Here is a 288,358-nt window from a genome sequence, read left to right as displayed (position 1 = left end):
CAGGATGAGGACAGCTTCTTTCCCCAGGAGATGTTTGAACTGAGACAGACAAATTTGATATGACAAAGGACAGAGGAAATGGGGAAAGATGAGGAACATTGTCCCAGACTGCAGGAGCAAGAGTCAGGTTGAGCAGCCATGGCTGTATGGCACCTCAGGTCTGAGCTGGAAGACCAGAGAGGTGTCAGGGAGGGAAGATCTGGTTGGGCGACAGGTGAAGATCACACAGGGTATTCAAGGCTGGGGCCAAGAGCTTGCTCTGGGAAAACCAGAGGGAACAGCAGAGAATCAGAGGAGTGACCAGGAGGCACAACCAGGACTCCACTCGAGCGAGAGTGAGGAGGAAGAGAAGGGATGTAAGGCATACGGGAGAAGGAAAGTGGCTGAGCATATAGACAGCAAAAGCACAGACTGGAGTCTTGCCTGTGACATGAAGGTCTCCACTATGTTCAAAGAAAATGAAAAAACAGGACCACAGTGATTGAGGTGGGGTAAAAAAGGTGACTCAGGCAACATGAGCCTCAAGGCCAAGAAGAGAACTATAAAAGGGTTGAAAGTCACATTTATGCATCTCTGTGAAGGCAATGTTGCGTGTGTGTGTGTGCCCCCTTAGGAGAGCAGCAATGGAGGATGGATCTGACCTCTTAACTTCTCATATTCTGCAGCAAAGTGCAACTGTACAGCAGAAGATTGGCAGCAGGAAAAAAAACACAGTGCAGTTGGGCATGATGAGCCATAACTCTCCTTAAGCACAAGAAGCTCGGGAGCGTGAAACGAATTTTCTGACCCTGTCCTACATTTACCGAAACTGAAACACAAAGGGAGGTGATCACCTTCACCCAGAAGGCAAATTTCCTGCTACCTCTTGGAGAGCAATAGCCTCTGGTGCATTGCCTTGGGTTGCATGCTGACAAGCTAGTGGGAGGAGGCAAGGATGGGAGCTGGGGGAAGTCAGGTACCGGCAATGCCAGTGCCTGGTGCACCATCTCCTGACTGTGGGCTAAGCCAGTCAAAGGGCAAGCTTCTTTATCTGTCCATGCTCCTCCTGGCGCCCATAGGCTGGCTGTGTCCAGCACTGGTATCACACCAGGTGCCTGGATCACAGGCTGCGGGGGGACAAATGTCGACGCAAGTCAGTCCCCTCTTAGTGGAGGAGGGAGGGGGGGGCACACACCATTAGCATCTGTCAAAAGGTCTTTGAGCTGGCAGTAGCCCTTTAGCTAAGACAGTAACAAACGGCATAGTAACCCTGGCACAGATGTGAGCCCACCCTTGGAGCAGGCAGAGGGGGCACTGAGATTACAGAGGGCAGGAAGGGTGGTTTGAAGCCACACCACCCAGCTGCAGCACCGCAGCTCATGTCAGTAATAGGGCTGTCTCAAACTGGACCTGGTCCAGGAGATGATTGTGAAGATTGGAGATGTCGTTGCACCAGGATTATTTTTGTGGTGAAAGATTTCATGCCACAGGCTCTCAGGAGACAAACTACCCTTTGCTTTTTTGTTAGGGGCCTAGAATATATATAAAAGGGAGCAATTTTCTCTTACAGTAGAAACTAGAGGAGAAAAAAAAGTGTTGCACATTCCTTTCAGAGAGCTGCACTCAAATCTCCCAGTCAGGACATCGGAAATACCATTGCGGAGGGGCTTCCAAACCCAGGGAGCACTGTGCATCCCTGCATGCTGTGGGAAGCGGCTGCGCATTGCTGGGGCATTATATTAGGTGCCCTAATGAGCTCTGAGCTGCTAGGGTGATCTGGCAGCCCCAGAAAATGCCATTTTCTAGGAGCTTCCTGAAATAGTCTGCAGTGAAATGAGCACATCTGTTTCGGTTTCCTGATCCTCATGCAGAGGGGAAAGAGCAGGCCTGCAGTGCCCCAGAGAAATAAATATGTCTCAGTGCGAGCAGAGTTGAACTGCATGGAGTTATTTGTGGATGATACGGCAGAGCTGAGTGCACAGCTGGGGCAGCCATGGTGCCTGTACCGGCTGAGGTCTGTGTATGGGAGCTGTGGGCAGCCCAAAACCTTTGCAGCAAGTGCTCCTCACCATGCCCTTCTGGCCGTGCTTCGGGGAAGGGTACGACACACAAAATTTGCTCGTCAGCACAGATCTGAGCACAGCATTCTGCAGATAAATTCTGCCCTGTGACAGTCCATGATGAAAATCACTTATTTGTAACATTGTTTAATTGAACACACAACAAGTTTCAGGGAATATGCATTTCCTGTGATGCTATTTTGGTGTCAAAATTACTCTATCAGCAGCCTATTTAAAATAGGGTTATGATGAAGCCCCAATCTTATTAGCTAATTGTGCTTGCTAGTCTATGGTTGTGTATTTCATGGCCAAATTATAATGGTTGGCTGATGGGCTCTGCAGTCAGAATACTTTTAATTCCCTCTGGATTTCATTATTGTGGCTGCAGAGGATGGAGCAGAATAGCAGATGAAGCTGTTGCTGTTTAGGCTCATCATGCTGCCTATGCCTTGTACTGAGCTGTGCCCTTAGGCTGAGCAAGTTGGCAGGACTCATCTGGAAGAGTGAAAACACAAATTTTGTATTTGTCTAGGCTTTTTTATTACAAATAAAATTAACCATTTTGCTCAGGAGAAGCTGCTCCTGTGTTGCTGTCGTTGTTGTAAGAGCAGACTACTTCAGTGTGAATTGCTTCTCATTTAGAATTGTTTCAACCAGGTAACCTGCACAAGCACACCATAGGTATACCTGCATGTACATGACATGCGCAGTACCACTTGCCTGCTTTGTTACCACTATCACCGCAAGATGTTGTGTGTCCTGGCCTGCAGTGGTGCATCATTTCTTACCAAGCCTTCTTAACAGTTTTTCTATCAGAACAGGCAGCGACATCTTTGCCCCCTTGCAAAAGTAAGACTCTCAGGAGAGGGTCTCTCCAGAAGCTCCTTCTGTCTGCTGCAAATCTGATGATCCTCAGGCTACAGGGGCTCATCTGTCTTCATACAGTTTTCCCAGAAACCCCCATGAAAATGCTTAATTCTAGCCAAAGACGACCTAATGCTTTTTAATTGCCAGCAGGAGCAGCAATTTTATTTACCCAGGGTAGCTGTAATTGCTAGAGGCAAGCACAAACACCCACTGCGCAAAGAAATGCACTGCTGCCATCCCTCCAGTAAGTGAGGCACAAGTAATGCTCTCGGATCTTCTCTGAGGTTTCCTGCAGCCTGCTTCTGAAGAGGGTCTTTGTATTCTGGTATCTCATTTACTGCTTATTGCCTTTTCCATATTTATTGGCTTTCCCACTGCCTTTCCACTACTTACTGCCTTTTCACTACTTACTGCCTTTCTAGCCTCATCCCTCCAGAAGGGCTAGTTGGAAAACATCTCAAAGAGCTCAGCGGGTGAGGGCATAGCTACAAGGTGCAAATAGGCGCTCTGCAGCCTAGACACTGAGCAAGGCTTTGCCATTGCTGGGACTTACCCCAGTTGATGTCTTGCCTCTGACTAGGCAGGTCATCAGTCCATTCCCTCCTTCCTCCCACTTCCTTCACCGTGTCATGGCTTAGGCCCTTCCAGAGCCCAGGCACAGTTTGTGGCCACATATCAAATGTTCAGCTTGCTACTACCAACAGCTGTCTTGCCCCCATGGCTCAAAAACTTGATGTGCACTTTTTACTTGTCTTGTTATGTGCTAGTCCTAAATTAAAACCAGATTAAGATTATGCGAAGGTTGGGGGCCCTGGCCCATGAACACAGTGATGTGAACATAAATGTCAGGTTTGTGTATAGTTCTCCTACATCCTTCATTCAAGCTTTGCTTCCTTATTATTTCTTTGTGAATCTTAATAGCTTTTCAAGCTGTGCATCTTCTGGAAAATTCAGACCTACACACTCTTGTGCTGGAAAGCTCTCAGGCTTCCTCTTCCTCATCATAAACAGAGTAAAACTCAGATGCTCCTATGGCAGGCTGGCCACCTGCTGTGATGCAATACAGGCCTTTCTGAGGTTTCTTGTCCTCGTGCTGTCTCACAACGAACGGATGTAACACCAGAGCTTTCAAAAGCAAGCTGTGGTGCTCCTTGCCTGGAGGCAGCAGGACTTCTGTGCTCATGAGGCAGTCCTCCGCAGTTCCAGGCCTTATGAAATGGGCAGCAAACACACACTTCGAAATTCCGTTACTTTCTCTAGCATGTTCCAATGTTAGGTATTAAAGTCAAGTTTTGTTGTTGTCATTAGGAGCAGTGCAATTTGAAGAGGTTTGAAGGGATCCAGCAGTGCCTTCCAACAAGTGTATTTTTCTTCTTGCAGAAAGCAGAGCCTTCCTGGCCTGGGATCTGAGACATCTTGTTCCAGTCCAGTTCTATCATAGAGTGCTTTGTGCATGGTTTGCTTGCCGTTACCAGAGGCTTAAAAAACAAAATAAACACCTGAGTTCTCTTCTCAGCCATCCCTCCCCCTTCCCCAGGACTGACATAGTTACTGTTCTTGCTGCTCCATCCTTGTGTTGATGAAAAGTGAGGGCAATGAATCCCAACACAAAAACACGGGATAACTGAATGGCATCCTGTGCCAGGAAAGCTTTCACTGAAACCCGAAGTGTTGGAAATAAATCAGTAGATGACTTATGGTGAAAGAAAGTCAGGATGACTACATGAATCTAATGAGCTACCAAGGCCCACTAAAGGACTGAAGCATGTTTGCTAATGGAGGAGTGAATTTTTAGATATTTAAGCATCAGAACTGGATGAGTCTCAGGTGTCCATGTCTGTATCATTTGCTTGCAACTTCTGCCCAATTCACTGCCTCTTGCAGCTGCAGAGAGGCATTTTCATATCCCAACTCCCCACATAGCCTTACCTGCCCCTATTTCATTCATTTTTCCATTTTGCTGCAGTATCTGAGTGCCTACTGATCTTTAATATACTCACCTTCACAGCATCCTCATTAAAAGGGGGAAAGGGAGGCACAAAGACAGCAAATGATGAACCCCAGGCTACAGAGGAGTTCTGTGGTGGAGCAGCAGTGTCTTGGCCCCAGGGAGGTGTCCACACCTTTGAGCTGTCCCTCTTACCTGGAAGCCTCTGGAACAAAGATGGGGGTACATGGAGGGCTCTACAATCAGGAGAGGTGGCCAGACCACCCTGCTTCTTCTGACATCGCCAATGCCTACTGCATGTTTTTTGTCCAAGGTTTGTATTCCTCCCAGGACTTAATATTTAAAACTAGAATACAGCTAAGAGCTGTCAGAAAAGTAATGAAAATCAAGGGCCATCTTGCCACTATTAATGTTTCTGGGACTGTGGCAGGGTCTTACCTTTTTTTTTTTTTTAAGGGTACAGGGTTCAGGCCTGTGATTTCTTCTTCAAAGCACTGCAGTGTGAAATACTTGCTCACCCATTTATTCGTCTTCCACTTGATTACTGTCAGCTGAGGTAGCTAGAGAAAACAATTCAGTAGCTTCTGTCATAGGCACAATTTCTAGCTTTGACTGCTCTAGCAGGGATCTCAGAAAATCTGCCCTGGTGCTGGATTTTCTTCCACTTCAATTTTAGCATACATAAGGTAAACAAGTACTGAATGTTAGATTGAGAGTATGGCAGTAGGTGTCAAAAAAATAGCTTTTTTAGGTGCTCTGTATGTGAGTACAAGCTGCATCCATGTCACACATCCATACTTCAAATAGTAATTAGAAATTCTAAGTAGTCTCTCCGTGGGCACTAGCTAATCTCCATTAAACATCTAAACACCAGCAGCTACAACTGGGCCAGCTCCTCAGTGGCCCTGGTGGAGGAAGGAACCATGTCAAACCAGCAGTGCAGGATCTGGCCCCGCTGGCTGGAAGAAGGATCCTGTTTGCTGCAGGACGAGGGTGCACACAGAGGCCCTGTCCCCTGTGTGAGGGAGTAGAGCTCCTTTGGCAGCCAAGGAGCTGTGCTGTCCTGCAGGCAAGGAGACAGTCAGCCCTGGTGGGAGAGCAGGGCGGATCAGGAAACAGGGATCTGAAGAGGCGTTTGCCCACACCGCTCTGCAGTCGCCAGTGCCAGGGAGCGGGTCCCGAGGCTCATGTTCAGGGGTGCGTGCTCACTGCGTGCAGCGTCTTGGCAGTGGGAACCGCTGTGTGGCTGAAGGACAAATCCTGCTTTTGCAGTTCCAGTCCTCTCTCCCCAGGTCCCTGCTCTCCCACGCACTAATAGCTTCCTGAGTTTTCTTGCGCACTCCACCCCAGTTCTCTGAGGTTTTCCTTTCACTTCAAGTCCCATGTCCCATGCTGTTCTCCCTGCACATACTTCTCTCACTAGCCCTCCCCAGCCCACCTTTAGCCCCTTCTTTTTTTCCTGGAAGCCACAAAGCTTTTTGTTTCAGAGTTGGGGTGACTGGCATTCCTCTCTCCAGACAATGCTTCAGTCCCTCACTGCTGGAGAGGGTAAGGAGGGTCAAAGATCTCCTGTGTTCTGCAGTTCTGACACAGGCAAAACCCAGTGGAAACCAAAGAGGGTTTTCATAACCTGTATGCAACGTGACTCCTGACCCCAACACCTCTGCTGATGAAGGCTGGTCTCTTTTGCTCCACGCAACTAAACACATCTAGTCAAACAGCTTCAGCCTTAACAAACCATGAAAAAGACACTCTGGGCCAAGGGGACATACCTTCAGAGGAACTGCAAAATGCTGAGACGTGAAGCAAAACACTTGGTTTCACAGCATGGGGTCCAGCCTAATGGGTTGGCTGGTCCTTTTCATCCTAACTCTATTCAGTCATTTGCCACAATGGCTTGAGCCTTGGGTTCAGAAGTGGCAGTGGGTCCCAGACAAAGTAAACCATCTTAGGCAAATGCAGTGCTGAAGTGGTTTGCAGCAAAGAATAATACAAGCAAGAAACATAGTTCATCTTGTCTTATTAGTGTACGAAAAATCTGGCAGCAAAGAAAGCAGAAATTTGCTGTGCCCCTAGGAGAGAGAGAAGCAAAAGAATCTTTGCAAGTGCACATGCCTCTGCTAGTAAAATGATACAGGTGCTCTTATTAATTGCTTCTATTCACCATACATCTTCAGCTATCCAAGCTTGTTAGAGAAGCTCTGCACAACAGCAACCCTGCACATACAGGACCTTGCAGAACAAGGAGGTGACCCCACAAGAAGTGCTGGGCTGGGATGTGCAGTTTGCACAGCTTGTAACACATAACAAGATTTCCTTCATCCCTCCCTACTCTGCATCCCCCCTAAGCTGTTCCTGTAAGGCAAAGCACATGTTTTTAGCCAGTCAGTTCCAGACAGCCTTCACAGTCCTGAGAGTCCTGCATCCTGGGTAAAAGCAAGAGACACTGTGCACACACTATGTGTGATGGCAACCTCCATTTCTACAGTGAAGGCTTTAGCAATCTCTTTTGTGTGGGACTGACGTTTCAACACATCCCTGTAGCCTAAGTATCAGGGAGGCCAAGGAACATGGTGATGGGTGAAACTGTGGGCATAAAGTTAAAGGGGCAGCTTCCTACCCTCAGGAGAGAAGCTGAGGAGCAAAAGGTTAGAGAGAAGACAGCACAAACCCCACCTTTGCTCTACAAAACTCCATTCACCCTACCCAGCTCAGCGAAATATTAGTATCACAATGCACTTGTTGGCACCAAGACAATGAGAGGGCCAAGAAGGCATGCCCAGCACTACTTCAGCTACTTGGCTCAAGGGCAGGCACAGAGCAGAGCAAAGCCAAGCTTGAGCAAAGATTTGGATGGGCTCTGCTTGGTTTTAGGGATGTGAAACAGTATTCCTAAGAAGAGCAGGGCTTAGCACGCCACAGGGAAGACAGATAAATTTATTTCTTACTTAAAAAGAAAAACTTTATTTTGATACATTAAAAAATCTATACATTTCTTAGACTAAAATACAGTTTTGCATCAGTATTCTGGCACAATGTCAGTTTACACAGAAAATCTAAGATTAGATCAGCACTGTTAATTTCCCTTCTCTTCCTGCATTCACAGCTTGCAATATAAAGCATTTCACATTCTCAAGACAACAATAAACAGCGTCACATTTACTTTTCCCATTCCCAAAGGAGGTGGCATTCCACTGGAAAAAGGAGCACGTGTTAGTTGATCTTGATTCAATGTAAATCACTAAGCCAGTCCAGGGGTTTGATTGCCTTGTTAGAAGTATGAGTGAAAGAGGATGAAAAATTTGTTTCCAGGTGAAGCTTTGATGACAATGCATGTGCTGTGAAGCCTTTACAACCTGTTCAGAAGACTTTCCTTTTTCCTTAGGGCAGTTGCTATGATCAGCAACACAATCCACCCTTCCTTTCTATAGATATAGGATTCCACCTTCTTTCTTGCTCTGAAGAGCTCCAGAGCAAAATAAAAGCAGGGCACAGGGGATGTTGCTGTGAGATGTCTGTGAATCGGAATGTGAATGTTATTAACTGCTGTGAAGATCTTGTGGAATATTTTCCACCTGTGAAACCCTGCTTTCCATGGCTCCACCTAACCTCTGGCAGCTGCTTTCTGGCCTACATGAGAAATAAAACCACCTTTCTGTTTTCTCCTCTCTTGCTCCTCTAGGAGACACTGTCACATTTCCTGCAGCACTCTTTTTCTCATGAGAGATGTTCTCCCTTTCCAGTTTGAGGAGGGAGGGACCCAACCAGTACTAACACTGGAGCACATGCATTATTTATTTGAGAGTTAAAAATTATTACTTCCGTAAGAACTCCAGTCCGTCCCCAACTTCTGCTAGGTTTCAGAAGTAATCAGCTTCCTAACTCACAAAGCCTTTCCGAAATACTCCCCACCTGCCCCTACCTCACTCATGCCAGGGGAGGGTAAGCAGTGGTGTGCTTGAGAAACATGCAGCCAGCATCTTCCCTCACATGCATAGAGAGGCCAGAGCTGCCTTTGAAGTCACTGAAATCAGGCTAGTTCTGCGAAAGTCAGCTGGTACTTTTGCTCTGAATTCTTGCAACTTTGGTTCTAAGGGAAGTCCTATGTTCCTACGGAAAAGCACCAAATGCTTAAAACACCAAATTCTGCTCATCGTAGTCACTTATGATGACTTGACCTCAGTGAGACAGCAGAGTAGATAGAATCTGATGGTGTTTGCCGTTCTCCTACTAGTCCTGTTTTAACAGACCTCTCTCAAACGAATGCCAGATAGTTTAGCCTCCAAATAGGTATTTTCAGATGGATTCATGCTACCTATTGTCCCTAAAAATATTTTTGTAATCCTGATGTCTCTGAAGAGCTTTGGCTTGATTGCCTCAGCTTGCAAACACTGCAAGACACATCACAGCTCCATCCCAGACCAGAAATTCTGCCTTTTATACATGACCCACCTCACCAGAGACAAGTTTCATCTCTCATCTCTCTAAATATAAAAGAAAAAAAAAAATACCTTGAGAACAGTATTTGCTACAGAACATAAGAAATACAAATATACTAGTCTCCATAATCTCTTTTTATGCGATGGAAATAACAGCAGAGATGAAATAGTTGAAAAAGCATTTAAAAATGAAATATTTAGAGTAAATTTCCATTATCCCAACAAGCAAGCTGAGTGCAAGAAATGCTTCAAATAAGTCTGTTATGTTTTGTTTTGGGAAACACAAGGGTTTTTTTTCCACAAAGATGAAACAGGATTTCTGTGGTAATAATGTGACACACAAGCTGTTCAAGAAACAATGGACTAGTGATGTTTAGATTTAGTAAACAGTATCCTCACAGGCAAAGCCATGATTTAAAAAAACAGAGATGCTGTTAGGTATCTACTTTTAAATCTTAAGAGTGTTTCTTAAAATGACTGTGCCATCTTCAATACAACATGTAATATGCACTTAGAACCAAATGATCTCTGGATGGTGATGATGAGTATATGTCTGCTACATGCATTTTATTCTGACTGTATAACATACATTCATAGAATACATCATATCCACTCAGAGCAAACCACTAAAGTGCATGCCCCGAGGGCACATTAAGTAAGCTGTCTCCAACACTGGCTGCTGAATTGCCAGAACACTGATACAGAAAGGGCTCATTTTTGCTTTATATCCCCATTTTGTGCTGAAAGACATCCCCTGCTCCCTCTGTGAAAGGGAGCACTATGGAGCAGGCTAATTGCCTGCTGCGAAAAAAGCCCTTTCAGAAAGAAGTAACCACCCTGAGAAGGCGCTGTACAGAAATGCAGGGAGCGAGTCTTGGATTAAGACTTGGGTAAGTGACCTGTGTACTGTGTTAGGGTGGGATGGAGTTAAATTTTCTTCACAGCAGCCCACATGGTGCTGTGTTTTAGATTTGTTACCAAAATAACGTTGATAACACATTTTACCTGTTGCTGAGCAGTGCTTGTACAGGGTCAAGGCCTTCTCTGCCTCTCACTCTGTCACCCCAGCAGAGTAGGCTGGGGTCAGGCGCAAGGGTATGAGGGCACACAGCCAGGCCAGCTCACCTGAACAGACTGAAGTCTGAATTCCATATGAATTCCATACCATATAATGTCACGCTCAGCACTAAAATTGCATGTGTGCGGCTCCAAAGTAGCCATTGTTTTGAGACTGGCTGGGCATTGGTCTGCTGGTGGGAGGTGGTGATTGCCACTCAATGAACTGTCTTTATCTCGATGCTTTTGTTTTTCCATCCTTCTGGGGAGACTGAGCAAGCTACAGAGTAGGGGCTTACCTGCCAGCAAGGCTCAACCCACCACAATGTGCGAATGGGTTTTTCACTTCCAAGTTCTCCCTTCTAGGACATGCTTTCCTAATGCAGAAAGTCCTTGGGTTATCATGCCAAGCTAAGGCTACATGTAAAACCCCACCCTGGTTTTGGCAGCTGGGAGCATGAACACAAGCTACTGGATGGCTGAAGTCACAATTCTGAGCTGGTCATACCACTTGTTTAGTCTGTGGAGCAGCACTGAAACTATGGAAGTGATGGGCTGCACTCCTAACCACAGCAAGCACAGTGATGGACAAATACACACAAAAAAAAAAACCACCTCAGAACTTCAGCTCAGCACCTGCTCCCCCTCCCATTCATTCCAGGTGACATCCCAAATCATTGCCTTGGGAAGGTGAGAAGGCATGTGCTAAGATCAGTGGGACAAAAGGGAGCTGACACTCTGCCACTTGGCACTCCTTTGCTGAAAAAGCAATAGAGAAATGAGAGCTAAAAGAACAAAAATTCTCTAGAGCTGGAAGACACAGTAAAGACAACACATTGCTGCTCAACTTCCAAATAAAGCAGAGAGTAAAATAATGTGGAAAAAAATTAAACCATTTAAAGAATGGCAGGCTTTTTTCCTTTGAAACCTAACTGATCAGAGGCTATGATGCAAACCATCTGCAGAAACCAAATGCTGGGAACTACTAATCCCATTGGCTTGATTTTTAAACTCAAATTGTCCTGCGTGAATCTCCAGTCCTCAAGCACTACTTGGTTCAGTGGACTTTTCAAGATGATTTCTCTGTCTCAACTGTCTTATCCCCTCCTCCTGCAGCATTATTCCCCGTGCAGCATCACTCTCTAGTCTAGACTGCTTCCCACAAAGCAGTCCATACACTGGCTTTAATAACCAGCTGGCAAAAAAGTATTTAATCCACCACAACTGGCAGACCTCAGCACCTCCACTGCCAACCCGGGATTTACATGTCAAGTGTTCTCCCACTCCGCCATCCCCACTAAGGAAGAAAAGCGGACTCTAAACTTGTCCTGAAAAGTTGTCTCTTCAGGTGTCAGTCTTCTGCTTATCGCCTTGCACAAGACAGAGCTGGAAGAGGGCAGCTTGTAGTTCAGCTGCAAATGAACTTCAAAGGACATTAAAAAGCTTTAAAGGGCCACTGGAAAGCCTGCAGGTAGGTGGAAAGCCTTTTTGGCATGACTGAAAAGCTCTGCATGCCGGATACACACTCAAGAATGGTGCACATGATTTTATTAAGGACTTTGTAATGATATAGATTTTTCACTTAAACATTACAACTACCCATAGAAAAGTGTTGCCTGTATCTTTTAAACCATGTAAATAAAACAAATTTATTTTTAAAATAGGATAAACTGCTATAAAAATGATGCACAGTCAAGTCATACAAAAATACAAAATTTGTTTCCAACTGCAGTCCTAGTTGCGATTACAGAGAAAAGCCCCCACCCAGGACTTCCAGTAGCAGAGAACACAAACTTGCAGAACTGGTCATGGCAGAAATTTGTTGTCAAAATGAACAGAATACCAGGCTTCAATCAAAGCACCTCCAATAGCCTCCAAACAAGATTAGTTTCTCTGGAAGCAACTGGGTACATGATAAGTCTCTTAGCCTTGGAATCCAGTTTCTAGAATTCCTCTAAGCCAGTTTTTAAATTTCCGTTGCTATACCCCACTGATCTAGACAAATATCAGTGTTTGGTGCCACTGCTGTCTTAAGACACTGGTACAGCAGGAATGCTTCCTCTCCACGAACTTCAGGCTGGTCCAGATCTACTTCCAGATAGTCTGAGCCCTTCCTTCCACTGAGAGGCCTCGCCAGCGCACCAGTTTGAATCTCTAGGTTGGAGCTCTAGTCCAGTTAGCACTTACAACTGCCACACTTTCAGAGCCCTTCTGATGTCAGTGGAACTACCAATACAGTTCACCTACATTAGTGTCTACGGGCTTGCAGGACTGGATAACTCTGTCTTCCTGCCTCCCCAGCAGCTACCATTTCTAAATGTATTTTTATTTTTATACCTTCCATGTAGTTTGGGCTCTGTGATATGGAAAGAGTAAATCCTTTTAATTGGCTTACCAAAAGAAAACTAAACAAATTTAAGTTATCAAATTACTTCTAGAAACAGAAGTGAATATTTCACTATTGCCAAAAGGTCAGAGCACTGGTTAGTTACACAGTACTACACGTTTTTTTTTTTTAAACCTTCGGCAGCAATTTAAAAGTCTGATCCTTTGAAAGGAAGCATAGATAACCGCTTACGTATTAAGTCTCCATAAAATGAGCTGTGTATGTCTCTACCTAGACATAGCTCTCCACTCCACCGCAAAGCTGCTCTAGAAGGGCTCTTCTCTTGCAAAAGATTTTCTTGAATGGAGTGATTGAACCATTGAGGCATTATTTATTTGTACAGAGCTTGTATTTAGTGCAATAAGTTTAAAAATTCTGCTCTGAAATATTAACTTTACATTAACAAAAATAGTTTTCTTAAAAAAATTGTAACAAAAGGAGTATATAGCATAGACAGATCATGAATTCTTAGCAAATGCACTTTCAAGCGTTTACCATTACAATATGCTGAACAATTGAATATTAGCATTCATATCTGGTGAGCTTCCAGATAGAAAATAAATGTAAGTATCTAATAATAAAGCACGTTCTCTTGTCATTATTTGATAACTTTAGATAACTCTCCTGGCAGTTACACTTCTGAAGAAATGTTTCTCTGCCCTTTCCTGTCTTAGCTACCCGCAACAGTACATACAAATATGGATGAAACAACAGGCAAGGAATGGTCCCTTCCGCCTCCCAGAGCTCTCTGGCATTAAATGAAATGAAGCATACAGTACTTTTTTTCTACAGCAGTACAGTTCATTTCTCTTCCCATCCTCAGCATCTTTATATCCAGTCATGAATTAATCACGAGTATGGCTAAGATTGAGCTTTAACAATCTATCATTTCAATTGCTCATATGGAGAATCCATATCGTTCAAAGGAGCACTGCTGAAGTATGAAGGAGGCTCCTGAACTCAAGGGGAGGATCAAGGGCAACAGGTACGTACAAGGGATAAGTAGGGTAAAATGGGAAGTTAATTGCATATAAAAGTTATCTGTCCCCATTTTGTAGTTTCTGTTTCACAGGAGATGCAAAGGCTCCCACACACCTGAATACCTGAGGAGCTGGTTATTGTGATATCTGATACTGATAAACAAAACCGTGCCCTGCCAGGCCTCTAAAGTAAAATAACTGCTTACAAACCCATTTGAACTGAATGAACTCTCATTCAAAACAACTTTTGAAAACATAAATCTGAACTTTTTCTTGATTGGAAGGTCTTCCTCACATGTAACTGTCCTGAATTTAATGCAAATGCAAATTTAAACAAATTAAACAAGTAAAACTCTCAGCAGATTAGCAGTGTCATGGGAAATCTGTCTCTAAACCCAGTCATCATTTCAGATTATCTTTACAATGATACCTCTTCCAGATTGTAAAATACCTAGCAAACAAGAATCAACATTTCCATGATCACAATGAATAATTTTTAAAAAAGGAACAATGATAAAGCTGCTTGTAAAAGCCACCCGTATGAAAAGAGTACATGTTTCACAAAAATAATTGTTAAAAAAAGTATTAAATCCCTGTTCCTTTTCTCTGATTTTGGCTGTTATTTATATATATATATATATGTATGTATATATGTATATATATATATACTGTTTTGGAATGTCAATGGGTTCCAATATGGCTGGCTAGTTTCAAGATGAACTTGCTCCAGAGGCCTAGAAAACAAAGTCATATAGTACAGTCTTAGATAAATGCCAAAGGACAAGGAGAAATTGAGTCAAAGGTGTCACTGGAAACCATAAAGAAAGAAGTGTGAAAAGATTGGTTTTTTCTTGTGCTTTGATACAAGAACAGAAGGTCTTAAATGTTTCCTTATCTCTATTATTAATACCTATTGAAAATGCAACTGCACTTTGGGCACTTCACTTCTAGAACAAATTGTAACATCTAAGAAATATCCACATTTCAAGCAGATTGAAGCAAAACCATAAAGACTCTATTATAAATAAATAAATAATCTATATTTCAGATACCCAATTTCAGGACTGTAAGCACTACTAGTACAGAATATACTTATGCATTATCCTATTCTGGATGAAACTGAGACCTTTTATCAATGCTCTGGGGAAAGGTATCAGAAATTTCATGGTGGTAACTGCTGTGTCCCATCCTTGTCAGGAGGTGAGATCCTAGTATTTCAGTATATGTTCAACTGGAGCTGAATGCCCGAAAACGGAAGATCACTTGAGAAAACAAGGCCAAATCAGTCCCAAACAAGACAATCACATGAGCAGCAGAACTGGGAGTAATTCAGCAGGTTACACTCAGGCTGAGCCCCAAGTGCTCAGCATCTTCTCCAGCAGTCCTAAGAGGACCTTCAGCCAGTGCCAGGCTCAAGCGCCTGGAGTCCAGTTCCTAAAAGAACAAGGCCATCCTTGACTTGCAGGTACTTGCTTTGCCCTTTTACAAGGGCAGGTGAATAAAGGTTTTGACATCCAAGCTCTACGCAGTCAAGTACAAAAGTGTAAGTACTGATTGGAGCTGGCACTGATGAGAGCATAAGTGGAAAACCACTTAAAGGTAAACCAGTTCTTGAATTAGAGGTTAACATAATACGATTTTTGACTGAGATTTTTTTGTGCATGTGACTAGAGTGTTTGCACACCCAATTCTCAATCATTTGAATGGCAGCTTTACAGCTACAGTGTTCACACCACTCTGAAAATCCCAACATTAGTGTCTGTTTGAACAGCTAGAATTACTCCCAGAAGAAAACAGTAAATGAGCATAGAATTAGTTTTTTACGTGTATAAACATGACAGCATTTAGGCATAAGCAAATCTAGAAACTGGTATGTTATAATGAAACAGCAAAACACGCAAAGCTACACATCTTTCCACTCTACAGCAGGAACCCATTCCAGCTTGGTCAAAAGTGCTCATGCAACATGGCTTCACATATATCATCGAAAAAAAATTTCTACTGTTAGCAGACAGTTATTTAGATTCTATTAGGTTAAAAAAAAATTATCCCCATGGTAAGGAAGTGAGTTAGACTCCAAATACTCTGAGAAAGTAATGATGGAAAAATATTTTATTTCACAAAGTCATATTGCACGATGACAAGTCATACCTTGCCCAGCCTGGCTCTCCATCATATGCTCTCAGTTCTCCACTTTCCAAACTCATCCTCCTATCTGTTATCTGTACCATGTATAGCTGTTCCTTATTCCAGGCTATTCAGACATGCAATGCCTTTCTAACAGGCACACCGTAAGTAAAACAGGCTGCAGAAGCATAGATGATGCATTGTTCACTGTCTGTGTATCTGACAGTGTGAGATGGAAAGAGCACACAAGAGACAAGCAACATAAGTAGTTGGCAATAAAAACAAACAACTGGGAGAAATGTCATTTGAGCAGGTTGAAAGGAATCACTGTATCCAGTTCCTTGGCAGTGTATAAAATAATTTGGTGAGAACTTTGAATGCCTGGTCCTACTTTGCAGCAACGTATGTGCTCAGTAGTGTTCTTCAGGCTTTTACAGTGAATGTAAAATGAACAAAAATCACTCAGCTCAGGGCTGAAGAGGATTAAAGTCAGAATAGTCCAATGAATTCCAGAGCCATCTTATTTTGAGAGTACTCTGCAATTGGGGCTGTCTGTGTATACCACATAGCAAGCACTACTAATCCTAATGAAATGATACTGCCTGTCCTTCATATGACACAGTTCCTTTCATCTTACTTTTACAGGTGATGGTCTCAGCTGTGACAAAAACTCTGCCATCCAGGTGATAGGCAAGCTCACAAACAGAAAAAGCAGAACATCTTGAGTGATACAGAGAACAAAAACTTCTCCTGAAGAAGTGTAGTCAGTAAAGACAAAGAGGGAGAAGAAGTAAAAGTGAAACTCTTGGAGGATCGTCACCTCCTCATCTGCACCTACCATTGGTTTTAGCTCTCTCCCCTCAGCTCCACCTCCCCGGCCAGCTTCTTTCATAGATTTCCTACTATTCTCCACAAACTCCTGAAAAATAGAAACGAAGTGAAAAGTGCTTCCTTAGAGCAGACTCCAAACATCAAATCTCAAGACAAAACTTCAAGATGTAACTACTCAAAATGTCAACACGACTTGCTCTTCCCACTTTTCTTGCTCAGACTTGTCCACAAAGCATCAAAAAAGCCTGCCAGATAGTCACAAGGGTGAGTCATTTAATTCTAGAATGGAGACAGGTATTTGCCTTGTGTGCTGTTACAACTTTCACATTTGCCACACAACTCTCTCCTCTATGGGGAAGGTAAAAGGGTGCTTGTCAAACAAAAACCAAACAACAAAACAACAAACAAACCCCCCCCCCCCAGTAATTACATCCTACCCTGTGAACTGTATGTAATGTTAGAACTCCATTAAACAGAGGCACCTGGAGATAATTACTTGCAAGGTCTTGTTGATTTCTCTAATTTTCCTCAATTTAAATTCTAAAATTTTTCACTGGATCACAATCACCTATCCACGGAGATTAGCAAAGGTGGTAATTCCATTTAAGGTATTTTTTTCTCTTAAAGGCAAGGATTCTGTAGCAAACTTCAGTAAACTTCGGCTGCTGGTGTTTTGCGATATTGACTGCCAAATGAAAAAACCCACAATGCTTTACGATTTATCTGTGCTGTCTTCCAAGACAGCATGCTGCATATCACCCTTATTCTGTGCTATAAAGTAACTCATCGGCTAGTGTTTTATTTATTATATACTCTAGATTCTATAGGGTTTTACCAAAAATTTAATGTTAAATTCTTGGCATGGTTTTCCAACAAGTAATCAGGAAAAAAAATATGCTAAGAAGTCATAAGAGTCTTCCTCTAGCCTACACACAGCGGTATATTTTACAGGGACATATTGTGGGGCTGACACTTTAAAACGTTGTTAGGAAAATTACCTACTCAACAACAAACTGAAGAGCTTGAGGAGTAGAATTTTTACATCTTGGTCTCTAGCTAGAGTGAACAGGGAATAAGAGGGAACAAACAAATAAGAACTGAATTGTGCAAAGGACCTTGACATAGCATCTAGGGTCCAGGACAGAACATAAAACCCGTTGTCCTCCTTTGGAAAGTACAAAACCCAAGCCTTTACCCCTTGTTTTGCTTCTTTGTTTTTGCTTCTGTATCATTTACAAGAAATGATACCCAAGAGTATGATTCTGCAAGACAACTGCTCATCTAACAGCCAGCAAATAGAAGCCAATACCAGTGACACCGAGGGAAGGAAGCATCACTACTTATCTGATGCTCATCAGATAACACCGTTTGCTGATCAAGCCATGAACGAGACACCAAAGTAAACCAAGCGAAAAAAAAAAAAAACAAAAAACATATTAAACTCAGCAAGTGAGCTCATTCCACTGTCAAAATACCTATTTTATGGAACAATATCCTTAGACTTAGACAGCAAGGGGGAACTTACCATGAGAACTTTATCCATGTAGAATTCCCTCCCAGGGCTCCCATCATTGTATTTTGTATCGATGGCAAAACATAAGAAAAGGACATCGACCACCATTTCATAAATGGAAAGGAAGCAGTGAGCAACCAGGAATGCAAAGAGGCAGACAATGATGAGTGGCAGTACCCAGATGGTGTAATCTCGTTGGTAATTCAGCAACATAATCCCAGCCAAACCTGTGCTGCAGACAATCAGCACCTGAAGAAGAAAACAGAAGACAACTCTAACGGCAGAAGCCTTTTGATATTTTTTGGTTGGTTTGATTTTGTTTCTTTAACCTATATGCTTCTTGGTCTGCTAGAGCTAGAACTAGAGGTTATAGATGGTACTGGTAATGACATCTTTACCTCCTGCATTCCCCACATCCCAAAGAGTAAATGACATTTTATCCATTGGTCCAGCATGTGTAGGTCAGAATAGTTTCAAACACATCCTTCAACAGAAAGGTGTTTTTCAGAGCAAAGTACATTTGTACCCTGCTGTCGAAGTTCTAGTGTTACAGAATAATTCTGTAAAAAATAACTTTATCCTGTCAATTATAAAAATCCTGGAACCTGATGCTACCAATCAACTAACATGCAATTGTTTTTTTTTGTTGGTGGGGGGTAAAAAGTAGGTCTTAGGAAGACTGTAAGTTTTTCATTTTGCTGGTGGAAACAACTTCCAAGCTTGTCTTATCTTTGTCTCATCTCCATACAGGGAAAGTAGATCAGAATTCATATGAGGTACTTCATGTAACAGTCTCCGAAGAATGACACTATACATGAGGCCCTAACAGATATTTCACTACGTACTGGTTTGGTCTTTATGATTAACAAAGGGACTGAAACAATTGTGGCCACTCAACGGTTTGAACATCTCTGAACCTATTATTATGAACTGCAGCTAATCACAAAAGTGTAAAATAGGTCGACTTTACTGTATTAAGAAAATACCAGGTTAGACTGGCAGAGGAGACAGGCTGGCAGCCCAGCGCTGTTTTAGCTGATAGTATTTTTCATATGCTGCACTGGTCATCTTAACATTTCTGTCACTTGCACACTTCTCTAATAATCTGAAAGACATCTTTTCAGGAAGACGTTTCCTAACACCTTTCAGATTTCTCCATGAAATCACATTATGTAATTTCATGGCCTCCCTCACAAGCACTTATATTTTCATTATGTGTTTATTTCTTCTCACATCATGTTGACTTAACTACTGGATTCAAAGTTCAGCCCACTGTACTCTAACTTACTAAAAGCAGAGGAATGTAATAAGGAAGACAGTGCATTCCAGTGAGTGTCCAAATGCTTAGGCACAAGCAATATAAGTGAATTGGTATTTTTTTAGTAAATAATGGCACAAAATTCTTCATTGGATTAAGTTTCCATAAAGCATATCTCCATCAGTTGGAGACCCAAAAAGCTGACTGACCACAGCAATTATTCTAGCCTCTTTTAATTCTCAGAGCAGAGGTAACTTAGTTGCTTAAACTGGCATTTCCTCACAGATGGCTTCTGTACTACCTTCCAGTTCAATTTTGTCTCAGTGAGTCATTTTCAACATAAACCTGAAGAGCCCTTACTGAACAGAAGCTACAGAAGTTACTTCCTTTTCTTATAATTCTAGGTTTAAACCATAAAACCAATCAAAAACTTAAAAATTCTAATCACTTGACTAAAATAAATTTGTGCAAAAGGTGTCATCTTCAGCTATTCCTTTCTAATCACTTTTACCTAATGTAAGGGGATCATCTGTTTATCCTTTCTATCCTGGACAGTCCTTTCCTGATATGATGCAGCTAGATGTGATAAAGTATATAATAAGAAACAGGAATTTTAAGGCTTTTCCTATTTGAGGTGCAAGCCCTTGCTAAGGAAAGGTTGCTACTATGTAGGTCCATAACAACTGTGTACAGCAGACATACCTTTCCTAGAAACAGCATAAAATCCCCAACTGTGTTTATGGCAGCCACCCGCAAAGCATTTTCCACTAGAATAACAAAGGCATCCTTTGCTGAGGTGCAGAAGTTGGTGCTGTTGATAGCTGTGGCTGTATACGCATTCTGCAAAAAGGAGATTGAAGATTTACTCATAAGATGATCAGGTATTTCAGACATGGAGGGGGAAGGAGAGGGGGAAAATATGGCTTCTGACTAAGTCACATAAGTCATTATGTTAATGAACAAAGATTCCCTTGAGAGTTGTTGAATCAACAGTATGTACCAGCTGACAGAGGATTACAGAGAGTAGAGAATTACTATTCTTCTCCTTCCTTGCTCATCATTTATGCCTTAACAAGTTTATTCCAAAAGACTAACTAAACAGAATTTACAATTTCTTTGCAGGAGATGAGCAGTGGCATAACTACAGCAATTAAATAGTTAGGAAAAATATTCTGGAAATATATAAGAGTTTGAGTCATATCAGTCCACGAAGATAATTTCTAAATACTTCACTAGACTGCATTCAAGGTTAGCCAGGACAATTTTCAAGGATTACACTGAGGTTTTCTAAATGCTTTCTTCTGATTTTACTTTCTGTATTTCCAAAAGCAATAAAAAAAAAAGAACAACAGTGGAAAAGATACTATAGGGTTATTTATTAGATGTACTTAACAGAGGTGGAACCACAGGTCAATAAAGCCCCTTTTACAAAGGGATCTGACCAGCTAGAATGTCACAACTTGCAACTCTTGTTCCACTAGTAGATGATGACGACGATTTGATGTTACGTACAGTTTTTCAATTGTGTGAACCTTAAATATTAGACCTAGAAAAGCTTCACTCTCTTTTTACAGAATACATATTTTGAAACTGAGATGTAGCTTGACAGAGTGGACACAAGAGGGAACATCTCCGGCCGCTAAACATATGGTTAAAAAGTTGAGATACCATTTTCACAAAGATGAATACTGGCTATTTTTCACCTTTGCAATGTAAGCAAAGACTGATGTGTTTTGCAGTGTAATTTCAGTAATGGAGACAAGACTCAAGTACTGTTATTCAAGTTCAGTTCCAAAATACAATACACATGTGTCAACCTTAGACTGCATTCTGGGGATGTATATATATTTTATCGGCCTTTACATAAAACTCGAAAATCAAAAATCTTACCTGATTTAAGTAGGTCAGGCACTTTTCTAGACACCAAAGGCAGCAGATGCAGGCTTTAAGCATACAGCGAGCACAAGCATTTTCCTAGGAAAACAAAAATGTGGGAAAAGATAGATAGAATAAAACCAACAGATCTGAAGAAAACAATATTCCTTTGTTTCAGTAACTGATACTCAGTTGGTAAATTAAGCAGTTCCCCATAGTCCCATAGTCCAGACCAAATATTTCAAAACAAGACTTTGACCCTCTCACACAGATCACGTCAAATTAGTTGTATGTACGTCAGGCCTTGAGTTTCAGTAAGAAAATGGAATCTATTTCTCTTACTTTTCCTTTAAGTTGTGTATGAATATACATAAGAATCATTCGTGGTATCTTCACTAGTGTGATAATGAAAGACCCCTTTGCTACTGTTCCTAGGTGGTAACAAACAAGGCGATTAACAGATGCCAGAATAGGAGTAAATGGCAGATTCCTTTTCTCCCTGTTGAAAAGAGAAAAAGAATAAAGTAGAATGATCAGTATGTTTGTAATATCTACTACAAATTCTCAATTAAAAATGTGCAAAAGGAATGTATTATCCTTATACTAGCTTTCAGGGCATATTTTTCACTCCACGCTGACTGTCTATGTGCAAGTCACAGTTTTGGCTCTAATACAGTAATAGCAATAGGACAAGGAATGAGTATGTCGCAACGGCATTTGATGGTCTGCAATACAAAACATTCAAAAAAACTGAGAAACAAAGCTACTGTTTTTATTTATTAGGTAAATTATTTTGTCAGACGTTTTGCATTTCTGATTGAGCTATTATATCCTCAAGGAACAAAATATCAAGCCTTAAAACAAGCTATTTTATTGCACTATGGCTAGAATATTTTCATCTATCAGATATATCTCTACATATATATATATCTGTCAGACAAATACTCACTTTCACAGTTTTGAACCAATTCCCTCTTTAAATTTTTATTTCTATTTCTTACCAAGGAAGACACTCCTATTTCTCTCCCAAAGAATAGCTCTATTCAACATTCTAAAAATGGCTCTTCTTTATTAGAGATATGAACATAATAATAAGCATATTAAAGGAACAAGTGCTAACATTCCAAACATAAACTATCCCCCAGCTTGAAAGTTACCTTCACATGAGTTTCATTCAAAAAAGATAAAAAGTAAAGTCTTCATTCAATGAAACTAACATCTGCATAACTTAATCCTGAGATGTTAATGATTATAATAGGTTTACTCTGTATTTTTTTCCAGTTAACTTTCAGAGCTCAGGTGGTGGAAGCCAAATACTGTTCCCCTTTGGGCACAGTCACATAAATGATCTGAGCTGTAGACACAGGTAATCCAACCACTTCCTCCTTCCGAGGTAAATATAACTGAGGGTAGAATCCGTAATGCAGAACACCTTGAGGTCTCTTACTGCCTGAGCTGAAAGGAATCCATCTGGCTAAGGTGAATGAATAGTGAATCTATATAAACTTCATCTCATTTGCTGTGGAAAGCTGCTAATATGCAAAATAATAGGGAAGTCCAAATTAATGCCCTTACTTTCTTACTAAGTCACTTTTCAGATTAGAAATGGGTACAGTTAAAAGAAAAGTCATTCACCCTCAGGTGATAGAAAATACATCAACTTACAGATGAAGCATACATATTGCTAAGCTATCTATTTCAATGCAAAGTTATACTCTCTCCTCTGTTTTTTCCTGGTTCTTTATTCAATCTAGTTTAATTAATTCACAAGATTACATCCCTGTAACATCCTGTAATAACTTCATAGATGCATTTCATTTGTATACTGGAGGGCTTCGTCACTAATATAATAACAGAATTTCTGTCAGCTGACAGAATTTCTGTCAGCACAGTAAAAAATAAACCCCGACGCGCAGGAAGTCAAGGAGGGGAGCCAGGAGACCTGCGTGGTTAAACAGGGAACTGCTGGGCAAACTCAAGTGGAAGAGGAGGGTTTACAAATCATGGAAGGAGGGGCTGGCCACTTGGGAAGAATATAAGGCTGTTGTCAGAGGATGTAGGGAGGCAACTAGGAAAGCTAAGGCCTCCTTAGAGTCAAACCTGGCGAGAGGGGTCAAGGACAACAGGAAGAGCTTCTTCAAATACATGGCAGATAAAACTAACACCAGAGGCAATGTAGGCCCCCTGATGAATGGGGTGGGTGCCCTGGTGACAGAACATACAGAGAAGGCAGAGTTACTGAATGCCTTCTTTGTCTCTGTCTACTCTGCCGGAGGCTGTCCTGAGGAGCCCCGTACCCCTGAGGCCCCAGAGGAAGGCAGGGCAATGGAGGAGTTTGCCTCAGTTGATGAGGACTGGGTTAGGGACCAGTTAAGCAATCTGGACATCCATAAATCCATGGGTCCAGATGGGATGCACCCGCGGGTGCTGAGGGAGATGGCTGAAGTCATTGCTGGACCACTCTCCATCATCTTTGCCAAGTCTTGGGAAACGGGAGAGGTGCCTGAGGACTGGAGGAAAGCAAATGTCACTCCGGTCTTCAAAAAGGGCAAGAAGGAGGACCTGGGCAACTATAGACCGGTCAGCCTCACCTCCATCCCTGGGAAAGTGATGGAACAACTTATCCTTGGTGCCATCTTAAGACATATCAAGGATAAAAGGGTCATCAAGGACAGTCAACATGGCTTCACCAAGGGGAAGTCGTGTTTGACCAACCTCATAGCCTTTTATGAAGACGTAACAAGGTGGATTGATGATGGCAGAGCAGTGGATGTGGTCTACCTTGACTTCAGCAAAGCATTTGACACAGTCTCCCACAGCATCCTCACGGCAAAACTGAGGAAGTGTGGACTGGATGATCGGGTAGTGAGGTGGACTGCAAACTGGCTGAAGGAGAGAAGCCAGAGAGTCATGGTCAATGGGGCAGAGTCTGGTTGGAGGCCTGTATCTAGTGGAGTGCCTCAAGGGTCAGTTCTGGGACCAATACTATTCAATATATTCATCAATGACTTGGATGAGGGAATTGAGTGCACTATCAGCAAGTTTGCTGATGACACCAAGCTGGGAGGAGTGGCTGACACGCCAGAGGGCTGTGCTGCCATCCAGCGAGATCTGGACAGGCTAGAGAGTTGGGCAGGAAAAATTTAATGAACAAGGGAAAATGTAGAGTCTTGCATCTGGGCAGGAACAACCCCAGGTTCCAGTACAGGTTGGGGAATGACCTATTAGAGAGCAGTGTAGGGGAAAGGGACCTGGGGGTCCTGGTGGACAGCAGGATGACCATGAGCCAGCACTGTGCCCTTGTGGCCAGGAAGGCCAATGGCATCCTGGGGTGTATTAGAAGGGGGGTGGTTAGTAGGTCAAGAGAGGTTCTCCTTCCCCTCTACTCTGCCCTGGGGAGACCTCATCTGGAATATTTTGTCCAGTTCTGGGCCCCTCAGTTCAAGAAGGACAGGGAACTGCTGGAGAGGGTCCAGTGCAGGGCCACAAAGATGATTAAGGGAGTGGAGCATCTCCCTTATGAGGGAAGGCTGAGGGAGCTGGGTCTCTTTAGCTTGGAGAAGAGGAGACTGAGGGGTGACCTCATCAATGTTTATAAATATATAAAGGGTGGGTGTCACGAGGATGGAGCCAGGCTCTTCTCGGTGACAACCAACAGTAAGACAAGGGGTAATGGGTTCAAGCTGGAACACAAGAGGTTCCACTCTAAATTTGAGAAGAAACTTCTTCTCAGTGAGGGTGATGGAACACTGGAACAGGCTGCCCAGGGAGGTTGTGGATTCTCCTTCTCTGGAGACATTCAAAACCCGCCTGGACGCCTTCCTGTGTAACCTCACCTAGGTGTTCCTGCTCCGGCAGGGGGATTGGACTAGATGATCTTTCGAGGTCCCTTCCAATCCCTAACATTCTGTGATTCTGTGATTCTGTGAAATTAATTCCTTGCCTTTGATATTGTTTTAAAGACTAGGGCAGATAAGGTCAAATGTAATTCAGATAACAGTCAATTAAAAAGAAAAACCAGTTAAAAAATTATGATCTGAATCACATACTTGAAAAATATTTGCACACCTTACTGAAAAACTCATTTTTTTTAAAGAATAGACTCTTAAGAGCACATGGCAAGAATAGAGTGTGATTGTATATAACAATTTCTAGTGGTATCCAGCAATGTTCTTCATATGAAACTCTAAAAAACACAGACCAAAAAACACTAGCTGAACGACGTGTATTTAGGATACTAATGGTTTTTTTCTTGGGGATAGCATCACTCCAACCTCTTGGTTTTCCTTTCTTAAGTAAACCACCATTGCTAAATATCTTGTCAACATCCTCTACACATGCTGCTCTTTATCCAGAGGAGTTGTATTTATATTGTTTGGAAAAGACTTTGAGGACATCGGAAATAAAATTACTTATCAAGTTCCTGAACAATTATGTGGTGGGTTTGGGGTTTAGTGGTTTGGTTTGTTTGTTTTTTGTTCGTGGGGTTTTTGCATATTTTTTTTTGTTTTTGTTGTTGTTTTTTGTTTGTTTGTTTTAAGAAAGGTATCCTGAGCTACTAGATCTAGGTCAACATGTGGAGAAGCTTCATTAAACTATGCTTTTACAAAACAGGTATTAGTGTACTTGCTTCTTTTCCTTACCAAAAACATTGCCATAGTTCTGCTCTACATACCAAAACATACTACTTCAGATCACTGAAGTATCATTTATTCTCACAAAATACTAACAAGCATCTGCTACCACTTTTTTCCCTGAAAAAAACGGGACCTAAATAGCTAAAATAATAACATTAGTTTTCACTTACTTGAGGTAAATTTTAAGCAATCTTAACTTCAGAAAAGTTTTAAAATACTAGAGATTAAAACCCCAAAGCTAGTTTCGCGATTCTGAAATTGTAGAATGTCCTGAGTTGGAAGGGACCCACGAGGACCATCAAGTCCAACTCCTGTCCCTGCACACGACAACTCCACAGTTCACACCACATGTCTGAGGGTGTTGTCCGGTCTCTTCTTGAACACTGTCAGGCTTGGTGCTGTGAGAAATCAGTTGCTTACCTCTGTGAAGCAAAATTCTTGTGTGTGAAGGCTGGTAAAACCATTGTTTAATAATTAATATTGTCTTCTTGAACAGCTAGCATATAGATGCAAAATAGCCAGCATAACGTATGCCCTGATACACAATTTAGTACACAAATATAGCAATGAAATATGAAGCTTTAATGCACATATATTTTATATCACTTTTTATTTGTACACAATCTTGTAAGAATCTATTATGTAAATGATGAATCTAAGAAGACCTTAAGTAATCTTGTGTAAGAAAGATAAATAAAGCTCTGTAAATAATGTAAAAGGCATTGTCTTGCTATCAAAATAATAATCAATTGCTTTCAATTTTTTAATCCCTACTGAGCTTGCCAGCATTAATTATTAGCATCACAGATGACCTTCCAGGTGCATCCTGCTCTGTGAACAACCATCCATGTTCGTACAATGTGCACCAGTTACAAGGCAAACAAGATTTCAAGTCCTAAATATCAAGAACACCATATATAACCAGCAAACCAGATTATATTAGGACTTTACGTGATTTAAGAATCAATACAATTCAGCTGCTCTCCAGCTTTGAGGACGGAAGCAAGTATTCTCCCCAAAAGCTCTGTCTCTCATTATTTCCGCTAATTCCATTTCTAGGCCACTTACAGTAGAGCTGTTGAAGGTGTCCTTACCTTGTAAAATAGTATGTCACAACAGCCCCTGCTACTGTCATCTGCTGACAGCCTAGAATAAACTCGCTGATCCAGATGAGTCCCACTACATGGTACCACCACATGTATTTCAAAGGACCTACCATCCGAAATTCAACAAATCCTTCTTCATTTGGGACAGGACTACCTAGAAATAAAAGAGGGTGAAAAAAGGAAACAGTGCTTACATCAACTCAGACGGAAGCATATGGTATTAACAGCTCGTATCTGTCCACAGCAGAACACCTCTAGCTTCTACTGACAATTCTAAATGTCATGTTTAGGAAGACTGTTCATAAGAAAGATACAGCTTTTGAGACAATCAGTATAATGGCATTTGAAAAAAGTGCTAACAAAAATATTCTGAGCATACTCTCAAAATCTCACAACACCTCTTTAAATTTTTAGCCACATGGTAAAAACTTCCAAAACTAACCATCATCCAGAAGTAAAAATTGTTTTAAACATTCTCTTATTAAACATAATAGAAGCAAGCTTCAATTATTCTTAATTTCAGTCTGCCGCTCTGTTGATATTATTAATACAGTGAGAATCAATACTGAACTTCATAGCTCCCTAGCTCTAGATGTCAACATTAACAACCACTTTTGTTTTCCTTCTGGTGTTTGTGCATGTATTTCAACAATAATTGTAGCTTGAAGGTATTTACAGATATAAGGAGCAACTTCAGAGATTCTAAACATATGATTTCATATATTCAGAAATCCATTGACTCTTTGTCTAATCTGCATAGCGATATCAGGTATTGAGACCGACAGCACATGTCAGAATCCTCTTATCCTAAGCTCTATTTCAATGTATTAACCCACACTGAGGTGTTTCATCTTATACAACAGTTATTTGAACAGCTGATGGGATTCAGAAACATACTGAAAGTAACATCACCTGTATAAAATGCTTACCTTGAAAACCACTGCTTTGCCTTAGCATTGACCACACCTTCTCTACCTTCTTAGCTATGTTTTTGTGCTTATATAGAAAATTAGTATTTTCTTGTGAATAAATTGAACTATTGAAATAATTTTGGTTTTAGTGAACAGCTCTTTATAAGTGTAGGCTTCTGCTCATACACAGATAATGTACACTTTTCCAGTTCTCCTGATTTGGATTGAAAAGGTCTGGTTGTATTGCACAAAGATTTTTCTTAACTGGTATCAGTGAAGATAGTGACTGCATTCACAGCTAAAAGCCTAAACTAGTCTTTGCAGAATCAATGCCAATCGAAAAGCTCTGTCAGTAAAACATAATATCAGCCTAAATTCTGCTACAAATTTAGTCCCTGTGCAGTGGTCTTTAACTCACCAAGTGAACTTTCAGAGGCGAACATTTTCTGCACGTAGCACAGCATGTAATGAAAACTAAAAACTTCAGCAGTAAAGAGAACAAGAGCACATGAATTCTATTACCTCCATTCCTCGCTAAGAATCCAGGCTATGAAATAAAAAATACTTATCTTGTATTACCCTGAAATAGCTTTGTGACCTGAAACACTGCTACTTTTGGATCGGCAGGAGACAATAAATTTCAGAATTCTAAGGTTTAATAATGAATGATGGTCTCTATTGCCTACAACTTCCTCCAAAATAACACAGACATCTCCCATTTTAAAAAGCAGTTGCTAGGTTTCTCTGCTGAAGTAACTAAGATTTGGACCTATAGAATTAACTAACTCTAGAAGCTCTTATCAGACTCTGAATACAAACAAAGCTCTCATCTTTTACGCTCGTCACAGCAGGAAGAAATTGAGAATACATTGGCTGCTCTCAGAAGACAGTGTACAAACAGCAGAAAAATTTCCCTAATAAACTTGAAAAGTGCTGGAATAATACTGGACACCTAAGTTGTGAACAACTGAGAATTAGTTCCAGTATATTTACATTTTGGGAGATAGTAATTGTGTGCAACAGCCCTTTCATTACTGTGTCTTCATCTGTGTGAGTATTGGCTACTATAGAATACTTTATGAGATTAGATGCAAGATTAGGATGCTTTTAACTCATTCGTGTAAAATTAGAGGGGATTACTTGAAAAATTGTGATAGCAGCCTTATTATGGATTCTTGTGGTTTGCAACATGACAACTTGCATCACGTCAAAAAGCTGGCCTAAGACACAAAGTAACATACTGGGAATGCAAACTCAAAGGCACAACAACTTTCTTAAAACAAGTGTTTTGAAGTCACAGAAGCAGACAAGAACAGAAGCACAATATGACAGTATGAGGTGTGTTTTGTTTGGTTTTGGTTTTTTTTCCTAAGGGTTCCCACATGCTTTTTAACCAATTCTGCCTGAAACCATAAAAAAATCAAACGGAATTTATTTAAAATAAGCCTGCTAGCTGCTTACCTGTAGTACCAAGGAAAAGCAGGACTGTGATCCAGTATGTCCAGAAGAGGATAAGCACAAAGAATGTCCAAAATGGCTGGAAGACTAGCAGTGGCAGGTGAATGAAGACCTTGCCAGCCACATGGAACAAGGCAATAGTGAGAGCTACTCGTTTGCGCATAATTAACATTATTAGGAACAAGATAACCTAGAGGGAGAAGTTTCCAAATAACATTTTAGAGAATTCAAAAATAAGCATGCTACCATTTTGCACAGCTAAGATATTCAGGCACAGGAAATTAGCACATGCTTTATCTGTAAGATCACAAGATCAAAACATAAAACCCCTATCAGCTTCTTCTAGTGATATATTATTTTCAAAATTATACATTTGGAGAATTCCAATCTCATGATTGTATATTTGGAATCATCATCAGCCTCAGGCTGACAAGATTAGACCAGAATCTATCCTCAATTATGTTTTAAAAACCAGTGAAATCAGAAAGATTTAGCAAATAACACAATTTAAAATTTATATTTGAGCATGGTGTGATGATCTTGTCATATATGTTAGTCAAACATTGTCAATTTTTGGTAGTAAAGTCAGTGACTCTGAAACAAATAGCAAGGCCTAAAGAAGATAAATTTGTTTAGCAGTCAGTGTTAGTGTTTCAGTTAACAATGATCCTTCTGTAAATGGAAAAAATTTGGGAACAACCAATTTCAGAAGTAGGAATGGTCTAAGGACTTCGAAATAAACTGAAATGACTAAGTACGTCTGAACTGGGAACCTAATAAAAATCTCCTAAGTGAAACTGGACTGGGAGACCAATCTTGTACCTATTCTTGGAAGTCCCGGTGGACATTTTACAGTAGACAATAGTAGCTGCAGGGTTAGGAACTCTCTCTCCTGACTCAAAATCCGATATTAGGGAACAATGCCTGGAAGTATACACACACCAAAAACCACTGCAACATAGCTTGCAGTAGAAACAAAACTCTTCAAAAATGTGTGCAATATAAACTTTTCACCTGAATTAAAAAATAGAGACCACCAGGATGACAGAACAAGAAAATAACACTGTCATTAGCAAAGCATACCGTGAAGACCGTAGCTGAAATGGCATAAATCAGGAGAGCCTGAAGATTGTCTTTGGCTATTTGAGTCTCAACAGCACTGGCAGATATTCGTTGCTTAGCATATAGCCACCACAAGACTCCTGTACCACCTATGTTTTAGAGAAAAAATAAAAAGGATAAATGAAAGATGCTCCTTCTATGTGACACAGTCATACTACCTAGTAACACAGAAATGAAACAGCTTCTTCTTTTTACATCTAGTCTAGTACAGAATACTCAAGGGCACTGATGCTTAACCCAACAGGAACTTCTGAGAAGGCAGAAGTGCATAGCTCTCCTTTGTTGCCCTCTTCTCAAATGGATTTACTCTTTTCACAGTCTCACCCCACTATGACCCCTTAAGAGACTTGCAGCTCTTTGACTCTGTGTTTTAGGGTGAAGTGCATGAAAGGGCTAGTTCATGGGAGCCCAACAATGAAGATCACAACTCCCACCAGACAAGCAATAGAGGAACGAAAAGAAGAAAGGAGTTATAAGGTAGGATGTATGTATGTATATATGTGTGTAGTAAGGTAGGGAGTAAGAATTTAGGAAGCGAAACACAGAAGAACCTTTGGATTAGGATGTAAAGTAACAAGAGGAACAAAAGGAGGCAAATATAATGTGAGGTAGTTTCTTCTAACCTCTGTTACAAAATCCTAGCATTATGTATGGAATAACATTGTCCTATTCTAGCTACCTTTCCCAGGTGCAACATTTCTTAAATACAGGACTCCAGACCCTTAGGGAGATAACCTCTCCCCTCTGATACAATTTTTTTTTTCCTCTTTTGGGTACCCTTCTCTGTTCTGTTGTTATTTCTGAATCAGATGCCCAAGCTTATCTAGAGATCACAAGACTTTGTTGAAGGTACTCCATTCAGGTCTAAAAATGGAGGATGCTCTTTTGGCATCTCTTAAACAAACAGTGAATACAGAATAAGCAGCATGTATCACAAATGACATGTTCTTATTCAGTCTGTGTAATGGATGCGGTATTTTTAGAACATAATAACAGATGGCAATAAAATAAGTCATTCAGTTCTTTCACTCAACATAGCTGCTCAGCTTCCAAAGAGAATAGAAATGAAAAAAAATTTTTTTTTCCTTTTCTATGATCACAGATCCTGAGATCAATAAGCAGAAAAAACAAGTGATCCTAAAAGAACATAGATGGTCTGCTGATTTTTCTTCCACCCCTTTCAGTCAGGAATTATAAGACTTAAATTGCTAGTGCTTCCTAATTTGATAATTCTATTTTTCTTCCTTCTCTACAGTCATCTGCCCATACATTTTGGCTTAGTCACTGAGTATCAATAACAGAAAACTTTAGTTTTACAAATGCAAAAGTTAATGTGATAAAACAAAGCTATTTTCATGGAAGCTACCTAATTTTGGATGAGACAATCTTTGGGCATTCCAAAGACAGCATGGCTTGTTGCATTTCATAGATAATCTAGGTCACGCAGGGCTTCCTGAGTTAAGTGGAAATACAAGAATTTGATTAGAAATACCCAGAAAAGCACCTGTGCTTCCTCTCCTCAAGAAGAGATCTTAGATACATCTACAGAGCTACTCAGAGGACTGAAGGGGCTGAGGAACATGTCAGGGTTATATGAACACATCTACATCCTAAGGTCCCCTGAGGCTGCATAAACAACAGTTGCCCTTTGATTCCTGCATGCTTGATATGCCCAGCAGGTGGGTATGCCAGACATACCCAGACTAGCTGCCTTGCTGACATGTTTGGAAAGCAGGTTAAGAAGCAGGCAACATTTGGGGATGTGCTACAAGTCCCGTGAGGAATATCCTGTATTGCTTATGTGGGCTGTAGTGAGATACACTCAAAGGAAAAGCTGAAGGGAAATGCATGTTTTAAGATCTGTGCAGGATGCAGCTGGTCTGAGGACACAGAACACAAAGATTAGAACTGGGCACTCAGAACCTGGGAGACAAACAAGACTTACCAAGTGATCCCAGAATGACAAGAATTGTCAAAATCCAGACAAGTACTCTTGAAATGTACCTGATTATAACCATCAAAATCATGGACAACACTGCAAAAGAGACAAAATAAGTAGAGCAATTATTTCAAGTAGAAATAGCCTTCCAATTTCTCCCACTGCACTAAGATAACTGCCTTCCAACAGAATTTTTAGACAGATTTATTTTCTGAGGCTTACAAACTGCTGCACAGACAGTGAAGGAAATTAGGTACAACTTCTGCTTTGATACTGTTGATTAAAATAAGGTGAACATAAATACATTTAAATGGTACATTAAATACAAGACAATGCGTACATGCAGACAGAGATGTATTTAGACAATGACAAAACAGACAGCAAGACATGATTGTACTCCGAGTCTGGTAACATAAGCACACCTACTGAGGACTAGAGCAGAATTTGCACTCAAATACACTTGTCAAACAAGTGCAGATAATGTGACAGCTGTGTATTCCAAAATGTCATGCCAATATAAAATAAAAAAAATTACTACTCCATTGTCAACATTCAAAATGAGTTCTTTAGCAAGCTTTGTTCTTATAGTTACACTGCCATTCAGGAACCGCATGTTAAAAGCTAGATATGATCTCGGCCAACTGAGATTTAGTAAGTGGTGCGTCTAAGTGCACGCACATATTTTTACATATACTTATTAGTGTGCAGCAGTTATATGAAAGACACTGGAACCTGCCTTTCTGAATCACACAATCTTACCCACTCTTTAAAAGTAAATAAATGCTCTTTAACTATGAATGTATGAAAAATACTTTTAAATTAACTGCATGTAAAACTCTGCACTAACCTCCGACTCTAACTGAACAGTAGCACTGCTAATCAGCCACTAGGTTTCAGATTCAGAACAGTCTTTCTACCATTATTATCAAATACTGCAACTGTCAAGATAGAAGAATAAACAGGTTTCCAGTTACAGCTGAAAATATACTAAATGCTCCTTTTTTTTTTAAAGCATCCTCTTAAAAAAAAAAAAAAAGATCACCACAATGGCCAACTGAAAACAAAGGACTTCTTTATCTGCTACAGATTCACAGTGTTTCTTTCTAAATCCACACTCCTCATACACTTGGCTGGTATCTAGAGCCTCCTATTTTAGGATTTCAGATTTTATACTTTGTAGGAGTAAAATAGATTCATTAGGAAAGTAATTTATGTGGGTAAGTAGCATTCCACCTTTATTCACAAGACTTTGTTAAAACAGCACTTCAGTCTAGTGCAATGTGTCTCTCTATAGGCCAAAGACATAGCTGTAGAAATGATTCAGCACCTCTGTACTGCTGGGAATTTCCAACTCTTCAGACAGGCTGAGATTTTCAAAGGCCTGAAGTTTTTAAGTGGAAGAAGGGGTTAACATACAATACAGCAAATGGGCACCTAAGTTTCTGGTTTTGCCTGCACAATTATGTGAAGTGAAACAAACTAAAAGCCCTACATTCTAGAAGAGGGTGCTATTGTGCATTTCTCACCCTGTCCTTTTTATTTGGAAAAGGTTTATTTGGACTTGGATTGGCAAAAAATGAATATTACAAATTGGAAAGGGCAATATTATAATAAAAATTAGGAGAATGGGGATGCTCTGTTAACTATACCAAAACTAATGCTGGCTAATCAACAGCCAGACATCATCTATCTCATAATCAGTGGAGGAGGAGAAAAAACAGGAATTCATGTGTATATTGCTTCTGAATACGTTACCCAGCTGTAAAATAAAATTTTAAAAAAGCATTCTGGACCATTTTCTAAGGGCTCTTTGCTATCATACATGGATTTCGCTCATATTGTGGTTAGAGGGTGTTAACAATCTCCTAATGCAGTACTAAGAAATAGCTAGTAATGAGAAAAAAAATTACCTAGTGATAACAAGCAAAGTCCCATTATAATCTCTTTGCTGGTCATAACTCCACTAATCAGCCTGTGTAAGACACTACTGTCACTGACAAAGGTGATCAGGGCCTCTGCAAACTTGGCATAGCAGGAAATGTTCACAGGAGCACAGCGATGGAAGAATGGAATAGGTGCACTGGTGACACAAGAAAAAAAAAATCAGAAAAAAAAAATTACTCCTACTTAATATAAATGCCACATCAACAAACAAATGAAATGTGAACAGATGCAATCATTCCACCCTCATAACATCATAACCAGAAACCATGTGTTGAATGCACAAGTGCTGCTGGAATGAGGATGATCACAATGGGAAGTGATGCAGTTCTTCAAAGTAACCCTGTGAGGCTGAAGTGCCCAGTCCAATAGGAAATTATTACCCTCCCACCCTTAAACGGCAAGTCTCAGAAAATATATGTTCCTATTTCCGCTGAGCATCTCTCGTTCAAGTGTCAGGTAGTGAACCAGCAGCTGAAACAATGCCTTTCACTCATGTTAGAACGGAATACTGGCCCATATTTGCAGCAAAACATATCCCAGAATGACAGTACTCCTCTTGCAAGCATACATTTTATGCTAAGACATCAGCACTTATAACTGCTGCCAAGCAGAACCAATGTATTTCTTCTTAGTCTTTCTCCATACTAAACTTTCTCTAGTATTGAATATTACAATCACATAGTCTACTTTCATTAGCTTTGTTAAAATCACGCACTGCATTCTTTGCAAAACATGCAAAAATGCCTCTATTGTTTCATTATTCCTGAACTGTTTTGGAAGCATCCTCCTCAAAAATACTAATGCTATGCACTAAACTTTGCTGGATGCTCAACAGAAACTGTTATCAAGTCCACCAGAGGAAGACACAACAGAGCAAAAACTTCACTTTAAAGGTGGGCAATTTTGTTTTCCAAATGTTTTCCATTAAGTAGTTGCCTTTCTTGTTCATAACTATACTAGATCTCAAAGCGGCCTATTACACCTTTCAATCTATCTTCCCAATTGCACTTAAGACACATGTTCCATGAATTACATGTTACCTCCTGTAACTGAATCCAATGAAAGAAATATCTTTGGTATTAAGTCAGTCTTTTCTTCTAACCTCCCTATTTGTGTCACGCTGCCCGATCTTCCTTACTTAAGACTTAGGTGGACTATAGCAGCAATGCACATTATCTTTTGTAGCTTCCCCATTTCAGCAATGACCTATAAACCAGCAATTTTCTGGACTCAATAACCACTTGTTAAGCCCAGGCCTGTACAAAATTAGTGTCATTTTAAACATGTAGTGAGTAAACCAGCTGTCTTAGGCGCATCCTTTCCACGCATTCTTTTTGGGGAAAAAAAAAGATCACATGATGGGAATCATTAGCATGTAGTTATTCTGTACAGAATTCGGGAGAAACTATGACCACCTGCCATACCTTGGTACTTAGTAGACCCTAGGTTTTTGTTTGAAGTAACTGATGATTGTAAACTATGGTTTTAAATTTATGGTGCTGAGTATGTAAATGCATTTGGAGATGCTCATATTGATGGTCTGCTTTTGGGTAGTGATGAAGACAGCAGTTAAGCACAGCAAAGTAATTTTGAACTAGTCACAGCTGTTAAAAACCAAATTAAACCCATTATGATGGCTGCCTTGTTTAAAAGATGGCCCATGTATTCTCTCAGCCTCTTATGACACAGCCTCTTCTGAAATATGCAGCATAATGCAGTTCATTATATCTGCAGTAATACTGAAAAAGACGGAAATTTTAGAGGTTTATTTAATGGTTAACTGCTCCAGCTTTGCAGAAAACCCAGAGCATCTAGAAGTTGTCAGTATCAGTAATGAAACTCAAATTTTGAGATTGGAGTAGACAAAGGACTCTCATTCCTGCATCCAAATACAAAACTATCCATTTTGAAAAGGGGAACTAATGGGATGAAAATACTGTTCTAAAACACTTCCCAAATAGAGGAAAAGATGCTTTTTGAGTAACAGTTTATATTAGTCATCTAATGACGGTTAAGCTATAGCAATTTCCCTATACATTTTAAGTTACTTACTTTCATGTGCAATAATGAATTTCAAACTTTGTTGTAGTGTTTTTTAGAATAGGTTAGTGGTTCCTACAGGCTTTCTTAAGTAAGTGGGACTCCTGAGAATCCACCTTTTGAGATCTGCTGCTGTTTTGGTGGTTCTGACTGAATGAACAGGCAACGTAAGGTGTCTTGTTTAATAACAACTACAATAATAGATCTATTCTCCATGACGTGTGCTATTTTAAATGGCCTCTTGATTATAACTTGGTATATTACATACTGAAACGGAATTACAAGCTTCTGAGAATAACAACACAATGCTTAATCATGAACAAGAGTAAAGTTCAAGCCAGAAGATGGTGGTGTTGAAAACTGTATCTTTAAAGTAATATTCAAATGAAGTTAAAAGACCCATTTGATTCTTCATGTACTAGATTTCAGAAGAGAGTGTTTTCTTCTCATTACTACATCTGGGCATTTACAGCAACCTGTGTGTGGGGAGCCTGGTTGGAATGCCACTGCTAGCTGTTCTTCATAACCTCTACAGGGCAGCCCCTTGTTGCAGCTCAGCTGGTTGGTTGGTTGATAGATAGATAGATGCTGCAGGAAAAAGCTGGATTGTTTTTTCTCCAGAGTCCTCTAAAGAGCAAAGTCATGCTCTACTGAGGCTGAGATATGCTAGGCACAGTTTCTGGAAGAAATGTGTATCACTGGCTGCATTGCTAGACTGCACTGCTGTGTCGAAGTTGGCCATAATGCTTTGATCTGGAGGATCAGATTCCATTGAGAGGTAGAGCCTCAAGTGAACAGCATGAGGAAGGATGGTCATCAAATAGAAAACATCAAGGGACAGTCCTCACAGCACACACTACCTCCATCCCATGGACCTAATGGGAATCAGATGATGGTTCATACCTCTGACAGATCAAACCTGAAAACAGGAGTGTTAGGTAAGTTCTCCCTGAATGCTTCAGCCTACAGGCTGTTGGGTTTTCATTTGCTTGTCTCCACAGGATTCCATTTCCCCTCCAAATTACACTAATTTACTCAAATAATTTAACTACACTAATCTGAAAAACAGAGTGGTTTAGAGATTCAATATTGGCCTTTTGTGCCCTGGGGCATTAAGTTCAGACTTTTCAATCTCAAAAATATTCAAACATATTGTACATTTTATTCATACCAAATAAAAAAGGGGAAATACTCCACCTATACAATAGCTTTTAAAAAATAACTCGAGGTAGTTTTTGTGAGGAATTTACGTAGTGTCATTAGAGCTCTGTTCTATCCTCTGTTTTCTTATTATGCTGTGTTCATTCAGACTGAATGACATGGGAACACATAGTGAGAAAACTCAATGTAAGATTTCATTTTTTTTTTGTATTACAGCTATAACAGCTAGTTAGTGCCATGGAACATTAATCTGCTGTGGGGAAAAGTGAAAAAGAAAAAGTTAATATTCCAGCTGCTACTTATTTTCACTACAATACAAAAAAATTATTCACTGGAGAGGCTATGATACAGACAAGAGAGACTTAAAATCAGAGTTTCTAGAACAGACACAATTATAACATTTAATAAAATCATAACAGAAAACTGTGCATATGAAAACTCCGCAGTTACAAACCACTACTGAAAATGTTTGAGAAGATAAACTTTGAGAAAACACAATATGATTCTTCTTGAGTGAGGGGAATTACTGACAGAAGGGTGTGCAAAACAGCAAACAGATGAGATGACTTCTTTTCTCAGCAACACTCATCTGCACAGTTCCAGCCAGCACAGCTAGCAGTTTCTGAAGCTATGAACTTTTCTATCCTTCTTCACAAAAAGCAGTCTAATATATTCTTTTAAACAAAAAAACTCAAATAAATTTGTTTATAAAATACTCTGCTCTGGTGAGACCCCACCTGGGGTCCTGCATGCAGCTCTGGAGCCCTCAGTACAGGAAAGACATGGACCTGATGGAGAGGGGACAGAGGAGGCCACAAAAATGACCAGAGGGCTGGAACACCTCTCCTATAAGGACAGTCTGAGAGAGTTGGGGTTGTTCAGCCTGGAGAAGATAAGGCTTGAGGGAGACCTTACTGTGGCCTTTCAGTACCTAAAAGGGGGCTATAAGAAAGATGGGGACAGAATTTTAGAAGGACCTGTTGCAATAGAACAAGGGGCAACAGGTTTAAACTAAAGGAGGGGAAATTCAGGCTGGACATGAGGAAGAAAATTTTTTACAATGAGGGTGGTGAAACACTGGCCCAGGTTGCCCAGAGAGGTAGTGGATGCTCCATCCCTGGAGACATTCAAGGCCAGGCTGGATGAGGCTCTGAGCCACCAGATCTGGGTGAGGATGTCCTTGCTCACTGCAGGGGGTTGGACTAGATGACTTTTGAATGTCCCTTCCAACCCAAACCATTCTATGACTATACAGCCCTCTTTTTGGTACTTGACTATGACCATATTGGTGATTTTGAGACTGAAAGAATAAAAAATGAAGCAATTTGCCAAATTTGACTGGCTGAGACAAAGTTTAAGAAGTGAACACTGCAGAGAGCTGCATGTCAATAAATCCTTTTTCCTCCCAAAGATCCAAAGTGCTCTATAATTGTCACTGATCTACACTGCTGACAGTCAGTTGGCTATATGGTGAAAGGCAGTAAAACAGCTGATCCTCATCACAGTGTCAATTATGTGAGACAGAGGAGAATTTGAAGATACCAGCTCAATACTCTCAATAACAACATGCACGGATAGTTTGGGATTTTCTTTAAGAGCTGCTTTCACAATTCTTTAAAAACTTGTGGCAATAATACACTAAAACATCTGCCTGTAAGACAGAATAAATCTGTGCTGCACATTTTCTGAAGAACTGTCAGAAGCGAAACAAATATCTGCTCTCTGCACCCCCAATCAGAGAAGATGCTAATATTACCTCTCTGGAACAGGATATTTAGGACATAACTTGGCGGCCCTTGGGTCTGTAGTGTATTCTGATGGCTGTAGTTCATAGCTACACAGAGTGGATCCTGTTGAGAGGAAAAAAAAAAGATGAGAAAAAAATTAAAATAAAATATTCCTATTCTTTGCAAATGGTGTTAAAACTGATATAGGTCCTGATTCTACAGCTCTTTGGTGTTATTTCCGTGAAGTTATCCTACAGTTCCTCCTGTAATGGAATGGTGAATCAAGCCCAATGCGGGTTTCAGTGTAACAGAAGGACTCTCCATCTAGCTTTGGGGCTTCCAACATTTTTGTATTCAAGTGGAAAAAGCTAATTAATTCACAATACAGTGTAAAAGAGAAGAACACAAAGCGCTTTGAAGACACCATCCCTTGCTACTCCACTATGCTTTTTCTTGACCATTTTTAGTGCATGAATATTGCATAAGACAACATTCATTATAGAATGAAAACAGTCAAGTGTTTGTGGTTTTGTTGTTGTTGTTTTGTTTCAGGGGTTTTTTGTGTGTTTTCAAAGTATAGCTGATCTATAGAGTTCAGGGAGAGGAAGAAGGGAACTGAACTGCTGAAGTTTGAAAGTTGGCTGAAAAATAACACAAGCTCTGCATTAGATGCCCAAAACTTTTACAGAAGCTGAACTCTCTCCATAAACAAACTAGTACAGTACAATAAAGATCAAGCTGCCTACAACAAAACTCAAACATAATTAAAAGTTTCCTTAGTACCTAACGCATGCCTAATGGAAGTACATTACCTAGACAGATCTCTTTTCATTTGTCTATAATCAAGACACTGAACATCTGAGCCAATGCTTCTAGAAACAGAGCAAGAGCCAAATCAGATTGTAGCAGCAGTCTCTCAGAGACTGGACGAAAAGGTAACAAAGCCTCCAACAGTGTAAGCTGCCTATCCAAAGATAACTTTCTTCGCAAGCTTGTTTGCTAACAGATTGCTAAACATCCAGTGCAAGTGGTCTGGATACATCGCCTTTACTGTCCTCTTTTCCCACATTATAAACTAAGGACATTTTGATCATTCCTATAAATATTCAATACTTTCCATTATAGAAGTCTCATATTCAGAATACTTTGTAGCAGAGAGTTCTACAAACTGGACCTGGATAATACATACACACTTTTACACAAATTAAACCAAGACTTTTTACAAATAGCCTTATTTTGGTCTGCATGACACCAAACAGAAGTATTATTTGTAAAAATTGTAGAGTATCATTTGTAGAAATCTTGTTTACCATTGCCACATTGCTACTACCTCTGTGAACAGACATCTTCTGTTTACAGACTGAAAGAGAAGACAAGAGAGCAGCTGAGCAGGCTATTCCAGGCAGTTAAAAGCAGAAGGAAAAAGAAGATTGCAGATATTTACATTTATTTTACATTTATTTTATTTTGCTTTGGATATAGACCAAAAGCTAAGTTATACAGATGGTCAACAGCTGGCTGAACATGAGCCAGCAGTGTGCCCAGGTGGCCAAGAAGGCCAACAGCATCCTGGCTTTTATCAGAAATAGTCTGGCCACCAGGACTAGAGGAGTGATCATCCCACTGTATTGGGCACTGGTGAGGCCCAGCCTCAAATCCTGTGTTCAGTTTTGGGCCCCTTACCACAGGAAAGACACTCAGGTGCTGGAGAGAGTTCAGAGGAGGGCAGTGAAGCTGGTGAAGGGTCTGGAACACAGGTCCGATGAGGAGCGGCTGAGGGAACTGGGGCTGTTTACCCTGGAGAAAAGGAGGCTGAGGGGAAACCTTATTGCTCTTTACAACTACCTGAAAGGAGGTTGTAGCATGGAGGGTGTTGGTCTCTTCTCCCAAGTAACAAGTGATAGGACAAGAAGAAATGGCCTCATGTTGCACCAGGGGAGGTTCAGATTGGATATTAGGAAAAAATTCTTCATGGAAAGGATTGTCAGGCATTGGAACAGGCTTCCCAGGGAAGTGGTGGAATCACCATCCCTGGAGGTGTTTGAAAGACGCATAAATTAGGATCTTAGGGACACGGTTTAGAGGTGGACTTGGCAGTGTTAGGTTAACAGTTGGACTCTTAAGATCTTTAAGGTCTTTTCCAACCAAAATGATTCTACAATTCTATTCTATGGCTCTATGACAGGAATAAGAAGTTCTACAGGAAGAAGTGGGAAGGGCTGTAAGTGGACAACTGTATACAGATTGATAATACTGAATGTTCAGTCCCAGCTTCGTAATTTTGCCATTCAACACTACCAGTGTTGATCCACAGTTTAAGTATTTTAGTCAGAGGACCCCACATCTAAATAAGCCTAAGGGACACAGCTGATCTGTGGTTCCTTGTGACTTTAGCAGCTCAGGCAAGAAAAGGAAAAAGGGTAGGCCTTGCTATGGCCAGGCAAGGAGGCTCAAGGCTCTTTGCACAAATGTGTATCAGAAGACTTTCTGTCTGGATCACAAATGTAAGCCAGGCAAAACCAAATGCCACATCCTGATCTGCACACAGGTCACAAGCCATTCAAGTAGGACTTGTAGACCAGGGTAACCCAACAAAACCCTGACGCTGGAGGAAACCTGAGACACCTCGCCACACCCCTCTGGAATCCCATGGCATATTCCCTCCTGTCATGCAATGGAGCAGTGGATGACTCTGGCTACCACTGTCATCTCTTACCTGGGAACTGCTCCTGGGGCTCCTTTGGATCTCTTCCCTTCTGCTGTCTACCTCACATAGTGTCTTTCTTTAGATTCCCAGACACGCAGAAAAATATTTTCATGGAGCTTATCATGTAAAGGACATTAACCATCCTGCATCTAATGAAACTAGCAGTTCCAATGCTCATGAGATTTATTTCTCCTTTTGTCTTATATAATTAGGTAGAATAAATTTCTACTACTCCCATAAACATTTATTTCTATTTTGAAAACTTTCTAAATTCTCTAACACTGTGTGGGAGAGTTTTACAACCCAAACATGTGCTTGAGTAATGTCACTTTACACCAAGCTTTAACTGATTTTCTCAACGAAACAGTCCCTGTGCATCAATAAATAAAAGTTTTAATTTTGTAAGGTGATAGTGGGAAGAATGGAATGCTTTGCCAAACCTTCTACCCCATACTAGTTATTCTGGGTTAGTAGAGACTGTCTTAGTAGAGACTGTCTTAGTCAGTCTTATTATTGTTGCTGAGTTTGCAAGGCCTGCAAAAGTTTAAAGAAGAATTTGAATCATCTACCTTGCTGAGAAAATTCATTTACCAAAGACACTACTATTATTCTTAACTTACTATCACTCATAAATGTTTGAAAAACATTATGGGTGGAATTCAGAGAACAGACTAAAATAATCATTAAAGTAATACATCTTTTGCTTCCCACAGCAATGCATGTATTTCTTCTGGAAAAAACATCAGGCGAATGACATCAAACTGTACTACAGGGATTGGATTTGAGATCCCAACATGTAACCTTAAATATTTCTAAACTATGCAGAACAACCATTGCCAGGTGTCCTGGGTCATTGGGGGGAGCAACGAGAGGAGGTGGTCTGAGTCAGGTGACAATGAAGTGACCAATTGGAGTATTCCATCCCATTCATGACTTCCTGGATTTAAAAGGTGGAGACCAGGAGTCTCTCTTCTGCTGGGTCTTCTGCTGCTTCGCTTCACTCTCTGCTGCTTTTCTGCCGTCCCTGCAAGCTGAGGCCTCGTGGCTGTCCCTGCACGCTGAGGCCTCGTGACAGACTGAATCTAGTTCCGGTTGGCTGCAGGGTCCTGCCGGAGCAGCTGCTGGGAATTGCAAGACTGGTTCTATAATATTTGTTCTGTGTTATTTTTCTCTATGTTGATTTAGTAGCATTAGTAAAATGTTTTCAAATTTTCCAACTTTCTTCTCTCTGTCCTTCTTTTCATTTCCTCTCAAAATCGCCTGTCCTTAGTGAAAAGGGGGACGAGGGAGGGGGGAAGGAGGAAGGGGGAAGAGGGTTAAGGAAAATACATCTGCCGCAGTTTTTTTACTGTCTCCTCACGATCAAACCACGACACCAGGCTACTGGTGAGCACAGAGTTTACTGGTCCCACAGTGCTGTATGTGGTGCTTTCACCTACAAAGTGTTATCTTAGAGACAAAACACATCTCCTGTTCCATGGTCTCTTTCCATGAACAGAGTTGCTCCAGCCACTGGCGTATTTGGAGGCCATGACTGAAGCAAAGTACATCAAAAGAAAAACCTCCCCTTCAACCTTAACCTAGCTTTGGGAACAAAAGTCACCATTTTGTTTAAAAGATTTCCTTCTGTTTTGGCTAGACTTGGATTAGTAAGGAGCTGCATAGTCATTATCTGTGGTATTCCTAAAAACAGTTGCATTTAGCACAAATTATGTAAAGATGCTGTAGAAAGCCAGGACAAAGATGGGGGTTCAAACTCTTACTTCGAAGATTCCTTCTAACTGAGGAGGCAAATTATTAAATGTCTTGTGTGCTCAGACACAGCACACAGAACAAGATGACATAACCCCCTGCTTTCCACAGCAGTACAGTAAATAGGAAGTTCCATACTAACCTGAGGTGGTTAGATGAAACTATCTGTAGAGACTAGTGCTCCAGTACAGCTTTTCTTCCTGTATTTGCTGTGTTGTAAACAAACACACAAACCCCCTGCTACATTGGCATCAATATCAAAGTTTACAGTGAGAGAAATGGAAGACTTCCTAAGTCATCTGCTAAGAGGACCAGATCACAGAGGAAACCACTGACATTAATCCTGCCTGAATGACAGTGGTGGAAAGCACACCAGGGGTTCTGGATCCTGTTGTGAGCTGCTGAGTAGTGCCTACCCATCTATCAACACTGTTAGCAGGAACTAAAACAAGGACTTTCAGATCTAAAAACATGGATTCATATACAGAGTCAAGGATTTACGCAGAAAAACACAGAACTATGCAGAGATACCTGGGACAGCTTCATTACTGGGAGCAGAACAGACACCTTTGGAGCTTGGTAGTATGATCTGCTTAAGTGAGGCATGGCTCCAAGCAGCTCCACATACCCCTTTTCACAGGCATGTGGCAAAGCACAGCCTGAGGGACTAGAAACCACGGTTTTGTTAGTTTATATGACCTTCCATGTGTGGTCTCACCATTTTAAGTCTGACTGATAGTCTGCATGTATTGTGCATGTATGTGACATAACTGTCTTCTAAAAGACCACATGATGAAGCAGATATTGTAGTTAAAAAACTCAACATCTTATTCCATTTAAAGCATTTTACCTTCTCAAGCAACATCTTATTAGTCCATCAGTAACATAAATCCTGTAACACAGGAATCAAACTCCAGGTAATCACAGATACAGAAATGTACAGAAATGTTAGCAGGAATGAGACTGTTTACATCACAACTACTGGCCTCTAAACATTCAACCCAGTGCTAATTCCTTCTGGGTTCCAGGTGTTTTACGAGTGTCACCAATTAAAACATAGCTAACATTGTGAATACATGACTCATAGATTACTATGCTTGATCAACCCACACAATACAAGCTAGAGGTATTGCCAGCTGGATATTGACAAAGGTGGAGTTCACTGGTATTTAGGAAGGACAAGGATACCAGACTCTCGCAAGGATGAAATTCTTCACACTTTTATACTTTTCTCACTTCAGAGTTTGCCCCAAATCTCTCTCTTGAACACTATCAGCTCTAAACTGTTAATCTGAACCACATTACCGGTCCAAAGCTTCATGCAATGAGACAACTTGGTACACTACCAATAATTGCATATTATCTTAGCATATTATGGACTAGTAACATGGAATAGAAAAGTGGAAGCTCAAGACACTGGCTCATGATTCTGTAGGGAATTCTGCTGCAAATTCCACAGGCAAAAACCACAGTAAGGTAGCATACCAAGCAAAACTTCCACAGAATGTGGCAAGTTACCATCCATTGATAACAGAGCACAGTGCTGCATGACCTCAGAACAAGCATGTCTATGGGGAGCAACAACAAGACCATCTCTTCATGAACTCTTGCTGAGTGGAAAAATGTTCAGGCCATCATGAAAGGAAATACCCTGATGCTGACCAGACTTTCTTCATTCTTTGTCTGCTAGGTCTGATAACTGTAATTATACCCCATCTACAACTATTAGGAAGTAACTCTAGTCAGAATACAAGCACTAAGAACAGATAAAGTTTAGGCTTGTATAAAATTCCTATTTCTCTATGGGTTTTTAGAACAACAAAAACATTCCAGAAGCAGACAAGTTCACATTTGATGCTTCACTTAAGAATAAAGTAGCATTTATCTGTGCACAAATTAGCAGAGGTGGAAATGAGTGAGAAAACAAGATCTCCACTTCTTAGCCTTTGATTTGAATATGGTCTGAAGCAGCAGATAATATGGGAGCAGAGGACTGAACAAACATATCTAAACGTTGCAGCTATGACTTTTGCAAATGGTGTGGAAACAGAAGGTGGCCAAACAAGGATAGAGCTGAACCTTAACACCTAAACCTGTTTTCTGGGCCCTAGTAGAGCCTAGAAAAATACTGATGCCTTGAGATGAGCAAAAAGATACAGGGCAGACCACTTTGCAGTCAGGACTTCTCAGATTAATGTGACAGGTTTGTTCTTAGTGAAGAAAACAAGCTTCATTCTCTAGATCTATCCACTGCCGCCTTCCAGAAGAACAGTGTGTGTTTCCAAGGAAGGAAAGTAAGGATTGTATACCTCTAAACTTCTAGTTGTTGCAGAGAGACATACCATCACTTCTTTAAAAGAGTGAGCATCAGAGGGCAGGAGAAATTACAGCTTGCTTTTATAAATAAATGTGGGACTGAAGCAAAAGTAAGTATTCTCCAGTGCCTGCAAGAATGTCCCAAGAAAAATAACAACACAACCCCAGCACTTAGATCTTTAAAAGTCTCCAGAATTGAAGACCACAAAGAGAACCACGGACATAGCTAAGCACAGTTGCTGCTACAACTAACCACATGTTAAAAAAAAAAAAAAAGAAAAAAAAAAGAGTCAGAATTCATATACATGCATTTTGAGTTGTAATTAAAAAGCCCAGACTATTACCCATTCCTCCACTCATATTTCTTCCAGTGCTAAATAAAATAAGCTATTCTGGAATCAAATAAAAAAAATCCATCTAATCCAGTAGCAGATGTTTCCCCTACTGTATCTTTATCTCTCCACCACATATAGCCCAAGGATATCCCTGAGTACTAACCACCTATTAAATATCCACACACTGTTATTCTAACAGTTTATCTTTTGATATAAAAAATATCCTCATGGCAGTAAGTTTCATAACTTAACCATAACTTGTATGAAAAAAGATCTGGCTCTTTGATGCCTCGTTATTTAATTTTTGACCTCTAGTTTCATATTACTCAGGTTATGAGATCAAGGAATAACATCTTTTTAACCTTCTCTAAGTTATTCCTGCTTTTAATGACCTTACTCTTCCTGATAGTTTTCTTTTTTCCAGGTAGAAGATTCATTGGTCTTTTCTTGTGATCATCCTTTTGTTTCCCTTGTTTCCCTTCTGTGTACACATGCTGAGAATATATGTGTGTGTATGAATATTAAAAAAGTTAAGAAAACACTTTGCTAAGGAAGGGCCAGAACACAGCTTTTATGATACCAACAGAGCATGAGTTTACACAAAATACAGTCCCTATTTTTTTCTCTTCAAAATTAATAGACATTACACTTTCGGTCAACGCTGTCTCCTCTACCTAATCCTCTCACTATCCTCACTAGCTTCACAATCTCTTTGTCAAGTGGCAATAACCATTTCAAAGTAAAACACTAAATGCATAACAATAGTTTTTTCCAACCCCTTTGTTCTGCAGGCATTCCTTTCCATTCAACATTTTATTCCACTGAAATTGAGATCAGATTTTTTTCATTTAATTCTAAATAATTTAGTAGCTGCAGCAAGATTTATTACTTCAGTGTTCGTCCTCCTTTCCAAATGGTTTATTAACATAATCAATAACACAACACAATATTCCCAGAGGACTCCACATGCAGCTACTTTCTGTTGTGAAAATGGTTTCATTTTGACTAGAGGATACATTTCCAACACAAGACAACCCTAACAGGCAGTTCTGGCAACAAGGCAGAGGGGCAGTGGATGACTCCATATCTCAAAACCAATCACACTGTACTTTTGAGTCATTCAAAAAGTGACACACAAAATTAACATGCTCAGGCTCTCAAAGACCTGATGATGCAGAATCTCTTTATCCATAAGATGCTCAAACCTAATATGGTACAACAGGCTTCAGTAAAATCACAAGCAAAGGATTAAGTTTTTACCAGCACACTTTCACTACAAACAAACAGTGTGCGTGGGATAGGAAAATAAAAATGCTGGAAGCCGGCAGCAAGCAATATAACTGCTGTTTCTAAGCTAAGTACCAACGGTAGCTGCAAAGACATACTTTGATAACTGCAGATGAAGATGTCATTATCTTCAGACAAAAGAAAAATTGGTTTTGTTGTTCTTTCCCATCACTCAGAAAGATGACCTGCTCTGTCTTGGCCAGACTGATTTCCTTTATTGATTTCTTTCTGGTCACTCCCCATAGCAGACTTAATGTAGCTTTACTTCTGGCTCTAAGTCCACCCAGACCTCAACTAGCTTGGCCTAGCTACAGAATTCTGGCAACTGAGTTGCCTGCCAACATGTTGTAAAACAGAAATTTCACTTTAAGTTCCTAAATCTGCATGCAGTCATTTACACAACAGATAGAAATATTAGTTCCCACAATGACCAGTCAGTATAGTTAACACTGAATTAAACATGACAGAAATTATGGTCACCTGTTTATTGTTCCTTTGTAATAATAATGACATTTCATTATTAATTTGGCACAGTCAGATACGAATTGAATCTTCAGGGATATTTCAAAATGCTTTGGCAAGTCCTTGAAAACAGCACTGCAATATTTCATGGACACTGAGTTTTGAAGCATCAATCAGCTTTCTGGAAAAAACAGCTTTCAGTCACATTACTCAAAATACATAATTTTTTAAGTGCCAGTACCAAAACAACCATTGAATCCCAAGTACTCCCTGCCTGAGGTGTTCCGCTGGGGGAGAAAATCCTTGGGAGACCAGCAGCAGCCAGTTCATGATAAACAATAATCTCAGTTGTGTCCAATTCATAGCTCTACGAACGCAAGTATCAGCATGGCTGTGGGAGAACAGCATTAGAACATGTTCTCAGCCAACACTGCCCCTTTCTGCATCACCTCCAGGCATTGCTCCAGAGCATTGCTGGATTTTATACCTTGCACCTTTGCACAGTATGAAGATCTGAGGGGTCAATGGCTCAGCTTTTTCCTTCCCTTCTTCCTCCTCTTGTAAAAGGTCCCAACTGGTTCCCAGTATTCTGGGTGTCACGTATTCTGAACAGATTAAAGGCGCGCACTTTCTTGTTTTCCTAAAATCAGCCAAGCTTTGTGAGGGATGAACTTCCCAGATAGGAAGGTACCACAAGTGCAGGACCTGATTGTGGAAGAGCAAACAGAGTGGGGGTGGGAGTGAAGTTACTGTCCTGAAATAGTGTAGTGTTATTCACCAGATCAGCTCATTTTCCCAAATTACAGCAGAATAGCAAGTGCATCATTACCGACTCAGGAAGCCAAAAGGCTGCTTTGTAATGAAATTATCTTCAAGCCTCAAGCAAGCATTTTCCCTGCCCTAAACACTTATTTATAGTCTTGCTTACAGAAAAACACAAGCTCTACTGCGCAATAGGTCTGCTATAATTGCTCTGAACCTTAGGGGTCTGCACTTCTGTCATGCTGTGTAAAGGCAGTCAAGTGCCTGTCTCACTTTGGGAAAGATATCAGAACTGCTAAGCTAGCTGGAAGATCATACCTGGTATTGATAAAATCATTAATCAACATAAAGATGTTGTAGTATGTTTTACTATGTTACACCTTTTGATAAAAGATGTTTAGATAAAACAACTCCTTATTTGAACTTACCATACCACCTCTCGATGGGCTGAGGCACAACAGATGATTTCTTTGGGATGGAAGGATTCTTAAACAGTCATTTATGAAATCATTCCAAGGTGCATGGACAAGTTAGGTGATTTCAGGGATGACATGTAAGCCAGGTGAAAATGGCTAACTCTTCAAATGCACATGCGACAACCCATAGAGAGCCTATTTCCAGCACAATTGCTATTTTCAGGTTGCAGGAAGGGTTAAAGCTTTCAGAAAGGCTCAGCAGAGCAAAATCAGGAGTTGACTGCATCCTCTGCCCATATATTTAAAACACTGAGGTGGTTTTCTTATTGTGTTAGAAGCTGCAAGCCTGGCAAAATTCAGCATTAACTATTACAAGAAACCAAACACGTATGTCTTGACCTCCTTCTCCAGAACTAGACAGCCGAACTCTACATTCTAACTAGATATCATCACAAACATAGAAATTGCAATTAAGCTCTGTGCAGTAGTGTTCAAACTCCTCTGATTTTCTTATTATCCTTTTTACAGTGGAGTCTATGGTAACTTGAAACAAAGTGCCAAACATAATCCTAGTAATAATTAATTTAAACCCACTATCATAGTTACAAAGTGGCTCTGAGAAAAATGATTCTATTTACTGAATACTATAGTTTTGGTACTAAGTCACTGTTCTTGCTCTATTGCAAGACTGAATGATGCTTGAACTTTCACTATACATATGCAACACTTAAGGTGATAACTACTTAAGCTGTTCATTTGCTGCAAACCATCACTTTTTGGAGCCTGCACAGGTTGGTGAGCATTTAAGCACAAACATAACCAAGAGGATGACAATATTTCTCTCAACTGTGATTCGGACATGTTCTTGATAAGCCAAATGTCATATAAGGAAAATTAGGAATTGAACTAATTAATGATTTTGTTCTGCTGTAACACCATATTTCATACTTTTGACCCAGCTTCTGTAAACTAAAACAATTGCCTGTGATATTAACTTGAAAAATATATCTTTTATCTTTAGGTTTCAAAATGTAAAACATTGGGGGAGGTACAGTTATACTGGAGAATCATGAGGACACAGCATAGCATATTTTAGGAAGAGTGGGTTTTGGTGTCCTTTAAGAGATGGCTATACTGAACATATTTCAGACACAGCTAATAAGAGACTTGACTTACAGAAGCAATGTTTGTGGTAAAACAAGGCATGGATGTGTTTCATTATTTCAAGAGGTACTTAAACTTCACTACTAATGACCTTGAATTCACACCAACAACTGGCCTGCATTAGTTAAGAAAAAGAACGTGTTCAGACAAGGGGTAAAGAGTAAAACTGTAGATATTGGCTGGCTTCCCGGCGGGCTTGTACTTGACAGCAGCGCACACGTCCCATGAGGAAGCTCCTGTTCTCAGACCAACCGCCGCACTGTGCTGGCACAGCCGCTCCCGCAGCTCCACGCGTGCTGTGACACCACACGGCAGCTCAGCTCCCCGTTTGGGCTGTCAGACACCCAAGTGTGCAGGCACAGTGCAGCGTCAGGCCCACGGGCACTAACGGTGTCCTAGGGCCACTTCAACTCGCTCTGCTTTCAAACAACAAGTACTCAAGTACTCGCACAATCTGTGCCAGCACAGAAACCAACAATTAATTTCCTCCTATGAAGAGTAATCAGTTTCACTGCTTTGAACTCGGTCACCCAAACTGACACATCATTAGCCAAGTACATTGAAAAGACATCTTACAACAGCATTTTAAAAGATTAAGTAGGAAAGTTTAGAACAAAACGCTCCCACTTGAATAGCTGAAAACCACTGAAATTTCCTCAAATTAAGGGGTTTTTTTACTTGCTTTTGGAAGGTCCAAAAATTGGTTACCTCTCATGCATTTTATTCCATACAGTGTTACAATATGAACTGAGCTAGTAATATGAGTATTATCACTACAGAGAAAAAGCACTGGTCTTAGGGGACACAGGGTACAATATTTCATTTGTTAATAGGGTTAGTTTCCTATATACTTCTTTAAAAATGTGTAAGAAAACAAAACTGCACTGTAGCACTGAATGAAAGCAAAAATATTTTCAAATCCACAGCCATACTTTGTGCAGCAAGCACTATTCAATAGCAGCATTGCTCTCACTAACCCCACATACATGAGGACATCTCAACAGCATTACTGTTCGGCAGCAACGTCAGGACAATTGCCAGAACTCCAGAGGGGTTGAGAACATACCCTGTAGTCAGACATTCCTTCAAACTCTTGCTACACCATGTACTCCTGTTTTAAGAACGAGCCTTCAAAACTGTCCAAGACATGATAGAAGCATATTAATGATGTAAGATTTAGACAAGTTTTAGCTTAATAAAAGTATCACATTATTTCTATTGATATTTCTTAAAACATATTTCATTTTTAGTTCAACTAATGCACAAATCTTTTTTTAAATCCTATGAAAATATCTGGTACACAGACAAAAACAGACATGCTTTTCACATACCATTAGTTTCTGCAAATTTCTGAATATCAGCCAGAGTTTTTAGTTCTTTCCTTGGACAAGCTGATACACACAACGCAATAGACTTGATCCTCTGATGTACTAGATCAATGTTGCATGGATCCAAGAAGAACACATACCTAGGGAAGGAAAAAAAGGTAAATTATTTCTATTTTCATTAACAATTATACTGAACAAAATCAATTTTGTTTCACAGTAAAGGATTCAGCCAAGACCAACCTCCAGTTAACCTTTAGCAATCTCAGGAAATTGGTATTATAATTGTGCAGGTCAAAAGAATCCATGTACTCAACATATGCACCATAAACATACAGATACTTATATATGTCTGGATTACATAGAAAGGATGCTTAACTCTTATCAAATTCAAGTCCATTCAAATGGTGCTGTTCATAAAAACAGCAGCACTTCTACCATGCCTCTTCACAGATAAGAGTCTAAACATTCACAAAGCAAGCTTCAACCTTAAACTTGACTTCGAGATTTCCAACTTTTTCCAAAAAAACCCAACAAACCCCATTAGGTTATACTTATCCTGCAAAAGTACAAAGTCCACGGCTATTTTAATGAATACATATAATACCAGTAATTAAGAAAACTTTTAGCTTTAGATTGACTTTCCACACCACTGGTTCATACAATTGAACAGATTACTTTAGTATTTCTTTTGAAATAAAAATTGTCCAGATATTTCAGGTAGAACTATTTAATGTCCAAGTGCAGTATTTTAAAGAGATTCTATCTGCTAACTTTCCATGATGAGTCATTTAAAAACCCAGTGCATGAAGTACATATTATAGCTTCATAGCTAACATCTTCTCCTGGCTATACACATTTCACCACAAATGCTAACCCTACAGTATTGTCCATTCATGGTATAGAGATGCAAAATATTTTCCTATTCTGAAGTTAAACAGTTGTTTCAAATTCTTAAAATTCTGATGATATACTAGGCATTGAAGTACTCTTCGTATTAGCCAATATCATCATATGAAAACATCATTGAACTGCCACATAAAATGCCTTTTCTATTTCTGCAGTCCTCATGACGGGAATTCTTTCTGTAATCAATAAAAATCCCTTCTGCTCCTGGAAAGCATTTAGGTCCTGCTTGAACTCTTTCAGTCTATAAACCAATTGCTGTCTAACCTTCCTGCATAAAAAGACTGTTCTATTATCCAGTCTCAGTATACAAGAATTATTAGTACTTAGTACAATCTTACTTCCTGGAAGTCCATCAATACGGCTGATATCGATTACATGAGTTATGTGGTAACAGACTACTTGCATTCGTAAAACATTCTCTTTCCTTGTCCACATCTCTATGAAAATTATGTAGTACTATTTCCGGGGTATTTTGTTTTTTGCTTAATACATACTACACATCTCAGGATTCCATAGATCATGTAAGTCTAAGCAGCAAGTGCAAACATGAAAACTGTCCCAAAGATACAGCCAAAGCAACTGCATGTGAGCAATAAGCCACTAATTTCACAGTATTCCTTTATTTCAAAGAAAATACTTCCAGTTTATACCAAGACATACAATACTTGTATTAACTGGATACTCCTGTTATAGCTTCCCCCTCATGAAAGCGATTTCCTGCAGTTACTATTCCATACCATAAGGGCATGTGGAAGGAGAGTATCTGCTCCTTTGAGGGTATCTGATCAAAAGAGTCACAAACAAGAACTCACAGAGTCAAACCTGACTAACATGGTAAGGGAGGTTGTGATGGGAACAAACCTGGTCAGTCACACTAATTGCTAAGGATATGTGGAGTGTAAGAATTCTTTCTTTCAGTAAGATTATCTAGCTAAGCACCTTGCCACCTTGATAAGGAAAAGGAGGGAGACACTCAGACATAAAACCTGACCAATTAGTGTTAATGCACACAATAACCAGAAACAAATCCAGTCAATCACAATAACTGAAGGGCTATCAAGAAACTGCAGGCAGAGACTTTGCAACTGAACAGGATGCAAACCTCAAGGTGCAGGATGCAAGGGGGGGTCAGCGAGACTGTGCCAGCTGCCTAAGGGAATGTGCAAGGGAGAGGATTCAGAGAGAAACAAAGATGGGGGACAGACAGAAAGGAGTGTAAAAGGGGATGGTTGCATGTAAACTGATGTTGGTCACTGGTGTGACTGAGCTCAGCACATAGTCGCTGCAGTCTGTCCTATCATTTTACTAAATCCTTTCTTAACTCTGCATAATTCCAGTCTCTATCCCATGTGCAAAGATACTGCCAGTGCTGCAAGCACTAAGTACTAGCTACTCGGGCACAGCGTGATGGATTTGGTGCCAATAACTGGAGTCAGATGAGGGGACTGGGTGTCCCAGGCCTGTGGTGTGAGCTACGAAAGTGAGTGGGATTCCTGTTGGGCAGGGAAGGCTCTTGGCCACCAGCCACTGGGGTAGGAGAAACGTGCATATCAAAAAAAAAAAAACCAGCTACAGAGGTGAAGGGCTCAGTGTAGGTGGCTGGAGCAGGACTGTGGGTAACAGTCAATGTAGTGCTGGCTGTTGGCAGGGGCTGAGCACCTGTACCTTGCCCAAAGTGGTTGTGCGCACGTGTAACTCACCAGCAAACTCGAGGCTGTACCAGCTGGTGAGTAGGAGGCTCTAGGTCCAGGCAGAGGTGTTGGGTGGGCTGAGGGACTGTGCTGGTAAAATCCAGTCCACTTCTACAGTGATTTAAGCTCAAGGGCCAAGCTATAATTTTAGTGACCAGAAGAAATTAGAGTATTTCATAAAATAAACACTACAATTTTAACTCAAGTCTGGAAATTTAGAAATACAATGCAACTATAGTGCCATATGCAGTTTTGACAGAAATGTGCTGTGTTAGCATACCCTTAAACAGACACATGTAATTCAAACACCACACTGCGTGGTTCAGATATGGTTCTGACAGCAATAAAGCAGCTGCAAAGCAAACTCGAAGCAATCAAATCTGTGGCTTCAATCCATGGTCAAGAAAGACAGCAGAAAGTTTTTTTTTAAATTTCTAGCAGCTAAAACAAGAATCAAAATGCTAGGCATGAGCATTACACAGGAAAAGATATTTTGGTTTTTGTTTTTAAAGCTTACTTACTGAAAGTGATTTTACTGCAGAAAATTCTATATTGTGTTACCACAGAACAGGTTTTGTTTCTCACTGGGAGAATGTACTTAAATGTTTTGTGCTCCAATTTCAGTTATTTAGAATCAAAAATAGAGTTAATTTGTTGATAAGAAAGTAACATAGATCAGCAATACAAAGACTGAAGTTAACAAAGTAATCATATTGTTAGAGATGCTTCAACACTACAAATGAAAATTTGTTTGCTATAGGAAATTCAGCATATCAGATTTACAAAGTAGGAAGCATCTTTATACATCTTTATAAAGTACCAGCCCTGCCAAGAAGGACTTGAGAGTACTGGTGGATGGAAAACTGGACATGAACTAGCAACATGAGCTTGCAGCCCAGAAAGCCAACTGTATCCTGGACTGCATCAAAAGCAGCGTGGCCAGCAGGTCAAGGGAGGTGATTCTGCCCTCTGCTCTGCTCTGGTGAGACCCCACCTGGAGTCCTGCATGCAGCTCTGGAGCCCTCAGTGCAGGAAAGACATGGACCTGTTGGAGAGGGGCCAGAGGAGGCCACCAAGATGATCAAAGGGCTGGAACACCTCCCCTATGAGGACAGGCTGAGAGAGTTGGGGTTGTTCAGCCTGGAGAAGAGAAAGCTCCAGGGAGACCTTATTGTGGCCTTTCAGTACTTAAAAGGGGGCTATAAGAAAGACAGGGACAGACTTTTAGCAGCACCTGTAGTGATAGGACAGGTGTAATGATTTTAAACTAAAGGACAGGAGATTCAGGCTGGACATGAGGAAGAAAATTTTTACAATGAGGGTGGTGAAACACTGGCCCAGGTTGCCCTGAGAGGTGGTGGATGCCTCATCCCTGGAGACATTCCAGGCCAGGCTGGACAGGGCTCTGAGCCACCAGACCTGGTTGAAGATGTCCCTGCTCATTGCAGGGGGTTGGACTAGATGACCTTTGAAGGTCCCTTCCAAGCCAAACTGTTTTATGGTTCTATGATTCTTTGATCTTAACAGTCCACTTTTCTGAAAATCAAAGTTCGTTAAAAGAACCTCTGAAATACAGCATGATGAAAATATTACTGAAATAAAAATAACTGCATGTAATTTTTAATGTCTGCCTCCTGTGATCATAATAAAAATTAGAAATTTTAAGCTCATCTTTAATTTTAAGCTGATTCCTATACATAAAGGAAAATAAGGAAAGAATACATTTCCAAAAGCCGTGGTGTCTGAAAATAAGGTCAAGTTGTTCATCCTGAGGCATGTAATTCAAAATGAACTTCAGTACAACTTTTCAAAGTGCATCGTAACTTTTTTTTTTGGTACAGATCTATAGCATAATCTTCCTTACGCTTTACTAACATTTTGAGCTTATATTGCAATGTGTTTCTTATTTCACTTCTGAAAGAAAAACCCAGGTTTCTAGGCAAGTAATTAAAAATATAATTTCAAAATGACCAAAGGTTAAAACAAAAAAGGCATAAACAATTTTGGTTTCTGACTGGTGGCTTACTAGGCAAATATCCTATTACCTATACATGTTCATGAGAAATACAGGAGTCTTCTCTTCCCTTGCAAAACCAGGAAGATAAAGCATCACAATTTTGTACACTACACCTTGATTCTGGAAGCACTGTGGCAAATCCCATGAACAAGCCTGTCTTACCTTCAAGTATTTTGTACACTCCTCATATTTGCCAGTGTAATTGATTTTCTGTCAGCCCTCAACGCATCTCTTCATAGGCAAATGAGTATTTTACAGAAAAACTGTTGGCTGTGATCTACAAGCATCTTATCAAAATAATGGAACAGTGAATTAAGTGAACACACCCACCCTAAACAAATTATTGGTAGGGCATATACAGTTTCACTCAACCAAATTCTCTGTGTTGGTAGTGCAAACTCTGGGTTTGCCCACTAGCTAAACACCAAACATTTTCCCAAGTCAAAGACATTTATTAACGTGGAATGCCATCCTAACTCTTACCTACAGCAGCACATGCAGATTTTCTTGTACTTTAGTGAAGAGCACAAACTGAATTCTGTCCAAGCAGCAAAATGATTGAAACTCAGACTGAACTAGCATTTCAGGGACTTATATTTGGCTGCCATGGCCATCATTTATTTGCAAATAAAAGGTCACACGTTTTAAACATCCTTATAACTGCCAAAACTTAAAAAGCAAGTAGCTTATTTGAAGCAGATAGGTTTAGTGACAATTCACTGTCAGGGCTAGACTATAATCCCGTGTCTGACTCAAGAGCACAGCCTGTTAAAGCTATACTGTGTTTTCTTTGTAAAAATAAAAAGATGCTAGATTCATTCTTTGTTGACAAAGCCAGGCTGTAAAATCCTTCTTCCCAACATTTCATCTCACTGGTTTCAGCATATCTGATGCACACAGATCAAACCATATCTCTGTGAGGACTCTGCTGTTCATCCTTACCACCCAGATTTCCATATCCACACAGACCATTTCCATTTCACTTCCTCATTACAGTGCCTATGAGTTGCTGTCATTTACAAGGAAGAAAATGTTGTTTTTACAGATTATTTAGCTTTTCTGCCTTGGACTGGGAAATGAAAACAGAATTACCCTGCAAGCAGAATCAAATGAGAATAACTTCATGTTTCTAGAACCACATCTGTAGAGTTTAAAGCCCTTTCTTTTTCTACACAAACTGAAATGTACAGACAGGAAGACAAGTTTATTTTTACAGTGTGTCTGAAAAGCACTCCTATAAAATAGCATGAAGTACTCCCACGAACTGTACCTCAGACACCACAGGAACTCCATTTGCTAGACACAGACACAAAAGAAATTGTTTCTTCTGAAAAATTGCCAAGCAAATTTAAAAAGCTACAGGGTGTGAGAGTGGCAAGCATCACTCACTTAGGTAATAACTGGCCTCTTCCAAAGTTGGGTACCCTGGACTGTAACAGGCACTTCACTATGAACAGCTACAGAATAATTTGCCCTAGCAGAAGGTTTTCTCTCACTCTTAACCAGAGATGATGATATCCCATATCAGTGTTTCCATTCATTTGCTTACGTCATGCCTCAAGGCATGACACCTTTATCAGAAAAACATAATCCTTTTGAACTTTATTAAGACTTTGACAATCAACAGGCTCTATTAACTGTGTTAAAACTAGCCTCCGTTTTTATTTGCTGTCTTTCAATCTTCCCTTTAAAAGAGGAAATAACTTAGCAGTGGTAGATGTTTCTCCTCATGCTGGTCTGACTTCTGTCACATGTAGGAGACTACTACAGTATTAATTGTTGTATTTCAATAAGGCGTCTGAGTTTCTCCACCCTCACACAAACTCAGACACCATTTTTCCCCCGACGGTGAGTTAAGTTTAAAATCATAATTTTAAAATTTGTAGTTTCTCACAACACAAGAATGACAATATTGTATTGAATATATCTGATTTTAGAAAGTGCTAAAATATTTATATAAAAAGTAGGAAAATAGTGCTGCATAAGTTTTAAGTCCTTCAACCCTCCTGGCAGTTGTGATTAGATTAAGAAATTATTCTTTTGACAGAAGAAATCTGTAAAATGTTTCAGGCTATTGTATTTAACTCAAATTCTTCTGGTAACACACCAATTACCTAGCCACATTAAATCCTGAAGTCAGATATTTAGAAATCTTTAGTATAACAACTTGGAATAAGCAGATATTAGGAAAGGATCCTTCCAAAATAATTCATGCAAATTATGGATTTTCTGTTAGTCTAAAAGTAAAATGTGAAGTAAAAGGCTATCATACTCAGAAATTCTTTGAAGTAATCAACAACGAAAGAAACATTTTTATTTGTCAATTAATACCACTGTTTTAAGGTTAGACTAAATAATTTATTTTCTAAAGTCACTCAAGTTGTACAGACACACTCTAAGCACTGGCTGGCAGACAAACCTCAACAGACATTCATGCGTTTTCAGCCTGTCAGTCCAGAATTCTTGTTACTCATCTCCAGTAGTACTGCAGTATGATGTTCTTCTGCACAACGGATACAAAATACCTGTGCTGATTCTGACCCGTAAGTATGTGTTTTAACATGACACTGCTCAATAAGAGCTGTGTGCTGCTTAAAATTCTGTGCTTTTCTCCACAAGCCACTTATATATATTCTGCTCACAGTTAAAATTTTGAAGTCTTGTTTTAATGTGTCATCTTCTCCTAAGCTCAGTGGCAGAAAGTAAGCATACAACATCAAAAGTAAACCATTTCTATATAGATATCAAAGGCCCAGTCCCAAATCTGATAATACATGTCATGCCTAAAACCCTACAAACAACATTCTTCAGTGGCCTGATACAATCTCCTACATGAAGCAGAAGCTAGGAACGTGAAATTCCTCAATGACTTAGCTGTACCCATATTGCATATCTGCCAACATACACTCTCGCCAAGTACTGTTGCTGGTTATTAGAAAAGATTGGGGTTCTATAGGTGTGAGGAGTGGAAAAGGACAAGTAGGAATGAGTTAGTAGATCTCTTCTCCCACTTAATTGAAAATCACTCTCAAAGAAAGAATGGCTCTGCCTTTCCTGTTTTACAGAATGAAGCAAGTGAATCACATACTCACTTCTTGTGTGTGAGGTCCAGACCACTGTTCACTATTCCCTCCACCTTGACATTTTTCTGTCCACAAATATTTCCATAACTATCATATCCCGAAATCAGTCTTGCAGCTGCTCCTGTAGCTATTGAAAAGCCACAAATAAAACCCTGGAAGAGAAAAAAAAAAAAAACCCAGAGTTTAGTAATACTCCATTTGACAGCAGGCAAAAATCAGTTTAATTCATTTGTTTCTAAGCAGAGGTTCTTTAAAAAAATCTTTCAGACTGAAAAAAGAAAGACAAGGAAGATCCACAGAGAACTGTTGTGTAACTATAGAATTGAACGCAAGCCAAAAGAGGATTCAGACATCTAACATTGCATGTAATCCAAGCATAGTTAAGAATCTTATAGGTGGGTTTTTTGAGAGTCATATTGTCAGCAAGCAGTGCATGAAGCAGAAGGGAGGCGAAGGGAAGACAGTGAAGGAGAGCTACAGGCAGAGCTGGAGTTGTCAAGAGTTAGTACGCATCTTAGAGGATTCCAGACAGTCCAGATTTTTCTTGCTTTAAGTTTTTTTTCTTTTCAAATTATGTGCTTTTGAAGATGAGCTAAAATGAAGAGGTCTATCTGACATCAGTTCCTTTCAAGGAAGTCCTCTAAAGCAAAGCACCAGGTCAAGGTCATTACGGTTTCAAATGCAGGAAAGAAAGAGACACAGAGCAAGAGAATACAAAATGGCTCAGACAAAGTAATATGGAAAATACGCTATGTCAGGCAGGTCTTGCTGTGAACTTTTAGAGATATTTCACTAGCAAAACCAAGATCAAGGCGGTAACTATGAGAACAGGAGGTTGGCACAAAAGCAACACCACTGACAGGGAGAAGTGAACCATCCGCTCACTCTGCTACAATCAATGAACTGTTTTTACAGATGAGGCAAGATAAGACTTGAAAACGGGAAGGAGAGTAAACAGCTGAGGCAAATGCATGGAGCAACAGATGGCAGTGACAGGATCAGATGAGATGATGACAACAGGTAACAAAGTCGGCATGGAACAGTTAAAATGTGGGTGGTTTTAAAAGTCTGAAAATACAGAAGAATGACCTCTGATGGACAGGCTATCAATATAGATAAATTCCAGACAGCAAGCTGGTCATTATCTTTCTCTTCCCAATGCACTAATGCACTTATAGACTTAATACTCAAAGTGAAAACAAGGACAAAGTGAGCAAAAGGCTATCACAGATAATAATTAAGCTGATTTTCAGCATTCAATTTCAATTTCTTGGATCCCTTACTATTCTGTAAAGGACATATTAGCATGCATTTTACACACAATAGAACTCAGGTTCTTACCTGGTTCAATATTTTTTTCTACACACAGGGTAAGGGAAATCATGCAATTCCTCCTCCATCTAAGCTAATTTACAACTGTGTGAGAATGCTCTCCTGACCCATCATGGCACCTGAGCCTTCAAGTGAAGTCCCCTAGAACAGTAACTAACAGGGAATACCCAACAAGATAATTGCTCTGTATATCATATTGCTTAGAGAGGAAAATCTGGAACACTTACCCACAGCAGACTAATTTATAATTGGTGGAACAGGTAGGTATAGACTGAGTAACCAGAGAACAACAACAAAAGCAGGAAAAAAAACAACCACAGAAGAGAACTGCTTATTTCAGCAAGTACTCTGCTTTTTACAAGTTTAAGATATTCACATTACAGTGAGAATATAATTAATGCTTTACACAAAACATTATCACCTTTCCATTTGAGGCATAGTCAATGACAAACACTTTGGGGAAAGAAAAATAATTTTTTCTATGGAATAATTCCAAAGACTAGAGACCAAGGGACAGCAGAAAAGAAAGCTGATGGTGCCCAAGTCCCAAACTCCTAAGGGCTACTGACTGCAATACAGAAGTACAAGACAGTGACAGACGTTCTCTGTTTAGGAAGAAAAGCATACATAGGTCCATGAAACAAAACAAGATGAAAAGAAGTGTATTTTTAATTTTCACTAATCTGCAGCTCTTGAAGTTTTGGGTTTTGGTTTGGGCTTTCTATTCAAGTGCACAGTGTTGTGGGGCTGTCTCGAGAAAGGTTATCGTCTCATCACACAGGACAAAGCTGGGATAACTTGGAAAGAAAGATCTTACCATTAGTAATATGGTTGTTCATAGGTGCTTTTACTAAGCATCCAAGAAAAAAAAAAAACAAACACAAACAAACAAATAAACAAAGCCAAAAAAACCCCACAACATGAAACAACCACAACACCAAAAAACAGTCAACTGTTTGATATTCAGAATCTTTGTGTCTCAGCACAAAGTTTACTGTGATTCACAGAACCACTGACCAGACTGAAAGCTATCATTTCTGGGACATCCACAGTCCCATAAGGAACATGAGTCAACTGATACCTCACAATGATGAAAATCACTTACAAATGAAACTGGAGTTTCCTGGGAAGAGGAGCTGGAACAAGAACTGGCACAAACAATAAATTATGGATGCCCAAAGGCCTCTGATAGGTACATACTACCCATTTCTGTTCTACAGCTGATGGTTCCTATGCCGGTATACCCTGTCCTTACCCAGTGACTGGGTTACTGAAGGGTTTTAAAACTTCTAACGAATGCAAACACTTCAACTATATAACATCCACAGAATAGTTCAAGTTTTACTCACCATTCCTATGCAGAAGAGGATGAATAAGAGCAGCCATGGTACATCTGTGCAGCTGTGGTCTTCCAGAGGCTTCCACTCTCGCTTGGAGCTCTTGTGCGAGAAGAAAGAGATAAGGTTAACAACACTTTTTCAATTGTCTTCTGCTCATAATAGAAAAAGGCAGAAAATTATTCTCCAGGGCAGTAACATACAGCAGGAGTTATCTTTAAACTCCAATATCGCTGAAGCAGCTTGGTCAAAAAAAGTAGTGAGTGTGGCCTATGAAAAACACTTCAAAAAAAGTGCCTCCACTGGAAGCCAGATTGACAAAGAATTATTTATCCAGGAAGCATGAAGTTTAACCAGGAATTTACAGGTATTACTCCACAAAAATGGTTGTTTTCACTAATTTTTTAAGTGACAGAAAAAAGAAGCTAAATGGCATGGAATCAACAACATCTGCTATTGCAGCCTTCCACAGTTACCTTCCAGTAATCCACTTTCCAAGGATGAAAGGTTAAACTTTTCAAAAGCTCCCAAGTTTTAAAACACTATTGTCAGGTTTAACAAGTACAAGGCACATAGAAAGAATGTAAAAAATTGCTGTCAATTAACAGTTCTCTACTTGCCAAGAGGCAGCTGAGCTGATTCTGTGATTTCAGCAAAGAAATCCCTAGTCAGTATTTCCCAAGTGCCGGAAGGAAAGTTGTGTATTTAAAGGCCGATATACTCAATGATGGAGGCTCTATTGCAAAGTGTAAAGAGGCAGTTTTAAGCAACTAAAATAGTTTGCTGCTCATGACGTAAAATTTCTCAATAGTGTATACAGTGCTAAGATAATTAGTCTGTTGCAAACAGTGGTTTTGCCATCTAGGCAAAATGTTTTTAAGAAAAAAAATATTTTGAGAAAAGCATGAGCATTGGCTGTAGCTAAAAACTAACCACAGATTTTATATTGATTATAGCTAATTTTGAAAAGACACAGTAACACAGACAAGCTTTTTCAATTAGTTCTCAAATACTAACTGTTCACATATATCTACTAAGACTCAAAAAAATGCACACTTTTTCATACATGAGGAAGAAAAGGAGATTGATACAAGAAGAATACAGAACACCTCCCTTCAGAGAGCAAAAGGGGTAACCTATTCAAATTTGGAATTTTTTTTCATCTCAAGACTCTGAAGCATCTTCAAGACTCTGTTGACAAGGCAGCAAATGTCAGTACTGTGTTAAAACAGAATGGTTGGATGAAATGTCAACAGCTTTTATCTCCAGTATCTATTTTTGCAGAATTTTTAATCACAAAAAGCTATAGCATGTAACTCACGTGATATTAGCAAGATTTTTTTTTGTATTAATGACTTTGTTTTTTTGCTAATTCACAAACACAAAGCAACCTTTTCAAATATTGCCATTAGAAAACTACAAACCAAGTGCAATATAAATGAAATCCTGCGTGCACCATGCTTCAAAAAGCACAGGTTTTTTTTAGTAGTCTGGCTTTGCATTAGGGAATTCCATGCTACTTCTGCAACCTTTTATTAAGGAAGTTCCACTTGCAGATAATTCTAACTGTGCAAATTCACTCTGAGTTCTCAAACTTCTTTTTATTTTCCTCAATAATCAGTAGTGAGAGATGCTAAAAGGTCATATTATGCACTCTACTACACTCATTTAACAAAATTGTCTTCTCATCTTGGTGGTTCACACTTAAAACTAATACACTACTCAAACTTAACATTTACAAGAAGATTGTGACATTTATATTGTTATAATTAGCATAATCATAATTGCATAAAATACGTAAAGCTTCATGCTTCCTATTCCTAAATCCACTCCAAGAACTCTGAATTCTTAAGAGATTTACTTTTACTTATGAACAGTAGAGATAAATACCAGCTATAGCTGCACTTTAAGAGCAAGCTGCCCTTGACAAAAGAGGGAGCAGTAAGATGCACCACATAAATGTGGTTGGTTTGTTTTGTAGGGGGTTTTTTTATCCTCTCTGTACCATCTGCAAAGAAAATCTTTTAATAGGATTTTTTAAAGCCACTGGACATCCTCTGGAATAGCTCTGGCAAAGATTCAGGTTGTCTGACTAGTCACAGTTACCATAAGTAATCCATTTTATTTTCTAAGTGGACTGCAATTTATTTGTCAAAAAGAAACTTGAAATGACATGGTGTAGCACATAGTTAGAAGGTTACACAGAGGAATTCATTCTGTGACCATAGGCTTTATTGTGCTCCAAAACATAATTTAAAAAAAAGGAGGTCGGTATTTTAAACAACAAGTACCATTGGAGGCAACTGAAAAGGCACTAGATAGTTACTAACCTTCCATTTAACCATCAACCATACTAACATGGTATGAAATTATACATCTTAGGAACACCACCCCTCTCCAGCAGCCTATCCAATCTTTCTTCTCTCCAGACCTTGCTACAACCCAAGCTAGCTGCCATTATCTATCTGCTGTTTTCTTCTCAGCTGATTCCTTCTATTCCGGATTCCCACAAAATCTTCTTCCCTAGCTTCACAGCCCTTCATCCTCATCTTTGATGTTGGTGTCTATGTCTCTCTAGTGTCTGCTCCCTTAGATGTTTACGCAGACTGTGATATTCATCCTTAGGCAATACAAATTGCTAATCTATGGTCAACATAAGGTCTAAGAAGTATTGCTTATTCTGCAGGCTGGAAACGATGCTTTGTGTCTGTTGTAGCTGAAATACCATAAAATTTTAGCAAACATGCTTTGTCTGCAATCCTAAATCAGCACTTCTACTTATTTCAGCCTTTCCTCCAGACAGATTACAAGCCTTCAGTATTTGCTGATGCAAGAAAGCTAGATAACTTAGCGGGGAAAGAAAAAAAAATTATTTTATTCATGTTAAGTTTTCTCTTAAAACAGAGCTTTCATAATTTATGGTATGCTCTCTATAGATAATGCCATTAAGAAAGCGTAGGACTTCCCAGGCACCATTACGACAGCACAGAGAATCAGGAGCACTAACAAATACATATCGGAACTGTTGGGGGCAGCACATTTTTACAATTATGTCTTAACTCCACACCTAGAAAGCCAGATATCTAAAGTTAGGCTTTTTCTTGCAGAAGTATGAAGAATGCCAGCACACTAGCTGTTGCCTTTTCTAGTTTAATTCATAGCTACATGGTCTCAACCAACGCAAAATAAAACGAGGCTATTTTCTTGGTATTCATTGCATCAAATCATTTCAAAACAAACAGAGAAATCTGCCCCTCCAGATTTTTTTCTTCTCCCTACCACTTCTGAAATATACCTTTGCCACATCAAATAGCAGACTTGAATTTACATCTCTTCTGCATACTGTAATATACTTCTTTACAGGTATCAGCCTAGCACAAAACTGATGGTTACCACTTTCACAATTGTAACAGCTATACCAGACACTAACATATAAGCACTCACCTGCCCCAACCAGAGTGCAACACACACATAAGAGCACAAAAAAGTGTAAAAGTGTTACATGTCAGCAGGAGACTACAGATGCAAAAAGCTGCAGAAATTTTTTCAAACACAAAATGTCTCATGCAATGTACAATTTGGGAGTGATATGACTGAAGCAAGAAGCCAAGTAACGAACATCTGTAGTATTATACATATGGATAATCAAGCTGTGGATAAGTAGCAAAGACGTGAGTTATATCAGGATGAAAATGGAATTTGCCATCAACAGAGGATGTTGCAACATCATAAGAAAGGCAGCAGAAAGAAATCCTAAAATCCTGTACAGATCATATGTTTCAAGAAGAAGAAAATGAAGCTACTGCTGAGACAGATGGGCTCAATTAAGGACACCACAGTGAATAACTGGCCTGAGTAACATCCATTGGATGAAAAGGAGACCCAGAGAGAGGTTAGATTCTAGGCCTTACCTCGTCTAGTGAGTTTAAGCTAGCGACTGGAAAGTATAGGGCTATTTTGATTTCCATATGAACAGATATGTTGTAAGAATAGTCATGGATTCATTCAGGTAGTTAAGGACAACAAATAAAATCAAACCAGAACAAGCAAATACAACCCTCACATTTTTCAGCCCTAATTAGGTCTCAGAAGAGACCCAGGATAAAGGATGTCTCATCAAAATCCTATAGGAAGATTCACTAGTCATGAGGAAGAGCAGTCTTGCGAACTGCTAATCTATCCACAGTGTTAAGAAAGCCAAGAGAAGACAAAATTTTAAAGCAATGTCCACAGCCAGCAAAGCCAAACTGAGTTAAACTTAATGAGATACCAGTTACATGAGCGATGCCATTCTGGCTCAAGAAAAGGCTTCCAAGTGCACGTGCTCTGAACTCCTGGAAGGTCCACATCCAGGACAAATTGTTCATTACCCCTACTTGTAAGTAATGCTAGAAAAAACCTTGTATGCAGATGTAGGGTTTTCCACAGTGACCCAATATTCTTCTACTTCAGCATTTGGTTTAAATCAGTTCCACTGCAAGTTAAAAATAACAGAAAATACAGAAAAGTTGAAATAGTTTTTAAACAGAGATGCGCACAGATCATTTTGACATATCCTCTTAGAAAGCAATAAATTCTGTTGTTTTAGTTTCCCTTTTTCTCTCAACCTGTTTCTAATACAAGACGGAGTGGCTGCAAAGCATCCAGTTTTCCATTTGCAGGCATTGATAACGTGCTTTCATATTTTCTATGCTTAGAAATAGCCACTTTTTTTATACTGAATACGAGACATGGCATTTTGACTCACTGATTGGAACAATCAGTCCCAGATTTACAAAGTTTTTTCAAGTCCTAGCATACTGAGGCACTTCAGCATTTGGCTCATTCCCTCCCTATCAGCTCATACCATGCTTTAAGGATGTGACTTTTCAGACCACTTAAAATTTCTGAAACTTCTGAGTTACAGTACTGCCAGACACAGACCTAGTGTATGGAAACTTCACTGCTTTCACCACTTACATTCATTCATTATTTGACCTTTCCTTAAAGACTGGATAAATTAATAAAATACTTTCCCTTCACCAACACACACTGAATTTTTAAACACTTCTAGCCCTCAGTCTCCCTTTTACATTACATCCACCTACCAAGTTTTTAACATCTCAATCACAACAGCAACTGCACAGCCCTTACAAAGATTTCCTCCTTAAGATCATTTACAAAATTTAAGAAAATTTAAGTTGCATCTTCCTTTCACAGAACTATTGCTTTAGGATGTCAATTACAAACACTGGTATGCATGAATATCTGAATTCCCATTTGTTCCTCAAGATGTTGTTTATGACTATTCTTTTCAGAGGGACATAGGTTTATTTTATTTTTTAAGCACAGAACCCAGGTAAAAAATAAATGGATAATTATAAAAGCCATAGACCTAGTTAAGATTGATTTCCTTTGGTCCTTCTGCACAGTACAATCAGATCCTCTGATATCTAACAACAGGAAAGTTCTGATCGTAGTTCTTCATGCAGTGGAAATAATTCCTGATTTTTTTTTTCCTTCTCATTTAGGTTTTCTGATATTTAAGAGTAACTCAGCTTTTGTCACAGTCCCTTTGTCTGCAGCAATGGTTTAACCTCAATCTTTCATTAAGCTCACAGGAACATAATTGAATCTTTGAATCAATTAGAATGCTGAATTAGTTATCACTGCCAAGTTCGCTAAGTTGGATCAATGATTTTTAAGAGTTATTGTGGGGAACAAGTACTTTCCTGAAGGAATGAAATGTGTGCCAAAGGGTTTATTTTAAAAAAATTAAAAAGCAAATCAATGAGATGCACCGAAAACTGCAACGCCTGCAGCTGGCATCGGTCAACAGAAAGGGCCCAATTCTTCTCCACAACAACACCCGACCACACGTCACACAACCAACACTTCACAAGTTGAACAAATTGGGCTACAGAGTTTTGCCTCATCTGTCATATTCATGTGACCTCTCGTCAACCAACTACCACTTCTTCAAACATCTCGACAACTTTTTGCAGGAAAAACACTTCCACAATCAGCAGGATGCAGAAAATGCTTTCCAAGGCTTTGTCGAATCCCAAAGAACGGATTTTTACCCTACAGGAATAAACAAACTTCTTGCTCGTTGGCAAAACTGTGTTGATTGTAATGTTTCTTATTTTGATCAATAAAGATGTTTCGGCCTAGTTATAATTATTTAAAATTCACGGTACGAAATTGCAATTACTTTTGCACCAACCTAATACTTTTTAAAATCCTGAGGGGCTATTATTACTAATGTGGCAGTTTAACATAATTTGTTATAAAACTCCATTCTATGAACCACATTCATCTAACTACATCACATTTCAATTCTCTGTTGTTCTACTACTTTGATGTAACATCTGGATTCAGAGTATATGTGACTGTAGCTCAACGCAGGAGAGTAAACAGAAATGACTGCTGTTTGTATATGTAAATCAACCAATTTGGAAATGACTTTGTAGCCATTTGTCTACATAGGAGACAAGAATCAGCTATGTAAATGGTCATTAGGAAATGCTGAAAATGTTTCAAGAACTGTCTTCTTTTGGAAGTGTGGGATGTTTCAATAGCATGTGAAGCTGTAGTTTTAAACTTATTTTATGTATCTTTACAAGCTAAAGAACACTCCCAATCACATGCTGGCCTTTTCCGTGAAGCATAGCATGTATGAAAAAGAGGAAGCATAATTTACTAGTTTAACAAAATGTTTCCAAAACAAGAATGTAATTCTCCATTTCATCAGAGAGAATGGCGTGTTCCTGTCCATGGCACCTTTCTACACTATTCACCTGACTAAGAGAAGAAATAGCAGCAACTATATGTTGTCCTAAAGAAACTTCTTCCACCTCTGAACAATCTTAACTCCAGAGCCTAACAAGGAAATGAGTCTATTAGTCTGAGGATTGGATGACACTGTTCCTAAAAACACCCAAAAAACCTAAACTCCCCCAAAAAACACTCATTTCCCCACACAAGTACACTTCTGAGAACAAAAGGAGCAACTGAAGTAAACCAGCTCTCTGTATAAAATCTTCATGTGGTGAATGCACTCTGTTTAAGTGTCCAAAGCAAAGTCCTGAAGCGTTAAAACTATCTTCAGTTCATGACTTCATAAACTATCTTAAACTTTTTTATAGAAAACCTTTAGTTTACTGCACCATGAAGCCTAAGAACAGTGCACAAAGCTGCCCTAGTTAAAATGCTCACCATTACCTACAGACTCCTGTACATGACCTACTAGTGTTCATATAAAGCACCAAGCAGTAGCTTACTGTGGTTTATCACGAATTCAGATGATTCTCTCAGGTTTGCAATAAAACTGATTTATTATACAGCAAATTATTGGTATGCCTTCATTCCTAGAAGAAGAACACATACCAGCAAAACCAGACATTTACTTTACTGAACTATGCCAGTACCCTGGAAGAATGTACTAGCTGTATCAATAAAAATATCTCCATAAATGCATTAAAAAAATTATTAGTCTAGATGTGTCCTGGATCTATCTCTGGGGAAGACCAGCACTGTTCCTACCCCAAAGAGCCTGCCAACTAGGGCATTCTTGTGGGAGGCAGACGCTTGAATTCCCCCAGACTTAGAAGCAAAGCTATGCCTCCTGCTTCCAGGGGCAAGTGAGTTTGTCACTGTAATACTATTACAGCCACAACTGGCAGTTGTCTTGAGAAAGGAAAATAATACACACTGCTCCCTGCAAGTGCCCTCCATGATGATGCAGTTCCTCTGGATAACAAGCCCAAATGCCTTTGGGCTATTCCAAATGGGACTGGATTACACAGAACACACAAATCATAGTGGTGTCTACCACCAGTTTTGTGGAATTTCTGCTTCAGTTGAATTCCAAAACTTTATTTTTCAAATTACTGCAAAACAGATATTAGTCATGCTTTTGGATTTTACTGAGAGCCATGTGCCAGTACTTTAAATAAAAGTCCCCACATCCTTGTTTGCCTAATAACTCCACATCACCACATGTTCTCCAGCACTTTGTCCAATGAAAACATCCATCTGTTCTTTATAAGTACAAAACTCAGAGTTCCTGCTAGGAAAGTATTCTGATGGTGTAACACTTCTTTGAAAGTTATCAACCAAAGGGTAATGAATTTATAGTCTCCTTCTCTTCAGAGACTAAGCATACCACCAATTCATTGTGTCCACGCCTTCTACTTCACTAATGTTCTCATACTCTACATAGAGTACTCCTGAGTTTTCAAGATCATGTAAACAAAATTGAGAGCACATAAGGCAGCACTTATACTATTATTGATGGTGTAATATGAAAATGTTTACCCTGAAAATTCACACATGGAGACTTCACTTACGAATATGATATATGCTGTATTGTATATCATCTTCCACTCATCTTTTCAGTCAACTCATATTAAACATTGCTTCCAACATCCCTTGGTTACATGTTTCCACCTCAGTCCACAACTTAAATATTTATCTTGAAATATAACACAGCTGATTAAATAACGAGCTGACATGATCAGCACACCTGCTGAGGTTTTGAAGTTTAGAAATATGGCCATCTGCAGACAAAAGCCCTATTTTTGACCCTGAAAATATTTAGGTATCAGTTCTTCATTACACATTGTTAAGTACTTATTTGAAAGCAGCAATAAATAAAGACAGTTTACAAATATCACCATAATATTTTTCAGGGGATTAAAATAATTATTTCAATGCATGCTTGGTACTTCCATGTTTCGTAATCATTAATAAAAAGCAGTCATTAAAAAAAAAATTAAAAACCATGCACACACAAAAACAAAAAAACAAACAAAACCAAACACACAGCAAAAAAAAAAACAGTTCGCTTTTGAAGATGTTTTGTACATACCAGGTTACTTAATCACATTTAATTTTCTACTTGTAGATCAACCTGTTTAACAGATTCTCAGATTTTATTCTCACTACAAGAGTGCAGGTCCCAAATTAGAAAATATTTTCAAACTTTGGGCTAGTAAAATATTGTCCAACTACAATACACACTTTGCTTCCAAATGTGTTAGCTTTATCACAACATGACATCAATGTAAGAAAAACAAAACAAAACAACAAAAAACCAACACCACAGCAGAACTCCCCAGTTAGCGGTCTCTACATAAGATGGACATTCCACAGAAAATGCTGCCCCTGTTCTTTGCACTCTCTTCTTGTATGATGAGTAATTTTCTCTAAAAGAATTTTTTTAACCTTTTAAAGTACCTAAAGCCAGAATTCAAGACCAAAACCATCGCAACTGTTAGGAGCTCATGGTCTGCACAGTACTGCTGTGAAAAACAACAATGTTGCCGAACAACGATGTTGCCACTTACTAGAGACATTCGTAGCAGTTTGCTAAGTATTCCTCCAAAATGCATCCTACATTCAAATAATAAAATCATGTATTTTTTGTATTGCATTGACAATCCTTGCAGAAGAACTTCCTACCTTTCAAAGGCAAAGGCCTACTCGTAGAGGGTTCTGTGAGGTTAGAGGCTCGTATTTGCACACTACAACACAAACGTGGTTCTCATGGCACAACACTGAACACTAGGAGCTAACTGTTGCATACTTTGACCATGTGGTATGTGTGAAAACCAGAAGACAGAGCTATGTTGGAAATTGAGAAGCCAATAGTCATATTCAGATACATTTAGAGGATGTCTTCTGCACAATAAAAACTTCTCAGACCCTTTTTCCTTGAAGATCAGGAAGACTTTTAAGCTTACATTTTGGGGGGGGGGGGAAGGGGACAAAGCTTACATAGCTTCTTAAATACCAAATCCTGACTTACGGGTCCAAAACTTTGACACAAGAAGAAAGCAAACCACTGAGGATTACAGTAAGAGGGCAGCACTGGAGAACACTGAAAGCATACCAGACGATCAGGAACCAACACTGAGAAGGCCCTGTTTGATTTATGGAAAAAAGGGCAGGAGAAGAATGGAAAGGGAAATAACATGTCAAGCCCTTAGCTTATCACATAAGCATACTTCCTTATTAGTAGGCAATTATTCTGCAGTTTTTCATAGCAAGCTAGGGGGAGTCAACAAAGCATTCCCAGGACATGCTTATCATGACCTTGAACAAAATGCTTGAATAGGTTTCCTGTTTTGTTTCTATGGAACTGTATACAACATTCAGAGGTCTCCTCCTCAGTCAAATAATATATCTGGAGAGCAGCAAGAGTGGTTTCAATTTAAAACAAAAACAAACCAAACCAGGACAGAGTTCATTTCTGCCATAAACAGCTGCTTAACTACATCACATTTATTGAGAGAGGATATCAGGCACAAGTCCCCACGTTCTGCTCGCCATGACCCTCCACTATATTCTAGCAATGTTACTGGTTAAAATAGTGACAGCTAGAATCTAGCACATAGAAATGCAGTACAGAACCTCAGCTTTCCTATATACTGCAATCATCTCCTATTCTTGCAGTGTATTGCACACTGGGTGTTGAAATCTTATTAAAACAGAGAAAATTAATCTTTGGACTGTAAAGTTAATCTTCAAAATGAAGTCGACTCTTTTCTTAAACATGCATACAGATGTTCTTGAGGCTGTTGTCACACTATTGTACACTTTTATTCCACATTAGAGATATGCTTACCTAGAAGATAAAAGACAAACACACACAAAAAAAAGGGGGGGGGGAGGAAGAGGAAGCCCATCAATGCAACGAAGTGTATTTACTTCAGAAGTCTGTGAAACTTTGAAGTGGCTGGAAGACCTAAACCAACCCTATTATATACTCACTAACACAGACCTGTTCTCTCAGTATAGATTCATGAAACAGAGGTAAAATTAACAATCAGTTTAGTCAGTGGGTAGAAGTTACCTGGCAACGATCTGCGTAACCATTTTTCAGAAGTAATGTATAATATATACACAATTTTCCAACAGCTTCTTCAAGTGAGAAAGACTCAAATACACAATAACAAAGAGGCAGTTTCTGTGAGGTTGGTTTGAAGTTTTGATTTTCACAAAAGAAACCACTAAGGTAAGTTCAAAGGAAGAAAAATTATCATCAGCCCAAAGGAGAAAAAGGCACACACAGTGCAAAGCTCACTATTAGAGCAAACAGCGTGAAAAGTTGACCACTTCACTATATCAGGAACATTGACATTTCTTCATAATAAAAAATAAAAGCAGTCAGTTGTATGATACTGAACATACCCTCACAATTAATAACCTAAAAATCTGATGGCTGACAGCATTCTAGATGTCATTTAGATTACAGTAACATAAGCTTTGGATTTAGCATTCACTATTAACAATGTAAGATAATATTTTCCAAAACTGTTCTCACTTTACCAAACTAGAAATAACATTGGCCCACTACTTCATAAGCATGGTCACCTTATTAACAGGGACACAGAGAAAGCTGAGATGTTTAACGTTTTCTTCACCTCAGTTTTCAACACTGATGATCGACTTGGGGGCCCCCATAACCCTGGGCTGGAAAATGGTGGCTGCGAGAACGATAAACTCCCAATCAATCCGGAACTTGTGTGGGATTTGCTGCTCCAGCTAGATCTCTGCAAGTCGATGGGGCCTGATGGGATTCATCCAAGGGTGCTTATAGAGCTGGCTGACACCATAGTGAGACCTTTCTCTGTGATTTTTCAATGCTTCTGGGAATCTGGAGAGGTCCAGGATGACTGGAAGCTGGCAAACGTTGTCCCAACCTACAAGAAGGGCAACAGGGATGACCCTGGCAACTAAAGGCCTGTCAGCCTCACTTCTGTGCCTGGCAAAATCATGGAGAAGATTGTTCTGGGAGTTATTTAAAGACATCTGAAAGACAACGCAGTCATTGGTCCCAGCCAGCATGGGTTCATGAGGGGAAAGTCCTCCATAACAAACTTAATTTCTTTCTCTGACAAGGTTACCCACCTAGTTGACCAAGGGAAGCCTGTCAATGTGATCTTTTTGGATTTCAGTAGAGCCTTTGATACTGTCTCTCACAGTATCCTCCTGGACACGATGTCCAGCATACAGCTGGATAAACACACAATGCAGTGGGTGAGCAACTGGCTGACAGGCTGGGCTCAAAGGGTTCTAGTAAATGTGGTTATGTCGGGCTGGTGACCAGTCACCAGTGGGGTTCTGCAGGGATCCATCGTAGGGCCAGCGCTCTTCAATTTCTTCATAAATGACTTAGACACAGGACTGAGGGAATACTAAGTAAGTTTGCCAATGACACAAAATTGGGAGGAGCTGTTGACACTCTCAAGGCGAGAGAGGACCTGCAGAGGGATCTGGACAAATTGGAGAACTGGGCCATCAAAAGCCACATGAAGTTTAACAAGGCCAAGTGCTGGACTTTGCACCTGGGACAAGATGCTGCAAAGCAGCTCTGCAGAGGGAGATCTGGGGGTTCTGGTCGACGGCAAGTTGAACATGAGCCAACAGTGTCCCTGGCAGCCAAGAGGGCCACTTGTATCCTGGGTGCATCAAGCACAGCATTGCCAGCCAGGGTGGGGGGTGATTGTCCCGCTCTGCTCTGCACTGGTGCGGCCTCACCTGGAGCACTGTGTGCAGTTCTGGGCGCCACAGGATAAAAGGGATATAAAACTACTGGAGAGTGTCCAGAAGAGGGCCACAAGGCTGGTGAAGGGTTTGAAGGGGAAGCCGTATGAGGAGTGGCTAAAGTCACTTGGTTTATTCAGCCTGGAGAAAAGGAGACTGAGAGGAGACCTCATGGCGGCTCCAGCTTCCTCACAAGGGGACGAGGAGGGGCAGGCGCTGATCTCTTCTCTTTAGTGACCAGTGACAGAACCCAAGGGAATGTCAGGAAGATGTGCCAGGGGAGGTTCAGGTTGGACATTAGGAAAAGGTTCTTCCCGCAGAGGGTGGTGGAGCACTGGAACAGGCTCCCCAGAGGGGCAGTCAAAGCCCCAAGCCTGACAGTGTTCCAGAAGAGACTAGATAATGCCCTCAGATACATGGTGCGAACTGTGGGGTTGTCATATGCAGGGACAGGAGTTGGACTTGCTGATCCCTGTGGGTCCCTGTGGAAGGATCAGAGAATCACAGAATCTCAGAATGTTAGGGATTAAAGGGACCTCAAAAGATCATCTAGTCCAAACCTCCTGCCGGAGCAGGAACACCTAGATGAGGCTACACAGATGCAATGCCACATGCTTGTTCTTAATCCAAAGTATCACTTCTTGAAGTGCTTAAAAGAAAAATAAAGAAGTCAATCTTCCAGTTACCTGTCAAAGTAAAGGAAATCATCTGCTACTTAAAACTTTTAAGATGTAGCACAACTGAAAGATAGTCTAAACTTCAGAAGGAGCTAGTCCTCAGTGGAAAAACAGTGAATTTGAAAGAGTACTTGCAAGTATCTATGAAGTTGAAATTTTTTTTCTACGTTAAGATCAAAAGGAATTAGCTGCACAGGTTGTGCAGTTGTTTGTGACAGCATTTGTAAAAGGACACCTCATGTTTCAGAGGAATTGAATGGACCTCACAGACCAGAAACACAGAAAAGTAGTCAGCAACTTCATGAGATGCCTGACTCACTAGCACTGTTCTTGGATCCTGCTTGTATGCTTCATCTTCCATACCGTATCTTCTTGCCAGAGGACAGAACGGAAGCTTCAGCTACTGTCAATATGTTGAAAGGGAAATCGAGCTGCCTAGCTCCTGGAAGTAGAATTCACAACTCATTCTGTTTCTGTTCATCAACACGGTTATTCAGCTGGTCATCTTCTGTGATCGTATCCATGCCTGCAAGGAAACAGGCATGTTTTGGTGCCCCCTATATTCATCTGACTGCAAGAACCTCTGACAACTGAAGTTCCGGCTGAAGTACAATTAATGAGCTGTATTGTCCATAACAGCTTGGAAGAGACACTTCATCGGATTTTTTTTTAGAAGTTAGGAACTCCAGATTTAGTCTGTGTTGCTTTGACAGCAGATGTTCAAGGGAAAGTTAATGGATGATCTTTCTTCTCCTTTTACAATGGGAAGTTCTCTTAGTCTTGTAAAAACCAAGACCACCACTAAAACCATCAAGGGTAACGTGCACTTTGTTTATCTCAGTCATGCCTCCAATTTCCAGAAAGATTTCAAGCTTCTCTTATACATATCTTGAATCAAGACACTACAATACAAAGCTGTAAGGATAAAATAAACACACAGTATTTCCAAGTCCCAACACAAACACTAATACCCCAATAAACTGCCTTGTTTCCTGTAACTTCTTGCCAAATCAAATGCCTTTTAACTTCAGCCACTCCAATTCAACTGCAGAAGAGCAGGAAGGGAGAATGGATCCTGTATCACAACCACTCAAGAGAAAGCAGTTTAAAGTCTGTGCCCCCCCCAGCTTGTTCCATTCATGAATCAAGAATTTCAGTCCCCTCAGATATAACAATGCAAACTTTGTGGAACTGTGCTATAAAATAGATCAGGGCAGCAGTCTGAGCTACACAGTAAAGTTTGCTAGCTTAAAAAACCAACCAAACAAAATCCATACAAATTACTTCAATTAAACAGATTTACAGCACAGCCTAACAGTTATGATGACATGCAAGCATGAACTTCAACAGTTCTCTTGCAAATGCAGTTTTAGAATGGACTAGTGCTGTGAGGCAGCAGAAGATACCACTGATGAAGGAGAATAATGAGAAGAAAGGGACGAGAGTATTGCCACTTGACTGTAGCTTTCATTTTTCTTCTTTTAATTAGACTAAAGATTTGAAAGAAATTTGATTATTCTATCAACTCAGAGCTTCAGCACCATTTGCCCAAAAGACCCCAACATTAGGAAGAGATCATTTCCAAAACAGCACGACAACAAAACTACCTGTATCAAAAATTAGTAGAAATTTCTAAAGCTTTGTTGCTGAGCAGATCTATGATGAAAGACATGCACCTAGACAGAAGCATCCATCTTGAGAAGCTCATGATAAACATATAGCAAGGGAGGACAGTCAGCTGAAACCACTGAAGGTATTGACAGCCAACAGCACTGCAATACAGGAGATACACAGAAGTGCGGGGTGTTTTCCTCCCGTCCCTTGCAAGGTTTTCATCTTATATAGGTCAGCACACTTCAGCCAAACAACTACAGTTCAAAGAAGTGTTCAGATGATTTGGTAATGAAAATTGATGAAGAGTACATAGACTGCTCTAAGACAACACCTGTCAAGATATAGCTGACATTGCACAAGTTTTTCCCAACAAGCTCAAGCTTCAAGATGGTGAAAGTAAGCTGACAGCAAGCACAAAAAAATACAGCTAAATCCACTTAAATAAGTAGAGAATAGCACAAGCCTCTAACGAAACAAAGAGGATGACACAATTGTAATACTGAAAAGGAACAACAGGTAAACAAGAACTCTAGTTGGGACAATAAAGACCAAGTGCAGATCACAGAAGATACTACACCAGGGGAAGTGAAAGAACTTTGTGTGATCATGGAATAAGACCAAAATGGGAAAAAAAAAAAAAAAAAAAATCAAAAGTCACTGGAAATAAGTATTCCAGATTAAAGCATCTCAACAGGTAAAACAGCAGTGGAAAGAATGAGCACACCTGGAAGAACATCTGGTATGGTTGTATTAAGTTAAGATCACTCATTACAGTCCAAATTTAAAAATTTGTTAGAATAGGAGGTAAGTTAACTAATGGCGAAAAAAGACTGGAAGTATAAGCACGGACAGCAGTAGAGGAGAAGGAATAATAATGAGAGAGTAGAAGGCAGTGAAGAATAACAAGACGACACTATTAGAGAAGGCCAGTGAGAATAAGACACCAAGCGGCAGAGCATTACAGGTAGTATCAAAAGCAGCACAGATGAAGGAGGTTACGAAAGGAGGAGAATTGGCCAGAATTACAGAATGTTAGGGATAGGAAGGGACCTTGGAAGATCATGTAATCCAATCCCTCTGCCAGAGCAGGAACACCTAGATAAGGTTACACAGGAACGTGTCCAGGCAGGTTTTGAATGTCTCCAGAGAAGGAGCCTGTAGACATCTTAATGAAGGCAATTTCAGCAGAGCACAGAACCTGGGTTGGAATGAATTCAGTACAAAGACAGGAGAGAATGTACAACAACAAATGTAGTTTTTTCTGTTTGGGAGTTCGGAAAAGAAGGAAAGCAGACTAGAGTTGACTGTCAGCTTTAAGGATAGTAACTCAGAATAAAATCAGGAAGGGAATAAGATAGCAGCAAGAGGTAAGAAATCAGAAATTTTGAATTCAAACAGAAAAATTGAATGAGTGGGGCTTTGGGGTGAGGCTAAGCAGTTAAAGGCAGAAAAAGATGAGAAAAAAACATGAGAATTCATCACTGTAAGTAGCAGGCAAGAGCGCTGAGCAAAGGTAAACATGCCAATTCTAATCAGTTTTTCCCTGGAAACCTTTAGATTCTGCAGGGGAAAAGATACAGGAAAAAGCCTAAGGCAGAGCTCTAGACAGCCTGCAAAGCAAAGGAACTGGGAAATGCATTCTGGGAGGGAAAAAAAAAAAAAAGAAAATAAAAAAGGATAATTGGGGATGAAATAAGAGTTAGAAAGAAGACATCAAAGAAATCTAGAAATCTGCCTGGTTCAACCTGGTCCCAGGTTGGTGCATTATCACAAATGAGATGAGGAAGGGGCAGTCATGACAAAGGGTCTTGGAGATGCAGTAATAAGATAGGATGGCTGGCAAAATCAAAACAGAAGTAATAATTTCTCTGAGAAACAGAAATGGAGATTAGCAGATGAAGATCAGATAGTCTAGGAAGCTGACGAATAAACGTAATGAGAAATCAACTTGAAAAACAAAGTCATAAGGAATGAGGGTCAGGCATCCATGATAAGAGGAGAGACTGTCAAAGACTAAGATGAAGCTACACAGAGAGAAGCAAGAACTGAGTCAACATGAAAGAATGTCTGATGGACCTCTGCTCAAGGAAGGCGTAAGAGCAAATAAAGAAGAGGGAAGTATAAAGACAACGGTAGACGAGGAACACAACATTTTTTGTTAATGATAAAAAGGAGGATAAGACAGACATTACACTCTAATGCAATGTTGTATTGTTGGTAGCAAGGTTTCTGCAATCGATATACCAGACAAAACTGTTGTTGATAAAATATTCAGCAACTAGCCTTTGACTTAGATTTCCTGTGGAGACATACAATTGCTCATGGCTAAGAAATTACATAAACAACCATTATTTATACTTCAGTTACACATATATGGGATATAAAACTCAATTACTGTACCATATCTTGCCACACATAAAGAAAACAAATGAAAGGTTCAGTAGCATTCTATTAACATCATGCGCCTTGACAGTGGAACACAAATTTCACTGAAAAACAAAATCAGTTAGTTGAAATCTATGAACAAGCCAGACATTTAAACAATCTGATTCTCTATTTCTTATGCTTTTGGTCTAATGTTACCCACAAATAAGCTTGTATTTTCATTTAAGAAAAGGACATAATGGCGAACAGCAATTCAAATTCATAAAGAAGAGCTAGAAAGGGCCTATTAAACACTTAAGAAGAGCAATTTGGATAGGTATCACAGAAAATAAGATTGGAATAGATTTCAAAACATTGCTTCAAAACATCAGCTTCACTCTCAGTGTTCCAAGTCTGTATCAGCTTTCCTTAAGCCACTCCTGATAGATGTTTATCTAACATTTTTTTCAGCAAACCTCAAACATTACAGACTCTGGAATCTCCCGTCAGTCTACTGCAATGACTGAATAATTTTAAAATCTCCTCCTAACATTTGGCATATATCTCCCTCTCTGAAATTCAAACCATTTCTTCATGCACCATAAAGCTGATTACCTTCCTCTTTGCAGCAAATTTGCTGTATGGAAAGGATGTTCCCTACTGCAACTGGACAGCTCTCTGCAGTGTTTTGCATTGGAAGGACAGAAACCTTATTAAAAAAAAAAAGTCTGCCTGAACCGATGAGCTACAAAAACTCATCTCTGTGATGAGTCATCTGGGACAGCAAAGATGGACTTTCCCACATAAGCAGTCTGCTGGAAGCTGGATTCAGCCACCGCAAGTGACACAGCCAAAGGAGACTAACATTTACAAGCAAGCAAACCAGCGCCATAGCATTAGTCATGATCGCTCATCCTACAGCCTTCAGAAAGGAGCAAAGCAAAAACCAGTATAACCCTGGTCGTGTTGTTCAAAGGGAAAGTTAAAATTGGAAGCAGAGCTGCAAACTGGAGCGCTGGGTGGAGCTCCTGATTGTGCCTTGCTTGGCAGCACCACTCTGGGGAAAAAAAAGGAGTCAGTAAGGGCAAAGCAGAGCAAGGGGGGAGGGGAAAGAAAGAAAAATCAAGCTCGGAAATAAGAGACATGAACGGGACCAGTCACACACTGGGAAAAGGATGCAGGGAGCTACCTGAACCCTTGACTACAGATGGGAAAGGAAGGGGGCTGGGATTAGGACAGTCTCCCTTTCCAGAGGCAGTGGCCTGGGGGAGGCCCTGGACACAGCAAGTTTCCTCCCACGCGATGGATCCTCTCTCTGGGGTGCGGCAGTAGGCACCCGAAAGGAAAAGCTGCAGGGAAGGGAAGGGAGTGCAGAGCTATATAGAGGGGTGCACCGAGGCATGGCAGAGGGGAGGAGGGAGTGCGAAGCCATAGGATGGGAGTGCAAGGCAGTATGGGGATGGCAGGGGAGAGCTAAAGATCTACAGCTGCAGCAGGTATGGCAAAGATTGCAAAGCCATAGCACGGCTAGAGGAAGAAGGAGCAAGATGATGCTGATCCACAGGGGAAGCAGCACACAGAATAGTGTGCAGAGCAATCCAGAGGGTGCAAGTGCGTAGCATGGTGGGAGTAAGGCTAGGGGGTGAACAAGGGGATGCATAGCCATTAGGCAGACAGGCTGAGCTACAGAGGGGAGCAAAATACTGCACAGTTATGTGCACGGAGGCTGGGGGAGCAGGGCATAAAGGGGTTCACAGACATGAGAGAGCAGGACTATGGGAGAGCAGAGCTGTGGGCAAGGAGTAAGGGGGGAAGGGAAAGCAAGGGGTTCACATCCATGGGAGAGTAAGGTTACAGGGGATTCAGGCAAATGCGTAGCTCTAGAACACTGCTACAGGTGCAGCAAGAGGAGGCACAGGCATAGGAGAGCAGAGCTGCAGTGCCGGGAGGCAGCAGAGTGGCACACGGCCATGGGAAAGCACAGCTGTAAGGGGCAAAAGGGGATATAAGGCCACCAAAGAGAGCGGCTATGGGGGGCACAAGCGGGTGCACAGCTATGGGACCGCATGAGAGGCAGGCCTGGGGACGAGGGGAGCGAAGGCACAGCCACGGGGACAGGAAGGCTGCGGGCAGGTGCAGCGCGGCTCGGCAGCGAGGGGCAGCAGGGCCAGGGAGTGAAGGGGAAGGGGCAGCGGGGCCCTGCGGCGGGCGCGGGCCGCTCACCTGCGCGGCGGAGCTGCAGCAGCCCATGGCGTCCGCGGGTCTCTGCCTTGCCGGTGCCCACTAGGCGCCAGGCGGCGGCGGCGGCGGGCAGACGCTGGGCATCCACTCGCCGCGACGGTCTGCCCCAGGCGAGGCGCCGCGGAAAACCGCCGGGGAACCGCCGGGCCCTATCAGACGAACGCGGCTGCAGCACTAGCGCCACCACGGCGCCCCCTCATCCTCCCCCCGCAGCGGCGCCGGCCGCGGCTGAGGAGAAGGGGCGGGGCCTGCAAGTGGGTGTGGCCTCCGGGGGGACGCCCGGGCACTGCAGCGCGGGGGGTACCTGCCCACGCGCGCTGCACCGCTCCCGTTTGCACCCCGCCCCGATCCGCCCGCCGAGAGTCGTTTCCGGTGTCGCAATGGCTTTTGCCCCGTTGCCAAGGCGACGGCGGAGCTGGTGGCAGGCGGCTGGCGGCAGGCCCGGCCCTGCTCTGCTCTGGGGCCCTGCTGCCGTCTTTCCGGAGCCGGGCATGGTCAGACGTTCCTTCCTATTTTTCCTCTCGACCTCACGGCGGAGGGGGCGCTGCCCAGTGCGGGCAGCATGGGGCAGAGAAGCGGTGTGGTGGTCAGGGTGGTTTTCAAGTGGCTGATGCTCTCTGAAAGGGAGAAGAGGCCTGCTTGTGTGGCCCTGGAGCGCATGTACTTGCAGGCATGAGAAGGGACTTGAGGTGCCTCCACTTGCTGGTAGGAGACGCTTGAGAAATCCACAGCCCAGCAGGCCTGTGCCTTACACTGCCGTTGGTGTGGTTTATCCCATTCTCCAGACTAGCTCTTATCATTGGTGCAATCTGCAGACTACCTGATCACCTGAAATGGTGGTCTTGAGAGACTGCAGAAGATGTGAATCTGTCCCCTAGATTTACAGCCAATTGCCACATTTTTGCAGCCCGTTTTGGCAAGCTTTTTGGCCTCCCCAGAGACACAAATGCAGGTGCCATTCTTTTGAGGTGAACATCTCAGTAACTGCAAAAAGCTGATTTTGTGAACAACATCCGCATGGTGGTTGCTGTGTAGTTAACTGGTATGAGTTCAGCCTTGGAACTGTAGTGTGGAGCACGTTACTAAGCCACCCAGGTAGCAACAAATGCCTCAGAGCTTCTGAACCAGCCAAGTCACTACATGGCTGCATCATGCAGTCCTCAATGGCAACAAAGGCAACAGCTTTTCTTAAGAGTGTTTGCTTTGGAAGGTGGCAGTACCTCTTAAGGTAAGTTTACTTACCCAGCAGGTATATTTGAATGTGGTCTAACCATATTAAGTGATACTCTAAGTTAAAATATATTTGTTGAATCTTAACTCTGTAGCAGGATTAATTCTATCAATATAGTAGAAGACCCATGATTAGAAATAACGTTGCGATGACTTAAGTTAAAAATGATCCTTTGACAGGCAGAATGAGGCAAAGTAGACCTTGTAACTAGAGGAGTCTTGTTAGGCTTTGAAAATAGAACAAAAACTGGTATGTGGGAGTGTTGTGAATCATACTTTTTTTTAGCTCTTCTCAGTTTAATGGCAAGTAATATCACTTCTCACAATTTTCATGTTTTCTAATGCCTCATTAAAATACGTTTTTACCACTTATATGTACATTGCTGTTATTTCTCATTGTTCTACCTCATTTAGTCCAAATATTTCTGTTTTATTCAAAGGTGTGGCCATCAAAGAACTGTTTTGCAGGAACGCTCTGTAGGAGGCATGTTTCTTTTGTGATTGACACAGGAATAGATAACAAGAAATCCATAGCCAATTCTTATGTAACTTTGGATGTGTCACTTCAGTTTCTTTGTTCCTCAGTTTTGCCATTTATAAAATTGACTTTTTGTCCCAGCGTTTGTCTTTTTCGCTAGCTTGGATAACAACAGCATGATGTGTGTGCCATAGATGTGATTTATTCAGTCTGTTAAATAGACCCAATTTAATTTTTTGAAATAGGCCTTTCATTTCTGACTTTCATTTCAATAGTTTCATGTAAGACTTCAAAGTGTTGTCATGGTAATTCAATACTGCCTCCTACTTTTTGCACGTAGACTAAACATATTCAGCACAATTATCAGAAGATAGTAATGGATTAAAACACAGTCTTTTCCCCAAAAATTTGTGGACTCTTAAAAAAAAAAAAAAAAAGGCATCCCAGCCAATAATCAAAAGCTTTGTGCAGCTGCATAGGGGGAATTGTAGTTTTATAGTGATTAAAAAATGCCAATCCTTAGTTGGTGGGGGGCACCTTTATGGAAAAGCTGGAAACAGACCAGAATAGTAACTGGGGTTTAGTCTAAGTTTGCGACAACCGTAGAAAGTATTTGGACAAATCTGAGTGTTAGAAATAATCACCAAGCTAATTGCCCTTATCTCTGCTTCTAGTCTGAGGAAATTACTTCTGTTTTTGACAGAGATACAGTAATAGTTTAACCATGATTTATTTGGCTAGTCACACAAAGGAGAGTTAAAAGGTTCTTGCTTGTTCATGATTGTGCTTGCATTTATATTTATTCAGATTAGTATTTTGTGAAGAAACTGGGAGGGATTGAAATGAGAATTGCAGAATCTTAATTCAGGAGTACAGAAGTTGAACTTTAAGTATATACTTAATTGCATTTTTTGAATTGTGCTTTATGGATTCCTTTCTGAAGCTGATTGTAATCTGCTCTAAGGCGTGGTTACCTCACAAGCTGCTGAAGTTCAAATTTGACTGCCTAGATTTAGTGTTAATAAGAATCTAGCTTTTTTTCTGTAACAGATTTGAGTCTGCCCTTCTCCCCTCAGTAAAGAAGGATGAGATTTTCTTTTAATTTCATTGCTGGACTTGGAATGACAGGTTAGAATTTCCAAAGTACCATCTGATACTGAGAAAGGGAGAGAGCAACAGGGAGAAGGCTCTAAATGACAAAAATGCCTTTAGTACTTGAGTAAATGGTAGGTTGTATCCAGACTTCTTCCACTCTGGGAAGTGTAGGGAGGACAGAAAATAGAGAAAACATTCCAGAAAGCATGAATTATGTGATAATATTTACTTTTTCTAACCAGGTATAAGATCCTGACCTTAGGCAGCCATATTTAAACACCTAAGGATTTTCCAAGATACAAAACAATCTATTGCTTCTGTTCTATATTAATGAGAGAAATATCTTTAAAATAATCAGTAGACAAAATTCAGACCATTTGGATATGTTCTTAAGTATGAATTTTGTGGTCGAGTTTTCAAACAGGCTCAGTACTGGGCTAACTGCTCAATGAAGAGGCGGTCCGAACTTGACCTTGCTGTTAATGAAAGGGAAGAGTTGCATCATGCAGACTAAAAATTGAGTATTGCACCAGCAAGGCATTGTTACAGACCATGTGTTCACCTCCCTCTTCCAACAGAAAAACTCAGCTTATTATCATTCTGCTGACTTCTTCAACCTACAAATAAATCTGCACCTATGAATGCTTGGTAACCATTCTGCATTTTTAAAAATCCTACCCTATGTGCTTTCCCTCAACATTCCTGGGTTTTGTTGTTGTTTGTTTGTTTGAAATTTATTTAAATACAGAATCATACACATTCCCTCCATGGGGTGCCCAGAGAATAAACTGTTGGCTTTCATACATGTGTATTAGTGCAGGATTAGGAGTGATTCTGCTGATTTCAGCAGAATACTAATGAAAGTACAACACAAGAAGGCATTCCAGCAAACACATGGCAAATAGGATGTCAGATCATCTCTATGAGCAATGTAGGAATAGAGCCCACTGACCCACTCAGAGCGCTGTGGCCCCATTATCTTGTATATTTGAGAATGTACCTGAAACTGATCATCTTCCTGAAAAGTTCAACCAAGCCATTGCAATTTTTCACTGTTGGGGAGCTACGGCATGCATGTTTGTGTCAGGTCACACAGGTCACCAGCCACAAAACACAGAATTGAAGCTGTGTCTTACAAACTCTAGCTTGTACACTGAAGATCCTATCAGTTATAAAGTTTAATGAGTGATCCTACTTTGCAATTAGAATGTCAGGATTCTTGCAGACTTTTTCATCTCTGACTAAGAGAAGTTGCATATTGCTCAGTAAGTTTGAGCTCTCACCAGTTAAAGCTAAGATTTTTTTTTCTTGATTCCTGTCTGACCACAGAGTAACAGGTCAATTCGGTGAACTTACTAGGAAAGTCAGAAAACCTGCTGTGGTTCTACTTTGTGCTGCAGTCACATAAAAAGGTCAGACTAGATCTGTTTCGTTTTAAGAACTGGAGACTCCAAGGAAAGAGAAAAAAGCAGAGAGCTCTTTGAATGAATCAGGAGGCTGAAATCTTATTTTCCCAGGTCTGAATCAAAATTTTGGTCCATTGTACTCAAGATGTAACTTTTTGGTGAGAGGACAGATGCGTACACTGGAGGTCCTGTCCGTTGGTGACTATCAAAAATGTTCAATACTCGTTAGAAGACTAATGTATTGGTGTGTTGGCAAAATGGCTTTCTAAGCATATGCTTTGTGCCTATAGTAGTCCATGCCATAATGAAAGTAAAATAGATATTCTTGCTATATTAATTCATGTTGCTTTACACTATTTAATACCTGTTGGATTTCATTCTGATGTTGGACACCTGTGGATGAAGAACTGTATGTCAGCCTCACCTCCATCCCTGATAAGGTGATGGAACAGCTCATTCTGGACATCATCTCCAAACATGGAGAAAAAGAAGGTTATCAGGAGTAGTCAGCATGGGTTCACCAAGGAGAAATCATGTTTGACCACCCTCATAGCCTTCTAAAATGGTATGACTGGCTGGGTAGACAAGGGAAGAGCAGTGGATGTTGTCTACCTTGACTTCAGCAAGGCTTTTGACACCGTCTCCCACAACATCCTCATAGGCAATCTCAGAAAGTGCAGGCTTGATGAATGCATGGTGAGATGGATCATGAACTGGCTGGATGGCGCATCTCAGAGGGTTGTGATCAATGGTGCAGAGTCTGGTTGGAGGTCTGTAGTTAGTGGGGTTCCCCAGGGTCAGTGTTAGGTCCAGTCCTGTTCAACCTGTTCATCAGTGACCTGGATGAAGAGACTGAGTGCACCCTCAAAAAGTTTGCTAATGGTACCAAACTGGGAGGAAGCGTAGATGGCTGTGCTGCCATTCAGCGAGACCTGGACAGGCTGGAGGACTGGGCAGAGAAGAACCTAATGAAATTCAACAAGGGCAAGTGTAGGGTCCTACACCTGGGGAGAAATACTTCCAGGCACCAGCACAGGTTAGAGGTGAACCTGGTGGAAAGCAGCATTGTGGAGAAGGACTTGGGAGTTCTCATCAGCAACAAGTTGACCATGAGTCAACAAAGTGCCCTGTGGCCAAGAAAGCCAACGGTATCCTGGGTTGCATTAGGAAAAGTGTGACCAGCAGGCCGAGGGAGGTTATCCTCCCCCTCTACTCTGCCCCGGTGAGGCTGCATCTGGAGTACTGTGTCCAGTTCTGGGCTCCCCAGTTTAAGAAGGACAAGGAATTACTGGAGGAGGTCCAGCAGAGAGCTACAAAGATGATTAGGGGTCTGGAGCATCTTTCTTATGAGGAGAGACTGAGAGAGCTGGGTCTGTTCAGCCTGGAGAAGAGAAGGCTGAGAGGGGATCTTATCAATGTTTATAAGTATCTGAAGGGTGGATGTCAAGAGGATGAGACCAGACTCTTTTCAGTGGTGCCAATGATAGGATGAAGGGCAACAGGCACAGACTGAAGCATAGGAGGTTCCATCTAAACATGAGGAGAAACTTCTTTACTTTGAGGGTGTCAGAGCACTGGAACAGGCTGCCCAGAGAGGTTGTGGAGTCTCCTTCTCTGGAGACATTCAAAACCTGCCTGGACACATTCCAGTGCGATCTGTTCTGGGTGAACCTGCTTTAGCAGGTCCCTTCCAACCCCAACCATCCTGTCATTCTGTCATTCTGCGAATGGGTCACTTCACACAAGTGAATCACCTGTCACACATTTACATTGTTATCAGCCGAGCCAGAATCATGCTAGCAATTTGCTGCTGAAATGTTCCAGATCCATTATCCAAACCCCTGAAAAATCTACTCTTCAGAAAATGTTTTTTAAAATATCTGGGCCAGTGCCATTGTCTGTGTGTGTGCGTGAGGATGTCCAACTGATGTCATGGTAGCAACCAGAAAAAATATAATTTGTTTCATCTTTGTAAGAAAGTTTTGTGTTGCCCAAAGGAGAGACACAAAGCCACGTGCAATCCTTCCTGTAGAGACAGTATCATTGTAATACATGATTAGCCATTATGATCTCTTGTCATGTCACTCCAGGAGAGTTATGGCTCTCACACTGAGGATGTAAGACTGCAGATGGAGGACTGCCAGCTACAAATCTCTTGTAAGGCTGCTGCAGTAAATCTCTTGGAGAAAAGACATTGTCTAAAAAAATACTATGCTAAGGGACCTGCCATTTGTTTTCTTAGGGACGATGGGAAGTGGGTCTGTGGAGAGACGTATTGTTTCATTCTACACTTGTTAATATTATGCAAGCAAACACTCATCAAGGAAGACCCAGCTTTTTCTCAGATTAAGACAAGAAAGGAGACATGGCAGTATTCAATGTGTTGTGTCACCCTTGCTTTCTGTATAGTCTTTTGTATGAGAGAGAAGGAGTAGATACATCACTTTCCAGGGGCCGACTGAGGCTGTGATGGATTTTATAGCTTAGTTATAGTAATGGTCAAGTGGAGGTTGCTGGATTGGCACAGGTCTGGACTGTTGGTTATGGAGAACGTCTACGGTGGGCTCAGAATTGGCATCCAGCTCAGGTGAAGGCTTAAGAGCAAATAGTGCTTTATTATGGACAGAAACCCTCCTTCATATGCTCAGTGTAGGTGAATAGACACTGATGGAGCTCAAAATATTGATGCATATCCTGTGTGTGAGTCCTTGAAATTATTACTTCAAAACTTGGAGGCTGAGTTAAAGCAGTAAGGTGGATAGAGAGATGGGACTGTCACAGGGCTCAGCATAATTCAGCTCCATACTGCGGTTGGCAGTATACATAGAGCCAAAGCAGCTGGCACTGACAGCAAACAGAAGATATGAGGGGCTTCACACTGAATTTCACTGGACATTTTCATTCTGGGGTGGGTTTTAAAGGTCCCAGCCTCACTGCTTGGTTGTTTGTTGAGTCATTCATGTTCATGTTTAAAATTCGGGCATTAAAAATTTGAAAATGATTTCTTTTCATACAATGCCCACCAATCCAGTAAAAAAGTACACATATATATAAACAAAAAATAAGTACATGTATATATAAACAGGCATCAAGATTTAAGTTGGATCTCAATTTGCATGTTTCCTACACATGTAGGCATGCTTAACTTTAAACTCATGACAAGTGCTTTGCTTAGTGAAAACCTGTACGTGATCATAAGAATGTTTGAAAATCTGGTGCTACGTTAATTTTTCTGGCTTGCAGAAAAGTTGAAGACTTTCAGAAGTTCTGTGCATCCATCAGGTCCTGTTAATCTGGACTTTCTTTTTGAAAAAAAAGCACATTGCTTATTTAAGAAAATAATTTAAACTTTGCAAGTGGTAAGGCTTGTGTGACCTAGCTGGTCTAGTTGGAGGGTTTCCATCCTTACTGGTCCTGGACAGCTGGAAAAAAGAAAAAGCTCAGATGTGGGGAAAAAAAAATCCTTGCACATCCGCAATACTCACTGTGGTGTAATTACTAATGAAAAAACATAGGCTGACAATATTCTTGAGAAGAGCAAGGCCTATTAATTTCTTCAGGCATTTTTTATTGTCAGCACTTTGTCTTTCATTGCCAGTCTTTGACTACCTAGAGGCTATAGCTCACATGTGGAATTTGCAGAGATATAATTGCTTCTGGTTGTTCATTAAAACTCAGATGTATTTTACAGGAATACAATCAATGCTTTTTAGGTTTGGTTTGTTTTGTTCTCGCTACATCTGTTTCATTTGGCAAAATATTCCCCTAAATACTAAATACTGGAGTAATATCCATCAACTAAATTATTTTATAATGTGTAGAAAACCAGGATTTGTCTGTGGGAATTTTGTTTCTCTGCCTTTCCCATAACCATTAACTTAACAATGCTCCAGAATGTTCTGGTTTCTCTTTGCTTTTTCCTGATGTCATTCAAACTCCAGCCTCTAGTCACCAGCACCAGTTTTTTGTGCTATTAGTTCTTCAATCAAAAGCTGTTTTAAGTTCCCAGGTAGGAAAATACTTCCAAAATAAAAGCAGAAACAGTTTGCCTGTGATAATAGGCTGGCAAGCCAAACATGCTGTTGCTTCCCTTGAAGATACATCACTGTTGAGCAGGTGATGCAGGGAAATAGCTCTTTTGCTGTGACATCATCATAGTTGTGGCAGACAAGCAGAAGTGTTTAACTTCTGTTGCAGGACTAATGAGCATGTGATTAATGACACAGAACTGAGATACTGGGGTGAAGTGACTCAGGCAGCAGGCTAAGGACATGGGGGAAGGTGGGGTGAGTGCTAATAACTGACTGAAGAGGTTTTATTTATTCCTCCTGTCACTCCTTGTTACCTCACTGATTAGATTCCAAAAACCTGACGAAGGCAGCTGGCTGGGCATTGACCGCAGAGCCTCTGACAGACTCTGGGTACAAAGAGTGTGGCTTTATTGGTTTCCATGCTACACTGGAAAAACCCCAGATCAGGATGCAGTGTCTGGTAGGAGTGCTCTTGTAGCTATTTCTGGAGGAGGGAGTGGGGAAGAGTGGAAAGTGTGTCACTTTGAAATGGAAAAGATTTGGTGAGACAGTTTTCAAGATGAAAGATAGAAAACATTTAAATATAAAAGTGGTTTTTAACCATGCTCTGGGAATGTTGTGTACTTCAGAGAGGTGGAGTCTATCCATCAAGTCTATCCAAGGTGAATGCTTCTGATAACTCATTACCAGAAGGCCTCTTGCAAGTTTTAGAAGCAGATGAGGAAACCTCTCCCTTCTTGCTTCAGATCTTGATTATGTAGAGCACAGAGCACATCTGCCTTCCTGGGGTTTAGTTGGCTGAGTTAGGTTTAGCTGTCTGATCCCAAGGTCAGCTCCTTCACTAATAAGAGCTGTTGTAGAAAAAGCCAGAGGTGAGGGCCCATCCCGCCTCTCCTTTGGGAGCTGCTCTTACGCTGAGGTTCTACAGCTATGCCACATCACAGCTGTGTAAACAGAGTGTCAGTGCCTGGTGTTTGCCTTGACCCAGACCCACTGGCTGGGCTGCCTGGCTTGGCATCAGACTACTGCATCTCTGGTCCCTCTGACCCTGCCTCTGGCCCCAATCCTGACCCAGACTTGCCGCTTGTTGGTGAGGTCCCTCCTTGCTCACGAGAGCCGTAACAAGGCTCATGGCTACAAGCTCACCTCCCTCGTGGAGCAGCTGGCCCTCTCACTGCTTCCTGATGCACTGTGCATTTGAGACAGATTGAGGGTATGGCAAGTCTGTGTTTGCAAAATAGGAGCCATGAATTTATTTATTAAAACAGTGAAATGGAGGAAGGTTTGTGAATAGACAGAGAAAACACAGGTTCTTTCATTCTCAGATGACTTATGTTAGACATTGGACTTTACACAATAAAACCTCCCTATCAGTGCTAAACGGTGACCATCCCACAAAAGCAGATTTCAGTAGTTGTTTGTTCTGTAGTATGAAAAAAAGGAATTGACTCCATATTTTTTCTTTTTAAAACAAAAAAGCTGCTTTTTTGAGTTGATCAGCTAATTACTAAGATATTGCAGATGCTGGTGAAAGGATTGTGCTGCTGTTCACTCATTTTTTAAGTGAATGCCTCACTCCTTGAACAGTTGATTAGGTTTGGGTTAATGACCAATGGCAGACTCTAGTATAGATCAGACATTGTGCTTCAGGTATCAAAATTTACTTCTTACAGATTTTGGGCAAGATTTTTGCATCGCCACAAGAAGTTTCAGTTTCAAGGAACCTGCGGTTTTCAATGCAAAGCTGCTTAGTCAAAGTATTTCTTCAAACAACAGAAGAACTCAATTGCAATAACAGTGATGGTAAAGTCTCAAAGAGCTTCAGTTATGATCAAGAGTCCTGCCCTCCTTTTCAGGTTTTATTCCATCATGTTTGTCAAACAGCTCAACCTCACAGGCTTTCCTAGGATAAATGTCATCCTTCTGTGAAGCTATTCTGTGATCTGAGCCTCCAATTTCACAATGTCTCCAAAAGATGCGTTCTGCTGCTTAGCAATGGTGGCTGGCTACAGGAAGAGGGGACCTCTTCTACCTCTCTAACAAGCGAATCTACCTTTTTCAATGGGGGAGGCTAACCTATGAAAGAATTAGGAGAGCTGTCGGCATTTGGTCCTTCTTTAGAACAACTCTTCCGTGGTAGAGGATTGCTCATGGAGTATTTTACTGTGACATTTCCACATCTTCTCGGGCTCGGAAGAATAAATAATCTCCACCTCGGCCACTGAGCTTGCAGGAGGGATCAGTTTGTTTTGTGGCACAGATTCATTTTGTTGTGAGGAGCATTTGTTCTGTGAGTCATCATGGAAATCATTAAGTAGGTGTCAAACAGAGTATGTGATACATTGCTAAAGGACAGGCAAATGAGCTACCCTTACTCTAAGCAGAGAGGATATTGACTCCTGCTGTTCATGTGTTTTCTTTTAGCTGGGTCTGACTGAATACCTCTTGCAGCAGTTGTTCCTCCCTGAGAGATTCTAAGTGGACATGAAGTTATCAGTCATTAGCACTTGTTTGTTAAGGTAACAGTTGTTTTCTATTGTCATAATTTCAATGATACCTTATGTAGACCTGACTGTGACATCTACAAAGGTGTGTTTTGTCTCCTTTCTATCAGGAAAAAAAAAAAAAAGGAATTCTGGGAGGAAATAACTTTTTAGCTCCATGTCTTCATCTGTCTGTCTAGTGTGCCAGACTGCTCTGGATTAGGAAAGTTGTACCCAGTTCTGAGTTGTGACCTAGTGACTCTTCTGACATGTGAAGAACTACAAATGCTTTAACTGTGGTACTGATGCACAGTGAACGTCAAGCTGATTGTCCACATACAAGACTTTTCACGGCATGCTTTCTAGAGGCATCTGTGCTTTGGTTCACTTCTATTTAAAATGATCAACAACCACCACCACCACGCACACACATGCAAGACCTAGTATTAGCTGTGAAAATCAGATCTTTTAATGGTACCTCAGCATGGAGAATCAAAATTGTGAGCCATTTAGGGATCATCTGCAGTATAGATCCAGGAATACTGATCCAGCCTAACTGTGGAATTTTTTATCCTTCAGTTGGACATGTAGGAAAGTATGGTTCAAAAAACGAAAGCTGTTTACACATTTGTTTCAGGAAATAGAAGAGGCATATTGGTACAGTAGGATATCTTAGCTGAATTAAACCTTTCAGATGGACCACTTAAGAGATATCTTCACCCTGCTCTACTGTGCCACTAAGAAATAGCTGCTGTCTTCAGTAATGTGTGCACTATTCAGTTACTTAGAAGAAGATAAAAGTCAAAACATTTTATGGATCTCCTCTGATAACTCATGTAACTTTCCACCTTTTCACCACTATTATTTTCCTGAATCCAACTTGTAATTGCAACAAATCCTGTCTTACTGATTCTGCTTTCAAATAATTGCTAGAATTTCCTGTTCCCTGAAAGAAACAGGTCAGTCTGAGAAGTCAGGTGGAACTGGAGGATATAATATGTAGTACTGTGGAACGAAAATTTGGCATACTTCTCTCTCCTATCAGAACCCTGCTGTGTTTGGTTGTTCTAATACATGGTTTAATCACGAAGAATGTGGCATTTCTATTTTGTGTGACAGTATGGAGAAGAACAAAAACAACATGGCTGTTGATTTACATATATTTTACAGTAATGCTGTGATAATGCCGGGTGCCTTTGATTCCATGTGATAAATATATGCTGTACAAAAGGAGGGAATGTCTCCAAAGATTTTAGAAATAGCTGTATGACACAAAGTCTGTCATTCATCAGAGAAAGTAAATACTTTTTAGTTTACTTCCCTTTTTTTTCCAGCTCACAGTTGGAAGAGCTCTGCTTCAATGCTATAGCTTCAACCAGGAAACTAGCTAAAATTAAGTGTATACTGAAGTGCAATAGAAATGCTCTTCTGAATAGCTACCTTTATTTTCCTGGGACAAGGCTGAATAGGTTTATGAGATACGGGGTTCTGAAGACACTGGACTGAACTCTTCTCTCACTTTGTTTTAGTTTCACAGATTCTGATGAAATTTGCTGAGTTACAGATGTGTAAGAAAGAACAAACCAGCTGCCTGCAACCAAACCCCTGTAGCTAGCTTTACTTCCAGTAGCTTTTGTATAGCAGTGTTACTAAAGATGTAAACCAGATGCACAACTACCTAGGGACAAAGGATTTCAAGTCATTAGAGCAAGGAAGATGGAAATGGCAACCCTGGATTCTATTTGCAGCTCTGGCCCCGCCAAGTTTTTAATGATTAATTGCAGCCTCTATTAATTAGTAATACAGCCCTGTAAGAAGCTCAACTTTTTGTATTTTTAGTCTTTCAACTGTGGTTTTCTATGCATTTGCCACCCCCTTTACAAAAGCTTGAAGAGTATTTTGCTGTTGGTAAGCACTGAGACATGCAGCAGGTAGCAATGAGTTTACACCTGTCTAGCATAGGATTGCTTCCAAGGCATAGGTGTAGAAGCTAATGTTTTAACACATGTGATATTGCTCTGAAAACACATTTCTAAACAACATGCTGTTTGCCATTTCCCTTCACAACAGCAGGCATAGCAACCTTTCCACCCTAAATGGTTTATCTCCTTGTAGAATCTGTGCACATGGCACAGAACAATAAAAATAAGGTTACGAGATCCTGGGCAGAGGAGAGCACATATATTTCCACTGGATGCGCATGATGTCCTTTTCATGTATGGTTCAAGTCAGAGGACTCCATCTGACATTTGGGAAATTGCACTGAATCAGTCCATGGGCAACACAACATGCTTCAGAGATAGAGAGTGTTGATTGCTGACAGTTCATCTGGAGACCAGTGCTGTGAAGCTTCACTCTGAGCAGGTACTTTCCAGATTCCCTGTGTGAATTCTGAACACAGGAAGGTCCTGCTGAACCATTACCCATATGCTGGAGATTTGGGGTCGAAATCAGGTTCACTGTCCAATAAGCCAAAGGACTAGGAAAGAACATCAGGTCTGCTGCCTTCCCCTCTGCCAGTGTTATGCTTCTGTGCAGGCAATAGTTGAACCTGCTTACTGAGATCCCTGAAGACAAGTCTAGAGTTATCAGCAGTTCCAGTGTGTGCTAATGAATGAACCTTAAAACTGGGCTTCTCCAAAGTGACTTGGTCATCCTTCTCATGCACTGCTGAGCAGCATATACTCATTCTCCTTTATGCTGTGAGTGTGCAGGGAGACTGCCTGGGTGAACCACGGGTACTTAAAGGTGTTACAGCAGTGTGCATCTGCCAGCTATAGCACAATTGTAGCTGTTTGAGCCAATCCTCCTGTTCATAAACTGTAGGTTAATTTTCGTTGTCGCTAGGTGGCAGAATTTGCGTTATTAAATCATGCAGGATTTTTTTCAGTGCTCAGGAACTACTTCAGCTCTGTTCCTGTAAATGCATTGCTAAATCCTGGTAGGGGGAGCTGTGTGAAAGGAAGAAGCAGGACTCCCTCTGAAGGATATGATCTGTCCTGCAGCTGATGGGTCACTTGCATTATGCTGGATTCAAGACATAGGCAAATTTGACAGGTTCTCCTCTTAATGCATTCCTTCAGGCTTTGATTTGTCAGTCTGATGCCAACAGTGGTTCAACCCCGATTCCCAAGCACTTTTCTATCATATTTGCTGAACAATATTTGCACTTTTCATCAAGAATCTGTCTCTGAGGCAGTTCCTGTAGTGCTTCTGGCTTGTACTAGTGGAAATCTAAGCTCACATTGCATCACAAGGGATCATAGGGGATATATTTTTTGAGCTAAGATAAAGCACTTAGAAAATTCAGGTTTGGAAAGCTTTTTTACTTTAACCTGTTTCTACTAAAGTGGTTTAGGTTGGTTTGAATCCCTAGGCCACGCAATGTAGAGAGGACATTTAAGTAATATTTTTAATTCCCAGCACCTTCATGATAAATGGAGAATGTCCAGGAAACATACATAAGAGGAATGTGATTTTACAGAGAGATTTGAAACTTACAAAGTCGAGATATGTTGCAGAAAATGTAAACATAATGATAAGTGGAGCAGCTCCAGATCAAATCAGCTTTTCATTTGATAAATTCATCTTGAAGTTTCTGTACCTTCTGTGCTTGGCCATAGCAAGAGTTGGTCAAAAGCACCAAGATGCTATTTCCTGTCCTGGTAGATCTGAAAATACTGACATAGCTGAAGGACAGGGTAGAGAACTGTTCTGGACTAGGGCTATCACGCAGCATAGAGAAAAAACATTCTTGCCACCTTCCTTAATCCTGTAATTGACATATTTTGTTGTCCTATACACTCTGGAGAGAAAAACTCTTCTGTAATTCTCCCATTAGGATGGAGGAGGAAGGAATACAACTTGTTCATTCACCTAAGGTTCTGGCTGTCCACAAGGAAGCAAAATATTTCAGTATATGGATGGATGAACGTATGGCTGTCTCCTCTTGCGTTTCATTCCAGATAAGCAGCCATCAAACTAGTACCAGCATTTAAGGAGAGCTTGCTAGTGTGAGAATGCCTTTCAAGTGTTCACAGAGGCTGAGTGAGATTTCAAGATTTGAAGCAAAATCTTTGGACCTTGAGGGCAATTCAACTACAATTAAAAGTTATGGTATTTAGTAGCTCCATTTTTGCATTTCATAGGCTTCATAATCTTCTGGACCATGTTCCCAGATCTCACTGTCTTCAGACTTGAAACTTGATTCCAACTCTGTGCCTTCAGCCCATTGAGAATTATTCTGCATGCACAGTTCAATGCTCTTTCATCAGCTGTATTCCCTCTGTCTAGGAGTGTTGAAGGCGCTGAAGGAAATTGGTTTGCTGTGGTGATGCAAGTAATTTTGTATTTTCTTCCTGCTTCCCTTGGGTATTGGTACTCAAATGTGTTGACACCATTCTTCTCTAGTGAGGTTTTTTTTTCTTATTTTTCTTAGCAAAAAGAAAGAGGATTTATTACACATGAAAGTATAATACTTCAATACTTAATGCCTTCTTTGCCTCAGTCTTTGATAGTAAGACCAGCTTTTTCTGGGGTATCCAGCCCACTGAGCTGGAAGACAGGGACAGGGAGCAGAATGAAGCCCCAATAATCCAAGAGGAAATAGTTCATGACCTGCCACACCACTTAAACATACACATGTCTGTGGTGCCAGATGGGATTCCCCCAAGGGTTCTGAGGGAGCTGGCAGAGGTGATCACCCAGTCACTTTCCATTATCTCTCAGCAGTCCTGGCTAACCGGGGCTGGAGATTAGCAAATGTGACATCCATCTACAAGAAGGGCTAACAGGAGCATCTGGGGAACTACAGCCCTGCGGTCTGACCTTGATGCTGGGGAAGGTTGTGGAGCAGATTATCTTGAGTGCCATCATGTGGCATGTACAGGACAACCAAGTGATCAGGCCCAGTCAGCATGGGTTTATGAAAGGTAGGTCCTGCTTGACCAACCTGATCTCCTTCTATGACAAGGTGACGTGCTCAGCGGGTGAGGGAAAGGCTGTGGATATTGTTTTCCTAGACTTCAGTAAAGCCTTTGACACCTTTTCCCACAGCATTCTCCCAGAGAAACTGGCAGTTCATGGCTTGGACAAGTGTATTCTTCAGTAGGTAAAGAACTGGCTGGATGGCCGGGCCCAAAAAGTTGTGGAGGACGGAGCCAAATCCAGTTGGTGGCCAGTTGCAAGTGGTGTTTCCCAGGGCTCAGTATTGGGGCAAGTTCTGTTTGATCTCTTTATCAATGATCTGGATGACGAGATGGAGTGCACCCTTAGTAAGTCTGCAGACAACACCAAGATGGGTGGGAGTGTTGATCTGCCAGAGGGTAGGAAGGCCATTCAGAGGGATCTGGACTGGCTGGATCATTGGGCTGAGGCCAATTGTATGAGGTTTAACAAGGCCAGGTGCTGGGTCCTGCACTTGGGCCACAACAACCCCAGGCAGCGCTACAGGCTCGGGGAAGAGTGGCTGGAAAGCTGCCTGGTGTAAAAGGGTCTGGGGGTGTTGATCAACAGTTGGCTGAACATGAGCCAGCAGTGTGCACAGGTAGCCAAAAAGACCGAGAGCATCCTGGCTTGTATCAGGAATAGTGTGGCCAGCAGGACTAGAGAAGTAATCGTGCCACTGTACTGGGCACTGGTGAGGCCCCACCTTGAATCCTGTATTCAGTTTTGGGCCCCTCACTATAGGAAAGATGTTGAGGTGCTGCAGATAGTTCAAAGAAGAGCAATGAAGCTGGTGAGTGGTCTTTTGAGGAGCGTCGTGGGGAGCTGAGGTTGTTCAGCCTGGAGGAGGCTGAGGGGAGACCTTGTTGCTCTCTGCAACTACCTGAAAGGAGATTGTAGCAAGGTGGGCATCGCTCTCCCAAGTAGCTAGTGATAGGAAAAGAGGAAATGGCCTCAAGTTGTGCTAGGGGAGGTGTAGGTTGGATATTAGAAAAGATTTCCTTACCGAAGGGGTTGTCAGGGATTGGACCAGGCTGCCCAGGGAGGTGGTGGAGTCTCCATCCCTGGAGGTGTTTAAAAGGCATTTAGACGAGGGTCTTAGGGACATGGTTTAGTGCTAGAGTTAGGTTAGGTTATGGTTGGACTTGATGATCCTGAGGGTCTCTTCCAACTGAAATGATTCTATGATTCTATGATTCTTTACTTTGAGAGTGCCAGAGCGCTGGAACATCCTGTCAAATAGATAATCCCAGTGAAGAGTTGATACCACTTGGGACAAACAGATTTAACCTTGTAATATCAGTGAAAAAGATAACACAAGCCTGCCATTCCTGAGGAGGGAATTTGACTGTGAAGGACTCTTTTGCAGATAGCCATCAAATACTTTATCAGGACTCCCGCTTCCTGCTAGTTGCCATTATTTTATCTGAAAATCATGCTGCTTAATGTGACAGGACTGGAAGATGAGCAGTTCAGTGAGAGCAATTTTACTGCATTGTGAGCATTCAGTTGCTGTGCATATTAGTGTAGCTCTTACAGACAGGACTGATGGCTCTGCCTCTTCTGTCCAGTCAGCAAAATAACATTGCCTTTCCCCTCATTCCTGTATTTTGCAATGCTTTTGCAAGCCAGCACATAAAAACCATTTGCATGTGTTCAGTTAAATGGAGCAGTGCTGGACAGGCAAGGAGTTGGCATGCAGTTACCAATGAAGGGAATCTTCTCCTCTCCAAGCAGTCTCTTTATCTGCAGTGGTGGCATTGCTGAGTTACTGACCAAAGCAACAGTGTGCTAAAGAAAGGAGACGTGTCTCCAAGCCATTATGGCAGAAGAAAGCAGCACTCCATACCCCTGTATGGATACCCCAATATGTGCAAGTGGATAAAAAAGTGGGTATTTTAAAGCAGTGATGGGTCTGCCCTTTCACAAAGACAGACCACAGCATGTCTCTCCTCTCTGTCCTATTCTATAAGAGCATAAGAAGAGACATACTCGATCAAACCCTAGGTTTCTTTCTCCATCTCAAGCAAAAATACAGTGTTTAAAAAGGTTTAAGAACAGCACAAGAATGCAGTAATATCTTTAAATACTCCTCCAGATTCTAAAGAGAGGACTTGACAGGGCCACTGGGATTTTTCTACTACAGATCTTTAACTACTCTCTTTTCGGTGTGGCCTGAGTTATTTCTGCCACTGGGTAGAGTCAGCTTACAGCTTTTGCCTCATCCCAGCAGAGAGGAGAAAATGCAGAAGTTAGGCTACCTGTGTTTCAAGGAGAGCAAGGAAGCTGCTGCTGTTGTGACTTAAAAACCTTCCTGAATTGGTTTGTGGACCCTGCAGGTGCTGAGAAAGGACTTTCTGGAGTGAATAGCTTTGTTTTGAATGTAAAAGTACTTCTGGCCCTGACGGGAGAAAAAGAAAACCGTTAAAACTACAAAGCAGATGAACAGAACCAACATTTTAAAAGCATCATGATATTTGAGTCAAGTTCGTTTTTGAATATTTGGAATAGGAAATACTGAATATTTATGGAGGCTTCCTGCTATATGATAAATATCATTAAAGCATCTACATAGAGCATAATGGAGAAAATGTTTCCATTAGTAAGCTCTGCCTTTTTATCTTGAAGTATAATTTGGCGTGGAACTTGTTACATTTGAAAGCAAACGTGAATATGTTCAAAAAGTTTGAAGAATATTCAAGCTGTAAAAGTTGGGGAGATGTAAAAACTGTAAAAATGTAAAAAAGGCCATATTTCAAAGGCAAATCAATCTTTCAGGGATAGTTTGCTGAATTTGGGGAGTTTGTTTTGTGGATCATGACATAGGATGATTTGTGTAGAATGATCAAACTGAAATTGCCTGAACTGACCCAATTATAACAGATTCTATTGTGTTTTCCCTCAGTTTATTAGATGCAGTTATTTCTGGCAGGCTGTGTCAGAGATTATTTCATCAGTGAAAGCTGAGGACTAGGTAAATGATTCTTTTTTCAGGCAACACTCCAGCTTTTCATGTAGTGCTATTCAGACTGAACATTATCTGTTACTAGATTTTTTGTCTTCCAATAAATCTGATTCTAACCACACAACAATCCACAAAGAAAACAGTACCGCATAGTGGCTGTCAAGATTCAGAGTTCAGAAATGTGCTTCTACTCTCTCCAGTCATAATATTTTCCTTGATTTTGACTGTTAACTCTACAGTAAAGGAAATGTTTTTACATAGTGCTTGGCACTGAGGGGCTCAGACAAGGTCTCCAGAGGCAGTTGCAGCAGAAAAATGTATATTTCAGTAGCTGACTCCGAGATTTTTTGCATACTTTAATCTCTTATTTCCACTGCTTAAAGTTGACAGCTAAGGTTAACTCAGTGAGTCAGGTTTGACTTTGTTATTATTACACTAATTTCAAAAAGTCATCCATCACTTTGACTCACTGAAGACGTGACTGTGTGGAGTTAAGAGACGTCTTCACATTTAACTGTTTTCCCACCAATTACATATGTAGTATTTCAGTTCATGGCAAATGTTTTCTCTTTCTTTGAACTACTTGCCTTGTGAGCTTTGCTCAATATTTTGTGCTCTTTGATCCAGATGAAAAAGCATTGATTATTATTGTTATTATTACTAAATAATTCAACTGTATTTCCCTGTTTTCATAGCCACTTTTTCTTCTTCTGTCCACATGCACCTAAACTCATTTGTACACTGAGGAGAAAGCTCTTACCAGCTCACCTGCCTGTCACTGAAATGTTACTTGGATAATATTCACCTGAGATGAAATCTGTGTCATTCCAGAAAGATTTTCTCAGTGCCAAACAACATCTTTAGCTGTATAAATGTGTCTCTGATCAAATCAAGGACTTCCCTAACATATGGCTCCATGTACAGTCTTTGTTGTTTGCTGGTAAACTAAGAAGCCAAAAAAATACTAAGGAAAAGCCATTTCACAGTAGTCAATAGAGAGCTCCGGTTAGAGCAAAATAACAATCTCTCAGTTAGGTTGTCATGATGGCTGTTCTGTGACCCATTTAATTTTTTGGAAGATGGTGTTTTTATAGCTAAGCTATTGTAGCTAGCTGTCAGCGTATTATAACAATGCAAAAGTGGTCTATTGCCCGTAATAGCTGACTGATGACGGTTCAGTGGGCTCATTGTATAAAATGAATACCTTAAAGTATGAGAAAGCCCTTTAAATTGTAGATGGCTTCTGCACTCATTAACATGTTGTCAATATTTTTACTGACCTTTTGCAAAGTGTTTTGCAGTTTCTGGATGAACAAGATCCCATAGTGTCAATAGCACTTTTTTCTTAGTGTGAGCATGAGAACAAATGAAGCAGAATCTGGAGTGCCACATGACAGTGCCACTCAGGACCTTGACAGACCAGTACGTGAGCCACACCCCTGTTTGCAGACGTTTGTAATCTGAACAGCACAAGTAACTACTCCTCCTGCTTTGAAGCAATATGAAACTTCAATGAACATCAAAGCTATAGGGATCCAGTGCAAAGCATCATAATATTTACTTTCTCCCATCTTGAATGAGTTCATGCATCAGTGCCATGAGAATAATGCCTGATACATCCCTTGCCCTGCTTAAGATTCATGATTCAAAGTTCTTGATGAAGACAAGAATGCAATAAAGATCTGAATGTGACAGCCTACGTTTAACTTCATTTCCTCTGTGTATTTTGGCTTATTGTTCTTTTCCCTGTTTCACTTTGCTGGCATTTAGATGAAGACCGAACGTTCACTTCATTGAAACAGAAGCATATCCTGCTTGCTGCACAGTTTTGAAAACAATGAGACAAGAAGGCCAGTAAAGCATTCATAACCTTGTACCTGAAAGTCTGACATGCAGTTGGTAGTGGAGAGCTGAAGGAGGAAATGAATAGGAAGGTATTATATAAAGGGCTAGTCATAACACTGCAAAGAAAGAATCGCAGAGCATTCCCTGGGAGACAGTAGAGTCATTGGCCTTGGCTTGGGACTGCAATGCTAAAACTAAAATCAGGCTTGCTTTTGAGTGTTTAATTTTGGCTTTTCTTGTGCAACAGGTAGGTAAAAAATTCATTACTTAGGCCTCTTGAAGACACGGGATGGAGTATTACCGACAGCTCAGTTTGGCTGGCCAATATCAGATTAGTAGACTGCAGAAAATATGAATTGCTTCAGAGCTGTTGATCAGCTTTGTAGCTTTGTAGATTCAGAGAGCAGGAAAATAAGAAGTACCACCAAAAAAAAGGGGATTTTTTTTTTCCCCTCAAGTCATGCTTCCCTACTTTGCTCTTCATGGTCATAAATCTCCGCACAGAATAACATGGCATAATGCAGCTGAAGGCCTCCTGTGTCCTGCCCAGTACCTTCGCGAAAGTGAAGAAACAAGGCATATGACTCTTTGCTAAAGTTCCCATTAGACAAGGGGCATCTGGGAACAGAATGCAGCTACTAACACTTGTATGAGAGACGGATTAGAGCATGCATCTAGGCATTTCATTTTTAAAAGCATCCACCTCCAATTGCTTTCCCAGTCTTTTGCAAAGCCTGTCATTAACCAATTACTTGATGGAGATACTTACTGGTTGGATAGTTAGTAAGAGAGCAACAGTTATTCCAGGTGGCTGAAAGGGATATGTCCATGCCTAGGATGGCTGCTTCCATGTTTCCTTTTTCTGCCTATTTCAACTTATTTCTACCACAGTCTTTGGCTGTACCAAGTATTGTCATTATGAATTCTGTAGGAATATCCATCACATGTCTCCCTAAAAACAGCGAATCTCATTGTACCTCATGAAGCTCAAACATCTGGATTAGTACGTAAGAGCACCACACTTCTCTAAAACCTGCAAATGCCAGTTATTACATCTTTTCATTTATGCCCAGTCTTGGATGTAGGCATAAAGCTCTACTTCAGAACTGCGTTTGACAAGCACTTGTAAGCTTCTGCTAATGCCAAATATGCCCATTTACCCACTGAGTCAACATGCTCTTGCAAAACACAGTTTTTCTTTTGCAGTTTTCAGAGGTGCAATCCAGCCATCCAAGGGTTTGCTGCTCTGAATCCCACTTTCTCTGCACTGTTTAACAGTAGCAGTGTTCAGAAAGAAATCTTTGGCTTTATAATTATAAACTCAAATGGAAAGCAGGCAAAACAGAAGGTCATTCTCAGAAAGTAGCCGTGTTCAAATGAACCAAACAACATATATTTTTTAGTGGTACTTGCCAGCGTATCATGCAAATACAGATCTGAATGCCTCACAATTTGTCCAGTATTGTTTGCCAGTCCCAAATGGGGCAGTGTGAGTGCTCACCTGAATTGGGCATCCCCCCTACCATGTGCATGTCTATGGGATTCTGCCAACCCTACTTGTCAGTAGTCAGTCAAATGTTACTGTGTTCATAATACATTAGTGCTTCTCTCTCATCCTTAGATATGAATGTGAACTTGTTTGTTTCATGACCAAAACTTTGACATTTCTTTAAATATTTGGCTGGAGAAAATAATTCAGTACATGAAGCAGTCTGAATTTTTGCAAGAAAGAGTCTTTCAGAAACACCCTCACAGATTAGTCATTAGCCCTATGTTCAGGACCAGAGTACCAAATTAAGACAGTAAGAGCACAACAACAGCAACAAATGTTATCTCTTGCCATAGTAAACATATAGCTTGGTCTAGCGCAGAAGGAAGGAATGGAGACAGAATTGAAAGGCACCAGGGTGATACATCTCACTGCTTTTTTTTTAATCTGAGATGTAACAGAACATGTTCGGTCTCAATTTAGAGATTCAGTTGATGGCCTTGTCCCTTCATTTCTCATAGGACCATAATGCTTCCTAATAGTGCTATGCTAAGAGTCTCCACTCATTTCCCAAAGAACTTTTTATTCAAAACAATATACGTTAACTCAAGAACACAGCAAAGGAAACCTTTTTGAGAATCTATTTGTAAAAAACAAAACAAACAAACAAAAAATCCTAGACCTACTCTCATTTGTATTTTTAAGGAAAAGCAAATTCCTGAATCTGGGAAGTCTCTATAAAATAAATTCTTCTTAGAGTACAGTGAACTATACCATTGAAAACCAGCAGTTTATTTGTACAGGGACCTTCATGCAATGGACAAGATTTACCGGACAAGATTCCTGTATGTAACACTGGCTGGCAGGTGCATCACGACTTCAGAGTTTTATCAGTTCTTGCATTTGAGCAAATACAAACAGGTGCAGTTAAAGGCCCAAAGCACAGGGACTTACAGCTGGAGATCAGCTTGTTTTCAGGAGCCACAATGTATGTAACAAACCACAATAGGTGGAAATGTCGTGCATCCAAGTCACCGAAAGAATGATCAATGTCCAGTGGCAGAGAGCTACTGCTAAAGTAAAAACTAGGTAATCAACTTTTTGTCACATTATTAAGTATCACACTGGAGAACTGTAAATCTCATGTATTCTTCTGCTTGTTCCCAGGATACTGTTATAATGACAACTTCTTTAGATAAGAGAATTTCACAGGAGAGTGTTTTACAGCACATGTGCATCTGTAAAGTTGAATGTAGCACTATGTCTGTGTATGAGCAACAACTGTACAGTGTTACTTGAATGTTAGGCTAAAATTCAGAGGTATTGTTTACTTTTTCCTCCTCATTGTGTGGTTCTTTTTCTAGTCACTGTCCTATTTCTCTAGACATTGCCCTTGATTATATGGGGCAAGCCCAGACAAGCTCCATGGCAAAAGAGTAAGCAGCTTTGGGCTTCAGTCTCTCTGTGTTTTGACTCTTAATTTTTATTTTGCTGTCTTCGCCTATTTCACATGCCAGGCATTTTTGCAGGAAAGTTTAGATACAGAATGAAGTGACAGCAATATGCATGCTATGTGTGATAAGTGCAGAATGAGCCATGATATCTTTGTTGGCCATTAGAGAGGGAGATTAATTACTAGTCTATCTCACTGTGTCTGAGTTGTGTGAGCTTCTGCTCTGACACTGTAAGCATGGCTTGAGAGTGGATGGACTTACACCTTATTCTCAGACAAGGAAATGAGAGACAGGATCAGCCAAAGCATGAAAGTGCTGCAGGTGATTTTAAAGCTTTAAAATGCATGTGTTCCAAGAAAATTCTCAGCTTCCCGAGCCCAGGCTCACCTACTAAGGAGTGGCATGGACACGTGTGTTCAAGTATAGGAAATGCTGATGTGCTGTGGTAACAAAAAGAAGAAGATGGCTTCTAGCCTTCTAGATTGAAGTTTTTGTCAGCCATTTCTCAAGGAGCTTCTGGTCTTGGCCGAGTGAAGGCCAATGGGAGGTGCCATTTTTGGCTTTTGCAGGTGTGCTCATCTACCTCTAAAAAAAAGTTCACAGGCAGAATGGTGTTCTCTCTGTGTATGCTCTGCAAAACAATTTCTCCTCATTTCAATCACCTGCAGTATTGCTTTGGCTTTGAATCAAGACAGTTTGCTTTTGCTACAGCTGGTGTCAGAAGATGACAGTGGTCTGAGAAAAATTAAAATTAATTAAGAGTAAGCTGAAAGACACTTGTGAAGATGTACAGAACATGGAGGGTGCCAACAATAAACAATATAGACCACAAACTCACCTGAATGGAACAAGAGAGGACATTCTCCTCTGAAGTACTGGCAAACTCTCAATATGCAGCTCATAACTCTGCCCCATGCTGAGGTTTAAGAAATCAAAGCCAGAGAGTGAATTCCAGGTTTACTCAACTCTACTCTCTGAATGCATTTTTGAAGCATAAGATAAAGTCATTCATTTCTGATAAGTTATGTTGCTTTGCTCATTTAAGTAAAATGACAATTGTACACATTGAAGTCACTACTGTAAGAGACAGGGTTCATGTGAAGATGACTAATAATCTCAGAACTGCTTGCCATTTACAACAGGAATTGGGAGCATAGTTCTTTGCTGTATCCCTACCCTTCCTGTTCCATTCAAATTCCCATTTGTGTAGTTTTATCCCAGTTCATCTAGACCTCCAGGGAATTCTTGAAGACCCAGGCCTCTAAGTCAGACACCAGGTTTTTAAATGAGGATCATTTTTGCTGTCACTACTTGAATTTTGGTCTTTATAGGACCTCAGTAGGCCTCGCACATTAATAGGAGGAACTTGAACAAAGTGTACATGTTCAGCTTTGTCTGTAATTATCTCACAGCAACAGTGAGGTTATTTCAAATGAGAATCCTAAAGATTTAGCATGTGTCACTGTTTTTTCTAGCCACTGAACAGCTGTCTTGCATAAAGCCACCTTCCATGTCATTGTCAGTTTCTGTCTTTTTGTAAAGATAAAAATAAAGTTCACGTGTTGCTGGGTGTTTCCAGGAACACTATGCATCTATATCAGTGGCAAATCTTTCACCTGTAGAAATTGTCTTGATTACTTTAATCCTTATTCAGCAAGGCATTTATGCATGTGCTTCACTTTAGGCACATACATAATCTGAGTGGTAGATATATTTGCACAGGGTGCAACATCGAATGGAGGAGTCTGTTGCCAGCATATTAACTTGACCAACGCTTTCATAATCTGCCACCGTAACTTCATTTACTCTCTATTATGAACAGGAGTAGAGATCACAAAACTAGATCCTCAATGTAGGAAGTGCCTCTACTCTTAATGAAATATCTACTGTGGTTATTTTGGACTGCTTGTTTGTTGGTTAATTTTTTTAAAAGTTGTCTTAAAAGGACTCAATATTTCTAGCGGCCACTTTTGGTGAGAGTTTGTTGAGTGAGTTATTTGCATCTGAAAGAAAAGCAGCTGCCAGAAGGTGTGGATAGCTGCTGGTTAATCTTTGATGATGTGATGGCTGCTGTGAGAGATTAAGTGAGGAATTTTCTCTCAGTCTCTACAGCCTGTGCTACACAGCCAGTCTCCAGACTACAAGGCTGTGAAAGACTCTCATCCTTGTTGCGTCAGTGGGTTATACCAGGGAAATTTGCTGCTCTAGTTTAGCTGAGTAGCTGCTAAGTTGATCTACACAGCTGTCCTCAGCAGAACTACCAGCCTTGTAAATCAACAGTCCCAGTCTTGTCTGATTTAATTTCCACTGTGTAGGTATGGCTCCATCTGAAGAACTGTTAACACCAGAGCATAGGATGCACTGTAAACTCACTCCATAGCATGCCCCAGGTCTTTTGTTTGTTTGTGCTTAATGTTTTCAGAAATTAAAAACCTCACTGGGAATTCAGGAATTCAGCCATCTTCTGAATGTGCTTCCAGCTTTGGATATCTGCTTTCTGACCCCAACGTGGTCCATCTTTGTGTAGTCCCAAACAAAGCCATAAAAACTAGTTGTGGTGAGCCACGACACAAAACATTATTATTGGCTATTCCTAATTATTCCCAGTGTTTGTAATACTGTCATTCCTGCAGATCTAGATAAGCGTGCTGTTGTGCTTGGCATTGTAGAGACTAACAAAAAAAATTGTTGCCATCTTAAAGATCCTGCAATGGACAGGCAAGAATTATTAGTTCCCATTACAAAGCTATACAGAGATTTGATGGCTTCCCAAGATAACAGATGAAACTGGTGTCAGAGTTTGGAATTGAAACATTTCAATGTGTGGGAACACCCAAATCCTACTCAGAGCGTGAATACCCAAGAGCACTTCTCCCAGCCTCTTAAGTTCAGCTTCTGATACAGCAAGGACTGCAATAAGTAGAGCAGCTGGGATAGTGTTCACCTCTCCTGATCCTGTGCTGTGACCTGACATTGTTGTGGGTCTCTTGGAGCCATAGACATTAAAATTCATCACCTCCAAAAAACTGAATAGTAAAGTGAAAAAAAAATGAGGTTGCTTGATTTGTGTGTATGTTTTCATTGCAGTCACCATAGAAATAGATATTGAAAAATAAAGTGGAAATATGTAGGTCATTCAAAATATGTTCTTCCCTGGTATGGAGTAGGTTGGTAGTCTTTTTTTCCTGCAGTTAGGAGATAGGGTAAAGACTGACACTGAGAGTGGAAGTGACAGGTGATGAAAGAGAAAGAGAATGAAAGTGACTATTGTAACAAAGCCTTTGGATTAACAGCAGATGAAAAGAAACTTGAAGTAATTCAAGGCTAAAATATATGGGGTTGTTTGTGTGTGATAAGGCAAAAGATACAGCACTAGCAATTAAAGCTGAACATCAGTTCTGCAGGCTGGACTACTCATTCATTTTGGAAAACAGTGTGATAATGAAAGGTGCACAGAAAGTATCCCAGATCAAGGCTGTTGCATAAGCAGTTTGACTTCTGTAATATTGCAAGCTTCATCTGCGACAAAATGAATTAACTTCTTTTCATTAGTCCAGTCCACACCACTGACAATGCTTCTTGGAGAGCTATGCTCATAGTTAGCCCTTAGCTATCAAAGGCTAACAAGTTTTAATACTAGCTAAGAAGTGAGCCAGAAAGAATCAGAGCAACATAACTTCCTACACCTGTCTTACCAACATAATTGCAACCTATCCAGATATAATAAAAACATGGAACTTTTATTAAGTCAGACTTGTGAAGTGTCAAAACCCAATACCTGAGCATGTTTCTAATTTGCTTTTTCTACCACTGTGCCATTTCAGTTTTCAGAAACTATCAGCAGCTCTATTGGAGGCACGTTGCAACAATGTATTGCCTCCTGGTCCCTTCTGGGCATCATTAGCTTTACTTGTACCTTGTACTGTCCTTCACACCTGGGTGAGCAGGGCATAAATGCTTCCTTTCCAGTTTCAGAGCATATCAAATCTATCTGTCACCTCTTTACACATTTGAGAATGATCAGGAAAAGTAGAAGGCAAAGCACAATAAACATTTCTTAGCAGAATATTTAATGGCAATTTTGTCTCAGTTTGGCAAAATCAGAAACGTTTAACCAATGTTACTGGGAGCAAGACATGAAATGTTTGGGGATTTGAATGATTTCGGCAGCTTTCATTTCATTTTTTGACATTTCAAATATTGTTTAATGTGTTATGCCATGCCATGCTGCAATGTGTAATATGTTAAGGCGACAGAGATTAAACAAAGCACTTTCAACCTAGTCAGATCTGGGTAATTCCAGAAAAGACTTTTTCAGATTTTTTACAGAAAATAAGATACCAATACTGTTGCTATTTGGGAAGTAAAGAATTCTGAAATATCAGAATTTTCTCTATATGGCACTACATTTCTGCATTTTGACTGCTTTTTATGTTGCAGAATTTGGTATGCTGAGACTTAGGCTAAGATATCACAAACACCGTTACACTGGTGCCAGCAAAAAACCATAAGGAGTCTGACTTACGTGTTGTTGCAAGCTTCCCTCCCCTTCCCAGGCCCCAGTTCTGGTATTCTCCCTCTTTCTGTTTCCTATCTGACCCTCTCATGTGCTGTGATAAAAGTCTTAAATAGATCAGAGATCTGCGTTGAGTAAAAGTTAAGAAAAAAAGATATGAAAGTCACATATACACATATTTCAAGAGATAATTAACCTTATGCTTGCTGAATTATAAACACCATGTAAAAGAGAGTCTGGCTTATTTTTGTTTTCTAAATGAACTCAGATTTTCAGAGAGCATAAAACTCGATTGAGGCCATCTATACTACAGCAACCATCTCATGTAAAGCAGAAGGAAAACTTATATGAACTAAAAGCTGAATAACTGTATCCATATAGCATTTTGTGGCTGAATTATTAATAGCTTTGCCAATACTCCTTGCTTTGTAGGACACAGTGTAGGTCTTATAGCACAAGCAGAATTGTAAAGGTATATTTTTTCATTTAATTTACCCTTTGAATGTTTTGCTGCTTCATAGTGTTTCGTGGGAACTATTAGTTACTACTGTAACTAGTTGCCTTAGCAGCTTAGGGGCCACATGTGGGCCGAAGCACCACTGTGGTTGGAGTTGTACAAATGGAGGACAAAGTGATCGTTACTGTCCTAGGACCCTTATGGGTGCCAAAACTGAGATTACTTCTCCTTTTATATAAACTTGTACCAACCCTTTGGAGTTATTGATACCATGAAGATTTACACCACTTGTGGATTTGCCTCCTGTTTTTGTAGATACACCAGGATGTTGTAGCCTTCAAAAATGGCTGAAGACAGCCTGCTCTTTTGCTCTTTTGCCTGCTCTTTGTAGCTCCTCTGTTTGCAGCTCCAGCTGCCAACTGGAAACTTGCTGGGTAGCTCTTTTTCTGGGAGCTCCAGCTTCCCAAAGTGGTGGTCTTCACACACTGAGATGAAGACCAGTAAGACAGCTCATGTGGCTCAGACAGGGAAAGGGAAATCTATAGTGTAGTCTGGTGCCAAAGAAGTGATTTGAAAGGCTGGCAACCTTTTTTTCTTGATGCTATTTTGAAATAAACTGTCTTTTCAGGATGGAGGAAGAACACTAGTTCTGAGTTAGGCCTGGGAACTTTTAACTTTTGCCTGATTGTGAAGGAAAACACAAAAGCAGATTGTGGCTTTAGGTCAATAAGTATTACGACAAGTTTTGTTAGTACCCCAAAACTCAGTTTAAAAGAGTAAAATATTTTAAGAATACCACAAGGCTTGGATTAACAACCATGCACAGAATGCCTCTCTGAAGAAGATTTTAATTATGTTTTTATCTACTTTCAGAGAACGTATTTTTTTCAGATGGCAGATTCAGACAAAGTATTTTTTGCAGATGGGCAGATCTCATGTCATTACATCAGTAGGTAGACTACCATGCTGGAAGATCACGTGCTTAACTTAACTTTGCTAGTTTAGCAACTTATTTAACAGAAGCAGTTTAGAGAGAACATACTTGGTGATGCCAAAAATGATTGCCAAATGAGAAAAGGACTGTACTGGATCAGCCTGCAAGCTCCATTCACCTAATTGCCTCATAGACAGTGGGGTGAGTGGTCTCTGAAGCAGGTCAGGTGGGAAATAGAAACACAAAACTGGTGAAGAGAAGTAGGATTTAGTAAAGAAAAACCAGCACTGCTCTGTTGTACTCCATCAGTAACATCTGAAGCTATAAACCCTCTACTTCTTTGGATACCATATGCCAGGAAAATATTATGAAAGGTTTGAATTTTTGGTAAGTCTTGATAAACCAGTTGGCAATAGGAGGAGCAAAATAAGCATCTTTTGACACCTGAAATACTATTTTTCAGATATTAAATTGTGTGGAAGCCTTGCTAGGCCTGAAAGCTATTCAGGCTTCACAAGCAAGGTATAGACCAGTGCGAGAGGTATGTCAAAGCCGAATGGGTGCAGATTCTGAATTATCAGGCCCACATGGGTATATCTTCCGGAATGCAGATGCTCCTCTGCCATATCAGGCCCCTTCATGGAGCAATTTATCTGTGCTCTAAATTTATGTAAGCCTTAGTACTTTATTTTAAGTCAGAGTTCATACAGATAGAAGGCTGAACTCTGTTGCTCCGCATTCTCTCTTTATAGAAATAAACTGCTTCTGCCTGACCTGAATCTGCGAAGTAGACTGCATGTTTATTTCATGACGATTACTACATCAGGTGTGGAAAGGAGGAGAAAGTTGGGCTATTTGTTTTCACCTTTGTTGGAGACAAGGGACATGCCCTTTTCTTACTAGCCTTCCTAAAAATAACTGTTCCATACAGTTTAGCTTTCTATTTGGTGTTAGAACTAGGGAGATTCTGTGTTCATGTGGGCTGAGAGAAGGAAGATGAACGCCACATAACAGAAAGGGGGTTAAGGAGAAGGGAAGTTAAAATTGTGTAACTCTAAGGTGATTAGGAGTCTTCGCTACCTCCATTGGGCAACTCCTCTTTTTAATGGTCAGTGATGAAAACGCCTATGGAGGTCCATACATGCAAGACTTAAGAGGAGCTCATGTCCTTCTTCAGAGCCCAAATCCTGTTGGTTATAGCTTTTAAATATTCGAAAATCTGTGCTGGTTTGTCAATGTGTGGTCTTTTTGGAGGTTTTTGTTAAGCCCTTGTTATCATAAATGTTTCATGAATCTTAGCACCAAGTATCAGCCATACTGAAAATGCATTTTTATCTGTTTGCACCTTTGTGCTCCTTACAGTCAGTAGTGACTTCAGTTTATGACAACTGAGAAAAGAGTAGGGTGGTGTGTATTTGTCATGACTTCATGTAGCTTTAGCACGAACTTTGCTTTTCTCTTTTTATTCTTGATATAAACATATATTTTTTGCATCTCTCGCCAGATAAATTTCACATATTTTGGAAGGCCATATGACTGTTTCATATTTTTTTAGGGTTAGAGAGACAGTGTTTATAAGAGATGGCACAGGTTTTTCACTTATAGCAACATTCTAATATTTTTCTCTAAGCATTTTTATTTCCTTTCAATACTGGCTTCCTCAAAAATAACCCCAACATTTCACATCCCAAATCTAATCACAGTGGAACTGGCATACTCAAGATAAAGCAAATACTGTAAGCATGGAATTAATTTATGATTTACTATTATTGATTGTACAGTAATTACGAGTTCTTCTGATTAGTTGTAAAAGAATGGGAAAACAGTTGATAATGTTTTATCAAATGGTTTATAATGCTTCCAAAGTGCTATAAGATTTACAGTATTATAAATGGTTATAGCCAAAACCTAAAGTAGGTTAGAATTAAAGCTAATTGTTCTGATCTAAAGATCTTTTTTTAAAAAAAAAATAGAACTGCTTCATTTTTTTATAGAGCCGAGGTATTCTGAACCTGGGATCTGCTTGAAAGATAATTATTTTAGGAAGTTTGAGCAGAACGTTTGGTGCAATCAGTAGACTTTCTTTCTAGCTTTTATGTTTATGAAGAAAGGTATATTTATTCCCGAGTAAAGCCTCTCAACAGGAGACACTGGAAACCTGACATCTGGAATGGAGATAATCCATTAGACTAAATGGAAAAAATACAGTTTGGTTTAGCCAGATCACGCAGATTTAAATTGCATGCCTTGCCCATATGTGTATTAACTGAGACTTCACTAAGAAATCTGGATCTTATTTGGTGTCCAGCAGATGGGTCGGATATTAAACTGATGAAAGAGGAAAGGCTACACCAGGAGCACTGGCCTAACAGTAAATGTAGTTCATCTTTGTCGTTTGCTATGCAGAGAATTTGTGAATAGATGTTATAGTATTGAAGATTGTATTGCAATTGCACCACATTGGCAGGACGCAGCAGAGCTAAGAGTTGGTGCGCAGCCTTGGCATACTGGATCTCTGTGCTCCTTGCTTTGCCGTCCTACTGTTCTGCTAGTAAATCTGACCAATTGCATATCAGCATTGTTTTGCCAACTTTGATGGTGGTATGCTGATTTACATCACTGAACAATCTACCTAACAGCCTCATTAAAAATCAATATGAAGTGAATCGTGTTGTGTCATCTTTTATTTAACCCATGTGCCTTATCTGCCCTGGCATGAGATATTGCACCTACTTTGAGTGGCCAGTCTAAATTCCTTTTAATCTGTGAAAATCTTTACTTAGTTTGACGTAGAATTTAATCAAGCTCTGCCACAAGTAAGTAAGACACTTGGTCAAGCATGAGTCTTAACTTGGAAGCATGTGAGTGATCCTGTTCAAGTGGGAGTTTAGCACGTAACTTGTATCTGCCTAGACAGGGAATGTAATTAAAGATCTAGAGCGATGTCATGAAATGACTTTTGACTCAGTGACTGATACCAGAATTGCATCATATTGCAAATTCAGCTTGACTTAGAATGTAAATACACACCACCATATCCCTTGTGTAGCTCTTATTTTAAACCTGAATTTTAAACCTGCTTCCACCTTTTCCTTCCATTCTGCAGGGAAGGGATGTATAATGCGACCTTCATTCAGTCTCACTAAACAGTGGCACAAGTAGCCTGCTTGTGCTCCTTGTACCACCCTACAAACTTTTGTCAGAACTGTTTGTCCTTGTAATGACTTTTCCATTGTTGACTTGTGCCAAAGAAGGAAAAATGAATAATGATTATTTGTTCAGACAGGAGGAATGTGGCAAAAGGAGCGTGAGCTATGTTATGAGGACATTGGATTTGCTACTTGATCTAAATGAATGCTGAATGTAAATTAAACTTAATATATTCAGAGTTCACCCTATTTCGAAGCAGCAGCGACACATAATTAAAATATTTCTGACATGTCAGTGAGCAATGAATTACCGTGCAGTACTGTAAAGACATAACGAGCAACTCCCTGCTGGTCTATAATGTGCCAGCACATGGAAGATGATACATAGAATAAGATAAGGAATAACTCCCTAGAGACTAAGATACTTCAAGCCTAATCCTGAGGTGGTGTAAGAGGCATATATCTCCACCGAATGAACTAAAGCTCAACTGATTTACAGCAGTCTGGGTGCCAGCTCTTTCTCTTTAGTGAACAGAGATGGCATCCTCTCTGTTATATCTTTTTCTTCTCCGGCTTAATAAAATTACTTCATCAGCTATGTTAAGGTTTCTCCATTGCTAGCCATCTGCTGCCAAGTCTCATCTTTCCACTTAGACTGATGCTGTACCCTTCTGCTCCCCAGCCTTACGTGCTGAAACTTGACAAGTCATTCTCTCCTTTAATTGGGAATGTATCTTGACAGTGCTTTCCAGCTTGTGGTCCTCAACAACTTGTCAGGGTACTACAGAAAACCGCTACCTGTTCAGAAGGCTTAAATTTACCATACAGGGTTCTGTGCTTTCTCTGGAAAAATAGTCTGCAAATCCATAAAGGTTTAATGTCAGAGTCCTAGTAATTGACTTTTGCAACCTGAGTGAGATGACAGCAATGCATGGCAGGAGGGCAGGAAGCACGCATAATTTGAAACAGGAGAGGTTCAGACTGATATAAGGAGAAACTACCACCATGAGAACAGCCAGGCAGTGGAGCAAGCTGCTCAGAGTTGTGCCATCTCCATCCTTGGAGGATTTTAGAATGTGTCTGGACAAAGCACTGAGCACCCTGGTCTGATCTCATGGCTGACCCTGCTTTGAGCAGGAGGTTAGACTAGAGACCTTCCATGGTCCCTTCCAACCTAGATTATCCCATGATCCCATGACCTTCATGAGGATTACTTTTAGGCTGTCTTTAACATTTTGGTGATACTTCTGTGCTCAAAAGCACAGTTATATATGCAGATATATACATACATATGATATTCATTTTTTTTAATAAGAGTCACACTAGTACAAGTGTTTTGCTTCGTGTATTGGCTGCTCTAACCTCAGCAGTAGATCTAGGTGAGCCATTTCTTACTGTAATTGTATTGATGGTACATTCTCTAACTGCTGGAGGCTTTGGAGTTGAATCTGAGTTACACTGTTGGTGCCTGTTGCCTCTTATTGTGCCCAGTTTGCATATTTGACCAAAAAAGACATAGATGGTATTTCATGTAGATTGTATTTGAATAATGGCAATTAAAAAACACAAACAGAAATCACTGATTTAACATGTCCCAACATCTCCTGGAAGCACTAACTTAGTAAGTACAATTTTCAGTAGATGTTCTTTCTTTAACAGGACTCCCACATAGCCTGTGCTTGCTTATCTGATGTGTTCACTACCAATGCATGTTTGCAAAATCATAATTAAATGCAGAACATTTGCTATTGTTGTGTATGTGGCGTCTCTAGGAGGGCATTTATCAATGAGTGCTTTTGTCCCAGTCCTGGGGTTATTCTAGTGCAATGGAAGACACCCAGATCAACAACTGTTTGCAAAATTGTGGCTCTGAGCAGTGACAGCCCACTCGGGAATTTTTGAACCTGCTGGTATAGTCCATGACAAGTGAGCAGTGGCAGGCAGAAGGGTTACTAGAGTTCACCAAAGGCCTGCAGAAAGCATGAGTTACTCAATTCTCACAAAGCTTTTGCTGCCAAATGAACAGGAGAACACTGTAGGACAAATAGCTGTTATCTGCATTTAGAGGATGCCTTCCAAGTGAGATGGAAGGTGTTCTGCCTTACAGGATTATCTGGCTGTTCATCCTGCCACGTGAAACAGCCATCCTTTGGTTGTTATAAAACACAGGCTGTCAACATAAGAGCCAGAGGATGGTTTCATAAAGTCACAGGCACAATTTCTGTGGCTCTATAGAAGAAAGGAGAGGTCTTCCCCAAAGCCTTTATTTATTCAGATTCACATATTGTTTAGGTTCACTGATACAAGAGTTGTTTTGAAAGAAATTAAAGGCTTCTGATTATAACCAAATCCATTTTGCAAGGTTGTATACAGAATTTCAGTTACTCTCTACTCTGATACTTTCTTTTCTATTTATGGTAAGAATAATCACAGAGATTGAGATTCTGACATGGTTTCTCTCCTCTCCTTGAGCCTGTCCTAATACAAACAATGTTTGATGGGTGTTCCTGGGGATAAACAACACTAAATCCAACCTGATGGGAAGTAACAATTTACCAAAGTTGATGTCAAATATTTGACTTTTGGCTCAGATGTTCAGTTACTGTATACTTGCATAGTTTATTTGGTCCTTCATGGTTTCATTACTAATTTTTGTGGGGGTGGAGCATGACAGATGTGGCAGAGAAGATAATGATGAAGCTATGACATCCACAAAAGTGTCAACGTGACTCATGCACCTGTCTTTATCTGTAGTTATTATACACGTTGGTTGCTCTAGAATATGCCTTCTTTGGCCATTACTTTCATTCTCCATGTCACCTTGTCCTATACCGACCTTGCTATTATTTTGTAAACCTTTATTTGGGAAGAGGTCAGGAGAAAATAACAATTGAGAAGTTGTCTTGAATTTAACTTCTTCTCAGTTGGATGAAAGATACATATCCCACAGATGAGGTATTGGGATAACTTGTTGCAGCATGACTTTCTTCAGTGAACTTTTTTTACTGACTTAGTCTGAGGTGGGAATGGCACAACACTTCTTTGCTCCTTTTTTATACTTTACCACCTCAGCAAACAAAGCTCAATAGATTTCACTGCTTCCTGTTTTACCAGGCCACCGCATGTCCTTTCACAGGCCACACCATGCAACCCAGCAAACTCTGCTTGTTTCCATCAAGTGAAGGAGAATACTTCCTTATTTTTCCACTTCCCCTTCCTAATGCCTTCCACATGTAACCCACTACAAGACTGGTGCAACTCTTGCGTGCTGCATACTACTGTTACAACTACAGAAAGCCGTCTGCCTAATTACTACCTATTACTCCAGCATAATGTTTATACTGCTCTGTTGACTTTAAAAGGCAGATTAACTCAAGAGTGACTTGGCCCAGTTTCCCCACCCATTGTCATATATTCTGGTTGGCTTTCTTGGTTGACCATGCTTTGAAGAGGAGGTTGGACTCAAGAGCTCCTGAGGACCCTTGCGACCTGAATTATTCTGTTATTCTGTGATTAAGTGATGTTGATTGAAAGATGTCATCACACTTCGACAGATAATCTTCCTTTTATGCTGTGTAGTGGAAAACAACCACTAACATAAGTAAAATAGTGGATGGCTAGCATGGAATTCAGTTTGCATCGTACTGAATAATATTGCTGTGGGTTGGTTTGTGTTTTGGTTTGTTTGTTTGTTTTCTTTGTTTGTTTTATGTGGATTATTCTGTGTTTTCAGTGGTATTATGTTTACTGTGGAAAAACAGTTCTTGCTGAAATATTTAGTGCTTCCTGACAGTTCCAACTCTGGTACCACTTGAGATTAGCAGGTTGACAGGCTCTTACTGCCTTTGAAGCTTTGCATTTGCCTAGGGAGAATATTACACCCTTTGTCCAAGGTGTAATCACAAGGAGCTGAAGTGTAATTTATCTCATGGCACAGCTAGGTTTTTATTTTTAGACACTAAATAATTTCTTTGGAGTTATATTCTCCTTTAGTTATAGGCATTAATGACACAGCTCTCTTTTTTAAAGTAAAGAGTAAGATCTTGATACTAATCTAGGGTGCTGGTGAGGGTTTTACATGAAATCGCTGATGTCCTCTAGAAGTGCCTATAATGCCTTGACTTATGCTGCTTACATTGAAAAAGGAAACTTAGGACCAATTTTATGCAAATGATTAACTATAAAATAAAGAAAACATTTCTTCAAAGTTATACTGCTTTTGGTAATACTTAAGATTGAAATAATACAACTACCAAATCAAACTCATGTCGGCAGGTTAACACCAGCGCTGGCTTGGAATAAAAATTCCCTCCAGTATTAAGCTATTTTATGAACACAGCATATCAATCTGTATGAATCCCAGGAAGGAATTCAAGGAAGAGTCCAGTGACTCCAAAATCATGATTACAGTAGGAAACCAAAATAAATTTTGTGTCTGAACTGCAACATTAGCCTGGGTGCAAAGCCTCCTTGTAAGATGTCTGGTCTCATACACAGTTTAACATTTCCTCACCAGTTCTCTCTGTAGTTCAGGCAAATGAACTTGGACAATTCTTGGCTGGCAGTTTATAGCTCAATGATTTTTACTTTTTCAGGTTGCTCAGAGAATGGAGACCATGCTTTTTTGAGTACCTATATGAGGCTGTTTAGGACCGTAGAGCTTCTTTTGTAGAGCTGCTTGTCCTGCAGATTTTTTACACTACATAGAAGTGCATAGGGAAAGTTATATTTTTATACCTCTTATGCCTCCATTGGGAAAGTAAAAACCTGGAAAGGGTGTGGAGGAGATCATGCTCAAGATCCTCCATGGCAGCTCTTTGTCCCAGTTATCATGACGTTTTTCAGTTCGGCAGTGTCAGCATCATTGCATAGAATAAAGCCTCCGCTCTGAATCTAAAAAGTACAAAAGTCAGCTTTCTGAGAAAGCTCTTTCCCTTTCTTCCAGCTTCCTCGTGACTGCATCCTGCCTGACATGTTAGTGGCTTGTGGAAGGCTCACCCACAAGCTGGGAGAAATAAGAGACTGGAAGGGCCCAGCTGCTAACTTTCAAAATGCAAAAGCAATGTAAACATCTTATAGGCAGCACAGTTCTCTTAGAGAAGAGGAGCTGGCTCTGCACTCAAGAGAGTCAGGACTATTGCTCAATATTACTTCTTGTTTGCAGCCTCCCTTTTGGCTTTCTTCAGGCATAACAAGAGGCAGGGAAATTTGTTTGCTGATGCTGCACTTTCCTGTTTCTAAGGTAGTAAGTCTGAAGGTCTGGAAATACAAGCCACTGAGCCCTTACCCTTGATCTTCACTGCCTCTACTTTGCATACCTGCTTCACAACCTCCAGTGCAGCAGGCTGGCGCATCACAAGCTATTTTCAACTTGGCAGAGTCAGCATCTGCACATCAAATGAATCCACAGTCTCCTCTCCTTCCTTGCTGTGGGTGTGTAACTATTAAATAAGTCTGCTTTTTGAGAAAGCAATGTGAACATCTTATGGGCAGACAGCATGATTCTCCTTGTCAACTAAGCCGTTCTGTAGAGTTTATATTTAAGGACTTAGACTATAAGTGAATCAGCTCACCTTTTGAGTTTCATCCCAGTAGCAATAAGCAGATAGATAGCCAGTGGTTTAGTATTAGCTGGATTTTCTTAGGAAATCAGACTTGAAATATGGAAAGTTTATTTAAGGCCTGCATTAACCTGCACATTTTTTTCTCTCATGCTGCAGAGCTATAGGATGGCAAAAACCTCACAGAGATAGACAGGTTAAAATGTTTAGCATGTGTTGACAGGCAAATCCCAACTACTTTTTCTCATGAGTTGTCTCATAATAATTAGAAAACGGAGTTGTACCATTTATTCACAGCACTCTAGATAGAGAATGAGATGGGGGTATACCTTTGCCTCAAAGGGACAATATCCTCCACAAAGACTATGAGCTGGTGATACAGTCACCTTACCATCACTGAGTCACATCTATGGACCACTGTAAAGATGCAGGCAAGTAGGGTTCCTCTTTCCTGGCTGCCTCAGATGATCTGCATAGAGACAGAGAAGGCAATGCCAGGGAAAGGCCCATGCAAAGGATTCTATTTATACTGGGCAGAGAAATACAACTTATCTCAGACAGTTCTGCTGTAGTAGTCTAGGTGGTTTGGATTTCTTTACAGACACAGGTGGTTCGCTGAATTTGTTTTAATCTGTATTTATGTATTTTCAATATTGCATTAGGAAGAGATTTATTTTGAAAATCTAACACACCAAACATGGGCTTATAAGGCTGAGAATTCAGAGATGGTCTTCTGTGTATCTCTCCAGCTTGGAATTCAAATAGGGAAAAGCAGATCAAAACCAGAACAGACACTTCCTGAGCAGCCTTGCTAAATGTAAAATGAAATTCAGATCATAATATGGAGAGTGAAAGTTATTGTGGAGTTTTGCATTTGTAAGGTATTAAAGTGCTAACAAATTAGAGACTCCATAGCAAAGGCTGCATGTTGACTACCCGGATGGAGAAACTACACTCCAGATCAGGATCTAGATCTTTCCGAAAACTTCTGGAATTAGTTGACAGCACAGTTATGGCAGGAACCTAGAGGTCAGTGATACCCTGAGAAATTCTGTTAGATGGGAGTGGGAATGGGAATGGAAATAGGAATAGGAATGGAGAAGGAAATGGAATGAGAATAGCAAGGCTGGATATTACTGTCTTGTTAACTATCTTCTGAAATTTAATCAGAGACTCCAGAGTGAGGTTATGTTGTTTGGACGACATTTTATCTTAGTCCTTTCATTTCCAAGGCTCCATGCAAGAGGCACGATACAGCTCTTGTTACGTTCATGTAAGTCTCAAACACTTAAAAAATGCCTGTAGGTGTACTCAGGAAACAAAACATTGAAAAGTCTGGAAATCCAAGGCTATCCAGTAACTTTTGCTCCTAAGATACTTAGGTCTTTTCAAAGATTTTATTCCAGAAAGGAAAACAAGGATGGGTTAACTGCTTGTGCTTATATACATTGAACTGAGGTAGTTTTCTGAAAAGGTATAAAAATGTGAACATGTGATGCTGCCCCTTTTAGGTCCTATTTCTTGAATCAAAATAATTAGTTCACAGAAGTAGCAGAATTCATAAATCTTGGTTTGTTTGGATGTGTTCACTTTTTCAACTTATATCAAAGCTGCTTTGTCAACTTATTCCTTATTAGACACCAGTAAAAGAACTGCAGAGTAGGTTTTTCTGGTCAGTTCAGTATGGCTCTGACTAGAGTTTTCCAGTGGTTGGGGGTCCCGGATCATCTCTGTCCCATGTGCATCTTTTTCTGTTAACCAGTGTTTAGTGCAGCCTTTCCCTAAGTGAGCATGCTGATAGAGTCACTCTGATACCCATTCACCTATATTCCTAAAACAGAAAGGAATTCTGTATCTTTGTGATTGCTTTCACGGTCAAATTTTACTATGGGTTCAGAAGTTATTAACGAAAACACACAGGTCTGTAGCACATGACTGCTGAAACTTGGTTTCCCAAAGGACGCCACCAGGATATGTAGACCAACAGATGGGCAAACAGGGTTTTCCCCTCTAAAGTGGTATGCTTAGCATTTGGGCACACTTCCAACTTCAGCCTAGGATTTTGTTGTCTTTCCAGGGCTCCATATCTGTGCCTTGACCTGCTCTGGTAAACCCAGCAGTGTGCTCTGAACTTGAGAGCTGTTAAAACTCACCCATCCTTTTCCCACCACTTTGCACACCTGCCTGCAGTCTCTTTGGTCATAACTTTGCTGCTATTTCTACAGGGAAAAGTCTTGGGAGTCCTTGGTATCTGCAGGTATATAAGATATCTCCAAGCAGAACAGGCACACCAGGATCAGTCTGCAGGCACCCTCCTCACGAAGTTGTCATTATGCCCATGCAGCAGGTATGCTGTCAAAGATATCAGGCAAGAAAGTAAGGAAAGGGAAGGGCATCTTGAATGTATTTGGTTGTAATGAGATTCCAGATAATTTTTAAGTGAAAGGTATCTCTTTAGGCCAAATGTGAATGAGTATTTGTGCCCTAAAAATAGGATTACATGATTCATTTCCCAGTTCAGGTGGAATAGGTAATGCAGCTGAGGGAAGGCCTATGTTGAAAGGAGATCTAGTGGCCTCTTTTACAGGTAGGTGCCAGAAACTTCCCATCAGTGTTTATACAACTCACCATTCCTGTCTCCTGCTCCTCATAAACCTGGATAATAATAGACATAGCACATATCTCATTGGGATTCCTATGGAGAGCAATTGAAACTTTGAAGATGTAAATGATTAACGTTGTTTATAGTCCAGCTGGAAACAGGAAATGCCAGAAATTACATAAGCTCTCTAGGTATGATTAAGCTCTATGTAAGCATCTGCTTCTCTTCTTGGTTAATTGTTTGGCAGCACCTTGTATAATAAGGGTCTCATTCTGAGTGAGAATCAATGAGGGCTGCCTTGTTAAAAATGACATTAAATGATAATCCAAACTGTTGGCATTTGTTCTGTATCCATAGCCAGGGCTGTAGTTCCCCCTCACCCTGGCACTTCCCTCATAGTATGGAAAAAGGCAGAGGGACTCTTTCTCCGGACATTACATTTGTTATTTCTTTATTGTATCCTCTAAGGAAAAACAAATATAATCCAGACAAAGCATACATTTTCCATCAAGGGAGAACATCAAAAGGCAGTAGCAAAAGGAGCATTTTGCTGTGGTCCTCACAACGGCGGAAAAGATATGCTGATGTTTGTCTGCTGTTGGAGCATTGTCATAGGGAGAGGCATCAAAAAGCAATATGATACAAAAACTGTAGGAACTGGTGAGTGTTTGCCAGCACTGGATGATGTTTGCCTGGGAATTCCTAAGGAACCAAGGAAGAAAAGGCTATGGTGGTGACAAAAATTATGCTCTTTATTGTTCAGAACAGCTGCTTGGCTGGAGAGTCACCCATGTTATACTACTCTTCTAATAAAAACTGTTAAAAGGAAATATTCTGAAGCAAATCATTAGAGATGGACTAACACAGCATTGTGATGTGAACAATATAATAGCGGCTGGAATAGTGCTGCCTGTATAAATCATGCTTCTGGAATATATTTCTAAGGACGACTAGGGGAGCAGATTCTTAGCTGCTAGGTTCTCAACCAATATAAAACATAGAATCATAGAATATCCTGAGTTGGAAGGGACCCACAAGGATCATTGAGCCTAACTCCTATCCCTGCATAGAACAACTCCACAGTTCACACCATGTGTCTGAGGATGTTGTCCAGTCTCTTCTTGAACACTGTCTGGCTTGGGGCTGTGACACCTCCCTGGGGAGCCTGTTCCAGTGCTCCACCACCCTCTGCGGGAAGAACCTTTTCCTCATGTCCAACCTAAACCTCCCCTAGCACATCTTTCTGCCATTCCCTCAGGTTCTGTCATTGGTCGCCAGAGAGAAGAGACCAGCACCTGCCCCTTCACTCCTTGTGAGGAAGCTGGAGCCGCTATGAGGTCTCCCCTCAGTCTCCTCCAAGCTGAACAAATCAAGTGACTTTAGCCACTCCTCATATGGCTTCCCCTTCAAACCCTTCACCAACTTCGTATCACTCTTCTGGACACTCTCCGGTAGCTTTATATCTTCTTTTATCCTGTGGCGCCCAGAACTGCACACAGGGCTCCAGGTGAGGCCGCACCAGTGCAGAGCAGAGCGGGACAATCACCTCCCTGCCCGGCTGGCAATGCTGTGCTGGATGCGCCCAGGACACGGGTGGCCCTGTTGGGTGCCAGGGACACTGTTGGCTCATGTTCAACTTGTCATCAACCAGAACCCCCAGATCCCCCTCTGCAGAGCTGCTTTCCAGCATCTCATCCCCCAGTCTGTATGTGCAGCCAGGGTTGCTGTGTCCCAGGTGCAAAATCCAGCACTTGGCCTTGTTAAACTTCATGTGGTTGGTGATGGCCCAGTTCTCCAATTTGTCCAGATCCCTTTGCAGGGCCTGTCTGCCCTGGAGAGTGTCAACAGCTCCTCCAAATTTTGTGTCATTGGTGAACTTACTTAGTATTCCCTCAGTCCTGTGTCTAAGTCATTTATGAAGACATTGAAGAGTGCTGGCCCTACGATGGATCCCTGTGGAACCCCACTAGCAACTGGTCACCAGCCCAACATAACCACATTCACTAGAACCCTTTGAGCCCAGCCTGTCAGCCAATTGCTCACCCACTGTATTGTGTGTTTATCCAGCTGTATGCTGGACATCGTGTCCAGGAGGATACTGTGAGAGACAGTATCAAAGGCTCTACTGAAATCCAAAAAGATCACATCAACAGGCTTCCCTTGGTCAACTAGGTGGGTAATGTTGTCATAGAAAGAAATTAGTCTTGTAAAGCAGGATTTTTCCCTCATGAACCTGTGTCGGCTGACACCAATGACTGCATTATCAATGAGCGGTGTTGAAGACCGAGGTGAAGAAAGCATTAAACATCTCGGCTTTGTCTATGTCCCTGTTAATAAGGTGACCATGCTTATCCATTAATGGGCCAATGTTATTTCTAGTTTGCCTTTTGCCATTAATATATTTTTTAAAGCCTTTTTAATTGTCCTTTGCAGTACTGGCTAGCTTCAATGCTAATTGAGCTTTGGCTGTGCAAATTTCCTCCTTACAGTGGTGAGCAGCATCTCTGTAGTCCTCCCATGATGCCTGACATTGCTTCCACTCACCATATAATTTATTTTTTTGCCTTATTTTAAAAAGAAGATCCCTGCTCAGCCAAGCCAGCTTTTTGCCTTGCCTGCTAGATTTTTGTCATTTTGGAATTGCCTGGTCCTGTGCTTTATTAGGTGGTACCTAAAGAGCAACCAACACTGATGGAGCCCAACACCTTCAAAAGCTTCTTCCCAGGGCAGCTTACTAAGTAGTTCTCTGAGCAGCCTGAAGTCTGCTCTCCTTGTATCTAGTGTAAAGGTCTTGCTGGTAGTTTTCCTCCCATTAGCATAGATTTTGAACCTGACCACTTCGTGGTTGCTGTGGCCAAGGGAGCCACAAGTCACCACTTCTCCCACGAGACCCTCTCTGTTTAGTGAGTAAAAAACAGCAGAGTGCCCTCATGTCAGTTGCGTAAGGCCAAGCTACGTTGGCTAAGGGGGGATGAAACAAACCATTCGTGATAAAGAGTGAAGTTTTCTAAATAGCTTTTTTGAAGAGCCTTCTTAGAAGCTATTAAGAAAGGCTAAAATCCACAGGCTGAGAAAGCTTTGATAAGGATTAAAAATTGGTTACTAGTTAAAAAATCACAGAATCACAGAATCACAGAGTGGCTGGGATTGGAAGGGACCTCTGGAGATCATCTAGTCCAACCCACCCGCTAAAGCAGGTACAGCTAGGGTGGATTGCACAGGAGTGTGTCCAGGTGGGTTTTGAATGTCTCCAGAGGAGGGAACTCCATAACCTCTCTGGGCAGCCTGTTCCAGTGCTCCAGCACCCTCAAAGAAGTTTCTCCTCATGTTTAGATGGAACCTACTGTGCTTCAGTCTGTGCCTGTTGCCCCTCATCTTGTCATTGGGCACCACTGAAAGGACTCTGGTCCCATCCTCTTGACATCCACCCTTCAGATACTTATAAACATTGATAAGGTCCTCTCTCAGCCTTCTCTTCTCCAGGCTGAACAGACCCAGCTCTCTCTGTCTCTCCTCATAAGAGAGATGCTCCCGATCCCTTGTCATCTTTGTAGCTCTCTGCTGGACTTCCTCCAGTAATTCCTTGTCCTTCTTAAACTGGGGAGCCCAGAACTGGATGCAGTACTCCAGATGCAGCCTCACCAGGGCAGAGTAGAGGGGGAATATAACCTCCCTCGGACTGCTGGTCACACTTTTCCTAATGCAACCCAGGATACCATTGGCCTTCTTGGCCACAAGGCCACATTATTGACTCATGGTCAACCTGTTGTCAACCAGAACTCCCAGGTCCTTCTCTGCAGTGCTGCTTTCCAGCAGGTCAACCCCTAATCTGTACTGGTGCCTGGGGTTATTCCTCCTCGGGTGTAGGACCCTACACTTGCCCTTGTTGAATTTCATCAGGTTCTTCTCCGCCTAGTCTTCCAGCCTGTCCAGGTCTTGCGGAATGGCAGCACAGCCTTCTGGTGTGTCAGCCCTTCCTCCCAGTTTGGTATCATCAGCAAACTTGCTGAGGGTGCACTCAGTCTCTTCATCCAGGTAATTGATGAACAGGTTAAACAGGACTGGACCTAACACAGACCCTGGGGAACCCCACTAACTACAGGCCTCCAACCAGACTCTGCACCATTGATCACAACCCTCTGAGATGTGCCATCCAGCCAGTTCATGATCCATCTCACCATGCATTCATCCAGCCCGCACTTTCTGAGCTTGTCTATGAGGATGTTGTGGGAGACGGTGTCAAAAGCCTTGCTGAAGTCAAAGTAGACAACATTCACTGCTCTTCCCTTGTCTACCCAGCCTGTCATACCATCATAGTAGGCTATCAGGTTGGACAAACATGATTTCCCTTTGACGAACCTATGCTGAATGCTCCTGATAACCTTCTTTTCCTCCACATGCTTGGAGATGATGTCCAGAATGAGCTGTTCCATCACCTTTCTAGGGATGGATGTGAGGCTGACTGGCCTGTAGTGTCCTGGATCATCCTTCTTGCCCTTTTTGAAAACGGGAGTGACGTTGGCTTTCTTCCAGTCCTCAGGCACCTCTCCTGTTCTCCAAGACTTTTCAAAGATGATGGAGAGCAGCTTAGCAATAACATCTCTCAACTCTTCTGGCACTCATGGGTGCATCCCATCCAGGCCCATGGATTTGTGGAAACTCCCGTTTGCCTAAACAATCTCTAACCTGATCCTCCTCAACCAAGGGAAAGTCTTCCTTTTGGCAGACTTCCTCTCCTATCTCTAGGATCTGGGATTCCTGAGGGCTGGTCTTAGCAGTAAAGATGGACACAAAGAAGGCATTCAGTAGCTCTGCCTTCTCTGTATCCTCTGTCACCAGGGCACCTTCTTAATTCAGCAGTGGACCTACATTTTCTCTAACCTTCCTTTTGCTTCTGATGTACTTGAAGGAGCCCTTCTTGTTGTCATTGACATCCCTGGCCAGATTTGCTTCTAAGTGGAGCTTGGCTTTCCTCACTACATCCCTGCATACTCTAACAGCCTCCTTATATTCCTCCCAGATGGTCTGTCCCTTTTTCCACATTACATAAACATCCTTCTTCCACCTGAGTTTTTTTGACGGGAGCTCCTTACTCATCCGTGCTGGCCTCCTACTCCTTTTACTTGATTTCTTCCTCATAGGGATGCATCGGTCTTGAGCTTTGAGGAAGTGATGTTTGAATATTAGCCAGCTCTCTCGGACCTCCCTACCTTCTAGAGCCCTATCCCTTTGGATTCTTCCAAGTAGGACCTTGAAGAGGCCAAAGTTCGCCCTGTTGAAGTGCATGGTTTTAGTCCTACTTATTGACCAGCTTCCTCCGCGCAGGATCCTGAACTCCACCATCTCATGGTTGCTACAGCTGAGGCTGCCTTGAACCGTGACATCTCCAACCAGTTCTTGGTTTGTTAGGACAAGGTCCAGCTGCACACCTCTCCTTGTTGGTTCCTCCTTCCCTATGATCTGTGTCAAAAAGTTGTCATCAATGATCTGTAGGAGCCTCCTGGACTGTGCATGCTTAGCTGTTTTGCCCACCCAGCAGATGTCACAGAACACAGAATTATTTAAGATAACCAAGACTAGGGGAGACAAGTAATGTTTTTAAAAAGCCAGGTAATCATATAGTATAATATTACTTTACCTTTCCATCTTTCCCCTTCCTGCTGCATACTGCACACTCCTGCAGTTTCCCCTTGTGCCAGCATGTGGAACGTCTTGCAGATAGTTACCCTGAGTTACTGGAACAACCTTCATTAAAATAGAATAAGAAACCAGAATGGTTTAGTACAAGAAAAGATAGAACTAAAATAGAATGAGAAATCAGAATGCTTTTAGTTTAAGAAAAGATATTTACAACGTGTTAGCCAAACTTCTAGAGCGCGTGAAAGATTAAGTAGACCAATCGTAAGGTAACATTGATTGCGTGAGCAGCTGGCATAAGCCAATTGAAACAGAAAGTTAAATGCATGTACAACAGCTACTAACTATAAATGTAAGTGCCTTGTGGAAATAAAGGTTCTCTTGGTTCACCCGCACTGAGAGTCCGTGCTATTAATCGCTCACCAGCACAGGCAGCCGCACACTCCTTATGAACTGACTTGGCTCATTATAAAAAAAGAAAACTACTCCAGCAGAAAAAAACAAAATATAAATGGAGTGCACAGGCTCTGACCATTAAAAACGATCTGTATGTTACCTCTGGCTGCAAGCAGAAATGGGATGATTCTCAGAAGAAATCTTCTGTGTGGACATCTTATGTTGGTGAAAGGCAAGAGCAGACTGATGTGGAGAATTTTCTTCAGGAGTCATGTTTGCAGATATAAATTATTCCACAAACTACCTGGCTGAGGTCTTCCAACTTGTAACACATAGGTTAAGCTGTGGATGAATACAAGAGGTGCCAATGGGCCTCCTCCCCTATCTTTTGCTTTGAAAGAGCCAGGATTCCCCTGTTGGTTTTATATTTTCAAACTGCTTCAAAAGTGCAGTTTATTAGGTGCTTGTGGTTTGTAGTATTAGCAATAGGCAGAATAGGACCACAGCTGCCAACCCCAGCAAGGTGGTAGCGCTATTTAACCATGGTAAGCAGGAACCATCACAGGTACACAGCTCTGACCACACAACTCCCCAGTCTCATGCACAACTGGGTGAAGTCACACTTTTATTTTAAACAAAGCTTTTGTAAGATACATCTCCTGCAAGTTTGCACAGAGCACTTGACACTGATTTTTGAATACAAATTATTGAACGTGAAATGGATGTTTATGTTCAAAGTAAGGCTGACCCAGACCTGCTTCTTAATCAGAGGAAGGCAAGAAACAAATATCATTGATGGTCATTTTATTTGTGGGATGGGAATTTTAGAAGCACTGAAATAGTAACAGACAATGTTAAGTCATTTGCCAGAGGCAACACTGATAAAACCAGGGAGTGGCACAGGATGAAAGCTCCATCCTTTCCTAGGCACTGAAAGATTAGCCCAGTCAACAGGGAAGCAGAACAACTTCCTTTGTATTGTCACCTTTTATTGTGTCTCACTTCCTGAGTCATCCTGTTTAGAACAAAATAATTGACAGACAAAGGAGGCAAACTCATTCGGGTATATTTCACTGAATACAGATTTTTTGTGTGTGTGTTTTCCTGTAATTTTAAGAGTTGACAACGTTACTAAAGCTGAACAAAAGCAAATGGACTTAACGATTGACTAGAAATTATTTGAGTTAAAAAAACAAATAAAATCAAAACAAAATAAACAACACACACACAAAACAAACAACCCACCCCATGGTTATAGCCTGGCATTTTGGTTTCTTTTCTCTTTCTTAGATTTACCGTTCTGTGCTCCTCATACCTATATAGTACAATGAGGAAAACTCTAGTGTCCAGGACCTGAAGCTGAAAAGATTAACAGAAGTAGTCTGATTTCCAAATGTGCTGAGTATGCACATTTCCCAAGGAGGCTAGTAACAGCTACATATGATCATCAGCTCTCGAAACCTGTCCTACATTCAGAGTTTTTAAAAAGGACTTTATATTTACACCGTATTTATGTCCTTATGCTTAAACACACAAAACAGATATGTTTATGCAACCTTCAGTGTATTTGAATACAGTATTTGGGTCAGTAGCATCTAAACTTAATAAAGCATCCAGCTGAAATCCTTCTTCCATTCCTGCTCCAATAAAACATTGTCCAAAGTGCTGAGCTAGGAACATAAGCAATTTGTGTGAAAATGTTTGCTGTTTGAAATGTCTTACGCTAAAAATTATAAGAATAACAAAAAACAAAACAAGACCCAAGCCTAAGCCCCTTTAAAGGGTTTAAAAATTTGGGCAGTCATCTCATGTAGTAACTTTTATATACAAGAAAGAGAGAGAAAGCGTGGCAGCTGGGTTTGCTCACCCTTTGTTTCTGGCATTGTGTAAATGCAATGTTAATGGTATCAGCCACATCCTGTATTAAATAAGAGTCTCATGTACAGGAGATTGGACTAATCTTTTTTTCCAGCATTTGCAAAGCTCAACGACAGGTGAGTGTCCCTGCAATTGTAGACGGTGTTTCCAATTGAAAGACAGGTCGTTGAAGGTATGAAAGTGAATTACTGAGCTGAAAAGTATTTGTTCCTTGCTTTAATTGTTTTGGCCTTTTGTAGAAGCTTCATTGTAAATACATGGATTCAACACCAGACATGACTAAGGCAGCACCCACGTCAAAGTGTAGTGACAATTTAGTCTTCCCAGTTTAGCTGAGGAGATGACAGCCATCTTCTGTCGGGACAGGGTGGGAGAAGAGGGAATGTTCAAAGCAAAAGATTGGAGGCACAGATTGGTACCTTCCGACACCCCTTATGGCAATACTATTTCAATACTCTTTATGTGTTACTCAAAACATAGGTCACAAAGGTAGGCCATTGTGTTGGTGAGTTGTTTGAAAACAAGAACAAGCCAAAGCCCATCTTTGGAAGATTACCAGCAGAATGGGTGGTGCCTTTATTTGTAAAGGTGTGTCTAGCACCAGGTCCAGATTTACATGGGGTTATAGTAGTGGTAGGTCTTTTCAATTTGGGTGTTGGCCAGTGCAGCGTGTTCTTACCTCACCCATGATGGTCATGCTGCATCATCCCTAAGTACTGATGGCAATTTTTTTAAATTTCATGAGATGGAAGTCCATCATGGCTAATAAACACAAAGGTGAGGATACAGTTTCTCTCTAAACCTCAAACTACTGAAAGATGACAGTGTATCAGTGAAAATATTTCTATACGACTGTCTTATTCTTGTATTTTTTTTTCCTGAACACTTGTCTTTGGATACTGTTTGAGACAAGATACTGGATCAATGGTCATTTGGTCTGCTATATCTCATATTTGTAGCTGTACCTAGAAGTTAATATATGACAGAGTTGGATTGTTGTTGACATCTCACGTCTCTTGTAGCGGTGCAGTTTTCATTGTGGTTTCTTTATACAACACCTTCAAACGCACCGTGCTCTTTTGGCACCTTTCTTGTTCTTCTACCCTTTCCAGAAAAGTTCCACAGAGGGGAGATCTAGTCCACTTTCTCTTTGTACCTCTGTAACTGTTCTAGACAAAAGAAAATAATGCTCTGTTTATCAGGTTATTTTAATATCTAGCATTTTTTACTGATTGTCCTTTGAAAAAGACAGAAGCTCAGGCTTCTCTTTTAGCATCTCTCTCTGTGATGTTGTGCTTGTACTGTATTGGGGATGTTTGTGGCCAAGTAACACTCTGAACTGGAGTTTTCACCTAGTACTGGCAAAAATAATTACAGTTACCAAGTAGAAAATGGAAAACAGTTCTGAATCTGAGTTGAATTCAAGGAAATGTTTTGGCTAGAAAAACAATGGGGAATGCTGTAACTTGTACTTTGCATTTCAGCACTGATTTGATAACTTGCCAACACATCTTTTGATTTAGGGTTGAACCAGAGTGATTATTTCCACAGCCTTTGGTGTGATTGTCAAATAAAAAGTTCACTATTTGTTTTTCCCAACTTAGGAGAGACAGGTTCAGTTCCCACCTCTGCCAGTAGTTTTCAGTGTGACTGTGAACACTTCCACATTTAAGCCTCTTTTTCTAAAATGAAGATAATGCTTACAGTCTCTGTTATAAAACACTTTGAGATACATGGAGGAAGAACACTATAGGAGATCTAGGTTATATGTTGTCATCAAAGGGAGAATAGGATTTATGTGACTGGCAGTTTCAGTTTTCCCTCTTACTTTTTCTGAAGGTATTTCCAACTCTTCTGATGGAGAACCCATTAGAGCCTATGAACCAAATATAATTGAAAATCTCAGAAACCAAAACCACTGGTAAAGTGCACATCAATAGCTACAAGGTATGGTATTGTTAAACACTACTTCGTTAACAATCCATTAAAAAAGAGTAAATTACAGAGAGATTGTAATTATATTTTTTCTTGGTATTTTGATACAAATTCATTTGATCCGTAGAGAATAACGTGTTCTTCTTTTCCCAGGGAACCACACTTTCCTACTGAAATTAACCGCAGACTTGAAAGAATCGTTGATTTCTAGAGTAAGGGAGGTTGAAAGGAAGCTCCGGAGGTCTCTGGTCTCATTGCTTATTCAAAACAGGTCAATTACATCAGGTTGCTCAGGGTCTTACCCAGCTGGGTTTTAAAGAATGGAGATCCTGTACAGGTGCCTCTGCACACCTGTTCCAGGGACTGACCGCCTTCATAGTGAAAAGTTTTACCTAATACCATGTTAGAGTTTCTGAAGTTGCAGCTTGTGCCTGTTACATTTCATTCTGTTGCCTTGCACCCCAGAGCAGGATCTGGCTCTCTAGACTGTCCCTTTACTTCAAATGTACTTCATATCTCTTGTTGTAGACCAACACATGAGCCAGAGTCCTAGAAGGCAGCCATACACAATCCATCCTGCCACTTTGCACATAAGTTATCAGAGAGCTGATAACATTTGTACAGCCCAGGCCGTTAGTTCAAAACAGACCTGACATACTCTTTCACGTTCATGTAAATATGCTTTTTTTTAACACTCTTTATAACCATTAAACTCCACTCCAAGGCCAGCTTATTCTTAATGCTACGGCCGTAGTCTGTAAATCCCCACAGAAGAAGACCCAGTTCCTCCTGTAGGTGCCAAAGTAGATTGGTCAGAAGTATTACTGCAGTGTATGCTGTAAGTAGTACAGTCCTGGGCAGGTTTCAAAATCAGCAATCATGCCAGTGATGGTTTTAAAACATTAATTTAAAACTTTTTTTTTTTTTAAACTTAAAAGACCCTGACATCCCTGAGTTTTAGATCACTGAAGACTGGGAGGTTGTGCCAGGGAAATGCCACTATACGTTTGCCCCCTTATTACGTTCATCCTTAGGTGCCTGCTACTGCCCTCTGGACACTGAGGGAATTGGAGCTCGGATCTGACTGGTGCAGCGATTCTTATGCTCCTCTGTAAACAAACAGACTTGGAGACCTTCAGATTTCTGATCTGAAAATTATGGCACAGTGGCAAATCACCAGTTACATTTTACTTACTTGTCACCAGAATAAACCATCTTCTGACGAGACCAGTACATGATGTCATTCCACAATAAGCTAAAGATAACAGGATTAGGAGAATATATGTGTAAAAACCTTGACTGTAGCAGCTGTGGTCTGCATCATCTCAGTATTTACCACCTTTATAAGCCTGGAAATTCCATACCAAGAGAAAAGTTACTAATTAGAAATGCCCTTTGAGTCTTATTGTTTTCACTTTGCTGCAGCAAACAAGCCCCAGCGTGAAACTGGAGACCAAATACCCATTCTCTTTACCTGCATAGGATTGTGGTGAGACCTGATATTGTCTTATCAAGGATACAGTTCAAGTGCTCTGAGACTTCACTTCCTCTTCAAGTAGATGATACTGCACAATACATAGCTTGGTCTTCCACTGACTTTATTACGAAAACATTTGAGGTTACTGCTCAAGTTCAGTACTAAGATAAGCTTGATGAAGTGCCAAGTCAGCTGGTAAAGGGAAGAGTTCTTGGCTCTATGTCCTGGCTACTTGCATCCAGTTCCTGCCCTTTAGCTCAGGTGATGTACAGTTATGTCCACAGTTGCTGGGGACTCTAGTCCAGGGGGTTCATATGCACACTACATAAGCACTTGGTGTAGTGATGCCCTGTGGGCATAAGGCAGATACTGTTTTGTATGGTGGTCAACATTTTTCCGGCCTGGCAGCATAATGTTTTTATAGCATGAAACTGAAATGGTATGTTGCATGCCTTAGGCTGTAGCAGGAGGGCATGTAGAGGTGTTTTGAGGGTGCAAAACTTTCTGGGGTATGACTAAAAGATTATATATGGCAGACCTGATGCTGTCTTATCCAGGCTGCTGTTTGACCAGAGTGAGCTACATCCAAAATTATACTTAGGTCTTATATAAAAGGGAATTAGTTTGCTATCACTTACAAACAAAGAAACAAACAAAAACAACAACAAAAACCCCACACACAAAATAAAAACACCCACCAAAACAAAACAGAAATAAACCCCCAGACTACATAAACTAGCATTTACTTAATGGAGACATCAGGGAACCAGGACAAGGAATGGACTAGGGAGCTGATTAATTCAGTGTAGATACGTACCATCAGAGAGTTACTCCAGATATTTTTATGGAAAGAGGAAACAAGGGAACAGTTATTGGATGGACAGACTTTCCCAAGGGATAGAAAAGTATTGCAATCACTCACATTCATGTAAGGTTGAAAGCAATGGTAACCCAGCCTCCTGGCAACATGAGACACATACCGGTCTCCATGTGGCAGAGAACCAGAAGCAACACACCACACACCATGGAGGATCAAGGAGGCAGAGTTTTCCAGGGTTATTCACAGGCAGGAGATAATACTGATCACCAGTGTCCAATTATGCCATTACAAGTGGAGTTAGGACAGGTTACACTATGAATCCGAAGGCAACTCAAGGCACACTGAGACACTTCTTGGCTCATTTAATCCTTCCTGTAGGGGCCTGGATACCCAGCAGTCCCCACCCATGCAAAATATTCCTATCTGTGGTGCAAGAACTGCACATAGTATGCACAGTCTGTTGAAGGACTTAGGTTGGTCACTTCTTGCTTAAAGCCTTTGTGGGTAGAGGGGACCCAGGTTTTCTCCTTGTTAGCAAGTAATCAAAGCAAAATTAACTCAACTTTTAGAATGGCATGTATAAAAGTGAATAAACTTACATGTTTTATCAAAATGACCCTCTCAACACAGACTCAGCCCTGTGAAGAGTTCAAGACAGGCTAAACTCTGGATTTTGTTGTAGGAGAGGACGAAGACCTAAATACAGTATGTCTTGGGAGGAAGTTTATATTTTATTTTTTAATTTAGTAACCACCATTATCTCATGGATCAATTGCAGAATCATTTATCTTCAACATGTAGACACAAACTGAATATTGACCTAATTCTACTGATCTCAGTAAAATGAACAAATCAGGTGATTAAAGATAATAGCATGTTTCTGTCATTACATGATTGTCTCTTAATAGAGCTGGTTAAATAATCTGCTGGAAAACTCTGTGGTGAAAAAAGAAAAAATCAAACCCCAAAATTCCTGTTAGAATATATCACCTTCTGTACTGTATTCAGTTATTAAAAATCTCCAGCTATTTGTGGATAAATTCTGTATTCTCTCCAGCTAATATTACTTTTAAAAAGCTGTGAGTTTACTATTTGCTATTGGTGTATTCATTATCAATTTTTAATATAGAGATATTAAAGCAGTTTGAATATCCAGTACTTATAAACTGAAAAAGTGGAGTAGTTGATAAGCAGAATTGAATGGAAAGAATGAGGCAGTGTGTTGCGGTTGAGACGGACAAACGACATAGACCAAGTTCTTCCAGGATGCAAGTAGTAGATGCCATTTATTGCCACAAGTGTATTTTTATACAGTTTTACCAATTCATGTGTCTCTTCACTATTGGTTACAAGTTACAGCAGTAACATCTCATTGGCTAATTTTTCTATCATCAATGTTACTCTTCTAGTCCCTTCTCTCTCACGGGTACATCCCTTCTCTCTCATGGGTACACCTTAATATCTCCAGATGCTCCTTTACTCCCATCTTTCTCACGGGTAGGCCTTAATATCTTCAAGGCTAATTTCTGTTCCCATGCTCTCTGTCAGGGAATCCACGGACCCACTGTAGTCCCCCACAATTTCCCCTTTTTGTTTTTGTGCTAAAAAAATTGCCTTCATTGTCCACTGCAGGGCCCTTTGCAGCAGAGAAATCATGCATGGCAACATTAGTAACACAATCAAAACAATCATCAAAACAATCAGTCCCATTTTCACTACGGATAACAACCACCCTGAGAGCCCCCAACCACTAAACAATTTATTTAACCAATCCCATCCATCACCAACTTGCAACTTTTGTACTCCCTCTTTAAGTAATTGTATACTTTTATGAATTGATTCAGAATGATCTGACAAGTTCATACAGCACATACCATCAAAATCTTCATACCCATGTCCTTGAGCTAACAACAAAAAGTCTATTGCAGCTCTATTCTGCAGTGTAGCATGTCTTACAGAATCTACATCTAACAAAAGCCCACTTAAAGCCTTAGAAGTTCTGTTAGTTTGCTTAGCTAGCCAACATTCTAATTTTTCTAAAGTATTTAAAGCTTTAGCTGTGCCAACACCAGGTACAAGAGATCCTAAAACTCTTAACCCTGATCCCCAAAAATCTACACTATCATCATATTTTGACTCATATATACACAAAAAGCGTTTTTCCCGTCTTACTCTTCTGTGATCTACTGTTATAGATACATTGAGCATTAAGAGAGTTAATCGTCCCAAACTACACAGTCCTCCAACAGCATTAGAAGGAATTCCTGGTGAGGCTCTCTCTCTGCAGATCGAGAATACACCATACGGGAGTTTTTGGGGTCGCTGTCCCACATTATCAACAGCCTCCCTTGGATTCTTCTGCGAAGTGTTACACCATTGAGTTTCACTTCTATAGTCACCAAGGGTAGCATTAACATTTTGCAGTTTTATCCATTCATGCTCTTGTATATGGTTCTGACACTGTTCACAAACCAGCTGGATACAAGCATCCCTGGGCATAGATCCCAGCAATTCCAGTTCCTGTGTTTCAATATCTGCTTCCAGGAGGCAATTAATCCAAAGTGCCACGTTGGTATTATTACAGTTCGTTGCAATGCCTCTGTACCGACCACTATTTTGAAACAGTCGTGTGATGCTGCTGTAGTCATCAAGGGGGATGCCAACCAAGCATGTGTGGAACAGGCTTTCCCGAGATGCCATAGCTAGGCATATGGAGTCCTGGCCAGTTGTGTTGGATAAAGTAATCCACATGTTAGCCTTTGTCTGTGCAGGCATCCAAAACACAGCAGCTGCAGCAATCATCATCAGGCAGATAACACAGGTTTCACATTTTGCACCGGCAACCATTGCAGCCCTTGATCTGTAAAGACACAAGCATAGCCTCTCCCCCAGGTTATCAATTGATGTGGCCCTTCCCATTGACCATTAACTAGTGATTTGACCATAACTAATGTAGGTTCTTTCTGATTTAGCATGTTTTTGGGGCATACTTGTAAAGTGTTTCATCACAGGATGAATTTGGGCTGCATCACATAGATATAAGTGATTCATGACATACAATGCTTTTGACAATCAGTTTTGTGGTGTTTCCCCTACTTTTCCCCCTTTTTGTTTAAAAAAAAAAATTTCACAATCAGATGCGTGCATTGGACCTTGACTACATACTCAGAATCACAAATCAAATTTAGAGGTTCCTCCTTAAAAAGCTTTAAGTAATGTAAAGGTATGCCAAGTTCTACTAATTGGGTTGAACCTTCAATAATTTTTACACAATGATGCCAATCGTTATCGTCACACCAGACCACTACAGCTTTATGAGACTTCCCTGAACCATCAACAAAAACTCTGCAAGCATATGAGGTCAGACCAAATACAAGTATAGTCTGTGACCTGATGTGAAAGACTTCCAGGTTCTGCAGCAATTTACATTTAGGCATGCCAAAAGCTATACTGTTAAGAAAATCAGCTAGTGCAATTTACAAGGACATAGATTGCAAATAAAAAAAATCAAAATTAGATTTCACAAATGGTACATATATGACAAAAGGATCATGGCCTATTAAGACTTAAATTCATTCCCTGCATTTCTTGATCAGAGTAACAATCGGTATATCAGTCTGTTAGCATTCTCATCATACTGTCCCACAATAGCCACAGGTTGTTTCTATGTTGTAGCTATAAATAGACAAATCTGCAAGTCCAACCAAATGCAGTTAGCCTATAAGGTTGTCATAAATTTATTCATCAAAGTCTCTAACTCCATTTTGGCTGTCATATTTATTGGATATTGTTTTCCCTTACTGGACTGAAGTCCTGTTTCAGTTCTATCAATGTAGTGTTGGCTTTACCAATACTTTGGCTGCCAATACTGATGGATATACAGCATTCAAAATTTCCTTGGAGATTTCTCACTTGTAGCAAGCAGATCTGCACCATCCAAGCAGCTTCTTGTAGGACATGCAACTAAACAGAATTCTCAGAAAACATTCTTTGAGCTTACAATTTACTTAACAAATCTTGACCTAAGAGAGGTATAGGGCTTTCTGGCAAATACGAGAATTCAGTTATTAAAACCTTGTTCCAAATTTGGCATTCCATTGGTTTCCAAAAATGGCCTTTCTTTCTTTCCCATGATCTCAAAAACTAGCACAATGAATTTACTAAGAAGTCTCTTACAGCTAGTTACCACAGAGTAAGTCCATTAAACATTTTTTTTGGTTTAATTTCCCATCTTCATTAGAACTATGAATCCACTGGCGATGCCTTTAAATTTCACCCTCAGACTCCTTCATGCAGTATTACAGTTCTCTAGCAGTAACATTGCTGGGAGGGGGGTGAGGGGAAATAAAGCCTCCCTCTCGCCCCCATCTGAGATGGTAAGATCTCTAGCCCAGCATGAAAATAAGTCAGTCCAAACTCCACATCAGATCAGCTTGGTTCCACTCCACACCCAAATTAGCACCAGTCTGACCCAGAGAAGCACCCAGCACCCCGACCCCCCAAAGCTGACCAGCATGAAAAGACTGACCCCAGCAAGGAGGTAAAATGATGAGCTCTTTCCCCAGATGTGCCAGAACCTAAGAAACAAGACAGAAGCAAAAAGAAACAGCACTGACAACCTGTGATTCAGAGCCAAGAAGCAACGCAGTGCCACGACAAGGATGGATGACAACACTCCAGGAAGAAAAAAAAAAAAAAGATGGGGGGGGGAATAAAGCTCCCCTTTCTCTGCTTAGCAGCGGGCAACCAGATTTTTCCTTTTTTTTTTTTCTCGCTGCAGTTTAGACATAGCCAAGGCCACGCAGGTGGCGTAGTCACTGGTGCTAAGGAGGAGTTGCCAGACTGCTGGGTTACAATGAGCTGAGTTTATCTTGCAGCTTGACACAGGCCTGAAATTTATGTTCAAGCTGTACAGCACAGGCCTGGGATATTTTGCTTTTTTGTTTTCCCATTTCATTCCAAACATAATACATTTTATATGCAATCCAATTAGCTCAGCAATAGCTACATTCCTTAGCTCCATTTACCTTTTACAATTTACAGATGTCAAAACCCAGCATATTAAATGCCAATCCATTATTCCATTTTCCTAGATCCAAATCAGTTCATATTCTAGCAACTTTTAAATACAACCTCATACAATACCAAGTTCACATCATAGCATTTAGGTTGATTTGTTGTTTGTTTGTTGGTTGGTTGGTTGGTTGGTTTGGGTTTTTTTGTTGTTGTTGGTTTTGGTTTTGGGGGGTTTTTTTGTACAATGCCAATCAGAGTTTAACAATTTAAATTATTTTCTGGTCTCAAAACTATTAGATAACAATAAGAGCAAATTAACCTACACTACTATACTTCATCCCATTTTTTCCAAAGTTCTGCAGAACAACATTAACTGCAATGCAGCATTAAAACCCAGAATTCCACATTTAAGCCATATTTGAGTACAATATCGTTTCAAGGTTTCTTCTTCAAGTTTTCAGTATTTCCCCAAAGTTACTCTAATGTGTAAGGATGCATCCTAAGGGGGAGCAAGGTGGTATTCTAGTAGCGGAACCGGTTCCCATTTTGTAATTATGTCCCCAAACAAAATTCTTTTGGTACCAAATATAAATATCTAAACAAAAATACTGAGCTCAGATATGAAAACCAAATACCAAGTTCAAATATGCAGATGGATCACAGTTACACTTATTCAAGACAACATCTCTTTTTTTGCATTGCACCTTTGAGCTGCTTACTGCTCAGCCAGGTAGAGGTACCGCTGGGTCTCCCTGACAAAACAGGTCAGTGCACGCTGGAGCCCAATCGGCAGCTGCCCCCCGCTGCCCTAGCAAGCTGGACTGGGCAAGGCTTTTATTAGTGTCTCATCTGGTGTGCTACAACTGTTATCCCAAAACCAGGATTCTTTACTTGGTGTGCATACAAAAGAGCCAACTTTAGTACACCGAGATGAGACACAGCCTGTTGCAGAGCTGTGCAAGTCTGAATGCTGGAATAAAGCTAGCATGGTAGAAAGAAAAGTAACGGCTATTACACACAAAATTGTATCATTGCATTCACACAGTAAAAAAATAAATTACTCATGATCTTCTGTATTATCACAAAACGCACATTTTGAGTCCATGGATTCTCATGATTTAACAGTTTGCGAACTCATCGTACCACACAACAGACAAAGACCTACTAAAACTGCAACATGATTAAACAGATACCCACAAAGAAAACAGGCTAACAAGGAAAACATCTATGATTGCTGTGTTATACTTAAAAATACTTAAAGGTTCTATTCTCCAGCCAGTTTTCCCAATCATTTAACTTATACAGCAGCCACCACTGATTCCAATATTTCACAAGATCCTCTTTCCTTATATTTCCAAGTACTTTCCTATGTTCTAAAACACCTCCCAATACTGATTTCTTAGGAACATGACTGAAAACGGTCATTTCCAACCCCATCTCATAAGTAAAAAAACATGAGAAAGGGGCGGGGGGGTGAAGCACAGGGCTGCTTGCAGCACGAGTGGGTAAAGTGGGGAGAGGGTTTTACGGCACACTTACATGATCAATACCACAAAAAAACAACTGTAACAACAACCAGTAAAACAATTAACTCACATTCCTGACAAGCTGCTTGATTTTCAGAGAGGTAATACACAGAAGCACGTAATATGTACTGTAAAACTCACAGATAACACGTTGATAGCAAACATTAGCGTTCTCTATTGCTAATTGCAACATTAGTGCTTCCTTAGCTTCTAAGTTTTCAACCTGCTTATTGATGGCCTCTTGAAGATAGTCAATAAATTGCATGTAATTCTCATTGAGACCCTGATTAATAGTCGTAAATGATTTGGCTGCTTTGTCAGTTTCAGGCACCTTTATCATAGCTTGATATGCAAGGTCTGTTGACTGCCTCAGGATTTCAGAAACTAATTGTGCCTGTAATTGTGGTGTGCCAATTGGTGTCTCTTCCAAGAGCTGGGGCATACCCGCCCCTTTCAATGAATCTCCATCGTTCCGTCCTAAATGATCTATAGCTGTTACATTGCATAGGTCTAATTTTGCTTGAGTCTTTCATGGTTTTTATCTGATCTTGGGGCAACACATATGCATACTCCTTTTCCTTTTAAATTTTCAAGAGAATGCTGCGGACCGTCATCCTCACCCGAGTCATCAGATAATGTGAACTTGCATGGTGCCGGAGAATCGTTAGTAACATGGGGGTTTGCAACAGTGCACGTTTTCATTTTTTTGGTGAGTTTTTTTGTTTGTTTTGGTTTTGTTTTTTTTCTCAAATCTAGCCCAGGAAAGCCACCCCCCTCCACTGTCTCTGCCTGTTCCTGTTGCTCTTTTAATCCTCTCAAAGTCTCTAGCAACAAGTGCCATGTCATTAATAGTTCAGTTGTTTCTTTGGATCTTTGGGTAGTGCTTTGCCCCATAGTAACATCCTTCGTAAAGTCAATTCCAGAAGGCTAACACCCTGCTTCTTCAGAAGCAATTTCCATGTAGATAATATAATACCCTCTTCTTTAGATAAGTTCCCCCCCCGTGCTCCCGGTAGCTCACCTACTCTTGGCATGGTGTCTTTTCAAGGATCTGGATCTTTGGCGGCTCCGCCCTGCTGCTCTGTCAGCTGTACTTCGTCTCCCCAGCTTGTCACTGGCTTCACAGCTTTGCTGCTGTCTCTTCTTCATGCGGGATCCTTCTTCATGCAGGATCACGTCGGGGTCACCATATGTCACGGTTGAGACAGACAAACGACATAGACCAAGTTCTTCCAGGATGCAAGTAGTAGATGCCATTTATTGCCACAAGTGTATTTTTATAGTTTTACCAATTCATGTGTCTCTCCACTATTGGTTACAAGTTACAGCAGTAACATCTCATTGGCTAATTTTGCTGTCATCAATGTTACTCTTCTACTCCCTTCTCTCTCACGGGTATACCTTAATATCTCCAGATGCTCCTTTACTCCCATCTTTCTCACGGGTAGGCCTTAATATCTTCAAGGCTAATTTCTGTTCCCATGCCCTCCATCAGGGAATCCACAGACCCACCATAGTCCCCCACAGCAGTGTTTGTATTGATCTATGTCAAACAGAAGACAGGTGTTAGACTTTCACATACATCAGACTATATGTTTTCTTTTCAGAGACAGACCAAAATCTCTTTAGATAGTGAGTTAAATAATGAAAGTAGTTACGGGAATATTGATGACTAACAGCCAAAAAGCAAAGCTTAAAAGGAAAAATTGTTCCTAACTAAGCTTTGCCTCTATTTGTAACATGTTTTCTTCATATGCATCAATTTCGTAAATCAAAAGAGCCACCTCCAGTTCAGAACTCCATGTAATACTTCATGCATAATGACTCATGTAGGATTATTAACATTACACCATGTACATGGAAGATGCTGAGTTTTGTGATGGCTGTGGTTTTTTTGTTTGTTCTTGTTCCTAAAGAAGCTGTAAAAATCGCATCAATCTAGATTTAAAGTTTGGGGTTGAGTATTCACCAATCCCTCTTCAGCTGTGAGCATGGAATCCTGCACTAAAACTGCTGTAGACCTTTCCTGGTATATATAGTGTCTGGCTTTCTAGCCATTTTCTTTAGAATTATTCAATCATCTAGTACTTACCACTTTTTATCAATCTGAAGTTTTCTATGTCTGGGCAACAAACATGGAATCTCTTGCAAGTCCCTGATTTTGAGAGGCTGGAGCAGATGTCACAACTCTCTGCAGAATTCTGCATGGTTTTAGAGGCCTGCGTGTTATGCATGTCTCACACATGGTACTTCTGCACATGACCAAGGTCCAAGGGCTTGGGACTCACTACAAGTGTCCTGTTTGCTTTAGGAATAGGGCTGGAATAACTCTTACAGGAAGGTCTTCAAACTCTTCCTTTCACGGCAACTGTACTTTATTTGAAATACAATCATCGTTGGCAGATTATTTTGCCATGCTAAAAACTTGCTTTTACTTTCCACTCATGACTGGAAATGCTTCTCCCAATACATCCTGAAGGGTTAGAGTGGTCTCATGAGTGAGCCTCCCCTCACAGCTGAGGCAGGTCTTGTAGCCTCATCACATAGTAGTGCCATTGCAAGTGACACCTCACAGGTTTTGTACAGGGTTCGCAAGGCCTCAGGACTGAAGCTCACCAGGCTTGCTTTGCTGGAAATTTTCTTGACCTGACTGGAGTTTTGTTTTTATTTTATTTAGCTGTAACAGCAATTTTTCTAATGGCCATGTTTATATTTTTAGTTTTGCTTATCATTGTATGGTACAGCCATGGTTTCATTATTGGTGGCACTAACAAATAGTTTTTCTGTGCAAACCAAGATGTAACTTTAACATTGTAGAGGAGTAACCGGTCTGGTATGATAGTGGAGGCCTTGAGAAGGGGGTACACAGGATGCAGCGTGGAGGCGTATGGGCACAGAATGATAAGAGCTGAGACACAGGCTGGTTCTGAAGGTCCCAGTCCACCAATGACCCGTTAATGAAACGCAGACCTGGAGGTGGGCAAAGTTCTTTGTAGAAGTAGCAAAAGCAAAAAATGTGCAAGTATTCCACATACATAAAAAGTAATGTATAGTAAACTCTGATGTAATATGGAGTTGCAGATGAGTGAAGAAAGAGCAAAGTGTGAAAGCATAATAGAAAACATGTATGTGGAAAAAAAAAACAAAAAAAAGGAAGGAAAGTAGAAAGGAAAAATCAACACTGTATGCCTCCTGGCAAAGGAATTTGGATGCTGATGATTTACTCTACTCCTTCCCCCCAAGCTTAGTGGAAACTATCAAGATTAGGACCCAGAGGAGCAGCAAAGAGTGAGTGTAACACCAGGAAAAAGGGCAGAAACGAAGAACTGTGTCTTTAACATTTTAAACTACACTGTTATGGAGACTGCTGTCTTTATAGCAATACTCTTTTTTTTTCATATGTAATAATTAGATCTGGACTGATAATAATTCTTTGATTAGACTAATAAGATTTCATTTATACTATTAATAAATCCTTATCTTTATATATAAGGTGTACTGACTTTTCACATAAGATTTTGAGCATAGCGTTGCTTAAGTATGGCTGCTTAACAGAACTTAGAACATCCTGCCTGGAGTTACCTATCAGTGACTTCAGCTGTATGGTAAGGAAAAGCCTTAGGAGTAGAGACTCCCTGTGCACAGAACTCTAAAATAAACACCTTAGATACAGGGAGAAGATCTTTAATCTGTTGATGGCTGACAAATGCAACTTTGAATTGTTTGGCGTGACAACAGAGGAGATAATTTTACACTGTTTTAAAATTATAGCAATGTAACCTCTCATAAAATTCTGCCTGATTTCCACTATGGCTTTTTTCCTATAAAGTATTATGCAGAAGGACTTCCTGTGACTCAAGGTACAAATCAGAGTGTAAATACGTATCTGTATGCTTCTCTTTGGCACTGGCTTTGCCTGCCTGAGTTGCCTCAGTTCTCCATTTAGTTGCCAGTAAATTCTGTTTTCCAGGTACTACGTGTTTGTGCATGAGTTTTTGAAGCATCAACACCGGGATTTAGTGCTTTAATTTCCATTAAAATTAATAGTTATCGTGTGGCTAAAACACTGCATGAGAAATACGAAAAATGAAAATATGTTGGGCCCCCTAAACAGCCTTTTTTTTTTTTTTAAATAAAAAGTATTTATACACAGCTAAAAAGAAACTGAGTATCCCTGTTTCTTTATGGGTTACTAGTAATATAGAGAGGCTTTTAATATGTGTGGTCTATCTTAATGGCATCTGTTTCTGTGGAACATCTAAAAAAAGTTGATCTTTATACTATTTCCAGTTCTGATGCTGATCAAAAACAATAATAAAGCCATTTCTACAGAACTTGGGAAATTATATATATTCCTGCAGGACCTGGAGGCTCTTTACATCAAGCCCTCACAGTGCCAGCTGCTGGATAGAGTAGTAGGATAGCTGCACTCCAGCTAAGAGGGGATAAGTTGAATAGCAAAGATATGAGTGAGGAAAAAGAAGGCACTGAAGTGATATCCACAGAGCCTTTGGGTTCTCAAGACATGCAGTTCTGTGCTCTATGTATTGACACAGAGAGCCTCCACATTCCTAAATCTTTTCTCCTGAAATACCAGAGCCAAATGAACAGCGAGGGGAAAGCAGAACTCCAGGAATATATCTTCAAAGTCTAAGGAAAACTTATTTCCAGCACATTCACAGCCTTTTTTTCATCACTTCCCAAGAATGTTCTCACAGTTAGATTTTCATAGTGTGAGTACTTGCAAAATCTATTATTCACTTATTTCCCACAGCAGAAAATTAAAAGCTTGATCATACGAGTACTCCAGACATGGATAAACTTACTTTGATGCTCTATATATGTACAAAATCAGGAATCTAATACCATAAACACAAATCTGTGCAAGCCAAAATCTTGTTTAGACACATATATAAAATCAGAGACACATGTTCTTGTTGCTTAGTTACACAAGTTCTTCAATAGAGAACAGAACATGTGACCCCAATCAACATGCAAATATAAATTGAATATTTGTCAAATTAATCTGTGGAATTCATGCTACCTGCAGTCCAAGGATTCAGGAGACTGTGAATAAAACTTTGCAATATGAAGATGACTTCTGAGGGTTAGTGACAGAAAATGTGCAGAAGCTGAGTTCATGAGTCTATTATTTGTTACAGAAGCAACACTATTAGACTGCAAAAAAGCCTCATGAGTTGTTCTCTAGTGCTCCCTCTGGTTGGTAACAGGGAACTGTGACTTCAGGAGAAACACTTTTCTAACTGGAAAAGGGAGAATGACTGAAACTTAGGTGAAGGCCAAAATGTGAAATATAATAAAACTCCTGAAAAGCCGAAGGTGTTACTTTCCCTTGGAAATAAATGATCTGAATGGGAGGTGACGTTCAAACCCACTGAAGCAGAGCCTGTTCCAGGACTAAACTTGACCACACCCACACATGTCCTTAATGTATGATTAATACACATACATCAGGTCACTGATGCTGACACTTGCAGATGGAGGGCTTTCTTTAACAGAACTCTGTGAATAATCTTATGCCTGTGGTAAGTGCTGCAGAAAGGATTACATTTAGCTAAATGCAACTGAACAAGAGTGACAGGAATTTGCTTTAGGGGACTGACTCATTTATTCAGGAGAAGGAAATGATTATAATCTATTTTTTTATTTAGTATCCATAGACATTCTAAGACTTACCTGTGTGTATGGCAAACCTATTTATATGCTTGAGACTTGTGAAATAAGCCAGGCACATGATGGGGCAGAAGAGAAGAAAAACAAATTAATTGGAACTTGTTGCTCAGGGGAGCTCTGGAGTTTATGGATGAGCAGCTCTTCTTCTGCGCACTTTGACATGCAGCCAGAGGCCCAGGTGCTGTTTTGGCATGCTTGTGTGCTGGCAGCTGTGAAAGATTATGTTGGAAAAAGAAGGTTATAGTGTGCGCAGGTAATCACAGAGTGCATATATGTAAAATAGAAAAGTATTAAGGGGCTGCAGCAAGGCACAAATCTCCCCCATGAATCTTTGCTACCTGGTTTCTTTGAGGTTTTGTTTGGAGTAAAAAGAGACTAATTACTCATCTCAGCATCAGGGTAGTACAAGAGGTGTTTGCACCATTCTCCCTGTTCCAGCCTCTTGATTCCCTACCACTGATTCAATTGCTCATTTAATTTCAGAAACCAGCAGCAATGGCCACGTCTGTCAATGCAACTGCAGTAACAAGCCGAGGGGCACAGGGGAATCCTTCACAGCCACACTGCAACTTCTACACACCTTTTGTTGACGTGCAAAACTTTATGACTTTTAACCTTCCACCATTCATCAGTTTTGTCAAGGCACTTCGTGAAGCACTCAGCTGTTTCAACAACTGGGTATTTATTGTCTTTGCATGAAGTTTGATGGCACCATTCAAAGTAGGGGGGTTTGGAAGCCTGAAGGAGAGTGTTTGGCTGAGGTGAAGGCAAGAATATAGGTCAAGTGACTGTGGGATGCCACATATGAGTCTAGCAGGTATAACCAGTCTCATCCTCTTCTGGAGACAGTGTGCCGAGGCTGTTTGAATTCAACTCCTCTTTCCATTGTGAATTCAGAGTCTTTGAACTAATTTAGCCTAAATCTCAAAATACTTAAGGGACAATTCCTTTGACTGTGGTATTAGTGAACTTGGAGAAAACAGCTTTTAGTTTTTACAGGAGGATCAGGCAACTGTCTACAGGGCATCCTGAGAGGTGCCCTCAGTCTTTGGAATTGCTCTGCCCAGCAAAGCAACTGAGCTTTCTTTAAACAGTTCTCTCCGCGAATGCTGTTTAGATTTCAAAAGGCTGTCTTTCTGCTTTGTTTGGCAAATCACAGTCAGAAAAAAGTTCTAGAGGAAAGAGCTGTTACTTTGATTTGGTAGGTCTCTGACTGCATCATGGTTGCTACTACAAAATGTCCTTAGTAAATTTAAGGCTAAAATCTTGCCTCAGGTGAACAGAGAGATTTACAAGCCCCTCTGTTTCCACACTGCCTGGTGTGTTTCTACTGCAGAGGAGGCACTTTAAAAGCCCTGGGCTACTAAACAAGTTTTGGATTTCATTGTAGAGAGACTTTAAGATACAGACAGCCTTTAGAGGCAGATGAAAACCTATGAGCAGTCATGTCAGCAAAGTCCTGTTGGTTCACCCACTGCAAAACTCCTTGAATGATCCCACCATATTTTGCTGAAAGCATCACGAGATGATCCTGCTAATACACCAGAGAGAACTACAGGAGCCCTTTCTCCAGCATATCTCCATATGCAGTCTGGAGAACCACGTGTGTCTCTGGGTGAAAGCGCAGAGTGTTTCGGAGACTGAAGAGGCCGATAAGCTCTTAGCGACATTTCCCATAACACTAAAATAGCTTTTAAAATTTGGCCCTTCCATCCTTAGAAAATTCCTCATATTTGCACCTACTGACTAGATTGTAGTTCCAAAATGATGTCAGTATGGTTTTGAACCCAGCTGTCCCTTGCCCCCTCTAGCATATGTAACCCTGAAAATCAGATGCCTTTTTTGGTTGTTTAATGCTGAAAACAGAACTTTTTATTTCCCTATTTCTGTGACTCAAGGCAGGAAGATCTGGTTCTGCTGTGCGGTCTCTTCCAGCACTTGTAATATTGAAAGAGTTCTCTATTGGGGTTACTTCAGTTCAGAGTCATTACACAAATGCAGCCTGCTGCTTTATTGCCCAGCAAAATGTAGCCGCTTCTAGGTTGAAATGGAGGAAGTGTTTTAACAGCAGAGAACAGAGAATACCTGAGAACAGAAGATATCCGAGTTAAAAAAGAGAAATAGCTGAAGTGCGTGTGAGGGTGTCCATACCTTGTGCAGCAGTCTGCCAGCAGTGGCTATAGCCAGAACCAAGGGTAGCTCAATGGCAATTTATTTAAAAGCAGCTAGCATTTGGGGGCTTTGCTAAGGAAGGATCAGGAAGGGCTAAGCCAATTCAATGACAACAAGCACGCTCAGTGCAAATGAGAGCTCCCAGTTTTCTGGGAAGACCTTGGAAAGATCAGAGATGTAACATGTGAGGAGTAGTTCCAGTGGAGCAGATACTTGCATGTTAGGTAGATGAGGAGAAGCATATAAGTACAGCTGCTTCTAACAGCAGCCATGTGAAGGTCAGGGAACTGGAGAATTCTCAGTGTGCAGTGATCCTTAATATAACACATTTTGTGACTGTTTGACAGGACGTTCTGGTAAGAGCTGAAGATAATCTAATGGAGCAGCTGTAATTATGGTATAAATACTTCAGGGCAAAGGTAGAGACTTGTTTCCTTTACGTGTTTCCTGGGTATGTAAGCAGGCATCTGTGAAAAGGAAAATCAAGGCAAAAGAGACATTTTTCTTATCATCTCTACTGCCATCTACTTTAGTTTGGCCACTTGCGTTCCAGTCTCACCCCATCAAGTACCATGGTAGGTGTTCATGCAGCTGTAGGACTAGGAACATTGTACATTTTTTCAAAAAAAGCAGGTTCCTCCAAGAGGTACTTAGTCAGTGGGCATCACAAGCCCCTTGTACACTGAATTCACTTGCGATGGGATGATTGTCTCAGCAAGTATGGACTTGGGGTAGGCTGACAAAAATGAAGTGCAGGTGCTCACCGGACTCCACCTCTTGGTATCAGCCAGACTCCCTCTATTCGTAACAAAACAAAAATATGGCAGTTCTGCAGCTCTCTGGAGTGGAACTTTCTTCTTCCATCAGCAGTTCAGTAGGGATGTGCGTTAAATCTGAAAACTAATGACGGTGAGTCTGCTCTGCTGAGCTGACGGGGGTATGGTTTGGGAATCCAGTTCACATTTTTTGAAACCAGAAAAGACAAGGAATCCATGTAAGTTCTGGGATATAACAGATGTCCATTAAAGTGTTGGCCTGCTGAGCCACTGCAAACTTGTCATGAATTTGGAGGTACAGCTCCCTAAATAAAAAGGGAGATTGAGTGAGAAAGCAACAGTAGAGGTCTGTAGCTTGCCTAATGTAAGAGTGATGCTGAATTTCATCTGGTAGGGTAAACGGCAGAAATGTCTGAAGGTGCATGCTACTGTAGCAGTATTGTTATATATAAGCATGGTGTGAGATTATATCTCCTTCCTTATGTTTGCTGTATGTACAAGTGATACTGATCTGCAAGGACTTAACTGAAGCACATGTAGGAGATGCGTGACTCACCCAGTTTTTGCTACAGAATTAGTCCTGTGCCTGTCTTGTGTCAGCCTGTTCTGTGAAACCACTTCCTTAATTTACTTTGTCTAGATGTCATGGCTTAATCACTTGGTGTTGAAACCAATCTGGGGTTACAATAAGTCATTCACCTTATGTTTGAAAGCAGGCTGTGTGTGCAGAGTAAATTAAAGGCAAATTTTCAGCCTAGCATCTGTATGACTTCATCAAGAATAATGTGCAGTGTTGCGGAATACATTTACATTATGTAGGACAGATTTGTTTAACAGCTCTGTGCTAAAAAGCTCCAGAGAAACTACCAGGTTTCCCATGCAGCTCAGTCCCCACTGAGCAATAGGCAGGTGCACAGCTGAGGGTGTACAAAAGGAGCTGCACCCTCTCTCTTCCACTTCACCTCTCGTCTCATGATGTGGTGAGCAGAGCTCAACAGGAGATGAGGATCTAAGCTTTAAGTCTAGCACTTTTAAGCTGCCAGCTAAGAACTGAAGCCTGAATTTCATTTCCCTGAGGTATTCTCTCACACGCTTATTTACCCTCCTTTCTCACAGTTCTCCAAATATTATTCTGTGACTGCCTGGCTCAGTTGTCAATGTGAAGGACAGGCATGTGGGTGTAGGTCATTTTTATATTCCAGGAGCCTTCCAAGCACCAAGACTTGGACAGAAGCTTTTGTGCAAATAAAATCCTGTGGTATGACAGACTTGCAAGCACTGTGAGAGAGCAGGCTGTGAGAGGAAGAAAAGCTCTCAGGGGCACCTAGGCAGTCTGTGACCCTCCACACCTGGGAGGCTTCATTAGCTGGATGCTAAAAAAGGCTCCTTGCAGGTGGCAGGAATAGTTCACTGTTGGGAGGGAAGAGGCAAGAAAGGCTGTCTTCTGAGCAGTGGGAGACCAGTGCAAGATTTCTTAGGTTCTGAGGTTCAGATGCACAGCTTTGGACTGGAGACATTGAGAGCATGTGAACCAGCATTAGGCAGTATCACGACCTGCTGAAGGCAACTGAGCTACAGGTTTGATGTGTTAAATGGAGCAGATCCTCTTTGCCTATGTGGCTAGAAAGCATGAAAAACTAGTGGCCTGTGAGGCACCTGTTCTTGGAACAACATGGACAGCCCACAACAGGCCTACTAAGAGCACATAAAATAATGCTCAGTGAATCCAGTGTTTTTTCAAGAGTTCCCCTCAGGTACCAAACTGACCAGGCTCCTACTCTAACTTACAGATCAAGACTTGTCTCCTTGACCCAGTGATGCTCAAAATCTTTGCAAACTATCCTGTGGCTGTCTCAACTTCAGCTGTATTTGAAAAGGTCCAAAATTAGCTGGTATGTCTGAAAACAATGGCCTTCAGGTTCTGTATGTTAGGCTGGGTGGGCTAGCTAGGGGTGTGTGCACTCAAGAAGAAAAGCCAGTTTTTGAAAGATTCAGGTAGCTGAGTGCACGTATTGTCCTGTGTTGTCCTCTTTCAGGCAAAAAGGGCAAGCAGAAAGAAAGGCAATATGTAATCCTCAAAAAAAAAAGTTATTTCTCCAAGTCTACTGCCTGCATCAGCACCGCATGGCAGTGAGGAAGATGTGTGCCAACTCCATTTTGTCCCTGTCTGAATACTTGCAGAAAGCCTCTAGCAATGAGGGAAGTCATAGCAGGAAGAGGTTTGTCAGAAGGCAAAAACAGCAGCATGACACTTAAGTAGCTCCAGTGCGTGGAAACAAAAGCTGTGCTTAAACTGCTTACTTAATGGTCTGATTTCAATGGGAGAAGTCAGGTTAGGCATTGCTGTGTAACAGGTCCTAAATGGTGAAGTTGGAATGCAATTTTACTAGTATCCAACTGGTAAACTTCCATTCCTAATATCTGAGATTTTCAGCAGTAACTTGGTCCAGATCAACTCCTCTTTTACTGACATCGGTGAAAATTTAACCATGGATTCAGGGAGCAAAGCAAGGTGAACATTTGGAGAAGTGGCTACCCAACTTTTGTGCAAACCCAACACTGACTCCGTGCCCTGAAATGAAATGTTAAAATGTCTGCAATTTACCACTTCAGACTAAATTTACCATCAGCTGTTCTGGTGTTAGGGAAATGGATTGTAAACACTTTAAGCTAGAACTTATTTTCAAATTGTACTGTGAGGTATCAAGCATTTCTGAAGGTGCTGTAAAACAGAAGTGGTATGCTTTCAGGAATGCTATTGTCTGCCTTCCTGGACAAACATGAAGGGTTTTGAAATAATACATTCTTCCCTGCACACTCTGCAGGTTCATACCAACTTTATCTTTCCTTCTACATGGAAATATTCTCGCAGTCTCTCTGTGCTGTCCTCTATGGCAGTTGTATTCTGTTTCAGCACATTCAGCTTGTGGGAGAGCAGCGTGTTCTGTGAGGTTAAATACATTAATATTCCTTAGGACTGGGCCACACAGTATCTGGAACAATTGTTTCTCGGGCAAGGCATCTGCAGAGAAGACTAGTAGATCTAGGAAAAAGGAAAGCCAAGTGTACCATGAGCTGTTATTGAAGAAGAAACAAGGTGATGTCAGTCTTGGAGAAATGCAGACAGTCTCTCTACACTCAAAAAACAGAAGAAATTCACATAGATGTAAATGAAACATAGGTTTAGAAACCTACTGTATTGAGCAATGACATCATGTTTTCTCCATGGGATTACTGTCATCACAGTTTAAGACAGTTAAATCAAGCAAAGTCCTCATATTCAGTCAGATGTGTGTTTTGAGATGAAGTTTGTTCAGCAATCTCTTATACCTTGTGTTTACGAAAGGCGGAAGTGGTGATATAGGATAAATCCACTAAGGTTTTCACTCAGGTAGATTTATGTACAGCTGTAAAGCAGCTGCAGAGTTCCTGGTACTGTAGTTTTGTTTGGTTGTAATAGTCACTATCCCCTATCTCTGGATATACTCAAAGCTCAAAAAACATTAACTTTGTGCTCTCTAAACTGTAGTACAATTTGAAGCTCACAAGTGCTGCAATAAATTATTCATGGTTTATAGGAATTAAATTCCAGAGTAGGGAGAGGAGATGCACACGGATAGTGAGATGCTGCAAGTCTCTATCACACCATCTGCGCTGTGCCATTCTTGACACACTCCTCGTGCTTCACGAAACAAAGGTTTCCTACAGAGCTGTGCGAGGGAAAAAAGAAAAAAAGCTGGAGATTTCTTGACTTCCCTGTGGGACTTCAGGTTCCTTGTACAGCTGTTTACAGAAGGGGCAGGTTTCCAGCTGGTCCTGCCTGGGGTCCCATCAGTCCCACGGCTGCTGGCTGGAGGCACATCGGCCCCCGCACCGCTCTCCCTGGGGTGCGTGTCCCTCCCCACCTGCCGGCTGCCAGGAAGCTGCATAGGAATATGAACTCCAGCACCTAAGATGCTGATTATACATCATATATATACGCACACACATATACATAATACGTATATGTGTATATGAGAGTTGATTACTCTTTTTCACATGCTGGAAACAGTAATACAAAGGTCAGAGCCTGTCTGCGTTAGCACCAGTGTGAATCACACAAACTCCCTAAAGGACATCATAAGCAGATAATACGTAAGACTGAAGTGAAGCCTTGTCTTCCTTTCTCTGTCACCTTGGAGATGAAAAATCTGTTAAAATACCAATTTATGTGTTAAAATTACTAAATGCAGTATTACTATTAAAGGTCTACAAAAATTAACTCACAGATCAAAGGAAGCAGCAGCTTGTGCCAGTCTCGTCAATCTGGAAGGCCAGGCTTCGGGTTTTTCAGTGGCAGTAACACATGCAATCTGAGCATCATTTATGTCTGTGAGGTACCTGGCAACACTGAACACTTCCGCAGTGTCCATCAACTGCACAGCTGCCAAGTGGGGCATTTTGGTGGAAAGCCTGTAGAAGCACAGTGGTTACCGCCCTCTGCGCGGGGGCTCAGTTTCACACCCCCCCCGCAGCTGACAGCCCTGGGGAGGGCTGGGGGGCAGGACAGGGAGCAGGGACGGAGGGGGTCCAAGCGCGGGACCTCCGCCCCAGCTCCCGCACATCACCAACCACTTTCCCGCGGACTAGGCGTTTTGGGGGATCGCCAGAGGGTGGGGGGCACTGGCTCCTTTGCGCTACGGTACGGGCCGCCGCGGCCCGCTGCCGTCCCGACCCCCGCCTGTGCCGCTGCTCCGTCGCTACCTTGCCGAGGCCAGCGCTGCCTCCCCCGCTCCCCGCATTTCCTGCCCCGCTCGGGCCGGGCAGCCCCCCCGCCCAGTGGTGGGGCAGGCAGGGCGCGGGGGACGGGGGGGAGGGGGGAGCGCTTCCCGCGCATGCGCACGGCCCCGCCGCGTTTCCTGAGGGCGCTGACACCGAATTACTTTTCACCTACTTCGCCGCGGCGTGTCCCGGCGGGGTAACTGTCGGTCAAGCGGCAGCGCCCAGCGCGCCTGCGCGGGGCACCCTCCGCCCGACACCCACGTTCTGCTGCGGGGCGGCTGCGCCGTGCCCCGGGACGGGCATCCCCCGGGAGACCCCGCACACCGCCTGCTCTTCGCGGTATGGGCTCCCGAGCCTGCCTGCTCTGCCAGTTCTGCCCCCCAAATGCAGCCCTCCTACGGCCCGGAGCTCAGCCTTTCCCCGGGGAAGGGGGGGCGACAAGAAGCCACGCAGGTGGCAGTGTCACTTAGTAGGGTCGCGTACGCTCGCCTGCCGCAGAAGCCGCTGCGTGCTATATTTGTCCGTCCGGCTCCCCCTCCCGTCCCACCGCCACTCGCTTCGCGGCGGAAAGGTTGTGTGCTTGCTGGGCTTGCGCTGCAGACACCCTGCTGCCTGCGCATCTCTCACGCTGGCAGGGAAACGGCGTGTTTGTGCTTCTCGCTCGGATAGGGTTACTATCGGTCACTGCTGGAGGGCGTGCACGTGTTGTGCTGCTTGCTTTCCATTCCTTTAGAGGGAAAGGCGGGGTTCGGTGTCTCCGATCCTTCAAACCCTACTTCTGGCTTTCCTTTAAACGCTGCTAGCAAAATGGTAACGCAAACCCGTACTGCTCCAAAATTTCCTTGCAAAGTAGTTTTCAGCAGCCCCAGTGGTACGCTGTGTGAATGAGTCTTCTGTTGCATGCAAAGCTCGTACCAATGCTGCATGGATTTTAGCGTGAAAGGATTACTTCTAGTGAGAATTTTGATCTCAGATCAACGTTAAGTGCTCAAAAGAGACTTCTGAAACCTCTAGGCCAACACCAAACCTTTCTCGCTGAGCTGGCTGTATATGTGGAGAAAAGAGTGAAAAAAAAAAAAAAAAATGTTCTGCAGTCTTTTCTATGAGCGAATTGAAATGATTGCTTACTCTGGAAGAGTGGGGTATCTCTAGAGTATTAAAACCACAGTGGTTAGGCATGCACAGCAATTTTTAAAAGACCTAAAATAGGTGTGTTGCAGATGTGTTTACTGAGACCACACGTGCATCTTTCAGGTAGGTTGAATTTTGTGCTTGATGGGGCTAAATACATACTTTTTGTAGGTACAGTTTTCCTGGTCACAATTTGGCCTCTTGTATTTATTCCATAAATTTACCCTGTGGTCATTAACTAGGATAATCAGGTGAAGAGTTTGTCCCTCTGTGTTGTATGTAGCTACAGCACCCCTGTTCTATGTGTCAAGCATGTTGCTGTAAAGGATGATGAGGATGACCCTAATTGGCCTGTGAACTGAAAGCTTGGATTATCTTTGGAGTTTTTTTAGCTCAGTTTCAGGCATGTTTGGAGATCTTCCTGCCACTGTAATCACTTTCTTTCAACTGTCTTAACAGCAGGATAGGCTCTCAAAGCACAACACAGCAGTCTTCCCTTGGTGTAGAAGAGACTAAAATTGAAGGAAATTTAATGCTGCAAGAATTCGTAACATGATACATGTTCCCGTTTTTTGCATACCACACTCCATAAAAGCAACTTAAGTACAATTTAACTCTCGTTAAATAGCTACAAAAGAGATGAACAAATCTTTTTTTGTTCTTTCATAAGCTACAGATTGTTCCTATTTAGCTACTTAAGCTGTAGCATTCACTCACACACACTACACCATGTTGCACAGCAATGTAAAATTAAGCAGTAAAGAACTTAGGAAGAATGCTTCTTTACTCCTAGGAGCAGCTTTGTGATTTGCTATAGAGTTTTCATTGTTTTCCCTCTCTACTGCGTTTTTTGGTGTTTTTCACTGAAATCTCTCCCGTTATCCCCTTGCAGGCTTTCTTGTCTCTACTTCTAAAGCACTGATTCATCTCTCTCTGTCTGTCTGTCTCTCTTTCTGTGTACTCTGTTATTACCAGGTCGCTGGGTAAAGTTGTTTATTGGTCATCCCAGTGCTGTACAAAGACACAAATAAATTGAGGAGAAATATTTAGATTTGCTATGAGAAATGGGGATGGGGGCAGGGTGGCAGGAAACTGACAATTTTATCACTTTTACAGCCTTCGAAGTTACCTCCTCCTCCCTCCCGGTTGCATGGCCCACACCTGTTGTAGCTTTTCCACCTGCATTTGTTATCTTTCGCTTCAGAGATGTTTAAGGGAAACTGCACAATCGTAGTTTACTAACTGCTGAACTGTCTGGGGGCCTATTATACATGCCAGTGAATCTTTTGACTTCCTCATGAATACAATGTTTCAAAGTTTACCCAAACTATGATTTTTGTTTCTCTAGTGGAATAAAGAGATTATTTTATTTACATTTATTCACACAATTTTATTGTCTTCTGAAATTATTTCATGAAATCATATGTGCGATAAGTGAGGCTGGATATGGAACTAAAGGGACTTAATTTTTCATAAGATGGTCACAGTCTGCAAATACAGTGCTCCAGGTACATGAAAAATGTTCATATGCTGCAACAAATGTCTTTGTATTTTGTGTTCACACAATACCTGATTACTCTCTGGAAGTCTTGTGCGTTACTGCAGTCCAAACAATAAAATGTGTTGTGGTAATTATCATGTGTAATAAATTATAATAAAAGCTTTTGCATCAGGCTGGAGGTAAAATCATAAAACAAAGTAAAAAAGAGCATAAGGGAAGTTAATTGTTCTACCATACGGTTTCCTCTCCAAGAAAAACTGAGCTCTCAATTTCTTTGTTTTCAAGTGGATGTCCAACATACGATTAAATTAGGGGGTGATTTTTTCTCTGTGTGCTCGAGAAACCTGAGTATTTTTCTCAACTGAGAATTTTCTTCAAATGCTCAGACTCTGTCCCATAGCATACACACAGGTGGTGCAGGCTGAGACTGGCAAGCATACATCTGCTTGCATTTGATTACAAGAATAGAGCTTCCAAACAACTTCTTTTGGTTGTGCCCTGCTACTGTTCGGGGTTTGTCAGCGCAGTGATTGGCACTGTACAGATCTGAAATCACAGTGAACTGCAGAAGCTCGGCTATGAAAATATTCTACCTTTTAAAATAAGTCTTCTATTAATGTTGTGCAGCTTTTCATTTTCATGCCAAAATGGTACCACACACCAATAAGCACAATGAACAAGCTAAGTTCTCTGGCATTAAGTGTTCCTTACAGCTTACAGATCTACACGTGTCTAAACAGCCTTGTGCTCTGAACAAAAGCCTTCCTATTGGAGAAGTAGCTCCCTTTGCCTTCAGGAACTGCACTGAACTCAATAATCTCTTCCTGTTCTATGGCTGAGGAATAGTGAGGTTTAATACTGAAAGAAAACAAAAAAATTGCTGCAGCATGGCAATTTAAAAACACGTAGTTATTTCAGTATTGAAACAAATGTCGAGCCCAGCCCTCTGCCTAGGGAAGCAAGCACGTTCATTTTTATTACAGTAAGAGCACAGTTATTACTTTGCATCACATGCTGCTTATTTAATTTTCCTTTCAAAGCCTGTAGCATGGTCTGGGTACTATGTAAATAACAATTCTTTCTGTGTAAAAGAAGCGCTTTTCTCTTTTTATGTGTAATTACCTGTTACCAATAATGTAAAGCCTCTGCCTGGGTCTGAGACCTGGCTTTACAACCCCAACTGGTTGAACAGACTAGTACACATATAATAAATGCAGCTATCTAGGAGTTAGAAACACTTGAGATATGCCTGGAAGCTTTTTTCCTATGAAGATAATATTGTCTTGATAATTCTTCTGATTGCCATTCAAAATACAAATTGGACATTTTAGTTTTGAACTGAATAAAATCCTAAATCGTATTGCTGAATCCCTGTTCTATGAATTAATCCCAGAGCCTGCAATACAATATAGACTGAATACAGCAGTCTCAAGCCTTCCCTTGTTTCCCTGGGTTTAGCCATTTTGACACTGGTGTGAAGTCATCACAGTTTGTCGTGTCTTGCCAGGGTTGTGTTAGTTCAGCTGTTCCTAAAGGAAATGCTGGATAGGTGAAATGAAGGTAGAATGATCACGCTACAGAAACACCATTTGAATTTTTAAGATTAGTGGGTTTAATGTATCATCCTCCTTTTTCTATTCAGTTGTCAAGGCGGGGTGGGGGATACGCATTGTTCCTGCCTTTACATTATCTCATTATACAGCATATGAATCCTAAGTGCAGTGCTTGATATAGTTCAGATGCAGGATATGAGTCTTGGTTAGGAGGACTGCTTTATGTGCTAATGTCGGTGCCATTAAAAGAAGGGTGCAATATCTACATTTTTCCAGACCTGATATTAATAGTAAAGATATGAACTGCAATGAAAATGGATGCCAGAAGTCTGGGTTTGGCTGCTGAACTGCACACACTCATGATCCTATTTAATCAACAATGTGGAGATGCTCTAATCATGAGTAATTTTTGGCATTTTTGACTTATTACCTAAGCAGTTCTCTGAATTGGCCTCTAACATGCTAAGAACTGTTACAGTAAAGTACACAAGCAGCCTTCACAATTGTGTCCCCCTTGGGGTCACCTGGAGTTTTGCCAAATGCAAAGCAAAATCCTTTCCCTGAAAAGAGAAAAAAGAGAAGGGTTTTGTGGAGGTCCTTTGGTGCCAGTAAAACTTGTCTCCCCTGAACATGCCCGAAGGAGGAAATTAATGGTTTTTTATGTGATCGCTGCCTATAAAGATATTGACTTCTGGATGGGGATATGGGTAATATTGCTTACAAAGGCTATCTGTCAGGATGATTCTTCACTGCCATAAGGTTTTATTTCTGTTTGAATAGTAGCCATGCACACTTAAAGAGAAATTCTGTCCCATTTTAGGCCATAGGGGCATCTCGAATTAAGTGATGCCCAAACCTTTGGTGGCAGTTACATTTTGCAGTTTACAGCTTGACATTTTTTGTTCCATATGTAGACCAAACAAAAGCAATTAACTCACTTTGCTTCGTGTGTCTCTGCCCATCCTGTGAAGCATTCAGCTCACTTCTGCTCAGGCATTGTCAGAATAACAAGAAAAAAGACTGTTAAAAATAACCAAAAAATCCCAAGAACAGCATGATCCTAAACCTGTTTGACTTTGCCTGGAATGGTGGAGCCTCTGCTGTGCTCTGGGTACTGCTGTGCATCAGCACATGAAACTGCTATGAGGAGACAAGGACCTACAGCTCCAAACTCCAACTGTATCTCCCCCACCTTCAAAAACACTGGTCTTGCCCAAAGCTTAAAAGTGCATGTGCAGATTAAGTTAAAGGGACATACGAACTTTCATTTATTCCTGTAAGTATCTCTTCACATTATTTTTACATTTCCTTTTTTAGTCTGGGCAAAATTATTTTTGTCTGGAGTAAGGGCGTAGGGGAGTGATGGTCTATGTAAAGGAGAGACCTAAACCTATCTTCTTTTACACAGTGTTGATAGATCTACGCTATGCATGGAGCGCAACCTGTACATCGCTTTCCTGGCAAAAGAAATCAGATGTTTTTCATAGTAATTTATACCATGCAGTTTCTTCTGCCTTCTTGCATCTAAATGCACATGAAAATCCCAGAATCGCAAGGGCTCAATGTGAGACTCTTTAAGAATTTGTAGTAGTCACTGTCTACTGTTGTAAGGGAGTTCAAGTGTTGTATCTTTCGTTGCTTGCAGATCACTTAGAAAGGCAGCCCCATGTGCAGTGTTTATGAAATCTGAGTCTACATACTTTCAAGCTGTCAGACAGTTGTCCTCATTATTTCAAACTTCTGTTTTAAAAAGTAATAATTGAGGCCCATATATATATAAAAATAGGATTAATGTAACTAGAAGTGGGGTTTTGTCTATTTCAAGTTGAGCATCTCCGCAGCTTAGCTAGGAATGGAACGAGACTCTTCAGTTGTGATGGATACACCATGACTAAACAAGTGATGCCAAAGTTTATGCTAATTTATCATACCCATGGCCTAGTTTTGAGTGTGTTTCTCTCAGTAAGAATGAAAACTTCTCTACAACTGATACAACTGGAAAAGGGATATTTTCAGACTATGCTGACATATGTTGAAATGATGACCTTCTGATTGAGTATAGGTCTTGCTTTGTAGACTTGTTTCAGGAAGGTTTAACTGCCTTCCGTAGTCATTGTTAAGTCAGAAAGGATGGGACAAGAAGTAGCAAAAAAAGAATCGTATGTCAAATTAGACAGAGAAATGACAAGCCAATGGGTGGAACAGCTAAGCTGAAAATAGAAGAAGAGCCAGACCAGTAAGAAGAGGTTAGCTGACAACTCCTGAGGTGAGTTTTAGGAAAGAGGAGGACAGAAAGCCAGAGGATTTTGCAGCACAGCACAGAAGAGGAAATGAAACATCAGGAAAGCTTCATTTTCCTTTTGAAAATGCAATAGTTCTGTTAACAGCTGTCTGATTAACAGTAGAACCCATTTCATGTGTGCATGTGGATGTGATACAGTGAGACCTTTGCCCAGGCTGCCTAGGAGTTAACCTACCATCTGTTTGAAAAGCTACAGAGGCATATAAAGAATGGATTACTATGGGTAATAACCATAACTTTGCAGAAAAGCTATGGTTTTTTTCTATCTTTTTTCATCATACTGCATATTTCAGTATATTCAGTGTATTTGTCTTCACTGGGCCTGACAAAGCTGATCTGCATTGCACTGGATAGTCTTCAGGGAATCATCCTGAGCAAATATTCACTCAGAGCTTGACTGAACAGTAGTTTACTTCATGCACACTGAACGTGTCCACTGAAGAATAGTGCTAAGCTGTAAATTCACTTTCTTCCTTACTAAGAAGTAGCTTCCTTGTGTAGACAAGGTGTAAGTTTGTGTTTAAACTAGCAATATAATGGTCTGTGGAGATGAAGGAATGCCTTCCAGTTATTAAGCATACTTGCAGCATGTCCCAGCAATTAAGTGATTTGCTGACTTGAAAAAGCAAATGCCCCATGTGCCTAAGCCAGGCTTTCACACTGGTCTCCAATGGTGTAATGTAACTGAGGGCATTGGATGCACACTGATTTTTCCTGTTACAGAGTCCGTTCTGTGTGCTGCTGTTAACTAGCAAGGGATGCTTGTACAGGCTGGGAATAGGGAAAAGTAAAGGAAGTCTTCCTTGTATGGAAGAATATAGAGAAACGTACAAGGGAGAATGCAGTCTGAACTGGCATAGACACTAAATCACAGTAGTTATTCCATGGACGTAATTATCTCTGTCCAGCATGGAAACTTGTTGATATTTGCTTTTGTACTACGTCTTTCCTCAGGATAAATATGGATTAGAAACCAATCTTTTCGAAGAGAAAAGAAATAAAACAGTGTGCTCCAAGTAGATTTTCACAGATGTACAATTTGAACAGTTGCATTAACACAAATAGATGAGTATTCATCCATTTATTTAAAGCTCATTAAACATGTAAGAAACTAACTAAGCATGTGCGAATTTGAAAAGCACAAACTTTGTTATGAGACACTCAGTTTTAACCATCTCTAATGTTGTCTTCAGCTGACCATAGGCATGTAGTATTTGAATGTCATTTGTATGTGGCAGAAGGAAGCTTTTTGCATAGATTGGTTTAACAGAAGATTTTTTCCTTTAGATGTTCATGTGAGGCCCAGGTTCCCTAATGCAGCTCCAGTAGTTTTGTAGCTGATTCAACTGTAGTTTCTAACTAGCAGAAAATACTGCCATCTTGATCCACGAATACATGAAAGGCTGAAGTTTGCTAGTATTTTACCAGCTGGACTTGAACTCATTTTGTAAGAAAGAAAAAGGCCGATTTTGTCCTGTCCGTGACTGGGGACTCTCCTTTGTTTTGTGTTTATATGGAGCTGAGCACAACTCAGCTGATATAAAATAAGTACTCCTTTGATGCAGAGCAGTGGGGAGGAACTTGACTCAAAGGTGAGTGAGTGACAGTGATTTGTGGAAATGTCAGAAGCAGGGTCAGGTTGTGCATTGCTTGACAGCCCCTCTCTTCTATACCATTATCTGGACGTACTGTTGCATTCAGTCTCTACATCATGGCCATACGCAGCTCCAAGTCAGTGCATCTTGAAGAAAGGAGAAGGCGCTGCCATCTGCTCTGTACTGCTGCTGACAGAACTCCACAGAATACTAACAGAGCTTAGCTGCCAGCAGTCTCCATCTAGGAAGCGCCAGGCAGTGCAAGTGAAAATATGCAAATTAAAAATTGACTGTGTGCAAATCAGTCCCAGGAACAAAATACTGGAAGAGCCAGGGTTTTGAGATTCTTGGGAAAGTATGGGTAAAATAAATGTGTGCCAGATTTGCATGCAGTTGTGTAGCTCACATGTATGCAAGAGAACATGTAATTAAGTGCAAAGTATAATAGATCACTGTTGCTATTTGAAGACACAGTTCAAAACTACAGTTTAGTTGCTGTTTTTCATAAACCAGCCTTTCTTTTTCTTTCGTTATCTTTACCAGAGTTTTCCTCAGCAAATGATTTAGGCGTGCAGGCCCACACGTTCTCAAATCTTAGACACATGCCAGAAAACTGGTCAGTGAGGATATTCTCTTCTGAAATTGCAATATAAGTGGCTAAGGGCTGTGTTCCCAAACAGATTCCATATATCAAACAATGCTGGTAAACTATCAAACAGTGAGACCGTCTATGAGCCAGTGAGTCATTCAAGTGTCCAGAGCCAGTTCCAGTTGGTAGGGGAGCCTGTTAACTCCTGTACTGCTGGAAGATTTCAAAACCTGAAAGGCAGAGGCTTGTATAAAGCTCTGGTAGCAGTGACAGTACTGGCAGTAGATTTACCTTGACATTCCCAAGGTGGCTGATACTGCGTGAAAGGAGGAGGTGCCTTAAAACTCCTGACTACTGGTCCTCCTCTAAGCAGTTACAGCATAGTGGGATTTTTTTATTGTATGTTCTCCTGTGAAAACGGGGCTTCCAGCCATGGTGCTGCTGTTGGTTTGGCACTTGCGGCTCCCCTCTGGCAGGGTGTGTACTGAGCATGTTTGTGATACAGCGGTTTGCAGGTATACTTTCTAGTTATGCTCTGTTCCTTTGCAGGGAGAGTAACATGGAAAAAAGAGGGTGGGAAGATCCCTTAAGAAGTAATTTTCTCCAACATGTTTTTCCAAAGTATGATCAACTGAACTGAAACTTTTCCTAACAGAATAGCTGGCCAAATTTCCCCAGAGGATGAAAAACTCCCATGGTTTGACACAGTGAGGGAATTAAAGTTAGATCAATGTAAAGATAATGGTGTAAATTAAGATGGATTCCTGCTTCTTGCTATCATTGAGTGGTAGGTTGCAGTCATTTCTTCAGAGTGACAGTATATAAGGTTATATTCCAGCTGTAGCTCAGGGACACACCTGCACTGGGGCAAGAACAGCTAAGCTGCTTAATGCATAGAGGATGCTCAGTTCTTGAAAAATGACCCAAAGAAAACCCTGAAAGAAAGTACCTTTCTTTTTTATTCCGGAAGGAGTTTGTTCTTGTGTAGGCAGGATCAGAATGCATCCACCAATCACAGCTATTTCTATTTGTCCACATGCAACAAGCTAATCAGACAGAACTGATAAAAACATGGATAGTTATTCTCTGAAAGCTCTCATTGGTGGCTGATATAAAACTGAAAATTTAGTTCTTCTCGAGGGTATTTCCTGTTTGCTTGCTGTCTTACACTTCTTTCTATTTCTTCACAGCTTTTATGGATTTTGGTTCTGTGTTTTGGTTTGTGTTGTGGGTTTTGTTTGTTTGTTTTAACTTCCATTGAAAGGGTGGCAGCAAGGCTAATGGAAAGAAGGTGGAGTCCTTTTATACTTGAGTTTAGGGTAAGAAAATTTTTTTTTGTTCTTTAGACAGCAGATATTTTTTCATTCTTATTTTGTTAGGAAACCCGTCTCCCATTTTCAAAGGCTAATTCTGGGAACACAGAAGCTTCAGCGAATTTCCCAGTTAGCTCTACAACCTTTGTTCCGTCTGTGCAGCCTGAGATTTCCCAGCTGTAATGCCCTACAGCTGACATTGCTACATATGATCTCATATGCAGGAATCTGTTCAGGGCACAGTATTACATTATTTATGCAATATTATGGGCTTATATGTCTAAACTGTAATTGCACAGGGAGGAATTTTGCATAAGCTTTCTGCCATCGGAGATTTATTTGTCATGAATACTGGAGCATGTGTAAACAGATCATTAATGTTACCTTTAAACAGCACCCTAAACATTTTGCACAATGTTTACAAGTAGAAAACAGGTAAGACATTGTGGCTCCAGAGCTGTGGCTCCAGAGTGTCCCAAATAAATTCTGGTGATTGCTGGCAGCTTCAAAGGTACTCCTCTGTGAGTGGTTGACTTGATTGCTCATTGAAAATGAAAAGATCCTAGGAAAATTATAGCTGAATTCAATGCCCAATCTCAAAAAAATTCCGAAGCAGTCTTGGAGAGCAAGAGTGAAATTCTGAACCTGTCGCTTTGAGTGGGTTGTTTAAAGTGGCAGAAATTGGGACAAACACTTCCCACTGAATTAAGGACTAAAATCGCCAGGCAGCTTTTCAATTCCAGCATTAATTTAGTTTTTAGAGTCAGTGAACTGCTTCACCTTGATGCGCTAAAAGAACTGCAGAACATGCAGATGGACTGCACAGATCTTTCTGTCCCTGAGGGAAAAGCACTAAGCCTGATCGGTGGGGATTGAATCTGAAGAAGACTGAACTTCTTCTGTGGAGAAGTTTTGGATGATAAACATCTATTGTAAACAAGATCCCTTCTGTATGTTAACATTGCTTTTCTCAAGGAAAAGAAAACATTTTATTGACTGGCAAGGAAATGCCTAATTTAGTGGAGCCTAGTTTAGGAAAAAAAATTACTGGAGTGTTTCGTTCCCTTTAAGGTAGTGGAGTCAGTAAAACTAGCTAATCCCTGTACAATTTTCTGCAATACTCTGAGGCCTAAGAAATGGAGGAAACAGCTAAGAGGAGAAATAAAAAATAAGAAGCCCCAGAATTATTAGTTACATATAACTGCTTAAATTGTGGTTAGTTCATATCTGAGCCTCAACATATTTTTATATTTTTTAAAGGACTTAGAAGCATCTTATTAATGACTGCAACCAGTTTGAAGCTTATATTTGTAAAGAAAGAAGGAGAAGACGAGAGCAAGCTCTTTTCCCCCAGCAGGCACTGGGACAGGCCTGCAATGTTCTTTGATTGGAGGGCTGTAACGTCACAAATTGCTTTCTTCACATGGCACAAGTAAGCATTTCAAAGCTTCCCCACTGCAGGGCACAGAGGAGGATGTAGGTGTATTTAAGCATCAGCCAGTGCTTCTGTTTCTCTCCAGGTGGAACAAGTAAATGACATCTACCTGTTTGTTGTTTTTCTGTCAATAGAAGGATGGGAAGAAAAGTGAGCGTGACAGGTGGCAGTAAACAGCATGATGCAGCCACTTGCACTCACTGGGCTGTAAGCCGCACTGGGGTGACTAACTCCCATGTTAGGGAACATAAATTGACACTAGGATGCTCAGTGAGAGCTGATGTTGCTATAAAATAATAACACTGCAATTATTTCTTACTACAAGTTAGGAAGGTCCTTCCAGGAAGACTTTATGAAAACTGTCAGCATCCTCTGACTCAGATATTGCAAATCAAGGGAGAGTAAAACAAGACAGAGCAGATGCTTGAAATGCAGATTAAACTTCAATGTGTGCCCCAAGATGCAATAGTGGGGAATCTTGAAGCTATGGTTGTGCTACAAAACTGCCAAGTAATAGCAAAGAGGTGAGCAAAGCCCTTTGAAAAATAATTTTCTGAATAGAAGTATTACTTATCTGCTATCTTTCCTGCTTCCTGAACATAGTCCAAACTAGGTCATCTAGGACTAAAAAGAGCTTGGATTTCCAGATGAAATATCTCAACAGCTGACTGAAAAAGGCATCTTAATATTGTGGCTTTCTTTATTGTTGAAATCTGTCTTAGACCTCTTCAGTTTATACCAACGCATTTCTTGGTGTGATTGACTAAGCCTGCAGTCTTATCTAGTATCCTGATGTTAGGTGCCATCAATCTTGCAGGCTCAGCAATGGTGTATTTTGCCTTGCAGAAGCTACAGGCGTATTTTCCTATTTTCAGTTCTACCCCTTGATTCCACTACATAATGTTTTTTCCATGAACAGCAATTTACATGTCCTCTGACCTCTCAGTAACTGCGGCAGCTACAGTCCCTTTGCAGCACTGTAGCTCTTGACGTGCACCCAGCCTTGGACCCTGATGTGGACTGCTTGTTCATGCTTGCAAGAGGACATTGTAGTGAGGGAATAGGTTGAGGAAGACTAGCCTTTGGAAAACAAGAAAGGAGCAGGACTAATCTGAAAGTGTATGCCATAGGAACTATGTATTGGGCATGTGTGTCAGGCTTTTAGTAGAAGGGGGCTTGCAAGGCAGGAGGCCATGAACTCATCTGTGCCAATCACAGCTGCTTTCAACCAGCTTCAAAAGGGAGGATAACAGGCCACTGCATGCCAAAACCTCAACTAATGAGAGCAGTACATGGCATCTCTGCTCAAACATATTGAAGAGCTTCACCCTCTAGGCAGGAGATGTGAGGAGATGTAGGAGGAGAAAGTGGAGGAGACACATGGAAGTGAGAGACACGATCTTGGAAAGAGGTGCTCCATGCCAGAGCAGGGACATCCTGGAGGGAACTATGGTCTGTTGACAACCCATGCCAGAGCATGGGCATCCCTGGAGGAACTGTGGCCCATGGAGGACCCACTGCAAAGCAGAGGAACAGTAAGAGTCAAGGAGCAGTGGAAGAAAATTAGTAAGAAGCAACGAAAAACAGAAAGAAGCCATTACACCCATTGCCTGGTGCCTCACGGAAGGAACTGGGAGGGACTGAGTATAGCACCTATTGAAAGCAAGGGATGTTGAGACTAGGAAAGGGGCAGGAGAGGTGCTGAACTGGAGCTGAGCTTGAGGAAGAAGGAGAAAGGATCTTTCTGTAAGTGTTTAATTGTTTATATATGTTTTTTCCCCTCAAGATCTGAATCAGTAGTTGAAATTCTGTGTTCCTTGGCAATAAATTAAATGAAGCAGAATTCCCTGACTGAGACTGCTTTGCCTACAAAGACCTGTCGCACCTTCTACAGGACACAAATGCCAACGTAATGTTTACTGTGGATGTAAGACTTGGGAGGTCTCTGAGAAATCTATAGGAGCTGCATGTGCTCATCCACTCTGAAAACTCAAGCCACCGAAAAATGCGTATAGTCAGTGTATTCTCAGAAGCTATTCCTAGCGTGGCTATTAACTTTGTGTTTGTATAGCCTAGTCATTGGATCTAACGGTGCCTCCTTCCCTTGTCATCCTTCTTGTACCATTTGTCACTGTCTCTCAGCGACCTGATGCCAGTGCCATGCAACCAGCAGGATGCAATAGCAGAGAAATGCTGTCCAGTGGTGCACAAAGATTTCCCACCATCCTACAGGTATTTTAACAGAGCAAACTAAATTAATGGTCCATTTGTTTCTCATGAACAGCTGTATATTGTTGTCCAACAGCTGGAAAATGTTGTCCAAATGCTTTAACTGTTGGCACAGATACCAAATTCCAGAATTTAAAACATCCGGTCTTTTGATGTTATTGAAAAAACCCAACTCGGAGACACCAGTAGCAAGGCAATTTTCAGCTCCTTGATATTGACGTAGCACTATTTCCACTGAGGTCAGGTCACGAATTCTTTTGAAAACCCTTCCCAGTACACCCCACTCTCTTTCAAACTCTTTACTCTGTGGGATGAGCCATAAAACTGCTGGTAGTAAACTCAATTTACTCTTTCTCCCTGTGTTCTGAGTAAATGTGTTGAAATTTTTTAAAAATAATTTAAAACTACGATCCAGTAAATGTTTGGAAATGTGCAAAGATATGTATCTCTAGTATGTGGTGAAAAACATACAGCTGCATTTGTAAAGATATAACTTTTATTTCAGTTTTACAACAAGATGAAGGTACAAACGGAGTGAATCTGTTTGTCAGCGAAGTTATGTAGCAGTTACACTAGGGAAACCAAGATCAGAACAGGGAGCTTTTTCATCTTGTCCAGCCCTGAGGCCCTCTGTGAGATGGTGACTGAGGGAAGGAGCTTGGGTCACTGCTGAAATGAACATGTTGGCTTTTATTCAGTGTGAAAGGGTCCGCATTATTAATTTGAATATTTACTGCCATCTATGAGACTCCAGTGCATAGTATTATTTCAGATTACAATCAGTCCAAGCTCTCTGGAGTTTGCTTTCAGGTATTTGTATTTCTATGCCACTTGAGGAAATACAATGGGGGTAGGCTGAGCTTTGAAATACAAGTCAGGAATTTCAAAGATATAGTTCTCTCAGTAACCATGTATCATCCAGATTGCTCATAATAAAGCAAAGCATTAACAGCATGAACAATAACATCAACCACTTCACTGCAGAAGAGCAATGGCAGTACCTCATGTCTGTAGAAGGAAGCATAATTTAGAGTTGCCTGCTGTTTATGCATTACTTGTTTTCATTCACAGAGCATTTTAAGCAATGAAAATGCACTGCTACACTTTCACAGATTGCACTGCAGCGTTTTTAAGTGCTCCTGACATGTAGCAAGCAAAAAATTTGGAGGGGTTTAATGTGATGGGTGATGTTTCTAGGGGAGGAGCCCATTTGGGAGGACAAGGAGCTGTGACACCCTCAGCCATTTGAGAATTTAATAACTACAAGGATCAATAACACAGGCCATTTCCCAGGTAGCCAAAAGAAGCCATCATTTATGGATTTCGTGTTTGGATCAACTCAAGTTGGACACTATAAAGCTTTAAAAATAAATTGAGATTAAAACAAAACAAAAACGTTTTGGATGGCTTTAAATTTCTCCAATAACTGATACAACTGATTTAATCACTATTTATGGCTAAGTATCAAATTGTTAGCTTTCACAGTTCCTTGCCTTTTCCTTACCACAAGCAACATTCGAGACAAATTCTGGTCCTGTTGAAGTTGGTTCCTGGTGAAGAGTGATTCGTGCCTGGCCAGTGTTCTTGGCACGCTCTGTAGCTGGACAGCCGAGGATGTACCTGTGACCAGCTTGTACCAGCTGAACTCTGGAGATGCAGGGAGCGGAGCAGGCATGGAAGCTGCGGGCGGTGGGAGCAGGTGAGCTCGCAGGTAACTCAGTGCCCGGGTTGCCGCTCTTTGTTCCGGCAGTTCTCAGGAAGGGCCGGCCGGGGGCCAAGGCACGGGAGCCAGACGCGAGGGGCCGGGATGCTTCTTACGCACCTGGGAGCGCGGAGTTTCGCTAAAAAAGCAAGGCAGCTAGCCCACGCCACCCGTGTCCCGTCCCGGGTGGGGGGCGGGGCGGAGATACACAGCCCCGCAGTTTGTTTTTGGCTGCAATGTGCACGCCCACATGCAAATCGCCACGTTCCAGCCTTCCACCCTCCCCCTCCGCAAGCAGCTGCGGGGGGGGGGAAGAAAAAATAAAAAAGCGGGAGGGGGAGAGAAAAGGAGAGAGGAAAAAGAAGGGAAAAAGGAAAAAGAACGGAAAGCGGAAAAAGAAAAGACAGAGGACACCAGAGGGAAGGGGAAGAGCAAGCTCCTGGGCGGCCCCAGCCGTGGAAGGGGCGGGTGACCCGCCGCGGCGGCTCCGCGCCGCCCTATAAGAGGCGCTGCGGGGCGCGGGCGCGCAGCAGCGGGAGCGGGGTCGCAGCGGCAGCGGGGTCGGCAGCGCGGAGCGGCGGCGGCTCCTGGGCTCGGTTCCCCGCGGGACCGGCGGCAGGCCAGGGAGGTAGGCGGGGAGGCTGTGCCGTGGGCATTTGTCGAGGGAGGCTTCCCCGCTTGTTCCCTGTTTGCCCGGGCCGGGCGGCATAAAGAGGCAGGAAAAAAGCGTATAAGTGGAGTTTTTCGTTTGTTTTGGTTTTGTGAGCCGGCGTGGTGCCGCTCGCTGTGCCCAGCGTGTCAGGAGCGTGGCTCGGAGGACGGCTTGTGCGGTGGTGGGGGCTCGGCAGCGGCTAATAGCGGGGCTTTTTTGTGTGTGTGTGCTTTTTTTTTTTTTTTTAAAATAATTATTTTATTTTCGCTTATCCTGAGGGACGCGACTCTGACTTGGCAGCGCTCGCGTAGGGTGGCTCACCGTACCGCCGCCTCTTCCAGCCCCGGCGGGTGCTACAAGATAACGGAAGGGTTTTCATCCCCTTCGTTCCCATGGGAATCCTATCAAGCCGTGGGGGGAGAGGAGAAAGGAGGGCCTTGGGATGAGGGGGAGTGTAAAAATAAAATATGGATCCGTCTGGTTTCGTGATGGGCAGGAGGTTCGGTTGTATGCAACAAATCTAGCTTGTGTGTCAGGCTGTTGTTAAATCTGAACTGCTACATTACAACCTATCATCAGCCTCATACAAAATACTGCTGCTCGATTGCGGAGGTGTGCAACTGCCCAGATGCTTGAATGTATCAGGAAAGATGTTCCAGTTAAAAGTGTGTTAAGCAGTGGTTTTATGTCTTTTAAACATAAACCAGGAGTGTCCTCCTCCCACTCTACACCCCTCCCCAGCTGTTGGGCTTGGACGATCAAAGCTGATCATTGGTGTGTTGGAGTAGACCTTACTGAAGCCAGAGGGATGTAAACGTGTTAAATTGAAGCCTAAAGAGGATTTGGAATTCTTGAAAATTATTGATATGGATGAACACATTAAAATTCAGTTTGGAGGTGCCTTTGAAAATAAATTGGTGCTTGTACAGTGGAGAGCAGCCATGTCTTGGGGATGTTCCATTAACAACAGATGGCCAAGCTTGCTGTCGAAAGGCTTTTGTAATTGAGCAATCTCACTCAGTTTTGAAAGGGGATCATGGTAGTAAACATGCACTGCAGATGGCTTTTGTGCTTGTCCCTTGTGGCACAGTTTACCTCCCTCACAAGTGGGAATGGCAAAGTGTGCTGAGACTTTCCCATAACGCAGATCAGTGAGTGATCCTGTGATGCCCCTGCAGGCTGTTAAGCTAAATGGGTGCTACCTGGGACCCTACAGTGTGTTACTGAGGTAAGAGGTACAAATCCTCTTGGTGATTCTTCACAGTTCATTGTGAAAATTTAAATTGTATCTAAAAGTAGTGTGGTATGGTGTGTATCTGGTATAATCTGGACAAATAAAGGCAGGAGTCTGATGCCTTTACTTGTGACATGGAGCACCTTGTTTCTTATGTAATAATTGGTAGGTTAGATTACAGTAAGGATTAGAAGACAACTCTTTACCAAATTTTTAATCTACACTTGTGGAATACAAGAGGTGTATAGTAGAATTTAAATTGATCTTTTTAAATTGAGAATGCCTAGCTTTAAAAAAATAATAAAAATAGATGCTTTTTATGCTGACTGTAGGTGTTGTGAGGAGATGTCTGCCGGCCTCAGGGTTTGCAAGAGATCATAATTGCTGTCATCCGGGGTTAGTGAGTGATAACCAAGTGCTAGCCTAAAGCATTCACAGTAACTTTTCCCTGATAAGTTACTGCTGAAGTACACTTCACTGCACACCTTGGGTGCAGCTGTGTGGAAGATGTTGGCATTTGCAGGAATCATGGTAGTCTTTTGGAAATCAATTCCAAATTTCCTCTGAATACAGCTGCATAGCAATGCAAGTAGGTATGTTGAAAGTTTCTTAATGGTTTCTCCACCCAGTGAGATTTAGGCATGTTTATAAATTGGTTTGCCACAGGCAGCTGCTGGCAAACCTTTTTTGTAATGCTAAATTTGTTTTAAAAAATGAGCATAGCACAATGCTATTGGTGTGAGCAGAGACTTGATGTGGCACCAAATTCAACATCTACTATCATGGTGTAGATGAGTGGCTCCTGGTGAAATGCTGAACTACAGAAAATGAAATGCCTTAAGTTTAAAAAAAGTCAGTAAAATTCCCTTGGCCTTTGTTCCAGGAGTAGCCTTTTCTCTAGCATTCTTTGGGCTGAACTTCCCCCTGGCTGTGTGAGGGTAAAACAGCCTGCTGTGAGGCAGGAAGAAGCCTCGGTGACTTGAGGAGAGCAGCTCTGGACCTTCTATGCAGGTTCTGGGCTGAAGCGTGCAGTGTCCCATGTGTTAATCAAGTGTAATATACACAGTTCAGGAACCATGTCCTCCCTTGCCCTCATCTCTGCAGGCCTATCGTCTCACTGGTGAGTTCACCTGGCAGAGTTAAACCCACAAAGACAGAGCAGGAGGAAGATCAGTCCTGAACTCGTCCAACTGTGGCCAAACATGATGAGCCCTGCTAGGGCTTATCACATGCGTTGCACCATGTCTGCACAGTATTTCTCAGGGTGTGGTTTCTTCGGGACTTTAATCCATAGTAATTGAAGGTTGTTAGTTAGCTGGTAATCAATCTGTGTTGTTTTCCCCTGACTGCCCGTTTCTCTTTTTCTTTCCTTGTCTGTACCTTGCTGGTACTGGAGTTCACCAACCCAGGATAAGCAATTGGAAACAAACTCTCTTTTTGCTTGGTGACTTTTTCTGCACCCTGTGTTCAGAGTTTTCTCATGGCTTTTAGCACTTTGAGTACAAAGATGACGACAGGGCAGAGCAGAAAGCGAACCAGACTACTACTTCAAGTAACCTTAGAGCAAGCACCCTTGATGTTTATGTAGGTCTTCTAGGCTGGGCAACACATCAAATCCTGAAATAAGTCCAGCGGCCATGGCTGACCAAATACCAGCATGTTTCCATTAGGCTGGTTGTTCTTAATGACTCCTCCTGTGAGAGGGGCTAGAGTCAGAACCTGCTGCTTGGTAAAACATGTTTTATACACGACACGCTTTTCATGTTCATCTGAGGCAGCTAGGACTCTACCCACTTCCCCCAGGTCTAACATGGTAGAAATTCACTCTGAGATTGTCTCATAGTTATGCCGGTTGAGGATTTGAATCCTGAATGCTTGGAAGTTTTCCATGTAAACCTGCACACACCTCTGCAGTTACTGATACCAGGAGTATAGATTAAAAATAGCATGGTGTCTTCTTGTATTGTTCAAAAAGTTTAAATGTTTCATATTCTGTAGCTACATGTCTTATATTTTCTATTGGTCATATAAAAGTCTTACAGAGTGACTCAGAAGAATTACCATGATTTGAACTTCCTAATGGAGTTCCCTGTTCTCTGTTTTTTTAGGCTGTTTTTCTAAAATAGGTGGCAGCAAAGCTAGTCTTGTCTTAACATTTGTCATTGTGCGAAAAAACATAGGCACTTGCCTCAAGAACCAGAAGTGAGACAGAGTAGGATGGAAAACTGTTGATTCAGCTTTTCTGATAGAACAGACTAACATTGTAAGAAAAATGGGAGCATTCAGATCTTTATTCATTAGGTAATTAGGGAAAGATCTTGATCACAGATTACAAGAATGCACATCAGTTTGAATGCCATAAATATCTGTATACAAGCTGACCTTTTTCATCTTCTATTATTTTCTGGACGAGTGTTGCTTAGCGGAGCTCTATCTAATGCAATAAGAGATCGGTTTGCATTATGCCAATTTTGTTAAGTAACAATTGATATTGGACAGAAAAAGGAGAGCAAAAAAGCCTTTCCAAGACTGTTCTGGTTTGGGCTAGATAGCAAGGTCATCCTCTGGAAAAGAACAAACAAAGTCGGAGCCTCTGGCCATGCAGTTCAGAGATCACTCTGGAGGTCTGGTTTCCTTTTTAGCAAATAGCAGGCAGGACTGTGTGGAAGATAAAGTAGCCAAAACCTGTTACCACCCAGCTTGCTTGGCTCCCTGAAATAAGCTGCAGTTTTGTTAGCCCATTTCCAAGTAATGGTTGTTACTGGGAGCAGGAAAGCAAACTGTGCAACTAATATTAATTAGCATTCTGAGTTGGTAGCTTAGTAACAGCCAAAATTAAGCTATGTGGAAGGTCTCAGAGCAGCAGAGGTGGTGTAGGTGACAAGATCAGGGCTAGGGACTGGGAGAGCCAGACTCCCAGCACCTGTGATGTGACCTTCTTGTGATGACTTGCCTCTCTCTCCTCTTACCTGCTTTCACCATCATTGTGACAATGAGATGACAAATGTTTATGCTCTTCATGGTAGAAATGTAACTGTTTTTTCTCATCTGCAGCAGGTAACACATCTTTTTAAAGACTGTAGGCTGTGTTGCTAGTTTCAGCACCCTGGATTTAAGTCCCAGGGTTTCAGATGTAGTTTCCACTTTTCCAGGTGTATTTTTGTGCCTTCAAAAAAATAACAAGCAAATTATCATACATGTTCTCTTGTCTGTGTTCATGGGGAATATACTGATATTCTAAGGGTCTATTGATGGCTTTTTTCCTTTTCTCTATATTGTAATTAGGCTCCCATAACAAGATTTTGGCTATAGGTGACTGTAAAAGCAGAGTAAGGGCCAAATTTGAATGGAATAAAAACAACAACAACAAAGGACAAAAAACCCCACCTCTCCTCATCCAAACAACAAAGCAGCACCAACCTTTTTTAAGTGCAGACACATGGACGTTTTGTTCTGGTAGCTGTACTGAAGTCAAAGTTCAAAATGTATGCCTCTTCTGGATGAAAGGTTCCTTTTCAATAAACTAGACTGATCCTGCATTTTTTTGTTCTTCTGATGGCCATGTCTTCTAGAGCTTTGTTCCCTGTTCTTGTGACATGCTTTTACTACTCCATACCACCACATCTCTCTTCCCAATTGTATTTATATATAAAACCAGACATAATTGCAGTGAGCTGGATGGTCTGTGGGAGTATGCTTTGTGGCACTTTCTCAGTGAGTACCATTAAAGATATCCTAAGCTCAGCAAAAAAAATATGTTTTGAATCTTATATCTGCTAAAAACTTGCAAAACTTGTGTTACATTTCTCTCTTGCAAGCTTATTGCTTTTCCTTTTGGCATTTCATGCCACTTCTGCATGTACCTGAAGTGTTGTCTGTTCTGAGTCATTTGGTTGAAGAGCAGACCACAGCTCTTCACCTCAGTGCTTGGTCCCTTGAAACTACTGCAGAAAACTAACAGAGCTCTGTCCTGAATCCTTCTGCATCATGAGATGTAGCTTGGGACACTGACGAATTCTGTCATCTATGTATCTTTTAGATCTGTCTGCACATGATATTAAAATAGGCAGCCTGCTTTGCATGTCTGTTGATTGTCATGCTGACCCTGAGGACTGAAGCTTCAGCAGCGGGGTGTCGGTGGTACGGTTGGAGCTAAAGAATATACTGTGTGGGGAACAACTGTTTGCTCTGTGGATCAGGCAAAACGGAGAAGATTGGCACATGCTTTCTGGCAGCACTCCCAGGTAGCTGCCGTGTGCCACACCTGCCACTGCAAGCACGTGGGCTTCCTTCTTACCATGTGTGCCAATTATTTTCAAATTCTTCCACAAATAACTTCAGAGATAAGTGGTTATTGAACCCTGTATCAGTTGCCAAGTTTGATCAGAAATTCGTTCCTCTTAATAGCTGACACTGCTTTCAAAAGTACTTGGACATCTGTTTATCACTTTAGTTTATCACTTTAGCACTAGCTTCCCTATCCATACAGTTAAATGGGAGCTGAGGTCTTGTTTCAGGTCTCTCTGTTGTAGGCTTTCAAGGGTCAAACCCTGCTCAAGCTGACAGTGACTTCTAAGTACTGCATTTGCAAGCTTGTTGCTGTTTTTCAATAATGGCATTTCCTTTCATTGTGCAAGAGGCTTTTTCTTGGCTGATGGTTTTCTGCATAGTTAGGGATATTTTTTTGTTTCATCTGCTGTTACTTACACCTGTGCCACAAATACCAGTGCAGTTGTGTATCAAGCTTAACAGACACCTTATTTTTTATGCCAGTGAATCCTGAAGGCACCACTTACATGTTTTCTACAGCATAAGCCATTGTATTCTGCCCTGTTACTGAACACATGCACTGGTTTGTGGCATAATGGTCCCAAATGGCAAAGGTCAAGAGGAAAATAACAGTGAAGTTTCTTTGGATGTTACAGGACAGGCATACACCTCGAACTGCGGTTCAGTCTTGGGCATAGTTTATCTTTGTCTTCTCCCAAGATGATGAGCAAGCTGCAGAAACAAGAAGTGGGACAAGCTACTTTCTTACAGAAAAACCCTTACAGATGTGATGGCAAAGCTGCAAGGCTTGGTAACTTTGCTCAATAGAAGCTACAAGCACCCCAGTGATGCCCCAGCCACTCTGTAGTAGGACAGTGGGGCACCTATCAGTGTTAAACTTTGTTAAACTAGATCTATGGCTACTTTGCCTAAAGTGATCCAATGACCAGGATATGCTATGGAAAGGGTGCTGGTCGGAAGTTTCTGGCCTAATACCCTCTGAGCTTGTGGATTTCTTTTCTTCAATGTTGATGAGGCTGCTGACTTTCTTGGGTGAGCCCTGCCTTCCTTGTCCCCTGGAGGTTGCAATGAAGCAGAAGAGTACCTTTTGCAATGTGAAATGCTTCACCCTTTCTCCTAGTTGGAAAGAAAATGTCCTTAAACAGAATGCATTATCAGCTGGAAAAAGTAACTGAGTCTGTCTAACACAGCTTTTTGCAGACTGTGTACTGATGATACTCTAGTTGCTCAGAGATCAAAGCTTAATGGCATGAGTTGAGCTCAAATGTCGCAATTATAATTTTAGCAGGATGTTCTATTAGTTCTAGATTCCACTAGAGAAGAGCTCATTCTTTGAGAGCCAAAAAAAAAAAATAGTCTACTATTATGGACTATGGATTTTTGGACATTGGCCGTGATAAAGCAAATCAGCTTTTGTGTTTGTTTTTGCCAAAGAATGGACTAGATTTTGGCTTTTTTTTTAATGGGGAAAGTACGGACATTAGTGTAATGTTTGAAGTTGAAACGCTGCATGTTTTTCACAACCTTCCGGTGGAAGCTGCCTTTTTTTTGTAAAACGGATGGCCGCATTTCATCTTGAGTGTTACACTTGACATTTAAACAATTGCTCTTGCCTAACTGCATGCCACAGTCTCTTGCGTGTACTTTTCTTTGGGTCAGTCCAGCTGTGGTGCATGCAAGCTTGACATCTTCTGTTGCATTGTAGCTGTGCTTGTTTTCACCAATGAGCCTCTTGAACATGCTAGAAGTAATGAGAACCAGTTGTTGTGGTCATTCTAGTAGGCAGACATTTCTCCCCTGTGACCTGGGACAGATTTTCAAAACAACTTGGCATATTGTGTCACCAGAGAAGCTTATAAAACAGTAGCCATTTCCAAAAATGCGGCTTTGTGTAAATGTCCAAGGAAGCACTGAGGACTTTGGAAAACTTAGTCAAATTTGTATTATGGAATACTTTGTAAGGCAGTGCTTGACTCTTTGGGAAACTGTCTTCTCTGGTTTATTTCTGATTGGTAGGGATGGTCCTACCTGTTGCCCAGAAATACATCTTAGGAGTTTGGCTTTGACAGAAGAGGGAAGACTGATACTCTGAATTGTTTAAGGCCAGGGATTTCAGTGCTTATTTTGTTAATTCTGGGCCAAGTCTTTTAAAATGATCATCTGCTCAGCTGTTCGTAGTGGAACATTTAGAAAGGCTCATAATATACTGACTTTTGGAAAGTCCATTTGCTCAATCCTAGTGCCAAGTGTAAGTACCTTTAGAAAACCCTTGCCATTTTGCCTAAATAGTTGGGAAGCTAGATTTCTGCCCCTACCATCATACTGTATTAGTTCCAACTCTTGCCAGGGCAAGATCCAGGCTCCCTCCTCTGTGTAGTACCTAGTGCAGCAAGCAGAACCTAGTACTGGACTTGGGTTATGTCACTAGTTTTTTAATAGCTGCAGTTAAAGCAGGTTGTGAAGAGATATTTGATTGTCAGCCTGTGCTAAAAGGAGTTGTTCTTTTTCCATCCGTTGTCTCCAATCCTCTACGAGGCTGCACCCCTTTAGATAGCAAATGGAAGTAATTTATTCAGTGTTTTGTAGCTATGTGCATGCTGCCTTGCCAATCCTGTGGATGAGTGTGATGCCGTGTGTCTTGGTTTTTTTCTGGACCAGAGGTGGCAGGTCACTAGAGGGATTCTAGGGGACAGTTTCATTAGCCCTCCTGATGTTTTGGCACTATCCTTTAATATTAGCTTTACAAAATTTGACATCCTACTTAAGGAGGGAAAGAGTTAAACTGATTATGGATTATCAGGAAAGTGAATAAGTGTGGCTGTTGTACAAATAGTTGTTTAGAGGGCACATGGATAGTCATGTTGAAAGCAATGTACTACTTCCAGTGTTACAAAGCACTGGTGAACAAGGCCAGAACCTGCTTACTACTTAACCTAAGGCCAGGTAGTCAGTGTGTAAACTAGTGATGTGAACTAGTAGAGGATCTTGCCAAGAATTGCCTCCCAAATGTTGTTGTATGTGGTCCTAATTAAATTCTTGCCTGCTGGCCCAGAAGCTCTCCGATCATATTGTTAGTAACAAGGAGTTGGTGTAAACTCTCTGATGTGACCTGGGTGATTTTGAAGAGGAAGGTAATTCTCACTGAATGGCTTTTTAGATGAAATAGGAAACTTAGTGTCTGATACTAATTTGGCAAATGGGTGAGGCCTGTCCTCTGTGGGGAGGTTATGAAAGACCTACTTTTAGTGTCTGTGGGGGCCACTGATAATGATCCTGTGTCCCAGGCAGGAGGCTGTAGGTTCAAAGCTCACCTCCACTGCTGATCCTGCATTGCTTGTGATTGCTTAACCCAGGAGGCAGACGTGTGGGACCTGGTGGTTGTATTCTCATCTCTGATTTTGCTTTGCTTGTGGCCTCAGGTGAGTTGCTTAAACTCTGTGCTGCTAACATTTTTCATGGCACCTTTTGTAACTTAGTTGAGGCTTGTCATGTTAAAAGATTACTTCAAAAGATAAATACTGTTATTCCTGTAAAATTATAATTGTTTGGGTGGCAGTTTCCCCTCTTTCTGAGAGCTCCAGTGGATGTCATAAATTTGACTTCTTGAAAGTTTTAGAAACAGGAATGTCAGATTTGCTCCTGTGGGTTTTACAAGCATCGTGTGGGTTGTTTTGATCACAAAATGGACACTACTTCGGATTCTCTATGCACTGGCTGTTTCTGCTGTGGATATAATCTCCAATTAGGTCACTAGCAGCAGCACAAAAAATTACTTCTCTTTGTCCTCAGCTGTTCTTTAGCCTAATCTCAACAGAATTTGGATTAGTGTTGTTTTTCCTCTACCTTGAAGTTGCATAGATGCAAAGTGCTTTTTGCTTTCTGGGAATTGTGGAAGTTATGGTTAAGGTGTCTTCCAAATACTCGTGCCTTGGGAGCTTATGGCCCTGCACAGTCATAGGTTGTACAAAGTGGGTGTAGTTGTGTAAAAGTGTCCCGGTTGTAGCTGCTATCCTGGAAGAAGTGAAATCTTAGTGCTCTGCAGAGAAGTGGCCAAGATACTAGACCTTGGTTTGGGACATGTGGATTTAATTCTGGACTCTTGGCTTAATCTTCACTTCTGTTACCCACATGCCCATCCAGAACACTAGTTCTCTGATGGCTTGTCTTGTTTGAGTCAAAGTGTTAGTTCATGAGGCAGGCACTTCTGCCCTGCCTTGGTCTTCACAGCCCTCATGGGGACCTGCCCTCAGCTGATGGTATAGAGAGCACTAAGGAACTTTGGCCTTGGATCTGGGCTTTGTAGAGTTGACATGGCTCATGGTATTGCTTGCTCCACAAAATGCAGCCTGATGCTGCCAAAAAGAGATGAAATGTTAAGACATTTATCAGTGTTTCTAGAGAGGACTCTGTTTCTGCTGATATCTGATGTTTATGCTTTAGTTGCCCCTTGTCTTCCAAAGTGGGTCTCGTTTGACTTCGTACATATGTGGGCAAAAGCTATTGGAGTTAAGCAGATGAGGCAGAAAGCATAAAGTGCTGTATCATGTCTGCTGGTGGGAGAGGAACAGCACTGGCTCTGGTTGCTCAAACCTGTGCTGTGTCCAGCAAATAATGCTTTTTTTTCTCCTCCTAAGGACATAATCTCTACACATTGGATTGGTACTCTCCATGGCTGCTTGATCTGTGGAGAGCAGCCAGGGATGGTAGCTTTTGTGATGTGGAAAATCCGACTGAGAGAACAGGACAGAGGCTGTTACCTGACATGAAGGCCGCTGAACCTGCATCAACTAGTAAAAGCTTTTAGCTCTGCTGACCAAGAGTGCGTTTTAAGTCATTGCTGGAGACATAAATGGTCTATAGCCTCTTGCCAGAATCCTGAAATGTTCCAGTCTCGTAAGGTTTGATAAGTTCGCTTTGTTCTGTGTCTAAATAGTGATTTCTTCTCTAGGGGAAAGGTTTTTTTACCCTCAAAAGAAAGCAAACAGCTGCATTGTTTGCAGAAAGCTGCTTTTGAAGGCTGTTTTTTGTTTACTTAGTACAGACACCAGGCATGGGGGTGGGGAATTGATTCCCTGCCACTTAAGCTTTTTTCCTCTTTAAATCTACAGCTGTAAAAATATATTGCTTTGTATTTAAGATGCGTTTGGTCTGGAGACTCTCGGCATACCAGCTAATGGACTTTTCAGCAGTCATTCTACTTCCTAGTAGTGAGCACCACTGATCTAGGAAGAAAGGATTGATCAAAGTGTGTGTTTCATGGTCAGCATTTTCAGAGGTTGCCGTGTAGCCTCTTAGGAGCAATTTTCTGAATTGCACACCCAGATGGGATTGCAGCCCTGTAGGTCTGGAGGCCATGCAGGGTTTCTGCAGTGGGGGAATATGCCATGGGCAGGGAGGCCGCTACAAAAGCAGACCACAGGACAAGTGTGTGGACCCTGTGCTTTAGTTCTGTTGGTGCATGTTGTGGCAAAGCAGGAGCCCCAGGCCAGATCAGAAGGTATGTGCAGAGCAATCTGCACCTGCTGCCCATCCTCTGATGTGCACTGATTCTGCAGGCTAAGTGAGCTCTTTTGTAATTGTAAAGGTAAACTTTTCCCTAGGAAGATATTGGGGGAAACTCTATCAGAATATCTGGAGAAGCATTCTGACATCTTTTACTTGATTCCTCCTATGTTTTTGCCAGGAATTGGGAAAACTTGAGTCACTTGACAAATAGCATGTTAAGAGTGCACAAGTCTGAGCAGTATGTTGGTAGAGCATGCAGGGACCTCTGTGTAGTGGATCCCCACCATTTATTTGCTGGCTAAATATAAAATGGCTTCTTAATCCTTACTTTCTCTTGGCTGACTGGTTTTCTGAATGCTTGTTGCTGGATCCAAGTGTTACATAGAGCATCTGCCTGGATTCTGGGTGTTATTCCAGACATGCTTTACTTGTTTCAGTTATCAGACAGCCCTTACTGATGGTATCTGTTTATTTGTGGTAAGGTGGAAGTTTCAGTTTGCACCTGAGTTACTAGATATCTGCCATCTGTACCCCGAAGCTATAGACAATTTGAGTCTCCCCTAGTGTGCTGCTCCATGTAGCTAAGTTTTACAGTTGTGTTGTAGACGTTAGTGAAGAGCTGGAGAAATGCTGAAGCAGAGCTAGACAAAAATAGATTTTTGGGTGATGCAGAGAAACTTGACACCTCTAGGCATAAAACTGTTGTATATTGGTATCTACCTCTACTGGAAAACTTGCAGTCTTCACGTAATGAAAAGATGGGTGTTAAAACTGGATGTGTTTCACAAAGACCTCTCCTCAACTAAGTTACACTATTTGTTGCTGTTGAGGGAATTCTTCCTACTTTTACAGAGTCTGTGCCTTATAAAAGCAAAAGGTTGCCCTTTAAAAGGAAGGGTGCAGTAGTGGCAGGTATAAATCTCCATTCTAATCAGCAGAGCTGTGGTACTTTACATCACAAAAAACTTACACTATGGTGATGAGTTCATGCAGCTTTTCTTATTCTAGACAGGAACAGTATCACTGCTTTAGGCATTTCTGGGTAGGTGTCAGGAGTGATCACCGATACATACTCTTGGCTCAAAATTTTACTTAGATGAGACACAAAAGCCTGCATTGAAAACTAGCTATTTGTTTGTTTTGCCACTGCAGTGATAAATGGCAAGTTGGATTTCCCAGCTATGTTGAATTTACCGGACTAGTCTGAAGTGGAGATACAGACAGACTTCAGCTCTAACTGAGCTGGGTGTTGGGTCTATCAGTGTTCTGCATCTTTGACTTATAATTCTTGCCTATTGTCAGCCGGAAGAACATCCGAAAGGGTACTAACCCATTTTCCTCTGGGATTCTTGGTTTGCAGAGCATTTTCTGATGCATGCAGAGCATTTCTGATATAAATCAAGCGGACCTAGTTAACTTCTATCAGCAGTGAACCAAATATGTCAGCCTCTGTGGATCAAAATTGGAGACAGCTCTAGGCATCAACAAACCTGAATTATCTGGTCTGTAACAGATACTGGGGCAGAGTAAGTCTTTGAAGCTGTCACCCCAGCATGGCTGGAAGAAGGACTGGGCACACTTCAGGTACAGGTTTTGTGCTCTTGGTGATTAGTCCTGTGTTAGGCCCCATCACCTAGTTTAATACAGGGACTTAGCTGGGGCAGGTTTTCCAGTCTTCAGGCACAGTCGTTACAAATAAATGTTTTTGCTTTGTTTGAAACTTGAACCCAGGCAAACTGGCCTTATTTGACAGCCAGAACATTTGCTTTGTTCCCAGTGAATGTTAGCTGAACTCCAGAGAGCTGGAGTCCAAGTAGATGGCCACAGCTGAGTCTTCCTGCCTGCACAGGCTTATGGTGATCAGCTGAGATGTGTTCAGTGATCAAATATCTGAGCATTGTCTCACTACAGTTTGCTAGTGCAATGTGAACCCTGCAGTATTTCTGTGTTCTGGATCCTGCAGACAGACTGTAATTGCAAGGGACCAATGTCTGGATTTTGACTGACATGGATTAAACCATCTACCCCATGATTAGCTCAGACATCCCACAGATTGCTTCATTTTTTCTTCTGCCTTTGTGCAGGTAGAGGAGTTGGGTGAATTTTCAGTGATAAGAATTCCAAAGGTCTCTTTGTCTTTCCCTGGGATCCTTCCTGCACTTTTCCTGTGGCACTTTTATTCATGGATTTTGATATTTAGCTGTAATTGCTGGAGAGCATTGGAAAGTAAGTTTGTTGTAGAGAGTTGGCAGTATTGTAGAAGGGGGAATATGGAGTGGGTACTCTGAACAGCCTTGTGAAGATCTGTTACATAACTACCAGTGATTGTAGAAGGCTATGCAGTCCCTTCCTGTCTTCTTCTGTATGCCAAACTTGTCCAGTGGCTGCGGCATTGGACTTGGGCAAAAAGTGCTGCAAAGCGCCCTGTATCCAAGCCTGTAAGCAAAGGTGTGCTTTGGGTTGTGTGTGCACAGTCCTCAGCAGCCAGGGTTTGTCCTCTGAGATTGGCCACAAAGGGCTGGTTTTTTCCCAATTGTGGATGTGCTGTTAGCTTGTCAAGTGCCTCACTTTGAGTGTCTGTACACTTGTATCTGCCAGCCAGATGTGCATGCAGCTGGAATGTGTTAGTGTCAGGGTGCACCAACCAGCAGGAAGCACTGGGCAGGGGAGGAAGGCTCTCCTCTCAGATCAGTTGAGTATCCCTCTGTGAAGGAGCATCTGTAGAGGTCATGCCAGTTAATTACAGCAGTACCTAGCATAAGTTAATGTGCATATGCTGACCATACACTCAGCTGTCTGGATGCTGACGTGAGGTTTAATTTGTAGGGTTTTGCAGGCATTTGTTATTGTTCTTTGCTTCTCTGTCCTGGCATCAAGAAGCACTGTTGAGATACTACAGTGTAATTATCTGTAGAAGTCAGTGTAATGTGTTTAATTGTGTGCTAGTCATGGTATGGATTTTTCTTGTAGAGACACGTTTTTAATCTGCAAGTCATTGTAATAATGGAATTTACTTTTTGATGAGACTTAAAGGCCACAAGTGTTCATTAACTCAAAGCTCACATCCAGAATTGCCATTTATGACCTAGTCTTATTCCAGTGTAGGACTGGTCAGAGCATTTCCTGATAAAATCTTAGGTTCTTAGCACATTTTTGGATTTTGGGAACCTTTTCAATGCAGTTTGCAATCAGGCATGCAATTCTGAATCACAAGGCTGGTGTACTGGTATGTGGGACACTAGAATCAAAAGCATGTGTGTTCCCAGTTTAGCAAATGTTGGAGGGAATGGTTCTCTCACTGTGTGTTTAGATCAGCTGCTAGCTGTCCTGTTAGCACTGAGCCTGTCAACAGAGTGTATTCAAATACATAAATCTGAATTGATTTGGTGTGTTAACTAAATTCCTGTGTGGACACTTACTCAGAATGAAACTACTCTTAAGCTGAAGTGGACTTAAAGTCAAAAGTAAATTAATCTATGCCAAATTAATTCAGGGAAAAAAAAGATTTAATGGAGTGCCAGTACTTTAGGCTCACCTTTCCGTTTGATTGAGTCTTCCTGGAAGTGTGTGTGTACCTAAGCCTATACCATGCTGTTATTAATAGCCATCAAAGAGATGAATGTGTTTTTCATACTTTCACAAGGTGCATACTGAATGCACCCAACTCACAACAGTGTGGAGGCCAGGTGGTTGCAAGGCCTGAACATTGACTCAACAGCAATTTTCTGTTCACTTTATCCACATAGGAATGGCTGCAGGGTCATTCTTAGTCACCTTCACGGAAATGGACATCTCCCTTGCCTGTTAAGTGCATATTGTTTTCTTCTACAATTGGTGGTGCTGACCAGACTTCAAAACAAAGGCTTTCCTAACTTGGCAGCAGGCTTTTCACCAATATAAAAGTAAATATGGAAACAAGCTTTTTTTTTAAAAAAAAAAGTTTAATTGTACAGGTCAGCCTCATTCAGAGGAGTCTCTAAATCAGCTTTAAAAGCCTAAGATTTTTTCCTTGTTCTGGGCTGTTCTCGATCTTGGAATTTTTGGGCAGGAAGGAACAATACTGTCCTGCGGGTACTGCATTCTTTTGTGCCTTGGAGCTCTGAGGTAAGAGACAGTGAGTCTATATCTGAGCTTACTGAGACCCATGATACTTGGCTGGAGTGCACAGAGTAAGAAGGCAGTGGTGGGGAGTGTCATGGGGGGCTGCAAGGGGACATGGGGTCGCAAAGTGCAGTTTCTGCCTTTCCCTGTCCTGTTGCCTTTTGTGTTCTGACTGATGCAGCTTTTCCCTTTTAACTCTGTGTTCTTTTTTTTTTTTTTCCCATCTTCCTAGTTAATGCCCAGCCACAAGATCTCTGCTGTATACTGCCACTGCTGCTGCACAGTGAGCTCCTAGGCTTTGCTGAAGGAAGATGGCTTTCTGGACACAGCTGGGATTGCTTCTATGGAAGAACTTCACCTACAGAAGAAGACAGACTGTAAGTATTAGCCAAAGGGGTTTTTTGAGGTTTGGGTTGTAGCCTTGTATCTTACTCTTCAAGCAAAACAGGGAAACATCCTGTATCTTAATGTTTTACCATTAGTGGCCCCCGCAGAGTGAATGGTCTGCCTTTGGAAAGACCTGATTCAAATCGAAGAGAGTGATGGGTGGACACAAACCAGAGGACCTGAAGGTGCTCAGGACTTCTGTCCTGAATCTCAGTGTGAGAGAGCATGACTCTGCTCTGCAGGTGGGGCATTGCCAGACTGCAGGGATGTATGTATGCTTTAGTCTAAAAGGTTTTGAATGCTGCAACAACAGCAAGAAAATTCTGCCGTTTCCTAATGGCAGAAGTGGTGATGGCAATAGCAGGAATCATCAATGTCTTCAATCAGGAGAGAAACACAAACCTGTTGTGTAGCTTTACAACAGGAGGTATAGTTTAATTGACTGACATGGGACATGTTCTTACATTGGCATGGAGACAAATTCAGGCAACTGCTTTTCTACCAAGGCATGTTCCGATTAGTTTAAGTGATAGCCTCGCTATCTGCTAGAGGTGTGGGAATGTACCTGTTCAGATAGACAATATTCAACAAGAGTTTCTCCTTGTGGTGACAAAGGCACAAGAGCGTGAATCCAGTACGGTGTTCTTAAAATTCTTCTGCCTTTACATTAGTGAGACATCACACGATGCTGTAACTCCTGCAGACAGCTAAAAGCCAGAGAAAAACTGCTACTTTTCATGCAGGGATTTAGAGGATAACTGTGGTGGCTGAGGGCATGTCCTGTACAACAGGCCTGCACAGAGGATCTGTCCTGTTAGATCTGACCTTGAGAAGGTATGACTAGGGAATGTGAAGGGAACATGAGTTATGGAGGTGGTGAGTGGAAAGTGGTCTCTCTGATAAGCTTTCTGCACCCTACAAATGTCAGGGTGTTTGCCAGCTCGTTGGGCCTGGGTTGTTTTAGAAACTCAGAGTCACAAGGGAGGGGAGGCTATCATATTCACCATTTGAGACAGTCTCTGAAGGCTTCGCTTAGGTGTCTGAGGCTTGTTTTCATAGGACTTGTGTCCAGTGAATTCAGAGCTGGAATTAGTACATTCTTAAATAAAACCAGACAAAAGGGGCCTGTGACATTTGTCTTTTTCTGTATACCTCTATGGTTAAAGAGCTGCCAGGGATGGCAGGAATTTTTATGTGATTTGCATGCTTTTGTCCTTAGTGTGAGAGCTGTGATCTACCAAGACAGAACTGCCTGGCTGAGAGGCTGTGGGCTGTGTCACCTGCAGGGAGTGAGGCTCTCTGTTCTCTGTATGCATGGGCCAGCATCCTAAGTTGTGAACAGCTTCATAATTTAGAAGAATGTTGCAATGGGATGGAGGAAGGTAGTTGCAAAACTAGCTGTAACTCCCCAAAAGATAGGCTATTCTCAGCTATTGCACATGTAACCTAGGCTCTTAGTGCAGAAAACTATCTCTTCCTCCTTTGCCACTAGAGATCTTACTCTTGACCTCTTCCAAACTTCCTTTAGCAACCAGCAGAATTCTAGGACATAGATGGATCCTCTGGAGCAATGTTTAAACTGGTTAAACCAAGAAGAGATTTCAGGGGAGTTGAGTTTTACACTGAGGATGATGGCTTTTTTGTCAGGATCTTCTGAAAATAATGCATCATGTTTGAAGGTTACTTGAAGAGGTCTGAGTCTAGCATACAATGGCCCTTCAAGGTAGCTGTAGGCTAGCTTACTGGGCAGCAGAGTTGCGTTCAGATCCTTTGGCAATGCCACAAAAATGCAGTTGACTAAGTGCATCTTGGTGAAAAAGATCTTACCACTTGTAGTTTTGTCATTATCTTGGTTTTGCTCTGCTATTTCTTGGTACCTTCTGGCAGTTTCTTTTTCCGTTTCCTGTCAAGTAGCCCAAAAGGCATAGAAACTACTCAGTCTCTGTTCAACACTGATATTATTAGTCGATTCCTAATGAAGGCCCAAGGTATTGCTTGGTTTTGTGGGGTTCTTATATCTGTGGAGTTTTGCTCATTAACTGTTCCCATTTGGGCTTTACCTGAAGATGTCAGGAGTTGAAGGCCACTTAACAGAAAATGGCAGAAAAGTAGCAAAACAGCTTTTCTTACTTTGCTGTTATCATGGCTGCCCAGTCATTCATCTGTTTGCTTTATGGTTAGGAGACTAGTGTCCTTGAGCTGGGTGTGCTGATGATGGCCCTGGCCCTCTCCCATTTGTACTTAGTGAAGATGTAGCCCAGAAATAGTTTGATCCTTACTCTTCTTCCCACAAAATGTGTGGGCTAGCCTTTGCTTCCCACCAAACCATTTCCTTTGCTGTTGTGAGTTTGGCCTGTGTTGCGAAAGCTGGGTTCAAAGCTCAGCCTGACGTGTGCAATTCAAGTGTTACTTTGTACTGGATACATTCCAACAGCACCAGAGTGGGGGGAAAAGAGTTTACAGGGGGAGAGGAGGAAAGAAAAATCATGTTCAGAGGTCACTGCGTAAAAAACATTTTTCTCTCCCTGCTGTGTCGCAAATGAGGAGATACCTCAATCTTGCATGGAGAAACTGGTCAGCTGCTGGTAGCTCCCTGCTTTGAAACCGAACCATAAACGTGGGGAGGACGGTTGACAGTGAGATGAGGTGATAGTTTTGTTAGTTCTTGCTCAACAGGATTTCCTGTTGACATAGTGTAGGTCTCTATTTAATGGTATCCTGCATTATTGGCTAGCCGATGTGAATTGGACATGCTTCAGGGCCTATCCTCTCGTGAAATTAGGAGCGGTTTCTGCTTGGCCAAGTACTGTCTTTGAATTCACCTGCTGTATGCAAATGGGATGTTCCTTCTTCAACTCCAGGTGGAACTTGGTTGGCAGAGGTGTTGGAGGTTTGAAGACTCATTTAGCTATTTACCAGGCTGATCTGATAGTTGCAGCACAGAAGTGGGCGAGGAGACTAGATTTTTAAGTATCTCCTTAGTATGAACCTGAATGAGATATGGCCCTTTTGGTATCTTGGTGTTGTCCTCCGCAAAGGCTACCATGGATGAAAAGCACTGTCACAGGAAGGTCAGGAAGCAGTAGGGGAAAGAACCTATTGAGCTTTAGGAGCAAAAGGAAGAGAATTCAGGCTTTCTTGAACAGCACAAGAGGCTGGCCAGGCAATCCAGACTCTACTGAAATGCTACCAACACATTGAGCTTGACCCTGTGCAAGCCTTTGGTGCAGTAGTTGCCAGCTATCTCTCACAAGTAGCATTTCAGTGGTTGCCATGATGCAGCAGTCTTCAGCTGTAACAGTGCAACTAAGTCCAAGCTGCATCCCCTCCTTTCTCTGTCCTCCCTGAGCCTGTCAATCTGCAAAGTTAGGCATGCATGTGCAGAGGCATACAGTGCTCTGCATGCAGCCCACATTTGTGGTTTTGTAATTAACAATAATCAGGCATGCAAAAGAGGAGCTATGTGTGCGGATGGCCAGGCTCCCCCTTCAACAATGGGGCCATTTGGGCACTACTGTCCTCCACTTCAGGATTGTCTGTCTGGGGCTGATATTTCTGCGAGCAAGCCAGGGCTTCATCTCGAGGGTAGCATTTTCTTGCTGGTTCTATAGCAGTCACAGGGCTGTGAGAGGCTATCTGGCCACCTTAGTCACCCTGAGAAGCCCCTACAAGCCAGCTAACATTGCATTTTCCCAAGCAGTGTAGCAGCAGTCACTCAGGGTGCGTGCACCTTGCCTATGACAAGAACAGCAGAGGGCCGTGATGTGTGCCAGAGCATGGCCATGGAGGCTGGTGGAGAAAATGGGTGTGAAACCAGGACAAGCCACCTTTCTGTCAAGAGGAGGAAAAGTTGTGCTATGCTGTCCTGGCAGCAGCTGCAAGGGGTTCCTGTAAAGGGAAGGAGTATACAAGTTGTCAGTGTCCCAGCTCTGAGCATCTTTGACCTCTGGGAGCCAAACCACTCTTTAATGCAGAAGGAAGCAGGCTGTTGCTGCTAATGACTGTGTGTATGCTGCCACTATACTGCCTGTTGTAAAAACAGAGATCAAAGATACTGAGGCATCTTCCTGGTATCTTTGTTAGTACGGTATCAGTAGAGTTTCTCATCCAGTAGTCATACAGTATGTGCACGAAAATAACAGGTGGGATACAATGTCTTGAACTCATCCTGCAGTGCCTGGTGCTGTTACCAGGAGTGCCTGGAAGACCCTGGTGCTCAGTTTCTGTGTCTTTCGGGTACGGTTGCCATCTGGTTGAACATCAGCCATTAAGGGTATTTGTGAAGAGCCATCCTAGATGGTTTCCTCCACTGGATCAAATGACATTTGTTTTAATGCACTGTTTTTACAATGTGAGATTATTTTGATGTTTAGTAATCACCTAGAAGTCTCACCTCAAAGTTTGCATGGAGTGCCTTGCGCTGAGTGTCAAGAGCCTGATGTTAGCTATTAATGGTGTGTGCGGGGATACTTTCTTCCACTGGGGTGCTGGTCTTATCGTATCTGTCTTGTAATAAGAATGATGTAGATGTCTTATTAGAAAAGATGGGGTTTTCTGCAAAAGAAAGGGAAAACATTTGTTTTCTTGACTAACAAAACACTCTGGCTTCCCTCTCCCAAAGGAGTGAGATGTATAAAACATAAACATAAGATGTAACAGCATAAAAAGTTTTCAGTTTTACCTTGTCTCATGGCTAACCTAAAACGCTTCTTTAGGCAGCTTTTCTGGGGTGGGAATGGAGGCATGTGGCTGGTGAAGCTCAATCCTGGGAAACCTTAGATGTCTCAGAAGCTCTAGACTGAAGTGTTGCTTTGTCCACATCCTTCTGTGGGACATAGCACATCTCAGTGAATTTTTCTGTACTTCAGTTCCCTGTCTAAAAAAACGTTCTTCATTTAATAGCAGGCCTCTCTTATATTCTTGTTTATTCTGTCCACATAACTGTGTTCTTGATGTCTTTACCTGACACTTACTGCCTATCTGTAGGTACCTTGGACCAGTGGGTGTCTACCTTTGCGAACAAACCTACGTTAGAATAAAACAATAATTAGGTGTGAGCTTAATCTTAGAAGCTCTGCTTTCCTGATACCAATATACTTCTGCAGCACTGAAGTCAAAAGATTTGGCGTAGCTATGCACTGGCACAATTTTCATGCCTGACATGTTAGGGTAGAAGAAGCTCAATGGTTTTCTATGAGAATGGGATGTAAGTACTTCCCACTACCTCTAAAACATGAGGCCAAAAACTCTGCTCATTGCTATGAAGATTCAGTGGGAGGTTTCTTTCAGGGGGAAGAAAGAACCTTAAAAAGAAGCCAAAAATAGCCCTTCAGCACATCCAGTTTAGTCCCATAACTGGCACATATAAATGAGAGAAGCCTGTAATTCTTTGCAGATTATCCTCTGAAGGTGGAGGAACAAACTTTGTGGTCGTGGAATGCACAAGCAAAGCAAAATGTGGCAGCACTTGCAAAACTGTCCTGGCGTACAAGTGAATTGTCCTGGCACCTCTGTTCTGTCTTGTATTTTGAATATGAATTTTAATACTTTGTCTTTATTGTTTCCAGTTCCAACTGCTGATTGAAGTTGCCTGGCCTCTGTTTATCTTCTTCATCCTGATCTCTGTAAGGCTTTCATATCCGCCCTACGAGCAGCATGAATGTAAGTACCAAACACAGCAGCTGCACCCAGAGTTGTCATTGTTTCATGGCTGGAAGGTAATAATGCAGCTGGCAAGATGCAAAAAGCAGGAACAGTGATTGCATGCTTCAACCAGAAATTTTCAGGGAAGTTTTAATGGCCCCTTTCCTTCCACCTTGAGGACTCTGTTTTGACATGTTAATGTTGCTCCAGGACTGTACATTGGTTCTGTTGTTCTTGCTGTTTCTCTTTTTTTTTCATTTATAATGTATTAGCCAAGAGTTTGCTGTAGAATTGTGATAAGTCTGCAAAACCCACACAGAAGCCAAATCTTATTTCTCATTATTAACCTATATGTCATTTAGGATGAAAAGAAAACAGTGTTCAGGTCTGTAAGAAAGCAATCTCATTTTCACGCAGTAATGTGGGTTAATGTATCACATTAGAAAGCACAAGAGCAATTCTATTCCTTCAAACCATTAGACAGCCATACGTTTATGGGGAAAAACTTTTACTTTTCTCTTTACATCCTAAATAGTCACATTTCCGCTTTTCTTCCAAAGGAAGCTTATTCTTGCTCTGCAATTACGATTTTTAGGTCTCTGTATTAGTTGCCATTTGATTTAGGAAGCATGACTTATTTATTAGCAACATGCGTTGTCTTACTGTGATTGGTGACAACCTCATGCTGCAATTAGCTGACTGTGGAAGAGCTCTTTGTTTATCTTTCCTTTGCCTGATTAGTGCAAGGTAAGGTTTAAGGGTCAGCACAGTGTGATTCTGGAGGGCACTCTGAAGTGTTCCATTCTTAAAATGAATAAAGAACTAGCTCTTATAGCCCTTACTCTGTGGTTTTTTGCAGTAGCTGGGGCATTTTATGCTGCTTACTAGGCTTTCAAGCTAACAATGTTCCTTTCAAAGCTGAAGTGTTAATGTTTGCAGCTTCCCATTACACTTTGGACACTGCTGGTTGCATGTACTGCCTAACTTGCTTTCTGCAGTGCTTGGCAGGGTAATTTAAGCTTCCCTGAATTAAAACTCATACTTTGCATGACATTTGAATTGCCTTTTCTGACTGCGACAGTGGCATTTAGGAGAGATACTCTGTAATATGAATATGAAGCTGAACGGAAGCAAGAGAAACAATAAGCAGTCTACTCAGCTGGTATAAATAACCAGCAGCCTCAATGGTAATTTGTCTCAGCTGTGGCAGTGCTGTATGTAAATTCAAACCTAGCAAGAACTACCTTTTCATAGAGTCGTTTAGATTGGGCTCATTAGTCATTAGCCTTCTTGTAAATCCTTTGCTCTGGCACCCTGGTGTCACAAGCGGAGTTTCGAGTCTTTCATCTGCAGCCCTTTTTCCCTTCCCAGTTGTGTTGACTGGTGTTTTGTCTGCCTTCTCTCTGAGTTGTCATCAGGACTGTAGAGCATCTGGTGACTTTTTAATTCAACTTTTTTGGGTAACTCCTTTCCATTTTTCTGAAGGCTTCTGAGAATGGGTAACTAAATCATTTCGTTTAGGTCTGGGTTGGTTTCATTGAACATTCACTTATATGCTGACAGATACAGATGTGTTTTATAGCGGAACTTTTTTTTGCTGAGCTGTGAGCAGAGGTAGAAAGAAAGAAACCTTGAGTTCACGATGAGCTCTGTGGCAACTCCGTGGATGCCTGAAGGTAAACAGGATTGTTATCTTTAGTGGCAGTGCTGTATGCTGTTATGAAAACACTTGCAGGTAATGCCCGATGATAACAGCAACAGTGCTGCACACAAAGTGCTTTGTAGCCTCCAGATAGCCTCGATATCTTAATGGCATAGTCTTTTTCAACAAGCAGATAAGATTTTCAGTCCTCTTTTCCTGTTTGAGAAGAATCACCAGCAATTGGGCTGTTTCTGTGGTCAGACTTCCCAGTCAGGATTTTTTATTTCTATCAGCTTGGCCTAGTGTGAGTAACATTTTTCTGAAAACATGGGGGAAAATTTTACTAGCTCTTAAGCTTTTACATGGCTTTCACCAGACCAGCCAGAGAAGACATCTTAAATGGCTATCAAGCAAGGTTGCTGACTTGCGTCTTGTGGAGCTTGACTTTTTTCTTCCTGTGACCCTTTCAGGTATTCAAAATGCACTTCATTTGGAGGAAAAAAAAAAAAGAAATCTGACAAAAAGTGACCTCAATATTTACTGAAAAGCTAGATATCTGCTGCAGTGCCATTGGAAATGGGATGCTGTTACACTGTTTTCTGTCTAACTTATCTGACTTAAAAAATAGCGGATTCCTGCTTTACTCCTTGAGAAGCAGCTATTACGTGTATCATTGTATGTAAAAAGTTACCATGAATCCTTGTGCACCCTTTCTCTTTTTGTTTTGCTTTTAAGACATTATTTGAGAAGATTCTTAGTCATACAAAATAAAAGGCACGGAGGAGAGAGAAGATGATTCTCTGGGAAATTTTAAGAAAATAATCAGAAAGTATTAGCATTTTTCCTCTTCCCCCTGCCCCCTAAGACCCTTGGCCAAGAAGAACAAAAATATTAAATGAAACAAAAGCCAGAGAGCTCAGGTATATAACTTTTCTATTTTAAACAGAGAACTGGGAACAAGTAGTCCCCTGGATACTGGAAACAATGAACCTTTGGTTCCTTCACTTTTGTCCTGGACAAAGCCCTTGGCTTTCTCGACAGAGGGCTGATAATCTCCCTGTCTTCCTTCAGCTGCCTACGTTTTCCAGCCTTGCTATAGTTCAGCAGCTTTGACCTCTTTCCCTCCCAGGGCTTTGGTACCTCCATTGTGACTGTGGAGGTAGGGAGCCAGCCCTCCCTGTGATTTCAGGCATGCTGTGAGGATGAGGTGGGCACCAGAGCGGGGAGTGTGCATCTCATGGTCAAAGCCTTGAGTAGCTGTGAGATATTAAGGAAGGGGCATAACCACCTTCCGTGCTGCCCTCTGTAGTGGGGATGGGGGGAGTGAGGAAATGATTTTGTTTGAAGAAAGCAGCCCAATGGCTCACCTCAGGTGTGGGATTGTACAAGGGAAACCTTTCCTCCTCTGTTGCTGGAGGGTAAGGGATTCACAAGTCCCTGAGTGGTGTACTGGTGGAGATCTGCCATAAGCAGTTTGTTACCACGTGTAACTCTTGATGAGAATGTGGAACATAAACAAGATGTAAACTCTGGGGTATGATTCAAGAAGAACTGAATTTCAAATATTGTTGGTCTACAGAACCCTGACCAGGGTGTCCATGTGGCCTCAAGCCAAATCCTGATGGGATTCATCTGAGGGTATTTAAAGAGCTGGCTGATGTTGTGAGACCTCTCTGTGATTTTTTTTCAATGCCCTTGGGAATATGGAGAGGTCCTGGATGACTGGAAGCTGGCAAACATTGTCCCAATCTACAAGAAGGGCAACAAGGGTGACTCTGGCAACTGCAGACCAGTCAGCCTCACTTCTGTGCCTGGCAAAATCATGGAGAAGATTGTTCTGGGAGTTACTGAAAAACATCTGAATGACAATGCAGTCACTGGTCCCAGCCAGCACAGGTTCATGAGGGGAAAGTCCTCCTTAACAAACTTCATTTCTTTTTACAACAAGGTTACCCACCTAGTTGACCAAGGGAAGCCTGTCAATGTGATCTTTTTGGATTTCAGTAGAGCCTTTGATACTGTCTCTCACAGTATCCTCTTGGACACAATGTCCAGCATACAGCTGGATAAACACACAATGCAGTGGGTGAGCAATTGGCTGACGGGCGGGCTCAGAGGGTTCTAGTGAATGTGGTTATGTCGGGCTGGTGACCAGTCACTAGTGGGGTTCCACAGGGATCCATCTCAGGGCCAGCGCTCTTCAATGTCTTCATAAATGACTTAGACACAGGACTGAGGGAATACTAAGTAAGTTTGCCAATGACACAAAATTGGGAGGAGCCGTTGACACTCTTGAGGCCAGAGAGGACCTGCAGAGGGATCTGGACAAATTGGAGAACTGGGCCATCAAAAGCCACATGAAGTTCAACAAGGCCAAGTGCTGGATTTTGCACCTGGGACACAGCAACCCTGGCTGCACATACAGAGTGGGGGATGAGATGCTGGAGAGCAGCTCTGCAAAGGGGGATCTGGGGGTTCTGGTCGACGGCAAGTTGAACATGAGCCAACAGTGTCCCTGTCAGCCAAGAGGGCCACCCGTGTCCTGGGTGCACCAAGCACAGCATTGCCAGCCGGGCAGGGAGGGGATTGTCCCGCTCTGCTCTGCACTGGTGCGGCCTCACCTGGAGCACTGTGTGCAGTTCTGGGCAACACAGGATAAAAAGGATATAAACCTACTGGAGAGTGTCCAGAAGAGGGCTATGAAGTTGGTGAAGGGTTTGGAGAGGAAGCCATATGAAGAGCAGCTGAAGTCGCTTGATTTGTTCAGCCTGGAGAAGAGAAGACTGAGGGGAGACCTCATGGGGCTCCAGCTTCCTCACAAGGGGAGGAGGAGGGGCAGGCGCTGATCTCTCTGGTGACCAACAACAGAACCCAAGGGAGTGTCAGGAAGATGTGCCAGGGGAGGTTCAGGTTGGACATGAGGAAAAGGTTCTTCCCCCAGAGGGTGGTGGAGCACTGGAACAGGCTCCCCAGGGAGGTGTCACGGCCCCAAGCCTGACAGTGTTCAAGAAGAGACTGGACAACACCCTCAGACACACGGTGTGAACTGTGGGGTTGTGCTGTGCAGGGACAGGAGTTGGGCTCAATGATCCTTGTAGGTCCCTTCCAACCAGAACATTCTATGATGTTTCTATGATTCTCATGTTAGTTAAGCATGAATATCCAGAGAAGCGTGGCTGGTGAGAAAGCATGTGTGTGCATGTGGTCACCACTGCCAGGCTTTGGAGTTGTCTGCTGTTGGGCATTTCTCAGCAAGAAGTACTGTGTCCCTATCAGTGTGGCCAAAAACAATGCTGCAAAGATAAGAGTAGCAAAGAGCTTCTCCTATGGGCTTAAGAAGGTGTTTTTCAGTGGAGGATGCCAGAGGTGTGTGGTGAACTTAACAAGAAATCAGCCCATCTTAGTACTGGGTGTTCTGCTCTCTAAGCTGTTTGGGGCAGTAACCAGCTCAGGATTAGCATTGTCCTTCAAGTGAAATGCTGTATAGTAGTGACTTGTAGCCAGTGTTTGTCTCCTAAATCTTGTGTTTCTCTTCTAGGTCACTTCCCCAACAAAGCTATGCCTTCAGCAGGAACCTTGCCATGGATACAGGGGATCATCTGCAATGCCAACAACCCTTGTTTCCGCTACCCAACTCCTGGGGAATCCCCTGGTATTGTTGGAAACTTTAATGCCTCCATGTGAGTCTGCTTGCTTTTTCCTCATCTCTATTCTTGGGGGAACGTGTGGAAAAGGGATATTTGGAAGTCACCAGCTAGTTGTGTAACCCTACACTATCGAGGATTTTGCTGTTTCTGCTGCCACTGAAGTACCAAGCTCTCTTGCTACCAAGTTCAGAGGGGCTAGCAGAGAGCTGACAGGTGTGCAGTATCCCTGAGTCAGAGCAGTCAAAGCCCTTCACGAATGAAAAGCTTTTCCTGGGTGAGGACTGAGTCCATTCTCTTATTGGTGGTTCAGAATTTGGCCCATAACAAGACAAAGTGTAAGCTCTTTTTTTCAGAGGGCCTCTTTTCCTGGTTAATGGACCTCTGAGATGAACAGTGCAGAGTGAGAGGCAGTTGCAGAGCACATCTGGTGGATACTTCCTGACATTTGTCATTTATTACTGGCTAATGTGTTGCAGAAAGCTCAGTTAATGACCAGCTTCCATACACCCTGCCCAGCTTGCTGCATTCGTGCTATCTGACCAGTTAGGCTTAATGCAGAGTAAAATGTGTCTGCAACCTAGAGAAGCATTTGAAAGGAGCAAGAACATACTTAAATTATTGTGCTTCTGAGAGGACGCAGTTTACAGGCAGCAAGAGGCCTTCTCCATCCCCGTCTTAAATGCTTTCAAATGCCTGGCAGTTCCCAATGTAACCTGGTTTGACCTTGCATTAGCAGCCATCTTCTACTGGGCTCCTTGGATTGTCCCAGGATAGCCACCATAGAAAGAGCTTATTCTACTGGGGAGGGCAGTGGCACAACTAAAAGGGACTGAAATTTGGAACTGGGATGTAAAAGTGTGCTATGGATGCTGGCTCACAGAGCTGATAACTGCTAGTTGTTTGTGTTTTTCTGTCACCAGTGTTTCCCGCCTGTTCTCAGATGCCAAGAGGTTGCTCTTGTACAGCCAACAGGACACAAGCATAAAGGATGTCCAGAAGGTCCTGGGAAAATTGCGCAAGTTGGGAAACTCCTCTGGCTTAGGTAACAGCATGGTAGAAAGAGCCACCTATGTCTGGCATTTCTCATCTAGTTAATTCTGCATGTGTGTAAGTTTCTGAAATGTACCCTAATGGAAATGTGTGTGGTTATAATTTACTGCTCATGAATTCTCCAGAAGAACCATAAGCCTCTCCTATGTCAGAGCCTTGTGTGTTCTTTATCTGCTTTGGTGGAAGAGAAAAGGGATGGTCTGTAATGCCAAGAGTAGCAGCTGTTTTGGATGTGAAATTACAATCTTTAGCATACTGAAGTCAGTCAAAATGCTGTTTTTCTCAAAGGAGTCCAAGTAGTGTGTCTTTTTGGAAAATGCTAGTTATTTTGCTATTTAGTCAATGAAGCAGTGAATGCAATATAGCTACAATTTAGTGCTCTACCCACCTGAGCTCTAGAGAGGTGTGCTGGAAGAGCTCAGATGAGGAAAAGCTGATGTTGGCCACCAGTTCATAAAGTCAAAGTTGATTATGATCTGACAATGGAGTCTCGATTTCCCTTCTTGTTTTGTGTGGTGCTTGGTGTGTTGGTTGGTTGATGTGGTTTGGTTTTTTGTTTGTTTGGTTTGGGGTTTTTTTTGGGGAGGTTTGGTTTTGTTGGTGTGGTGGGTTTTTTTTGGTGTGACTGTTGGGTGTAGGATACTTCATTCTTTGCTAATATTTGGTGGGATTTTGAATGGCAGGGCCCAAAAGAAAATGTTTGTCTTGGGGGCTTGCACAGCCCCATTTACCATGAAAAATAAGAATCCTTCTATTTTTAGTTCGTGAGAGGCCTGATATGCCTTCTTGTCCCATGCAGATGAATAAGTGACTAGTGTGAGATCACACAAGAAGCTTACAGCAGAGCTGGGACATGAAGCAGCTCTACCCAGTCTTGGGAAATGTGGCAGGTCCCTTATTACTGCCAGGTCTCTCTGACATGGCAACTTGTTAAGAGTGTTTTGGGGTACTCTCCTCTGAAAGATTACTTCTCTTGGCTGCTGTGTTAGTGCTGCATGTGTCTATTGAACATGACCAGAGAACACAGCCATTGAGTGTCTTCACCTACTGCCTCTATCCAGGCATGTGGAGCTCTTTGCATGTAGATGGTATTTTAGTGTTTTGTAAAAGCTGTCCCTGGTTTTACAGTTGTGGTTCTTCATAGTTCTCTTCATTCGAGTGTGGCTCAGGTGGGCTCCAGTGTGATGTGAACAGTTTCACGTCTGATGTGTCCCGAGCACACTTTTCAAGCAGATATGGTGTTTTTCCATCCTTTTCTGTGTTGCTTAGTACATTGCAGGTCACTTTGAAATCATCTGTATTGTTAGTGACAGTTTGGCAGATGTGTGGTGACTGTATATACAGACACAAACTGGACAAGGGATTTGTTTTAGACATACAACCTTCCTCTCTCCCCTTCAGGGCTGTGCAGAATCCTCATGTGATCAGATCTGTAGGTCACACTGTGGTCTACTTACTCTTTGAGCATTAGTTGATACTTCTACTTATCTAGAGGGGACACCCTTCCTTGCTGGGTTCAGTGTCTGTACCATCAGGCTCCTTTCTTCTTGCTCTGAGAACTGGTAAGTGGCATTGTCATGCTTTTACCTAAATCTACAGCAGTTTTAAGGGGAAAGGAGATGCAGAATTAACCCTTTTCACAGAGATGGACACGTAATAGAATCATAGAATAATTTCAGTTGGAAGAGACCCTCAGGATCATTGAGTCCAACTGTAACCTATCTCTAGCACTAAACCATGTCCCTGAGAACCACATCTAAATGCCTTTTAAACCCGTTCAGGGATGGTGACTCCACCACTTCCCTGGGCAGCCTGTTCCAATGCCTGACAACCCTTTCCGGGAAGAATTTGTTCGTCATATCCAGTCTAAAACTCCCCTGGTGCAACTTGAAGCTGTTTCCTCTTGTCCTATCACTTGCTACTTGGGAGAAGAGACCAACACCCTCCATGCTACAGCCTCCTTTCAGGTAGTTGTAGACAGCAATAAAGTCTCCCTTCAGCCTCTTTTTCTCCAGGCTAAATGGCCCCAGCTCCCTCAGCCGCTCCTCATAAGACTTGTGCTCCAGACCCCTCACCAGCTTCGTCGTCCTCTGCACTCTCCCTAGTATTTCAATGTCCTTCTTATAATGAGGGGCCCAAAAGTGAACACAGGATTCAAGGTGGGGCTGCACCAGCATCAAGTACAGTAATGAACACAGCCAAAATGAGCTAAGATGACGATTTCCCAATGAGAGGTTTAATATTGTTTTTCATGGACCTCTTCAAGCCCTTGGTATGACTTGGTGGCCTTGTGGTAACAGTCTCTCTCTGTCAGAATTACAGATGTCGTTGTTACTGGTTTTTACGCTTTGTGCCCACAGTAGTATCTGCAAGTTAACTGTTCCAAAGAGAGTAGATGGTGGTGTTTTGTATTGAAACACGCAGTGACCAACAGACATTGACATTTACAAGAAAATTATCAAAGCCATAAGCTGAAGCTGTCATTGCTGGGAAGGTTTAAGGGGGAGGAGTGATTCCAAGAAGCATCTTGCATATGGAGTATTGTACAAGTCAAAAGTCAGAAGGCTCGTGTTTCTCTATGTTATGAAGACTAACTGCAAAAATAAGTTATATAAGTTATATGTGTTATATTTCTATAATAAAATATTTCAAATGCATAATAAAACCAAGCCTCTATATCATTAGAATAACAGACTGCCCATTGTTGGTAAAGCTTACAGGGAACAAAGCCTGTTTGTCCTTATCAAGATATATTCATTTACAAAGCCTCTGCCTTCGGGTTCCCTGCTGCCCACTCCTTGGGTGCCTGATTCATTCTCTGACAGCATGCATGAAACAGCATCCTCTAATCTTACAAGTACTAATGTATTTGTGCTTAGTAGTGCTTAGATTCCTGTGCAAGGAAGGGAGCTACAAGTCAGCCCTTCAGCTGCTATTGACAATGGAGGTGTGAGAGATGTGTAAATCCTTTCCTCTCTGGGGCATTTTCTCTAGTTACTCTGGGAACCTAAGAAGACAGAGCAAATATCAGATGTAAGCACACCTCCAAACCTGAAAACACTGCCTTTATACATGTATTTTCCCAGCTGGCAGGAGGGCTAATTACCTAGTGAGCTAATAATCGAAAATGTTTGTAATACCGCCTCTGTTCCAGCTCTAGCCTGGATGTGAAGCTATGTGAATCAATGCTGCAGACAGATGCAGCTTTACAGCTTGTGTTTCCCCAGTGGGAAGGGACCATGTGCCCCATGATGTGGGCTGTGCTGGAGTCTCTGCAGCTCCCTCGTCTCCTCTCACACTGTGATTCCCTGCTTCCACACATGCTTCTTACTGGTGCCTCAGGGCTTTGAAACAGGCTTCAGGAGGTGATCTTCCATTACTAGCGTACCAATTGGAGCTGTAGTATAGATTTTGTTCTAATGCTAGTCATGCAGAGCATGCGTGTTTATATTTGGCTTCAGATGTTTGAATCTGTTTAGAGAGCATTTGCCCAAGTCCTTTCACTTCAAGCTTCTTTAAAACAACCCTCACAAATTAATGTTCAAGGTGTGACTTTTAGTTTTGTCTAATCTGAAATCAGGCGTGTGCTGAACCCTGGGGAAGGGAGACAGTGTGCTTACACAGGTGTCTGCAAGGCTCTGTCTTGGTTAAAGACAAGGTAGGATGCTATGATTTTGTTCAGACAGTGCTGTGCACCCATGCCAACAGGCTTTGTATCTCAGTCACTTCTTGATGAGATGGAAGGCAATCCCTGATTAGAGGGCTGTTTGCCCAGGAGGAGTTTGAGTGCTCCTGTTCACTCCGTGTCTGAGCTCCAGAAGAGCTCTGTGGCAAAGAGAGGAAAAGATATTATCATTGGGGAACAGCCCACCCTTGCTTAACATAGCACCTTCCTGGCCAGGATGAATTACTACCTGGTGGCGTGACAGAGTTCAGCACAGGCAGCTGTCATGCTAAATGGATGCTGCTGTTTCTATGGCTGCTTTCAGCAAGCCCCTAAGCAATGAAATCTACATGCAGGCACACACATACCTTAATGTAATCAATTTTACAGGTAGGTGCCAGGTGCGCTCTCCTTACCAGCATTTGTTACATCTCTGTCCAGCAACTTCACCAAGGTCTTCAGCACTCGTGATAAGGCAGAGTACAAATCAGAACAAAGACCTTGGTGACAGTACTTCCAAGAGCATGACATGGCCTTTGGCATTACCACCTGTGGTAGGTTTGGCTCACTGCTTGCAGGCACTGGATTTGCAACAGTTGTCAATGCCATTTTAGCAGAGGATAAAGTGTTTGCAAGAAATAAGTTTTTCTCATGTTTTGAAAGGTGGAGATACAGGTTGCTGTTGGCCGTGAGGCACACTTTCTTTATTTCTTCCGTGTCTCTACAGGGCTCCCAAATACTTTGTTATGCAGTACCATGGGATAATAAATCAACAGGAAAAATTAAAGCCACCTTCTCTGGCTGTTGCTAGCAGTTGCACTTGTAAGCCAGTGTGGCTGGTATTTATTTCATTGCTCTTAGTTTTCAGTGATCCCAGTGGCCATGTTTCTATTTTTCTTGAAACCAACCCAGCTAAACAAAAATAGAGCAATGAAACAGGCAGAGGGAAACAAACACTGCCTAAGAAACTGCATGAGATCTTAAGCTATTGTTGCACACTTGCCCTGCCTTTCCCAGTTGTTTGCTGCATTAATATCACTCATGGTGTAGGAGAACCATGAGCTGGGTGGTGTTCTCTGCTGATGTTGCACCCTGCTGCACAGACAGATGTTGGGATTGCAGGAGTTTGCAGCCTATTTGGTCAGTGCTCATAGTGCTACTTTTATTTATAGAATCATAGAGTAGTTTGGGTTGGAAGGGACCTTTAAAAGTCATCTACTGTCTCCCTCCCTGCAATGAGCTGGAATATCTTCAACAAGATCTGGTTGCTTAGAGCCTTGTCCAGCCTGGCCTTGAATGTTCCCAGGGACAGGGTGTCTACCACCTCTCTGGGCAACCTGTGCCAGTGTTTCACCACCATCACTGTAAATAAATTTCTTCCTCATGTCTAACCTGAATCTCCTTTCCTTTAGTTTAAAACCATTGCCCCTTTTCCTGTCTGTCCTAGAGGCCCCTTTTAAGTACTGAAAGGCCGCTTTGAGGTCTCCCCAGAGCCTTCTCTTCTCCAGGCTGAACAACCCCAACTCTTTCAGCCTGTCCTCACAGGGGGGCTGTTCCTCTGATCATCTTGGTGGCCTCCTCTGTCTCCTCTCCATCAGGTCCCTGTCTTTCCTGTACTGAGGGCTCCAGAGCTGGACACAGGACTCCAGGTGGGGTCTCAGCAGAGCAGAGGGACAGAATCACCTCCTGCGACCAGCTGGCCACGCTGCTTTTGATGCAGCTCAGGGCATGATTGGCTTTCTGGGCTGTGAGTGGATGTTGCTGGCTTATGTCCAGCTTTTCATACACCGATACTCTCAAGTCTCTCTTTGCAGGGCTGCTCTCAAGCCCTTCATCCCCCAGCCTGTATTGATACCAGGAGTTGCCCCCACCCAGGTGTAGGACCTTGCACTTGTCCTTGTTGAACCTCATGAGGTTTGCATGAGCTCGCTTCTTGAGCTTGTTCAGGTCCCTCTGGACAGATAAAGGATGATAGAGGGCTTGGGCTGAAGAGCAGATTGGGGAGAGGCTTTCTAGTGGCACGTGTCCTGCTGTATGATAATCAGGATGCTCAAGGAAACATCTGCTAAATAATGTTAAGGTCATAGGTAACTCCCTCCTCAGTGTCTTCTCCCTAAGAAAAATGGCCCCACACCCTCAAGCTAAACATTGTGATTCATTCTTAAACCTGCCTACCTCTCCCTAATTAAGCTGGTTTCCTCCCTGACTTTTCTTGGATCCTAGCACAAACCAGACAGGCTGGAATAAGGACCAACAAACCATCTGTCCAGGTCAACTTCACCTCTGGAAACACCAGCAGACACTAACTCTGTCAGGGCAGCACTCTTGCCATTGCACAGATGCACATAAATACACAATTGGATTCTCTGATACTGTACTCCATAGTGATGAGCAGATCCTTGCCTTTCCTTTAGGCTGGGGAAAATGTTGCCAAAAACACTGCCCTGTGGTATTTTTCCAGAGATCTTGGCTCACAGGGTGGATGGGAAGGCAGCTTTACCATAGCGTTTTCAGTAGGAATTAATTTTGTATTAGCCCTCAGCAGAACTCATCAGGGTTCCTGGCTGCTGCTGCTTCCCAGCCCAAAGCATCCAGCCAGGAAGGGGAGCCAGGACTGTGTGGGAACCGGTGTCATTTCTGCTGGTGTTGGATGCAGCACATAGGAGTCGAGCAAGTGGAAAAAACAGCCAATACTGGGTACTTGGGTTACACAGAGGGTTTTGTAGTTTGCCGTGTTGATCAGGCAATTAAAGAGATTTAGATACACATGGCAGTTTTCGCACTTTTGCCTTTTTCTTTAAATCACTGGGTCACTGAGCAGGCACAGACTTGAGTGGGGTTTTTTGTTTGGTTGTTTTTTTGTGGTTTTTGTGTTGTTTTTTGTTTTTGTAGGGTATTTTGTTAAGTGAAGGGAAGTTGTGCAGGCAACAGCAGATCTTCTAGAGAAACCTCTCCAAAACATTATTGGAAAGCCACTTCTAATTCCCTTACTACGGTTAGTGGACAAAGTCCTTGCGCGAATCCAATGGATCTGTTATTTTTTCTGTCCTAAGCTGAAACTGGGGTGCTGACAGTTAAGAGACCTGCAAAGGCAGGGAAGACTTCTTATGGCAGTGTGGGTCCCATGTTGTGTGTTGGGCAGTTAGCTGTGCCGCTCTTATTAGTGAGGTGGCATGATATTTGCTGAATTACACATTTGCACAGTTGCCACTTTCAGTAGTCTGCTTCTGCCTTCCTTAATACTTTGAAGCCAAAGATGAGATTAAAGTAATAAAATGATATTGATAGAGATTTAGGCTCCAAGGTCTTCTGTGGCATTAAATTTATTACCAGGAGATTCATACCTTTTCCTCATGAACTTTCAGAGGTTTCGTTGTCTAAAACAGCATTCTTATTACATGGCTTTGCTTAGAGGTTGAGATGGCTATAAGCAGGTACAGCATAATGCACATTGCTGACTTCTGATTCTGCAGAACTGGGATCTGGTGCCTGATTTGGGTCTGAACTTCCTTCTGCTGAGATGCTTTTGAAGTGGGAGGTTTAGAATTATGCCAACTTGGATTACAGATAGGTGTGTATGGATGTGGATTTGTATGGATGTTGAAGACCTTTGAAAGTAGGATTGAAAAAAACTTATGCAGTGTTACATTAAATCTGGCCTTGCTGTAGTGTCTGCACTATACCAGGTGACAGGAGGTTGAGAAAATAATTTCTGAGAATCCTATCACAGAAGACTGTGAACACTGTTAAAAAACACGCAAGGAAAATAACAAGCATATCAGCATTGGTTTGTAGTGTCAATTTGGTTCTTTTAAGACCAGCTAACCTGATGGTGCCAGCTAATTGTTTCACTGCACATGGGGAAGCCAACAGTGCCCATATCTACAATTAGCAATACAGCTATTGCAACAGATACCAAATTACTCTACCTTAAATGCACCATCTTTATCTTGCTGTTAACTTGTCTAGATAAAGACACAATGATAAAGAAAACAAGAATTGCTTAGTGTGCTTGTCACAGTGTAAGTAATACCGGCGTGTGCTGCAGAAGCAGGACAGTGTTAAAAAGTTCTGGGTGCTTGCTCAAGTCTCCTAAAACTTTTCAGCCTCGTCTGTCAACACTGTCTTTTATTTTGAGCCAGCAAATAAAACTGAGTGTGTGAAGTAAACAATTAAACCTTTCACACTCTCCTATTGTCTCCCTCTTTTTGTATGCAACCTTATCAGTATAGCTTGCTAATACCAGCGTTATGTTGCCAAAAACTTACACTCAGCATTAACTTCAATTTGCATTTATTTTCTATGTTTTCTACTCTTGACACAATTTGTTGATATGTTCTAAGTGACGTTGATCTTAGGATCTCAATAAATTGCCTGATTTGTGGAAGACTGCATTTGGTTTATTTAAGCTACAGGCTGAGCTTAGTTGAGAGAGTGAGACAGACTTTTCATATTGAGCTTGATGTTAGTAGTCCCCTAGGAAATTTGTACCACTGTCATCTTGTGAAAAGTTCAGCTTTCTCGGGGGATTTCCATGGGGCTGAGCTCTCACAAGAGTGGTGGTTATGAAATTAGCACAGTTGGAAAAAGCCCTGTCCAGTTCTATATCTGACCTGGTACTGAGGCCAGAGTGTCTATTTTGGATCTGACCTGCTGCATCTCTCAAGGTAATATTCAGCTTTGGAGCCTTCTGTAGTAATAATACATTGTATCTTCATTCACTTATTACTTAATTTTTACAGTGTTCCTGTGAGCTAAATAAGCAGCTGCAAAGGAACTGGAGCCCTCATTCTGAAACATAGTAGGATGTGGCAGTTTTCAGTGTAGTGAAGATGTAATAAAAGGTGATGGCTTTGAAATATTGTTCATGTTGAATCAAAGTTCATTTTTACCCAGGCAAGAGAAGAGAGCACCACTTGACTGAGCTTTTTGAAAATCCATGAAAGTTCAATTTTTGTAGGCAGCCTTTTTCATGGGAAACAGATGCTGTTCTATTTAAGGATTTTTGGTTGTAAAGTAAGTGAGTGTTAATGCTAGGATTCTGGCTAAAATCAAACAATGTGTTCTACCACTTGTTGCTATATTTCTTTGCAACTTCAACAAACTGCAGTATTCTTCACTTCCAACCCTAGGCTTGGTTTTGGTGTTGCTGTGTTTTATCAGTGGTGTGATTGCTCCTTGTGTGGTTGTGTCTTGTTTGAAATGCAGTTTTAGTTCAGGTTACAGGTTTTCTGATTGCATCATTCTTTGCATATGTTTTGTTTCTGGAAAATTCTGGAAAAATCCTTTGAAATTAAATGCAAAAGCTGTAGCATTAAAAAAAATACACGTATTTTTATGTATTAACTAAGTGTTAATTATTAACTGAGTTTGTTAAAACTACATATTGCTTATGCCTGTGTGGTGTGAAATCCTCAGCTGATAAAAAATCGGTGTAGCACTGAAAATTTAGTGGAATGTAGCTAATCTATTAGCTGAAGATCATGCCCTAGCTTTTTTTTATGCTGACCTGGCAGCACTAGGCTGTATGTGGAGGAGATTCAGGCTGATTTGCAACACACATCCTCTGTAAGTAGCCAAAGTCTTCTTCCCCTTCTAATTCAATTTTAGTTTTAAGTATGGTGCAACAAAAGATTAATAATCTTTAATAAAATAATTAAAAAGAGATTTTAAATAAAGACCCTTTCCTGTGGGTTTTGGTTTGGTGTTTTGGTTATGTGTTGGGTTTTGGGTGTGTAGGTTTTTTTGTGCATGTTTTTTTTGATGGTAGGTTGAGAGGATGGGTTTGTGTGGTTTTGTTGTGTGTGTGTGAGGGGATGTTTGTTGTAGTTGTTTTTGTTTTGTGTTGCATCCCTGAACCTTTCTGTTCTTCTAAACATATATCTTTAGAGGCAAATCCTACTGGAGTTAGTCCTTTGCATTTTTGGTTGACACTGGCAGAAGATTTGCATGATTACAGCCAGCCAGAACTTAAGCATAAACTGTTACATCTCAGGAGGTCCTTTCCTTGTAGTTCTCCATCTGTTTTAGCAAGTGCAGCTGAAACATAACTGGACCATATCTGAGGCTGACTGATCATACATACATGCCAGAAGGGGATTTACTGATGGAACAAAGACGGCTTACTGCAAAAAGAGCAATATCTCAAGTCTCAGTGCTTGTTCCGACTTAATGCCAACCAGCTGCTTAGGAAAGCAGCAACTGTTGTCCACCCAACAAAATGCTGCTTCAGAACAGTTGAAAAAAGTGCTTTTTCACTTGAGACAAGATGCAGACATGAAAGTGCATTGTCCCAACAACTTTCCTCATAGCAAAGGCACAGCTATGTGATCACATGGTCAGCAGCTATCAGATACTCGGCTTTGTTCACATACTTGCCCGCTGCCCAACAGGTGGGGAAAAGTGTGCTGTAAAGCCAGAGAAGTCCAGACAGTGGAGCAGCCCTTCAAGACCACAAGTGTCTTCACCTACCTGGTCCCTTTCCTTCCATGTAATCCCTTGCTACCGCCTGAAGAGAATGCAAAGAATTTTACCGGTGCATCCGTATAAATAATGCAGTAGACCTCCCCAGCACTACCGACTCAATTTTCTTCAGGTTAACTGCACTGCTTTGGGACTCTGGTACACAGGACCAGGTTCCAAAAGCAACAAGAGGTACTGCTCTTTTTTGTGTCTACTAGTAATGTTCCTGTCCTCCATGTAAAACACAGTGGACACTGATATTGGTGCAGGTACTTGAAGGTGTATTTTCAGCCAGCGAGTTATGTCAGTACTGAAAAGGAGGAATGGTTAGTATATTGACAGTCCAAAAGAACACCGACCTGAAGGATGAGCTCCTCACACTATCAAGGCAGGGTCGGGTCTGCTGGGAGCATCCCAATGTGAACAGTAAAGTGTCGCACTTAGGATGCAAGAGGCATGATCTCTAGCCAAGACTTTATGTGAATTTGGGCAGTCCATATCTACTAAGTGTCTGCTTTTCAGTCCTTCCCAAAGATTGATAAAATTCTTTAACTATTTTGGAGTGCTGTTGCTCAACAGCCTGATCTGGACTAGTGAAGGGGCTGAGTGGTTGCAGAGGTTTCCCTAAAGTAGGCAGAGAAAACTTAATTTCTTGTTTTAGTGCTGAAGCTTGATTTCCCTTTGGACTTGAGTCTCAAAAGCAAAACTAAATTAATGTCCATAAGGATAACTTTCCAATGACTGACTAAATTGAAACATAGGGAGCAATCACAGGAGGCTGAAATAATTTAGGTGTAGATATGTTTCAGTGTAAGTATGTGGTGTTTCTGTTTAAACTAATTGGACTATAATGATTGGCTTGTCCTCGTTCATCTTTAGCAGTATTTACTATCTCTTGGATTGGTTTGACCCTTAGTTCTGGAGATGTCTTCTGCTGTTGTTTGCTAGATGAGAGGCATTAGGACTTGGCACTAAATCCAGAAGTGACAGATCTTCATGAACATAGGGTAAGCGAGAGCCACTATGATCTGCTGACTGCAGACTTGATATCATGTTAAATTTTAAAAGAAGTCAGGTGTGAGTCAAGTTCCCTGAATCTGTGATGAGTGAGAGGAAGGGAGCCACGGCAGGGTGAGGCTACACACCCAAGGGAGGGTGGCTTTTTCTCTTCTCATCAGCATTTCTGTGCAAGGCAAAACAGGACAGTCAGGGTGCTTTGATCCTGGACAGCTCTACCTGCCATTTTTCTTGAGCTTCATCACTACATGCCAGTTTCATGGGCGAAGCCTTTCAGACTGGACAGCTAGTGCTGTGATAAGTTTCAAGTAGCATGATTCTGCTGGGTGGTTCTGCCTGCTTGTTTTGGGACTTAGAAATGGTTCTGATATGGGTGTCTTCTGTTTGCATTTGAACAGCAGTCTCCCAGACACATACTCATGTACGCAACTAATGAAAACCCTTCTCTTGTTAGTTAAGTCATTTTATTGAAATATTGAGTCCTGCTTTTTTCTGTGACTTGAATTTCCCCTGAATTTAAGGTCACTTGCTCAAGTACAAGGAGTTCTGTTTGGGGTCCTCCTTGGTCACAGCTCGTACTTCCAACTTCTGTTTGGCTCCATGCTTTTTAATGGTATAATGTCATTCCTTGTATGCTAACACCAGTGTTTGGCAGTAGAATAGTGGTATGTGGCTGGATGTGACCATGGTTTGTTTCCAGTCTCTATATTGATTTTTTTAAAATGTATTTTACTGTGTTTGAGATGATGTTTTGAAATATCTAAAATCTGCTGGTTCACCAGGGCATAATGTTCCTAGTGCAGTCAAAACCCAATCTTAACAGCAAACCCTTACCTGGATTTGACCTTTAGAGATTTTCTCCATAGTCTGTACCAGCTCCGAAAGTGTTCTATGTACCACTCCTGAAAATAATTTTGTTGCAATAATGAAGTACTGTATGTGGTCAGATCTGAGGTCTAGCTCTGCGGCTGACAAAACAATTCGAGGCTAAGACATTTGTCATTTGGATTTTGTGAAAATTAGCAGAATTTCCAACCAGCTATAACTGCCATGTGATTTGGACCTCTGCTTGGGATTTGCTTCTTAAAGCAGTATAGTGAAGATACTTAGGATATTTCCTTGAAGCCTACTTCATTTTTCGCACTGTTAGAAGCCTGAATAAATTTTTATATGTTTTTCATAGGCAAGCTGTATTTCAGAGTGGGCTGTGCCGATAGCAGATTTGGCCTTTCAGCAGGAGAAGACAGGAGAATATCTCTTCTGCATTGTTACACAGGGCCTATGGAGATGGTTTGGTGCATCTCTTCCTAGACAGAAGCTCTGCAGGCTGTATTTACTCACAGGTTTGCTGATGACCAGCCTGTGGCTTTTGCTTCTGTGCCTTGTGTCTTTGTTTTCTCATATAGACTTTTTCTGTTGTTGCGTGTGTCATACAGGAGGGGGGACTGATGGCATTTGAGACTTAAAGTACTACCCAAAAAGGGGTATGAGCCTTGTGTTTGCTGCTGAGTTCCCATGCAGTTTGGAGGTGGGATCTCAGCTGTCTTAAATGGGCTCTGAATCCTTGAAGCCAACATACCCTCAGTGAAGGCTGACCAAGAACTGGTTGGTCTCTTGTGTATATACCAGTACATGGTGTCAGCTGTGCTTTCTGCTGGAGGGATTGTGCTGGCTGCTATTTTTAAAGCTCTTTTAAGCAAAAATTGTGACTTGTAGAGGAATAGAGATGGTCCCAATGTCTGCATCCCAAGATGAGAGGGGAGGCATGGGCCTGTTGCACAACATTTTTGTTTCTCTCAGGAGAGATCCTAGCTGCTGGAGATGGGTGGCAGGCAGCCTCCTCCTACTCATATCACCATTTAACGTGGCAAATACATGAAAACGATGGATTCTGGTTAAGTGGGTGTTCACTCACTTGGTATTATCTAAGGCCTGCAGCAGCAGCACTGTTACACGTCTGATGGACACAAAGCAGAGAGCTGTAGCCTACCATAAAAACAGTCAAGCCATGGCTGCAAAAGGAACATAATTTTGATTGCAAGCAAATCAGGCAAATTGTATTTTCACACTAGCCAGTCCTGCAAACAGGCCTGCAGAGCTGCTTGATTTCTTGTCAGCAAATCAGGGTATGTCTGTCCAGCGTGTTTGGAGGACAGTTTTAGCTGCTGCCAGTATCTGTAGGGATGCAGGCAGCTCTGAGAGCTATTTCCAACACACAGGGGGAAAAGTGCCTTATAGAAAAAGGAAAAATAAAACAGTGATTGCTTTAAAAAAAAACAACCTCAAAAAATGTTGGTTTGCTTTCTGGATGTGTTGTCCAAAGTTACGAATATAATGAAGGCAGATGAAAATTTGCCGTCTTGCCAAGCCCAGCACTGGCCCATCTAAAAGGTTTGGTTTTCACATTGTAGATTGGGGTCACTGGCTCAGTAGGGTACAATGCTGTAACAGGCTTCAGCATCAACAGCATCAGGAGATTGCTGTTTCCCCAAATGATGGTCAATTCACAAACTGTTCAGTCTTCGATTCCCCTGTTGAACTTGTTTGAAAGCACATTTTCACTTTTATGGGGAGTAGCTTCAGACACCTTTTGTCTATAAATCACAATGATGGGTAGTGACTGTGAAAATCAGTTGAAATGTTCAAGTGCACCTATCATGCATTCCTGAGGAATACTTCCGAGATACTTCATTGAAAAATTAATACAAGATTCCAATGTATGAGTTAATTCTGCAGCAGCACTTAGTTTGCCTGTCCTGGTCCTCTCACCGTGTGTTTGCTGAAAGCTAAGGCAAGTTTCTAGCCAGTGCGCTTGTAGTGATGATCTGTGCTACCAGTAAATGCTTTCAGCTGCTGGAGCTGAATCTCTAGCACTTGGTCTCAGCCGCAGCACCTTACTTGTGTCTTGCAAGAACTCCTCCTGTTGCTGGGAGAATGAGTGGTAACCAGGCGATGCCCAGGGTGAAGCACGTTTGTGTGACTGGGGAGCCTCACAACCTTGTCTTCTCGTTGTGCCGGGGTGGTGTGGGGCAGTGTGGCACAGGGTTGGCAGGCAGCTGTGCAGTTGGGCTGCTGCGGGTGTTTGAGGTACAGCCCTCGTGTGAGAGCTCTGCGGAAGAGCCTCGCACATGCCTCCCAGACTGTAGAAGTGGAGTATTACCCTCGGAGCCATGAGTCTGAAAAAATCTGTGCAGGGAGAAGAAAATGTCTTTTATGCTCACTTGCCACTGCTCCTTGCTTTTCTCCTTCTGTTAACTGGTGTAGACAGGTGCCTCTGACTGTACTGTGCTGGGAAACCACTCTTCTTTCTTGTCTCATTCAGGCACTTGTGGAAATCTGCTGACTCTGAAGACTGTGCTTGAAATACCACTTGCATGCCTTTTATTTTTAGAAGGCAGTGTTCAGGATATGAAAACTGGAGCTACAATCTCCATGAAGTTTTGTTTTTCTACCCTATTGTTTAATTTTAAGACACCGCACCATTAAGTTTCTGGAGGAAGGTATGAGCCCTCTGTGCTTCCAAGCAAAGCAAGAAGGAATGGGGGAGAATTTTGAGAAGAATAGTCTTGCTCTGTAACCTGTCCTCAGAGGCTTTTTTGTCCCATTTGTTCATAGATCTTTCCAGTATTGCTGGAAATGGTCACTCCTTACTGTGGGACCTGTCATGGTAATACTTGCAGTAAGACCAGCAAGTCAAAACTGTTTCTTGGCTGTGGTTTCGCTTGTTCTTTGCTTTATTGAGCCACCTTTTGACCTTATGAAGGTAACTAGGGATATGTTTCTAGAATGAGGACACTAAAAACCCCTGGCTGTAGAGAATGTTTGAACCATGGACACTCTTCATCACACAGTGCTTCTGTTCTAACCTGCATGGAATGGGGACCTCACATAGCACCAGCTTGCTATTTTTCATAATGAGCATTTTTTTGTTTGCTGTTCAATTTAACCAATAATGTAGAAAGTGCCGATGTTCTGGTTTTCTTTGCTAATTGATGTAGATGTGTTGAGCTACTTGAGTAATTGTTGGGTTTTTTTCAATTGTCACGATGGTTTGATTCTCAAGCAAGGAATCACTGGCCTAGCTCTGTGCTCAGGCATGAAGGTGCTGGAGAAGGTTGAGCTGTCTGAAAAATTTAAATTTTACAAAGATTTAAGGCAGTGTGTCAGTCCTCTAGGAGATGCTCTGCAATCTGAAAATCATGAGCTTCTGGTTTCCATGCCTAGAATTCAGCCTCCAAGGTCAGTTTGAACTGTGTGGAAATGAAGGACAGCTTTGCCTTTCGTGAAGTTGGTATCTGTGAAATGCCACCATGTGCATCCTGACCTGTGACTTCAGAGAGGAAGGATGTTTTTGTGGTTAAGGCACAAGACCTCCAGCTCTGGGGGTTCTTGATTCTGCTGGAGGCTTCCTTAAGTGACTGTAGGGAGGACCTTTCTCCCTGCCCCAGGTGGGAAATAGACTTCTCCTGTTTGTTTCATGTGGATGGGGACTGATTCCTGCTTTGTTGCCATACAGTGCCTGAGCTGGAGCCGAGCAGAATAAAAGCACTTCAGCCCCACTGGGCCTGCTATCATTGGGGGCTATTTGCACGGTTTCTAAGGAAAGTCTCTGTTTTCTGCTGTTGTTCCCTCAGGTTCAGGACTGAAACTGTAGAAGTAGTCTACCATGAGGACAAGCTACCTCAGAATTTCTTCTGCAGGTGTTCATCCTACCACTGAGTCAGTGAGATGGTTCACAACAGATCTGGCTGTCATTGACTGTAGCTGCTCTGTGTGACCTTAGGTTCATCTCCACATTTGTGCTTGGGGCTTGTCTTGATTGCTGGGACCTGAGGTTTCACTCAGAAGGCAGTAGCCTGTGGTGGTGAGGGGAGCCAGTGGGACTATGGGTCCTCTGGTTTTCTGTTGAAGGTGGAGAGAGGGAAGGAGAGGCTGTGCACCCACATCAGCGAAATATGTGGAGAGACTTCTCTCTGTGTTGTCTGGGCACTGCAGCTGCATTGCTCTGTGCCAGCCTGCTTGCAATAGCTGACTGTATCAATGCTCTTGGTCAGTCTCAAGTGTGAGAGAAGATGCATGAGTTAAATCTTGTTTGAGCTGACATATTTTGCCTCATGTTTTTTGAGTAACTTGATAGCATGTCTGAGCTTTTATGGCAAGAAAATACTGCAGTAGTAGGCCTCTGGTTGTAAAATGTGTTCTTCTACTCTAAGTATTTGCATTATTAGGTAAGCTTGGTATTAACCTTCAAAAGACTAGCCTGTTTCTTTTGTTTTCTATTTTTGGAGGAGCTCTTTTGACTAATGCTGTTGTATTTCCTTAGACCCTAGTGGGCAGTCAGTCTTGGAGGAAAATGGCTATTTTCAGGAGGAAACCTATAACTCTTGTCTTTTTGAAGTATCCATAGCAGGAATTTAGACTGATTGCAGTGTTCAGTGCTTTTCTGTGGTTTCATGTGCAAGTCATTATGTATGCCTCCATGATTGAGGGAGATTGCATAAGACACTGAGCTACAAGTGCTAGAAGTAGGACCAGATGGGGTGGGGGAGAAAATGCATGGTAAGAAAGGCTGGCTGTTTGCTTAGGGCGCTGCAGCAGGACCATGGTGTTGGGATTCAGTCCCTTGGTCTCACAGAGCTTCCGTGTGTGGTCTTAGTCAGACGAGGGTTAGGAGCAGTGAGCACGGGCTCATGACTACCTGGCTGGAAGCCAAGCATTGTCCTGCAAACAGTTTTGGTAACTTTACATTCTGTTCCCTTTGTGTTTTCCTCCAAATGATGATGAAAACTCCTTCAGACATTTGTAGGAGTTGCCTTGGAAGGCAGTTTTGATTTTCAGCAAATTCTACTGCTGAGCAAGCCTGCAAATGCTCAGTGTGACAAAAAGGCTGGGGAGAAATGCCCTGTTAATGCTGGGCTGGTTAATTACAGCTGTGGAAGATGTCAGGCTCTTTGTTACTCCCCATCATGATTATGGTCAGGCCAGCAGGAGTCCCAGTGTAGTTCAGGTTGCTTTCCTGTGATTATCTATAAAATATGTCCCCAACCAAGAAAATCCTGCTTCTATATGACCAAAAAACCCCAAACCAAACCCATAAACAAAAAAAGCCTAAGGAAACCCAAAAGCAAAACAACAATGAGGAAACAGAAAAGTAGAATTATTGCTTGGTTACTTTTTCTTAAAAGGTGTGTGGCCCTTTAAGAGGAGCTTGAAAAATATTTTAAGTAGGGACAGATTAAATGCAAAAGCTTGCAAACATCTAACCTTTGCATGCCATTGTGCCTTCAGCTAACTACCCTTGTCCATCTGAGTTTCCAAACTGTTGATGATCTCATAAAAAAATATACAAACTGCAGAAGTGTTTAGAGACTTCAGCACATTTAGGAAGTAACCAAGGAATCAGGGTGGGGGGAATTTTTCCTTCAGTTGCAGTGAAGCAGGGTGCCTCTACTGAAAGGAAAAGGACTCTTTAATGTTATTGCAGGAGCCAGCTGTTTTTGCAGCCTTTTTCTGGGCTGAGAAAGCGGATGGATGGTGGTTGATTTTGGCGATGGGGTGCAGTGGGTCATTTGCACCATGTGATCGGAACCAGTATATTGCTGAGTGGTCCTGCTAGGGAGGGAGAGAGGAGGGCAAGGGAGAAACCTTCATCCCAAAGTAACCTCTGCGTCGCCTCAGCAGAGGCGGATGATGTACTTTTTTTTTGTGTGGAACAAAAAGGCAGCAGGGAATTTGTAACTGGATATGTAGCTGAGGGAGCAATGACCGTCAGTAACCTCGTGCGCTCGGTGCGGCAGGAGCAGAGCGCGTGGCTTCCTCCCCTCCCGCCACGCTACCCAGTGCAGCCGTGGCAAGCAGAAGTGGCACTGGGACCACCAGCAAGCCCAGCATGCTTTTTCCTGACAGTGTCACCTGCCGAGTTAAGTAAAAAAACGTGGAAGAGGAGGAAAAAAAAAGTGTTCTGTTACAGCTGTTCCTGTAGGAGGAGGAAGGTACAAACTCTTGAGGCTCCTGTGTGTTACTTTCACCTTAGAGCTTGTTCTTTTCCTCCGCTTGCCATTGGCTGCAGCATCTTCTCTTCCCAGAGTAGAAAAAGCAGTGTGACACCTAGCTGGTTGATTTGGCTTAGCCTGGAAATCTTCGCTCTGGTAAATCCCATGAGACTTGCTCTCTCAGCTCTTCCTGCCATAGCTGGTTTCCTCATCACTGCTTATTTAAGCATAGTAAAGGCAGATTTGTTCTCTGTCTTAACCAAAAAAAAAAAGTGGGGGTCAGTTGCTTAAGCTCCAAGTTTGTGAAGTTTAATGGTGTGCGTGAGATTATAATTTCCAGATGGTTCTCCTCTGCTGTGACGGAGATAAAATTTTGTTTTAAAGCCGAAAGCTGAAACACCAACGACTTCAGAAGGTGAAGCTTTTTGGAAAGAAAACTGAGTTAAAAAGCATTTGCAGAAGTTTTGCAGAGTGTTAAAATTGCTTCCTATGGTAGATCTGCATGCGATTCTGTATTACATCTGTGTGTCTGCATATGTCATGTTTCAAAATTTATGGTAGAATACATTTACTATGAACTTCATTAAATACAGCCTAGTAAATCCCTCAGTGGTCCATGCACCAGCTCCGTCCTGTGTTCGGTAACAGCACAGGGATTAAATGAAGCTGAATCTTTGTGCAAGGCTAATGCTGGAGTAGGTTCCAGCCCAGATCAGGGGAGCAGCTTGGTTTGCCTTGCTGCTTCTGTGTATATATGTGCAAATTGAGCTGAAGTAATGATGTTAATGGGAGTTGTTTTTTAAAAGTTATTTATTTTTGAGATCAAGACATCACAGATTGCTATCTATGAAAGTTGCCAAGTCTCAGAGCACTTTGCCAGCAGCTCCTCTTTTCCCTTTGTGTCACGATTTGTGTGATTCCCTCTCCTTTGTCAGCTTTGTTTTTCCTGTTCAGAGCTCTCACATGAGTTTCCCTTTGGCTTAGCCCTGACCATAATGTTGCTTGTTTTGTCACTTTCTAGACTTGAAACTTCGGGATTTCCTGGTTGACAATGAGACGTTCTCAGACTTCCTCCATCATAATGTGTCCATGCCATCATCTGCAGTAGAGGAGCTACTGGCTGCAGAAGTCAATTTCCAGCAGGTAAAGAGCACTTTCAGCCACTAACATAATGCTTGTCTATTGTTTGTTAACCATACTGCCAAGAGCCACAGTGCAGGACCCTTCTGTGCTAGGTGTTATACAAACACAGAAGAAAACTTAATCTCTGCTTCTCTCTTCCCTCTTGCCCTCAATTTAATGTTTCATTTGGTTGTAAGCTGTAAAAAGATGCTGAGGCCCACAGGCAAATGTGTTGATCTGCATAAGAAAATAGCCTAGTACCCCTCAGGCTACATTGAATTTCTTTCCCGTTGTTTGGTGCATTATTTGTTTGCTTGTTTTTTTCTTGTTCCCACGCAAAACATTAGCTAAGTTGCTAGTACCGCTTGAACTATTTTACTTTGATTAGTAGAAAAAAATCGTTGGTTGGTTGATCACTCAGCATGGACTCGAGCAGGATTTCTGTCTGTTGCTCTGCCTTAGATCCCTGTGCCACAGAAAGAGGCATGCTTTTTGTTTTGTGGCCAATTCCTCAAGACAGTGAACTTGTATATTACATAGTTCCAGAGAATCCTGATCTCACATGAAACTCCTGAGTGCTCCCATGATTGCTTTCATAAACACAGGCAGTGGTGACAGTGGGCTGGAGCCCCTGTCTTAGGATTGCTGTCTTCCATAGTCAAGCTCAGAACATGTTTTTGCACAAGTTCATGTAGGTGACTTCAGTTGTTCTTCCCTTACCCACCAACACTGTAACCCCACTGTAGAAGGCCACCAAACTTGTCAGATACAATTTGCCCTTAGTGAAGCCATCCTGGCTGTCACAAATCACCTCCTTATTTTCCATGTGCCTTAGCATAATTTCCAGGAGGATATGCTCCATGATCTTGCTAGGCACAGGAATGAGACTGACTGGCCTTGTAGTTCCCTGGCTCTTCCTTTTTCTCCATTTAAAAAATGAGGGTTATGTTTCGCCTTTTCCAGTTACTGGGAACTTTACCGAACTGCCACGACTTATCAAATATGATGGATAGCGGCTTAGCAACTTGTTCCACCAGTTCCTGCAGAACCTATGGATGCATCTCATCAGGTCCCATGGACTTGTGCACCTTCAGGTTTCTTAGGTGGTCTTGAACCTGATCTTCTCCTACAGTGGTTGGTTCTTCGTTCTCTTAGTCTTACAAGTTAAGGATATGTTCTATTAAAAGAAGGAAAGTGGAAAAAAATTCTTACCCATTTTAGACCATAGGTTTTGCTTTACTTGAAACTAATTTGCCTGAAATTCATGCTAGTTTGAAAAAGAATTGTGCTACAGATGGTTCTGTGAGGATAACCAGAAGGCTTCAGCAACAACAAAATCAATCCTCCTAAGCTGATGGAAAGGTAGAAAGATTTTCAAAGAGGCAAAAAAGCTAGTTCTGGCCTTGCATTATGTGAGTGCTATGTTATATAGGTTGTATATGGCAAAGCTAATGGAAGGAGAAGAGCTTAGCTTTTATCTACATAATGTATCTGAAGGGTGATGGAGGGGTTATCAGTTGGCTGGTTCTTGCTTGAATGCTTTAAGCTCTATTCTTGTTTATGGAATTCTTATGCTGATTCTGCCAGGACACTGGGAGTGATGTTGTTTACTCTTAACAGTGGTTTGTGCTTTTTGAGATGGCAGGAAGAGCTAAGCAACATGGCAGTAAGCTGCAGAGGAGGGCCAGTGGCCCACCACATCTTTCTTTGAGCACTTTTCTGATACGGATAGTAACTGAGAGGCAGAGGTCTCTCTTCCTGCAGGATGACTTTATCTGACTCACAAAATGAACCTCTTTGATTTTGCTGGAGATTTGGGGTGGAGATCTGACCTTGATACTGGCTGCATAGTGGCTGCAGTGTTAATAGTCAATAGCTGTGTAGTCTCTGTATGAGTGGGTCACAGCTTCATTCACAAGGTCGTACAGAAGGGCCTGTTCAGAGTATGCAAACCTCTCACAGCACATACAGCCTTCTCCTGCAGTCTGTTAGTGTCCTGTGGTTGTTCAACAAGCCCAGAAGTTAAAATTTGCAAGCTAGGAACTGAAATCACCAAGGACATGGAAATGTTCATTGCTGTTGGTGTGGTGACAGTACTGCAACATGCTGAGCAGAGTTGTGTATCCAGCACACAGAATACAGCCCAAATACATACAAATGGCCAAAGCCTTGCTTTGATGGGCTTGTTGCTTCCTGGGGCAGATTGTCTCAATCTTGTGTTTCTCTTATAGTGGCAGGTGTGCCCCGAAGTGTGTGGGGTTTGGGAGGAGCCTGGATCAGCAGTGGCAAGCAGCCCACTCTCTAGTATGCTGTTGTTGTCCAGGTGTGGGCAAACAGCTGTAATGTGGCTTGTAGGGCAAGAGTGGGTCCCATCCCCGTGAAGAGCTGAGGTCCTGGGCCAGGGCTGCAGCGTGATTTGTTGAGTGGCAGCAATGAGTAAATAGTAATGGCCAGGGTGTATGCTGCCTGGAACACATTTCCATGTTTCATACAGCAGGCAAGTCCCAGAAGAGAATAATGTGACCTGTGAGCACAAAACAGTTACCTGTGACTGCTTTCAGACATGAGCCTGGCATTTTGAAAATCCCACCACCCAAACTTTTTCAAAAGGCCTGCCTTTTTGATGCAAGAGCTATCTGATTTATTCAGCTGAGTGTACAGCGTGGAAACATCCTATTTTTGGCATAAGGATGTAGACTAAAGTTAAAGGTTTGCACAAGTGTTGCATTATAAATCTCTCTCCTGTCCTGCCAGTTCTAGCTACTTGTTTTCTGAACAGAATGCACTTTCCCCTGAGATTTTTGATGCCCTTTTGGTTTTGAAAGATGAGAAAACTTTCAGACTTACTAGCATGATTCAGGAACTGTTAGCTCTTCTGGGGTGTAGATCAATCCTCTTTAGTTGTTACTGGAAGTTGGGCAATGCACACTGGGTATTACAAAATAACAGAAAAAATAAATGTGTAAAGCTGTTGTTACTTTGCATTGTTTCCGCTGTCTAGCCCCAAAGTTCTTTTGGTGGACTCTGGATTTTCCTTGTGTTTAACACCTTCATGAAGCGTGCACCTATTTGACATGTACCTGTTTGTTCAGCAAACCTAAATCCTATAACTGACCTTGTTAAGAGAAACTAGGCTATCAGGTGGTAATTTAGATGGATTTTATGCATTTCTTCAATAAGGCAGTTATTTGTGGATTAGGAAGCATTATTGACAAGCAAACCATCACCTAAAGTAAAATATGCCTGTTAAAGAAGACTCTAGGATCTTCTAATTTGTTGCAGCCAGTGAGAATTTTTTTCACTGATACATTATCTGCCTCAAAACACTGCAAAATGTTTCTCTCAGCAGTTAATAAAGAGATGCTTCAGAGCCAAGGGAGAAGGTGGAGCTGATCCAGGACAGAAAATGTGGCTGACTGTTGTATCTAAGGAGTTTGGGACATAGGTCTTTTGCCCTTCACATACATTTGCAAGACTTGTGTCTGGTCACAAACCTTGTTTTGTCTCTGTGGCTCAGTTCCCAGAAGACCAAAGATTGGGCAATGTGTGCGCCCTTGCTTGGAAGAAAAGGCTGCCATAGAGGACAGCATGACTGCTGGTATGTGCATGTTTGCGGAGAAGTGGAGAGGGACCTGCCTCCTCCAGGACTTTTTGCCCCATGTACTCAGCAGGGAAACATGTTCTTCTTGGAATTGAGTTGTGCATGGGTGAGGGCTGTGCAACCTGTAGAGAAGAATGCCTTCTTATCTCTACCTGGAAATGTTATGAATAGTTAGTGTTGTCTAGGTGATAGCCAGTTTTGTGCTATGAATCTTACATGAAGACTTACATGCTTTCTCCACTTTTCCAGGTCATTGTGTCTGGTTACCGAATGCGACTGCGAGATCTCTGCAATAGCTCAAAACTGTCTGAATTTCTCACAATCCAAAATCAGACGGTGGCTGTAGACTCTGAAGCCTTCATTTGCACTTTGCCAAAGGAAAAGCTCCATGCAGTGGAACAAGCCTTCCATGCTAACCTGAATCCTTTGAAGCCTCTCCAGGTGAGTCCACTGGTCCCACCTATGAGAAGCTAGTGTTGACACAGTGACATTTTCTTGGGTTTTCAGACTAGGAACTTATTCCTGCATTTCAGCAGTGAACTGCTTGCTGGCAGGAAGAAAGACAGTCTTTATCACTGGAGCATGAACAACATTACTTCTTCCTGTCACTCTTCCTGTTGCAGTGTGGTACTTGCAAAGCAAAACATGTGTGGTCTGCAGTTCAGTTTGTCAAGAGCAAAATATTTATGCTGAGTTGTAACAAACAGGCTCTTGGTTGCCCCTGTGGTTTGGTCAGATGTTGTGTCTTGGCTGGAATGATCCCAGAATACAATTTACTTATCTTAGAGTCTGTGCCCTAAGGGTTATGAGAAACAGGGAGTGCAGCAGGGAAATGAGGTGTTGATTTTGTTCAGGAACTTAAAAGTGTGCATTTAATCCTATGAATATGAGCAAGCAGTATACCCAGGTGGCCAAGAAGGCCAACAGCATCTTGGCTTGTATCAGAAGTAGTGTGGCCAGCAGGATGAGGGAAGTGATCGTGCCACTGTACTGGGCACTGGTGAGGCAGCACCTCAAATCTTGTGTTAGGTTTGGGCCCCTCGCTAGAAGAAAGACATTGAGGTGCTGGAGTGAGTTCAGAAAAGGGCAACAACTCTGGTGAAGGTTCTGGAGCACAAGTCTTATGAGGAACAGGTGAACGAGCTGGGGCTATTTAGCCTGGAGAAAAGGAGGCTGAGGAGAGACTTCATTGCTCTCTGCAACTACTTGAAAGGAGGTTGTAGCATGGAGAGTGTTGGTCTCTTCTCCCAGGTAATAAGCAATAGGACTAGAGGAAACGGCCTCAAGTAGCACCAGGGGAGGTTCAGATTGGATATTAGGAAAAATTTCTTCACGGAAAGGGTTGTCAGACATTGGAACAGGCTGCCCAGGGTAGTGGTTGAGTCACCATCCCTGGAGGTAATAAAAATGCCTGTAGATGTGGCACTTAGGGACATGGTTTAGTGGTGGATTTGGCAGTGTTAGGTTAACGATTGGATTAAATGATCTTAAGGGTCTTTCTGAACCCTAAACAGTTCTATGATTCTATGTTAGATAAACCTGTGCTGAGTACTGTAACCATCATCCTCTGCCTTTAGCATGGGACCACCAGGTGCTGAAGTTTCTAGCCAATGGCAAGCCACAACCTTTGGGCAAAGATCAGTCAAATTTTAAAGCCCTGTTTCAAAGAATGGCCAACTGAATTGGTTTTGGAGCAAGAATTCATTGAACTTGAGGAAAATACAGTATTTAGGAAGCAACTGGAGACTAGAGCAAACTTAGCTGTTTATCTAGGAAACCCCAGTGATGCTTTGTTACAGGTCCCAAATATCTGGTAAAATACGAAAGTTTGAGGAAGTTAGTGCTGGGAATAACAGTACAAAGAAGAGACCACAGGACCTACTCTGTTCCCCACTGAAACAAACACTCTATTGTCTGCTGTGGAAGAAATAAACACTTTGACTGTGTGAGTTTCCAGATTCGATGAGCCTTTCAGGACTGAAATTCATGTACCGCTTGCTTGGCTTTGTCTCCAGTCAAAGAAGGTCATTATCAAGCACGGGAATCATATTACTTTTCTGTGCAGTACATAGTGGTCAGTTACTTCTCTCCATGGCTCATCTTCTGTTTTCCATGTGTCTTCCATCTGCTTTTTTTCCTTTCTGCTGGAAGAGCAAAATAATCATAAGTGTGAAGAGTTGAGGTAACAGGACTAAAATTGTCCTCGTAACAAAGATGGGCTCTTTGAAAAGGAATGACTATAAAAAATTTCTTGTGTTCAGTTAGATTTCTATGCATGCATTTACTTTAAATTGTTTAGAGATGCTAGAATTTTGGGGACCGAGCAGGATGAAAATAGCCAGATAGAGCACAGCTCAGTATTGCTTTTTCTCAGCCCTCTGGAGAGTCAGTCTTGCTTTTCTCATTTATGGGAGTCCCTGCAATTTCCACTCAGTACCTACTTCTGTCAGCTGTGTTGACACGTCTGTATTGTTGATGAAATAAAGCAATCCTAAGTTACTCTGTGCCGCTTGGCACCAGCAAAGTAGGTTCAGACATAATGTGTAATTTTGGGGAACTTCTCAGAAGCTGGCTCATGGTCTTAGCTTCAAAAGAAAAAATCTCAAGTCCAGAAGCCAGCAGTTCTAAACCTGCTCTGTGTTGTACACTGTCTTGTAAAGGTCTACAGTTTTCCTCAAAAAAATGTCACTGGCTATCCTGTAGTAAAGCTGGTATAATGTGCCAGTGAGTGAAATAAAAACCGACTGGCTTCAATGCAGCCAGGCAGAATAAATAAATTAGGATCAAGACCAACACATTTGAAACTTAGTGTCTTTAAAGGCTAAAGAAGGGCCTTGACCTGCAGTAACATCTTGGAACAAAGAAGGAACTTTCTGTTCATGAACAAAGAAGGCTCTTGACGTAGCTTATCATTAAAGGCACTGTGGGTCAAATCTTGAACATGCGCACTAAAGACAGCATGCACTGTATCTACTACAGAGCCTGTAAACCAATGCCAAAAGTTTGCTCAGAGACTTATTTTTACTTTTTTTTGCTTAATTCCCATAAGGTACTTTACAGCATGGCATTTCAGTAAGTAAAAGTAAGGGCCAAATGAAATGCAGGTACTACAGAAATTCAGAGGCTGGTTTTTGACTCATGTAATAGGAACTGGGCTCTACTGGTTGCACCATTCTGTGCTTTTTGGAGAGACAGCACCTTAATATGATTAGGTCAATACAACTGTGGTGAAAGGTACTTGCAACTGTGTGCAAGGACTGTGTAAATTCAACACCAAGAGCTTGAAAAGTAAAACAAGAGTTTTTGCTACTTGGTTGTCTGGGCAATACAGTTACTATAGTTTCTTGAACTATTTTAATCCAGAAGACTCAGGCCAGCATCTACCTGCTTGTTCCTGCCCCTGTGCATTCCTGCTTATTGTTCCCTCTGCAAGACGATGCAGTAAATTACATCACAGAATTGATCTGGATTAAAAGTGACTGGCCTGATTGTATGCTTACACAAACAGTTGTGCTGAAACATAAAGGAGAGGGTGCAAGATTGAGAACCCAGTTATCAGGGTGTGTATGTGTGTGGGCTGAGACCCTGACATCAACATCTGTTTCTGCCGGCTTAAAGTGTGTATGCATTTGCCGCATGAGGGAAACTATAAATGTTCTAGGTAGCTCACAACAAAACAGTAATTATTAGAAAAATATGGACAGAGCACAGTTTTAAAAAGGAAATTAAATTGTGTGCATGGTGAAATGCATAAGCTCTAAATGTCACAGCACTGTTAAGGAAGGTTTTTTTAAAAAGAAAGGCAAAAAATAAATGCTTTTCTTTACATACCCACTCATCAGTTCTGTCCAGAATAGCATTACGCAAGGTGCAGTAGTACAGTTAAGATGAAGGATTTCTAATTAAAATTTACCACTGGGATTTCTAGCTTGGACACTTAGCCTTTGTATGAGTTCAATTTAGCCTACTCTGTAGGATGAGAAAACAGAGCCAAGCACACAGAGGTATGGTAGGGAGGTTAAACTATGTCTTCTTATTCTTTCTAATGTAAGAACCTGTTGAGGGCCAGCTGTTCAGATCAGCAGAATATCTGGGAATGATCACAGGGTGCCAAGGCAGAGGGTCAGTTTTCCTTCTTGACTGTACTCACTCCACTAGAAGCAAGAAATGTTTCAGAAAGTGAAATTCCCTTTTGCAGTACCCCCATCTTAATCTTCATCTGTACTCTGAAGCCTTTTGGCCAACAATAAGTACTATGGGGCATAGCATATCTTGTACAAGCCCTTTGTGGATGCATCCTTTCTTCTTGAGCTTTGCCTTGCACTGGGTGTAGTCACTGAGGTTGCAAGGCAGGAGAAGCTGGTTTTGAAACAACAGCAAAACAATGCCTCTAACTGCATGCACGTATTTCCGTTTTGGCTTTCTGCCAGTGCTAGGCCAGCAGTTGTCCCATGGAAGAACTAGACAGTTGAGAAAAGTTACAGGTACCCCTGGTTAGCAAACGTAATGGCAGTAAGTCAAGTCAGATTTCCCACTGGACTGGTGGTGTGATGAGTGGGTACTGTCTTTAATCATAAAAATACCTGTCTGTGTGACAGCTCCCCAGGTTTGAAAATGATTTGGAGGGAAGGTTAAATGACAAAGACAATTTGAATCGGTCCAGTGGACTTTAATCTCTGCAGCACTGTCTAGGAAGGGCTTTGCCACACCCACTTCCAATGGCGTGGGTCTGTAATAAGCCATAAAGATGTTATGACTTGTGTATTGTAGTGGTCCTTAAAGGACTGTGAGTGAACACATGAAAATCTGTGTTTTCTCCCTTTGTAATATGGGTGGTGTTTTGTCATATGATTAGCATGAACTAAGCATTGAATAATAAATGCATTCCGGTTGAAAAATGGCTTTAGAAAAGGTCTCTTAATGTAAATACATGCTGCAACTGATGTTTCGGCTTTCCTTGCTCTTTTGAGTGTTTTCAGTTGAGCAAAATGATACCATGCTTTTAAGCAGTTGTGCTTTGGGACTTCCAGGAAACAAAAGCAGAAGCTTAAAGCACATGATTTTTCTGCAAAGTTCAGTGTAAAGTTTCTGCTAAGATCAGTATAAAGTTGCAATGACTAGTTCAAAGCAAACATGGCAGAGTAGTCTCATTAAGCAGAAACACCTGCATGCTGCAGACAATGGCTGAATTTTGTTCTGAGCTCCCAACACTTCAAAACACATGCATTCTCCTGCACTTTAAAGAAACAGAGTTGTCCATCCCTTCTAGCAGGGGCTGACAGGTGGACTTACTCAAGGGTTGGCTTGACTACACTGAACTTCAGTCATCTCAAGTATTTGTCTCTATTTTGAGTCTTGTAGCATGGACATACAAGCACACAGCATCCACTCAGTGCAGTCTGTACCTCAAGAGTATTACGATGTTGGCTGCTCCAAAAGACGAGTCTAGATGAAGGCACAGTAATTGTACAGGGCAGCGCTGTTCAAAACCTGCTAGAACTTTGTCTTTCCACAGTGTTCCTAGAAAGGACAGGTGATGTTTTGTAGCATTTTTTTTGGTAGCATTTCACTGGAAAATCTGTCATTGCCCCCTACCAACAAGATGTAGTGCAGACAGTGACTAGAGACACTCTTGCAGTGGGACCAATCTTACTGGAGCTGCCCTGAATCTAGAGGACTCTTAGGAATGTAATTAACTACTTAATGAGCCACTGCAATGAGTTATTTTCCAGGGAAATTCATGACATGCCCATCTGTACAAAGAAGACTGGCCACTTGCGACTGTTTTTTGGGGTTTGGGTTTTTGTTTTTTTGTTTTGTCATTGTCTCTGGAGATATGACTTGAGAGAGGCTCCCTGAGTGGGATTTAGGGTGTAAAGAAAGCAAAACTCCCTCCATAGCAGTGGCATTATTACAAATTCTTGTGAGAAATAGAGTGCTGTGAATTTGATAGGGAAGAATGGTCAGGGTGGCGGGCTGTGAAAGGGTAGGTGGGTTCTCCTCATATTTCAGGGTGAGGTTTGCAAGCTCCTTGAATCACTTAAGACTGGCATACTGGGTCAGACCAAAGTTCTATTCAGCTCAGTGTCCTGAGTGCTAGGACAAACACATGGTAACATTTCCTCAATGTAATGTTCTGTTCTTCGGTAGCTTGCAACTCAGTCTTTCTCAGCTGCTGCTGGGATCTTGGTGTTTAATAGCACTTGCTAAGCCTTTTCCCTTTAATGAATTATTTTAAGCCCACATTAACTTCCAGTACCTTCAGCATTGCATAGTATCTACTGAATTTGTGCGTTTTGACAAAGTCGTGTGTGCAGTAGCTCCTTTGGTTTGTTTTAAGCTGATCTTTTCACTGGAAGCCCTCTATTCCTGTATGGTGGGGTGCAGTGTGCAATCATCCTGTGTTCCCATTCTCCTTCCCACTTTTCATTCTACAGACCTCTGTCATAGCCTCTGTCATTATAGGTCGCATTGGAAGAACTGTAGTCTATTGTTCTTCCTTCAGAAGCCATTCTTGTCTTGAATCACACTTCTGGCCTTTTTCTGTACTTGTGTTCCTTCAGAGATGAAAGACCCACATAGTACTTGAGAATGGGGATTGCACTGTGAATTTATATTGATGTTGGTCTGTCTTATCACTGTAATAATATCTCCCTTTCTGAGTAGCAGTTGGTAGTTCAGAGCCACGAAAGGGTATATTAAGGTAGAACTGTCTTCTCCCTATGTCCTTTGCACTGAATTTTGGCTGGCACTTTATAACAGTGTGTCAGCATGGGGGCGTTTGACTAATCCTTTTTAAGTGGCTTTTGACTCTTCACTGTTCTGAACCAATTAGCATCATCAGAAAACTGTTCCTCATCCACCCTGTTGATGCATCACTTCTGAGTACAGTGAACAACGCAGATCTGTTTAGAGCTCAAAGTATATGGAGCTGAACAAGCGCATGTACTGTTATGCATGAACCAAGGACTTTCTACCTCATCTTGTTGCTAAAGTTGTAGTGCAGATGTGTACCTTTGGTATGCTGACTGCATTTCTTTAAATATGTCTTGAAGGTCTTTGTGGGGAGCTTGAATTGCATTATTTTTAGCCCTAATGAAATGTTTTGATTTATCTGAACCTTAAGGGCTGTGCCTATTAGAAATCCATAGAGGTTAGAGAGATTCTCCCTGAATTTGCAACTGGCTTTGGAGCAGGCACTACTTGTGTGCTCAGAAAAACATAGCTGGGTCTTAAATGCCCCAGCAGATCAGTGGAACAATGCCCATTTACACCAGCTGGCACTGACCAGATCTTATCACCCTCTAGCAAATCAACTAGAACAAGTGAAAGCCTCCAGACTTTGCTTCTAGAAATTACCCTGGGAATGATGTGAAAACAAAAAGCCTCAGCCCAGAAAATGTGTTCCAAAATCAAGGGACTTGGCTGTTCCCTTGTGTGTCACAATGCTGTAACTTTAGCATGCTTTCAAATGCTGCAACGTGTAGCTGCTAATGTGAAATCTTAGGAAATTATTTTAATCTTCATTCTCGTGAAAGAGGGGTTGTGTCCAAATGTTTCCCATGCAAGATAATCCAGATATATCAACAGAAGGGAAAAAGAATGCCACAAACCAAAACCCAGGTCCACCAGTTACATGTAGAGCAACTGGAAACAAAAAATTGTCTTCAGTGTGACTCTGTGCTAGAGCAAAGAGTTTCCTGAAAGCTGTGCCTTCCGCTTCTGGAAACCTGTCAGTCTTTCTCTTGTGGTGATAGTGAGTGTCAGCTGTTTCATGGAAGCCGGTTGTTTTAAAATATGCCCTAGGTTTAGATTAAAAAAAAATCAGTGTCATGGGATGTACACTACAGCAGGAGTTCTCTGTATCTAAGCTGGTATCTGTGGAGTCCCACTGAAAGCTTGGGTCTACCAACTGGTCTTTTCCTCCCTTGTAGACTTTACGTCCCCTTCTTGGCACTGGCTTGCAGGATTTCAGGTCTGTCCACATGCTGTCCTGTAGGCTGAGCTTGTTTTGTGACCTGGAATGCAAGCCATCCTTTGTACTGTAAGTGTATGTGCATGTATTTAGCATTTCATTGGGATGGTTCTTGTTATGGCATTTGTATAACTAACCTGTGAGGAAGGAAAGGGATGTCCCTGTTGGATTGTGGGGCACTGAACCCCCAGGATATTTTAAGTTTAAGGTTGCACAGAAAGCCAGCTCTGTCTTCCCCATCAAGCACTTTACTGTGTAAACAGTCCTTACTATGTTTTTTTAATAAGAATATTTACAAGAGTTATATTTTTGTTTGTGCCTTGCAGTGACTTGAAGTTTCCTTTTCTCTCTTCCTGTAGAGACAACTTTCTTTCAATTCCTCCTTGTGGGATCTGTCAGAAACTGTGGAAGTTTTGAGAGAGAGCCTTGGGAACCTTATTAAAGAGGTAAGGAGCACCTTTGTGTCAGGAGAACACATCGCTGTGGTTGCTGTCTTAGCCTGCAGTTGAGTACAAGAAGCATGAGTCTGCATGGTGCAATTCAAAGTCAAATCCCCGGCTTGTTTTCAAACTTCCCCCCATCCTACAGCTGTTCTCCCTGTGTCAGTAGAGGCAGCACACACTTTGCAACCCCTTGACACTTGCAGTTACAAACACTATAGGAGTTTATCAGATGTGTGGCTGAAGTTTGGGTCCTCATGGCAGAGTTAAGATGTTTTCTGTGCGGTTTGCCCTCTCAGCAGTAGCACAACTACTGAGCTTGCGATACATCTGCTGCCTAGCAGTGCCTTGCAAACAATGTGGAGGTTTGCCTCCTAGTCTTTTCACTCAGTTGCCAACCATGTCAGGATTGCTACTTGGTTGTATCTGCGGGTCTCTGGGTGCAGTGAGGGTATGGCAGGTGGAAGAGAAGTTGTGGGTCTTCTGATCTAAGTTAGTTGCTATAGGCTACCATTTGCTCTTTGACTAACTTTTTGGGTCAGAGCTAGTTTTCCGGTCCTTGTGGGGCACTTAGTGCAATGGCATCACAGCAATGGCTAGGAAAGGCTCTGGCAGAACATAAATAGTGATTTACAGATGCAAAGTGACATTATAGAGACTGCAAGTATTTGTTTTTGCAGGTGAAATGATGGATTAAGAAAAAATCCCTGAGAGTCAAAAGTTCAAAACTATTGTGTTTGGAGGGTTTTTTTGAGCCAGAAACTTATCTCACTTGCTTTTTGGCTGGCTCTGACTTTAAAGTGCTGCTACTAGGCAAAAATGTTCTCTCCCTGAAGCAGAAATTGCAGCCATCTAAACTAAACAATGCTGCTGCCTCCTCTGGCCTTTGCTGGGCTTCTGTCTTTGCATCGGAGTGGGAGCTCAGTGCTGTGAACGGCAGTAACCTCTGCGGGCAGCAGCAGTGTGGGTCACTCCAGGTTAGCGTGTGCTCCACTCCCACGAGGGGCGGCTGCTGGGAGCCTGCACCATGCTAGCCAACAATTCCTGGCACGCATCCCTCCCCGAGTCCCACAGCCTGCTGCCGGGTCCCATTTACAGTAAAATTAAGGTGATTCCAGGATCAGCTTCAGTTAAGACGATGGCAGAGCTCTTGCTTCTAGCAGAGAGGCTGCCATTCAGAGTTTGATTACAGCTGTTTCCTGTTACGTCACTTAAGCTTGCCTTTTTTTCATGTCTGGGATAAAAATAATTGAAACCATGTGATACTCAGTTTGCTGATGTGGCTGAAAACGTCCCAGGGTAATGTGCCTTTTGCTTGGCAGCTGTTTTGGGTAGGACTACCTTTTATTCTGCCCTATTGCTGTGCAAACAAAGGCAGCTTTTTCCTCTGCATACAGCATGAGCTGCTCCAGATGGCTTGACCGAAAGTTACTTCTTATTGTCTGGCAGGCTGATTTCTATGTAAAAAGGAGGGACTTGCTCCCTTGTTTTGAAGGGCAGCAGCTTGAGGGGGTGGAGAGAACTATTGTTTGTGCTATGTCTAGGAGCCTTTCTAGTAAGGAATTTTAATTAGAGAATGGTCTGAACAAAATATTTGTCTCTGAATATGGAGATTGATTTGATCTGTATCCCTGGGCTCTTTAAATCAACCTGGGATGGCAGATTACTAACACCAAGAGCAAGGGCAACTGTTAAACACTTAGAGAGCCAAGTCTGATGTCTGGGAGAAGAAATAGCTCAGTAACCCTTCACACATGAAATACTTGCTTCTGGTATTGTGAACAGAGCAGCTCTGTATGTCAATGTAAGTTGCTGTTGCCAAAGAGGAAACAAAGCTAGCTCAAACTGTTTTAAAACCATGTGTAAAAAAAAAAAAAAGTGTTTGCTAATGCAGTCTCTCTGCAGGATGGTTAACAACTCATACATTCATGGGAATTAGCTGCACTTCCCACTTGTGTACCTTTGCTAGTGTTAGGAAGTTTATAATACTTTAGCTACAGCATTTGACTTTTTGCTGAGAAAAAAAATCAGTTATTTTACCTAAGGTACCAGAAACTCCCCAAGGGGTGCCTTTGAATTGGACACTCAAACTGTCACACCAGAAATGCAGCCTTGGCCTTTTAGGTGAAGAATCATAAAATCCAAAAATCCACATGGGCATATGTAACCAACAAAAGCTGTTGTGTGGCATTTTTTTTCATTCATGTCCCATCATGCCGGTGTCTGGTCAGTCACCCTAAACCTCTGGAGCCAGATGGAGTGGCACCAGGGTGCAGACAAAGACAGTAGTGAGGAAATGAAAGTGCACTTGAAGCTGTCACTCTGGACACATGTACTGAATCTCCAGGCTTTAGTTGTTCTCACAGCTGTCTTCCATCATATCAGTGTGTCATGTGTTTTCAGGCAGCTAAAAATAGAGGCTCCTTGTGTATGTGACACATAGGAGCTGTTGTGTAGCATCAAGAATTTTCGTCCAGATGTTGGCACATCTAAAGCGTACACAATGCTACCGATGAACACAAAAGGGTCACGTTTGTCTCCCAGTGTGAGGCCATAGACTCTGGGCGTGCTTTTCTTGGTTGAATTTGGATTGAGTTGTTCCAGCACACCATCACTTTGTGGTTTTTTGTTGGCTGACTTTGCCAGCTGTCCTAGACTTTGATTATCTGAGTTGTATTTAAACAAAGGTGACAAAACCAATACACAGTGGGCCAGACTGGCAGATGGTCTTTGACTGGCTGTTATTGTCTCTGAAAACAGGGCAGTTAGGCCACAGCATCTAAAGTTGCTTCTGAGATTCAGCTGATGAGCACAACAGGAACATCCAAGTTAATTTCACCTGGTATTTCAGTAGCAGTTAATCAATGAGATGAAATGCTAGAAAAAAATTTTAAAAGGGATAGAGAACCATCTATAAGATAGATGTTACCATGACACAATATAAAACAGTGGATTGTCCCCCTTTTCAATATGGAATACAGATCTAGGCCCTTCCTCTCTGAAAAGGGGTAGCAGAACTGGAAAAAGTTCAGAGAAGGGCAGTTAGGATATTTAGAAGTGGAATGGCTTTCACACAAGGAATATAGGAGGCTGGGACTTGTCAGCTTGGAAAAGAGGTAAGTTGGTGATATGACAGGGGTCTATAGAGTTGAATGGCCCAGGAAAAAAGACTGGAATTGAATGTTCATTGTGTCTTCCAGTGCGAAAAACATGGCACCAAATGCAGCTAACCATAGCAAAGTTGAGGAGAAGGGGAGAGAAGGTTCTTTCCAGTGATGTGTCAGTTGGTAAATACTTGTGGATTTCCAAAACTCTAGCTTACAATGGAAGAAATTCATTGGGGATTAGGAAGTAGAAGTTCCCTGAGCTGAAAATACATGGAAGCTGGAAAGTTACTTGGAAGTAGCCTACATTCTTGCCCTTTACTTATTTTTTCCTAACATCCACTTATTTTCCCAATCACAGAGGTTACTGAGATAAACAGACTTAGTCTGTATGGACACATCTCTGCTGATGTTCCTATATCTCCAGACAGGGAGTCTGAGAGCAATGCTCAAGTGTAGCATGAAACCAATGCTCATGGAGGTGCATTGCTTTTTCTGTTACAGTGAGTTTGGCTGTGCCTCTGAGTACTTGCAACATTGTAGTGTCTCAGGCTGAGCACCAGTGTTTTTGTTCATGATGTTCAGGTAGATGTTCATGCCAGACAAATGAGTCTGGAGGTACCAATCATCCCAGACAGTTGTGTGTAATCACCTCAAGCCTCGTGTCAGGCTGTCTGGGCAGCAGAAGGCTCCTTGCTGTGGCTGGCTGCGTGTACAGCACATGCTGTGATCAGGTTCCAGGCTGTAACTGGGCTTGTTTTCAAGGGTTTTCTGGGAATGCTGTTTACAATGGGTCAGGGAGGTGATGGGGCAGGGACAAGCAGTACCAGTCTAGGAGGTCAAACTGGCTGCATGGTGTAAATCTGTGAGGGCTTGTTGACCTTGGTGGTACTGTGCCAGGTGACACTGCTGGGATCTGCAGCTCATCCAGCCTGTGTCCCATGAGCTGCACTCAGTTTGTATTGTTCCTTACTCCCTGTTCTGACTCAATTCACCCCACCTAGCATGAGGGGGCTCCGCTAGAATTTGGGCAGTGTGCAACCAGGGGAAGTGGCTTCCATGTGAGAGAGCAGGAACCACCCACAGCACTGGAGGAGAAAACTTAAAGAGTAAAGGGCTTGGCGAGGGCACATTCCTTGTGCGTGCACAGAAGAGATTTCCCACTCTGTTCCACTGTGGCAGGGGGAAATGTGCTTTCCCTGGTCTTTACCGTTGATGTTGTATTCAATGGGATTCTCATATCTTTAAAAACAAATGTGTGATTTGAAGGAGAGTGGCAAGATCTTCTCCTTTGGCTAATCCTGTTCCTATCGCTGCTTCCACTCTCCCACCTCCTCCTCCAGTTGCTGAGCATGAAGAGCTGGAGCGACATGAGGCAAGAAGTGATGTTCCTGACCAACGTGAATGGCTCAAATTCCTCTACGCAGATCTACCAGGCTGTGTCACGCATCGTGTGCGGCCATCCTGAAGGTGGAGGGCTCAAAATTAAATCCCTCAACTGGTATGAGGATAACAATTACAAAGCACTGTTTGGAGGCAACAGCACTGAAGACGATGTAACTAACTTCTATGATAACTCCACAAGTAAGTGTAACTCTGGTATGGCCTAAGGTCCCATGGTTGTCATCGCTAGTGTTTCCCAAACTTCCATGGATGAAAGCAGATGGTCCTGAGGGACTGCATACTTTCTGCTCTTTCAGAAAGGCATGCACGTGCTGCCTCCTGCATATCCAGTGAGGATATCAACATGCAAAGGATTCTCAAGGGCCTTGTGTAGAGTCCATGGAAGGCTGTGGACTGGATCTTCGTCAGGGGAGAGGGAGAACAGTCACGTGCAGCCTTTGGAAATCTGGCCTCTTCTGGACAAATTTTGCTCTTGCCATGCAGTGAGATTGTGGGAGTGGTGCAGAACTAGTAGTGTGACTCTTAATGCTGGAGGCTACCTGGGTGTTACACATTTGGGCAGATCACAGAGACTTGATCTAAAAGGGACTTCTTGCGGAGCTTTGCAGTAGAGGAGGGGTTTTGTTGTCTGACAAATGCTGTCCTTTCAGCTGTGACTGTCCTTAAAGCCCACACAAGTGGGCATATGCCTTTGCCTTCTGCAGTTGTTACCATGCTGTTCAGCCCCTTACCCTTGTCCTTTCCTCCACAGCACCCTACTGCAATGAACTGATGAAGAACCTGGAATCCAGCCCACTTTCCAGGATTATCTGGAGGGCCTTGAAACCCTTGCTGATTGGGAAGATCTTGTACACTCCAGACACACCAGCCATAAGGAAGGTCATGACTGAGGTAACTCTAGTCCTGTCCTCTGTTATTTAGAATGATCTATGTCCTCTGGCTATGCAGCTTAGCTGCTCTGTGTTAAGTTGGATCCAAACAGAAGCCTAGGAAGGATTGCCTGCAAAGCACAGCCTACCTAGTCTCTTGCATCCCATGTACTTGCTGTTGAAGGCTCAAGGAAAAAAGGCCAGGCTGAACAATTTTTCTAGACTTGGCTGGAAGCTTTCCTGGTGGTGCCTTTTGATTATCCATAGGCTTTGCGTTTCTGATGTGGGAGTGGGGAGGACATTGATCAACCTTGAGGTGTCCTTCCTCTACTTCACTGCAGGCTGGTCAGCAGTTCCTTAATAATTTCCGATTGTGGTCTACCTAGTGTAATCTCTAATTCTCCAGGCTCCCTCAGCAAGACTCTTCCAGCACATGGGGAGTGGCTGCCTCTGTGTGCCCTTCATCTCCAAGGCAGGGTCATTCTCCACCAAGCCTTGAAAGGCAGTGCTCAGCCACAGGCATCCACACTCTCTGTTGTTGTTTTCCTTCCAAGTGCACTTTATTTTCCCTACTCTGGTCCTTACAGAAGCTGAGCTGCTGTTTGAATATAAGCAACACTCAGTACTTTGCTTGACAGGTCGATGCACCCACTCAGCCTGCAGTGGATCTCTGCCAGCTTTTGGAAATAACCTTCCTCTCTGCTTCACCGACAGGTGAACAGGACATTCCAGGAGCTGGGTGTGTTTCGTGACCTCGGGGGGATGTGGGAGGAGATAAGCCCGAAGATTTGGACGTTGATGGAAAGTAGTCAGGAAGTGGAGCTCATTCGGGTCAGTATGCTGTCCTTGCCAGAACCACCACTGTCATCTTCTGCAATAAGTGATGAAACGTTTATTTTAGATGATGTCAGTACTGAGCTGGGCAGATAAATAGTATGGATGGGACACCTTCTTGAAACGTGATTGTACCAGTCTTGCAATACGCTTAATATTCCATCCTTCTTGTAACAACCTGTTGCAAACAGGAGCAGTGCATGTTTAACATGTGTTTCTAATCTATCTCTGGAGGGAAATGGGCTGTTTTCTCCAGTGTTGCACTAATGTGATATGAATAGCTGGCTTGTGCTATTTTTGTAGACTGAGGACCTGTGAGGTTGGTGATATGTTCAGCTCCTTGTGCTGTGCATTTCTCCTCAACAGTGCTCTCAAGATAGCAGCAAAGCAGGTGGTCCTGCTGGAAAGCTGCACTGCAGAGAAGGACCTGGGAGTTCTGGTCAACAACAGGTTGACCATGAGTCAACAATGTGCCTTTTTGGCCAAGAAGGCCAACGGTATCCTGGAGTGCATTAGGAAAAGTGTGACCAGCAGACCGAGGGAGGTTATCCTCCCCCTCTACTCTGCCCCGGTGAGGCCGCATCTGGAGTACCGCGTCCAGTTCTGGGCTCCCCAGTTTAAGAAGGACAAGGAATTACTGGAGGGAGTCCAGTGGTGGGCTACAAAGATGATTAGGGGCCTAGAGCACCTTTATTATGAGAGACTGAGAGAGCTGGGTCTGTTCAGCCTGGAGAAGAGAAGGCTGGGAGGGGATCTTAAAAATGTTTATAAATATCTGAAGGGTGGATGTCAAGAGGATGGGACTGGACTCTCTCCAGTGGTGCCCAATGATAGGATGAGGGGAAACGGGCACCGACTGAAGCACAGTAGGTTCCATCTAAACATGAGGAGAAACTTCTTTACTTTGATTGTACCAGAGCACTGGAACAGGCTGCCCAGAGAGGTTGTGGAGTCTCCTTCTGTGGAGACATTCAAAACCTGCCTGGATGCATTTCTGTGTGATCTACTTTAGGTGAACCTGCTTTAGCAGATGGGTTGGACTAGATGATCTCCAGAGGTCCCTTCCAACCCTAACCAGTGATTGTGTGATTCTTATGGCCTAGATAAAATCGTGGAAGGTGCCAGGTGGCTTCAGGCCCCATTGAGAGCAGTAGGAATTGAATGGTTATCATGCTAGAGCTGAACTTTGATGCCTGGCAGCAGTCTAGCACAAATGTTGTGAAAATTTGATTTGGAGTTGCATGGTGTACTTAATTTAGAAATACCTGGGTGTTCATGGGAGAAAAGCAAACATCACCCTGTGGCTGATCACTTTATAGCATGCCGCGCATACTAGATCATGAAGGAGGGGCTGGGAGTCTTGCTTAGATTTGACATGCTTTCTACCAGCCTCTTGGCTCCCTGGAGCATTGTGCTTGGTGTTAGACCTGGATGACTGTGGCATTATCTGCTTAAGTGGCACATTTCACTGTCTCTTCCTTCAGGTGCATCTCTGAGGGGTGGATCTTTGCACTCCATGCTGATATCTTCAGAAGCACAGTGATACAAAACTGGGATCATACAACAGAAACAGTTGTAGAGTAGCTCTTCCTGCTGTTTCTGCAAGGCAGCTGGTTGGGTATCATAGTGCAACTGTTATACAGAGGTCTCCTCAGATCTTTTAAGCCTTTAAGTTCATTCCTTGTTTACCCCAATGTAATGCTGTGCTGACTAGCTTCTGACCTGCACTGTTGCACTTCCCCATCAACATGACATACTAGAGGGTCAGAGACATAATTTTCATCATTCCTGTGCCTCTGTTAGCTTTATGAAAGTTAATTCTGTATATGTTGGAATCAGGGAGATGAGGATCAGGGCCAGCAACTGAAAATGGAACTGTTTGCTGCAGAGAGTGCAGACAGAAAGTCAGGGTTTGGATATTGGTTTGCAGTCATGTCATTTGAAAAGTGAATGTTGCTGCATTTTTATTTTTCTTTTAAATGACCCACAGGTGCTTCTGGTTTTGTATTTTGTGCTGCTGCTTAACACTGCTGGCTCTGGTAGTTAATTCTTGATCATCCCAGCAGTCTGGTCTCCTGTATTGATGCAGTAGCAGGGGTTCATTTGCTGCAGTTCACACAAGCAAGTACCTCACTGTCAATGCCTGGGCAGCTCCCAGGCAGTATCCCATTCAATTTAGAGGTGCAGCGTAGATCACTTGCACATGAATAGGCTGAAACTTAGAGTTAGTTGCCTGTTTGTGGCTGACTTCATGGGAGAGGTCAGTCCTTTGCTGTTTGTTAGCCACTGAGGCTGCCATGCTGCTAGGTGACTGGTCATCAGCTCCCAGCTTCCTGGGTTGTGCAATCTGTTTGACTTATCGCTTCCCACTCAAGGAGAGGCAAATACATTGGTTGGCCCTCTTGATGGTAATGTGGCTGCTAACTTCAGGGAGGACAACATGTGTCCTTGGAGTTAAAGAGTGTTAATGTTGCCACTGAACATTGGGGCTGTGAGCCCCTTCCCTGGAGGCATGGTGCTCTTTCTGCTGGGGATGGTTGATGGAGCTAACCTTGGGAAAACACATGTGAAGAGAGCACCACACAGCCAATGCCTGTTTGTTTGGATTTCCCTTTTGCATGTTCTACTTTGCCAGCTTGGCCTGTTCTGTTTTCCTAGTTTGTGATGCTGTTTTTGTAACTGTGTGACCCATTACCTTCTAGTTTGCTGGTAACAGCAGAGCATGGGGAAGCTCCTCATCTCTTGGCTTCATTCTTTGTTCTGGCAGAAAATCCATTTCCTGTTTTTATTGGTTAGATTTTTACAGTTTTCTCTCTTGTGCAGCCTTTTTATATTTTTTTTTCTCTCCCCTACCTAAGTTCAGCTGTGTCCTTTACAGTTAATCCTCCCTTTCTGTTTGCCCAGACATTGTGTGCCCAGAGGACTGGTTTCTGCGTCAATGCCAGGTGCCTCTACCTAGGCTGCACTTGTGTGGGGTGTTGTGCACACACATAGTGGGGCAATAGCCCACCCTCAGAAGGCTAGCAGTTAAACCAGGTGAATAAAGCACTGTCCCAAATAGAAGAACGGGGAGGTAGGACATCATGGCTATACAGGGCTGCTTGAGCTGGCTCTGATGGCACAATGGCAAAATATGTAAGAATAGTCAGTCAGGCTCTAGTGTTGGTATTTCCGTTACATACTGTGACAGTTCAGCCTCCAGCCAGGCCACAGCTCCTCTACGTCCCATGTGCAAGATCTGGATTGCAGAGTGTGTGTGGATCTCTGCTGCCCTCTCCTTGGAAGAGGGGTGACAGGACATGGAGACAGCCAGCCAAGCTGCAAAGCACATCCAATGGTGTAGCTCTGCAGAGGAGAGGCCCATCCTTTGCAATGGGGGCATAAGAGCCAGCACCCCATTATGATTATCTCCTTGGTATGGCAGAGAGCCACTCCCTGCACCTTTTAAAAAGGCATTTTCCTCAGTAGTACTTCTTTTTCATTATGAAAGAGGAGGTCTAACATTAATTCTCAGCAACTATTTCTCCTTTGAAAACAAAATATCTGCAGACGCTGCTGAAAAGCAAAGCTCTCTGGGACCTGCACTTGCCAGCTTCCAACTGGACAGTGGAGGACATTGCCCGTTTCCTTTCAAACCATCCTGAGGACTTCGAGACAGCAAATGGCTCAGTGTATACCTGGGTGGACGCCTTCAATGAGACAGACCGGGCTATCCAGACCATCTCCCGCTTCATGGAGGTGAGATCTTGCTAGTGTGGGCAAGGAGTTAGGGGAGGCCAGCAGCTTTGTCTTCACTTGTGCAATGGGGCGTTCCTCGAAAGGGAAGATAGATGTTCCTCGGTCTGTTTTCTGTAAACAACCAGGTTCTAGCAGGGCGGAGTGCACAGCGTGTTAGAAAATTTTGTTTATGACTAAATATAGGTGTAGGAACCTAACTGTAGGCCTTGTTCTTGAAGCTCTTGCTTTGGCCATTGCGTGTGGTTTCCCACACTGCTGCTACTGGGCAACTGAAAGCTGCTGCTTGCTTCAGCAGTGTAACAGCTTGTATTTCGATCTGGATCTTTAGCTGAGGACTGCTGCTTTAAGCTGAGGGACACATAGCAAAATAATTAAATTTGTTTTGCTTGTTACTTGGTAATCTTGGTAGATGAATGCAAACAGAAACAGGCCTTGGCTTGCTAGGTGCCTGGTCCAAAGCCTTCAGGTCTCTCCACTAATTTTTAGAGGCTTTGAATCAGACCTAGTTTATTGGTAACAGAGAAAATAAGACTGTCTATGGAAATCAATGCTTGGATGGAGTTCTGTAGCTAGTACTGCAATGCTATCTAACCTCTTGTCCAGAAAATACCTTTGCTGGGATATTCCTCAGTGACCTAAGTTTGACTGGCAGACTTACTTATCCCATAAACACTTCCAAATCTGTCCCTGTCTAGTGTGTCAACCTGGACAAACTGGAGCCTGTAGCTACAGAAGTCCGGCTTATAAACAAGTCCTTGGAGCTTTTGGATGAAAGGAGGTTCTGGGCAGGCATAGTCTTCACTGAAATAGCTCCTAACAGCATAGAGCTCCCTCAACATGTGAAATACAAGATACGCATGGACATCGATAATGTGGAAAGGACCAACAAGATCAAGGATGGGTGAGTTGTGACATCCTGTCTTATGAACAGTTTCCTATGGGGGATTTGGTGATGAGGATTTTTAACGGAAAGGTCTTGTTCCTTTGGTGCAGGTACTGGGATCCTGGTCCCCGTGCTGACCCCTTTGAGGACATGCGCTATGTTTGGGGAGGCTTTGCCTACCTGCAGGATGTGGTAGAACAGGCCATCATCAGAGTGCAGACAGGCACAGAGAAGACGACAGGAGTTTATGTGCAGCAGATGCCATACCCATGTTATGTGGATGACATGTATGTATGCAGCCTGCTTCGAAAGCTCCTTGGAGGATTGTGGCTTGGGAGGCATAGACTTTTGTCACTTCTCAGACATAGTATCTGTCCCTAGTATCAGTAGTGGGGACAATCCCCTTAGTGTTCCTAATCCCTGGAATTAGGGCACTTGTATGGAGGATTTAGAGTATGTAATGACTTGCAGAGTCCTTCCCAGAAGGACTGTCTGTACAGGACTTTCACATACAGAGTAGGTTGCTGAGATGTGACCATTATCTGCAGACCCAACACAGGAAAAGTAGGACTGGGAAGAAAGCAGAGATGTAGGCATGGGAGAGCGGAAAGAGGACAGTTGAGAGTAGTCCCTGGGAAAGACAGGTCATTGCACTTGCTCTTCCCCTGAGCGACATTTGTAACTCCAGCTCCCACTCCAGGCTGAAGAGTGGCTCTAGACCCATCAGCCTCACCTCATGCTGAGACATTGATTCTGTGTTGTACTCTATGCATCAGCTAGTTTGTGCAGTGAAGCCTTAGCTGTCACCATGCTCTGGTGGCCCTTGAGTGGTACTTGAAGTCTCAGTGATGTTTCTCACTGTGTCCTCCTGGTCCCTTTCCTTCCTTCTTTCAGATTTCTGCGTGTCATGAGCCGCTCCATGCCTCTATTCATGACTCTAGCCTGGATCTACTCGGTGGCTGTGATAATTAAGGGCATTGTGTATGAGAAGGAAGCCCGGCTGAAGGAGACGATGAGGATTATGGGACTTGACAATGGCATCCTTTGGCTAAGCTGGTTCATTAGCAGCCTCATCCCTCTCTTGATGAGTGCAGGCCTGCTGGTGCTGATCCTTAAGGTGAGTCATCTGATTTGGTCTGTGTCAGCATAATCTAGAGCCCTGAGAGCCTGCTAAGCAGCGGTCTGCACTGGCACGCTGGGGAGGAGTGAGTGAGGGTGTATTGAACATAAACTTTTTGGAAATAGGGTTTTGGAACAAAACAGACTTAAGTGGCTGAAAACAGCAGGAGGGGCTGTAGCAGATTCAGTGCTCTTGAAAAGATGCCTCTGATACTGTCCTAGATCTGGGAAGGCTGTTGTGCCAATTACAGCAAGCCCAGCCTCCCCTGAGCAGCCAGCTCTGCAGACCTGTTTGTACTAGAGCCACCTTGGAGAGCCCTTTCAAAGCCTGATGCACCTGTTGTTCTCCTGGCAGGTGGGGAATCTGCTGCCTTACAGTGACCCTAGTGTGGTGTTTGTTTTCCTCTCAATCTTCGCTGTTGTGACCATCCCCCAGTGCTTCCTCATCAGCACTGTGTTCTCCAGGGCCAACCTGGCAGCTGCCTGCGGGGGCATTGTCTACTTCACGCTGTACCTGCCTTATGTGCTTTGTGTTGCCTGGCAGGACTATATCAGCTTCTCACTTAAGATCTTTGCGGTAAGTCTTTAACTGCCTTCGTTACTGGGCCTCCACCAGTATGGCACTTGGCAGCTCTGTAGCTGGATACTGATAACAAGGGAGGTGGTGGCAATAGGAGGATAATTTTCCAATGTAGGAGGCTATCAGGGCTGGGCTTGGTGAAGAGGTTGACTGAACCTGCAAGGAGCTACTGGCAGGGTTTTGGTGGCTTTGGTAGTGGAGGTAATTCAGCTAGACTGAGTTGCCTTGATCTCTGTATACTCTGCTGTACCACCAGATATGCAGGCTGAAGGAACCAGCTGCCTTTGCACAAGACTTCTGATGAGGGTGGCTGTTAGTGGTCTCTTCCCTTGCATAAAAGTCCAAAAAGCAAGGGAAAGAAAGCAGGGAAACAAACAATTCTGGGTGGTGGTCCAGCAGAGACTTCAGGCCTTGCTTGCTTGATAGAACTGTGACCACAGAGTCTGCCACTCTCTTTCTGCAAATAAGGTCATGCTTCTGGGACCTTTGACTTTTTCTATAAGGCTTCTGGACTGTGTCCCTTAGCCTTGTGCTAGAGCTGAGCTGCCCAGTTGGTGAGTAGTTGTCAAAAACTTAATGCATATTCATGCCTCTCATTTGCAGAGCCTGCTGTCCCCAGTGGCCTTCGGCTTTGGTTGTGAGTACTTTGCACTATTTGAGGAGCAGGGAGTTGGTGTTCAGTGGGACAACTTCTTTGAGAGCCCATTGGAAGAAGATGGCTTTAGCATCACCACATCTGCTGTCATGATGCTGTTTGACACCTTCCTATATGGGGTCATGACCTGGTACATTGAGTCTGTCTTCCCAGGTGAGGTCTGCTTCTGAGGGAGTATTAGGTCTTCACACTTTTAAATAGATCCTTTCACTCATTTACCAAGGTGCAAATCTGGCCAATTTTTAAGCGAAGCTGCAGAAAGGTCATGGAGGAGAACCACAGACCAGCATCACAGCAAGGTTGTTGCTATGGATAGCAGTGACTGTCACCCAGCACAGAGGCTGTGCCTCATTATGGTGGTGGCTGAGCTAGTGCCAGATGCTTTGCTGCATTTCAGTTTTTCCCTTCTCTGAACTGCTAAGGCCACAGAGCCTGTTGCAGGGGAGGAGTTGAGAATATTAGCACCACATGTGGCTGCTTAGCACCTTCCAGCGCAGGACTTGTAACCCTGAAGTTGAACCTGGGGAAAGAGATGTCTCTTACCCCTAAAGTCTGGCAATGTCTTGGTCAAGAAAGATCTGAGTCCTGCCTAATCTAGAGGCTTAGTGAGGGTGGAATACTTCCCTTCTTGTCTTGAAAGCTAATACAAGAAAAAGCACAGATGCAATCAGGCTCATGTAATGCTTTTCTCTTTAGGCCAGTATGGTATTCCAAGACCCTGGTACTTTCCTTTCACAAAGTCCTATTGGTTTGGCGAGGAACCACAGGAGAGGCAGCACCTTCATCCTGATCAGAAGGGGCCTTCAGAAGGTGAGTAGTGGAGATGGAGCGTTTTTGTGGTGAAGTGTTGCAGTCTGTATTTTTTGAAAGTGGAGTCCAAGGACAGCAGGACTGGCATGGCTAAGGTGAAATTAGTCATCCCTTTCTTTTGAGAGTTTGCGTATGCTGATCAGATGGGTGTATCCGGATAAACCTGAGGTACTTTGCCCACTTATGTGCAGGTGGGTACTCCAGCCCCATGGGGTTGAGAATTCCTCTCGTTTTTGCCAACCCTTGTTCACACTGAAGATCTCCAACTTCCAAATGAGCCCAGTAGAGAGAAAAGAGCTAAAGGACAACTTTCATGGAGGTTCCTGTCCCTGAGGAAGGAATTTGGTCAGTTCTTCATATGGCTCATTTCTCCCTGGATATCCATAGACTTGGGGAATGTGATGTTTGTTATAACTCCCACACCGCTGCTCTTAAAACCTATCATGTATCTCTCTCTTTTGCTCTGTTTCCTTCTAGTCTGCAAGGAGGAAGAGCCTATGCATCTGAGCCTTGGTGTTTCCATCCAGAAGCTAGTCAAGGTTTATCGTGATGGCAAGAAAGTTGCTGTAGATGGTCTCACACTGAACTTCTATGAAGGACAAATCACCTCCTTTCTGGGACATAATGGAGCAGGGAAAACCACTACCATGTAAGAGCAAAGTAATGCTTTTAAGACAATCAGGGAAGCGACTGAATACTGCAGTTCTTATCAATATGATAGAGGTAGTGGTACAACTTCAGTGTGCAAGCTGCTGCAGACCAGGGTGCTCCACTGATTTCAGTGAAGCTCTGCTGATTTAGCCTAGTTGTGCAGCTGCCTCAGAAGAGGCACAGGTACAGCGGACTGAAACTGGAGGTAGTTTGGGTTGAGGCTGTGCCGAATGAATCTGCTTTTTAGTAATGCCACTTGTGATTCTGACTTGGCAGTGTAAGGAAATGAATTGGGACTGAAAGGACTTTTAGAGGAAAAAGTATTTCCTTCAAGCAGAATCATGTGAGTGTGCTTTGATCACTGTTAAATCCATTGGAGCTGATTTTTTAAAATCTGTTAGGGAGATACCTCTCAGACTACTTTCCTGATGTGGGAGTTCTGTGGAGCTTCTACCCAGTCTTCATTCATCCATCCCAGCATGTGAAGCAGCCAACTTCCTAGTAGTGAAACCTGCTTATCTGTTGCATTTGTTTTTCAGGTCGATCTTGACTGGCTTATTTCCCCCAACCTCGGGTACAGCCTTCATCCTGGGCAAAGATATCCGCTCGGAGCTCAGCACCATCAGGCAGAACCTGGGTGTCTGTCCACAACACAATGTGCTGTTTGACTTGTGAGTAGCATCTCTGAGATGCATGGCTGGCGTTATCCAACAGATGTTTGGGTTCTTTAGGAGACAGTAGTGTGCTTTCAGCTACAACAGTCCTATTTTTATCTGCGTGCGTGGTGTGAGACAGCAGGATGGTCTGAGATTGGTACAAGGACATTCTGTTTATTCACAGGCACATATAAACGTGCTAATTATCAGCAAGAGCCTACGCTTTCATCTTTGTCATGTCTTTGAAGAAATCTGCTCCATTAAATTTAATTAGGCCAAATGTTTCTTCAGTGCCTAGTGATGTGGGATGTTTGGGGTACTCTGTCAAGCACCCTTTAAAGGGGATTATTTATATTGATGCTGAATGGTGACACCTTGAAATCAGGCCCAGGCTGAGTACACCTGGTCTGTTGCTCCTTCCTGAAACCTCAGCCTTAAAATATATTTTCCTGAGCAAACAAACATGCCTGCTGAAATGCTAATGCAAGGGATGAATTCTAGGATGGTGCTCTCAGCTGTTGCCTAAGCCTGCTCCTGTTCCCTAGGCTGACTGTAGAGGAGCACATCTGGTTCTACGCTCGGCTCAAAGGGCTGTCAGAAAAGAAGGTGAAAGAGGAGATGGAGCAGATGGCAATGGATGTTGGTTTGCCCCACAAACTGAAAGCCAGGACAAACAAACTCTCTGGTAGGTTCACCTGCTTTTACAATATTCAGCTGCTTCCTCAGCCCCAGAAAAACTCTACTGGTTTTCACAGAGCCTGTATCATGGACCTTGGTTGGGCTTCCAATTAAGTGTAGACTACCACATGATTAAGCACTTAAGGAAATCAGTTAAGTACCTAATCAGTATGTCTTACAAAATTTAACAATCTTACACAATCTTATGCTATCTAATGGCCATGACAAGTCACTCACATTCTGAGTATTTTGTACTTGTTTCAATCATGACATGGTTCAGCTACATGTGGTATATTCTCCAAATACTTACTAATATGTTTGGGTTTTATGGGTTTAGGTGAGAGTGGCTCAAACCATAATCTCCAAGTACCTCACTGTTTGTGAACCATATGTGTGTTTCTTATGCTGACTTCTGTTTCTTCAGTCAGTGTCCTGGAGTGTTCCAGTCAGTTTTTCAGGAGTGGCAGGATTCCTGTATTAGTCCATACCAGATGGTTGGGGGACTGAGACTTCTTTGTCTCTGACTCAACTGTCAGGACAGCCTGTGCATTTGATCTTGGGAAGGGAGACCAGTTGGCCATAGGTTGGCTTCAGTATTGAAGAGTGTGATATAATTCCTTGCTGCTGTATCTGGCACACCTCCACAGGAGTAGTGTCTCTTGGGGACCTGTTTCTGCAGGTCAGGCTCTGGAGACCTGTGCCTCAGATCCTCAGATATGGTTAGGCCTCTAATCTGGCGACCTACCACTGTTGAGATAGTATGATTCCCTTATTGAGGGACTTGCAAGGCATGATTTTTCTGCAGTAGGAGGAGAGTTGGACTCCACTGGGAGAAAACCATCCAGACGAATTATCCCTTATCCTGAAGGCGATGGGACCCTGAAAACCTGAAACAGTAGAAGTGCTTGGTCTTCTCAGTATGCAATTCTGCTTTCTCTTAGAGCTCATTACCCACTGTGCTGCGGCTATTGCTTTTCCTCTTATCTCTGCATCAGCCTGAACACCTCTTTTTTTTTTTTTTTTTCTTGTGCCTGTCAGGTGGCATGCAGAGGAAACTCTCAGTTGCCTTAGCCTTTGTTGGTGGTTCCAAGGTTGTCATTCTGGATGAGCCTACAGCTGGAGTGGATCCTTATTCTCGTAGAGGGATATGGGAACTGCTCCTGAAGTATCGGCAAGGTATGTGGTCTCTTTCTCTGCTCCTAATGACTGTTATGGAAAACAAAAGACAAGCAACCTGATTTGTGACTGTTCTCAAAGTAGCAATGTGTCTTTGCGAATCTATTGTTGCCTGCGCTGAGGAAGGAACAAAGACTATGCAGAACAAGGGTGTTCTGATCTCTCATCTGTGCACCTTTTTCATCCTGTTCATGTCAGAGCTCGTGAACAGAGTTCCTCATGGGGTTACAAGGGCAGTTTAAGTCAGAAATTCACCCTTGGTATGCAGCAGTGTCCTGTTTTGCTCTGTGCAGCCAGCTTTTCTGATGTGAAATTAACCTGCCTTTCCTTAGCATGACAAGGACCTGTAGAGAGTGGGGAGAATAAACCCATAGCAGCAGTTGTGAACCTTTTCCACACTGCTACTCTTGTTCAAAGGAGCCTGGACTTTTGTCATCAATCTCCCATACAACTTCATGGCAAGATCCAGATGCTTGTGGCTTTGGATTGGGAACATGGGAATGGTTGACTTACCAGCAGTATCTTCCCTTGCTTTCTTCCAGGCCGCACTATCATTCTCTCCACGCACCACATGGATGAGGCAGACATTCTGGGGGACCGGATTGCCATCATTTCTCATGGCAAGCTCTGCTGTGTTGGCTCTTCCCTCTTCCTGAAGAACCAGCTGGGAACAGGCTATTATTTGACCCTGGTCAAGAAGGATGTGGACTCCTCTCTGAGCTCCTGCCGAAACAGCAGCAGCACAGTGTCCTATCTGAAGAAGGTACAGCTGACCCTTCCTGCTCATATTCATTGTTCCTTCATGAAATCTTAGGCTTATGGGAAGCAGCAGGTAAGATTTTACACTGTAGAATGTCTCAAAGAGAAATCTCCTATTCTCTACAAGAAGCATTACCTGCTTGTATAGGTACCATGCCAGATCATGTCTGGTTAAACTGTTGCATGGGACTTACACCTCCATTATAGTTTCTTTCAATGCTGGTGCTCCAAAGTTGACTTGAGAAATACAGAATAGGTGAAACGCACACTTGTGTAACATTCACTTCTGTAACTGCGACCTCTTGTATTTCAGCCCTTTGCAGTGATATGTCACCATTACTTTCTGACTCCTCTGTGGAGTATCCAGCATGTTGCAGTATCTGGTGGGAGTTGCCTAGAGTGTAGCATATGGTGGGCCCCTTTTTGATGAAACAGCAGGAAACAATGGTTGTCTTTTCTTTTGTGCCCAGGATGACAGTGTCTCCCAGAGCAGCTCTGATGCTGGCCTTGGCAGTGACCATGAAAGTGATACACTGACAATAGGTGAGGCTTGGAAAAGAACTTAAGATTCAGTTCCAGTGCTGACATGGCTCTGTCTTTTACCTTGGACAACTGCCTTAACGTCGTGCCCCTGTGTAGTGACAATCTTGGGACAAGTATTAAATTCACAGGGATGGTATTTTAAAATCTGTAGATATTGAAACCTTTTTCTTTGAGTCATTTTGGGTTTGAGCTGTCTTGAGATTTAATATCCAATGATTATATATAATAATTGCTAGGCCTGTTAGCAGTATGTGATGTTTGCAAGTGAATTGTACATCAGTGACTTGCAGCATTGCCAGAAGCATGTGAAAGCTCTCCCAAATCTTGCAAATAGAAAGAACAGCCAGTCTTGGGTCCAGGCTTTCATCCAAGCTTGTATTAAATGTAAAAAGAAAACAGGCTTTCCATGGAAATAGGCTGCTTCCCAGAGATGTCCCATTTTCCCTCTGTTTTTTTTTTTCTAGTAAGGTTTTTCAGACTTAGCTCTTCTTTCCACATAATGAATAAGAAGATGAACAGCATGTTTTACTTTTGGTTCTCCTAGATGTCTCTGCAATTTCAAATCTCATTACGAAGCATGTTTCTGAGGCCAGGCTGGTGGAGGACATTGGTCATGAATTAACCTATGTCTTGCCATACAAGGCTGCTAAAGAGGGAGCTTTTGTAGAGCTGTTCCATGAAATTGATGACCGTCTCTCTGATCTTGGCATTTCCAGTTATGGCATCTCTGAAACCACCCTGGAGGAGGTAAGTGTGCTGAAGATTGTCTTTTGACTTAAAATTAGGCAAAATGAATCATGGCAGAAATGAGAACAAGGTGGAGTCTTGTCTCTTCCTGTTAACATCTATTGTGGAAGAGGCAGCTTTGTGTTCCTCTCTAAAATGTATTGTCTTCTTACCTGTTTAAGTGTGTGCTCATAGAAGTGTGCATTAAAAACTGAAATGTAGTATGGGCAAGTGTAGATAGGACCTTCGTACTCAGTTGCACTTCACTGAGATGTCACGTGGAGACTGGCCCCCAATTTGCTTCTAAGGTAAACAACTTTGAGGCATTTTTAGGGATGCTTTGTGCTGCACTTAACTGAAAACACATATTTCAGTACTGGAGACCATACTTCACAGAAACCACTTAGATGCATACCCCTGCCAGGGATGTTTTTAGGGTTTGTTCCTTGTTGGCTGTGTTCCAACTGACAAGTCTCCCTTTCTTTTATCACAGAAGTGCCATGCACTTTGTCCCCTGTTTATGTGAAATATGTATTTTTTTGTTTTAAATAACAACAAGGGAAACTGAGAAGGTGGTGATGTCACTCATCAAGATTGCTCTCTAGGTCCTCCCACAGCTGTGAAGGCCTTGGCTGCTGTCTGCAATTTTTTTTTTCTTTATTCTTCTTTTTTTTCCTGGTTTAGGAGAGTCTGTGGGACAAACTCCACAGAAGTGTGTATTCCAGCATGAACAGGAGCATGAGCACCGTCAGACTAGGAACAAGATGTTTCCCCAAATTTAGTAACTAGGTCTTTATCTGACACATGGGAAAAAGCTTGTATGTGAGAACTGACATTGGAAGTGAGGAATGGCTGGTATATGTGGTTACAGCCTGGCTTCTGGAAGCTGGAGAGAAGCCACAAAGTCCATGTCTCCATCATGCAGGGGATAAACCCTGTGTCCTCTGTTTTCATGCTGCATCCGTTGGTCTTGTGCGCTCTCATGGCATCTCCTGAAGCAGTCTCTGTGATATTGCTCCTCTTGTAATTTTCACTGACACTTATCATTGCTTTTCAGATCTTCCTGAAAGTGGCTGATGACAGCGGTGTGGATGCGGAAACCTCAGGTGGGTATAGCTGTCTCCTGCAATGTTGAAGGGGACTTCAGGAGGAGGTACCCTTTCGTATGGTATTTGTGCTGTTTATCACAAGGCAGACCAAGCCTAGATACTTCAGGAGTAAAATCTTAGTGCAGGGCATAGCTCCCAGGGGAATAAAGGGTCTAGTGGGTATCTCAAATGAGGAGGATTCCTGATCTCCCCAGCCTTGGGCAGGTGGCTGACCTTTGTGTATGGCAGCATGCCCAGCTAGACGGTGACACATGCCAAGGTGTGACAGGCCCTGTTTCAGACTGAACTGGAACTCTGCAGTGCTGATATTTTCAATGACCTAAAATAACTGTTCTTAATATACTTAATGTGTCCTTTTATATACTGTAACTATTGTTGACTCAGTGGTAGCATGTTTATTTTGTAACAGTGGAGAGTTTCTAGTGTTTGAATGTATTGTGAATTCCTTGACTGATGTTATTGTTTACTCTGAGAAATAAGAAACTCTTGACAGCGTCAGACCACAGTAGGGATCAAATGACTTTCTCTTCCTGAGAGCAGCTTGCTGCACTAAGTGCTTATGCCAGCATTTCCTGATAAACTAGTGCTAGCAAATGGCACCTGGAGTCATATGCATAGTAAGAAAGAATTGTCTTTCAGTGAGAGCAGCCTGCCCCTTCCATGGATAAATGAAAAACGAGTGTCCACTGCTCTGGAAGAAGCTTCTCAGACAGCACACAGAAAAATAGTGCATAAAACACGTGACCCTTGCAGAGTGACATTCTTTGTTTTTACCTGTGCTGGAGTCACTTCAGATCAACTCCTCAGTTTTAAAATGGAAGACTTGGAGAAGGAAAATTATATCGTTTTGGTTTTTCTAGGGCTAATTGTAGATTAACTGAAGCAGTTCAGGTAATCATAACTGCCTTATTTTCAGATGGGACACTGCCAGCCAGAAGGAACAGGCGTGTATTTGGAGACAGACAGAGCTGCCTTCGTCCATTTACAGAAGATGATGCATTTGATCCTAATGATTCAGACATAGATCCAGGTATTGCTGGGCCTCAGGCCTGTTTTCTTCTTGCGGACACTCTTTCATATTATAAATACTGCAAATTGTAAGGCTGAGAATGCCAAAGGAGTGGTAGTTTATTTGCCTTTAAGAACAGTGGGCAGTGCAGTATCCACAGCGTGCTCAATCCTCCCATCCACGGCTCAGAGAGATGAGGGCGAAAATGCGTTTATGTGGATTTCTGTTGCTATCTTTGCTTCCCGTACTCTTATTTTTGATGAGTGAGAGTAGCTGCTCCAGTCGTGACCCTGTGTCTCCAGCACAGAAGTGCCCAGAGAACATCTCCGAGCTTTCTAATGAGGGTCATTTCTTCTTGCTAGCAGAATCCAGAGAGACAGACCTTCTCAGTGGCATGGATGGAAAAGGCTCCTACCAGATGAAGGGCTGGAAGCTCACCCAGCAGCAGTTCATGGCTCTGTTGTGGAAGAGGCTGCTTATTGCCAAGAGAAGCCGGAAGGGATTCTTTGCTCAGGTGAGAGCACCCAGCATGTGCAGGTCCACCAGCAGGGTCAGCTCTGGACCATGCACTGTACTCAGTTTCAGGTGGGCAGAAAACATCAAGGGAATACAGATAACCAAAACTGGTCTTCACTGTACACCTGAGTAAAAGGGGGCCTGTGCAAGTGAAAGGAGTTACATGATGACCAAATGGTTACAGTGTTCTTGCACAGCAAGGATGCAGCTGAGGTTCAAATCCAAATTTGGCCCTGAGCAGCATTTACAGGCTGAATCCTCTGCATCCCATTTCAGTGCCCTGATTGAATGCTAGGATAGGTCTTGTATTGATGTCTAGTAATGCTTTGGTGTGAATAGAAAAGATCTTCCTTGGGAGACTTTCAAAAACTTTTGATCCATTAGGTGACTCACAAATAGTTCCTGGTGCCTCTGGGAACATCCACTTTTAAAAGGACTTGCTGTTTCATTGCAATTTCAGATTGTGCTGCCCGCTGTCTTTGTGTGTATTGCTCTCATGTTCAGCCTGATTGTTCCTCCCTTCGGGAAGTATCCTAGCCTGGAATTACAGCCCTGGATGTATGATGAACAGTACACTTTTATTAGGTATGTTTCTTGTGGCCTAGAAGTGGTGCTAAATCCTACAATTCTGTTCTTCTCTGCAAACATGAGTTACCTGGGTTCCTTACCAGGTTGTTTAAATTTGTTTTTGGTGCTTAGCTCAGAGGCACATTTTAAGAGTCCTGATATTTTCTTTTTGGACCTCTAAATGCCAACTGTAACTATTGGTAAGGCCATAACCATTTCTGAATAGTGCTGTGACTCCATTAATACTATACACGAAGACCTAGGCCAAGCATTCTTCAAAGGGAAATTTCCACCCACATCATTTTCCTGAGCTCTTTCACTGTGCTCTCAGCCTTGCTCTGCTGCTGCTTTTGCTGTGTGCCTGTTATCCCACTGACCTGATAGTGTTTCTCTGCTCTACCCATAGCAATGATGCTCCAGAAGATGCAGGTACTCAGAGGCTTTTGGATGCACTTCTCAATAAGCCAGGTTTTGGGACACGGTGTATGCAGGGACACTCCATCCTGTAAGTAGAACTCTGGGCTGGGAAGAAGCAGCCCAGTCCTGGCCTTCTGGTCACCCAGTAGATTAGCCACCTCTAGGGAATGATAGTCATGTATGGCTAGAGCAAAGTTTAAGCCGAAAGAGTTGCAATTACATTCAGTTTTTCTGCTCAGAACCTTTTAGAAAATTACCAGCCCTCAGCATGGTGAGGCAGTGAGGTTTGAATGCAAGTCCTTACTGACAAAGATAGAAAGGAGACATTAGTTTCTTCCTCAAATTACTGTTTGTTCCTGAATATGGAAAAGGATGTAGTCATGTTGCTGTATGTTGTTGACTGTAGCTATTCCTATTCCGCAATCCTTTGTTTCTAGCTGTACTAGAAACCTGGGTTAGCACCCCCACAAACGAGTAGAAAGAGTGAAGAGCCAGACAGCATTGGTGTTGTTTCCTAGCTCTTCTGCTGACTTGCCACATGGCCTTGGGCAAATCACTGAAGATGTAGGCTGTAAGTGGAGAAAGGGCATATGGAGTCCAGAACGGTGTATCTCTAGCCTGGAAGAACTGCAGCTCCTGTTCACAGGATGATGGGAATGGGGGCAAGGAGCCTTGTGTTCTGGCCAGTGGTGGAAAGTAAGCTGTATCCTGCAAAACAGACCCAGGAGCTGGGTTATTCCACCATGGGACTTCCCACTGATGCTGCCTTTGGTAAATGCAGTATTCCGGTGCCCCAAAGGCAGAAATATCATCCAAGAAATTACTGTCTACCATGATCTTCAAATCAGAGAATATCTTTAGTTGGAAGAGATGCATAAGGATCATTGAGTCCAACTCACTGCTCCTCACAGGACTACTTAAAACCATATGACTAAAAGCATCATCCAGATGCTGCTTGAACTCTGGATGGTTTGTGTGCTGGGACTGACTGAAATAAAGCACTCACATGCTATGGAGCAAATGAGAAGAGGGGAGTGTCCAGCACTTCTCAGTGTTGGCTGACCTTGGTCTCTTTGGCACTGGGATGTGTTAGAAACTGCAGGTCCTGGTCTGTTGCTCTGAGCTGTTTGTTTCAGTGAGGTCAGGCTCTTTGAAAAACAGCCTGACTCTTCTGGAGACTGTGGTGTCTGTTATTTAAATGGCTTGTAAGCAAAGCCCATCATATTTGTTTTGAAAACTGCATTTGCCTTCTTTCCTGACACAGAGACACTCCTTGCACTGTGGGGCAGAGGGAATGGACCACCACTTCAGTCCCAGACTCAGTGCTGGACATCTTCTTGAAAGGCAACTGGAGCATGGAGAACCCTTCCCCATCTTGTGAGTGCAGCAATGAGAAGATCAAGAAGATGCTGCCAGTGTGCCCCCCTGGTGCAGGTGGGCTGCCACCCCCACAGGTAGGAGGGAGCTCAGTGGTACTGCAATAAGGGATGTTCCTGGAGAGCAGCAGGGCGGTTGGGTGTGATTCTTGTGTGCAGCACTACACCTTATTTAACTCCACATCTGCATTTTCTGATGGGTGTTTATCTGTGTTTTCTCTGGTGACACCAGCGTGAGCAAGACACTGCTGACATCCTCCAGAATCTGACAGGCCGCAATATATCGGATTATCTAGTGAAGACTTATGCGCAAATCATTGGGAAAAGGTAGCTGTTGAATACACCCCCTTCCTTCTTGCCCCCACCAAGTGCTGCTTGCTGTATGAGGGATGCTGCACAGATCAGGCAAATAAGCCTGGGCAACCCAAACTCTTCAGCAGTGAGCCAGACTCACTCAGCCCCTCAGACTGCTGTGATCCACAGCTCAGTTGATGTTTCTGCTCTATTAGTGATGCTGTGGCAGCTCTGATGGGGTGTCCTGAGCCTTGTTGGCAGAGTACAGGGAAAGTCTAGGAATTACACCAAAGAGAAGTGGTGGGATAGATGCCAGATATGAGAGGCCATTACACTCTTGTCCTTGGCCATGTGCCTGCAGCACTAGTAGATCTGTTTCTCCTCTTGCTCCATGTATTATACATCAGCTTTTTTTATTGTTTCTACAGCTTAAAGAATAAGATCTGGGTGAATGAGTTCAGGTGAGTTACTGCCTTTTCTCTAGTTTGTATGTGTCCAATAACCCTTGAGCACTGTATTAAGCAGGACAGACCCACCCTGCTTTGCAGTTTTTGTCTGATTCTTAACTGACAAATGTTGAGGAAGCATGTTTAAGGATAAACTGGGACAACTCAGACTACATCACTGCAAAGTGTGTCTGCCTTTTGCAGAGAGCAGTATTGACTTGAAACGATTTGCAGGACCGGCCTACTGATACTCCACCCTGGGAGATACTGTTCTTCCAAGCAAGGAAAGCAGGGAGATGTCCTGCTTTGCCTGCACTGGCAGCAGGGGATAGCTGCATTCATTAAATGGAACAGCACACTGAGCAGTCATAAGATGGATATTTAGCCCCAGAAAGAAGGAGTAGCAGGCATCATGGCTAAGCAGCAGTGTAAGAAGATCAAAATCATCCCTACACGTAAGGGTGTAGACACTTGCCTTGGATATAGTACAGGAAGAAGAGACATCTGGGAGGGAGGAGGAATGGCATTTTCTGGAGGTCAGTGAGTATTTAAGTCTTTGCATCACTTTGTATCTGAACTTTCAGGTATGGTGGCTTTTCCTTGGGAGCCAGCAGTTCCCTCATGCTTCCTCCAAGCCATGAAGTCTCTGATGCCATTAAACAGGTGAAGAAAATCTTGGAGCTAGCACAGGTGAGCAGCTGTCCCCCAGAAGCCCAGAATGCACTAATGTCAGAGTCTTGTTACTTGAAAGATGATTTGGAAGTCATAAAATCAGGAGCATGTGTATATTAGCTATGTTCAGTGGCTTCTCCCCATTGCCTCTGAGCTCGGGTCTCCCAGGCTGGTGTCTGGGAGCAGCAGAAGGCTTTGGTACATGGGTGCATTGCTGATGTGACTTCTTACCAACATCAGGTGCAATCCAGTGGGGATGACAGACATGTCTGGGTGCTTTGTGGCAGGACAGGGTGGGCCGTCTTCAGGAATTAATAAGTGGTTGCCATCTCATTCAAAACCTCATTTGAGGCCTGCTGTGCTGAATCTGCCCTGGCTCACATGATAATTTGGGCCACTGCTTTATTCAGAGACTGCCTGTGGGCTGCAATGTCTCTGAAGGTTGCCTGCAACCCTTGTTAGTACTTATTGCTGGGAAGAAAGCAGGCCTAAGGCTGACCTCTCTTACCAGTGAGACTGCAGAAACGAAAGAGGGGAGGAAGGCTGCAGTTTCTCAGCCTTCTTACCACCTCCATCTTGGTGGATGCAGGCTGCAGAATGGAAAGAAAACTGTCAGAGCTGTGAAAAAGTGTGACCCTCTCTAGATTCCAGGACATGAATAAAGGTACTCTTAAAGGGGAAGTAATGGTCTATTTGCTGTTTGCAGGGGAGTTCTGGAGATCGGTTTCTCAACAGCTTGTCAAGTTTCATGAAAGGCCTGGATACAAAAAACAACGTGAAGGTAAATTAACCAATCCTTACTGCTGTGCCTGCTTTTTGAAGCTCTGGTAACCAGGAGTTATTTTCAGTTGGCAAAGTCCCAGCAGTTTGACTTGGACAACAGTGCAGATCAGAGCTCTTTGTGTTTGCTAGGGGAGCAAATGCAGCTTGTATTCTTGCGTGTGTTTCCCCAAGATCTGTTTCTCCCCTGGAGTCTAGGCCTAAAGCCCAGAAGTTCAGTGCTAGCTTCCAGCAGCCTCCTGTGGTTATTGATCAAACTGTATATTCTGTCCCTGAGCAAACTAGCTGTAAAGATGTGGAAAGAAATTATATGCCCTCCATAGAGGAAAGGATGTTCTGCAGGAGTCGGGAGTGCCTGTTGGGTAGCTTATGTACCTGGTGCCTTTCTGATGCTGATGTCATCTCTTGCAGGTGTGGTTCAACAACAAGGGCTGGCATGCCATTGCCTCCTTCCTGAATGTGATTAACAATGCCATCCTTCGGGCCAACCTGCAGCAGGACAAAAACCCTAGTGCTTACGGGATCACTGCCTTCAATCACCCGCTCAACCTCACCAAGCAGCAACTCTCTGAAGTGGCCCTGTAAGTCCTGACGTGAACGCAAATGGGTTTAGACTCACCAGCTGCTGATTACTGGAAACAGGCAACATGTGAGGTTTTAGCCTCACTGGTGGACACTCAGTGGTTTGTGCTATTTCGGCTCTAATGTGCTGGCCTTCTTTTCTGTGGCCTGGGCAGGTGGCAACGTGCTGTTGAGCACTTGCTGTTGAACAGCACTTGCTGTGCAAGCTTTCTGTGTCTGAGTCCCCAGAAGATGCAGTTCCTAAGAACTGGCGTAACCTTCAGACCTTCTACTGCTTGGGAAATTCCTCTCAGACATAGCCAGAAAGGTGGCTCACTGTGAATATGGTCATTCTTTTGTTCCAAGGTGCCACTGTTTGACTAGGACCCACTGATGGATCCCATTTAGTTTTGCCTACTGTCTGAACCTGGAAGGCACACCATAATGCACAGGGCTTACTGTATGTAGGCATTGACTAAGCCACTACTACCACAACCAGCATCAGGACTCACAAGCTGTGTCTGCAGATACATTCTTCAAATCTTAGAGCAGTAGTAGAGACAGTGAGAGACCTCTGAACTTTAAAACACACACAAAAAAAGACAAACCCCCAACAAACCCAAAGATTGTATTAAGTGGTTGATGAAGTGGTGGTGATAAAGGCAGAAATTACGATGAATTTACCAACCAGTCTCCAGGCTGTGGTGCCGTCCTTGAAATGCCAACAGGCTGTGTATGTTGCCTATGTTATATGTCTGGAGAAAAACTGTGCTGTTAAGACAGCCTGATGTGGTCATCCTTTATTCTGCAAAACAAGGACAGCAGAAGGAGAAATAGTTGCTGCACTGCCCTCCATGAGCTGCCTCATTTCATCTCAAAGGAGTCAGCACCAGCATACAAACGCTTTGCTTTCTTCTTCTTTTTTTTGTCCAGGATGACCACCTCCGTGGATGTCCTAGTCTCCATTTGTGTGATCTTTGCCATGTCCTTTGTTCCTGCCAGCTTTGTGGTCTTCCTTATCCAGGAACGGGTCAGCAAGGCTAAACACTTGCAGTTCATCAGTGGTGTGAAGCCTGTGATCTACTGGCTGGCCAACTTTGTCTGGGATATGGTAAGGGCTTAGCAACTGTGCTAAACTGTCCTCCGTTCCATATTTGCAGGATGTCTGTTGCATTGAAGCACAAAGTGCAGCTGGGCCCAGTGGGTACCATGTTAATTTAGTAAATAACAGCTGTGCCTATGACTTAGGTGTTTACTCTCTTGGGTCAATGGTTCACCTCAGTGGGACAAGGAACACTTAACAGAAGATGGGAGGGAAACCATAACCTCAGTCATCAGCATTTATTATGTCACTTTAAAATACCTGCCCCAAAATGTTTGCTTGTGTAGCCCCTTGTTTTGCTCTGTTCAAAGCAGGTTATTTCAACCTGTGCTGTCCAGAGCCTCTGAGAGTCTATAGACTTCTTCCAGAGGGACCAAGAAATGTAAATTTATGTGTACTACACTGTAGTTCACACATGTAACATTCCTAAGAGTCTCCCATGGGCAACAGCTTTGGGAACACTGAAGAAGCATTGGTTCAGAGCAGAAAGACACCTTTCATTTTTTTTTTTGTCATCTGGAAAGAAATCTGAAGCCATATTTCTCACCTTCCAGTGCAACTACATTGTTCCAGCCACACTAGTCATCATCATCTTCATCTGCTTCCAGCAGAAGTCCTATGTGTCTTCCTCCAACTTGCCCGTGCTGGCTCTCCTTCTATTTCTTTATGGGTAAGGGATTTCTCATCAGAAATATGACTGGGAAGGCTCTCAGCCTTGGAAGGTGCTTACGTGATGTTGCTGCTTTTCCTCTTGCCAGGTGGTCCATCACCCCTCTCATGTATCCAGCCTCCTTCGTGTTCAAAATCCCCAGCACAGCATATGTTGTGCTAACCAGTGTGAACCTCTTCATTGGCATCAATGGCAGTGTGGCCACCTTTGTCCTGGAGCTCTTCACCAACAATGTATGTTTCACCAGAAGCTCCTCACTGTCTTGTGCTGCTGTGATCTAGGTCCATGTTCACGCCATGTTGCCTTTAGCAGCCAGTTCTGCAGAAAGGCTCCCCCTGGCCTGTACCCATTAGCTACTGCAGTGGTTCAAACACAGGTTCTGATGGAAATGGGTTAAAGCCTACTTTAGCAATGTTCACAGAATAGTTGAGGTGGAATGGGACCTCCTGAAATTGTCTAGTCCAGCCTCTAAGCAGGGTCAGCTAGAGCAGGTTGCACAGGGCAATCAGGTTTTGAACGTTTCCAGGGATGGATACTCCACAGCCTCTCTCGGCAACCTCTTCCACTTTTCAGTCACCTTTAGGGTGTAAAAAAATTTAAAAATCCTGTGTTCAAATGGAATTTCCTATGTGTTATTCATAAGGGACAGTTTCTGTGTACTACAGGCCATGTTAAGCACTTAAGCGTTTAATGCCCTTAGTTTTGCTTCCTGTGATAGATACCTCTCTAACCGTATTGGGAACTTAGGCACCTTGCTTCAGTTTTTTCAAAACCAGATGCCTACTGGGGAAGGTTCAAGTTCCTCTCATGCCTATATGCAACCCAAGATGTAGTAGCAGGCCCTGCTTGACCCACACTGGTGTGAAGTGTTCCCTATGGGAAGAGGTTGAGGAGACCCTAGGGGAGTTACCTGTTGATGGTACCCCTGCCTGTGGACATAAGGAGGCAGTCCTTGATGATGGTCTCCTTTGTTACAAGGTGTGTTTTAGCTGAGTAAAAATACGTAAGTGCTTGAAGCTAAGTGCCTGGCACAACAAGAACCTCTTGTCAGGCTGCTGTCAGTCCAACCTGTAGCCTAAGCCAACTGGAAGACAACAAAGGAAAAGGATTAGAGACTCCATTAAGGGATAGGGACAGGCTACCCAGAGCCACTGAGACAACCAGTCTGTGCAAGCACAACTTTCCTGTCTCTTCAACCTGTAGCCTTTTTGCACCTTATCATTTGCAGACATTGCATTTTAGACTGTGTTCAGAGGAACCTCTCCTCTGGTGTGGTTTGCTTGTATTATTAGCATCTTGAGCAATGCAACAACACGGACTGTCCAGAGAAGCCATGGCACTGGCTCTTGGGAGAGTGTTTCTAATCCTTGAATTTTTGTGAGGTTGCAGTGTTGGGAGAGGTAGGGGTCAGTCACAACATGGGTCACACTTGGAAGGTGGTGGCTGTTTTCTGCTCATATGGTTCATTGGCACTTGATTTTGTTTTAACAGAAGCTGAACAATATCAATGACATCCTGAAGTCTGTTTTCCTCATTTTCCCCCATTTCTGCCTGGGACGGGGGCTCATTGACATGGTGAAAAACCAGGCCATGGCTGATGCTCTGGAGAGGTTTGGTAAGTGAAATTGTGTATCACAGAAATGGTGGCCTGAACTGAAGGAAGAAAGCTTGAGTCTGCCTGGATGAGCACCTTTGCTCCTCTGCCTTTTCAGGAACTGAAAGTACACAACTATGCATAAAGTCAACTGAATGGTGAGGATCATTAGGCTAAGAGTAAGGAGCGGCTGAGATTCTGGAAGGGTGGATTTTTTTTTTTTCTGGGATGAAGATACCAGGGCTGAGTCGCAGTCTTTCTGTGCTTCGCTAAACTTTTGGGAAGGTGGCCTAGCTCTTCTTTGGCAAACTGAATTTTCTGGGCCCAAGTCCCAACTTTGCCACAGTAAAAATGTGCATACAGCCACAACTGCCCCCTTGTGTGGCCTGTTTCCTCACCATACTGGCTGCTCTCCAGTTGCTGTGGTGCCCAACTTGGTGAGGTCTGTGGGAAGAAATGCTAACCTGCTCCTGTTGCTTTGGAAAGGTGACTCTGCTCTTTATCTCATTTTGGCAGGAGAAAATAGTTTTGTCTCTCCTCTGTCATGGGACCTGGTGGGAAGGAACCTCTTTGCCATGGCAATAGAGGGTGTTGTCTTCTTCCTCATCACAGTGCTCATCCAGTACAGGTTCTTCATCAAACCCAGGTAGGTTGTCTGCTCCACTTCACCACTGCAGATAGATGAATTTTTCATTTGTGTTCCTCATGAGGTGGGGAGAATATTAACTATGGAGGCCTTGTCATCTTCTGCTAAGGCTTTATCATGTTGCTCTCTCCAGGCCTGTCTATGTCAAGCTGCCTCCTGTGAATGATGAAGATGAGGATGTAAACAGAGAGAGACAGAGGATAATTAGCGGAGGAGGACAGAGTGACATTTTGGAAATCAAGGAGCTAACCAAGGTGACAGGACAGTTCTGCATTCTTAAGATCTGTTGGCACAAAACCATGCGGTTCACCAGAAGCCTCATTCAGAGGAATTTAGCAGGGTTGAAACTGGAGCATGTTTGAAGTGTTGAACATGTATGGCTCTATTTATAGTTCTCTTTGACATTGTCGTTCTCATTCTTTTTCTTCTGGTTTCAGATTTACAGAATGAAGCGAAAGCCAGCAGTTGATAGGATCTGTGTGGGAATTCCCCCTGGAGAGGTAAGATTATCTGTTAAATTCATTGCTTTGCTATTACTGTAGTATTTAACAGCAACAGACAACAAAGGGTAGGGTAAGATCAAGAACAGGTTATGTTTGCATTACATCAAAGGAAATTGCCTGGAAGTTGAAAGAGTTTCTCATTCTGTGTCTGTTTGCCTTTGAAGAAGGTACTGAACTCTCTATCTGAGACCAAAGGCCAAACTCTGCTACCCTCCAATGTTTGGTACAGATATGCTGGGGTGGCACTGCACCAAGGTGACACCACAGTTCTTTGTTTTTCCCTATCTAAAGATTTCTAATTAAAATGAAAGTCTGGAAGTTTTTTTTCTGTAAATACACTGAAGACTCTCTCCAGCTGTCTTGAGGAGCAAGTTTGCTCCTTCCCATCTTGTCAGTGCTGAAAATTATGCAGCTGAATCTGTTCTCAGACACACTGTGCTCACCTGTTCTTTTGTATCTCCAGTGCTTTGGACTCCTGGGAGTAAATGGTGCTGGCAAGTCATCCACTTTTAAGATGCTAACTGGTGATACAGATGTCACAGGAGGAGAAGCTTTCCTCAAAGGAAACAGGTGAAAGACTGTGCATCTTTCCTCTGCTTTGTGTCAAAGCAGGTCCTTTGCTGCTTTCTCGTCCAGCTTTCAGAGCCTTTGTTGCACTTCCAGCAAGTCTAAACTCTCAAACTTTTCCCTTTTTCAACTCCTGGAGTCTATTTCAGCCCTTTGCTAAGTCTCAAAGTTTTTCAGTCGCTTAGGAAAATTTGGTTTATTCTGACAGTCACTTCTGAATACCTGTACTCCCATGTTCAAATGTCATATTTTAAAAAAAAAAAAAGGGCAGGGATGGGAAGAGGAAAAAAAATAATTTAGCCAGGACAGACTTCTAGGATCTTGTATTTTTGTTAGTTCAGTGATTCTCTTCTATGAGGACAGCCTGAGAAAGATGGGTTTGTTCAGCCTGCAGAAGAGAAGGCTTTGGGCAGACCTTACAGCAGCTTTGCAATACCTAAAGGGGGCCTACAAGAAAGCTGGAGACGGACTTTTTAAAAGGGCATTTAGGGATAGGACAAGAGGTAATGACTTCAAACTGGAAGAGAGTAGATTTAGATTAGATATTAGGAAGAAATTCTTCACCATGAGGATGGTGAAGCACTGGAACATGTTTCCCAGAGAAGCTGTGGATGCCCCATCCCTGGAAGTGTTCAAGGCCAAGCTGGATGGGGCTTTAAGGAACCTGGTCTAGTGTGCCTGCCCGCAGCAGAGGGGTTGGAACTAGATGATCTTTAAGGTCCCTTCAAACCCAAACCATTCTATGATTCTAAACCCACTGTTTTACCTTTCCTCCTTTTAACGCCTAAAATAGCAGTGTGTACTTGTGAAATCCTAACCAAGGGTTTTTTCTTTTACAGTATCTTGTCCAACATCCAAGAAGTCCATCAGAACATGGGCTACTGCCCACAGTTTGATGCCATTAATGAACTGCTGACAGGGCGAGAGCACTTGGAGTTCTTTGCACTCCTGAGGGGTGTTCCAGAGAAAGAAGTATGCAAGGTAAATGCAACACCATAGGACCCACCCCAGTGATGAACTATTCCTGCTTGCATGCACTCTCCCTGCAACACATGTAATGCCATGATGTGAAGCTGCTAAAGATCCTGTATTAATGAAATCTGCCCTCTTTCCTTCCAGGGCAAACCAAAGTTGATGTGTTTGTTCAGTGCTGCCTAGAGAAGTGTACTAAATGGAAGGGCAAATACATTGTGTCCTACATAGTGGAGGCATTTCTCCACTGAATTACTTCTTTCCTTTAAGGATTTAAGGGCTGTGGAGCTGCATGTCATGCAGGACCTCACCTGCTGCTGAGTGTTTGTTCTTAAAAGACCCAGGGAGCAAGCACTCTGCAGCTTAACAGAAGCCTTATGCTGGCTGTTACGGCTTTCTAGTTGATTGTACTGCATCATTAAAGTTCTGCTGTTTCAGCATTCAGACATAGGATTACACCAACAGTCTTTAGGCAATTAATTACAGCTGTCAGTACTGTACAGCACCCTAATTGCTGTAGATATGACATTTGTACCCAGTGCTTTGGATAGGGCCAGATCCAGTGCCTAGGGTATGTCCAGGTAGCTTGAATTCTTCTTTCGGAGTAGTGATGATAGGTGAAAACTGCAAGCTCCTTCAAAGGTTGCTGGCAAGTTCCTCTGTGTGATGTTCCCACCAGCCCCACATAAAAAAATCATACCCAGTTCTGGGTATGATCTGAGTAGTAGCTGAATCTCCTCCCCTTAACACTTTTTAGTCCCCAGGGCAACAATGTTTGCCTATTGGCACCAGCAGTAATACTCCTAAATAACAAACGAGATTGTCCCCAGCTGTCTGAAGGGCTGAGATGCACCACAGTGGGTTTGCTGTGTGTCACTAGTGACTGTGTCCCTGTTGCAAGCCCACAGCAACTGGAAGGGTAGCTAAAGCCAGTGATGCTAACAGCACTACACCAGTGGTTAACATGGCTCAGCTGATGTTGAACTCATGCTCACTGGCCAGTAAGCTGCAGCCATTTAATTTTCAGCAGCAGGAGTGCATATATCCTGATTTAGCATGGACCCATGTCCATGCTACATTAGATCCCCAGATGTGTGGCCCTTCAGAAAAATGTTTTTAAAGCCAAAGCTCATAAGGAAAATATCACTGTGTAGATGTGTGTTTGATTCAAGATGGTGTTGTGCTGTCTCTTGTAGGTTGGCGAGTGGGCAATTCGGAAACTGGGTCTTGTGAAATATGGAGAAAAATATGCTGGGAACTACAGTGGAGGGAACAGGCGCAAACTTTCCACAGCCATTGCCCTCATTGGAGCACCACCTGTGGTGTTCCTGGTGAGTCTGAATGTTTAAATACATAATTTTTTACTTAAATGTGAGCAAAGAGCACATGGCAAGAAAGATTCCCTATTTAAAAGTAGGTACAAGCTACAGGTTTCTTTTTTTGAAAAATGACTAGAGACGTGGAGGTCTTGAACATGATGCCAAACTGCCAGCTGTGTAACACCTTCACCACCTTAGTACTGCTGCAAAGATTTTTATACCTACAAAAAAATAACAGCCTTCCTGCTGGACACAAGTAAATCTTACTGTGCAGGAGAATCAGTCCTGTGTTTTTAATAATTAAATGAAAATTGGAAATAAATATTTCAGGATTATTTAGATTAAAATCAAGGACAAACTTTAGTATTACTAAAGTTCATAGTGCAAGAGAAAGTAGTCTAGTGCTCTATTTAAACACACCAATTGTCTTTAACTTGTTTCATAACTGGATATTTCAACATGTTATAGTTGCAGAATAAGCAGTACTTCTCAGTTCTGAAAGAGATGTTTGCTAATTTAAAATTTGGAGCATAAATTATTTTCTCTTTTTGGAAAATGAGTCAAACTTGCTTATTTTCAACATTTCCAGTATGCATAATCAGAATGGATGGGTCATTTCAGAGATAAGGTAATTGTTGGTAGAATGTAACAGCATAACCTATTTTTTGTATCTGTTTTCAGGATGAGCCAACAACAGGGATGGATCCCAAAGCACGTCGTTTCTTGTGGAACTGCGCTTTGAGTGTAATCAAAGAGGGGAGATCAGTGGTGCTCACATCTCACAGGCAAGTAGCAGGTCAATTGTGTCATACCCTGGCTTTTGCATCTGTCAGAGATGGATGCTAAACTCTGCATGGCTGCTCTGCCCTTCACTGCTGCTTGCATCGCTAATGAAGTTACTTGTGCTTACAGCATGGAAGAATGTGAAGCCTTGTGCACTCGAATGGCGATAATGGTCAATGGCAGATTCAGGTGTCTAGGCAGCGTCCAGCATCTAAAGAACAGGTAGCTATTTTTTTTTCACTTAAACCCCAGAACTGTCTGCGTGTTTAGGGAGATACAGTCAGACTTAGTTCCTCCTGCAGCATTCCTGTTGCTATTCTGGCTATGGTAAATGCTGCTGGATTTTAAGCTGCACTCCTGTTTCAAAGGCACTTAACTCCTGTGCTCGCTGTCTTGTTTACAGATTTGGAGATGGTTACACCATAGTGGTGAGAATTGCAGGGGCAAACCCAGACCTGAAGCCTGTTGAGGAGTTCTTTGGGCATGCCTTCCCTGGAAGTGTCCTGAAGGAAAAGCATCGGAATATGCTGCAGTACCAGCTTCCCTCTTCGCTATCTTCCCTGGCCAGAATATTCAGTATTCTCTCCCAAAACAAAAAGAGACTCCATATAGAAGACTACTCCGTTTCTCAGACCACACTTGACCAAGTAAGTTTTTAGTAGCCTGTATGCCAAAAGCTGCTTCTTGCAGAGATAGGAATAAATCCTCCAATTTACTGGAACTATCTTTAAGGGCATTTTGGCAAAGTAGAGTACTGAATCCCACGACTAGTTCAGGAAGCCAAATGTATAAAATGCCCTGAATTAATGAAATCCAAGGTGATGCGTGACATGGCCCTTTTTCTTGTAGGTATTTGTAAATTTTGCTAAGGACCAAAGCGACGACGACCACACTAAGGACCTGTCATTGCACAAAAATCAGACTGTGGTAGACATTGCAATCCTTAATTCCTTCCTGCAAGATGAGAAGGTAAAAGAAAGTTGTGTGTGAGCCAATTTCAGCAAAGAAATGATGAGCAGAATGCAAACTTCCTTTTCCTGGGATATGATACTCCCACAGAGAAGCTAAAGGAAGAGAAAAACTGGACATTCTACTGATAACCATTCAATGCAATGCAATTCAATGCAATGAAAACAAAATTCCTTTACAGGGGCAGTGCCTCATGGAGTCGTCTTGTACTGTGCTCAAGTGAGAGACTTGAACTTCGCTCATTGCAGTGTAACTCTGAAGCTGTGGTAAAGTACCTACCAGATGCTGTGGGCTTTCAACCATACTGTATCTTGTCCTGTGCAGTATGTTTTTACTAGGTTTGCAAAAACAGTTCATTGAGGAATCATGGCCAGTGGTATTTTATAGGTATTTTAGACATGCATGTTTTAGTCTTTAAAACATTCATGTCAGGAATGGGAATTTCCTGGTGCTACATCCATTGCCGGCAATGAATGCACCAAGACAGTCAGTGGCAAGAAAGGTCACCACCAGTGTTGTAGCCTTAGCTTGTGAAAACTTACCTGATGAGCTGCTTTTCCTAAACTGGTGTAGGTCAGTTAGTGACAAATCTGGGCCCACAAAGCCATACTGTGCAGATGGGATGGCAAGAGACAGGCCATCATATCCATACATCTCCATCATGTAAGTGGTGATATGCAGAACTGTGATCCCTGCAAATGCACAGGATTGTCCCACCAGCATCACAACTTCACAAAAACCTAGTCATATTAGGTTATTGGTTAAGTACTCTCCTGTTCCTTTGAGGTACTGCATCAGCTGTATGAACACCTAGTAGTAGGAGGTGGGTGACAAGCAGACCTAGGGTTTAGACCACAACAGCAAACTCAGTAGTTGTACAAGCTGCTAAAGCCAAGAGCAAATTCTAAATCATGAGATGTCAGACATGTAATACTGCTCTTTAACCCCTGCTTTGCACCAGAAAGGTACCCATCATCTGAAGTTACTGCTTAACACAAGCATGTTGCCATTTCTGGCTTTGCCAGATAAAACTAGAAAGGAGATATAGTTTTCTTTTTTTAAAAACAGTATTATTTATGACTTAAATAGGTAGGTAGCCTAATTAGGGATTGAAAGTGCTTTCAGTTGATCTTTGTAGCCACAGTATTTCTTTACATTATGTCTGTAATGCTATGCTCTCATTTTGTCCATTCAGCATTAGCTACATTGATCTGACCAAGTTCCAGACTCTAGCAATCAGCCGCTATATGCAATTACTGCAAGTTGTTCACCTAAAATTTTTGTGTTTGGAAACTGGTATAACATTAGATTTATACGTAAGTTTTTGCTTCTGTTGTGCAGTGTAGTTTCAGTCATTAGGTGATCCCTAACTGGAGAATATCCCCTTATTATACATGTGACAAACTGCTTCAGTAAAAATCCCCTTGAAGAACAAGACAGTTCAAAATAGTAGTGCTACAATTACATCAGTTGATAACACTTAGTTTTACTAAACCACAATAGTATCAGAGGGGATATTATGTAGTAAGAACAACCAACAGTCATGGGGAGAGTATCACTTATGGGCCGCTCTGTCTTGCTTTTACATTCAGAAATAGGTTCAGTAATGTGGTTTGAACCCAAGTGCAGTTCCTGGGCTATTCCTGTATGTCATGCCTCTGCCTTAAATACCCATACAGGTTCTGCACTAGTTCTTGATGCTACTCTGCCATGAATCAATCATGGACCATTTTCGTCTATGAATGCCTGTAGCAGCCCAACAAATAGTGAAGAGGCTGGCATGAGCCTGACAAAGGTTGATTACATATTTCCAGGTATACTTGGTAACACTGACCAATTCAGCATTTTTAAAAAACAAACAGTTAAATATTTAGCACAAGTTCCCAGTCCCTGCTGTGTCCTGCCTTGGGATTAAGAGCTTACTACATGCTCTGCTGAAGTGCCTTTTTCATGCTATTTTTTTTATCTGTATAATACATTGCTAAGGGGATTTGAGAAAGGAGTTTAATGGGGATTGGTATACCTCACTTAAAACATGCTTTGTTATTACCTTTATGGAATCGTCACCCTCTGGGGGTGACTTAACAGGATGATAAATACACCAGACTTCCAGGTGCAGAAAAATTATTAAACAGCTGAGCTACAGCCATGACTTCTCTATAACAGGCTGCAGGTATGTTATGGTATTATTAAAACAAGAAGCAGGTTTACCACTGCTAAAAATCACTATTACAAATCAGCATTAAGTCACTGAAGTGAAGGGCTCGGGTTTTGCACTGCACCAAACCAGTGCGTGTAGAAATAGAATGAGTTCTAGGAGGATTCAGATTGCGTCCTGAAAGGGCTGTGGTTTGCTCTTTGCTACTGCTCATGTAAATTATTAGCATGAAACAACAGTTAAATCATGATCTTCTTTCCTTAGCCCAGCAAAAAGAGATTATCGATTCCTATTGCCCTGTGATTGTCATGCTCATACAGAGTCTTGCTGTCTATGACAAAACGTTACAGTAAATGTGGATATTAACTGAACTATTTCAGTTTTGATCTGGCTTGTTTATACTGAACAGGCAACAAAATGCAACTCTCACATGAAGATTTGTCATGGAAAAAGAGAGCCACTAATTTACTCTTTCAAGTGTGTGTTGGGGAAATATCACTCTACAGTCACAGTATATGAACCACTCTTGATAATGAAACTGCACTGAGGTGTTAATTTATTTTAAACTTTATTACCATTGACATGTTGCATCCCTCTTCATGTAGTACATTTGTATTTCAGTAAGGAGTTGTTATATTTTCCCCATGGATAAACCACCACTTTGTGCTTATCCTTCCCTCCTGAATTATAGTTGGTCCTTCATTCCAAGCACTTTATGCTATCTGTAATGGGATCTATTTTTGCACTGGAATATCTGTTGACTTTGCAAAAATCTAGAGAGATTTCACGACTGAAATTTCTAAGTTAAATCCTTAAATGAACATTTTCATTAAAGCAAAAAAGTATATATATTTGTATTTGCTAATAACTGTTATGTGAAGTATTAAAAGGCACTCTAATTGCCTTGTATTAAGTAAAAAATAAAGCTGTTATGGCACCAATGGTCTTCAACATGTCACTTTTGTATATGTTCTTTTGAGGAGTGCTTGTTAGAAGCTCTTATTTTGCCTGTTTTTTTGTTGTCAACTTTGATGCATAATGTGCAAACATGTTCCAGTATCTCTACGGATTAGCATGGAGCAGGTATGATTTTCAGGTAAGTGGGGTGGTACAAGAATGGAAAGGCGAGTGCTACTTTAAGCTTCTAAAGTTAGTAAATAAAAAGGTCTCCAGCAAGTCCTGAAAAAGTGATCAGTGTAACTGTCAAATCCAGCTGCAGAGCATAACAAACTTATCTGCATATTTAAATCCCCAGTCAGGTACCTGCCTCTGAATATTTCCATTATAGGGATGCATCGTGTTGCAACTATTGATAATTGTTCCTCCTCTTTGCTAAAAATATGCTACACGTTTTCATTGACAAAGCAAGAAGTTATATTTGAGTATAAAGATGCTGAAATACCATAAACTTAGCTAATCCTTAGCTAATATCAAATTAAAAGAAGATCAGTCAAGACTAAGTTGATTTTTGAACAGCACTTTACAAATGAAAGCAGAGAAATAGTCCAATTGCTTAAAGGAAAACTGATGTTAAAATTTTGTCTGCTATTGCCTGTAGTCCCCCATCAAGCAATTAAATTCCAGAATCCAACCAATTCTTGAAGTCACACTTATCTGGAAAATCCATCCTGAGACAGGAAATTTTAATTGTTGCTGTGGGTTTTAATTTAGTGTTCAGCTGGTGTTGTTTGATTTATCAAGCTCATGTCAGAGAACAACAAACTTTGGAATAAAGCACACCTCTATTTTTTACTCTCAATACTGGTGACAGAGGAAATAGTTTTACTTATACTAAAAACAGTGGTGGTTTTTTTATGTCACTATTTTTTATTCCAGTAACCAATAAAACAGTTTTGGCATTCACATATGGTTTTGTCATTAAAATAAAAAAGTCATCCTTTGAGCTGCCATAAGGCAACATTGTGAATCAGTGTGGTAGTGATGGATTATCAGCTGTTTACACCTTTAAAAGTTGATTTGTGGAAGAGAACGCAGTGGTATCTGAAGTAGTGCTTGTTCCACCCTGAGAATGCTAAAGATGACTGTTTTGGATGGAGTATCAAGACTTGGATATAGGAGCTGGGACACATTATATTCCCTTAACTACAGCAGCTGAATCCTGTCCACCTACCTTTGATGTAAGCATAATTGCCCACAGCTGGGTTTTAGTGCGTTCCACAAGATCTTAATGTACTTTACAGAAGCAATAATCATAATTAGGCAGACTGCACAAAGATACTTCAATTGTTCATTGCAGGTCAGTGATTAATCTGTGGAAAAGCCAGTTAGTGACCTTGCAGAAGAGGGTGCTCTGTACCATGGTATGTGAAGTTTGACTTTTCAGCCTGTGTGCCCTCTGCCCTGCTCCTGTTACATTTACTCTAGCTTACTGTCTCTAAAGCAACACTTATCAAGACTGTTGTTGACTGAAATAGAGGGCCTGTAAAATCCTGTACTTTGAGAACAGGGTTTGTCATTTCACAGTTTAAAAAGAGTAAGAGCTTGAGCTGTAAACACTAAAAAAATCATGCTTTGTATAAATTTATTAGGCTTTTAACAATCTGGCAAGAAGTATTTCAAAGAATGTAAGCACATGCAGATCAGCTGAGTTTGCACAGTTAAACAAGTGCTAATCAACTTCAGCATCCTAAACAAATACTAAAATACCTAAGGCAAAGCATTACATGTATAACCAACAGTTTTGAGGAAGTGATTACTGAACAAAAAAGGGCTGAAGTATACAAGATCGTGAATAAATGCTCATACCATGGCAGATTTCATCAGGACACGGTCCCTGACCAGCTTCACTGCAGCACCTTCTAGGTGAAATTCCAGCCGCACTAATATTTTACATTACTTAGAATTAATACAAAGCATTCCAATGAGAAGTCTGATTAAAACATAACTGGGTGACAGATGTGGGGGCATTCCTTTTTAAACCAGTATGCAATAGTCAAGATGTAGGTTATGAAAATTATACCAGCCCTGTGCTCTAATGTTGGAAGAAAGCAGTTAACTTACTAGGTTTGGTGAGTGATCTAGCTATGCAGAAAATTCTTAAGAACTGAGCATTTAAAAGACAGATGAAGTGTGGTTCATGGCAGAAGTGATATGTCTTGAGTTCTTTTTCCTGGGGATGTAGGAACATCACCATAAAGTTCTGTTTAGCAATTGCTATCAGGGTACAAAATTTTACTGATTTACAGTGCTAGTGATTGGTATTTTACATTCATTTATTGTAAACTGAAAAACAACGTGGTTCATGAGGATATGACAATCCATGTGATGGCACTTGACAGTACTTCCATTTTGTCCTTTCTGCTGTCAGTGACATCCTTTAGAAGAAGTTTACTTCAGTGGTGAGCACTGAAATGGAATCAGGAGCATATTTTGCTGGGACTCCAAGAATCTGATGCTGTTCTGCACTGAAATTAAATGCAGATTTTATTAACACAGTAATCCAATGAGAAATAATACTTTTGTCAGCATGCATGCAGGTACCACTAGTGAGTTCTCTGGAACCATCATCTCTTACCAGCTGCTACCACTCTGGCATCTTCATAGGCACTGCGCCTTCCCACTGCCCAGTGATCTGGGCTCTCGTTCCACCAGATCACATGGACTGAGAAAATACAAATACAGTCAGTTGAATATTTTTATGCTGCAATACAATATCTACTTAAGTCCTAGCAGTATGTCTTCACCTGCTAGATGCCTTGCAGTTAGCAGAAACAATTATCAAGGCAAGTACATGGTGGCATGATCCTTTGCTGAGCCTTTAGAAGGATTTAATCTTTAACATAAGATCTGAGAGTCATTTAGTAAAGCAGCACCTGGCTTAAGCCTACAACTCAATACACAAAGCTGGGTTCAAGGACTGTTTACAGGACTTGGGTGATCCATACCAACATTTTCATTAAGCTGGCCAATCCTGATCCAGGATAAGGGCTTGCTCCTCTCCCTCCACCCCTTCCCATTCCAAAGTCTGTATTAGAAATTGAGTAGTACCTGTGTTAAGTAATCCACATTCTGTATGGAAAACACCAATCAGCTTGGCGTGGCCTGTGTTGACCTGAGCATTGATTGCAGCTTGAAATTCTTCACCCCACAATGCTGGCCCACCAGGCTTCACCTGGAACGTAACCCATTCATATATTCCTGGAAGAAAATGCAAAGACAACCTCAAGGAACAGCAAACTAATATGCTGGTTCTCAAACACTGCATCATGACAATGATGTTTTTATGGTGAAATCAGTAGTGCAATTCCTTGCCATTTGGGAGCAGCAGGACACAAAACCGCCCCTTCATCCCAGCATGCACAACATCTCTCAGCTTCCAGGGGCTCACAAGAGCATAGGCAAGCAGCTTGCTAACTGGAGCTAGTTTGAGTGTGAATATAAGTATCTGCACCCTGGTGAACAGGGAGCTCCACAAAAGGCCCAACTTAGCAATTTCCAGTGTTGCCTGGAAATCTGGGGAGATTCAGACTGTTGCAGAAATCACAAATACTCATACATGTCTGCAGGATTTAGATGGTTGATTGAACAATGCAAGGTGGTCTTTTTGAAGACTGGTTCCTGGCATTGAAGTGGTTTATGAGATTATAAACCGCTTTGACTCCTGGCAATTGGTCATAGCAAGATCTGAAGGCATAACCGACAGACTAACATCTCTGCTCTGCCAAACAATCTCCCTTGCTTGTAGACAAATGGCATGATTTGCTGAGAAATTTCAGTCCTGCTACAAGACATGTAATCTGTCTCCTTTGCATTCAGGTAGTTACTCCAGATCACAACTGTTGACACTTTAATAGAAGGTTTGCCACTTGCTGTATGACAATGTATGTCTGGGACATGATAAACTAAAAAGAGAACAAAGTGTTTGAAAAGTCAGCTCTCCAGTTTTAAGAGAAAACGGGACTGCTTTCAAATTCAATTGTAACAGCATAAAGTTTAGAATCATAGGGAAATAAAGAACAAAGATTACTGTATATATGCACACAGTGAGGGCTAAAGCAAGGCTTGTTTGATGTCGGTCCATGCAACCATGTGTGCAAATCTTCATAAAACAAGTGACAGTCAATACTATTAATAACACATTTGCTACAAAGAGAATTAAACTATGTAAGGACAGGGCTTCCACATCTAATCTGTGATTGTTATAAAGTGTGCTTGACTTGCATGTATCTTTAAAAAGCAGGGGTTTTTTCTTTTTTGCTTTTCTTAAAGCTGTTATGTGAAAGAAGCACTAACATCAAAGCAAATTGATAAAACAGAAAAAACCTCTGTAAAAGAGAACAATCATTGTCTTTAGTGTCTCCAGGAAATGCTCTCACACTGATGGATGGACAAAGTGAGTCTGGGGTGATTGCTCTGGCCACTGCTACAGCATTGCCATTTCACGTGTTCATTTAGGCAATTCACACACCTTTTTACAACCTTAATGATCAGGGCTGTAGTCAGCTATCTGTGTAAGTTAGTGTAAAATCCTTAAAAACTTTGTCCCTCATCTGTGTTATGTTACCTTTTTCACATGAGTGTAGGTACATGAACTTGGTACATAAAGGGTTATAAACCCATATAATACCTGGTTTAAACTTTAAGCCATTTTTTTGTTAGTCTGTCAGCATCGATACCTTTAATCAGCAAAAGAGAAGATAAGCTCACCCCCTTCTTTTGGAGGTTTCCCCAGTTGACACCAGGGTACCAGATAAGCAACCTCATTGTGCTGCTTTTCTACCAAGGGAAGAAATCGGGAGAGTAATGTTTCCTGCCAGGCTTTGTCATTGGCTAGTGCACGCCGGACTGCAGCTCTGTGGGCAAAATTATCTGCAAGAAAGGAAAAAAAAGAAAAAAAAAATACACTTAATGTCACACTAGTCATTCAAAATGTATAATTACAAGGAGGCAAGCTGCATTTAAGTAAGTCTGACATTGATATTTTTAAACAGTGTATTAGCTCAAAGCAGATGTGCTAAGTTTCCTTTAAATTCTGCAAAAATCTTTGTTTTAGCTCTGAGATTTAAATGGCTTCAAGCCAAACTAAATTTTCCAATACATTTTATAAAAACGTTAAAATATATTAAGCAATGTTACCATTAAGAAAGATCCATATATGGCATCTGCAGGGACTACTGGGTGTAGCAAAGATAGGGATAAGGAGATTTGGAGAAAGCACAGCAGATAAGGGAGTGCAGTAGAACAGAAAATTCAGAAAGAATATTATCCTACCAAGAAAAAAAATAAGAAAAATATGATTTTAGGCTTGTATAAAATGGCATTAAAATTACAAGTGTGGAAGTAATGTTTGTTTCTTCAGCTACACAAAAAAATATGAAATGCTCCAAATCTAAACCTTTTCTTCTTTTTTTTTTTTAATTAAAAATAAATTCACTGAATCGAGCGTGTTTGAATTTCAATCTGTTAGGCTGCAGCGGCATCTTAAACAGTATCTTTATGCAGACAGCTTTCAATAATATAAGAGAAAAATCCATCATTTGGGAATGGGAAGAACCTTGAGAAATACCACTGCCTTGGAACTAAGAGAAAAATACACTAAGTTTTAACTACTGAAAAGATATAAGCGGAGGGCTGATGAATCAAAGAGAAAGGATGTTGAACATTATACATGTAAACACCATTAGGAAATGAAAATTACTGTTTTTTCCTTAGTTTTGCATTTTATAAGTTTCTCAGAGATTACTAAATCTTTTGTTTCATTGTTTTTTTTAGAGAAAGAAACAATAGACAAAGCCTAAAAGGTCTGAGAAACAGGTCAGTTCATTAACCATAGATACATGCGAACTCATTCCTGTCTACAGATGGCTGGTCCCTTCACCCTGCTGCAACAAGAGGGGTGACTCTTCATTCTAAGCAGATACTGTGAACATGCTGGATTTCAATGAGCAGGCTGAGGACTTCAGAAACAAAATTCTCTGTCTCAGCATACAGATATGCCCAAGACTGCAGCAGGTATACAAAGAAATGACACTGGTGTGCCTTCCCACCTCTCCATAACCCAAGAATCAAAGTTCCCTTGGGCTTCGCAAAGAGCGGAGGCATCACACCTAGTTTCTCGCATAGTTGTAGCTTTTCTTGCTCACCACCACCTTCCAGGTCATCAGTGACTCCAACGACATAAAAAGCTGATTATACTGCAAGAAGCCTGTTGCTACGAAGTCTGAAGTGGCAATGAAACACCTTGCACGCTTGGGTAGCTGGAGCTGGTGGATCAGCTCCCACCTCAGCACAGCCCAGCTGCAGAAGGAGTTCAAGCACACAAACTGCATGCTCCATGTTTTAGGGTAGTGACTGTTTTACTGAACTAAAATTTGACAATGATTATACATCCATACAAACATGTACAGACTGCATATAGACTGTCTGCACTTATATGCATTATTAAGGACAGCTCGAAAGTTTTTCCATCCACTTTGAAATTCTGAAGACATTTGTGGTTCAGGAGTTTAAAAAGTTAAAAATATTTACCATGAACAAAGCATTCTGTGGCAGTTCCTCTATTATACCCATTTTTGAGCAGAGATCGCCATTTAAGAACAGATCTAACCCTCTTAACCCGGCATGTCAAAATTGTCCTGGCAGGCTCTGCAATGTTCTTTTCAGTAATCAGTATAGGAACACATGTTCTGGGGACATGTTCTTACAGTAAGAGCAGCAAATAAAAGCTGGGTAAACATTCTTCTTGCCTACTTGCCTAGGAGACACAGAGCACAGACGGGGCAAAGCAGCACCAAGGGATGCTGAGCATACCGTACTTCCAAACGTGGACCACCTTATTCATCGCACCCAGCTCCGCAGACCAGAATCCCACCAGCTCTGAGTGCGCTGTGCGAAGGTGAAGGTACTTGTTGAAAACTTCCACGCACTCCTTCATTTTCGATGGCTTAATATCATAGGTGCGGATTTCGTAGAAAATGCTATTATTTGGCCTAGCCCCTGTAGCAAGGGATGCGAGTACCTGAGAGAAAATACTAAGAAAAATAACTAAAACTAATTCTCAAGCAAGAAAATTATCTTACATCAGTATTAGCAAATTACATATTGTTGGCAAGAGAAAGAAAAAGATACAAACGCTTGGGAAAAGACTGGTTCCTTCCAGCACAAGATTGGAAAGTCTGCATTCTTACCCTTCACTGGCTGCTGGTCAAGAAGAGTTTTTCTATTCATATAATATAAAACTCTTCAGAAGTCCCAGAATACGCTTACTTTTGCAACTGCCTCAATAACCTGGAACAAACAAAACTAGAAAAATTAGGGCTAAACCAAATCATTGGCCTCAGCCCATATTTGCACAGAGGTGGCTGCGGGATGGAGTTTGGACAGGTCTTATTTTAGCAAGCATGTGCACCATACAGGTCAAGACACAAAATACCGATGCCCAAGACCTAAGGTCTTGTTTCCTAATGATCCCCTTGGAGTATTACACACCTAGCGCTGGCTGCCATGTGTCACAGCTCCTTTTAGGATTTACAGATCCCCACAGGGTCCTGAAGAAACAGTAATCTTGCACCAGTGACCCACCTAACAGCAAATTTCTGCAGGAGAAGCCTGGGTGCTTTCTGCTGCTCAAGTAAACACTGGACTCCTGCTGGATCATTTCTCCTTTCCAAGCAACCTGTCACACTGTTCCGGAGAGATCAGGGGCCCAGCTCAGCACGAGGCGCGCCCGTGCTTGAACACAGTCCCGCTACAGGCGACGCCGCGACAACGACAGACCCCGCCCGGCCGGGCAATGCCCGCCCCGCCCCCATCGAACGACACCACGCTGCCACGTCACCCGGCACCCACCCCCTCTCACGCAAACCAGAGCCCCCGCACCCCCTGTCGCCGCGGCTCGCAGCGCCGGCCCCGCTCTCAGCCCTCACCGGCGGGCAGGCCCAAGCCCGGGCGAGGCGGGCGGCGGCGGCGACGGGCCGGCGGAGCGCTCCTGGGGGCAGCATGGCGAGCATCGGGCCGCGCAGAAGGAAAACGCAGCAGTCCGCCGGCGGTTGCGCAGAAATGCGGGGGCCGGCCGGCCCTGGGGCGGGGCGGCGGAGCCTCCCTCGGCGGGACGGCCTACGGGTGGCCGCTGCTGCCGACCGCGCTGCGTCGGTGCGCAGGGAACTGGGCCGCGGCGGAGGGTGTTTAAATCCTGGTTTTTATTGCGCTGCAGGGGGATGGATGGATGGATGGATGGATGGATGGATGGGTGGGTGGGTGGGTGGGTGCGGGGATGTGCAGAAATCTTGTTCAGGTTACCAGGCTTCAGTGCCTGCAATGTGGTACCTCTGTCTCTGCCTGAGCGCCTGAACACAATAAAAAACTAGCCGGATAGCTTGGGGAGACCTGCAGCTCTTTGTCCCCCACAGGTTGCCTTGGGGCAAATCAAATCACTCAGTAAGTCACCGGGCCTCCAGCATTTGTAGGATCAAACTTCAAAATGCATGGACACAAATCTGCCACCCACAGTCCTCCTCCAGAAGAAAGCCCTGTGGCTTTTTTTCTGTAGCATTCTTTTGGGTAAATCCAAGCTTTATGCCAGGAGTGCTCAGTGCCAAGCACTGGCGCCCTATTAGAGCTGTATGCCCAACCGCATCGTTCTTACTACCACATGGTTACCTAGAGGTGGGATTTTGTCATGGCTGAGACTGTATACCTTTGCTGAATTAAATATTGGCTATAAGAAATGTAAAGGTAACAATTCTATTGGTGTCAGTGCATCTTGTGTTTTACCTGTGGGAGACAAATCAGCTCCTAGCAAAGGGTGGTCTTTGAAAGACTGCCTGAATTAATAAGACAGTATCTTTCATGATAGGGGTAGGGCATTCCTTCCTCCGCCCCAAGTAATTGATTTTGAGGGCCTTAAGGTGAAAACAGAAATGATGGATGTGTGCCTATGGAACTTCCATGCTTTTTCTCACAGTTATGGACACTTTTTGTTAAAGACAAGCCTAGGAAGAAAGATTGTCTAAATTAAAATGAGATAGAAAAAGTAGTTCTAACAAACACATTAAAAGAGTGGTGTGGAAAGAATAAAGCATCTATATATATGTTTATTTGTAAGTGGTATTCTTGGTTACATTTTTTATATCAGAAGAACTGAACATGATACATGCTAAAGTGTTTTTGCAAATGGCATGTGCAAATTTGCATACTTTCTGCAGCAGAAGAACACGTGAAGTGTGATTACTGATGCAGTTATTGCCCGTTTAAGATTGGTTGAACATATGGGGTTTTTTCACATATGAACAAAATGTGTTTCAGCTGAAGGCAGGGAATGAGGTGGCAAACTCCAAAATATTTAAGGTTCTCCTTTGTTTATCTTATTATAGAGATGAAGTAATGTTGTTCATAGCCACGTTGTGTTGGAATGTTTCTTCCCATTTCATAAAGTTTTTATTTTTATTGTTTGAACCTTTCCTGTGTTTGCTTTCTCACCAGAAATGATCACACAAGTCAGGATTTGATTTGAGTAGTCATAAAAAACAGATTTTGTTCTTGCTAACCTGAATAGTCAAGAAGAAGCTTTGATTTTATATTTCTTTTGAGTAGTCAGGGAATAGAAAGGTGAATGTGATATTTGTATTTAAGCAAAACAGTTCAACACAGTGCAGAGCAAAAATGCATAACGAACTGCACTGGAACTCAGTGAAGGCCTGAAAGGATTCCCTGAAATGATTCAGCAAATTATTTTATCAGTGAGTAAATTTGAGAAAACTGCTTCGAAGTGCAGCTAAGGAAGAGGCTAAGACAAAATTCATTGAGAAGGCTTTTCTTTCAGATCTCCATTTTTGCCTGGAACTGGAATTCACCTTACCCCCGGTATTTTCTCTCTCATGTCCTTCAAGAATTCCGGGCATATATCTTTCTTTCAATGTGGATGTGGCAGAGCCAGTGGTGAAGTGAGAAGATTGTACCTCCGACTCTTGCCTGCCACTTGCAGATCTGTCTGCCAGTCCCCAGAATGGTAAACAGGAGCTGTGCTTCATAGACATGCATTTCACAACTCACAGATGGTATTGGACAGCTGGGAATGACAACATTAATCTTGTAGAAGTAATAGTGGATAGTACCTATTACAAGTGCTTTTTGATGGGAAGTTTAAATTTTGGTACTGAATTGGTGAATCAAATGAAATTTTCAGTCTACATAGCTGTGACTGCCAGAGCTGCCTGAGTTGCAATGGTTTATTAAAAACTTTTGTTGCTGATGGAAGCCAAAGCTCCATGGAGGCAAAATGCAAGGTGATTTGTGTGCATTAGTGCATTTATTTGTACTCCCTGCGTGCAACATTTTCATCCATTTTCATTTTCTCACAGAACAGGAAACACTTTGATCTATATGTGACTTGTGAATGTGGGCAGGCACGGAATAGGTTTTTTTAATTTCCTTTTTATTGTTAGTGGAGATGGTTACAATGAAAGAAAGGTAACCATCTATACCAAAAGACTTAATGCTTTCAAGAGCAGCTTAAACTTCATTGGTGATGTTTCCCTGAACACGGAGAAGGTAACTCAGAGTTTTGAAAAATGAGAAAGCACAGTACTTGCTCTTTTGCTAGGGGATATGTCCCCATTTGTGAATCACAGCTTTCTGTTTCCTATTGCATGGACGATAAAACAAAGACATTTCCTTCTATTTTTCCATAAATCCTTCACCTTAAATTCCTTTGTCAGAAAGGCAATTTTCAAAAGCACAGGAGGGTATAACTGACCACTCATTTTCAATGGCAGTAGGGTTTCTATTACTTAATGCAGTGCCACTGGTAGGCTTGAGAGAGGTGTGCATGAGCTTGTTAGTAGTCTAAGTGCAATACACTGGGTTTCCACGGCTATGTTTTCATGAATCTCTTATGATTAGTGCTACCCTTCCTCTCTCTAGTTCTGCTGCTGGGTGAGCAAGCAGCAAGTGATTTCCTGGTTTGCATACAACATTCCTGAATGTAATGCATCCTCTTGGTATGTTCCCAGTAGGCCAGAACACGTAACTATCCTCTGGTTTTCATTCTCTGAGCAGTTCCATGTGAAAATCTGAATAACAGCTTATCAAACTTGGTATTTCTTCCCTGGTTTTCCTAACCAGTCTGCATTCCTCATCTCATGAAAACAATCTCCATTGTATATAAATATTTATTGTGTGGCACCCATGAGAATACTTAGAAGAATCAGTGTAATCTCTTTGTTTACCAGTGGTAAGAGTCACGTTAGTGTTCCTTTTCCCAGGGCCTGAGGACATGCTTGAAGCAGAGTCATGTTCAGATGCCCTGCCAGGCAGTGAATGAGCATCGAGAAAGTTGGTTTCATGTTTTCATTTTGCTGGAGGAGGCAGTGTGAGAGCATTGTAGTACTTTATTGCCCTGGGAAGCAGGTCTGTGCTCTCCACGCTGGACTCATCCACTCCACATTCAAATACGTGCTGGCATTTGACACAGCCCCGACCACACCAGGGTGACATCCATCAGTTGTCCTGGCCTGGCAAAGAGGCTGCAGCCTTTCAGAGCTGTGCAGCAACAACATCAGGGACACGCCAGGTGCTTATGGCTGTCTGGAAGGGAATTTAAGAGCTGCTTCATACTCCTTGATCCACTCATCTTGCAAGTAGCTGTAGCACAAACCAGGTAACAGGCCACTACATCTGTTTGAATGAAGTTCAAAAGAAAATATTCAGATTTGTTCCCAGTTCTCTTTTTAGAAGACATGTTTCTTAGAAGCTTGGTAAATGGACTTTTCCTTTTTTTTATTTTCTTTATTTTCTCCCCCTCCCCCCCACCTTGGAAGTCTGCAATGGTTTAATGAGCCCAAAAGAAGGGACATGTTAAAGATAACACACATACTGAAATCCTCCATTCATTTTTTATAGTAAAATGGTTTTATTCCAAATCTCTGATTTTAAAAAATAAAAAATCTTTCCTATCAACAGGCCATAAATATTATATTTAAAGTATTTAAATACTGTATTAGTTGCTTGTGCTTATTACTTGGCTGCTGTAATTGCAGTTTTTCCTCTCAGAACATCTACTTGGCCTTTGTGAATGATATTTTTAAAATTTGAGAGTGAAATATTCCATTTAGTCAATCTCTTTTTAGTTAATTAGGCAAAAAACAAATGCTCTGCTTGCCTGTTTTCACAGATGGGATGACATAAGGTAGCTTCTGCCACTGTGGGTATTTAAAGCACAATTCTGAGAACTGGGAGGTCTGAGCTACAAAGAGCACGGAAAGGAGACAACATGAGCACACAGGTGAAGGTTTACATGAGGAAGACCCAAATGGGTTGATGTGTCACTTTGCAGGTACTAACTAGCTCAGTTAACATTTTCCCCAATAAAATTAAGACCTGAAAGGATGCTGATAAAATACCTAGATCCTCCTTCATAAGATAAAATTCTCTATAGCTTTCTCCTATTTGCTTTTCTGTATACAATAAGCTCTCTTCTGGAGATGCAGAGTGAGATTTTCTCTAGGATTTAGCCAAGGTTGCACTTGTGTTCTGAACCCAGGTTTGCTTGCAGAAAAGTGAGTATGAGATGGGAGCTAAGTACTGCTTTAAGGTAGGCTCTAAGCTCTCTGGTATGAAAGCAGGTAAAGCCAGGTGGCACAGATTAATCTTTCAGGGCCACCACACTGTTCCTTGGGCAGGTATTTTCTGGGTCGTCTACTTGATTTTCTACCCAAAGACCTGAACATGTTTAACTTGGAAATCCAGGATAATTTCGGCTGAGGATGGAACAATACTGTTCCTCCTAACCTGAGGTCTTATGTGGTGGAGGAGACAAGCAAAAGTACCCATTGCATCAGTTATGTATGAAGAAAGTTGGAGTCCTACGCAAGACAGCTACCTAGGGAAAGCACCTTCTTGCCTTGCAGTCGCATGTCAGGCCCAGCCCAGAGATGGAGAAAAGATACAGTCCTGAGCAGGCATAAGAGATGGGGGGGAGGCTGATTAGGGGCCACTTTCCTGTCTTGGGTGATGTCTTTTACCCTCTTCCACCTTAGATCCAAGATGAATATAAGAAGGCCACTCACAGATGAGGGCATCCCCTCAGGTGTGCCTGTGCCAGTGGGAAGCCCTGACTGACCAGCTTGCCCCTTCTCACCATGCTGCACCTGACCCCCACCATGTCCAACGTGGAAGGAGAACATCACTGATTTACTGTGGGCCTTGTTAACCTGGGTGGAAAACCATCAATGGCAGCACATAGTAAGCATATAATTTCTAGGTATTTTGTTCTTTATCTCTTTATCTGTGACCCACTGAAATACCAGTAATACTACTTATGACATTGCGCCACATAGCCTGCAGTGAAAGTCCCAATGGCTGTGTCAATGAAAGGAACTCTGTGATGCTGTGCTTGGCCTCCTTGGGGTTAGAGACAGCAAGTCTCGTTGCTCTTTTGTTGTGAGCAAGCTCCTCTGCCCTAATTCAACTCCCAAGTTTTGGATTAAGTCCTCGACAATTTTTCATCAACGAAAAGCCCAAAATAATGAGTGAGATTTTTAAGCAAGACTGAGTTATCAACTCCAGTAACTCACCTCTCCTAATTATTGATGCATTTCTTAGATAAACACCCCTTTCCTGTAGAAAAACAGTCTTGTCCCACTTGCCTGGAAAACTCGTTCCTTCTTTCAGACTCCATAAATGACCTCTTTCAAGGCTTCCTTTGCCTGGAGTTGCACTGAAATTAGTACTGATAATAGGCGTCTGTTTCTGCCTTAGCTGCTCTTCCCTCAAGCCCTAGAAAACTGGCTTTTCTTGGTACTGCAAGATGAGAAATTCACCCATTACACATCTCTTGCTAAAATTCAGGAGGCACTGCTGCTCCTTGGGGTAATGGGTTGCAGGTCTGTGCTAATCACACAAGGGAAATTTGCAGCAGTACTTGTCAGATACCTCTGCATCTCTCCTGCATGGTGTTATCACCATCTCTGTGCTTCCAATCTGAATTTCAGTGCAATGAGCACAGCTGAAAGCTGGACTACTTCTACCTGTGAGTGAGCTATGGCTAACACAGGTTGAATGTGCTGAGCAGGGTATACCTCAATTAAATAAACTTATGAGTGAAGAAGATGGAGGCTGGAAGCAGAACAGAAAAGTTCCGCCACTGTGCTCCTCAAAGCAATCCGTAGAGTAGCACTAGGCAGCAAGAGCTGTGAGATACACCTCAACACTCCTGCTACCATGCAGAAGTGACTGTAGTGCCTGAATAAACTGCAGGTACATGGACGTTGATTGAGTGGACATGCAATGTGAAGAATGTTTGTAAGTGGGCTTGGCTTACCTGGAGATTGTAACTTATATCAGTGCCCACTCCCTTTTACAAAAAAAAAATACAGGGTTCTTTTGGCTTGCTTACATCTACCTGTGTGGGACTCACTCTTTCAATAAAGAGTAAAAACAACTGATGTTGGTGTATTTTACTATGCCCACACTATCTCAGAAAATGCTTTGAAATGGTGCTGCCTCTGATTGTGATTGCAGAGAGATCTCTCTTATAATATAATGTATTAAAAACAGAACAAACAAATTCCTTCATTTTTAAGTTAGGAAGCCTATAAAACTCTGTACAAAGGCCTGATACAGACTTTCTTGGTCAGTACAACTAAAGGAAGGTGATGGTGTAGGAAGCTCCAGTCTGGAGGAAAAGTCATATCAGTAACCATCTGAGTGATTCCCCGTGGATCTTTCCTGCAGTGATACAAAAATAAAAAGACCAGCCTGAACTAGAAAGCATTCTGATACTCATAATAATCTTCTAAGGAGAACAAATACACCTACGGTAGAGACAATCCTTCCAGCAGGCTCAGACAGCTTGGTACTAGGAAACCCATGAGTCACAGCAATGTTAGGCAAATTGGTTTAATCATTCACTTGGAAGGCTTAAAATATCAATACTTACCCATGAGATTCCTGGTATTCTGAAGTCCTGCACTTCCCCACATTTACCTGGAAGCTACTGATATCCCAGTGGTTTGATGTAGTCACAGTGGAAGAACTTTGATTTTTTAAAGACACCTGTAGTATTTCAGAACAGTATTTTTAAAACAGCTTCTAAGAGAAAACATCTATCCACATGGAAGTCTGTCAGAACAGGGAGCTCTTCCACCAGACTTTACAACATCTGCACAATCTCCTGCTTTACATTACCTTGGTCTTGCTATGCTAAGTTAATCAAATTGTTATTTCTAGACCTCTCTGTCAAGTGAAGGAGCTGTGAACTGGGATTCAGTTTTCCTAGGACCAGACAGACTGGCAGCAGCAGAATGTGGGTTTGAATCTAGGTATTTTTAGCTCCAGGTCCCCAAAATGCATGGTCTATAAGCCCAGAACACTTTCTTCATGCTTGGTGACAGGTAGCTGCAGTAATCACTGCTCAGGTCTAATGAGAAGGTAGACTGTTGCATTTTTGCTTTATCCAGCAGCTGTGCCTGTCTTAATACAAACAAGTTACACAGGCAGCAGGACTTACACGAAAGGCTGAACAGAAGCCGGGATTGTTTTTATTTGGAGAAGAGGCAACTCAGGGTTCATATGATCCTTTTGCATGTAATTACAAGAGTGCTTCAGGAGAGAAAGGCATAATCTGTTCTCTCTGTCCATGGTGGATAAGATAAAAACAGCAGGCTGAAATTACAGAAAGGGAAATTTAGATTAGATCTTTTCCGCTTGTTAAGATAGTGAAACACTCAAAAAGATTGCTTGGGAGAAAGTAGGATATCCAAGCCTGGAAATAATGGGGATGGTGAAAATAGCGCTCATGCATTCACGCAACTGGTATGGGCTAGATTAGCATTTTTAACCTATGGAATATGGACCACAGAGTAACAGCCCAAGAGACAGGCAGGGCCCACGCAGCATGAAAGGACAATGGGAAAAGTGTCTAAAAAAACCCTCAGTCTGCAGCCAGCAAGGATGTGGCAGATCTCTGCCCTCTGCTCTGAGGGGTTATTCAACATGTTGGGGGCAAAAACAGTAAAAATACCATTTTATAAAATGATAACACTTTGACGAAATGCTGAGTAATGTTCTCATGCATTGCAATCCCTCCTAATCACCATCAAGTTCTTAAATGCTAGGATAGCTTGTAGCCTTTATTTGCTGATTAAGGAAGGTTGAGACATTTTTGACTACCTGACTTTGTGGGTTCCCCCCAGACATCTTGTCTAAGATAACATCAATTTCTGAGATAAAGTAACTTGTATTTATAGCTGGAGATTTTTATAGTGTGTTGATAGCAAGCAGCTACTGCCAAAAGCCAGTCCTTTTGTCACTGAAAACCCATAAGAGCCTTCTACTTTTTGAGTGAATACTGAAACAACCAGGGATGCCTCAGGATTAAACATTGCGATGCAGTTCAGCTCTCTATATACCATGAATTCATTGTTGCTGGGATTGATGCAGACTCAGGAAAGGGCAGACAACAGTGAATGCCATGCCATAACTTGGTTCAGCTGTTTTCTTTATAATTCCTTCTCCATTTGTGACAGTGAGGCAGCAACCTGGGTGTTTACCAAAGAATTGCCCTTTAGTAACCAGGAGCTCTTCCTTCTGCCAGGAAAGAAAATGAAGGAGTCCTATAGTTAGAGCTGACAGAATTTCAAAGGGACCAGCTGTGCTGTTGGTGTTAAATCTATGGCTATGTTGGCCTGCTAGCAGGGCACATAAATCACAAGGAACTTGTACCAATGGTAACAAAAAGTGCAATGTTTTGTGAAGTCTCTGTTCCTACAGATTTGGTCTTTTGGACCTACCTCCTGCACTCCTGTCAGTATTTCCCAACTCTCATTTGTGTCATGGTGAATACCTCTCTCTGGCAGGCCAAAAAAAGTGCCTAGATGAGTGGACCACTTGCCAATGCTGATCGCTGCCCAAAGGCATGTGCTTTTCTTGTCTTTCCCTTGGAACAAGCATTAATAAAGTGCTGATTTTCATTAACCTAGTTTTCCCTGAGACCTCTGTCTTACTTTTGTTTGAAATTAGGTAACCAGCTCAAAAGATATTATGGGAAGCAGACAGATGAACAAACAGATAACAGCAGCATAGCCTTGTAAGCGTCTGTTTTCTTAGAAAACCAGGCTAAACCAAGCATTTTTTAGTAAGATTTTTGCTGCCTGTGACCTGATGAAGTCAGGCATTCAAGAGAGAGCCTGCACCTCAAAAAACAGGGAGTCCAACCTAGCAGACAAAGGATGACCAAGTGAATCTTCATTGACCAAGTGTTCAGAGCTGCTTCTGCAGACTGCAGGCACAGGAGATGAAGATGTCTTTGTTGCTGACGGATGGGACTGAGTTCAGAAGGACTGGGGCTGGTCCGCATCTGTGTTGATGCCTGCTTTAGGGACTGGAGGGAGAAGCTAAGGCAATGGGTTGAAAGATACGGCAAGGGGGAAAGCACAGAATCTCAGTGCAAAGTATTGCCTTCCAGGACACCTTTACTAGCCTCCTTGTTGCGTGATTCATAGCAAAACACTCGCTTTTAAAAAAGCACCACTTAGATGTAACTGGGAACTTTTGGGGTAAGGAGCAATGCTTAGAAAGCAGTCTGCATATATTGGTCTCTCCCACACGGTAAACAGTAATTATATTAATATTTTTGAGTGGTCTGTACTGTACCTTATTTACTACAATATGGTCTGTTCTTTAAAAGCATTCCACTGTGTTCATCTCCAGGATGGCTTTCATTCTCCAGTCCACTCCAAGGATATAAGTTTTCCCCATAGTTGTCCAGTCTGTCACTGCAATATCCTTTGAATTACATAGTGACATCCCCTAAGGATGATTCCAGTCCATGCAGGGAGTTTTTGACTGGTGGCTTGTCTTACCATCTTCAGAGAAGATCTTGGTGGTTTGAGATACGTTAGTCGTAGACAACAGGCTGCATGGTATGAATACCACCATCTCCCAGACTTTCTGTGGGCTCCGATCTGTAGGAAAACACATGGTTGTGGTGGCCATTAGGACAGATGATGTCGATGACTTCATTTCTACTACCTTCCCCTACTAGATCTCCAGCCACACACATTGGCCAAAGTAAATTGCTGGAGTCTGTGCCCAACCCCTGGCAATTCTTATGAAGTATCCCCTTGATCCCAGAGATCTTTATTAAATTCAAACATGGCTTTCTAAGGAGAAAAAATTAAGGCTTTTTTGCAATCTCTTTTTTTTGCCAGGTTACCTCAGTGCACATAGCACAATGCGTCTTTCCATGTGTTTGGATGTTTTATAGCCAGAAGAGATACTTAGTGAGGTACCTGCAAATCGTCAGGCTGTACCCAGTGCAGCTGTATGGCTTGAGACCTACAGCCTTAATACAAAGATTGCCTTTGCAATGTTCATGTCATTGCAAAAATGCATTCCCTGCAGGAAATGCAGGGAGGATGCAGGAAATGCAAATAAGATTCCTGTCATGCCACCAGATGATATGATAGTTTTGTGTCATCCTAAGCCTGAAATATTTGTTTTCTTTGGAGATCAAAGCCATTATTTAAGCCAGTCCATTTTTTAAGCAAGTTATTTTAGCAATAATCACATTCCTCTTATAGAAAGTAGAAGGGTTTTCCATTGTTCTCTTGGTTGTTGCTAACCTTCAGTGCGAAGCCGTCTGTCTCCCACAGGCGTGTCTAAAGAACTGCTGCATGAGGAGTTCTTTGGAAAAGCTGAACCTCTGTATTTTACCTACAGAAAACAGCGATCTTCTGTTGCTGTCAAGGGAACTGCTAACACTTTGACAAATACTGACTTGCAAAAAGAGGTAAAAATCTCCTGTCCAACTCAGATAATCCCCTCAAACTCAAATACAAGATGTGAGTCAGGTTCATTAATCTGAGGTCAGTGACTGAAAGGTGTTCGCCCTTCAAGCAGGAGGAAACAGGGACAAACCTGAGTGCCTCAGAATATCATTCTCTTCTTTTTCTACCCAGTTACAACAGCTCACACTGAGGCAACCTGGGGAAATTCAGGTCCTCCTTTAGAGCTGAGTTCAACAAAGCTCACTCCGGAGGCAGCTGGGCTGGCTGGCTATTTTGTGGCTACTTCAGATGTGGTAAACACACTGGAATTCATGCTTTAGCACTGTGCTTGACCAGTGTCTAAAAATGTGAACGTAAATCTGAGATATTTGGGTCTCTGTTTTATAAAGCAATTATGTGCCTGCCTAACTTGATGTATGTGACTATCTTCAGTGGGAATGAACCATGTGTTTAGTAAGGACTGAGAGGCACCAAGATGAAAGACATCTGGTTTAGTGCCATGCAAAGAGCAGCCCTTTTCATATTGACCATAACACTCACTTGATCATGTCATTTAACTTCCCTACCTTGGCTGTTTAATCTGAGAAGTCAGATAGCTAGGGCTTGCCTTTTTGACAGGCGATGCAGGAGGGTTAATTAATGAGTGTGTGCCCTGGACTTCAGCAAAGTCTGCCAGTATGAGAAACTATAATTAAGAGTTATTTGTCCTGCACTTGAAAACACTTGTACAACAGCCTTATCCTGAGCAAAGCTGACTGTTTATCACTGCTGCTCAAAGCAGTAAATGCTGAATGTGCTCAGCAGGATCAGAATCAGACCAAAAGTTTACTTTCAAGACAGCCATTGGAAATCCAAAGTTTGGTAAGAACTTAAAGCTTTTAGAAACAAGGGAGACTCTAAAGGTCAAAGCAGTCAGTGACAGCTTTCCACGAACTCCAGCCAGGTTTGAACCAAGCTTGTATCTCCCACAACTGTCTCAGTTGTCACTTCATCACTGTACATACCTTTTCATCCTCTGCTTCTCTCAGAAAAGAGGAATCCAGCAAGCTCTTCAAGTCAGGAGACTAGTCTTTCTTACATCAGGGAGAGGGAAGAAAGCAGCATGTTGCTTCTGCATCAGCTGTCAAAAATCTAGCATCCTAATTTAAAAATAAAAATGGAAAAGAATTGTGAAGGTTCAGAACACAGACCTGTGGGAGTGAATGGCTTTT

The 288,358-nt window shown here is 42.1% G+C and overlaps 3 protein-coding genes across 10 annotated transcripts; 1 reads left to right on the top strand and 2 right to left on the bottom strand.

Moving 5' to 3' along the window:
* Positions 1–7,854: 7,854 nt before the first annotated feature.
* On the bottom strand, positions 7,855–81,912 carry SLC44A1 (solute carrier family 44 member 1). 2 transcript variants are annotated; one of them, XM_065656232.1, is made up of 16 exons: positions 81,669–81,910; positions 62,272–62,361; positions 59,600–59,742; positions 51,897–52,033; positions 39,394–39,487; positions 34,403–34,572; positions 32,499–32,588; positions 30,515–30,642; positions 29,435–29,621; positions 27,051–27,216; positions 21,662–21,818; positions 21,335–21,418; positions 20,147–20,284; positions 18,199–18,435; positions 16,681–16,761; positions 7,855–14,449 (listed from the first exon to the last, which is right to left on the bottom strand). In XM_065656232.1, exons 1-16 carry the CDS (start codon positions 81,693–81,695, stop codon positions 14,426–14,428), a joined length of 1,953 nt encoding a protein of 650 aa, XP_065512304.1. In that variant the 5' UTR covers positions 81,696–81,910; the 3' UTR covers positions 7,855–14,425. The 2 variants fall into 2 exon arrangements, with proteins under 2 accessions (XP_065512304.1, XP_065512303.1); XM_065656231.1 differs by lacking the exon at positions 7,855–14,449 and having other exon boundaries at positions 16,304–16,761; positions 81,669–81,912.
* An 88,391-nt stretch (positions 81,913–170,303) lies between these two features.
* On the top strand, positions 170,304–268,348 carry ABCA1 (ATP binding cassette subfamily A member 1). Of its 4 annotated transcripts, none has more exons than XM_065656705.1 (51): positions 170,304–170,391; positions 185,778–185,922; positions 191,500–191,593; positions 196,756–196,897; positions 197,785–197,906; positions 217,071–217,192; positions 221,022–221,213; positions 229,107–229,193; positions 233,635–233,875; positions 234,447–234,586; positions 235,279–235,395; positions 238,948–239,136; positions 239,832–240,037; positions 240,130–240,306; positions 240,914–241,136; positions 241,494–241,715; positions 242,322–242,526; positions 243,070–243,183; positions 243,661–243,832; positions 244,374–244,505; positions 245,036–245,175; positions 246,207–246,344; positions 246,887–247,107; positions 247,574–247,646; positions 248,191–248,393; positions 249,430–249,478; positions 250,398–250,511; positions 250,856–251,004; positions 251,467–251,591; positions 251,980–252,078; positions 253,255–253,444; positions 253,599–253,693; positions 254,089–254,121; positions 254,691–254,796; positions 255,485–255,559; positions 255,970–256,139; positions 257,053–257,230; positions 257,776–257,891; positions 257,980–258,124; positions 259,383–259,506; positions 260,002–260,131; positions 260,265–260,385; positions 260,569–260,631; positions 261,098–261,204; positions 262,041–262,182; positions 263,370–263,504; positions 264,174–264,277; positions 264,405–264,497; positions 264,679–264,922; positions 265,125–265,244; positions 265,426–268,348. In XM_065656705.1, the coding sequence occupies exons 2-51, from the start codon at positions 185,857–185,859 to the stop codon at positions 265,465–265,467; spliced, it is 6,807 nt and encodes a 2,268-aa protein (XP_065512777.1). In that variant the 5' UTR covers positions 170,304–170,391; positions 185,778–185,856; the 3' UTR covers positions 265,468–268,348. The 4 variants fall into 4 exon arrangements, with proteins under 4 accessions (XP_065512777.1, XP_065512776.1, XP_065512779.1 ...); XM_065656704.1 differs by having other exon boundaries at positions 250,853–251,004; XM_065656707.1 differs by lacking the exon at positions 241,494–241,715 and having other exon boundaries at positions 250,853–251,004.
* Positions 268,349–269,927: 1,579 nt separating this feature from the next.
* Positions 269,928–276,404, bottom strand: NIPSNAP3A (nipsnap homolog 3A). Of its 4 annotated transcripts, none has more exons than XM_065656710.1 (6): positions 276,241–276,404; positions 275,173–275,393; positions 273,070–273,231; positions 271,411–271,560; positions 270,938–271,024; positions 269,928–270,827 (listed from the first exon to the last, which is right to left on the bottom strand). In XM_065656710.1, exons 1-6 carry the CDS (start codon positions 276,369–276,371, stop codon positions 270,751–270,753), a joined length of 828 nt encoding a protein of 275 aa, XP_065512782.1. In that variant the 5' UTR covers positions 276,372–276,404; the 3' UTR covers positions 269,928–270,750. The 4 variants fall into 4 exon arrangements, with proteins under 4 accessions (XP_065512782.1, XP_065512781.1, XP_065512784.1 ...); XM_065656709.1 differs by having other exon boundaries at positions 269,928–270,822; XM_065656712.1 differs by having other exon boundaries at positions 275,173–275,380; positions 276,288–276,404.
* Between the last annotated feature and the right edge of the window lie 11,954 nt (positions 276,405–288,358).

This window comes from Caloenas nicobarica, chromosome Z (assembly GCF_036013445.1).
Source record: "Caloenas nicobarica isolate bCalNic1 chromosome Z, bCalNic1.hap1, whole genome shotgun sequence".
Lineage (NCBI taxonomy): Eukaryota > Metazoa > Chordata > Aves > Columbiformes > Columbidae > Caloenas > Caloenas nicobarica.
This window is presented reverse-complemented; position numbering and strand designations above follow the sequence as displayed.

Bases quoted from the DNA above. Each gene is read 5' to 3' on its own strand.
- ABCA1 (XM_065656704.1), top strand. From the start codon at position 185,857: ATGGCTTTCTGGACACAGCTGGGATTGCTTCTATGGAAGAACTTCACC. The intron at 244,506-245,035 runs GTGAGTAGCATC...CCTGTTCCCTAG, and splicing joins CACAATGTGCTGTTTGACTT to GCTGACTGTAGAGGAGCACA. The intron at 262,183-263,369 runs GTAAATGCAACA...TGTCTCTTGTAG, and splicing joins CAGAGAAAGAAGTATGCAAG to GTTGGCGAGTGGGCAATTCG.
- NIPSNAP3A (XM_065656709.1), bottom strand. From the start codon at position 276,371: ATGCTCGCCATGCTGCCCCCAGGAGCGCTCCGCCGGCCCGTCGCCGCC. The intron at 275,394-276,240 runs GTGCGGGGGCTC...TATTTTTCTTAG, and splicing joins GCGAGCCGCGGCGACAGGGG to TATTTTCTCTCAGGTACTCG. The intron at 271,025-271,410 runs GTACTACTCAAT...GTATTTTCTCAG, and splicing joins ATGTGGATTACTTAACACAG to TCCATGTGATCTGGTGGAAC.
- SLC44A1 (XM_065656231.1), bottom strand. From the start codon at position 81,695: ATGGGCTGCTGCAGCTCCGCCGCGCAG. The intron at 34,573-39,393 runs GTAATATTAGCA...TTGTGTCACCAG, and splicing joins AAATATCCTGTTCCAGAGAG to TGCACCTATTCCATTCTTCC. The intron at 21,419-21,661 runs GTAAGAGAAATA...TTGTTTTCCTAG, and splicing joins ATACACAACTTAAAGGAAAA to GAAAATGCTTGTGCTCGCTG.